This window comes from Homo sapiens, chromosome 18 (genome assembly GCF_000001405.40).
Source record: "Homo sapiens chromosome 18, GRCh38.p14 Primary Assembly".
Taxonomy (NCBI): domain Eukaryota; kingdom Metazoa; phylum Chordata; class Mammalia; order Primates; family Hominidae; genus Homo; species Homo sapiens.
In genome coordinates, this window is record NC_000018.10 from 293630 (window position 1) to 537422 (window position 243793).

At 43.6% G+C, this 243793-nt stretch overlaps 1 protein-coding gene and 2 long non-coding RNA genes across 5 annotated transcripts, besides 7 other annotated features; 1 reads left to right on the forward strand and 2 right to left on the reverse strand.

Annotated features, from left to right (window-relative positions):
- COLEC12 (collectin subfamily member 12) lies at nucleotides 23108–207072 on the reverse strand. 2 transcript variants are annotated; one of them, NM_130386.3, is made up of 10 exons: nucleotides 206879–207072; nucleotides 187078–187128; nucleotides 63771–63893; nucleotides 54436–54534; nucleotides 52666–53712; nucleotides 41113–41601; nucleotides 39378–39514; nucleotides 38039–38148; nucleotides 28033–28178; nucleotides 23108–26435 (listed from the first exon to the last, which is right to left on the reverse strand). In NM_130386.3, exons 1-10 carry the CDS (start codon nucleotides 206883–206885, stop codon nucleotides 26416–26418), a joined length of 2229 nt encoding a protein of 742 aa, NP_569057.2. In that variant the 5' UTR covers nucleotides 206886–207072; the 3' UTR covers nucleotides 23108–26415. The 2 variants fall into 2 exon arrangements, with proteins under 2 accessions (NP_569057.2, XP_011524043.1); XM_011525741.3 differs by lacking the exon at nucleotides 187078–187128.
- LOC107985155 (uncharacterized) lies at nucleotides 75762–106836 on the forward strand. Of its 2 annotated transcripts, XR_001753316.3 has the most exons (4): nucleotides 86273–86344; nucleotides 87401–87487; nucleotides 93243–93368; nucleotides 106455–106836. It is a non-coding gene; the product is annotated as an uncharacterized LOC107985155 (long non-coding RNA). The 2 variants fall into 2 exon arrangements; XR_007066264.1 differs by having other exon boundaries at nucleotides 75762–93368.
- Nucleotides 100383–101582: an enhancer, noted in NCBI's record as "BRD4-independent group 4 enhancer chr18:394012-395211 (GRCh37/hg19 assembly coordinates)". NCBI's record gives its function as "activates an origin of replication core promoter dependent on BRD2, P300/CBP, MED14 and CDK7 cofactors, and independent of BRD4, by STARR-seq in HCT116 cells {active_cell/tissue: HCT116}" and the evidence as "EXISTENCE:reporter gene assay evidence [ECO:0000049][PMID:35650434]".
- Nucleotides 126215–126408: a silencer, noted in NCBI's record as "fragment chr18:419844-420037 (GRCh37/hg19 assembly coordinates)". NCBI's record gives its function as "represses an EF-1alpha promoter that drives an FKBP-Casp9 reporter gene in an ReSE screen in HepG2 liver carcinoma cells {active_cell/tissue: HepG2}" and the evidence as "EXISTENCE:reporter gene assay evidence [ECO:0000049][PMID:32094911]".
- Nucleotides 126955–127506: an enhancer, noted in NCBI's record as "OCT4 hESC enhancer chr18:420584-421135 (GRCh37/hg19 assembly coordinates)". NCBI's record gives its function as "activates a minimal SCP1, AML or CMV promoter by ChIP-STARR-seq in primed H9 embryonic stem cells {active_cell/tissue: H9 hESC(primed)}" and the evidence as "EXISTENCE:reporter gene assay evidence [ECO:0000049][PMID:30033119]".
- Nucleotides 153520–153814: a silencer, noted in NCBI's record as "tiled region #14658; HepG2 Repressive non-DNase unmatched - State 24:Quies". NCBI's record gives its function as "represses a minimal TATA promoter and a strong SV40 promoter by Sharpr-MPRA in HepG2 cells {active_cell/tissue: HepG2}" and the evidence as "EXISTENCE:reporter gene assay evidence [ECO:0000049][PMID:27701403]".
- Nucleotides 212183–212362: a silencer, noted in NCBI's record as "fragment chr18:505812-505991 (GRCh37/hg19 assembly coordinates)". NCBI's record gives its function as "represses an EF-1alpha promoter that drives an FKBP-Casp9 reporter gene in an ReSE screen in HepG2 liver carcinoma cells {active_cell/tissue: HepG2}" and the evidence as "EXISTENCE:reporter gene assay evidence [ECO:0000049][PMID:32094911]".
- Nucleotides 214939–221665, reverse strand: LINC01925 (long intergenic non-protein coding RNA 1925). The gene is made up of 3 exons (NR_136505.1): nucleotides 221466–221665; nucleotides 221067–221126; nucleotides 214939–215178 (listed from the first exon to the last, which is right to left on the reverse strand). It is a non-coding gene; the product is annotated as a long intergenic non-protein coding RNA 1925 (long non-coding RNA).
- Nucleotides 225208–225407: an enhancer, noted in NCBI's record as "active region_13020". NCBI's record gives its function as "activates an Ori minimal core promoter by ATAC-STARR-seq in GM12878 lymphoblastoid cells {active_cell/tissue: GM12878}" and the evidence as "EXISTENCE:reporter gene assay evidence [ECO:0000049][PMID:35858748]".
- Nucleotides 242312–242965: an enhancer, noted in NCBI's record as "OCT4-NANOG-H3K27ac-H3K4me1 hESC enhancer chr18:535941-536594 (GRCh37/hg19 assembly coordinates)". NCBI's record gives its function as "activates a minimal SCP1, AML or CMV promoter by ChIP-STARR-seq in naive H9 embryonic stem cells {active_cell/tissue: H9 hESC(naive)}" and the evidence as "EXISTENCE:reporter gene assay evidence [ECO:0000049][PMID:30033119]".

The following is a 243793-nucleotide window of genomic DNA, read 5'->3' on the forward strand; positions in this document are numbered from 1 at the left end:
CTGAGAAACACTACACTACATTATGCGAAACTTTGGGTTATAGCATTCTAAAAGCTGGTTTCTTGTGAGCATGAATAAAAGTTGTGATTAAAAGTTACACTCTGGGAGGCAGCAAAACATAGTGGATAAGAATAAGAAATCTGGACTCAAAATCCAGCTTTGCTACTTACCAGCACTATGATTTTCAGTGAGTTGCTTAATCTCTCTGTGCATGTTTCCTCACTTGTAAAACAACACAAAATTTTGAGGATTAAGTAAGATAATATGTGAAAATGACTTAGAATGGTGCGTATGATCTGCTCCCAATAACTGCTTTTATAATTATTATTACTATGACTTCAGTAGTCATTCAAGTGTTCCTTTATTTCACTAATGTTTACTTACCACAAACGCTGCAACGTGCAGCAGGAGGTATTCACGCAGACATGAATAAAGCATTCATCTGCTTCTAAGCAGCTGGTTACCTGTTCACCAAAAAATCTATTCCTTCTTTTTCTTGGGCATGTAGCTAGACTACATTTCTAGCACCCTTGCAGGTAGGCATAGCACATAAATGAGTTCTAGCCAATGGTTTGTCAGTAGAAGCTTTTTATATGTCACTTTTGAGCCAGGGTTTTAAAGAGGCACATATGCCCTCTTCATCCTCATTCTCTTTCTAGATTCTTGATGCAGAAGATGACAAAGCCCTGAGAAATGACAGAACCTGGGTTCCTGAATCACTATGTGGAAGAGAGCTGTCAAGCAACTAGGAATATCTACCTCACACTGAATTAGGGCAAGAAGTAAACTTCTATTTGTCTTTGAACCTTATATACTATTATAAGGGTCTGTTTGTTATAGCAACTAGTATCATCCTAATTACTGCCTTCTTCTTCTAATTGATGGAACCATGATGGAAAGGGTACATACATTGCAATCACGGATGCTGTCTATTTGGATTCAAATTTTTAGGAGAGTGGGGAAGAAGCTAGAAAAATGGGATCCTTCTACATCTTGTCTTTTTATTGAAGTCAGACCCCTTTCAGATCCTCCTGATCTCACCATTGTGTCTCACCCTGGCCAGTATTTTCCCCGACCTTTCCTTCATCATTTTCTTTGTTTTTAAGGCTCCCAGACAGCAGCCTCCTCGGTTCAACCATGAATGGCATCCGCTAAAAGTGCTGACCCCTCTTTAATATCTGGGTCATGCTTTGTGTGTCTTTTTGCATTAGTGTGATGAAAAGGACTTCCTTTGGTTCCTTTCCCAAATGATCAATTGGTAATTTGTACAGTAGGTTGAAAGGTTGATCCTGCAAAAGTTCATAAATAACATGACTTATTAATCAAAGAAATTTCATAATACACAAGGCATTTACAGTTTCTTTTAAAATAAGATTTGTGATTATTTTTGGAAAATGTTTTAAAATTCCAGATTAAGTGCACATTTACTTCTTTTTTTTTCTTTTCATACCTTTTATTTTTATTCTAGATTCAGGGAGCACATGTGCAGGTTTGTTACAAGGGTATATTGCATGATGCTGAGGTTTGGGCTTCGTTGATCCCATCACCCAGCTAGTGAACACACCACAGTACCCAATAGAAGAATTTTAAGTCCTTCCCCCTACACCTTTACTAAATGGCAAGAACAGGTAGTGGTTTCCCATACTGTTTTATCACCATCCTCCTGGCTAACTTCTTATGACATGGACAGGCACCCATGTAGCAAATCTGCATCTGCACCTAGACAGGCCTGTGCAGAGTAGACTTATGTGAACATTGGTTTGGAGGGTACTACTGTGATTCAGGACAGCTCAGGGAGGCCCGGCATGGTCAGTTCCAGCATGGCCCTGCTCCAGGCTGTCTGGAGGCCTCCCTAAAGGAAGGTGTGGGTGGTGTCCAGTTCTCTTCTTTCTCCAGGACACAGCCAGTTTGCAACCCTGGCTCAAGAGGTGTAATAACACAACTAAAAGAAAATCATAGGCTCATTTTTACCTGGAGTTGCCAACTGTCCTGGATTGACTGTTCTCATCTCATAAGCAAGCCTGAATTTCAGAAATATAAGAACTTCGGAAACATTGCAAGTTCTCTCTCTCTCTCTCTCTCTCTCTCTCTCCCCCAAGCCCCTAAACCAAAAGAAGGCAATACTTCTTAAGTTGCTATATGCAGATTCAAGTACCTATATTGATAATATTTGCTATCAGGACTTCATTTTACATTTTAAAATAATATGCCACCTCTGAAAAAAATTATTGTTTTGGCAGGTTTTCAGGAAACAAATGCTCACCATGTGAGATTTTAGAAAAAAGGAAGGGAAATTAGTCACTCAATACTTTGAAGCATCCAGCAACTTCTAAATCCCTGGAAAAATCAACACAAGGCAGACCTCTTGCAGATTTCTTAACTTTTCTCTTCTCCTAGGAGATGCCAGTGTCTCAGCTGGCTGGAACACAATTTGTGAGCCAGGATTGGCCCAATCCAAATTGTGGTTTTTCATTCTTCTATAGCAGTGGCTTCCAAATGGGCAATAACAGCCACAGCCTAAAGTGTGCACCTGAAAACTAGGCAGAGTGGGATCTGGCACTATAGGCATTTTTTCTGATCTGCTCCATAGAGGGTGTCATGTTCTGGCCAGTCACTAGAGTAGGAGTGACCACCCACTGGGCAAAGAGCTTATGGGAGAAACTATGGATTCCACAGCCTCGCATTACTCCCAGGGTAAGTTGCCAAGGAAACGCACAAACTTAAGTACCAAAGAGTCTCACATCACATATCTGCCCTGAACTTACCACGGCAGGAGAATTAACCAGCTACCTACCACTTACCAGCAGGGTGAAAGAGAAAGATCACAGGGTCTTGGTGCTTGCTGAAAATGGACTGCTGCTACAATATAGTCCCTCTTGGGGTGGCCCTAAGGAACATGGGCAGAAATGTAAGCTGTACACTTGGTGGTTCACTTTATAAACAGGGAGAAATGGCCTGAGAACAGATTGGCATGGACTCTGGGGCAAGGATGAATGGCTTGGCTGCTTAAGTGGTCAGGGCCCAGAAGGAACCAGATAGGAAGGTCCGTGAAAAGAAAATGTAAGGGAGAAGCATGAGGATGAACCTACAGTTGCAGACACAAAGTATGTGTATCTTTGTAACTTAGATTAAATTAATGCCCACCAGGGAGCTCCCACTATAGAGGAAGCTCTGAACAATAAAGTGGACAGGATGTCTCCTTTTGTGGATGTGGACAGCTAATGCTGAGCCTTCACCATGACACCATTTCTTAAGGAGACCAGACCAGCCACTTGGTAGCAGATTGATTTCAATTTCACTTTGTCTTTATCAGAATCGATTACCTATGCTGCCCATATGTCTCGGTTAGCACCCATCCCAGCACTTACAGAATACCCGATTGTAGCAATGGGCACATGGTCATGAGATCCACTGCTCTTATCAGTTATTGGATCAACTGGAAGTAGCTAGTCTAACAGGAGAGTGGAAAGATTATTTGAAGGCTCAGGTAGGGTGCTAGCTTTGGGGCAATAGCCTGTAGGATTAGGGCACTGTTCTCCAGCAGGTAGTATATGCATGAAAACAGTGGCTATGGTGCTATGTTCCTGATAACTAGAACTCACAGGTACAGGAGCTGGGGAGTAGAAGTAGCTTTGGATTCCTTTACAATCACTGCTTCTCAAGCTTACGGCTTTAGGTTCTGCCATATTCATGGCTCTGGTTCTCACAGGGGAAACCAGGCAGTCGTTGAACTTGAAGCCGTGACTACTGCCAGGTCCTTTGAAGCTATTCAATGTCAGTGAACAAACTGGCAAAGAAAAGAATTACTACATTGACAGGTGAAATTGACCCTAATTACCAAGAGGAGCTAGGGCTGCTCTGACATCATGGAGTGTGACTGGAACCTGGGGGACTCAGTGGGGCATCTCTTGGTTCTTCCATGCTCAGGGGATAACAGGAAATGGGAAAGTGCAATAGCTGTGGCTCGATGAGGCCAGGCCGAGGCAGCCAAGGACTCAGTGCTGAAGTTCTGGGTCTGCCCATCAGTCAGGCAGCCTGGACTCCCCAGAGTGCCGGCCAATGGTGAGTGAAATCAAGAATGGTGGTGAGGGAGGGAAGTGAAGGTTTATCTATCTTGGGATCTGCTTTCCAGGGAACTCAAGAATGGCCCCCTCACCTGGCACAACATCTGGAACATAATGGGGGGGCCCTGTGTTGTTGACTGTGTGAATCTTTGATGAATACCTGAATGAGTAACTGTGCACAGTGCCCTGCAGTGAAAGTGCTCAAGTTAATTCATGTTTGAGAAGTGCTTCGGGATCTCAGGGGAGTCTGCATGCGAATGTGTGGCACTCCCAGCTCCTGCTTCAGCAAGGTGCTCTGCGTGTCCTTCCCACAGAACCAGGGTTCTTGTGGTGAAGGCTCACACACAACTTTGGAAGTGCACCAAACCACCTCTCTCCTTGCTTCCTCAAGACACTGTGTCACAAGCAGGAATTCATTATTCCTGCAAGTCAGAGTGACACAGAGAAATACAAGCCTTTGGGCCTAGCCATTTTCTTTCTCTCAAATAAAAAAGCCAAGTCACACATGGCTACAATTTGAATGCAATGTCACTTTCACACTTTATTGCTGCACACACAAACCAGCTGGATGTTTTTGGAAGTGACTGACTGAATTTAGTTTTTAAATTATCCCATGTACCTTATTTCAATAAATGACCAAAATAGCCAGTGCACGTAATATAATTACAGTGTTGACAGTGGTCTAAGGCTCAGTGAGATGAAACATTGCTTTCCCTCCACCCCTTCATTTCTCTCTTCTGAGATCAGTTGGTTGGAGATGAATTCTCAACTTATGAGCTATTTCTTGAAATGGCCTGGATGGGCCCAGAAGTGTTTTTGCCTAGCTCCTGATCATGAAAGCAGAAACTTTGCAGATAGGGTCATAAAATCTATCAGCCTTTCACTCAATTCCCATAATATTGCTTCCTCTTAGTCTTGACATACTAGTGGTTTGGCTCAATGATTCTCAACTCATAGGTCTCCAGCCCATTCTCAAATCCTAAAATTTTTGGTGGCATACCTGAAGAGAATGAAATACCCAAAACCACAGTAAATGAGTAAGCAGTAATTACCACGCCATCACTATTAGGGTTTAACACTTTCTCATGCTGTCTATAAAAGCATCCACAGTTATTGCCTCATTCACCTGGCATTTTTTCAGGCCGAAGGTGTTTGAGAAGAGCTTTTCACTGCCTTGACCTTTCAATGACATGCTTAAATAAGTATAAAATTCAACTTTGGTACTGGCCCAATAAAAATATACATTTTGTGTGGCACATATACACCATGAAATACTGCTCAGTCATAAAAAAGAATACAATCACGTCTTTTGCAGCAACATGGATGGAGCCGGAGGCCGATATCCTAAGTGAAATCACTCAGAGACATAAAGTCAAATATCACATCTTCTCACTCATAAGTGAGAGCTAAATAATTAGTACGCATGGACATAGAGAGTGGAATAATAGACTCCAAAAGGCGGGAAGGGGTTAGGGGATGAAAACAGTACCCACTGGGGACAATGTACACTATTCAGGTGATGGGTACACAAAAAGCCCAGACCTCACCACTACATGATATATCTATGTAACAAAACTACACTCATACCCCTTAAATCTATAAAAATAAAAATAAAAAATACATTTTGCTCCTACAATTACAGAGAGTTGCATATAGCTCTATATCCCTCTTCACAGCCTTCTCACCTTTGTGTTTCATCTTTTGAATATGTCTGCAACAGTAAGAATTCTAGCTGTACCAAAAATGAAATGTATACCATGATAGAAATTTGGCTGCATGTTAGCAATGGGTTTGTGGGATGCCACAGTGCTACATGAGACCTACCAGTTAAGAACCATGGGTCTGGCTAGTCCTGATGGCTTCTGTGAAGAAAGAAGCACAAGGGTGATGAGTTATGTTTGTTTAGATAAAGTTATCCAAAAATTAGGTAAAAGGATGACCATAGATGTGTGCATATGTCACCCTGCAGTGTTGACCCACCAGCCCATCCAAGGGCCATCTGAACCTCCAGGGGAATGTAACTTTGATGACTATATTGATTGTGGCTCAAACACTATAAAGTTAGATGTTAATGAAGGTAATTGGTAAGCTGCAAATGATTTTTGTCTGGCAGAGGGGCAGTTAACTTCTCTTTGGCTAAAAATATAATTCCAAAGGTTATGACTCCATTGCCCTGTGGGACAATTTTGTATCTAATTTAGTGGTCTTATTCTAAGAATCTTTATTTTTTTAATATATACTTTATTTTTCTATAACAGTTTTAGATGTACAGAAAAATTGAGAAGATTGTACTGAGGGTTTCCTTATACCCTGCACTCAGTTTTCCCTATTATGAACATCTTACATTAGCATGATACATGTTATAATGAGTGAACTGATATTGATACATCATTATTAACCAAAGTTTTCCTTAGTGGTTTTTTGTTTGTTTGTTTTTGCTTTTGTTTTTTTTTTTGGAGACAGAATTTCGCTCTTGCTGCCCAGGCTGGAGTGCAATGGTGCAGTCTCAGCTCACCGCAACCTCTGCCTCCCAGGTTCAAGTGATTCTCCTGCCTCTGCCTCCCGAGTAGCTGGGATTACAGGCATGCACCACCACGCCCAGCTAATTTTGTATTTTTAGTAGAGATGTTGATCTTCATCACCGGGCTAAGGTAGCGTTTGTCAGGTTTCTCCACCGCAAACTCACTCTTCCTCTTCCTTTCCATGCTGTGCTCTTTGGAAAGAAGTTATCTGCAGCCCACACCTAAGGAGTGAGGAGTTGTACTCCCCATCCTTGAGGATGGAGTAGCTACATAAATCATTTGGAATTCTTCTTCATGGGAGAGTTGTCTCTTCTCCTCCACTTAATAAATTATTCAATCATTTATTTTAACACTGTGGACTCATGGATGCTGCATATTGGGTTTATTTGTTGATACTGGGGTATTTTTTCTCTTGGGCTTGCAGTGAACAGAGCACAGAAATATATTTATGTATGTTAACTCATATATATATACACACATATCTATGCATACATAACATCTGTATCTATATGAAGCCAAACATGAGTTCATACTGATATCTCCAAGTCAAATCCACGACTGCATGGATCTTTCTAGCCTCCTTCTAGCTTATCCTTAAGTCTCACTCCAAGAGTGAGACACTGCCCCCTGCATCTGCCATCCATTTATTTAATTGATCAATTCCAGTAAACATGTATAGCAGCAGCAGAATTGTTCATCTGTGCCCCATGAGAAACCACTTCATTAATCAGGGGACAGTGGTGGTGTGCAGGTCCTTTTGCCTTTCGTCTTGCAGACCTCACTCATTTCCAGAGTTACTAGGTCAGCACATTTCCCCCCACCCTCTTCAGTGAGGTTGTTTCGTACATTTGTAATATAGTTAGATTCTCATGTTACAGACTGCATTTCTTCTTGGGATCCTTTGACCTCTTAAATGATTTTTTAAAAATTTTTAAACGTTAAAGTTCACTCTTTGTGCTGTAAAGTTCTATGGGTTTTGACAAATGTAAAACATCGTGCATCTATCATCACAATTCCCATACCGTTTTACTGTCCTAAAAATCTCCTGTGTGCCACATAGTCACCCCTCTCCCCTCCCCTCCCTTTTCCTTCCTGGCAACTACTAATCTTTTTTTGTTTGTTTGTTTTTAGTTTTTGCTAGAGATAGAATCTTTTTATGTCCCTACATTGCTAAGGCTGGTCTCACACTCCTGGCCTATGTCACAAAAGCAATATTTACATCATCCTAGAGGCAGAAGCATTTTATAAAAGTAGCACATCAAGTCATGATTGTCAAAAAGTTAAAAACATAATTTTTAAATAGGCAGTTCTCCCACCTCAGCCTCCCACAGTGCTGGGATTATAGGCATAAGCCACCATACCTGGTCCTGATCATCTTATTGTCTCCATAGTCTTGTCTTTTCCAGAATGTTACATAATTGGAATTATACAGTATGTAGCCTTTTCAGACTGGCTTCTTTCCGTTAGCAATGTGCATTTAAGGTTATGTCCTAGCTTTTTGTGGCTTGATATCTCATTTCTTTTTGTTGCCAAATTACATTCCATTGACAGGTATACCACAGTTAGTTTATCCATTCACCTATTGAAAAACATATTGTTGTTTCCAGTTTTTGGCATTATGAATAAAGCTGCTACAAACATTCATGCCTATAACCGTTTTTTCATTATCTATATCCTGACTCTGTAAGACGTGGATGTCCATGTCCTGTTTACTTTAAACCAGGTTTTCCATCCTGCTAGCTCCATCATTAATAACATGTACCCATTGTATATGTGTAGGAAAATATGTTTTTTAAAATTATTTTTAGAGATGGGGACTCACTGTGTTGCTCACACTGGTCTCGGACTCTTGGCCTCAACCCATCTTCCTGCCTCAACCTCCTCCTGAGAGCCGGGATTACGGGTGCAAGCCACCATGCCTGGCATGAAAATTATGTTTTTAACTTTTTGACAATCATGACTTGATGTGCTACTTTTATAAAATGCCTCTGCTTCTAGGATGATGTAAATATTGCTTTTGTGACACAGGGCACATGCCACGTGACGTGACTTCAGGCTCGCTGCTAACCTCATTTCCATAGGCAGGAAACTTGATGTGGCCTTGGGCTGGGTGTGGACTTCTAACACTGAGCCAAAGGAACATTTCTGACCAGTGGTGCTATTTTTGGTGACGTCTTACAAGAGTGGTTTTGAAGGTACCACTTTGCTTTTAAAGCTAATTAAGATGATTCTGTGTGCCCTGAAACGGTAGGTCACATTATGACTCCCAATTATATTATTATTATATTGTAAGGAGAGTGGGAAAATAGTGGAATGGAGATAGGACTAGGTTTAGGGCTCTGCTACCCAGCAGCAAGTCCATTAACACTCTGAGCCCCAGGGTCCTCATTTTGTAAAGTAGAAGCATAATAGCAACATAATAATAATAGGACTGATAAAATATCTTAATCCATAGAGGTATTTGGCCCTAAATAGATAAAATTATATGTGTGAAATAGTTTCTTTCTTTCTTTTTTTTTTTTTGAGGTGGAGTTTTACTCTTGTCACTCAGGCTGGAGTGCAGTGGTGCGATCTCAGCTCACTGCAACCTCCACCTCCCAGGTTCAAGCAATTCCCCTGCCTCAGCCTCCCGAGTAGCTGGGATTACAGGCACGTGCCGCTACACCCAGCTAATTTTGCATTTTTAGTAGAGACAGGGTTTCACCATGTTGGCCAGGCTGGTCTCGAACTCCTGACCTCAAGTGATCCACCCGCCTTGGCCTCCCAAAGTGCTGGGATTACAAGCATGAGCCACCACACCCAGCTCTGTGAAATAATTTCTAAGCACTATAGAAGAATAAATTATATGTCTACTGTAAGTATTGGCAAACTTTTTCTGCAAAGGGACAGATAGTGAATATTTTCAGCTTTGCAGGCCATTATGGTTTCTGTTGCAACTATTCAGCTCTGCCATTGTAGTTCAAAAGCAGCCATAGACAGTACACAATGAACACAGCTGTGTTCCAATAAAACTTTATTTATAAAAACAGACAGTGGGCTGTATTTGGCCTGTGGACTGTAGGATGATGATCCCCAGTCTAGTATGAGCATGGAAAGAAATAACCTTTCTCTTGAGATTTCTTCCAAATACAGTGCTAGGGAGGACATTTAATAATTTAGCCACTGTATTGATTCGCAGACTACAAAGTCCCTAGGTGGGATTAAGGAGTTGCTCGTCAGCCCAACTCTTTTTTTTTTTTTTTTTTTTTAGACAGAGTCTTGCTGGTGTCACTCAGGCTGGAGTGCAGTGGTGAGAACACTGTTCATTGCAGCCTCGACCTGCTGGGCTCAAGCAATCTTCATGCCTTAGCCTCCCTTGTAGCTGGGCCCATAGTTGTGCACCACCACAACCAGCTAATTTTTTTAAGTTTAATTTTTGGTAGCGGTGGAGTCTCACCTTGTTGCCCAGGCTGGTCTCAAACTCCTCAGCCCAACTCTTTAAAAAACACAGCTTCTTCCTTGCTCTCTTCTCAGGGTCTCATCTTTCCTATGGGTGGAGCTAACCTCCTCTTTAAGGAGCGGCCACTCTTTTGTCTATCCATAAAACTGCTCAGCCATTCATCTGGGCCATATTATTAGGTGTCTGGGCTGACTAAAAGCTGTTATTTCCTAAGCTGCACCAGGGACTTGAAAGATAGAATGACAAGGAAAGGAAGGAAACCAAGACTGCAGCTTGCATTTTAGGAGCCAGATGCTGTGCTAGGTGCTTTTCCTACATTAATGAAATGAAATTTGCAAGAATTCTGTGAGACAGGTATTAGTACATTCATTTTATATTTAGTACATGTATTTAATTTTACAGTTAGCCCATTCAGCTTCTCGTATATGTCAGTTTCTTGAGTACTGACTTCCCAATTTCCACAGGGAGCAGAAAATTTAATTTCATCAATTCAAAGTAACTCAGTCCCTTCTGGATCTAAATATGATTCCTACAGTTTCAAACTCAATTAATGCAAGATCTTCCTTCTCCCCCTCCTTCCCCTCCCCTAGGATGTTCTAGGTTTCTAGGAGGTTGGCATGTGTATCATCCTGCGATGAGAGGCGTTCAGCTGCACGCTGACCTCTGCCTTTGCTGAGTTCTGTTGAGAGCTGTCTTTTCTGGTCCTCATGGTCCTCTTGGGTTTCCTATCATGTTTGTGAAGATCACACACTCTTCTTATCTCTAGCCCTGGCTTCTTTGGTATTGTGGCTTGTGTTCAGTCACTTTCCTGTTCCTTGAGGGGCTCACAGGCACCTTTGGCTTATGGTTCTGTGAGACTGCCCTGAAGTTCATCTGACCAGGGCACTCCCTCAGCCATTGCCGGGTGTCTTAGTCCATTCGGGGTGCTGCTATAACAAACTGCTATAAACTGAGTGGCCTGTAAACAAGACATTTATTTCTCACATTTCTGGAGGCTGGGAAGTGAAGAACCAAGATGCTGGCAGATTTAGTATCTGGTGAGGGCCTGCTTCCTAGTTCATAGATGGCTCCTGCTTGCCGTGTCCTCACAGGGCACAGAGAGAGAAAGAGAGAGAGAGACAGAGAGAGAGAGAGAAAGTTAGCCCCGCTCATGTCTCTTCTTATAAGGGTGCTAATCCCATTCATAAGAGCTCCACTCCATACCTAATCACCTCCCAAAAACCCCATCTCCTAATACCATCACCCTAGGGGCCAGGATTTCCTCATATGAATTTGGGGGGGATATAAGCACTTAGACCAGAGCACTAGGCTACCACTCTGCAGCCATCTGGGATGCGAGCCTTCTCCATAAGACTTGAATTCTCCTGAGCTGCTCTGTGGGGAGCCAGGCAATGCTGTCTCTGGCCCTGGAGACAGTCTAAGGGTATCTGGGGTTTCTCTTTTATTTTCTAAATAAGTGGCATCAGTTTGCAAGCCCTCCCCAGCTGTGTAAGTGGTTTTGAGCAGTCTCTGCTGTCTTACCCCAGGAGGGCTAGCTGCTGTCTTTGTCTTGGATGACAGATTTTTTTTTTTCTTTCTGGAACTGCCTCCTAAATGCCCTGCGATAGCCAAGTTTCCAAGGAAAACGGCCACACAGAGCTCTGTCCACACAAGTGACTCACTGATGTGCCTCATGCCACCTCTAGGCTCTCCTGAGTTTTGCACGGCTTTATAGTCTCATACTAACTACATAAGGAGCTGAGACAGGGCTGGGCAGAGGGCAGAGTGGCTGCCATCAGTCATGCGACTGGAACCAGTGTGTCTGACAAAAGACGACAATGTCACGCATACTCTCAAACAGCAGCTCTGCCAAGAATGGCGCATCCTTGGCTGGGAGAGGCAGCCTGTCACCTTCTCCTGTGGTGACAAACCCTTGGTTGTTTGTTTCATTTCTTCTAGAAACAAATATGACAAGCTTGAGATCAGATTAAATATAGATCAGTTTAGGATTCTGTTTGTTTATTTGTTTTCTTTTTTTCTTTCTTTTTTTTTTTTTTTGAGAAGGAGTCTCGCTCTGTTGCCCAGGCTGGAGTGCAGTGGCGCGATCTCGACTCACTGCAAGCTCCGCCTCCTGGGTTCACGCCATTCTCCTGCCTCAGCCTCTTGAGTTGCTGGGACTACAGGTGCCCGCCACCACGCCTGGCTAATTTTTTTGTATTTTTAGTAGAGACGGGGTTTCACCATGTTAGCCAGGATGGTCTCAATCTCCTGACCTCATGATCCACTCACCTCGGCCTCCCAAAATGCTGGGATTACAGGCGTGAGCCACCGCACCCGGCCAGGATTCTGTTTGTTTTTTAATTCAATCCGATTCCTATTTATTGGGTGCATTTCATGTATAAGGCGCTGGGCCAGGTGATGAAAAAATGTAAAATAGTCCTTTTCTGCAGATGAAGGATGAGAAGGGAAAAAAAGTAAGAAAAGAAAGAGACCTAGCTACAGCCTCAAGAGATGCCTATTGCCTTGTGAGGGGAGGGGTAGACAAATACTCCGGGAACTCAAAAATCCCGGCAGAGGGTCAGTGCCTTCAGAGGAACAAAGGACGCATGAGAGAGTTTAAAAAGTTGTTCTGGTTGGTGTCTTCATGGAGGATGTAGCATTGAGGCAGAATTTGTAAGGAGGGCCAGATTTCATTGGGTGGAGGTGTGGATGAGGGGTATTCCACCTGAGGAAGCCAATCAGGGATATAGAAATTCCGGAATTCTTGGCCCTCTACAGACCCCAGACCACCTGCTATTAGAAGGAGGTCCCAGTTTGTTCCCCTGCTTTTTTTTTTTTTTCTCCAGGACTGTCTGAAACTTCAGTTATTGTATGAAGTTCCCAGCTCCCTTGAGTATGGAAATACACAAAAAGTGCTTTTCTGGGAAAATGGAGAATAGCTGGCCTTGGGAATGTGAAAGGAAATTAAATTTGGGGACCCCAAAATCATTTAGCGAAAGGGAAAAGTCGAGCTGGGAAGTGGGTCACACACACCTGCCTCCTCCTTCTGGTTCCTAAACAAGATGGCTACAAGATGAAAACTACCAGCCTGCCCCATATTTTGCTCATAAGGAAATTCCTGGTGAGCTGTTAAAACTTCACCATGGAAACGCAGATTGATAGCTTATCTTCACAGGTGCAGTCACTCTGACTGCCAGACACAAATGCATATCTGATTGTTCCCTACCCCATTTTGTCTGTGTTGTCTTATGCAAAATGCAGAGTCCCCACACTATTCCTCTGCCCTTTTTATGTGAAAACTGCGTGCTTCTCAATGTCCCTGCCCTTTCCCCTTTAAATTTGGAGCCCTCAAAATCATCTTTGGAAAAAGACATAGACCTGTCTCCCAGGTGTGTCCTTAACTTTTGCAAATGAATCTTCTAAAATGATTGATACTTGTCTTGTCATTTTCCTCCATTGACAGGAAAAAGGATAGGAAGTCTGTCCTAGAAAGACAGAGATAGTAGGAGAAGCGGGGGGACAGAGCTGACTTTGCGTGTAGAGGAAAGGAGTAACAAGTCAATGGAAGTGACAATGGACCTCTTAATGCTTCAGAATACCACAAAGAAGGGGCAACCGAGTGAGAAAAAAAGAGATGTGTGTGTAGGTGTGTGTGGAGAGAGTGGATTTGAAGGATGAAGGCAGAGCTGTGTCTGTGGCCATTTGCTTCTGTTTCTTTGGGCTAGCCCCGGTCCCGTCAATCAGATAATTCATCCAGGAAGAGCCTTTTGGCACATACCTTGGGCTCTGAGGAGCTCTGTCCTGAACATTTGGGCTCTTTCTGTAGTGGAGGTGGCCCTGTCCCCTGAAGGCACAAAATTACAGTCAGTGTTACAGGAGAAAGCACTGCAGGCCAGGATCACAGCGCCGAAGTGACAACGGGGATCACCTCCATGGGCCTGATACTGGACTCCAAATGTGTTACCTGCATTTTCTAATTGAATCCCCACAAAACCTCAGGTGGTCACCAGTGACCGTAGAGAGCCCCTTTTTAGGAGGGCCGTGGGAGCCAGATCTGCAAGGCGTAAAGGAGTGTGAAGGCAGAAGGGGACGGGTGCTTGCAGGTGTGGACCATTCTTTTAAGAAGTGTGCCAGTGACAGGAAGGGGGCAGAAAAGGTGGCAATTTAAAAGAGAAAAAGAAAATTCTTTTTTACAGTTTTCTTTTTACTAAAACAATTCTTTTTTGGAATGAGAGGAACTGAGGGGAAGGGAAGGAACAAGCAGCAGAGAAGAGGCTGAGAATGCAAGAGAGGGCTCCCTGGAATGGCCTGTTCTCTGAGGGAGGAAAGGGGCGGCACCTTCCAGCGGTGCAGGTGCAGTGAGTTAGTTCTGGTTCTGGGAACAGGCATGGAGGGAATGGGGGACACAGCTGGAGGGGAGTTCTGTGGCCCAGGTGAGAGAAGCTTCTTCACCAATGAAGAAGGGATAAATAGGTAAAGGCACAGATATCGATATAGTTTGGCTGTGTCTCCACCCAAATCTCACCTTGAGTTGTAGCCCCCATGATTCCCACATGTTGTGGGAGGAACCTAGTGGGAGGTAATAATTGAATCATGGGGTGAGTCTTTCCCATGCTGTTCTCGTGACAGTGCATACATCTCACGAGATCTGATGGTTTTATAAAGGGCAGTTCCCCTGCACATGCTCTGTTGCCTGCTGCTATGTAAGACATGACTTTGTTTCTCCTTTGCATTCCACCATGATTGTGAGGTCTCCCCAGCCATGTGGAACTGTGAGTCCATTAAACCTCTTTCCTTTATAAATTACCCAGTCTCGGGTATGTCTTTATTAGCCTTGTGAGAACAGACTAATACAGATAGATATTAAAGTGGGCGGGAAGGAGTTTGAAGAGCACATTTCATTGGCCTCAACCTTTTTAATAAAACAGGAGAAATAGACATTTACTGCGAGTGAAGGAGGCATGGAGGGTGTTATGGGCTGGATTGTGTCCCCCAGCATTCCTATGTTGAAGTCCTAACCCCTAATGCCTCAGAATATGACTGTATTTGGAGATAGGGTCTTTAATGAGGTAATTAAATTAAGTGCCTGTTGTGGCAGGTGCCCATCAGTGAGCTGAATTTCAGAGGGAGGAAAACTGTCTCCACAGGCGGAGGAAAACCGCAATGCCAGACACCAGGGCCAGCTGACCAAGGAGCCACTTCTTACGCAGACTCTGGAAAATGCAATGCATGGGACCTTGCTGGCTGGGAAGGAAAATGAAAACAGGAAAAAATAATTTCCAGGGCTCTATACATTAATTTTCAAACATTATGACCACAGAGTTGAAAAGTGAGCAAAGAGGATCTTGAGCAGGTGATTTTTTCATACCCTAAAAAAAGTGTGTGCTGCGGAGTCAGCTCTTCCTAATCCGTCAAAATCTAAACCTCAGGCTTGGGGTTCAGGGGAGAACCTGAGTGGATTTCGGGGGCAGGGCAGTGCTTTCTGCACTGAAAGAAGGACTTGTTCAAATGGACTCTGGGTTGAAAAGTAACAGTTGTGCTCCTAGTTGGTCCCCAGTCTCTCTCTGTCTGTCTCTATCTGTCATCTACCTTTCTTTTTCTAGGCTTTTTTTTTCTTTTTTGAAGAAACACCAAGGTCTCCATGAAGGTGCTGGTCATTAGGACTCTCAGTAACCTTCGCCCAGGGAGGTTGTAGGTACAGGGTTGAAACAGGTGAAGTTCTGGTGTAAAATAATTATTTCTTTGCAAAGCTTCAATTAAGTGGCATCTTATAGGACCTGAAATCCAGAGTACTTTATAAAATGAACCCCAAACCATATATTTGGAGAAACAACAGCTTCTTTTCACATCGTATTCTGCAAATAAAAGCACAAAAAATAATTATTTAGAAATGAGGTATTAGCAAAGACATAGCAAAGACAGAATCAACCTAGATGCCCATCAACAGTGGACTGGATAAAGAAAATGTGGTACATATACACCTGAGAATACTACACAGCCATCAAAAGGCCCAAAATCATGTCCTTTGCAGCAATGCTGCTGGAGGCCATTATCCTAAGCAAATTAATGCAGGAACAGAAAACCAAATACTGCATGTTCTCACTTATAAGAAGGAGCTAAACACTGAGTACACCTGGACGCAAAGATGGGAACCGTAGACACCGGGGCCTACCTGAGGTGGGAGGAGAGGAGTGGGGTGAGGGTTGAAAAACTATCGAGTACTATACTCAATACCTGAGTGACAAAATTATTGCAACACTAAACTCCTGTGACATGTAATTTACCTATGTAACAGACCTGCACATGTACCCCTTGAACCTAAAAGTTGACTTTTAAAAAAGTTATTAGCTAGCACCATCAAAAAAACAAAAAAAAAAACAAAAAACAAAAACCAGATAAAAGACAAGTGCAGTGGCTTGTGCCTGTAGTCCCAGCTACTTGGGAGGTGAGGTGGGAGGATTGCTTGAGCCCTGGAGTTTGAGGCTGGCCTGAGCAACATAGTGAGATTCATCTCTAAACAAATGAACAAGCCAACAGACAAACAAACAAACAAAAAACCAGGTGGTGTTAATGCTACAGCACTTAAAATGTGGTAATTATATATGCTGACTAAGCAAGAGAAAAATGGATATTTCATTCATTTTACTATCTATGAACATCATAGTGAAAGGTTGAAGGTAGGAAATCTTTTTTTTTTTGAGGAGGGCAGAAATTATAGATTTAACAAAACATGTTTGCAGGTCCATTGAGGACTCTTGCTTTCTATGTTTGAGTAGGATTTCCCAAAGCATCAGACTTCTGTGCCATTTCTCTTGTGCCACTTTCCTCTCATATCTCAGTAAGCGGGATCTGGAGCTGCCTAGTGGGGCTGAATCCAGCCAACCTGTCCCACATCCTTCTGACCTTCAGTCCCTTTTACTTGGCCTTTCAGAGTTTGGTCAAGGTGCCAGGAGAGATGCTTCCAGTATGATTTGTGGGGAATCAAAATGACATATTCCTACAGACCATGAGGAGGGGGAAGAAGCTATGGAGAAACTGCTTATGGTGAGGACCAAGTCCCCCCATTCATTCATTCATGCATCCCTGCATCCATCCATCCATTCATCCATGGATCCATCCATCCATCCATCTATGCATTCATTCATCCATGCATCCATCCATCCTTCCCTCCATCCATCCATCCTTCTATCCTTCATTGGCCCCTATTCTATGCCTTATAATAAAGGGAGAACAAAAATTCCTTGATTTGAGAGATATTTAAATTTGTTTTATTCATTTTGGGTAGATTAGATTTATATCCATACAAAGTTGAAGACTAGTGTACTGCATCAACATTTTCAAACTCTTTAGAAACAGTGAACCTGAAGTGAAATCACACATATGACATACATATGTAGTCCTTCTGACTAGTGATCCAGAATTCCACCTGCTCTGCAAATACTCTCCTCCCATTCACTGTGGCACCTTCACAGTCTTCCCAGGGCCCCCTGAGCAATTCAGAGACTGCTGTACTTTTGTATGAAACAAAGCCTTGATGGTGTGGTGCAGGCAGTGGATCTTAGGAGAGGCTTGCTGGGAGATGGAGAATATGGAGGAAGGGGGGGATATGGGCTGTGCCCTGAAAGGGGACTCATGTTTGCACCCATGAAAAGAAGGGGATGCATTATGTGGTAAAGTGCAGGCCAGGAATAGGATGAGCAGAGGCCCTCAAGCCATGAAAGTGGGTGCGGTCAAGAGGTGGGGGTGTTAATCAGGTTTCCACAAGAAAAAGATGGCACACTCAGGCTGGGTAATTGAGGAGAGTTTAATAAAGGGGCAATTGACAAAGATGTGGGCAGGCCTTAGGGAAAACAACAAAGGATAGTGCAGGATCTTTGGCTAATGGCAGCTGAGAGTATCACTAGGGGCAAGAGGAGGTTGCTACTCCTGGAGCTGGACAGAGAGCCGGACGAGGCTGGTGTGGTGGCTCGCACTTGTAATCCAAGCACTTTGGGAGGCCAAGATGGGCAGATTGCTTGAGCCCACGAGTTCGAGATCAGCCTGGGCAAAATGGTAAAACCCTGCCTCTAAAAAAATATAAAAATTAACCAGGCATGGTCGTGAGCGCCTGTAGTCCCAGCTACTTGAGAGGTTGAGGTGGGAGGATACCTTGAGTGCAACAGGTCGAGGTTACAGTGAATCGAGATCATGCCACCACACTCCAGCCTGGGCATGCAGTGGCACTGGCAGGAGAGAGTGCTGGACCAACTGATGGGAGATATGGCCTTTGGCAGAGAGATAAAATCTATTCCTGGTGACCTTCAGAGAGGAAACCAGGGAAATAAACACCTCAACTTCACTTTCTCCTGCCAGTGCCTCTCATTGTCCAAACACAACTGGTTGCCAGAAGCCAAGGGAACCTGTAAATATCTATCTCCCTGAAGCCCAGAGAATGGTGGAAAAGTGTGGAGATGGGATCTGAAGGGACAAATAGAAAAGAGCCACATAGACAGCTGCTAGGTTAGGGCCCAAGGACCCGTATGTTAGCTGTTGCCCCAATGATGCTGTGTAATGAACAACCCAAATCTCCATGGGATATATATATATACAGCATTAAGCATTTATTCTCACAGTCTGGGTTGACTGATCTCAGCTGGGCTTGGTGGGACTGCTTTGCTGCAGGCTCTGAAGGTTGGGCTGGCTCTGCTTCTCATCACAGGTCTGTTTGGCTGGGGCAGCTTTGTTCCAGGTGTGTTCACTCTAGGGCCCTGGCCACAGGAACAGAGGCGAAGGCCAGGGGAACTCTGCACGGTGATGGCAGATATGCAAGAGGGCAAGCCCAGTGACCCTGGTGCTTTCCAAGGCTTTGGCTGTATCACATCCACCAACATTGGCCAAAGCAAGGCGCGTGACTGAGCCCAAGTCAAAGGGCAGGAAAGTACACTCCTCCCATAGAGAGGGGGAGCTGCCAGGTTACATGGCAAAGAGGGTAGATATGGGGAGCTGTGAAGAATGGAGCCAGTAATTAAATCCACTGAAGTCTCCACAGGAGGGCAAGGTGGAAAATCTGTCCCATAGGAGGCGGATTCAGGAGGGCAGCTGTGAATGGTGCAAATGCCATTTATGCTCCTCTCCACCCATATCCATTCTTCCTTCCTTGCATAGGCATGGAATTTTTAGCTTGGCATCTAACTGTAATTCCCAGCTAAAGACTGTATTTCTCAGCCTCCCTTGCAACTAGGTGAGGCTATGTGACTACGTTCTGGTTAAAGAGATGTGAGTGGAAATGACGAATGCAAATTCTGCCCTTAAAGGGAGAAATTTCATTTCATCACCCCTCTCTTAAGCCCACTGCCTGGACTGTGGATGTGGTGCTGAGCCCTTTTGGACAATGCAAACGAGGGCACTGGCTGAGAGACTGCAGGACAACGAGATAGTCACAGTGCGGCTCCCTGGGCTAGTTGCATACGTAAAATTAGGGCCAGGGAGAGATGCATCTATCTTATTCACCTGCTATCACTTTGGGTCTTTATTTCAGCAGCCAAATCTATATTTAATACAAATTGATAGGAACTTCTACACTCATACCCAAAGAAGAGATGACACACAAAGAGGTACGACTTCATTTTTTTCCCAGCATTTACTGGCCTAAAGGTGCAGAGATACCATAATTTTAGTTTTTTTCCCATGTCATCCCTCTCCAATATTTGGAAAGGAAGCATTCTCAGTGAGAAAACTGTCAAAGCAAACTTCCTTAATGCTATCAGGACAAGCAATGCCAGGACTTGTTCTTTTTGTGGGCAAGGGACCTGGCGTAAGAGGAAAGAGGAGGGAAAGAGCTATCTGCCATTTGTTTGAATACGTCTCACTTCTAGAAAGTAGAGAGCAGGACTGAGGCCAGGCACGGTGGCTCATGCCTGTAATCCCAGCACTTTGGGAGGCCGAGGCGGGCGGATCACCTGATATCGGGAGTTTGAGTCCAGCCTGACCAACATGGAGAAACCCCATCTCTACTAAAAATACAAAATTAGCTGGGCGTGGTAGCGCATGCCTGTAATCCCAGCTACTCAGGAGGCTGAAGCAGGAGAATCGCTTGAACCTGGGAGGTGGAGGTTGCGGTGAGCTGAGATCGTGCCATTGCACTCCAGCCTGGGCAACAAGAGTGAAACTCTTGTCTCAAAAAAATAAATAAATACATAAAAAAAGAAAGTAGAGAGCAGGATTGAAACCTGGGCCTGTTTGGCTCCAAAGCCCATGCTCCATTCATTCAACACTAATTAAAGTAGAGGACTCTGTGAGAGGCTCAGTGACTCTAGAATCTAGGGTGTTTTCTCCAAATTAGATCTCTCTGACAACCATAGCATTGGAGGCCAAAATCAGTCTTTGCTCATTGACAAGGAAGGGATTGGTCAGTGCATTTATCTAAAGTGTGCAAATCAGGATTCCTACACCTCCCTGGTTCTTTCACAAAGAGGGTATTCTTGGTGGCTGGTCTGTTTCCTGTGGCCAAGAAGAACAGAATACAATGCACAAAGCCCAGGCAGTCAATAAGATCAGTGTTAAAACACAGAAGACAGCATGACAGAGAGGAAGCCAGGAGACAATGGGTTCAAATCCCACCTCTTGGGAAAACTATTTAACCAGCCTGATTTTCAGTTTCCCTGGATAGGAGCTGGAGATAATATAGGTCAACTTCCTAACCACAGTAGGTGTTATAATAGCTATTCCAGAGCCAGCACTTCGTACTTATTTATGTCATGCCTGATCCAGCTCCTTTGCTCCATGGCATAGGAATTGATTTTAAGAATCTTACAACTCCCTGAAGCTTCCAGGCATGATTTAGTGGGGTAGAGGCAATGAGTGATGATTAAAGAATATAGAAACCTCTGGCACCAAATGTTAGAAGACCAGCCAATGGACAATTCTCCATCCCTGGCCCAGAGGACTAAATGGAGACCCCTTGGTTAAGCTCATTTAATCACCTGTCTGGATGAATTGTCAGAAGGAGCCCCCGCCCTGGCAGCTGACCCCCTCCCCAAGTTGCACGGTGATCCTTGCTTTGCAAACTCAAGGCTAGTAAGTCCTTGGAGGAGGCTGGAGGCTGGGATACAATCCCGGCTATGAAGGCAGGGCTGGCTGGAGATCATTCATTCATATACTCATTCACTGAAAAAATGTGAAAACCACTCAAAACCTCTGAGAAATTAAAGTTGGTTTTCATAGGTCTGCTTCCCTCTGGCCTTCTGCTCACCTGGCATAACCTGTGCATGCTACATACTTATTTGAACAGGGGTATGTAGGAGAGGAAGGATGAAAGAGTGAAACAAAATATTGTCAACATCTGCCTTGTGACTTAGAAAATAAATATGATGCCATGCCCTTAAGGGATTCTTCTGAGAAAAATGAAGTTATTGCACAAAGAAACAGATTCTTAGAAAGACTGAAAAATTTGCTTGTACTTCTAAAACTGTTGAGTATGACTAAGAAATGAGATGCCCCATCACACTGCCATTTAGGACGGGTTCCAAAACGTTTCCCTGACTCAGGGCCATATTTTGGTAAAGAGAATGAAGAGAATGAGTCTGGTTTACCATGTGATTCCTTTACTCAATCTTCCATTCACACACACACACACACACACACACACACACACACACACACACGCACCAACTATTAGCAACATCATGAATTCCTTCACTTCTCCTGTTTGGCTTCTCTATTTATTTATTTATTATTTTATTTATTTTTGAGATGGAGTATTGCTCTGTCACCCAGTCTGGAGTGCAATGGCGCGAGCTCAGCTCACTGTAACCTCCGCCTCCCAGGTTCAAGCAGTTTTTGTGCCTCAGCCTCCCAAGTGGCTGGGATTACAGGTGCCTGCCACCACGCCCAGCTAATTTTTTTTTTTTCCAGTAGAGACAGGGTTTCACCATGATCCACCCGCCTTGGCTTCCCAAAGTACTGGGATTATCAGTGTGAGCCACCACGCCTGGCTTTTAATATTTTTTTCGAAAAGGTCTTGACTCTGTCACCCAGACTGGAGCTCAGTGGCACAATCTCAGCTCACTGCAGCCTTGACCTCCCAGGCTCAAGTGTTCCTCCCACCTCAGCCTCCCCAGTAGCTGGGACTACAGGCAAGCACCACCACACCCAGCTAACTTTTGTATTTTTTGTAGAGATGGGGTTTCACCATGATGGCCAGGCTGGCCTTGAATTCCTGGGCCTGAGCCATCCTCCCACCTTGGCCTCCCAAAGTGCTAGGATTACAGGCATAAGCCACCATGCCTGGCCTCTGTCTTAATTCATTAAGTTTTAGGCTTTTCAGCTAACCTGTAGATTATCTAACACAGTGAAGGGGTTTTCTCTTTTATTACCCAGAGCACTTGGTGCAGGAGCCAGTTCTACCTCCAGGTGTGGTTTGTTGGGAAAGGATTCAGATAAGAAGTGATGCTTGAGCTGAATCTTAAAGGAGGTGTTTTCCAGGTAAAGGAGGCAGGGAAAGAAAACCCAGGGGGAGTATGGAGGTGATAAAGAGGCTAGTGGAAGGTGCAGGTGCATAGTCTGGCTGTGCTAGTGCCAGGGCATGGGTGATGGGTCCCACCTGGAAAGAAGGCTAGACTTGGAGTTGGGAACCAGGTACCAAGTGCCTTACGGCCCCTGCAGGTATGTCCTGAGCCCAACCAGGATTGTTTGGAAGATTTTAAGCCGAGGGTGAGAGGTAGGATGGATTCAGATTTGGGGACCTGAGTGGGGAACCTGATCAGATTTGCTTTTTGGAAAGTGACTGTGACAGATACGTGAGCCATGGGCAAGTCTTCAACCTGAGCCTCAGTTTCCTCATTTCTCAAGCAGGAACAATAGATGTGCGTGAAGACTGGAAGCGATAATGTATGTGAAAAGTGGTATATGTCAACTATTATTACATGACTTTGAGTCACGAATGAGCTAACATGCTTACGTTCTCAAGAAGAGATCAGTTTCGTCATCTGCTTGGTATTGTTTCTTGATTTATACAGCTGTTTCCTCAAGCATTTTTCTTTAAATGGGAGCAGCTATTACTATTTTTTGTCTGTTTCAGCTTCAACTCTGTTACAAATTGGAAGGAACGAGTTGTTGAACATTGATCGTAGAAAAGGAAAAGAAAGTTTTTATTTTTTGCCTTGTTGTGCATTCATTCTTTCAAAAGCTGTTTAGAGGAAAAAACATTTTCTATCTTCTCATAGTAGTAAGTAGCAACTCAGGTGCCTGAAGACCCCATCATATTTTACTAAAACTCTCCACTCCAAAAGAGCATCAGTTGTGTGTAGGTGAATAGAAAGCTGGTGTGTAGGCCGGGCACGGTGGCTCACACCTGTAATCCCAGCACTTTGGGAGGCCAAGGCGGGTGGATCACCTGAGGTCAGGAGTTTGAGACCAGCCTGGCCAAAATGGCGAAACCGTGTCTCTACTAAAAACACAAAAATTAGCCTGGCATGGTGGCACGCACCTGTAGTCCCTAAGCTACTGCAGAGGCTGAGGCGGGAGAGTCGCTTGAACCTGGGAGGCAGAGATTGCAGTGAGCCGAGATCGCGCCACCGCACTCCAGCCTGGGTGACAGAGCGAGACTCTGTCTTAAAAACAAAAACAAACAAAAAAGAAACCTGGTATGTAAGTAGCTAAATATAGAGACGTATAGGAGGCATCTTGTAATGTGTGATTATTCATTTGATTTTATTCAGTGTGCTATTAAGAAGGGCCCTTCCTTCTAAAGAAAATTAGAACATTTTCAAAGCTTGCGTCTGAATCCTGTCTCACTACTCAGTAATGGAGTGACCCAGGAAACCGCATCACCTCCCCAAGCCCCAGTCCCTGTGAAATGGGGAGTGTAGTAAGACCTGCTTCCTAGGGCTGTTGGGAGGATCAGGTGAGACAATCTGATTGAAGGACTTGGACCAGTGCCTGATAAATAATAAGCACTTGGTAAGTTATTATTAGGGCTGGGAGAGCAATAACTTCAGCTGCGAAAGCTAATACTAGTCTATCCTGATGACGGCATCAGATACTTATTTTCAAGTTTCTTCTGAAGACAAATTTTAATTGACACTTGAAAACCAGGAAGAGCATGAAAAAGAGGACTCAGTGTAGCCTCTAAAGGCTGTTGAGCCTGAAGAGGTGTTGGAATGCCGTGCCCGCCTTGTGGTGCAGGCTTCAGCAGTTTAGGCCCAGAGGACTGTGGGTCCCACCTGCCTGACAGCAGGGCACACAGGTGCTGAGCAGTTGGCCATTACTGGGCTGTGAAAACAGCATGAATGGGGAATGGAGACTGTGGGCAAAGCAGTACAGTCCACTTGTTCGCAGGTGGGAAAGTCAAACTCTGTCTTTATTCTTTTTTTTTTTTCTTTTTGAGATGAGTCTCGCTCTGTCGCCCAGGCTGGAGTGCAGTGGCGCGATCTCGGCTCACTGCAAGCTCCGCTTCCTGGGTTCACGCCATTCTCCTGCCTCAGCCTCCCGAGTAGCTGGGACTACAGGCGCCCGCCACCGCGCCCGGCTAATTTTTTTTTTGTATTTTTAGTAGAGACGGGGTTTCACCGTGTTAGCCAGGATGGTCTCGATCTCCTGACCTTGTGATCCGTCCGCCTCGGCCTCCCAAAGTGCTGGGATTACAGGCGTGAGCCACCGCGCCCGGCTGTCTTTATTCTTTTACCATTTTATTTGGGATAAGTAGCAGCACTGCCTGGGAAGACCCTTGGGAGGGAGAAGGAATCTGTTGGATGGAAATCTTACCTTTGAGCATCAGTTATATTTAATGCCTAGTTTCAGCCCTTTTCATATTAGACTTTCCAACAGCAAGTCAAGGAAAGTCAAGGAGCGAAAGGAAGATGGGCTCAGAGGAAAGGTTTTTTTTTTTTTTTTTTTTTTGAGATGGAGTCTTGCTCTGTCACCGAGGCTGGAGTGCAGTGGTGCGATCTTGGCTCACTGCAATCTCTGCCTCCTGGGCTCAAGCGATTCTCCTGCCTCAGCCTCCTGAGTAGCTGGGATTACAGGCATGTGCCACTACACCCGGCTAATTTTCTTATTTTTAGTAGAGATGGGGTTTTGCCACGTTGGCCAGGCTGGTCTCGAACTCCTGACCTCAAGTCATCTGCCTGCCTCGGCCTCCCAAAGTGCTGGGATTACAGGCATGAGCCACTGCGCCCGGCTGGAAAGGTTCTTTTAAGAGTTCCACAAAGTGGCCAAAAGTTTATTCTTGCATTTTATCATGCGTATGCCTTGGAGTTATGTTTTTGGAATATGACTTAAGAAAACAAACTTTCCAGGTAACACGTAGCCGGTTCCCATCTTTCTAGCATCTCTGCCTTTGGCTGATGTGACGCCATACGTTCCTGACAGTTAATGTTGGCTCTGTAGGGATCTGATGCCAAGTACAGTCATAGCTCAGCCATGACACAGGGCCTTCCAGATAGGCCAGATTCAGTGCCCTTCCCAACAGATGCCTCTCCATCCCCCACACCTCCCGACTCCACCAAAATGAAGTGGAAGCACGTCTTGAGTTGCCCATTTCTTCTGTGTCTGGTCAGGCACACGTCAAGAATGTTGGCTGGTGATGGGCTCAAGGCAGGCACAGCCCGCTTCACTGTGCATGTGTGCAGGCTTGATTGACACTGGCAAAATCTGCAAGGATATTTCTAGACATTCCAAGTGATTGGTTCCTCTGAGGAAATGAAACATTAAAAAAAAAAAAAAAAAAAAATATATATATATATATATATATACACATGTATATTTAATTATTTTTTTAAAGCCACAATTGAAAAAATTCTTTGCCACTGGGTAGAATTAAATCTGACAGGAAACCCTAGGAGTTTTTATTAGTACCATTATTGTTTTCTTTGGCTCCATGTATTATGTCGGTAAAATGACAAAAAAAAAAAAAGGAAAAAAATTGTAAAAGACAAATATTTTGTACAAAAATACAAAGTTTTAAAAGCTCTTTAAGTATATTTCATATTATTACTAATAGTTGGCCTATATATCTGTATGTCTGCATATTTTTCCTACACTTGGGATTTTAGAAATGTATGGCACTGTTTACACAGTATATGCTTAAGTTCTTCCCATAACTCAACGACCAATGATAACCTTTTTCTGATTGGAGTGTTCCATACTTTGGAAGACATAATTTGTATAATCGCACGGTTACTGACGGAGGAGAATCTATGTGATTCAGTCCATGTGCACAATGAAAATCAGCATATCACCCTGGGGAACATTTTAGTTCCCAAGTCTTTGGGTAATGACGGATGGTAAAAAACACTAGCTGTCAATTTTTTTTCAGTAATTGGTTTTCAGTGCTTTTTTTTTTTCAATCTGATGAGAAGGTGATGCAATTAGAAAGGAGTGTCCTTTGCCTTTGAGAGCTGAAAATTTGCTCATGTGATCCCATCACAGTCCGTTATAATGCAGATGACAGTACTAAAAGAGAGAAATAAGAATGGGCATTAGTTTTTCTTAAATAATAAAGTTAATGTGCAATTCAAAAAAAGGGAACGTGTATTTTTATAGGACAGTGTCTAAAATACATCATTCAACAATGCTTATATTTTCAAAGAAATGTCTAGAAGATCTTATTTGGATGAAAAGATAAGTTTCATTTTGAAAAGCCAAGTTTCATTTTGAAAAGCCTATTCTGGGAAAGCCTGGTCCCTACTCAAATCCCAAATGGCCAAACAAAGCATACAAAAGACAAATCTGAGTTACTTGTCACCATCAATTATAATCCCTTGTTTAGATATCTGTGTTTTTCCCCCTCAACTGACCCAGCTGTGAGTTCCTATGTGTCTTAAGGTCCCTAGCACTTGGACCAATGCCTGACACATCAAAGGTGCTCAGTAACTGTCTGTTGAATGGCAATACGGATAATTTATGCCCCAGTTACTTCCAAAAATAGTTTGACCAAAATATATTTGAGGTTTTTGTTTTTATATGAACAGCTTTATTGAAATATAATTGACAAATTGTATAATTCACCCATTTAAAGCATATAATTCAGTGGTCTTTGGTATAGTCACAAAGTTATGCAATTTAGAACCAATCTAATCTAATTTTAGAACATTTCCATCACCCCAAAAAGAAACCCCATACCCATTAGCATTCATTCCCCATTTCCTCTGTCCCCTATCACAAACTTTTAATCTCATTCTGGTGAAGAAAACTAAGATGCCACATTCCAAAGAGGGTCGTGTGTTAAATGAAGCTTTAGATACATAGCCTTTGAAGTCAAGAAAATCTCCAAAAGCTGCTTTGGCTTATGAGCTGATAAGCAGCACAGACCATCTCCCTCTATTATGTATCACAGGATCTGGCCTATAGTAGATGCTCAATAGATACACGTGGAATTGAACGCTTGGCCACCTGGATTAGCTGTGTATGGATGTCTACGGAAAAGAACTAACATTGGTGCTATATCTCTTTTCTTTTTTGAGATGGAGTTTCGCTGTTGTTTCCCAGGCTGGAGTGCAATGGTGCGATCTCGGCTCCCCACAACCTCTGCCTCCTGGGTTCAAGCTATTCTCCTGCCTCAGCCTCCTGAGTAGCTGGGATTACAGGCATGCGCCACCATGCCCGGCTAATTTTGTATTTTTAGTAGAGATGGGGTTTCTCCGTGTTGGCCAGACTGGTCTCAAACTCCCAACATCAGGTGATCTGCCCGCCTCCACCTCCCAAAGTGCTGGGATTACAGGCGTGAGCCACCGTGCCTGGCTGGTGCTATATTTTAAAGAACAATTAACTCACAATATAAGATACTTATGTGGGTCAGTTAGTTTAGCATTCGTTGAGTACTTCCTACATGTGAGGCACATTTATTAACTTATTTAAATCTTCACAACCTCGTGAAGAAGATGCTATTACTATTTCCCTGAGGTTAATCACCTGCCCAGTTAATAAATGGCATAACCAGGGCTGAAACCTAATTGCAGTGCCTGCATTCAGGGCCCTTGTACTCACCACCCCTCACCCTTTCATAGGACATAAGCTGGCAGCTCCCTCTTAAATCCCATCTACTGCTCACCTGTCTCCCTGTCTTTTTCGCAAATGAAGTTATTGACGTCTTCACATTGGAAATCGTTCCACTGCCCAGCATAAATCAACCCAGCACAGTCTTCTCCTGGCCCATGGCCATGACCCCAGTTATCCGGCTGTCCAGCTTTCCAATTTCTTTTAGCAAAACAGAAATTGAATGTTATTTGCACAGTAATGCAGAGCTTTTCTTTACTCAAGAGCAGCAGAGAATATAAAAAAACAAAATTGAAGCATGTCATTTATCCTGGAATGAAAATGCAGTTTAAAAATCAGTACATGCTCTTATTCAGAGAAAGGAGCAGCTGTTTTGCAGAGTAATGCATAATGCGGCATCTCCCTGCGCGCTTGTGATCTTTGCTACCATGAACCAAACTCACTAGGCTGGTTCATCAGAATGCAGAGGGAGCGAATCTTGCTTTGGGACAGTTAGATGAATAACTTTCTAATGTGTACTGGAATGCTGACTTCTGGGCATGAGTGTATATATGTGTGTGAATATCTATTCATTATGAGGACATGATACACACACACACACACACACACGCACACATGATCTTGTGAGAACCCAGAGGGACCTTGTACATTTCAATATCTTGCCTCTAACAAGTCCAAGAGCCAGGAAGAGAAAGTGAAAGACTTTTGATATACATTTACAAGAACCTACAATTACAAATAACTGGTTATGATTGTCTGGGTGAGTTGTAGAAGGTTGATTGCTTTAGAAAGAAATAGTAACTTAATCTTACTGAAAATGACTCCTACATTTCACTCCCTTTTTTGGGAGAGAGATTCTTAAAAACAAGTTTTCTTTAGGATGAGTTCACATGGGGCTTCTTAACTTGGATGCTGCTGCTCAGAACAGCACCTTGCCATGGATAACAGTTCTTGATTACGTTTCCACGAATAAATCAGGTGTGCTTCCAGACTCACCCCTTGAAGGTTCAATCTTGTCTAAGAAGCAGATTCATGCACAGAAGCTTGTGGCTGCTGCCTGAGAGGACAAGCCTGCCTCATGTGGAGGGTCTGGAAGAACATCTGCAGCGGAGGGTGCTTCCTATAAACAATGACTCATTACCGCACTGGCCACAGGGTGTCCTCGGGTCACCCGAGGAGACAGCCTGTATGGCCCTGTATCTTTGGACAATAACACCCGCAAAACCAGAGGCAGCGGGAAAGGACAGTTGAAGTTTAGTCAAAGGGTGGGGACAGGGTAGAACTGACTCCCCCACACCAAATGTGTATTTTGGGATTTAAAAAAAATGAGTATGAAGGCCGGGCGTAGTGGCTCATGCCTGTAATCCCAGCGTTTTGGGGGGCTGAGGCAGATGGATCACCTGAGGTCAGGAGTTCGAGACCAGCCTGGCCAACATGGCGAAACCCTGTCTCTACTAAAAATACAAAAATTAGCTGGGCATGGTGGCAGGCACCTGTAGTCCCAGCTACTTGGGAGGCTGAAGCAGGAGAATTGCTTGAATCCAGGAGGTGGAGGTTTGCAGTGAGCCAAGATCATGCCACTGCACTCCAGCCTGGGTGACAGAGCGAGGCTCCATCTCAAAAATACATATATATATATACATTGAGTGGCCTCAATTAAATAAACCTAGTGATGAAAGAGAATTCAGAGGAAACCATCGATTGGTGAGAGTAAAAATGGGATGCTACTTAGAAGGGAGAGTTAGAAAATAGTCTCACTCACTCACTCACACCAGGCATCCATAGCACTCCTGCTATGAGCCAGGTATCATCTGGGTGATGGCAACATAGCAGTGCAGAGAAGAGACAAAGTCCCAACTCTTACAGCTTACATAACAGATGAGTCACAATGAGTTCAAAATCTCAGCCTGTGACAATCTCAGCCTGACGCCAGATAGAGATGAAGTTGGAAAGAAAAGTAGTTTACTTTCACATTTGGTTTTTTGTGTAACTCTTTTCACCTTGTGAGATTCTTCTGGAGATGTCAACAATGCCTGAGCAGTTTAATCTTGTGGACATACATTTCGTTCATTTCTGCCAGTAATATGGGGGGTTTGATTCCATTTTTGTTTATAAAATTTGAGATCTATGATTCCTGAATGTATAATGATAGGATATTTGATATTCTTGACTTCTCAGTTAATTGGGAAATTATATAAATATGACTTCTTTGGGCTTAGAAGTCCTGCTTAATATTTTCCCCTTGCGTTTCCTTTTAAGTCATTTTAAGTTAAATAAATAAAAAGGATGTATCAACCAGGCAGAGAAATAACTGAGTGATAAGAAAGGAGATAATCTTTATCGCCTTTCTCCATTTGTTTTTCCAGGTCACTGGAATTCTTCACATACAGTACTCAAGGCTTTCCTTAGGACTAAAAGCAGAATGCAGTTCTGTGGCCATAAGCGGAGGTGACTGCAGTAGGCCAGAATGGGTGGAAAGTGGGTAGCCTGAAGCCAGACTGAAGGGACAATTTATTCTGTGGGCTGACCACCCAGAGTCTCAAAGCATCTCTTTGGCAAAGCTAAAATCACATGGAGTGATTTGTGGCAAAACCCCTCAGTCTGCATGTTTATAATAATATAGAACGTAACGTGTCAAATAAGCAAAATGTATATATTTTGGAGAAGAATGTCAGCTTAAATAGTGCTTAACCTCATTCACAGGTAGATTCTGGCAAGATGAATGGCTGAAGTCTGGGGCTCAAAGCCCTGAATTCTACATTATCATACACATGTCACAGAAGTGAGCGGTAGCAGCACATACATATACTTGGACATCACACTCTGAAAACACCAGGAATCTTGGAAATGCTTGGACTGATTGCTCCAGTAAGCTGGAAACACACACACACACATCAAATATATATATCTAAATATAAGATACTTAGAATAGGATTTAGAGGCTGGGCATGGTGGCTCACACCTGTAATCCCAGCACTTTGGGAGGCCGAGGTGGGTGGATCACCTGAGGTCAGGAGTTCAAGACCAGTCTGGCCAACATGGCGAAACCCCATCTCTACTAAAAATACAAAAATTAGCCGGGCCTGGTGGCAGGTGCCCGGAGTCCCAGCTACTCAGGAGTCTGAGGCACGAGAATCGCTTGAAGCCAGGAGGTGAAGGTTGTAGTGACCCAAGATCATGCCACTGTACTCCATCCTGGGTGACAAAGCGAGTCTCCATCTCAAAAGAAAAAAATAGGATTTAGAATATAGGACCATAGAATGAAAGAGCCTGGAACAGAACCTTTAACATCTTCTAATTCAGCCTAGCGCAGTGGCTCACACTGTAATCCCAGCACTTCAGGAGGCTAAGGCAGGAGGATCACTCGAGGCCAGGAGTTCAAGACCTGCCTGGGCAACACAGTGAGACCACCATCTCTATAAAAAATTTAAAATAAATTAGCCAGGTATGGTAGCTGATGCCAGAAGTCCCAGCTACTCAGGAGACTAAAGTAGGAGGATCACTTGAGCCTCGGAGGTTGAGGCTGCAGTGAGCTGTGATTGTGCCACTGCACTCCAGCCTGGACAACAGAATGAGACCATCTTAAAAAATAAAAAATAAAACACAAAAAACTGAAAACACAATGTATGATATTATACGGAGCAGTCTGCATAGACAGAAAGGCACCACATTTTATCTTTGTGATGCCAAGATGAAAGCTGTGACTCGTAGTGTGACAGCACACTCCCACCAAATGAGGTCCCGTGGACAGAGGAACAGAAGAGCTTCTAGTGCGTTTGGGGAGATTCTCAGGAAGACTGTCACATCTCTGGTGATCTAAGGTGGGCAACTGCAAGCAGGGTAGGCAAGAGAGGCCTTAACAACCTCCCTTAGCATTCTGCTCTGAGCAGGTGGGCAAGTACCCAGGTCCCGTATGTGTCCGGCTCCCGCAGGTCTAGCAGGCAGCCTCCATTAACAATGACAGTCTCCCAATCACATGCTTACACCTATACTCATTACACCAAGAGTAAAAGGATCAGCCTTTTTTTTTTTTTTTTTTTTTTTTTTTTTGAGACAGAGTCTTGTTCTGTCTCGGAAAAAAGAAAAAAGAAAAAAAGCCAAGGCTGGAATGCAGAGGTGTCATCACAGCTCACTGCAGCCTCAACCTCCCAAGCTCAAGTGATCCTCTCACCTCAGCTTCCTGAATACCTGGGACCACAGATGCACACCAGCACACCCAGCTAATTTTTAAGTTTTTTGTAGAGATGGGGTCTTGCTATGTTGCTCAGGCCGGTCTCGAACTCCTAGGCTCAAGCAATCCTCCCGCCTTCGCCTCCCAAAGGAAAAGATCAACTTTGACATGTTCCTGGTTTTATAGATCCTTTCTACTGTTGGTCTTTCTATTTCACTGCTTTCCTTCCTTTGACTTACTTAGGGATTAATTTGTTCTTCTTTTTCTACCCTGGTAAAGTGGAAGCTTAGATCATTGATTTTCAACCTTTAAACAAGGTTTCTAATATATGTAATTTAAAACTATAAGTGTCCCTTTCTAAATACTATTTTAGCTGCATCCCACAGATCTTGATATGTTTTCATCTTCTTTGAAACATTTTCAGATTTCCTTTGTGATTTTTCTCTTTGACCCATGGGTTATTTAGAAATGTGTGGTTTAAAATAATTGGGATTTTACAGACATTTTTCTATCTATGTCTAATTTAATTATTTTGGTCAGAAAACATACTCTATATAGTTCTAGTTCCTTTTTGTTTTTGTTTTTTTTGAGATGGAGTCTCGCTCTGTCACCCAGGCTGGAGTGCTGTGGTGCGATGTCAGCTCACTGCAACCTCCACCTCCCGGGTCCAAGCAATTCTCCTGCCTCAGCCTCCCGAGTAGCTGGGATTACAGGCATCCGCCACCACACCTGGCTAATGTCTTTTACTTTTAGTAGAGACGGGGTTTCACCATGTCGGCCTGGATGGTCTCGAACTCTTGGCCTCAGGTGATCCACCTGCCTTGGCCCCCCAAAGTGTTGGGATTACAGGCGTGAGCCACCATGCCTGGCCTGATAGTTTTGGCTTTTTTTTAAATTTATTGAGACGTATTTTATGGCCCAGAATATAGTTCATCTTGGTGAATGTACCACATGCACCTGAAAAGAATATGTATTTGCAGATGTTGGGTAAAACATCCCACAAATATCAATTAAGTCAAGTCAGTTGATTGTGTCTACTATATCCCTATCAATTTTTCCATCAGTAATTGAGAGGGGAATGTTGAAATCTCCTTTGAAGGCCTGTTCTTTGCTGTATCCACAGTTAGGGTTGCTATGTTCTATTGACTGTGACATGGCCCTGGAAACCTGCCTTTTTAAAACATGATCCCAATGACGACTGCTCACTCATACTGCTGCCCCCACACTCCAGAAAAGATCCTGCAGGCCAGCACAGAGGCTGGCTCATGGCAGACACTTCAAGATAATCCATCAAATGTTATCATGAGACTGTGGGCCAATGGACTCTAATCTCCAGTCAGGGGCTGGGTGTTGGCCAAGAATGAAGTTTTCACAGGACCTGGTGAAATGAGAAGAATAAGGACAATGTGTGTGTGTGTGAATGTAAGATGGCCAGCCATCTCTTCTTGGAAATAATTATAGGTTTATTATTATTTTTTTTAATGCTGAGATTTGCTGATTGGTACTTTCTAAAAGCCTTGTCCTTAATTGGCAAATAAAATCCTGCTGATCTGTGTTGGCCCTGCCAGTCTTTCTTTTGAAATTGTATTGGTGTGTGGATCCAAAGCATCTGGGGACCCATCCTTGGAACTGTCCGGGCCATTGCAGGTGGCATCTCACGCCACCCTTTCCCCTCAGCTGGTCCTGTCCTGCTGCGGTGCAGAAAGAGCCATAAGATTCAGCAAGTCAGGTTGAGTGTTTCATGGGAAATAAGCCTGAGCTCAATCTGTGTGTCCCCTAAGCCTTTGGCTTCTGTTCCATGTCACTATTGCCTTCTGTCTGTTCCAGCACTCTCTTTCTCAACCAGGTCTCAGCATGAAAAATGAGGTGAGGCCGAGACGCAGAGGAGAGAGCCTTTTATCCCTCGTCTATTTGCTCTTTAACAGTAACCACAAAACCTGCAAACTGTTTTAAAAGGATTTCACGCGTGTTGGGAGAAAAGAATAAGGGGAAAGCAGTGGTACTTAATTCTTCCTAGCCTGGGCAAGGGATGGGACGGTGCCAGGCCCATCGGCTTCTATTTTTTGGAAGAGTTTAAGAAGAACTGGTGCTAACTCTTCTTTGAATGTTTGGTAGAATTTGGCTGTGAAGCCATCTGGTCCTGGGCTTATCTTTCTGGGAGGTTTCTGATTGCTACTTCAATCTCCTTCTTTGTTATTAGGCTGGCCAGGCTATTTCTTCCTTTTTTTTTCCTCGTTTTTTTAAGAGATGGGGTCTTGCTCTATTGCTCAGGCTGGTCTTGAACTCCTGGCCTCAAATGATACTCCCACCTCAGCCTACGCTTTCTATTTCTTCTGGATCCAGTCTTGGTAGGCTGTAGGTTTCTAGGAATTTATCCATTCTTCTAGGTCATCCAATTTGTTGGTGAATAATTGTTCATAATCGTCTCCTGCGATGATCTGTTCCAGAAATCACTGCTGGCGGCAGGGGAAAGGGAGGTGGATGGGCCAATCCTTGGAGGCCACAGATGCAAAGACAAGGAGAGTAAAAGTGAGTCTGACTAGGAGGAGACATATTTGGGGCGGTTTATGCTGGTAGGAGACCCTTGAGAGCCTGAAGCCCAGTCCCCATTCCCAGGCCATGCAGAGAACGTTTTTCTTGTCTTCTTCACACACCTGTTGTGGGACTTGAGTGAGACACTGTGTGGACATCCCAATCAGGATACTGTAAAATATATACATTCTATGTAGTATTTATCTGCAACTGCTAACTAATATGATAATAATTATGATGATAATAGCAATAATATACCAATACCAGCAGGTACTATTTCTTGAGCACTTCCTATGTGCCAAGCCCTCGACTAAATGCTTTGCATACAGCTATCACACTTTATTTTCACAATACTGACATAGGTATTTTGGAAAATTCATCTTATAAATGGGGACATGGAGGTTTTGCAGAGTTGAGCAACTCACACGAGGCCTTGCAGCTTTGAGTGTTGCTGGGTCAAGGCCCAGAACCCCGATCTTGCTGATGCTAGATCCCTCTAGCATCTAGCTGATGCACTCCCTCCCTCGGCTGCACTGGCTTTCTTTCTAGTTTGTGCAATGTTTATTATTACATGTCAAATTAAATTAGCCTTTGGTTATTGAGACCTCATAACACGCCTGTCTAACTTATTCTTGCTTTTAAAATTTGATCCTGGGGATTTTTATGTTCCTATGTATTCCTTTGGGTGGAAAACGAGAAGCACAGCCTGTGTGGTGGCTGGGGTGCAGAAGCTGAGGATTTGGGAGGCTCCAAAATGGCTGTGGTTGGGGACTGGGTGCCCAGTAAGGTGTCTGGTGACGTCATTCTTCTCAGGTCCTGGGTACCAAGCGGGTGCGCTCCATCCAGATCATGTAATTCTTGCTGGACCCCAGGGAAGAGGAGAAAAATTTCACATTGGGAGAGCTGGCATAGACAGTAATGTTCCAGCTCAATCCATTCCATATGGGCCAATCCAGTTTTTTTCTTGGGGAAAGGCTTAAGATTGAATTTCTTAGTGAGTCTAACCCAGACCTTTGTGCATTTACGGCAGTGAAAAATGTGGAGAAGATGATTTTTTGTTTCAGCTTCTCCCAACTCTCTTAAAAAAAAGACCCCGGCGCTCTTGGCTGTCAAAAAAGCAGAATTTTGTCTTTTTTAAAAAACAGTCTCTGTCTCCCATCCCATCCCCAGCTCCAACCTTCTACAGCTACTGTTTTAGATGGTGATTCCTGCAACTGTTTTGAGTCTCCTAAAGTGTGTCCCTGCTGTGTTGGGCACTTTCCTTGGCTCATCAGGCAAAGTCTCAAGTGCCAGATTATGCCAGGGGGTACCCCTTCCTCTCCCCAGGACAGGCGCAGAGGAGCCGACGAGTCTCTGACAGGCCTGCAGCAGATATCCACTTGCCCTTAAGGGCAGTCTGAGGCTCACCTTCAGAGCAGACCTAAAATCTTCTAATGTTCCAAATCAATATTTCGCCACATGTTTATTTTTTATAAAGAGCTGGCCTGGCTAGGTGCGGTGGCTCATACCTCTGATCCCAGTGCTTTGCGAGGCCAAGGTGGGAGGATCACTTGAGGCTAGGAGTTTGAGACCAACCAGAGCAACATAGTGGACCACGTCTATCCAAAAACTTTAAAAATTAGCCGGGTGTGGTGATGTGCACCTGTGATTCCAGGGACTTGGGAGTCTGAGGTGGGAGGATCGCTTGAGCTGGGGAGATAAGAGGCTGCAGTGAGCCATGATCGTGCCACTGCCCTTCAGCCTGGGCAACAGAGTGAGACCTTGTCCCTTAAAAACAAACAAATAAAAACAAAAGAGAGATGGCCTTATTCTGGTTTCCTCCTTTATCCTCTGATCCTACTCACATGGAGAATTTGAAAGTACAAAAGAGCCTGTTTATCCAAATGCACATGCACACGCACATAGGGACATTTAAAAAACTCGATCTGGCTTCTCCATCACCTCTGACCCTCCTCCCTGCTGCTCAGCTGATACAGGGCTAGGCCTCCATGCCCATGAGACTCTCTTAGGCCTGAAACACCCTTGTTTTCTCCTCTCCTGGGACAGCCCCAGAGGCCACACCGTGGACTTTGCCTAGTGCTCTCAGAAGGTGCTTCCAATGCGGTGATGCTCCTGTGCCTGGTGGAGCCCTGCAGGGTCTGGCCTCTCCGTCCCCAGCAAACTAAAGGTTACTCAGAGGGTTTTTTTTTTTTTTAATTTTATTTTTTTTATAAATTCTGCTTCATTTGTTACAGTTCCTTGCAATTTTCACACCCGTCAGAGGCAAAGCCAGAGTATGGAGATGTGATAATCAAACTGATGCAATACAGTCATTGTTAGATCTTTGGGTAGAATTAGGGAAGGAGCTAACACCCCCTAGGGTAGGATGAGGCCCTGGAGACTTCTAGGTTATCCAAGAAGGTACCTCAAAGTGATTCTATTCTTTGTTGCTCCTTTCATAGAACTTAGGTCACATGGAACTTATGGGGAATCTTCAAACCTCTAGGGGATGGTTATCCCGCAAATGCAACTTTGTTTATAGTGTATTTTAACTTACTATGAGTAGGAAAATCACACATTTGTAGTTTTTTTTTTTTTTTTTCTTTTTTGAGATAGAGTCTTGCTCTGTGGCCCAGGCTGGAGTGCAGTGGCGCCATCTCGGCTTGCTACAACCTCCGCCTCCTGGGTTTAAGCAATTCTTCTGCCTCAGCCTCCCGAGTAGCTGGCATCACCCGCATGCGCCACCATATCCGGCTAATTTTTGTTTTTTTTGTTTTTTTAGTAGAGACGAGGTTTCACCATGTTGGCCAGGCTGGTCTCGAACTCCAGACTTCAAGTGATCCGCACACCTCAGCCTCCCAAAGTGCCGGGATTACAGGCGTGAGCCACTGTGCCCAGCCAGGAAAATTACTCATTTGTAGTTTCTAATCACACTCTGCCTAGAAGCCCAACTAGGGGTCAGGGGCACCCACAGTGTGATCCTGAAGGGAGCTCCCCAGTCCTTGGAAACACGCCTGGGGCGAACGCTGAACATGCCTGAGGTTGCCTGGGCTTCATCATCTTTTCCCATAGCATTTAAAGAAAATGACTTGGCCAGAAGTATTATGCTGTGTGGTTTTATGAGTTTCATGATTTTTTTCTTAGAAATGAAAAAAAATTCACTCCATGAAAAGAAGAAAGGAAAGCCTTATTTGACAGCGTATCAACTGTCAACCACGATTTCCCCAGGGGAAATATGCAACTGGTACCAGGAGCCCCGGTTTGGGAGGAGCGTCTAGGACACGAGGTCATTAAGGAAGAAACTGTTGGGAGTCGGGCAAGAAGTGACAACAGAACAGTGAGAGCCTGACCACCAATCTGGAAGCTTCTGAGTACTTACTTGTAGTCTGGAGATGTCCCATCCAGCCACTTCCATTCATTTTCACGCTCTGAGTCTGTGAGGCCGATCCAGTGGCTCTCTCTCCCTACCATCTGTTTTTTTATCCATTGCTGAAAAACAAAGCAGGGGTGGTGCGTGACTATTTTTCAGAACAGATGTCTCAGGCCTTTTTCTTTTATTTAACATTTAGAAAAAAGGACAATTTAAAAGAGGATGGTTGTCAGAATGTGTAGCCTGCTTTTGCTTTCTGCTTTTTTCTTGCTACTTGCTTTGTTTTGTGCTGTTTGGGGGGCTTTGACTTTTTTCCTCTTACAAGTTTACAACGGATGTTAAAGTGAGGCTCTTCCTCTAAATCACTCAGACAACCCAGTGAATGTCCATTGGTCCCACTTCCTCCTACCACCCACCCATTTCTCCCATGTCCTAATCATAGGAATAGTCATGATATTCTTGGGCACTTCCTCTGGGCTGGGCCCCACGTGCAGTGTGTTGCACGCAGTGTGTCTCCAAGCTTTTATAACAACCCACTGAACAAACATGAGAAGTAGCTGAGCTGGGCTTGGGCCCTGGTCTGTGTATTCTAAAGCCCAGGTGCTTGGTCACTGTCTGCCGTGTGCTCATTCCAGTCAGTTACTACAGGAAACATCTGTTTACAGGATTGTGTCTGCTGGAGATAACTTAGGGAGAAGGGAGGAGGCCACTGGAATTGGTGTGGTATCAAAGAAAGCGCTGCATTGTTGCTAGATGGGCTGCAGTTTTGGTCTCAGTCTGCATAAACCTTGCCGGGCCTCAGTTTTCCTAGCCGTCAAATGAGGGTAATAATAATACCTATGTTCTAGGGTTGCTGTGAGGTTCAAGGGAGCAAATGCCTCTCACGGTGCCTGGCATATAGAGGGTCTAATGAGTGGACACTAGCATTAGCATGCGTGGGCTCTGCCTCCTCAGCCTTCTTCGCTCTTCCTGACTCCTCTGGAGCCATGCGTGGTCCCTTGCACCCCACTCCATCCCTACAGTGTTCATGCCTCTCTCTGTCCCCACAGGTGCCTGGTGGCAGCCCTCAAGCTTCTCTGCATTATAATTATTTCAACAGCCACCAGAAGGAGCCACACATCTCCAGGCTTGATAGGCAATATCTTCCAGGAAGAATCATGAAGATACAATTCCAATGCCACGAATGCTTCTAGCCACTGGATGAAACCCAAATCTCTGTAATGTTGCCTCCCATGTTTACGTGACTAGGAATTCGTGATATCTCTGAATCCCCAACAAGCCTGCAATTTCCAGATGTAAACTATCCTTAAATTATAGTTTTCCCCAACCAAGTATGTGGCAGGCATACCTGTTCCTCTCTAGTGTTTATGAAAACAAGATGTGAAGACTTGTCTTCACAGAAAAGCTTTGCATCCTCAAAAATTTCTTTCTCAACTGAAAAATAGTAGCATTTGTCTGTGAAGTTCTTCCAGTGAGGCGGGCAGCCTAGGAATGCAAAAGTGGAAAACATTGATTAAAAGATCACAGAAAGCACTCTGCCTTTCTTCAGCTGTGTTTCAGAGGCCAAAACTGTGGTCCCGCTGGGAGCAGCCTGAGCGTCCCTGCACGAGGCCCACAGCTGACGTTCACGGACGTGCTCGCAGCAAGCATGACCCAAAGTGGACTGCAGAGCACAAGCCAAAACCACATAATCTGGAAAAGATCTTTGACTGGGTCTTTGTTCTTCTGTGTCTGGATCCGTCTTCACAATGACAGAAATAACAGAAGCAACAACAAGAAGCAGGGCAGGCACAGATGTTCAGCGTCAGTCTGGAATCATACGGAACCCAGGAACACTTGGATGTGAGAACCCAGCACCAAAACTGGGCTCACGGATCAACAAAAATAACCCGGGCCTCACCGACCAAAATCAAGTAGAATAGCGGTTGGGTCAAAGGAGAGAAAAATAGGCTTGGTTGCTAACCAAACATTCGAGTTTTGCCAAAGGTTTAATTATCAAAAGACTAGAAGGCACCGTAACATCTAACACCTTTCTCAAAAAGAAATTAAATGTAGTCATCAATAGCAGAGGGTTCCATCCACATGTTGATGGAGCTAACCGAGGGAGCCCATCTATCTCCAGAGTGAGGATGTAAAACGAGGGAAGAGCGCTCAGGGCGGCCAGCAGGCTTCCCTGAAGGAAATGTTTTGCATTGTGTTTGTCTTCTGAGGGCTGGCTCCTATAAATAAACAAGTGCAAGAGCCAGGTGCAGTGGCTCCCACCTGGAATCCCAGCACTTTGCAAGACTGAGGCAGGAGGGTTGCTTGAGGCCAGGAGTTCAAGACCAGCCTGGGCAACATAGCAAGACCCTGTCTCTACAAAAAGGAAAATAAAAAATTAGCCAGGTGTGGTGGCATACCCCTGTGGTCCCAGCTACGCAGGAGTCTGAGTGGGAAGATCACCTAAGCCCAGGAGGTCAAAGCTGCAGTGAGCTATGTTTGCACTACTTCACTTCGTCATTCCAGCCTGGGTGACAGAGTGAGACCCTGTCCCATACATACACACATAATACATAAAACAAATGAGCACTAGAGAACCCAATGGCGTTTAGAGAGAAACACATGCCTGGTATGGAGGCCTGTTCTGGCAGCAGGGCTCCTGTGCCAGCCCCTATGATGCCTTTGCTGTTAAATAATATGCAGCGGGGGACAAGACGTGGTGGCTCACACCTGTAATCCCAGCACTTTGGGAGACTAAGGTAGGTGGATCACTTGAGGCCAGGAGTTTGAGACCAGCCTGGCCAACACGGTGAAACCCCCTCTCTACTAAAAATACAAAAATTAGCTGGCTGTGGGGGCACACGCTTGTAGTCCCAGCTACCTGGGAGGCTAAGGCAGGAGAATCACTTGAACCCGGGATGTGGAGGTTGCAGTGAGCCGAGATCACGCCACTGCACTCCAGCCTGGGCAACAGAGTGAGACCCTGTCTCAAAACAAAAACAAAAACAAAAATAACATGGGTGGGGCCACACACTGGGGGTTGGCTCAGTCTCAAGCACATGCACTGCCCTGTCCCCCTGGCTGGAGGGAGGGCTTGGACTTACCATTGTCCTCCGGTGCTGGGGTTGGCTCATTCTGCAGGGCCAGGGGCACCACCGCTCCTGATGGGCCAGGAGGGCCGGGGGGGCCCTTGGGGCCTGGCATGCCTGGTACCCCAGGCAAGCCTGGCAGTCCCCGAGGTCCAGGCACCCCAGGCTCCCCAACGGTGCCCTGAAGTCCCTGGAAGCCAGGAGGGCCCTGAGGGCCGGGGAGTCCCTCTTTGCCTGGTGGGCCCGGGGGGCCTGGGTCCCCACTGGAGCCCTGAGGGCCGGGCTTCCCAGGGGAACCACGGGAGCCTTTGGGGCCCTGGGAGCCTTTAGATCCTTTGCCGCCACGCTCTCCGGGGGGACCAGCTGGTCCAATTGGGCCTCTCTCACCCGCAGGGCCAGGTGGTCCAGGCTCCCCCTTCTCTCCTTTCTGTCCCTTGTTGCCAGTTGGGCCAGGGGGTCCCTGGGATCCTCTGTCACCTCTTGGACCCCTGGGGCCCGGTGGACCTAAAGCATAAAAGAAAAAGGTGTCAACATGAAATCCACTGTGAATGATAGTTATGAATAATTTTTCTTCTTATAAAATCTCCAAATTAAAAAAACCTAGCATACAAAGTATATACAGCAGGGAAAGACCATCTGTTTATCATACTACTGTAGACTGTTATGGGCTAAATTATGTCCTCCTCCAAATTCTTATGCTGAAGTCCTAACCCCCAGCACCTCAGGATGGGACTTATTAAGAGACACGGCCTTTACAGAGGTCATCGAGTTAAAACGAGGTGACATGAGTGACCCTAATCCAATAGGACTGGTGTACTTAAAGAAGAGGGGATTAGGTCACAGACACATAGAGGAAAGATCGCTTGAGGGCACAGGGAGAAGATGGACTCCTGCAAACCAAGGAGGGAGGCCTCGGAGGAAACAACACTGCTGACACCTTGATCTTGGACTTGCGGCCTCCAGAACCGTAAGGAAAGAAATGTCTGTTGTTTAAGCCTCCCAGTCCGTGTACTGTGTACTGTGTATATGGCAGCCCAAGCAAGCCAATATACTGTGTGTTCTTCAGTAAGCTCACCCTTCTTCTTCAAGCTTTTAGAATGTATTGTAACAGTGCACAACGTTTTAGTGCCCCACTGATGTCCTTCATGGTGACACTGACAGCCAGGGGCTTATTCTTCACAGTGACTCACATGATTAAACTGGGTTCTCTTAGTCACCTGGGCCTGTGTTGTCATCAGCAGGAAAGTTGTGTAGACCAGGATCAGGATTTCCTCTTACTTATTTCCTCTTGTCCTTAATTTGGTAAATATTTATTAAAGGCTTATATGACAAGCACCGTGTTAAGGTATTGTGGGATAAAGAACTGAAGGAGATTGATGTATTAATTCTCTCCCCATAACCAAGCCTATAACTTCCCTGTAAGCTTCCTCTCTGTTGTACCCCAGCTGGCATGCCTGTGCTGTCCACCAAAGCTGTGGGGGTGCTGCTGTCCTTAGGGCTGGGCCTCACTCACCCATGGGCCAGCTCAGAGGGACGGGAGGTCTCTGTGGGAAAGCCTGGTGGGACTTTGCTGCCCATTGTGGACAGGTGTCCAAACTCTCTGGGTGGGTTTGTAAGTCTAATAATACACATAAGGAAGGTAGGCTAGAGAAAAAAGGTATGTGGACCATCTAATTGGGAAGAAAAGCGAATACTGCTCATCCCCATTATCCCACAAAGAGGCCCATGTAACACAGGATTGTTTTTCTTTCTTTAATTTCTCAGGGGTAACAGGAAATTTCACACAAATAATCTCCTACCAGGAACTGTATAGTGAATGACAATTTTCAGGGTACTTTCACATACATTATGCCACCTGACCTTGCCTGTGCGGTAGAATTCTCATTGCATAAATGAGGACATGTAGGGCCAGAGATGCCAAACTATTTGTTCGAGGATACTTAGCTACTAGGAACAGATACCAAGGAGAGTAAGACATGGTCAGTCACAATCTAGTAGTGGAGCTGGGGCATGAACTCAGGTCTTCTGATGTTGAAATGAATGAATCTTAGAGTTTCTGAAATCTCACAATTCTGCATGAATAAGTAAAAGGCCACACTTAATCTCTCTCTCTCTTTTTTTAGAGACAGAGTCTCACTCTTTTTTTTTAGAGACAGTCTCACTCTGTCACCCAGGCTGGAGGAGAGTGGCATGATCATAGCTCACTGCAACTTTGCACTCTTGGGCTGAAGCAATCCTCCAACCTCAGCTTCCTCCCATGTAGCTGGGACTAGAGGCTTGTGCCACATTGCCTGCTTTTTTTTTTTTTAATTTTTAATGTTTTTGTAGAGATAGGGCTCTCACTGTGTTGCCAAGGCTGACCTCGAATTCCTGGCTTCAAGCGATCCTCCCCCATCGGACTCTCCAAGTGCTGGGATTACAGGTGTGAGCCACTGTGCCTGGCCTTACTTTTTCTACAGAAGCAGAAAGCCTCTAAAGTTAGAAGGATAGAAGTGCTGGAGCAATGGAGGATGGATGGCAGATCTACCCTAAGTTCCTTTATCCCTCCTGCTCCTTGGCCTCCCTCTCCCATTGGTCTGAGGACAGGACCTTCCTACCTCTGTAGGGGGATCTCCCTGTCTCCTTCCCAACCCAGGTCTTGATGGATGTCTTCTGTACCCTAATATCCATGGCTCCCAGTCAAGCCAATCCGTCTGTGTTCTCTCTTAGCAGAAGCTTAGGCTCTGGACTTAATTTGCTTACGTAAGGCTACCCATATCTTGCTCACAGATTTATAAGCAGGACCCTCTTCCAGTGGTAAAGAGAGTTTACGCTAATGGCAAGGACTGGCCTAAATGCATTCTTTCTAGTGTTATCTGCTCCATAAATGGGAGACTTTAGAAGACTTAGGGATGAACTCACTTCTACCTAGACCCATGTCACTGACCTCTGCCCACAGCTCCTGTTGACTCCTCCTTGTCTTCAGCAACCCTGGGCTCTGGGTCCTTATTTGCACCCGCTAGTGAAGGGTCCATTTTCTCAGGTTCCGCCAGCACCTCTAACCTGCGTGTCTACAGCTGAACTTCTTGTCTCTTTGCTGTGCGTGTTCTCCTTCCATCATCCCTTCTCCCACCACATTGCCACAACCCTCTTTTCCTCGCCCTGACCCTGGTCATGACCCTAGTGTGGGCTCTCTTCTTCCCACCTCTCTCTGTCTTTTTTGGAAGGTGTTCACAGTAACTTCTTAATTGATCTTCCTACCTGTGATTCCTCTCCATTCATTCCACTCTGACTTTTGTCTTCCTTAAGCCCAGCTCTGATCTCCACTTGCTCAAGAATATGCAGCCCCACCTGATCAGTCTGGCATGAAGGCTCCTCCCAACCTAGTCTCGCCTGTGTTTATTCCATCCTCCTCTGTATTTTCCACACATCTCTTCTCCGACAATTTCCTCTGCCCATGTCCTTCTGCAAAATTCCTGGCATCCTCCCAGGCCACTTCAGATGGAAGTTTTCTCTTCTTCTCTAATCTTTTAGTCCTTGTTTGTTCTACTCAAGACCCTTCTCCATGTCTAGCCCCTTGTAGGGTCTGGCTCACAGTCACTATTAAGCAAGTGTTTATCAAATACATGCGCATCATGGTTAAAAAGTCCAGCACTCTAACGCTCACAATTTGTGCCCCAGGTGAGATCAGTAGGGACAGGTTTTTGGGGAAGGGTGACCTGCCTGGTGCCCCGCATCTTATAATCTCTGTATCAGGTGGGCTGTGACTGCCACTACGAAATAATCATAAGGAGATCCATCTTTCCTTGCTACTGACCCTCATGAATTAATCCAGTGGGTCTCCACATCCACAGTTGGACTTTTTTTTCTGCCTAACCTGGTCTGGCTCACCTAAATAGCCTATGCCATTTAGTAAAGATCGGGAAGGTAGACTTTTTGCTGCCAGATCTATCTCCTTTAAAAAAGTAACTTAGTGCCTCTGTGTAGTTGGGAAATAGCATCCCAGAGATGAATAGTGGTGAAGGTGTCACGTATGTTCCGCCACAATGGACGTAGCATTATGGATAGTTCTAGGGAAAAAATACTGACAATTTAGGCCAAAACAAAACAAAAAATTCTAGTGTATGTGGAGTAACTGCAAAATTAAAATAAACTTTTTTCTCAACTATTTCTGTTTTACTTATGTTCTGTGTTGAACTTTAGGAAATCCAAATAATGAAGATGGCATATTGGGAAATTCAAGTGTTTTAAGAAATAATCTTTAGCCTTATTGTCTTAATTTTTTTTTTTTTTTTTTTTGCTGATAATTTGTGTTTCTCCATCACTCACATCTGGGGTTGGTGCTATCCTTGCAAGTTATGGGAAATGAGTTTACCTGTGACCATGAAAGAGGGACTGATCACAGGCTTGTGTCTGCTCAGACAGACTGCTGGTGGGGGGAGCTGTATTTCTTCCAGAACACCTTCTTCTAGCTTGTGACAGAGTTCCAAAGATACAACTCTCCCTTCCTCTCCTGACATGAATCCAAGGCCTCCCTCACCTGGGGTGACAGCTTTTCATTCATCCTATTTCTTTCTGGGGTAGGGTAGTTTATGGTGTTCAGCTATTTTCCTCTGGACTGGAAGTGGCTATTGAATCTCCCCACCCAGTCAATGTGTAAGTTGTGGCTTACGTGAAGAATGACCTCAAACGTGGATCCCACAGACAGCACAAGATTTCAGCAGGTGCTAATCTCCAGATCTTGTGAAGGAAGGGAGTAAATATCGGGGGGAAATGCACGTTTTTGCCGTTGATAAAGATCTCCAGTTCTACTTGTGATTGACTTCCCAGCAAATTTCCCCATCCGAAGTACTACATCTATCCTAAATAGGTTACCTGTCTTTCTCTTAATCAGATAAGGCTTAATATTCCTGGCTGTGGCTAAACTGGCAAGCCCACTGTGATTGGTGTCTTCCATTACAGCTGCCCCAGCCTTCCAAAAACCACAAAGGAGCTGGCACTCTCTGCCCTCAGATGCTGGGTTAGGTCAAAACATATTCTATGTGTCTTATAGATCAGGAGATTCACATAATCTACTTTGGCTCATTAAGACAGGCTAGAAATTTCCTGGATTTTTTTTCCTTTAAAAAAATCATTGAGAAGAAGAGCTAAAGCCATTTAAAAAGTCAATACTGGCTCCTCATAAAAAAGTAGATTATTAATGCCAGGGTTGGTTTTCCTCTAGGACCCGGGATGCTGGCACTGCTGATTAGCATCTGGATGATCTCAGGCTTTGAGGTTGCACTTGAATCTTTTATTGGGCAGCTGTCAAGGTGAAAATAAAATGAAATAATGAAATAAAATAGAAGCTACCCTTAGTGCCTGAAAGCAAAAAAAAAAAAAAAAACAAAAAGAACAGAGTGTTTATGAGCTTGTGCAGCAACAACTTGAATTCAGAGTTGAGAAAACAGCAACGCCGCATGTGGAAACACATGTGATGTCCTACGTGGAAGGACATTTGAGGTTTGCTTTCAAACTGACTGAAATTTTAACTCAATGTCAAGGCCAAGTACGGGTGGCTCACTGGCTCGGGTTTCTGAAATGCCAGGATACCCACGCGGCTGGTAAAGCTGTCACAAGCTCCAGAGATGCCTGAATATGAACAATACCAGAGCTCCAAGCAGCCCGGGGTTTGTGCTGTCAGTGACACCTCTACCCCACGGTCCCCAGGCCCACGGTTCTGGGAGCCTTGAAAACCTGAATTTTCTAAATAAGCAGTTCAAAGAGGATGGAAGACTTTAAATCACTGTGCTGTTTGTGCTTTGGCAAACCAAACTGTAGGCCTGAGAAGTGCCCAGCCCAGTTTCCTACCCAAGAGAAGTTTCAAATGTGTTTTCCAACAAAACTCCCGGTGCTTAACAAAAGGAAGAGAAACCACTTTAATTCTTACTGCCATCCAAAATCTTAGAGACTCAATGTTAAGACCCACTGGTGGTAAGATTGGAAGATAGACAAGGTAGAGGAAAAACAGTGATACAATCTGATACGTTTTTCTTCTCATTTAAAAATCTACTTTGAATGCACTTAATCAAATATTTATTAAATGCCTACCATAGGAAAAAGTCATTGCGCTTCACTGAGGTGAAAAGGAATGTACAGATTAAAAAGAAATACAGTTGGGCTTTTGGAAAGCCTTGGAAGCACCTTGTCCACAGAGGAGGGTGTATTTAACCACTGTTTCTTGCCAATTGTCCATGGTCTGCTTCTGAGCCTGTTAATGGATGCTCTCCAGGATCTCCAGTCATGCCGTCTTGTTTGGGGAAGTGTAGCATGAGGGAGTGGTTGGCAATGGGAGGAACTGAGGCCCCTGCCTGACCCACATTGCACTGTCCCCTGTCCCGTCAACCTTCATGTGCACCTTTCAAGTTTCAGCTGAAATGTCAATCCCTATTGAAACTTTAACCAATTGCTCTGCTGTCAGTAAACTCTCTGTCATTTCCACCTCCCCAAACATGTCATCTATTCATGGTGGAAGCATGAATTTGCAACTAGACAGACCTGAGTTTGGCACTGTCTGCCATTTACTAGTTGTTTGGCCTTGGGTAAGTTACTCAGGCTCTCTGCGTCTCAGTTCCCTCCCCCGCAAATGGGGAATGTCAATAACTCCTCCCTTAAAGAGTTGTAACAATGAAAGCTGATAATTTATCCAAGTGCTTAGCAGCGTGATTGGCATAGCATAGACACCCCAGAAATGTGGACTGAGAAAATGAGTGAAAGCTAGCTAGATGTCAGCATCCTGGGGTCTGATTCATCTCTAAGGCTGGGCACTAGAAATCCAGCAGTAAGCACTTTTAGACTCAAATCATCCTTAACCCCACCTGTGTGATTTTATTCTTTGTGCATATGAAGCTGTTTTGTTTTCCACTGTAATGTACTGGCTACAGCTGCAGCAGAAGGGAAAGCTTTGAAGGAAGTGACCTTATTTACATTTGGGTGTTATGCTGACCCCACTCTAGACACTGCATTAAGTACTTTCTTTATATTACATCTTTGGATCCTCATAACTCTAAAAGGTACACACAGATGAGGAAACAGAGGCACTGAGAGGATGAGGAACTTGGTACATGAATCCAGCTCTGTCTGATTCCAGAGCTCTTGTTCTCACTCATTAAATCTGATGACTCTCGGAAGAGCAGAGAGGGAAGATGTCTGATTGTACAGGAAGGATGCAACTGATGCTTTCCTTAGCTTGCAGAGGAACAGCCCAGGAGGTGGAGTGATCTTTGTACCTAGAAGCATGTGTGAGAAGTCTTCTGTGTACATAATTAGAATAAAAATCTTTATATGATTTTTATCAAAAAATAAGGTTTTCTTTTTTCTTTTTTTTCTTGAGACGGAGTTTCACTCTTGTTGCCCAGGCTAGAGTGCAATGGTGAGATCTCAGCTCACCACAACCTCCAACTCCCAGGTTCAAGTGATTCCCCTGCCTCAGCCTCCCAAGTAGCTGGGATTACGGGCATGTGCCACCACGCCCGGTTAATTTTATATTTTTAAGTAGAGATGGGGTTTCTCCATGTTGGTCAGGCTGGTTGCAAACTCCCAAAAAATAAGGTTTTCTTAACAAGGCTTCTTGGTTGATGGATGTAGAGATACTGTGAACATCTATCTCTACACTATCATCTGCCTTCGGCACAGTCAGTCAGCTTCAGCTCCCAATTCCTAATGCGGCAAATGTCTATATGGCTGAACTGGACAGTGAGCACTGGGGTTCATCAAGTGCGAGTCAACAGGAATTTTCCGGAAAGCATCAGATTATTTTGAATCTTGCAGATGCCAGCCCCACATAAGCCAACGTTAATCCATCCTGCTTTATCCATCTGCCCTTCATCCTCTGGGATGAGATCTGCATGTACAGAAAGGGAAAGGTGCTAGAGAGAAAAGGTGTGGAAGAAAACACTTGCATTCAGAAATGGAGTTCCTTCTTCCCCTCAGTCTCTCGTTCCCTTAGAATACCTGCTGGGCATTGCTGGTCTGGAGGCAGTGGAATAGAATGAATAGAAAGGGAGCAGCTTGGTTGGCTTGGGAAGCTTCTCAGATCAACTCACAGAAAGTGCAGTGAACAACAAGACCAGTGATAAATGTGATAGTGTCTCTGAAACACCTTGGAGCCTGATTTCAGAATTGAGATTTTCTTTATCACATATGCTTTTCCATGAGTCGGAAACCTCATTCTATTATAATAGACATCATCCTGTTAACGTGTCTACATGGGCCTCTTTTTCTGCAGCTCCCCAGTCTGTATCACCATCCACCTCACTGCTCATGCTAGAGACTTAGGAAACATCCTGTTCCTCTCTTTCACTCACTCCCCACAGCCAATCCATCAGCAGGTCCTGCCTGCCAGTCTCGTCCAGACACTCACACCAACCCCCTACCATGTGTTCAATTTCTGTCTACATCACCCCCAATCCCTACAACACACAAGTGCCTCTTGGCTGCCCCTTTGCTTCTGGGCACATTGGGTAGGGAATTCCAGGGTCCTGGGCACAAACATGGACAAGCAGGGGTTGGTGTGGGCTCTGAATACTCACAGCACCTTGAGGCCGAGGACTCCTCACCTCAGCAAGGCTCAGGTGGGGGAGGCCGGCCGGGACCTCCTAAAGCTGGGGTCCCTGTTGTCAGGGCAAGGAAAGGGATGCCCTTGATTCTATCTCCAACTCTCCTCCTGAATGAGGGTACCCACTTCTCCCTTCTCCACTGCCAGCATTCTAGGCCAAGTCACCAACAGCTGGTCCGTGCTCTCGGTGACCCCTCCCTGCTCTCTATTCTCCTCGCAGCCCCCAGAGTGACCTTGTGAAAATATAAAGCAGATCATCTCAACACCTTGCTTAAAACCTCCCCCTCACGCTTAGAATAAAATCCCAACTCCCTGACCTTCTAGGCTCTCTCTGGGGTGACCGGGTACCGTAGGGAGGGGCACACACTTTCGGTGACTATCCTTGGAGTTAATGGCATCAGGTTTGGCACCAGACGGCCTGGGCTCGGATTCCACTGAGCTACTTTTTACTTGTGTAAACCTCAGCAAGTTACTCAAACCTTCTAAGCCTTAATTTCCTCGTCTATAAACTGGCGATGACATTGTAAGTAGCTGCTTCATAGAGCTGCTGTCAGGATTCATTGGGACGTTGGTGAAAAGTGCTCAGTACATTCACTTTCAATACTAGCTGATAAAAGAATCCTAACAATAGAAACATTAACTTAAACACTCAGGGTCTCACCTTCAAATACTAGCTTTTCATGTCCTTACTTGGCTGATAAGCCACGCTGTCTATAAACTAAATAACTGAAGACAAGGTAACAATTAAATTAATGAAATAATAAAACTATAAAATTAATAACTAGAAAATATCCAGAATACCATGATAAGATTGTCTAAGAATTTTTTTTTAAATCATTTGAAGGGCTACCCCTTTTTCAGAGTAAGACTCACACCTACCATATCCCTGACCTGCAACTGTCCAGCCCCTCCAGAGCTGGGGCATCCTGATTGAGTAGGGGAGCCATTATATTTTCAGCTAATACCCATTTTATGAGGAACATTCTGTAAAACCAAAATTGATCTTCCCTTAGTGAACACCCACTAGTCTTGTTTCACCCAGTGGCATTCCTCAGACAGAGCAACTTTAAATAAGTGCAGATGGCTGTCTTGTTCTCCACTGAACAGGCTCTCCTAGGGGTGAAAGCTCCCAGGTCCTCAACCCTTCCTCACAGTACGTGGTTTCTAGCCCCTATCATTCTGATGTTGCTTTTCTGAGCATGCTGGTCTGGGAATGTCTCTTTTGAAAGGGGCTACTCAAAGTAAACATTATCTTCCAGAGGTGGTCTTGGCATACTGAACAGAGTCAGATGTTACTTCCCTTTTTCTTAACACAGTCCACAGTCAAGGAACACATTCCCTTCCCTGGAAGACATATTTCACTGCTTCCAGTCAACTAAAATCCCCATGCTTCATGCACACTTCCTTCCAGCCATGCCTTCCCATCAACATTTATCTGTTTTGTCTCATCCATTTATGAGCAGGATTTTACATGTATTCCTATCTACTTCATTTGATTGACATCTTGATACTATCCTGGCCTCTCTAGATCATTGTGGATTATGAGTCTATCAGCCACTGGCTGGCATATACAGTTTCAAGTCACACAAGCATTGCTTTAGCAGGTCATCCATGCTAGTCACTGACAAAGCTATTGAACAGAGTCCTGCCATCTGCTATCCGGATCTGCCTTCAGCCTCACAGGGGCTTATTAACTACCACTCTTTACCCTTGATTATTAGACCAGTGTGGGGGACATACCCCAAGGTGGCCCCTAGTGACTCAGGCCCTTGTGTAATCCCTTCCCCTTGAATGTTTGCTTACAGCCCATCTTCTGATGCCCTGAAATTCTCTTTATGTTAAACTCCCTAAGGGTGAGGACCGTTGGTTTCATTTGTATACCCCAGACTGCTGAGCACAGCATCTTCCACCAGTACTTTCAACTTAAAACCTGTGAAAATAGTTTGTGACTGGAAAATACTGTTAATATATGATGCTACAATTCTTCAACTGTGGACTTAGTCTGAGTCAAGGACTTTTAATTTATATGGATGATCTGGATAACAGTAAAATTCAGATTATACGTATGTATTCATTCATTTATTTGTTTATTTAGGAGATGGGATATTGCTATGTTGCCCAGGCTGGTCTCAAACTCCTGGTCTCAAGCGATCCTCCCACCTCAGCCTCCGAAAGTGTTAAGATTACAGGCATGAGCCAGCACACCTACCAAAACTCAGATTTTATAAGCAAGACACATCGTTTCCTTCCTCTGTGACCTTACTGTGACCTCTGTGTTACTGTGATGGCCAACCATTCATCTACTCATGACATGTAACTCCCTTAATGGTAGCTTTGTGACCCAAAAGACTTGATCTTGCTTTCAGAGGAGCTTGATTTATATTGCATTGAAATAGCTCAAGGACCAAGAAAATTCAAATTAACCAACCTTTCACTCAACAAATAATTAATGGAGTCCCTTTAAGTACTGTCCACAGATTCTTAGTTACACTTCTTTTCAAGATGTGGAACTTAATTCCACTTGCATTGAGTGTGGGCTGGACTTAGTGACTTATTTCTAAGAAACAGAATGAAGTGGATGTGATGGTGTGTGGCTTCTGAGGCTAGTATGTCATGGTATCTTCCTTCTTGTTCTCTCTCTTGAATTCCTTGTTCTGGCAGCAGCCAGCTGCCACATTGTGAGGACACTCAAGCAATTTCACACAGCAAGGAACTGAGGCCTCCTGCCAAGAGCTATGTGAACAGGCCACTTAAGTAGCAGACCCTCCAGCCACAGTCAAGCCTTCAGATGACTGCAGCTCTGGCTGAGATCTTGACACAACCTCATGAAAAACAGTGAGTCAGGACCATCTAGCTAAGCTGCTCTTGAATTCCTGGTCCACAAAAACTATGAGATGATGAATATTTATTGTTTTAAATTGCCAAGTTTTAGAGTAACTTGTTATGCAGCAATAAACAACTAATACAAATACAAATTCAGAATTTTGACTTACCTTGTAGTATTGTAAAATTCTTGATGAGCTGACCATGCTTGGAGTCTACTAGCTTCATTTCTTCCATAATCACTGATAAGTTGGCTACTTCAGTGTCTAACCTCGACCTCATCAAATCTTGTTGCATCCTGAGAGAAACAGAATCCAAACGGATGTTGGCCAGGGTATTATTCAAGGAGGTCAGATCATCTGTGTGTTTGGTAAGGGTATCTGTGCAAGTGGTCCTGACTTCATTTAGATTGCTGGTCAGCGTCCGCAGGTGGTGGGCTGTGTAACTGATATTGCTAATGATGTTCACAATATCCGTCTCAAAGAGCTGGAAGCGTTCCTCCAGTTGGTTGAACTTGATGGCTGTTCTATTCTCTGCATCTTTGTGTAAGTCCTGCAGGTCTTTCAGGTTCTGCTCGTTGGCTTGAGAGATAGTGGTGATGTTCTCCATCTGACCTGTGAATGAGTTGAGCTGGCTGTTCATATCCTCCAGGGTGTCGTTGTTGGCTTTGGCCAACGCAGAGTTGTTGGCAGCCAGCGTCTGCAAGCTCTGCACTTTCTCCTTCAGCCAATCCGTGTCCTTCTTGGCTTGAAGAAAAACCTGCTGCAGATTTTGAAAGTCGTTCTTGATTCGCTGGATAGCCTGGCTTGTGTCATCCACAGACCGCTGCAGATTCGTGATGAGGTTCCTCTGCTGCACCTGGGTCAGGTTCAGGTTGTTGAGGTTCATGATGACCACATTATGAGAATACATTTGGTTCTGCAGATTGCCCTGGAGCACGCTGGTATCTTGCTGCAGATTCGTGACATAGCCATTATACGCCTGGAGGGTTTTGTTTACAGTGGTGATGAGGAAAGAGTTATTCTCCAAAGTTTCTTTCAATTGACTCTGCCTGTCCACCAGAGCATCCCCGCTCGCCTGTAACTTCTCCAGCGTATCCTTGTTCTTGCTGGTTTTTTCTGTAATCTCACGAAGTTGCTGACGGAGATCTAGAATGTCTGATCTGAAGGTGGAGAGTTCTGAGTTGGTGCTGATAGCTTTCTTCCCAGTTTGGTCACCTGGAATAAGAAATATCTGTGACTTATATTGGTGGTATGGAGAAGTGTTCAGGCAAGGCCAAAGATCCCGAACACACTTAATCGGTATGCACTGTATTTTAGATGCAAAATTGGCAGTATAAGCGGACAGCTCTGCATTAGTAAAATGTACATATCTATTAAAACTGGGTCCTGGGGAATCGGAAAAGAAGCTCAGAACTAGGAATGACAAACTTGGCTGAACATTTTTCTCAAAGAGGGAGGGGGAATTTACTAGATTTTAGGGCAGTGGGCAGGCTGTCAAGAAGAAACTAACCTTTTAAATTTCCCAAATTTTTTTTTAATGAAAGCAAAAATCAAGGAATAGAATATGCTAGGATCTTTCACTTTATAACTTAATTTCTACAATTCTATGTAGTTTAAAGTATTTCAAAAATGCTCAGTAAATTCCTATTTATGTGACAGTTTTTAATAAAGGGTATTTGTGTTTTTTTTCAGTCAGGATTGATCTTCAGATATTATTTGGCACATAATAGTTTTCTTGGCAGGACTTAATTCCAAAACTGACCCTTAACTTTAAAATTTAAGCATTTGAATTAAATCATGAGGGGAGACTCAACATGCAACACAAAAATTGAATGTCCTTCCGGGTGAATGGGGAGTTTATAGCAACATCATTCTAAGAAGCTGTGGTCATTTATGTAGAGTCAGGGGATTTCATGGTTTAGTCTTGTCACAGATTACCTAATTTTTTCAGGTCACTTTCCACTGCTGTGAGCTTGTCATCATAGGTTTGGCGAGATGTTTCCATGCCACCTGTGACATTGTCCATTTTCTCTACAACTAAGATTTGGAAAATGATGCATTAGTATACATATCTGCTCATATTTTATTTTTCAGTTTCAAAACAAGAGATCATTTCATTATGGAACAAAGGAAACAGATTGAACGAAAACAGTGTAACTGAAATCAAATATAGGAAAGAAAAGCCATCTTTTTGGAAAAATAACTTACTTGTCACAAAACCCAGGGGTACAATTTACTTAGTTGAGAATTGTATGTTCTTAACTATTCTTATGATTCTGTAATGCCTTGGATGTTTCAGAAATCATTTGGAACTAATTTAAAAATTTTCATGCATTTTAGAAGTCCCTAATCTGCTATTTCCTATATTAATTTCCATAGATGAAGGCAAGGCACACTGTGATAATTTACAAAATGTTGTCACTCATCAGCTTCCCTAACATTCTTGGCAGGTGGGACTCATTTACCTAGAAGAGGATTCCATTGGCAAGGAAAACCCAGCTCAATTCTATACACAAAATCGGCATAGAAAGGTTGCAAAGTCAAGAGTGTCTGCCACTTTCTGTTATGAGTTCCACCACAAGGCCCTGAAAATCTGCTTTTTGTTAGTGACAACTGATTCTGTAGTTTGTCAGTTCTCAAGTAGATGCCTGAGTGGTGTTTCCAAACAATGATTTGCCAAGAAGTATTTTTTGGTAGTATTTTCTTGATTGCATATGATAGGGAAAGTAATGCCACTGATAGGGTTTGGCTGTGTCCCCACCCAAATCTCACCTTGAATTATACTCCCCTAATTCCCATGTGTTGTGGGAGGGACTTGGTGGGAGATAATTTGAATAATGGGGGTGGTTTCCCCTATACTGTTCTGGTGGTAGTGAATAAGTCTCACAAGATCTGATGGTCTTATCAGGGGTTTCCACTTTTGCATCTTTCTAATTTTCTCTTGCCGTCCCAAATGTTAACCCCCAAGACAATGGGGAAAATGTCTTCAGGGCATGTCAGAGCCTTCCTGGCAGCCCTTTCCATCACTGGCCTGGAGGCCCAGGAGAAAATGGTTTCGTGGGCCAGGCCCAGGGTCCCCATGCTGTGTGCAGCCTAGGGACTTGGTGCCCTGCTTCCCAGCCACTCCAGCCATGGCTGAAAGGGGCCAATGTGGAGCTGGGGCCGTGGCTTCAGAGGGTGCAAGTCTCAAGCCTTGGCAGCTTTCATGTGTTGTTGAGCCTGTGAGTGCACAGAAATCAATAATTGAGGTTTGGGAACCTCCGCCTGGATTTCAGAGGATGTATGGGAACTCTTGGATACCCAGGGAGAGGTTTGCTGCACGGGTGGGATGTGCATGAAGAACCTCTGCTAGGGCAGTGTGGAAGGGAAATGTGGTGTCGGAGCCCCCACACAGAGTCCCTACTGGGGCACTGCCTAGTGGAGCTGTGAGAAGAGGGCCACCGTCCTCCAGACCCCAGAAGGGTAGATCCACTGACAGTTTGCACCGTTCACCTGGAAAAGCCACAGATGCTCAACACCAGCCATGAAAGCAGCAGGGAGAGAGGCTGTACCCTGCAAAGCCACAGGGGTGGAGCTGCCCAAGACCATGGGAACCCACCTCTTGCGTCAGCATGACCGGGATGTGCGACCTGGAGTCAAAGGAGATAATTGTGGAGCTTTAAAATTTGACTGCCCTGCTGACTTTGAACTTGCATGGGGCCTGTAACCCCTCTGTTTTGGCCAATTTCTCCCATTTGGAAAGGCTATATTTACCCAATACCTGTAACCCTCATTGTATCTAGGAAGTAACTAGCTTGCTTTTGATTTTACAGGCTCATAGGCGGAAGGGACTTGCCTTGTCTCAGATGGGACTTTGGACTGCAGACTTTAGGGTTAATGCTGAAATGAGTTAAAACTTTGTGGGACTGTTGGGAAGGCATGATTTGTTTTGAAACGTGAGGACATGAGATTTGGCAGGGGCCAGGGGTGGAATGATACAGTTTGGCTGTATTCTCGCCCAAATCTCATCTTGAATTATATCTCCCAGAATTTACATGTGTTGTGGGAAGGACCCAGTGGGAGATAATTTGAATCATGGGGGCGGTTTCCCCCATACTGTTCTCATGGTAGTGAATAAGTCTCACGAGATCTGATGGGTTTCCACTTTTTCATCTTTCTCACTTTCTCTTGCTGCTGCCGTGTAAGAAGTGCCTTTTGCCTCCCACCATGATTCTGAGGCCTCCCCAGCCATGTGGAACTGTAATTCCAGTTAAACCTCTTGTTCTTCCCAGTCTCGGGTATGTCTTTATCAGCAGCATGGGAACGGACTAATACAGCCACACTAAATAAAAGCTTCAGTTCTTATTCATTTTCAGAAGGCAGTAATTCTCTACAGTTATGAATTCAAGTACACGTTTCTAAAATGTTAAATAAGAGGATGTTTCTCCAAAAGTGATTTATGTGAGATACAGCTTCTAGCAGCTTGGGATCAAGTCTGACTGTCCTTCTTAGTATCAATAGCTTAAAAAAAAAGACTTCAGACCGGGCATGGTGGCTCACGCCCGTAATTCCAACACTTTGGGAGGCTGGGGTGGGTGGATCATTTGAGCTCAGGAGTTCAAGACCAGCCTGGCCAACATGGTGAAACCCCATCTCTACTAAAAATACAAAAATTAGCCGGTTGTGGTGGTACACGCCTGTAACCTCAGCTACTTAGGAGGCTGAGGCAGGAGAATTGCTTGAACCTGGGAGGTGGAACCAGGAGAATTGCTTGAACCTGGGAAGTGGAGGTTGCAGTGAGCCGAGATCACGCCATTGCACTCCAGCCTGGGCAACAGAGCGAGACTCTGTCTCAAAAAAAAAAAAAAAAAAGACTTCAAAAAATGAGAACATGCTTTATATATCAATTATGAGCCAACGGATCTAATTTATTGTATTCATCACATGTTCTACCCACGCATGACTGTGTGAGATTCTCCTGGCTCCTCTCAGGAAGAAGTAGTAAGTTCCCATGTGTTTGTGTGACCCAAAGTGAACTGGCTCCTTGGATCCTGGAATTGTCCCTGGAGAAGCTCACTGTTTTCCCTCAAGCTTCTACCGTCTGGTCATAATGAAATGTGTGCACTGCGACAAACACTCTCTCACACGAGCCTTTCCATGTGTTCTCTCTACCTAGAATGTTCTTCCCTGTTTTTTTTTTTTACTGAGCTAAGTCCTATTTGCTCTTCAAGACTCTGCTTGTCACTTCCTGTGGGAACCCTTTGCCGAGGTGCACCTTGCAGAATTCCCCTGGCAAGTAGTCCTTTCTCTATTATGGGACTCACTGCACTGTGCTGTCATGACTTATCTACTATTATATCCTTTAGGGCAGGAAAATTTACATTCAATTCCATCTCTTCCTCTTAGCTCAGTGTGTGGCACTTTGTAGGTAGTCAATGAATATATATTTATTATGTCATTTATTTATTTAATTTTTTATTAGACGGAGTTTCACTCTTGTTGCCCAGGTTGGAGTACAATGGAATGATCTTAGCTGACTGCAACCTCCGCCTCCCAGGTTCAAGTGATTCTCCTGCTTCAGCCTCCCGAGTAGCTGGGATTACAGGAGCCTGTTACCACGCCCGGCTAATTTTTGTATTTTTATTATACTTTAAGTTTTAGGGTACATGTGCACAACGTGCAGGTTTGTTACATACGTATACATGTGCCATGTTCGTGTGCTGCACCCATTAACTCGTCAATTTTTGTATTTTTAGTAGAGATGGGGTTTCTCTATGTTGGCCAGGCTGGTCTCGAACTCCTGACCTCAGATGATCTGCCCACCTTGGCCTCCCAAAGTGCTAGGATTACAGGAATGAGGGATTTATTTAAATAAGTAGCAATCTGCCGGCTGAGCTACAGGGCAAGCAAACACGTGTTTCCCAACCAACCCAGGGAAGCCTGAGCATTGGCAGTGAGTATGACATTTCGCTGAGTAATTATTATTTTTAAAATTACTACATAGACAGAGAGATGCAGTTCTAATAATCTGTACCTTAGGGTTGCTTCATAGGTACACATACTCCTAAATCCCTGGAAACTCTCAAGAATAAAATGTTGCATATGTGTTTTTAGCAAAGCTAATTTTTAAGAACTAAAATACAGAATGTTTACAGGTTTAGGTTCAGTTTTGATCCTCAAATCAAAACATATGCCTCGGTCTGTCCTCAAACCACATGCAGGATCTCAAGTCCTGCCCTTCTTTCCTGGAAGCCAAAGAAACCTTCAAATATGCTGACAGTCAGTCATTTTCTACCCTTTCTACTTTTTCTTCCATTTTAGTTTTGAAAAACAGAGAACTGTCATGGACAGATAACTCAGGTTTGTGTAGAATAAATACAAAAGGGATAAATACATTCATTAAAAAAAAGAACAAAAAAAATCTGTCGACGTTTTCTTCTGTGCAGCAAAAGGAAACTATTTTCCCTGCCCACAAGTGCTAATGAACAGTTTACATGCACTGGGGGGTGTGTGTCTTTGTTTAACAATAGGATCTGGTATAAAGCTGGAAATGTTAGGATTGCAATGCTGGAACCTGCTACTGCATAAAAATACCAGACTGGTGGAGATCCAGAACTTACCCTTGCTGTAACAGCACACAGCACTTTCATTGACTTTTATTCTGAATTTATTAGCACCAATTCTCAATCAGGAATACAGTCGCAGAGCCATCCTGTATTACCCTGGAAATTCCCAGTCTATAGACATAGACCTCAGTTTGCAGACCATTCTCACATGAGAAAAATGAGCAGGATACACAGAAGGGTGACCAGCAGTCTGGTTTCTCATAGGCTCTCCTGTATTGGGAATTGTTTCTTAAGGTAGAATTTTTCTACAGAATATTGGTGTTTCAGGTATTATACCTGAAGATCTGTCCCTCTTCAAGTATCCAAAGTATAATTCTCTAGGATACTCTGACAATAAAACCTTTTTTATAAAAGCACTTCGGTATCATCCCTTGGCCTGGGCCACTAACTTCTTCTTCCCTCGTCTTGACTCCACTTCTCCTTGAAGGTCCGCTCCACACCTCACTACCCCATTGTACTCAGCCACACCTACAAGTTGATTCCACTGCACACCAACTCGATCTTTATTTGAATGATAATAATAATAGCCTCTATTTATCGAGTGCCTGCTCTTTGCCGGATGCACTACACCATCACTGCAGTTAATCCTTCCAACTGCTGTTTTGTAGATGAAGAGATTGAGGCTCACAGATGTTCAGTAACTTGCTAAAAAGTCACACAGCTTGTCAGTGACTATGTGGGATACCAGGCTGGAAGGTTTAACTCCAAAATCCATGCTCTTTCTATGACTCCGTATCACCTCTCTTTTGGTATTTCTTTTTCCTAAATCTGGTTTCCTCCAATAAAGAATCCCTTAAGGGGAAGAATTATTTCTGTTTATATTCTCTTTAAAGTTAACATCACCAGACATTTACCAAGTATCTGCCATGTAGGTGGCATAGTGCTAGACATTGAGGATTCAAGAGACACAGGCCATGGTCTCGGCCCTGAGGACAGAGCACAGAGCTCCTAGCTGGTGCTCACACGTTTTTGTACCAGACTGATCATGGCACTGTGGGATAAATACTTCCTCTCTCTGGGACCTGGGGCTTCCCAGTAACATTAGTTACACTCCTCTGGAATTTAATAAAGGCATTTCTACCTTGAACACCATTTTAGGTTTCCTTACAGAAATACAGAAAATCTGATTGTAGGGTGTTATCCTGGATCCTAAAGCGCTCTCCAGTGTGATTTGATGTGTATTTTGAAAGCCTAAATAGTAATCCAGTTGTAAACTGCTACACTGACCCAGCTTAGCAGCAAAGTAGACTACCAGTGACTAGGAATGTTGAATTAAAGGAGATCCTTATTGAGAAAGATTCAGATTTCTGTCTTTTTTCTTTTTCCTAATTACCTTTAGAAGGTTGCCTGTTGGAAAGGATAATGGAGTAGGATTTTCCTGTTCAGGAAATATTCTGGAAGAAACATGACACATTGAACTTAAGAGATGACTCCTGCTATGGAAGCTCTGTTGACTAATGATAAAAAGCCCGGGGCAGAGGATGTACCAAGCTCAACTGTCCAAGAACATGTTTTCTGCAAAGTGGCTGATACGCCTCACAGTCACGACCACTGCACAGACCCTGTCTGGGTGACTGAGCGATTCTCTGGCTTCTTCAGCAAATTCTCTTGATGGAAGCTCATTGTATTCTAACTTGTGGCTATGTAAGTGACATGAAAGAAGAAAAGAACAATTTTGAGCAAAACAGTATGAAGTTGCCTTTGCCAGCTCTGATAAATAAAAGTTTTTACTCCTTTCCTTTCGATTTCTCCTTCAGAGGAATGCCTTATTGTGTTTCTTTCATTGAATATTCTTTTCTTTCTTTCTTTTGTAACGGAGAGAGTTTCTCTAGACTTCAAAGGGGGAATGTGTGAAGGGAGAACTGGGTTTTATCTTTCTGCCTCTTACAACATTGGGTCACTAGAATCTTACCAGCAAGAAAGAGGAGTCACTGTGTGAGTAAAGAGAAAGCACATCTGGAAAATATCAACATTTTAGTTCATTAATGGTGTGTTTGGAAAGCAAAAGTGCATGTTGTATTATCTTTTTTTTGGTCAGTGGAGGCCTGAAGGAGGGGGGCACTGAAGGAAAGAAAAGAGGGGCAAGACATCATCTCGTTTCCCCTTGTACTTGCTCCCCATTATCTCTTCTTCCTTCATCTTGGTGAGACTGCCCCCACAGAGCAGGCCAAGCCAATCTCCAAAACATTAGGTTTCCAGGCAGGGCTTTTAGGGGCAGCTATCCCCTAGATGCAGATTGGCTTAGAGGTCCCTGAGCATCTGCTGTTTGCCTTCCTGGAAGGCAGCCCTAATGCACAATCCATCAATCCATCCATGCATCCATCCATCCATCCATCCATCCATCCATCCATCCATCCATCCTCCCATTAATTCATTCAGTGAACTTTCCTGGGCAATGGTTAAATATCATGAGACTAGGTGCTGGTGGGAGATATAATAAATAAAAGGTAGTCTCTTGTCTTCATGGAAACTCGTAGTTTGGGTGGTGACACAGACAAGTCCACTGACTCTAATGACACAGTGTGACAGGGGCTAAGAGTAAATGCTGGGTGCTATGGGAACAAACAGGAAGGGGCCTAATTCAGCTTTCGGGAGCTGCCATGTGTCTACATGAGACATGAAGGGTGGGAGGGAGGCACTTTAGCTGGAGAGCAGAGAAAAGGTGCTGTGGGCAAATGGACCAGCACACGCACAACACGCCAGAGCCAGGAAGGGCTTTCCATGGATAAAAAGGGAGGAAATATCTGTACCTTAACAAACAAACAGAAAAAAAAGAAAGGAGAAAAAAAGCCTCTTCTTTGACTCTTTTTGTATAATTCTGAATGCATAAATGTCCCAGACTTTATTTCCTAGCACAGGTAAAAATTACAACATGTTATATATTTGCCAAACCACTCTCATCTCTCTTTTAGCAGTAAATGTGATTACACAGTACTGAGGCTTAAAAGTACTTATTAAATGGCTGATTTCAAGCTTCTCCTTTATCTTGGCTCACTAGGAAAAGTCATGGAGAAGTGAGTAATGACCTAAATAATCTAAACAAAAGGAAGAGAGATAGTCCGGATTACCTGGGACATGGAAAACCCTCCTTTCTCTCATCAGCTTCCCACCCCACCTCTGCCCAGCGCTAATCATGATTTAATAGCCTTCCTTAATCACTTACTCTGTTTGCTGCTTCATCTAAAAACTTAAGATGCTCTGGGTTAGATCACAGTCTAACTCATCACAAATGGATAGAACGACCTGGTAGTTTTCCAGATTTCCATTGTCCAAACTAATCAGCCAACACACTCAATGATGCACATTATTTTCCACGTATATGGCCTTAGAGATGGGACTAAAAGTCCCGACTGTACTGAGGATGTTTGACAGGTTTTGCCATTCTAACTGCTAGTGCTGTGTAATGTGGCTAGGAAGAAGCAAGGAACAGAGAGATACAGATATGATTTCCTGGGACCAGCTATAGGAGAGATTCTTCAATTACATCATCTTTGCTCATCCCAAACACCTTGACAAGTAGCATTATTACTGCCATTTTGCAGATAAGAAATCAGAAGCTCTAAGAGGCTATGATTCACACCTGGGTATGGAGCCATGCAGAAGACATAGCATGACCCCTGGCACAGTAGCAAGCACTTACTGAACATTCACAATTGTATTAAAAATGGTAGGATCAAGGCTTGAACTTGGACTGTCTGGCCCTGACACCCATCTCATTCCAATACACACTGTGCTTTCTCAGGAAACTGCTACATGCTGGGAGAGAGGTGGGAGGAATGACCAGTTGGAGGGAATTCACTTGGAGTCTTTCTTTTCCTGGGTCAGTCTGTGGGCCACACAGCAGAGGGAAGACCTGATGATCCACAGACTCCACGTCTGCCTCTGTTCTGAAACCAAATGGCCGTGTTTGCCTCACGTGTCTTTTAAAGAAGGTTTCCCTGGCTGTTTTCTAGAAAAGGGCTTATGTAGTTTTGTGATTCTGAATCACGACACCTTCTACCTATGGTCTCTGAAAGGTGCATGGGGAACTTACTGTGTCTGCAAGTCTGGAGGATTCAGGCAAAAATCCTGCCCTTACCCTAAACCAGATATGTTTAGGCCCAACATCCTATAAAGTAGGGTGAGGTGGTAGTGCTGCCTCTGTGCTTAATTTCTACAGGGCAGTATTTTTATAGAGCTATATAAACAACAGTGACCACAGTGAATGTGCTGCAGAGAAAAAAGGGAATTAGTTGGCCGATCCCTGGGTGAAGTATGTTGTATCTCTGGAGATCTTGTGTTTTGCTTATTCTCTGTCAATATAGTTTTCCTGTGTGCTGACTCCAGGGTTTCCATAAAGCCTCCAAGAGATAGGACGAAAGAAAAAAAAATAGAGGAAGAAGGAGTAGCTAGAAATAGGTAGAAAAAAGCAACAAGGGAAAAAAAACTTTATAACTCTCAGAGAGGACGCTGATTATTGCTGAAATGAGTCAAAAGGAATTACTATGTCCCCCCTTTCAGATCTCATAGCTGTAAGTTTAAGATACAGAGATGAAGTTTATCATGTTGTTATTTTGCATCTGAGTTGTATGAATGAAATACTTCGTATTTGCAAATATGAGTTTTCTCATGCTTAAATTAATGAAGGAACACTTGTTATTTGGAAGAAAAAAAAGAAAGCATGCTTACCTTTATATCCCAAAATGGCTACTGTGATTGTTAGCAAGGCACACAAAATGTATAATAATATGATAGAAAACTTCAGTGCCCAGTTATTTTTACATTTGGTACATTGTGTTCCTTCCTGAATACCTGTAAGAGAAGTCAAATTTTAATAACAGTAAGCAAAGATGTCATTTTAAAATTTATCTTTTTGCATTTAGGTTCAAATATTGGGACTAAGAATAATTTTTACAAATGCCTTACTATACTATGAGAACTATTTTGACAGTAAACACACTGCTTGAGCAACATAAGCACTTCAATATTACCATTCTATTGTTATAGCTGTATTTAATATGACTTAAAAATAGCACATAACTTTGTTTCATAGAATACAGTCATGCATCAGTTAATGGGGATACATTCTGAGAATGGCATCATTAGGCAATTTCATCACTGTGTGAACATCCTGGAGCAGGGATCCCTAATTCCCGGGCCATGGACTGGTACCAGTCTGGTGGCCTGTTAGGAACCGGCTGCACAGCAGGAGTTGAGTGGCAGGTGAGCCAGCATGACCACCTGAGCTCTGTCTCCTGTCAGATCAGTGGCAGCATTAGATTCTCTTAGGAGCGTGAACCCTATTGTGAACTGCACATGCGAGGGATCTAGGTTGCATGCTCCTTATGAGAATCTGACTAATGCCTGATGATCTCAGGTGGAGCAGTTTCATCCTGAAACCATCTCCCGCCCCCTGTCCATCCATGGAAAAATTATCTTCCATGAAACTGGTCCCTGGTTCCAAAAAGGTAGGGGACCACTGTCCTAGAGTGTACTTACACAGTCCTAGATGGTATAGACCAGCGGTCCCCATCTTCTTCCCCAATTTTTCCATGGACCAGAGTAGGGGTAGGGATGGTTTCGGGATGATTCAAATGCATTCCATTTATTGTGTACTTTATCTCTATTATTATTACATTGTAATATATAATGAAATAATTATACAACTCACCATAATGTAGAAACAGTGGGAGCCCTGAGCTTGTTTTCCTGGAAATAGATGGTCCCGTATGGGTGCGATGGGAGACAGTGACAGATCACAGGCATTAGATTCTTATAAGGAGCGCACAACCTAGATCCCTCACATGCACAGTTCACAACAGGATTCGCGCTTCTTTGAGAATCTAATGCTGCCACTGATCTGACAGGAGGCGGAGCTCAGGTGGTCATGCAAGTGATGGGAAATGGATGTAAATACAGATGATGCTTCACTCACTCGCCCACTGCTCACCTCCTGCTATGCAGTCCAGTTCCTAACAGGTAACTGGTCCATGGCCCTGGGGGTTGGGGACCTCTGGTATAGACTACTACACACCTAGGCTACATGGTATGGCCTGTTGCTCCTAGGCTCAAACCTGTACAGCATGTTACTGTACTGACAGGCAACTTTATTTCTGGCAACTTTAACACAATGGTAAGTATTTGTGTATCTAAACATAGAAAAGGTACAATAAAAATACAGTTTTATAATCTTATGGGACTGCCATCATCTATGCAGTCCATTGTTGACTGAAACGTTACGTGGCACATGACTGTAGTTTCAAATCAAATTCCATTATGATAATTACGATGATAATTTCAATAAAAATCTCTGTATGACAAAATATTTAAACATTCAAATTTACTTATTTCAGACACTGTTAGGCCTACAGCAATTCAAATACAACAAAAAAATCCTATTGATTGGTCCCTTGATGTTTGTTTCAGTGGCATGCTGAAGTTGGTTCCTACTGGCTTGTAAGAGCCAACTGTTAAATTTGTAAGAACTTTGAGAGCTGGTTGTGAAACTGTTGGTAGCTTGAAATCAGCCCTGCAGGGAGTATTTACACCATAGAAATTGGCAAACACCGCGAATTAGGATGGCCCCCATTCCCTGGCCGCAAACAACTAGTTTACCGGCATGCCACTGGTTGTAATGTATTATAACCTATGGCAGAAAATACAAGTAATCTTATAATTAACTGCCCAATATATAACAAATTTTGCATATTACATGTATACAAGAAACAGACAGTGACCCTTATATTAGTTATCACAGCGATTTGAATAATGACTGTAGAACAAATAGAAAAACCAGACACTTTTGATGAGAGGAGGTAAATTTTTACTGCTAAAAGGTCGTTTTTGAAAAACATTCTTGTCTGAGTGGTCAACCAGCATCAATGCTGCAAGTGACTCCAGAAACCTTTAAAAAGAGAATTTCCATCTGATAGATTAGAAACACACACAAGACAAAGACTGTGGATGTTTTAATGTGAAAATCACATTGTAAGGAATATCAGGAGATTCCCTGTTTTCCTGACCTGTTTCCCTATGTGTGTCTTACTAATAGCGTCCCCCAGGAGCAACAGCACATAAAGGACTGATCTATAACTGTGCTCAATAACTTTTGATGGGTAAGTCATGAGGATTAAGCCACAGTTGAAGTTTCTCTCCTTTGGTTTGTAATTTTACGCATAGTGCCCTTCTTCAGTGAAAAGAGTTCTTCAGCTGTGTTTAATGCAAAATGATGAGAGAAACAGCATATAACAATGACTTAAATTTAGCTTTCAGGGCTCAACCAATCCCTCTGGTGTTCAGCACATCCCTCTGGCTGTAGACACAAAGGGAGGAGGTGCATCTGTCAATTTCATGACTTAGAGCAGTGCTTCTCAAACTTTGGGGTGCATGAGAGTCACTTGAAGCAGTCATTAAAACACACTGTTTCTAATTCAGGAGGTCTGAGAAGGGACCTGAGAATTTGGATTTCTTTTTTTTTTTTTTTCTTTTTTGAGATGGAGTTTTGCTCTGTTGCCCAGGCTGGAGTGCAGTGGCACGATCTCGGCTCACTGCAACCTCTGCCTCCCGGGTTCAAGTGATTCTCCTGCCTCAGCCTCCCGAGTAGCTGGGATTACAGGTGCCCACGACCACACACGGCTACTTTTTGTATTTTTAGTAGAAACGGGGTTTCACCATGTTGGCCAGGCTGGTCACAAACTCCTGACCTCAAGTGATCCACCCACCTCGCCGCCTCAGCCTCCCAAAGTGCTGGGAGTATAGGTGTGAGCCACCACGCCTGGCCAAGAATTTGGATTTCTAAGAAGTTCCCAGGTGATGCTGATGCTGATGCTGATGCTGATGCTGCGGTCTGTGGACCACACTCAGGAACAATGCTTCTCAAACTTTAAAGTGCTTACACATCACATTGTTGAAATGCAGGTTCCGATTCAGTGGGTCTGAGGGAGGAGCTAAGATTCTACATTTCTGCAAGGCCTAGGTGGCAACTGGTCTGAGGACCACACTTCGAGGAGCAAGGATTTAGTTTAGAAGCTGGTCATGATGGATTGACCTTTGGTTAACCAATCCCTTGAAGGTGAAGCTTGTAAAATTAGACTCACTGATCAAACAGACCTAGAGTAAATAAACTTGTTTATTATAATTTTTCCATTTTTCCCCTCCCCTTCCTTTCTGTCTTACTTCCTTATAGCCACCTGTATGTCTCAGCACCGTCTCTTATGTCTAAAACTGACTTCAGTTCTAGCCCTGCCAAACCAGATCTCCAACTTCCACCCAACTTTTCTTATTGTACTCAACTCAACTACTATTTCTATCCCAATCCCTCAGGTGGTTAAACTCAAAGACACCATCATTTCTTCTCTTGTACTTATTCTCCAATTCAGTCACAGGCCTTGTGGGCTATTTTTCATCATGATCATCATCATCTACAGCTTATTGATGTTCACTTACTGCCTACAGTGTGCCAGGTTCTGAGCTAGATCCCTTACACACAGCATCTCTAATCCATAAAAGGACTGCAAGGGGGCATCTTGGTGAGAGCTGAACTGACACTCTATACAATGTTGCAGTCAGGACTCCAACCTGTGTCAGACTCTAGATGCCACGATCTCTCCACTAGGCCATGGTCCCTCTCTCTAGTCATCGTTTCCTCTCCATTTCCCCTGCCACCACCCTAGTGTGAGATCTTTTCATCTCAGTGGAAGCTTCCTCTTCCATTCCCACTGGAATCTAGCCTCACCCTTTATTAAAATACCACTGTCCTCATGACATTTGCTAAAAAGGAAAAAAACAAAACAACAAGCTTTCAAGAAGGCACTCTTAACTAAAGGATGCGCGCATGAACACACACACCCACACTCTCCCCAGCCCACCACACACACGGACCAGCGCATAAGCTCTCTGTAATCTGATGGTATAAAATGAAAAAAGACTCTTTACATCCAATAAGGGTGAAAATATTTTTGAAATTTAGAGAAAGGAACATATAGGTAGACCCACAGACACGCCACATTCCATGCTGAGAAACCATGAACTTGCTTTGGTGGCAACTGTGAAGCACAGAAGGGCGACAGACACGGGGTGCTGGCCTGACCTCCCGCTGAAGGACTGGGTGGCACTCCCATGGCTGATGGGCGGGTTTATTCCTTTTGGATTTTTGGACCATGCTGGGTGAGCTTCTTATGCCTCTTCAGGATGATTTCTTACATTCCACTAAGAGAGCCTCAGAAGATTTGGTTAGAGCAGAGATTATAGTAGATGACACAATCTGGGAGCTAGAAGGTTGTGCAGAGGTCAAGCGTCATTGTGTCATTGATGGGAAAAGAGAGGCCCAGAGAGGGGAAGCAGGATCAGAAGCCACAGGTCCTGACTCCAGCACACTCATCTTTCCCTCCCATCCTTCCCCGTGAGCTAGCCCTGTGGCCGCCAGGCATCTGGTGCATGTGGTATTCGTGCAGATCCAAGCCCGGACAGCTGTCACTGGTTCACATTCCAAAGAGCTGGGGCACTTCCTCACCGTGTGCATTTCTCACTGCTGACTCTATCAGCATTTAATCAATATCAGATGGCACTGCCTGGCCTCCCTTTCCACTTGACACGCTTTCTCTGTCTTGTTTTCCCCCTCCCCTGACTTCTTTTTAATAAGAATTCTGTTTTATCTTCCTCTCTGCCCTCCGCTGGGAGGACATCTGGCCAAACACACGGATGCCTACTACAAAGGGACCCTGCTGGCTCCTGTAGCTGGGGCACCCCCTCCTCCTTGAACCTAGATGGTTACAAAATAACATTCAAGAGAGATATCCCCCTGTTACCAGCCTTTGTAGTGTTTGTTTTCTTAGCATTACTTTCCAGAGCCTGGGGACTTTGTTCCCATGGCGGGGTGGGGGTGGGCAGGGAAGGAAGGGCTGGGGACTGATATACAGAGTGCTGCAGAGGAGAGATTTCAGTTCAGGAAGTGAAGCAGTGCTGCCCCTCACCATTAAGAGATCCAGCGTGCCAAAGAACCTGGCGCCAATAGCACATTTGAAATTCAGAGGCCTACAGGCAGCAAGGACCTGAAGGGTGCATGCCTTTCCGCTGCTTTTCCCTCTTGAACTATCTCCCGCTGAACTCCACTCTTGGCTCATGTTTTGAATGTATTTTCCAGTGTCCGAGTCTTTGTTATACAAAAAAGTGTGGGGGCCCAGTGAAGCCAAAATCGCTCTGGTTAACTCCTTGAGTATTCCATGGAAGTTCAGAATAGGCTGACAATTTGGTCCCCAGTGCCCAAACTCAAAGTCCCCTGGGCTGCCCTGGTTCCAACAACACATTTCAAGTAAGAAGCTGGCAGGGGGGGAATGGGGGCTGCTGATCAGTGAGCCGTTTGCTGGTTGGGGGAATAATTGAAACGCTCCAGGAATGACAGTGCAAAGGGCCAGAAGAATTCACCAGCAAAGAGAATTCCTTTCTGCTGTGGTTCTCCATAAAGAGCCCTCCCAAGTGCTGTGGTCCAGTCTCAATCCAGTCTGTTTTTCCGATCTTTTTGCAGAAAAAAAAAGAGTCTCCTTCACTCTCATATTTTTTTGCCATGTATATCACTGAAGGTGGGCTTGTGTGTTAAAATGGATACATTGCAGATCCATCCCCTTCCTTGGTAGGTGGAGGCCGGCACTGTGGGTGAGTGTGGGACACTTCTGGGCTATTTTCATGATCACAAGTGTCTATAGCTCAGTGGTGTTGCCATAAAGATCATGTTACCAAAGAGAAGCTTTAAAAAGGGTCAATTGCAAAATCCAGAAAACCACAAGTTTTGATCTGAGATTCGCAGTGAACTTTTCATGTGGTTTTTTTACAGTTATTAATCTACTGCCTGGTGGTATAGATTCCCATAAACCCATAAGAATGATTTGGCTCTAACAGTAAAACGGATGATTCAAATAAATTCCTATAATTAAAATGGCCCCAAAAGCAACAAAACAATAAGAGTTAACAACCCGGTTAGTTGCTTGAATGTTACGCAATATCACTGGAACAAAAGTTAAATACATAAAACACTTTATCCACCGAAATAACTAGCTTTTCCTTATGATGAAGGCTATTTACTAAATGATGAAATATGGAATTAGTAAAAAAAATTTTTTTTATTAGTGAGTAATTTAGTTCCCCAAATACAAATCCCAGCCCTGGACACCTTACTATGCCAAGTTTCCTAACGATGTGGATAGCCATGAAAACGGAAGCAGGACAAGAATTGGAAATGAAATCACTTTCTGTGCAAAATAAGTGAAGCCTCACAGCAGCTCTGTATTCATAAAGATGTGTTCAAACCGGAAAAGTTACTTAGAAGAGAGTTTTATGACAGCATGAACTCTTCGACGTTCATGCTGAACTTACATTCAAATTCTGTGCATTTACCAAGGGTATAGTTTGTTTTCATTGAAATTTTTTCATGTGTATAAAAAGAAAAGGCAGTCAGTTCTGGTTTGGTTTTATTGTTTTTTTTAAGATTATGCATTATTTATTTAAAATTTATAATTTATACCCTGCCTACTAAAAAAGAATTGTCGTAGGCAAAAGCCAGATGTAACGGTCCCACTCAGAGTATGCAGTGTCTGCCAGAATATATAGTGTCTCAAAAGAACGCCATTATTTTCTCTTTGTGGTTTTTATAAGAAATCCTTTATTAGATGAACTGTCCACAAATGCTTTCAATTCCAAGGAGAGGAATCCTTGCTCACTGGGGAGCTCAACCATCACATCTCTTACAGTTGTCTCTCCTAGCTGGCCCCTTCCTCTTGGCTCTATTCCTATACATTTTATTCTATGGGCACAGAGTGAACTGTCAACATTTCAGCAGCCTGACTACTTCATTATCTGGCACTACCATACAATGTCCTTCTGGGATTAAGTGCTGAATCTTTTCATTAAAAGGACTCATGAAAATGCAGCTCTAGCTTGGGTCATCAATCTGCTGTAGAATTGAGCCAGACACTGACTCTGACAGGTAATTGAGGAAGGCCATGAGACATTTCTTGAGTGGGTGAGAGTTTGCTATTGCTGTGAATGTGAAGAGGAATTGCTGAGGATGAAGGCTATTACTGAGGACCTGATATGGGCCAGGAACCCTCTCCTGGTTACTTATAATGTCTTTAACAACCCTGCAGAGTAGGAATTCTGACCCTAATTTTACAGATTTTAGGAAAGTGGGGAGGTCAAAGAGGGTGAGTACCCAAGCCAGTGAGTAGCTGAGCTGGGAGTTGAACCCAAATCTTTTGTGTGTTGCTTCTCCAAGCTTATTCATCTCCAGAAGTGAAAAACAAAACAAAGCAAGATAAAGGATGCCCAACGAGATAATCTAGAAAACGGACCAGTTAGACATACCAGTAGAAGTATTCTGTCAAAATAAAGGGGTGCGGAAACATCCTTTCACATGTTGATAGATAAGCCTTTCTCAGAAATAAGCAATAAAATGTAGTCTCCGGTGGGTTAACTAACTTACAGGCCTGATGCTTCTGCCGGCTATAATTTCTCCTTTATTAGACTGTGGTGACATACTTAAGCAGCAAGTAAATTCTGCCCTAAATAAATGCTCATTCTCTCTAGGAGAGGTCAAGAGTGGCTTGAAGGTTTGGCTGGTAAGGCATGTTAGCCCCTCAGGGGAATATCTCCCAATGCTGAGGGAGTTTTTGGAGTGAGATGGGCCAGGGAAAGAAGGTACCTTTATAATTTCAAAGCAAACTATGGGATATGCAGGAGCCTTGATCAGTTTAAGCTTGAAACCAAATAAATTGGTCACCCCATGGTTTTCTTTTGAAGTTCTAGTATGCTTGAAATGAACCCCAAAAGCCAGTCTTCAATGGCTCCTTCATCTACAGAGCCAAAAAACTGCTTGTGGCTCAAGCTTGCAGGAGCTGGGCAAGGTAAGACAGAGGCAAGGAAGAAGGTGACAGGAGGGTTTATCAGATGGCGATTAAAAAATTTATTTACCTCTAGCCTCTTAGCCTCCCTCTAAAAAAAAATTATCTGGAATACACTGGCAAAAAATATTTTTTTCTTACCAATACCTCCTTGACCCTGTGGTTCAGGAATCCACAGTGATTCTCCAGTTGCTCCCGCACCCTCTGACCATGTTGGCACTCAGAATCTTGAGGCCGGGAGGGGCGCTGGCTGTCATCTTGGCTAATATGCATCTCACCAGTGAAGAAACTGAGGCCCAAGGAACTCCACTCCTCTCTCCTACTCCCCCCACCCCAAGTTTATACACAGCCAGGCTGGCTTTAGGGCTCGGGTTTTCTACCTTCCAGCTGGAGTTCCTTCGACCCCAGAATTCTGCCCACATCACCACATTCCATTCTTGCTACATCCTGTTTATTCATTTCTTCAAGGTGTAAGTAGCAGGCAGTAGTTATACTGGTGAACACAACAGACAAAAATCTATCTCTGCCTTCTGGAACTTATATTCCAGTGGGAGGATGTCTTCATATGACAGAAGGTGATGAATGCTATAGTAAAAACAAGGCAAGCACTGAGCGAAGGGCATGTAGCGGGGGACGTAGATGTCAATTTTAAGTATGGTGTGTCTGGAGCCCTCTCCGCAGAGTAACATTTGAGCAAGAGTTTGAGGGAGCATGGGAAGGACCCCAGGCACCTGCATAGCTATGGTCTCTGACAGGGCTCTGCTCATTTCCCCTCTGGGCTGTGAGATTTGCCCTTCTCTTCCCTGAAACGCTCTTCCCTACTAACTAACTTCCTTTGTGCTTACTCACAGATTTCCTCCTCAATGCACCCTTTCCTAATTTGCCTTGAATCCCTAAGCACCTGTGTAGTTGATACTGCACACATCCACACTCCCCATGATCTTCATAGCTACCTCCTTGTACAGGCATGAGGGTTTTGTTTTTCTGCTGTGTTGCGTTTGCATTTCCCTAAGCAAAGGAGCACCCGCTAGTACTCGGCACATCCTGCGGCTTAACAAAGGCATGACTGGAGTACAGATCCGGGCAGTGGGAAGTGGGCCCTCGCTTCCAGGAGCAATCTCCCTGCCCCCAAATTGGAATCTGCTGTCAGGTGCAAGGGATTTCACAATCTCCTCTCCCACCTTTGTCTCCAGTCTTCTAGGTGATTTGCTGATCTCACTGTCCTGTGGGCCGGGGTATGGATGTCCTGGGAGAGGGGCACAGCTCAGGGGCCTGACAGTTAAAACACTGACACTGATGAGAGCCCTTTCCTCCCACACAGCCAAGGCTGATGCCACAGGGAGCCGCAGCCTCAAACCCGCTGGAGGTAGAGGGTGGAATGAAGGTTATGATGAAAGGAATGCAAAACATGCCTTCAGACCCCTGCCCAGACTGAAGTGAGTCCCAAGACCCTACAGCATTTCTCCATTTTGTGGGTCTCGGCACTTTCAAAACTCCATGTGATAGGGCCAAGATGAGAACTGTAAACCTGCAATCCAACACTTGCCTTGAGTGTGGCTGCTTTACAAAGTGTCATTTGGGGGCAGCTGAAGGACTAATATAATGACGAGGGGGAACAGCGCTGAGCAGGACAAATCTCAGTTAATGACAAGATATTTGCTGTTTGTCAACGACACAGTGTCGGGGCATGTGAAAATTATGCTGCTGAGCAGGTGCTGGCAAAGACATGCCTACATCCACTCTCCCTCACATACCGATTTGATTTTTTTTTTAACCACCAAAACTAGTGTTTTGATGGGGAAAAAAAGTGGACTTCAATGTAAATGAAAACATCAATCAACCTGACAGACATTCCTCGTTCCTCAAAAACATGTGTTTTTTACTTTCTTCAAGTGAAGATGATAGTCGAAGACACTTAAAATTAAGGGAACGAAGCCAAGACAGAGCAGGAGACTTCACCACTGCTGTTTTAAAACAGTCATTCTGTTCCACATTGAATGTGGCCTCAGTCTTGAACCTAATGAGAAATGAGTCAATCGACTTGAAATGATCCAAATGAGGAAAAGTTGGCAAAACAAGGAGGGAACTGGGAGGGACCTATTTTAATAGAGTATTGGCCCACGACGCCTGTGAGGGGAGAGTGGCCCCAGACGGAATGACGACCATCCCTGTCACTAGCCACATACTTGTTATTAAAACTGGACAAAGGCCTGGTGTCGTGGCCCATGCCTGTAATCCCAGCACTTTGGGAGGGTGAGGCAAGAGGATCCCTGAGGCCACGAGTTCAAGACTGGCCAGGGCAACACAGTGAGATGCTGTCTCTACCAAAACAAAACAAAACAAAACAAAACTAGACAAAGGGGGATGGGGAGAGAAATATTTTCATGGGGCAGACAGCTATACTTTTGGAAGTCAAAGCAATGAAACTGGAAATAAAAATGAAAAACCATTAAACAAAAAGTCAGAAGGCATGCAATGAATTATGGCATATAAAATAAATGGGAACATGTAGGCTTATTTAATTTTCCATGCCTTTATATGGAGTTTAGAAATGACAGTTAAATTTAGAAAATTGTTTAAAACTGAAATAACTAGATGGGAACATACGTTTGTACACACACACACAAAGTGACTTTCTTCAGACACTAGAGATGTTTGTAGAAAAGGATTTCTAAAGCAAAATTCAAAATCACCAGGCACAGTGGCTCATGTCTGTAATCCCAACATTTTGGGAGGCCAAGGTGGGTGGATCACTTGAGGTCAGGAGTTTGAGACCAGCCTGGCCAATATGGTAAAACCTTATCTCTACTAAAAACACAAAAAATTAGCTGAGCATAGTGGCACATGCCTGTAGTCCCAGCTACTTGGGTGGCTGAGGCAGAAGAATCGCTCGATCCTGGGAGGCAGAGGTTGCAGTGAGCCGAAATCCCACCAGTACTCTCCAGCCTGGGTGATAGACAGAGACTGTCAAAAACAAAACAAGGCCGGGCGCGGTGGCTCAGGCCTGTAATCCCAGAACTTTGGGAGGCCAAGGTGGGCGGATCATGAGGTCAGGAGATCGAGACCAGCCTGGCTAACATGGTGAAACCCCGTCTCCACTAAAAAATACAAAAAAATTAGCCGGGCGTGGTGGCGGGCGCCTGTAGTCCCAGCTACTTCTGAGGCTGAGGCAGGAGAATGGCGTGAACCCGGGAGGCGGAGCTTGCAGTGAGCCGAGATCACGTCACTGCACTCCAGCCTGGGCAACAGAGCGAGACTCCGTCTCAAAAACAAAACAAAACAAAACACAAAAACAAAACAAAAAAAATTCAAAAATCACAATTTCCCATGGGTTTATCATGGGCGTGACTGGAGCCAGCTTATACTGACTGGTGACCCCCAATTGTTGTTATCTCTTCACAACTCTATGTTCAGTGACTTTATATTGGTAGCATGAAATTGGTCATGCTGGAAGTATTCACACCATTGAAATCAGCAAAAAGCTCCAAATCAGGGCTTTTGCCTTCTGGAGAGCCGGCTGTTAAACATTTGCCAGCATTCCACTCAGCGCCCTTACCATTTGCCAGCCTACCACTCAATGCACATACCACTTAATGCAACTGATCCATTGCATTTAAACAAGTAAAGAGCACATACCACTTAATGCAACTGATCCATTGCATTTAAACAAGTAAAGAACTAATCTGTCCATATAGACTAATTACTTGAGAAGTTCAGGATCACTGGCACCACCAAGCTTGGACATGAAGCATCGTTCCTTTCCTTCCCCGGAGGTGATACAGATCTTTTTTTTTTTATTTTTTTTTATTTTTATTTTTATTTTTATTTTTATTTTTTTTTGGAATAATGTTTTTTTTTTTTATTATACTTTAAGTTTTAGGGTACATGTGCACATTGTGCAGGTTAGTTACATATGTATACATGTGCCATGCTGGTGCGCTGCACCCACTAACGTGTCATCTAGCATTAGGTATATCTCCCAATGCTATGTGCCCTCTTACTAGTGATATTTTACACATTAAATGTTTTGAATTCAAAATTTCCATGGAAACAAGGTAAATTTCAAATTTACAATCTCTGTGGCGTGATTATAATTTTAGGTTCCTAGTGAAACTGAGAATGTTTAAGGTTCAATTCCCACATGTCTGTTAATTTCACCCCACGGATACAGGCTGACTTAACTCTGACCAACCACCCTGAACGTGCACTTCCTTCTCACGTGGAAATGAGGTGGCATAGCAAAGTCAAGATGTGGAGCCCTGGTGAATCAGCCTAGGACAGGCAGCTATGGAGGACACATTTGGATTCAGATGGAGGAATCACCACCGAGGAAAGGATTATGAAGAGCAACCCCGATCTGGAAGATATTCTGTTTACCTCTCAAAATCATGCAGGGATTAAAACCCGACCTACAAGGCAGAAAAAAATACAAGAGTTCAGAGGAAAGCAACACTTCATTACATTCATGAGATGCATAAATGACTGTAAAAGCAGCAGACTCAGAAATCAAAATAGGAAAAAATCAGATTCTACCAGCTGAGCCATTCACAGTGCAGGCAGAAGGCCTTTTGAACTTCAGCTCTTACAGCAGAGAATCAGAAAATGTGACCAGGAGCACACCAGCTCTGGAAACAAGTGAATAATGGAGATCAGAGATGCAGAAAATACATATATAATTTCATATGATATGAAATTTTTATGGTATAATCACTTCATTGTATTTCATGCCCAAAGAAACGAATTTTATTTCCCCGATGGCCAAACAGCTCCTAATTACAGTTGTAAACTGGTTAAACGGGCTTAAAGAAGAAGCGGCTTTGGGTGAGGACTTAACAACACTGTCCAATCCGCACTTTGCTGAAGGTGTTCCCCACTTCCCCGGTGAATATGGAATTTGGAATTAGTACCAGAATCACCCACTAGGGATTCACTCATACATTTTATTTTTAATTTGCAGCATATATTTGTTTACATAAACTCCCAGTACACTGCATGCGGTTTAGAACACACTGTGAGTTCATTGCTTATTATTCTTTAAAACAGCCTGTGGTAAGAGAGACCCTTCCATTAAGAAGAGATACTTGTCTTGAGAGGTCCACCACACAACGGGATCCCAGGGATGGTCTCAGCTTGATGGATCTAGGAGGCATACCCCTTCTAAATGGTGCCTAGCCAGAGCTCTTCCTGCCTGGGGCAGCCAGGCCTCTCAACCCTACTCTGGAAAAGCAACTAGAAGCTCAGGTCCTGCTGATGATGGACTAGGAATGCCATTTTTGCATCTTTGTCATGCACCAAGACAGGGCTCATTCATCACCTTCCCATTATGCACAGACCTGAAGAGGAACTGAAAAAGAAGGATTCAGTGATTCAGAAAATGTTCGTTCCTAAATGAAGAATACAATGAAGTCTGGACTTCACAGCCCTCACTACTATGCAATGTTCCTTCCTGCTGGAAAGCAGTTATGTTATTGCAGCAAAGCTGGTCAAGACAGCCAACCACCTGTAAATACAACCTACTGGTTGCCCTGAAACAATCTGTCACTTTCTACAGTACTTGGGGGAAACAACACCTAATAAACAACACCTAGTAAAGCAAAAGAACATATACTACAGTCAAAGGAAAAATCTCATGTAGAACTGTGGTAATGACAGTGCTTATAAAATTAGAAGCACTCATTTACTAGGGTATACAGAGCCCCAGATGATGGTGTGATTATATGTTTACTAAGCTTTATCCAGAGGACTACTGCATAGAAGTCAATCTTCTTGACTTTGAGCCCGTGGAAGATCCATCTGTTTCTACTCCTGCTCACTTCCCAGACACGCCGCAACTGGGCACAAATCACGGAAGAGAAATGTTTATCCAAGTGGAGCTGGAAAAGCCAGGACTCCAGGAGGGCCCTGGGGTGCAGGGAGGACCCCTTCTTTCAAAGGTTTCTGCTGCACAGGCCTAGGGTAGGATGGAAAGGATCACAGAGTAGGGGATAGAAACAATTTTTTTTTAAAGAAAGAGAAGAAAATCTTCTGATTATCTAGACAGAACAGGAGAAAGGGGAGCTGCGGCAACAGGGAAATGAAAATAAGCAGTAACAGGCCTTGTGACAGTTGATTGTAGGAATGTCCCTGCCAGCGGGTAACTTGTGTCCTGACAAGCTGCGAGAGCCTGAGGCAAAGGATCTGTGCTTTGCTCACTGGGACCTAGAGAGGACACAAACTCTTTCTGTTCCTAATAAAGAACAGGTTCAAGAGAGTGAGGGGAAACAAACTGCGGTATGAAACTAACATCTGCACAGCAGTCATCGGCACAGCAGTAACATTACTTGGATATCCAGGGCAGAATCGATCAAGTACGTGAGTTCTGATGCAGGCACTGTGGTGATTCCTGCAAAGGTTTTATATCTGCACACTTGGTCTGCAGAGTGGAGCTGGACTTCTGCTCTCATTCTTCCCTCAGGTGCCTTTGTGCAGTACCAACACTGTGAACCAGACACTACGACCCCACCCGCCTATCCCACCTCCCCCCATTCAGGGACACTACGTTTAGACAGTGAAAGCCTTCTTTGGTAAATGCATTCCACAGTTCTCCTCCAGTCTCAATTCCCCTCTCGAAACACAAAATAGGTAATAGATTGAAAAGACCAAACTGGTTCCATTAATTTTTATTGTATTGTCTCATTTCTATTAAATCAAGCACCAGAGTCCTGAAGTCACTGAGACAAAGCTGGGAGCAGGCAATCCAAACCCTTGAAGTTGGTGCAGAAGTAGGGGCAAAATAATTTCCCATATCATTTTGGAGGGTATAACTGAAAGAGTGTTTTTTGTTTGTTTGTTTTTTGAGACAGGGTCTTGCTCTGTCACCCAGGCTAGAGTGCAGTGGCGTGATCTTGGCTCACTGCAGCCTCAAACTCCTGGGCTCAAGCAATTCTCCCACCGTAGCCTCCTCAGTAGCTGGGACTACATGTGTGCACCACCAGGCCCAGCTAATTTTTGTATTTTTTGTAGAAATGGGGTTTCACCATATTGCCCCGGCTGGTCTCAAACTCCTGAGCTCAAGCGATCCACCTGCCTCGGCCTCCCAAAGTGCTGGGATTACAACATGAGCCACCATGCCCGCCCAAAAGAGTGTTGTTTAACTGACACAGGATAATATGATTCACACAAAATAGAACATTTAGTAATTCAAGGGTGTACCTAGAACATTCTGCCAAGGGGACATTTAACGCTGTGACACAGGAAGTGTCATGATGACTCAGGAAGAGGGGATCCACATGTAGTCCCATATTCCAGCAGAAGAGTGCTTCTGGACAAATGTGTTAAACCTTCCCCCCATCTTCAAAGGAAACAGAGACTACAGCTCTGTGGCAAAAGGCAATGAATCCCTCTGAGGGATGTGTGTATTCTAGTTAGAGAGTAACACAGACTACAGCTGCCTGTGACCAGGACAAAACTCTGATGGTAGCCATGGTGAACTGGAACACAAGCTCATCTGTGATAAGAGCCTCTTAGTTTTCCTCTTATTCAATTTCCATCTTGATGAAAAATGGGAAATTTGTATGCAATTGAGGAACAAATACACAGATTTCTGTGTCATAATCTTATTGCTGATTTTGTATTTTGTCTACTTATCCAATGTAAGCTCATCCTATTTGATCACGTCTCTGACAGTCATACGGTTATCCTTTTTTCCTCCACAGTGACCGCTGGAAAGGGAACACCTTGCAACTTCTCCCACGAGGCTTTCGATCCTAATGTAAGGAGCAGACCTCTCCCGTCAGAAGTACATGGTGGGGAAAAAGGGCCATGTGGACACATGGAAACGGATTCGGGCAGGACCAGAACTATTTCCTTAGCCACACAGATGAAGGGTTTGTACTAATTCCTCAGTGAGGAGGAACTGGAACCTGATATCAAAATCCACTGTATGTCCTTTATAGTTTATTGTATATAATTATGTACCATAAACTGTGCATGGCTTACATTCCAGGGCATGGGATCAGTCATTCCTAACAAATCTCGTTGTCAATTTCTGTAAGTCCCAGCTAAGAATCCCCGTAAGGGCTTATCTGAACCGGGTAGAATCAAATATTGTGATAGAACCCCAGGGCCTGGGAGAAGCAGCAGCCCCCCACCTCCCCCCAAGAATTCTGTCTGGTATGCTTCGTGGTACATCTGCAGGTGAGCATTGACTCACAGATATACTTGGTGCACACCCTGTGTCCAGTACCGAATGATGCCAATATGAGCCAATGGGACTTGAGGAACATGTAATTCTATTCACTGTACTCTGCTGTGAAGACGCTACAACCTCCCTGTTAAGTCATGCTCTTTGCTCATTTCTGAGCTTGGGCCTCCTCTTGCATGCAGGCCCTGTTCCACAAATGACTCCAGGGGATAAGGGGCTTCCAAACACCTAAGTCCTAGGGTGTTGCTTTAAGCCACTTGGCTCTTGTGCATGTCTGTAAACCATTGCTAGAATTGGAGGTATTTCAAAGGCAGCGAGCGGCATATGAGAATAAATGATCTAATACAGAGAGTGAATTCCTGATGATTTAAAGCCATTGAGAAAAGCGGCAAACAGAGCTTGGGAGACAGTACACCTCGATGTCCTCAAAAACACATCCCTTAATTTCTAAGAGACCATAATTTATCTTTCTATACTGATAACACCATATTTGTCAAATACAGATATTATGGACTTTTAATATTAGGGAATTAAAAGATCCTTTTAAACTCTGTTTTGAAATACATACATTTTTTCACGTTTGCACATACAGTAACACACCAGCCAGTGTTGAAAGTATGACCTGCAATTGCAATCAAGCCATTCAAGCCATTCAAAGAACAAGCCACATGGAAACTATGACCTCGCCCCTGAAAATCACCCACAGGCATATGTTTGGGCATGATTTCAGGAGATCCATGGGCTCTAGAAACCACCTGTAGGCCTGAGGCTCGGAACTTGTGATACCTGGCCTCCCATAGGAAGTATGAGGATATCCTAATTTTTCCCACCAGAATTTGTATAGACTAGCAAGTTTTGGGGCGGCTTGTTATACTAATAGGCTTCATAGTCTCCACTGAGGGGGCAATTCTGTTTATAAACATTTCCCTCACCCTTCTTCCCCATTCATTCTTGTGGTTTCCTGGCCCAAGCAATACTTATCTGTGAGCCACTGGCCCCAATAACTAACTCAAGACAGCAACACGTTATGCATGGTGAGTTCAGACCGCAGCTGTCTATGTAGCCAGTTAAGTAGCATCATCAAGACGATCCAGTGCAGAGCAGTGGCAAAGGACAGAACCACCCAAAAGGAGGGAGGAGGCTGGACACAGATACATGGGAAGTTGGGGAAAGTTCATCTGTTGTTAAAATCAACAAGTACAATGTCGACAGTGGAGGCCCAGATGTCCCATTAAGAAGTGTCCTACTTAGTCTGGAAAAGTTGGCAACTGTTCTCATGGGAACCAGCAGCAGGAGCAGCAGCTGCAGTGCACAAATAGAAGTGTCCTTCCTCACACCTAGTTTCATCTGGGTCAAGTCCCTCCTCTGCTCAAGCTCTTCTGGGAGCTTCTCCTCTCCTGAGAGAAAGAGCTGAGGTTCATGAGGCCCTACACTGTCTGCCTCCAAAGCTGCCTGCCTTGCTGTTTCGACTCCAGCCATGCTGGCCTCCTCACCAGGCCTCGAACACACCAGGCCTGCCACCACAAGGCCTTTGCATGGGCCGTTTCCTCTGCCTAGGACACTCTCCTGTGGGTACCCTCATGGCTTTCTCCCTTTTTTCGGGTTTTTACTTAAAAACATCATCTTCTCAGAGAGGCCTTCCCTGACCATTCTTTTGAAAAATGCAATCCTCCTCCCCCATGCCTCCATCTCCCTTTCTTGTTTATTTTATGTATTTATTTAGCTATGGAGTCTCATTATGTTGCCCAGGCTGGAGTGCAGTGGCTATTCCTAGGTGCACTCATAGCTCACTGCAGCCTCAAACTCCTGGGCTCAAGCGAGCCTCCCACCTCAGCCTCCTGAGTAGGTAGGACCACAGGCGTGCACGACCACACTTAGCTCTGTTTATTTTTCTTCATAGCACTTATCACCATTTCATTTACTTATGTATTTTACTTATCTGTTGGCCTCCCTAACAAGAATGTGAGTTCCATGCAGGCAGAGATCTTTGTTGGTTGAACTGCCCATTGTCTCCCCAGAGGCTAGAAGATGGTTAGAACAGTATCTGCCTCATAAAGTCGTTGAGGAGATTAAATGAATTAATGCCTGTAAAACACCTGAACGGCACAGGGTCTATACTAAGAACTACAGCAATATATGTTATAATTTTGATTTTGTTTTAAATTTTATGATGAAGGCAATTGGGTAGTTATTACCATATCCATCTTACAGATTCCAAGATGGAGGCTCAGAGTAATTTACCTGAAGTTCCACATTAGTGACTGGCAGAGAGAGGATTCAAACCCAGATCGACTCCATTCCGTGCACTAATTTCCCCTTGCTCTGCTTTGGAAGTCCTGGGATAGAAGAGAGGCAGAAATCCATTCTTTCTGGAACAACCTCAAAACCTGAGAAGGCTGGTCCACCCCAGGGGGTGGGAAGTGGGGAATAATGGCTCCAGAATCCAGGGACCGTTTCCTTACAGACCTTTACACTGCATGGATCTAACATGGCGTGTGGCATTCTGTTTACTTCCTAACTTCACCAAAAAATGTAATACAGTCTGCCAATTAAACAATGTTTTCATGACCCCAGAAAATCCATGGATTGGAGACATTTACTTTAAACAGCCATTCCACCATAACAGGAAAAGAGGTAGAGCAGAGGAGTTTATTATAACAGCTGCTTTCATACCTCAAACAAGGTTTGGCTGTTTTTGGCACGTTGCACTGTAGTAGAGTTGGCAAGAAGCGGACAGACTGCATGAGTTTCCTTTCAAAAGATCATTTTGCTTCCTTAAAAAACCCATGACTGGACTATCTAGTGTGAACTGCAGATGTTTGTTCTTCCTTTGCTTCTCTGTCCTTGGGGAGCTCCCACCCTGCTTAGGCCTAAATGGGGACACGAGTTTCTAGAGCAGAAAGAGCTTTGGAATGGCAAAGACCTTGATGAGAATCCTACATTTCTTTTATTAGCTGCTTAACCCAAGACTCTCGTCTTTCTCTGCAGGGTTATTCTAAGGATTAGAGTAAGGCAAATAGAGACCCTAGCACAGTGTCAGGCACGGTAACAGGCACCTATGATTATCATGAAATTAGATGGCTAGAGGCTTGAGTGTGAGTCCTCAGAGCTCTCCTGAGATACTGCATTTTACAAAATGCATGCAGCAGAGAATGTAAAGTACGAGCTCTTGCCTGAAGCGTTTTTTATAAAGGGACTTTTCTGCACCCCTTCCCTTCCAACCTACAAAGTTGGTAAGAAATAGAAGAAGGATAGATGTCAGGGTTCCCCTGCACGTGTCATTGCTCTTGGGGTCCAAAAGGGGAGGAAAGGGAAGAGGGGACGGAGGACCTGGTGGTGCCCTGGAGGGCAGAGCTTCAGTGGGTTTTAAACTGGAAATCCTACAGGAAGTGAAGGCTCTTGGCTCCTGGGACCTGGGCTGCCCTGTGCTGTGACTCCTGTAAAACCCAGTGCTCAGCAAGCGGCTGAAACCATTTCAATGCAAATGGCTTCCAGATGGCAGAAGAGAAACCAGCAGCATGATGCTCCCGGCACGTGTGAGCCCGAGGGGTCTGATGCCCATTGGTCAGGCTGCCGCCTGAAACTCATAAAGAACCCGTAGGAATTAGGACTGGAACCCCCAGCAAGCTTGCATTCCCTGGCTAGATCTAACAGTGTGCGCTGGGATATGCCAGTTACAGGCGTATCCCCTGCAATCTGCGGTGTCTTGGGCAGCACAGAAGCCACCTTTCTCGCCCCTTCCAGCAATGCTTATTCTTCGGCCTCCAAGTATGAGACCCACAGACAACACAGGCCTTGTTGCTCAAAGGAAAGGAGCCTCCCAAAACATTTGGGAGAAGTGCGCTGGGCTGGGTTGTTGGACCCTGCTGCACTGGAGGGAATCCTTGGCCATTGCTGGCAGCTTTGAAGACCTATTTTTTATTTCCAAAGCTTTTAATCCTTTGTCTATTCAGAGCCTGAGCTTGGAGCACTTGCCATCCAAAGAGACAAAAGCTGATGAGCGGCCCAAGAAAGACAGGGCCTGGATCAGAAGGACACCACCAGCTGGGTGCTTAGGAAGCACTCACTCCTGGGCTGGAACCTGGTGAGGAGTGGGGCTGGGGGAAATAGGGTGGCGGGGCGGGTTGGGGCTTTAACTCCTTCCCCACTGAGAAAGCTGTGGTTTCATCTGGACATTGAAACAACCCACATCCCAAATACCAACTCAACCAAAAAGAGAATATAGAATTGTGCACATCTTCAGCCCTAACCCACTATCCACGGGTGATAATCCAAAAATTTAACAAACGCTCTGGCACTGATCAATGAGAAAGGATACCCCCTGCTGCTGCCCAGTTGAGACTCAGTCCTGCCTGTGCCCCAACAGAGACATTTAAAAAAATACCACTGCAGTTACTTGTGGGTGGAATCTCCCGGGCAGCCAACACATTTCCCAGTGTTGGCAGAAGTTTTCAACTGCCTGGCGCTCTTCCTGGAGGGCACCCTGCACAGCGCTGGCCAGGCTGCACAGAGCTGAGGGCACATCAGAAGAAGTTGTGAATTAAACACAAAAACCGTCATAAATAAAAGTAGACAGAAGGATGGCTATTTTAAGTTGCTCCACTGTTTAGGGAAAATAGCTGCAAGGAACAGCGGCCAGGACATGGAGACTATTCTTCCATTCTTTTGTGTTTCGGTGAACTGAAACGTCCGATGCAATTGGCACGGGTTTTTCAGCCAACACAGAGGCCCACAGGGTGTGGCCACTGAGGGAGAAAGAATGAAGCAAACAGCACCCAATTCTCGACCTCCAGGGCCTTATCAGGAGGACTTTGCAATCCATTTCTTGGCAATTGCTAGTAAAAGTTGTAGGTAGATATCTAGCTCCTTACCCATAGCCTATTGTGCTCTCCGTGAGGTCTCCATCAGTGCCAAAGGGTCTACTAGGAGAACCATGTTTTATCTTGTCCTTTCAAGACCCTTCTTCTCTACATGGTGTACTTCTTCCCAATTTATTTCCCCTTTTCCTTTCTATTCCTAGATTGTTCTCCCCTCCATTCTTACATCTCCTTCCTTCTTTTCCCCAAGTACCTGCTTTGCTCTGCCATCCCCCTCATTCTCAGCAGTTCTTTTTCTTCCCAGTTCTTTCTTTCCACCAGTGCCCTCAAGAACTTCACACCCAAACTGCCAGCCATAATCCTGAATGGCCTTGGGTGAGGATTGAGCCACGCCGGTGGAAATGCACAGGGTGGTTTCTGGCAACCATGCCCTCCCCAACGCAGGGTGCACTCTGGTCGACTAAGGCTGGAGGGATGGTGCAATCTTTTTATCTCCTTTTATTAGGAAAAGAAGGTTTTGTTTTTGTTTTTTTTTTTCTTTGAGACAGGGTCTTGCTCTGTCACCTAGGCTGGAGTACGGAGGAGTGATCACAGCTCACTGAAGCCTTGACCTCCTAGGCTCAAGTGGTCCTCCCACCTCAGCCTCCCAAGTAGCTGGGACCACAGGCACATGCCACCATATCCAGCTAATTTATTTTTTTATTTTTTGTACAGATGGGGTCTCACTATATTACCCAGGCTGGTCTCAAACTCCTAGACTCAAGCAATCCTCCCATCTCGGTCTCCCAAAATGCCGGGATTACAAATGTGACCCACTGCACCCAGCCGGGAGAAAAAGTTCTAACAAGCAGAAAGGTCTGTTTACTCCAAAGCAGGTCCATGCAACTAAAAGTTTTGGAAAAGTGAAGAAAATAGAGGAGAATGACAAAGGGAAAAAGGAAGAAGTAAAAGGAACAAAGAGTAGAGAGAAAGACCTAACTTCAGTGTGATCACAATTTATTCCAGTCAAAGCCCAAAATATAAAAACTGTTTCTATTGTTCCACTAAGTAGTGGCCTCTCGGTGCTTCTGACAAGTGATTTAGAGTAAAGTGGTCTGCTCCCACAGGGGCTTGCAAATCTTCATGCATGATGGTTCGGTCGAGAAAGCCGAAGTTGCCCAGTCAGGAAGGTGGTGATGCAAAGGTCAGATGAATAAGGGAGGAGTTCATTCATCAACCCGACATGTGAGCATGGCTGGGACAGTGCGCAGGACGAAAGCCATCTGGTAGCTTTGCTTGCAAGACCAGATTAAGAAAGCACCAGCACAAAAACCACAAAGGAGAAGATGAAGCTGTATTTCCGGAGGAAAGCAAAGATTTCTACCCAAAGCTGAGGTAAGAGCTTTATTTTTTTTTTCCAATGATGAAGAAAGAATCCTACTTCCCTCTGATTTGCATTATTTTTAGCACATATGCCTCAGCATTGGTGCCCAATAGGTCCGGCAGTGTCTTTTCAACAGCCTGAAATTTTTCAGTAGTTTCCCTTTGCCTAGAGTATAAAACAAAATTCATAGCATGGCATATGAGGCCTTCATGATGGAACCACTAGCTTACTCTTTACCGTCATCTTTCCGCATTCCTCAGTGCAGCTTCAGAGTACTGGCAGCTTGCAGAGCACATTATGCTGGCTCTTCCCTCCCTTGTGTAATATGCTTTTCCCTCTGACTGGTACACTTTCCCCTACCTCCTTGCCTGGCTAAATTGTACTCTTCCTCTATAACCCATCTCAAAACTCACACTCCTCTGTGAAGTGTGAGTTCTCAGGGGTTCCCTCTTCTAAACACCTACTGCACTTGAATGCCATCCCATCATGCTAATCATCAGTCATTGTAATAGGGACAAGAATGGTATCTTTTCATCAACGGTGCCTAACACAGGAAGTACCCCAAATTTGTGTCGATGATTAATGCAGCATTCATTTGAATTCCACATGTACACACATTTAATTACACACACTCACATACACACACTCACACACACACGCTTGCAGGATGTCTTCTCCTGCATCTCTAGGGGTGTGGGTTCCAGGTGGGCCCCTGCCATGAAGTTTCTGATCATGCCCCAGTGATAATATGGATGTGACGGAAAGAAGTGAGCTGTACATCAGAAATCAAGTTTGAAATTTGGGAATGTCTTTACGTTCTTAGAGACCTCATCTGCACAGGCCTCAGCTTTCAACTCAGGCAGAGTACGTAAGTTTGCATGAGAACGTAGAGTAGACAAAAGTGAGAGACGGCAGAAAGAAAGAGGTACAGGGTCTTGTGTGGAGCCTCCCACATGGTTCTCTTCCAGTTCCCTAGGCAACCGGCCCCTGATGAGTGGTTCTATCTGGAGAGCCATATATTATTTCCATAGATGTTAATTCCATTTTTTATGAACCCTTTCCCAAAGAGCCACAGAATGTCAAAAGTGCTGAGAGAAGAAGTTGAGCCTTCTATAAATGTCAAAGCAAACAGAACCAGGCTCAGAGAAAGCAAGGTAAGTACTGGAAGGAACTCCTTGCATTGCAAGGCAGGTGAAGAAAAGTGCAGAAATGGCTATTTACATAGGAAGGAGTTTCTGCAAGAGTCAATTGTATTGAGACATACTTCTGCTCTAAAACCCAAGTTTTCAATGTCTGGCATGAAACTGGCAGGAGAGAAGAGGGATATTGAAATCTCAAGGGTTCTGCAGTTCTAAAATTTGATGTGGTTTCTGTTCACGTCAACATAAAGAAATGATAAATACTTGAGGTGATGAATATGCTAATTACCATGATTTGATCATTATACACTGCATACATGTATCAAAATATCACACTGTACCCCATCAATAAGTAAAAGTATTATGTGTCAATTAAAATAATAATAATAAAGGAAATGCCAATGAAAACAAAATGATAATCCCTATTTACCACACATTTTGGTGGGAATATAAGTTGTTATAACCTTTTTGGAGGGCAACCAAAATTTTAAGTGTATATATTCTTTGATATGTCAATTTCAGTTATAGAAATAAATTCTTCTGAAATATTCCAACAGTACAAAGGTATATGAATGAGAATATTCACTAAAACATTACTTGTCATGAAGGAAAAAATGGAAACTTTTAATGTCCATCCAAAGGGAAATTATTGTATAAATCACGGGGCATCATGGTCTGAAATTCTGTGCAGTAGATAAAACAATAAATTCATATGCAGTAGCATGGAGATATATCCCTATGATATACATAGTTTCAAGTAAAATAAAGCAAGTTGCTGAAGGATTTTTTTTTTAAAAAGCTCACCTCTCATCAGGAAAATAATGACTGGATTTACAAATGCCAAGAACTCATTATTGGGGCATGTTAAACAAGTAAGCAGATCTGTGATCTCTTACAGACTTAAAAAAAAGACTTACTGCAACCATGGGGGAGACAGAAGCATTACTAGGACCTGCCCTGCTATAGTCATCTGCAACACACCCATGGCGGAGTTGGAACAGTATTTTTACTAGCACATACCAGGTATACTGTGGGTCAAACAGGCATTGCAGATGGCCAGATGATCTGATTACCAGTGAAAAACATTATTTCTAGGGCAAACTGTGTCTTTAAATTATCAAAATCTGCCTAATAATTCACCCTTCCTGTGTTAAGTTAGGGAGTCCCTGTATAAATCAGATACAGATGGAAAAAAAATCCCTTTTTCTTTCTGCTTTTCATGCCCAGAATCAAGAATATAATTAGCTTCACAGATATGTGGTCTTACTACTTTATATAGTAAATTTACTTGTAGGCAAGAAGAGTGTCTTCTAAGTGTTCTGCATCTCATCACAACAGAGTAGGTTTTCCTAACCTCGCAAATACATGACCTGAAAAAACAGGATTGAAAACGACTTTGAAAGGCTGGAACTCTGGAGCAAACCCAATATAATGAAATTCAACAGGAATGAAGTCCCTGCTTACCTTAGGCTCAAGTTTCTATCTGGACACTCCACTTATTAGCACTAATCCCCCCGAGCCCTGGTTTCTTAATGTGTAGTATGGGCATCATTACAGCCACATTATAGGATTATTGTATAGATTAAATGAAATTATGCATTTACAGTGAATACAGTATAGGTGGCACAAAGTGGGCCAGTGTATAGTAAGTGCCTGCTTCTTTTCTCCTTTTTGCTGATTCAAGCAAATGTTATTTTTAAATTTTGTTTTAAGTGACACATAATAATTGTACATATTCATGAGCACAATGTGATGTTTCTATCCATGTATACATTGTGTAATGATCAAATTATAGTATTGAGCATCACCTCAGACATTTATCATTTCTTTTTTTGTGTGTTGTGATCATTCAGAATCCTTTAAAAATGCAATGATTTTTTGGGGTGTCATCTACAGGCAAAGAGCATGCATTCTGGCCTGCACCTCCATGCTGTCCATTTTACAACGCAATTCCCCCAACGGGACTCTGTCATTTTCCAGGACTGCCTGTACTGTGTGGGCAAGTCTGTCTAATCTGGAGTCCAGGACTGGGAAGTTCATTCTTGTGGCATACCCAACCCATATCCTCTCATTTGGGCCTTTATCAGAATTAAAGGTGAATTTTTTAAATTAAAAAAGCCAGAACATAATTTAATTTAATTTTTTAAATTAAAATTGCCAGAACATAAGACGAGAGTAATGGCTTAGTAGTAGCATGAGTAAGAGTTTGAGTGAGTAGCCTATTCAGTATGAGTCAGTGATTTGGTGCTGTTAATATGCAATGAGATGGAGGTGAGGAGGGAGTGAGGTCTCAGGAGGGAGATGTATGTGCCCAACTCCCCGTATGTCTCATCATAAAGTCCCAGAGGACAAAATACAATAATACCTGCCAGAAACATGATAAAAGATGAGTTTAGCTACCCTAGCTGTGGAACTTAAGTTACGATTATATTGGTTTTGTATAAACGTAAAACAAAAATCAAGATAAAAACTAAAAACCAAGAAACAACCATGAGTTTTAGCTTACGGAGAGATCTATCCATTCAACAATAGGTTGTAACCTCCCATCTCCCCTAACTGCCCCCTACCCACTCCTTCTCCACACTCTACCTGGGTATCCATCAACGCCTCTGATTAGTAAAGAATCCAGAACAGTGGTTGTATTAGTCCATTCTCAGGCTGCTAATACAGACATACCCGAGACTGGATAATTTATAAAGGAAAGAAAGGAAAGAGGTATAATTGACTCACAGTTCCACATGGCTGGGGAGACCTCACAATCATGGCAGAAAGTGAAGGAGGAGCAAAGTCACATCTTACATGGTGGCAGGCAAAGAGAGAATGAGAACCAAGCAAAAAGGGGTTTCCCCTTATAAAACCATCAGATTTCATGAGACTTATTCATTTCCATGAGAACAGTATCGGGGAAACCGCCCCCATGATCCAATTATCTCCCACTGGGTCCCTCCTACAACATGTGGGAATTATGGGAGCTACAATTCAAGATGAGATTTGGGTGGGGACACAGACAAACCACATCAGTGGTTCTGAATCTTGGCTACAATCGACATACCCAAGAAGCTTTTATAAATCTTGATGCTTAGACCACATTCCAGGTCTGTTATATCAGGGTCTCTGCTTGTGGGTCCCAGGCATGCATCCAGCGGATCGCAGTGTGCAGCCAAGGTTGAGAACAACTGCTCCAGAATGCTAGTCCACCTCACCTGGAGGATGGTACCCATTCCGGGCCACTAACTTGAGGAAGGCTGGAGTGTGACCAGGATAGAGAGGAGTCTAATGTTTGACATAAAGACAGCTGGAAAAGGACATGAAGAACAGGAGGCTCAGGGAGGTGTGGTTGTTACCTGCAGATAGATGAAGGACTGCCACGTGTAAGAGGAAGTTATTTTGTTTTCCCTGCATTGCTATTAAAGGTGGGAACTAGAGAAAATTGAATTTCAGCTCAACCTAAAAAGAGAACTCTTTGAGCAGGGAGTAGGAGGCACAGTTAAAAGAATGTGCAACCTACTGCTGAATGCTGTGCACGTAAGCTAGAGTGAAACCCCGTTGGTCAGAGATTCTGTAGAAGGAGGTCGGCACAAGACACAGGGAACTGGACTCCATGACCTTTAAGGTCCTGTGTAACTGTGATTCCAGGTGTCTTTGATTCTAGGGGCTCAATGGTTTGTCATGGACTAATTACCAACTTTGCAGAAGGAATAAAAACATTTTGTTGAACTCAGGAGAACAAATCCATCATAAACCTTACCAAATGGATAAGCACAGATAGGCTGGGACATAGGAATAAGCCTAAGAAGACTGAAATGCCTAGAAGTTCTTTCCATATCACCATACAGTTCATGAGAACAACTTAAAATACAGCAATAAAACGCAATCACAGTAAATGGCCTTGCTGTGGCAGCTCTCTAGAAGGATATCTGCTGATTTAAGAAGGCAGAACTCTGGAGGAGACCCCTGCTGTTTACATGGTTGTCCAAGTTAATTATCCCTGTACTTTCAGATGAAGTGAATGGTAATCTGTTTATCTAGGTCAAATAGTTGGAACTGACTCTGTCCCTTGACAGTCATATGAAAATACGTAGTGTTGTCCTTTTGGGCATTATAAGAAAGATCAGGTTAAAAAAATAGCATCCACTTCTTTACAGGCACAACATAGCCTTTATTTCTAAAGTACTCTAATTAGACCCAACTCTAAACAAGTGGTTTAAAATGGGATTTTTTTTTTTTTTTTTTTTTTTTTTGAGACAGAGTCTCGCTCTGTTGCCCAGGCTGGCGTTCAGTGGTGCGATCTCGGCTCACTGCAACCTCCACCTCCCGGGCTCAAGCGATTCTCCTGCCTCAGCTTCCTGAGTAGCTGGGATTACAGGCACACACCACCACACCAAGCTAATTTTTGTATTTTTAGTAGAAATGGGGTTTCACCATGTTGGTTAGGCTGGTCTCGAACTCCTGACCTCGTGATCCACCCATCTTGGCCTCCCAAAGTGCTGGGATTACAGGCATGAGCCACCGTGCCTGGCCAAAAATGGAAATTTTTTTAAAGACAGAAAGAAAAGAGATTTTAGTGGCTAATTATTTCCGTTTTTTCAATTCATGGTATATTTTTTGTCTTGAGTTTATGGAATGTTTCCCCATAGAGATAATGAAAATCTGGCTTCTGGCCTCTGCAACCATTCTAAGAACAGCAAAGTACATACATGGAAGAAAGGATGGAAATACCACAGAAAATTAGTAAAATGCTGATACTGGTTACCAGAACAAAGAGGGGTGTCAGAATGGAGGAAGAAACTTTATATGTCAGAATGTATCTAGGGGAGATGTGATTTAATCTACAAAATAAAATCTTTGGGAGAGTAAAGTGCTACCTAATGGCATTTACCAGATGTCCTTTAAGGTTGATCTGATTTCAGATTAAGTCAGTCAGAGTGAGCTGGGGATACAGTAGGGGTGGATAAATCCACTGTGGGAAAAGTTAGGATTATCAGGGTACCTTTTGTGGGTGGGGGAGAAGGCTAGGCTTCAGTTTGACCCTTGAGGGATGGTGCCTTCAGGAAATTACAGAATTATTGAGCTTCCTGAGCTACAAACTTCCCTTAGATTATGTCCCTTTGAACTACTTATTCTTTACTACCTAAATCCAATGTATTGAACATTGTTGAGCACCAACTGTACAAGTCATGTTGTAACCATACATGGGCAGGCAGGGGTGACTGGAAGACTAAAACGTGGTCACTGCCATCTTGGAACCCTAGAATGATAATGCTACAAGACCTTGCTACTCAAAGTACTGTCTGTGGACTAGTGGCATCAGCATTATCTGGAATATTCTCAGATGTACAACCTCAAGCCTGTCCCCAGACCTACTGAATCAGAATCTGCATTTTAACAAGATCCCCAGGTGATTCCTATGTCCATTAACATTGGAGAAGCACTGCCATTGGAGACCTCAGAGTCTCTAACCTCTCACCCTTCAGATACAAACCCAAGGCTCAGAGAAGTTAGGTGACTTGCTCAAGGTCACACCACACATTCATAGCAGCCAGGTTTAGAACATTTCTTGATGCTTCATCTGGAAACATATATTACAGGAAAAGAATGGATATGGGAACCAGGCAGACCTGAATTTGGAAGCTGAGAGCCTCAGTTTTCTCACTTACGGAAACTAAGTTGCTTATACTTCCTCAAATATTCCTCAAGTATAAGCAACCTAGTTTCCATAGGTCTCAAAAAATAAAATTTGATTTCAATTTTTTTTTTCTGTTCCCACCAGCACCTTCTGGGCACACATAGCTTCTGAAGAGGCCAGGTGTACAGCTGACTTGGGATTGAGGGGTTCTCCACGTAGTGAGGAGTTTTGTTACAGAAAGAACGCAGACCGCTACCATATCTGCTGAAGGTAGGGTGCCCACATTGCTGCCCCATGATCGCTAAGACTGTTGTCTATGCTTTATATAGATCCCTGGATGTCTCCAGTCCTGTTTTCCAACACATGATCTTTATGGCAACACCACTGAGCTCGCTTTTGGCAGATTAATTGGTAGCGTTGTCAGCACAGCTACCTTTTATTGCCAATAAACTTGGGTCCCTGAGCGCTGTGGCCTTAATTATTTGTTATTTCTTTTTCCAAGAGGGATAAAGAATGTTCTGCTTTTTTTTAAAGTGTCTTTTGCATCAGGACAAGACCCTGAATAATTCACTGAGGAATTTACCATATGGCAGTGAGCAGAAGCGCTTTAGAGAAAGCAAAAAATTAGCAGACGACAGCACCCTCTACTAGCCTTTTCCCTTTTCTTTATACTTTCATTCCTTCTTTCTCATCTCCCCATCAAAAAAATTAAACGAAAATCATACTTAATGGCTAGAACTCCATTTTTTTTTTAATGGCAGAGAATCAGTGGCTTCCAATTTAAGCCTAATGATGAAATTTCCACCAGTAAAATATGGTGGACATGTTTGAAGGCGTCAATGACATAGTGCAATCCTTCTGCGATGATTTCTCACTTAATACTTGAGAACTGCTCAGTCTCTCACGGCAACATGGATTCAGATACAACCATATACGGCTGTGTATTTTCATAACTCTTAAAAATAAATATGTACGCTAGGAAAATTTGGGATCTTTGTTGAGAGAATTTAAAGTTAGGCAAAAAATCATTTTGATGAGTGTAATCACTGTATAACCCAGTGTGTAATTTTAAGACGCTTCACTAGCTTGTGGGGCTTATCAGAATATTTTTCCTTATGTACGACAAAACTGGGACCACATTAAGCAAAATTCCACTGATTACTTTTTATGCAACTGAGAAATTGTCAGTTCAGCCAATTGCTAGCTCTCTCCAATACTTGGGATCTAGGAAAAATTAATGCATGGGGAAGGGAACACAAAGTCCGTTTTGGCCTATAGTTTCAGTATCTTCCCCGCAAAACAGTTTACGGAATTGGCTAGTAGGCAGACAGATGTAAGCTGCACCTTCTTTCATTTCTACCTTCTTGTCAAGGGGCTAATGAACTGTAAAACAGCCCCAACTAGACAGCAGGAGGGGTAAGGAACAAAAAGAACTTGGTAATAAACCATCTACATAATTGGTTCTTGAAAGAAAATCAAGCTTAAATATTAATATTTAAGGCTGTTAGTAGCCCTCAACTTCCACAATTGCAAGACACATCAGCTACTTAGTATACTATTTTATTATAGTCAAATACCACCTCATTTGAAATAGAGGCCTAGATTGATGTTTCAGTCAGAGTTATCCGTATAATCTCTAACTAAATCCGCCTAATTGGATCATCTGCAATGGCTCCTTTGGCCATTAGTCTTAATTAACGTGGCACCATGGTTACTGCACATGCTCACTGGCTTTAAAGTAGCAGCTAACCTGATCATCTATCAGCCTCTTTATGAAACGATTCACTTGTCAAGTTTCTGTATGCGCATGGGTCTCTCCAAATGCCAACCACACATCAGTGATGTTTGTAAACTCCAGGATTTTTTGTTTCATTTTGTTTTTTTGAGACAGGGTCTTGCTCTGTTGCCCAAGCAGGAGTGCATGGCACGAACTCAGCTCACTCCCACCTCAGCCTCCTGGGTAAACTCCAGTTTTAATAATGCTTAAGTCATTTCATGAGCTACCTGTGGCCACCCAGGTCCCAGAGCTGGCATGTCACAGAAATGGACTAAACAGAGATGAGGTTGAAGAAACAACTGAAGGTAATCCTGGCAATGAAGAGGTGGATCTTAGGGTCTTCCTGCCTCCAACTCTGCACTGCTCTTCCTTCTCTGGAACCCTCTCTCCTTGTGTCCAAGTGTGCTCACATGGTGCCCTTCTCCAGTTCTCTCCAAGTACTTCTTCCTCCTATAACAACACTCCCTCTCCTGTGGAGTGTCTACATCAGGTGTGGGAAGGAAAGCAGCCCAGTTACATTATTCACAATTCAGTGAATAATATTAACAATGGAAAAGATGAGCTTGTTGATACAATTGGATTTATAATTGATAGCATTCAGCTAAAGTAATTTTGCAAAGGAAGTTATTTCAGGCAGAATTAGAAAATAATTTTTGAAAAGTAGGGGATATAAAAAAATAAATGTCCATTACACACACACACAGACACACACACACACACACGGCCATGATATAGAATACTGTGCAGCAATTTTTTTTTTTTTTTTGGAGATGGAGTCTTGCTCTGTCGCCCAGGCTGGAGCATAGTGGCACGATCTAGGTTCACTGCAAGCTCTGCGATCTCGGCTCACTGCAAGCTCCGCCTCCCAGGTTCAAGTCATTCTCCTGCCTCAGCCTTCCGAGTAGCTGGGACTACAGGCGCCCGCCACCATGCTCGGCTAATTTTTTGTATTTTTAGTAGAGACGGGGTTTCGCCATGTTAACCAGGATGGTCTTGATCTCCTGACCTCATGGTCCGCCCACCTCGGCCTCCCAAAGTGCTGAGATTACTATGCATGAGCCACCGAGCCCAGCCCACTGTGCAGCAATTTTTTTAAAAAAAGATATAGCACTATATATACTGAAATGAAAACTCTCCAAGATACTGTAACAACAAGCCCCTTTTGGACTTCTTAAATCCAGCCACAAACTCACAAATAAGGTCATCCCCGGACTTTCTCCACTAATTCAGAATAATCCCTCTCTTTCCCCTACTCCCTGAGAGAATCAGGCTTACTCGGTACCACCCACAGACTCAAGCCTGCAGAACTCAGAAGAGTACTTCTGAAAAGTTGCTAGTAGTCTCTGAGCCCAACCAACAAACATTAGCGGCTTTCTCGTGGTCAAACCACACTCACAGATCTGGCCACAAAGGCAAATTCATTTTCCAGTGAGGGATTTACAAACTACATCTGTAGCTTTCTGATGAGTGACTTTTGTTCTAATTTTTGTTCTAATCTAAGGCTAAAGATAAGGTTCTGATGGAATTTTTTCTTTAATATTAAAGCATAAATAAACAAAACACAAAGCATTGAGCAAACACACTGAGACTTATTTCACAGTGCCATCTCAACCGAGGCAGTTCCCAGGACCTAGAAGTGCTTTGCCCAGCAGGGGGCTAGGTCCCCACCAATCACAGCTGCACTTCCCAAGAACAGGCCTCAGGTGTTCCTAAAACCTGGGAAGGGAGGCCATCGTGCTGCCCAAATGTTGATTTGCTATAAAAGCAAAAAGATGGGCCATACCTCTCCTCCTTCGAGCTATTTCTGAAAAAGAGGCAGGATGACAAACTTGAGTTACACTCTTCCAAAGCAGAAACTACTGTCTGGGACTTAGCTTTCTGTTGTTGCTGTATGTTCCATTAAACCAGTTCAATGGGCTAAGGATCATTCAGCAAATAACTATTTCTGTGTTAAAAGATTAAAAAGATAACAGAGGGTCAGGCACAGTGGTTCATGCCTGTAATCCCAGCACTTTGGGAGGCAAGGTGGGCAGATCACCCGAGGTCGGGAGTTCGAGACCAGACTGGCCAACAGGGTAAAATCCATCTCTACTAAAAATACGAAAATTAGCCAGGCATGCCGGTGTGTGCCTGTAGTCCCAGCTACTCGGGAGGATGAGGCAGGAGAATTGCTTGAACCTGGGAGGGGGAGGTTGCAGTGAGCCGAGATTGTGTCACTGCACTCCAGCCTGGGCCACAAAGTGAGACTCCGTCTCCGAAAAAAAAAGAAGAAAAATGATAGCAGAGGCAACGGCTCCTTTGGTTTCTTTGGTGCATGCACTGTCATCCTCAAGAGTTAAGAAGGCCCTGTTTTCCTAATGTCCTTGTCACTGTTTAGCAGCAAGCACACGGGCACAGGGACACTCCTTGCCTGTGGGACAGACATCGTTCCCATAGCAGCAAACCCATGTCTGTCAGGAAGTAACCAGGCAGCAGCTGTGGGCAGCTGTGTGCCCATGGGGAACTGGTCCGCTCTTTTTTTCTATTACTTTTTTTACAAAAACCTGAATTTCCGGTTTTATTACAAAGCCATTTCTAAATGATGGGTTTTCTAAACCAAAGTCTCAGATTTGGCTGTCAGGGGGTCTTATTCCTATCGCCTTAACGTGAGGAGGGCTATTGGTGTGTAGCTTCCTGCATCTTGTAGACCCAGTCTCTGAAAACTCTCAATGCTTTGAGCCAAAAGAGACTCAGGAGATTACACATTCTCTTATTTTAGGAGTGTGTGCAGGTGCCAACTGGAATGCGGTGAGTGGTACTGTGTGTGCGCAAACAGAGAAGAGAACAGGAAAGAACATTTTACCCTCCACAATTTGGGGGTGGATTGCTTTTTGAAACCTTTGGCAAATAATTGCATCAAAGTGTCTCAGTTCTTCAGCGAATACACATGTGTTGTGGTACCAGGTCCACCTATGGTACTGAGGTCCGGAATCTCCTCCCTGACTATAAATTGGGGGTTTTTGTTGTTGTTGTTGTTTTGGTTCTATACTGAGCACCTATGGCTCTCTGGTTATAAGTACTCTTGTTGATTGGGAGGAGAATCCTGTCTTTTGGGACACTAGTTTATAATTTAGTGCACTGTGGCAGCAGAGCTATCAATGTCTGAATTTATCTCCCATCTTGGTATTTTCAGGGGGAACCAGAGAAAACAGTCTATATCCACCAATTCTCCACCACACACCAAGTTATTTTTTAGATGTTTAATGAAAATGTTGGCAGGAGGTGGCAATAGTTATTTTTACTTAAGTATAGCACTCAGAAAGGCAATCTTTAAAACCTAGAGTTCAAGTTTATCCTTATTATTTACAATGAGTAAGGACTTTTGGGAAGATCTGGCTATTGAATATCAACAGGTAAGATTATTTAAAGTTCCTACAATGATTGTGAAAATAATCTCGCATTCTGCTGAGAATATCCTCATCCACAATTCATACGTGGCATCATACTTTGCATGTTTGGTAAATAAAGGGTGGAAAGAACAAATCTTTGGATTGTCTCTACTAGCCAGTGTATACCTGGGGCCATTCATGGGATCCAGGAACCAGACTGTGCCTGTCTCTCCGTGAACAAAGAGCATCCTTGGAGCATTCTTGCCAATCAAATGGATGCTTTTTTCTAAGTTAACTGCAGAAAGCCTTCCCTACCTACAGTGTTTGTAATTTTTCAACTTGTGCTACTGTAGCTTGGTACCTGCTGGGCATGGCTATCATTACCTACAATTCACTACTCTTCTGGATAACTCGCCTGAACCTTGAAAGGTAAAAAATAACTGCACTAAAATCAAAAGACCTGGGTTACAATTCTGGTTTTGTCACCGAACATCCATGCTAACTTGATCAAGCCTTAGTTTTCCCATCTATAATGTGATAATCACACGACTCCTGTACAAGGTTTTTATGCAATTTAAATTACATACTGGATGGGAATATAGTTTATAAATTATACCATGTTATATAAATATGTAGGATTTGGTATTTGGCGAAACTTACACTCTCTTTTAGCCCCCATTTCAGATGCTATTTGGTGAAATGCCACACCCTTGTCCCAGCTTTCTGGACCCAGGTTTGTGCATCACACAATTACTTCAGCTACTAAGGAAAAAGGGCCAAATCTCAAAAGGTGCTTAGCCCACAGTTTTACTCCTAAAATGTGAGGGCCTTTTATGGGCCCACTTCCAGCCTAGAGTTCACAGCAAGACATGTGCTGTCAGGGCAGGAAACTTTACTTAACAACCTAGCCCTAATGCAGGCCGGTTTGAGCTGAGCCATTGGACTGCACTTAGTCCAGAATGACCGGTTACTTCTCTTCCATGACTAAACATCTTTGGAAAAGATTCTTTTCTTTGTTACATAACCCAATGTTCAGACTCCTTTGTTCTTGAGGTCTTCACCAATGAATAGAAGCTCAAGTTCATTGCCTGCTACCTAATGCTTTTTAAGAGCCCTGTTGTAAGAAATAATATTCATGGATGATTGCCTGAAAGATATGAAGAACATCCATTCCTCTAGATACCCTAAGTTGTATTCACACATCAAGCCAAACCATCAAAAAACAGCAGGCTTAGGCTGAATTGTTCTGGTCCCATGTAGAGCTGCTTTTACTGAATTACACTTTGGCAAGATGCCATTGGCTCGCACTGAGGGACATTACAAGAAACAGTCTTATAAAAATTGCTAGTGCGGGGATATTGTTGAAGATATTTCCACTGTATCCCATCTTGAGCCTCTGAAGAGAATCAACAGAGAAGTGTCCCTTGGCTCTTAATTCCAGAAGAAGCCTGTTTCTCTCGAGCATTTGGCTTTTCTCATGTAGGCACAGCAAATTTCATATTTCCCTTTTTTCTTTGGTATCTAGGGAGCTCGGAGGCACAGCAAATTTCATATTTCCCTTTTTTCTTTGGTATCTAGGGAGCTCGGAGTCAAATCTTCTTCCCACCTCTAACAACTGTACATAAACTGTATATAAACAAGCCACTCTCTACCATGAATCTATGATCCCATCACACCGACCTGCAACATTCCTTGAATCTGCCATGCACTTTCATGTTGCCCTGCGTCTGCCTACGCATGTTCCTCTGCCTGGAATACCCTTTGCCTGTCTTTTAGATAAGTGAAATCCTGGCGGAACTCATAGCTCCTATCTGTGCCCGTGTGGCCTTTCATCCACACCACCAGTGTAGCACTTATCATAATATATTCCAGCAGACTATATACACGTCTGTGCCCTTTGCTAGATCATAAATTCCTTTCAGGCAATGCCATGTACGTTTATCTTTGTATCCTCAGTTCCAGATGCCTAATAGATGTTCAACAAATGTCTACAAAATTAGTGAGTAATTGAACACTCCTGTTCCAGCACCAACATGAAGGAAACTTAAGATGTTTGTTACAAGGTTAATATCAAAACACATTACACTGTTTACATAGGCTTTGTGGAGGTGGTTGCTGGAGGTCCCGGGTGCAGGTGGTGGCGTCTGTCTTAGAGAAGACCCCAATCTCCAATCTTGCTTTTGGAGACAGGAATAATGGGATGCTTTTTTTCCTACAATGTTTCCCTTATAGCATTTTATACTCAGTCAACTTCCAGCAGCTTGTCCATTGATGAGGCCAACACCAGAAAAGCAATTGAGTAAAGTCAGAAATAGAGAAAATTGTGCCCAATTCTGTTTTGTCGTTCCATAGGACAGAGGACAGGAGTCCAGAAAGGAGGGTGGGAGGCAACCTGGTACTGGGGTCAGTGTGGGTGTAAACACACATGAATGCTGAGGAAATTTAAGATCAGCAACCAATTATTTGATCCATTTTCTAACCCCAGAGGGGGCTGGAAGTGGGAATGATGCTATCACAGCCTCCCTTGTTCTTCTAGTGCTAGAACAGTGGGTTTCTCGTTTAAGAATCCAAAAATATCCATTGGGTGATGTAATACCACATGAAAATGGCATCATGGTGTTTACAGCAGAATGTTGTATCAAAACATATTCGAAAGACATTGCAGAGCAACATTCAATACAGTGAACTGAAACTTTTGACCTTGAAGGTTTCCCATTTTTGCTTCTTGCTTTGGTGTCTGCTTTTCTTTGAAACTGCATAGTAAAACTAATGGGATTATTATTGTTTCAACGGGAGGACCACTGAGTCCAATATCTTCACTTTATAAAAGAAGAAGCTGAGGCCCTTTCGAAAATACTGACTTGGCCAAGGCTCCATAATGAGTTGTCCGCAGAAGCGCCACTTGACTCCCAAGCCTACTGTTCTTCCCATGACACCATGCCAGCTGCCTCTTGGTAGTGATCAAACAGAAACTAAGTACAAATAATGAGAAGCTTCTGGGAGAATACACCAGTCCACTTGTTTCCATGTTGATGCCAACTCAGTAAAAACAAAACAAAACAAAACAAAAAAAACACCTGGTATTGAAGTCCTAATGGACTCAGTTAAAGGTTTGAGCAAGTGATTAATGAGTACAGTGATAGGAATTAGAGGTTGCAAAGAGATGTTGTATCTTCAAGCTTGGCATCTGGGACTGGTTCTGCCAAACACTCTGGGAAAGCCTAACATCTGTTGATCCAGTTGCTGGAAGGAGACAAGGTGAATGAAAGCCAAGTGTGGAAGAATGCAGCAGAAATTTAGGACTCAGACCTCACGCTCTGCTGATGAATGTGTTATGTATGTTGCTTGGCAACTGGCACATGGCATGCATCAGCAAAGACACTCAGGGCTTTTGCAGTTGAGCTGGGAGGGCACAGGGCCCTCCAAACTGCACATTTAGTTGAGAGTGTTATGAGGAAGGCAAGAGAGTTGGTGCCTTGTAGTTTTAATTCTGGCACAACAGACCCTCTCATCCCATTTTTGGGAGGCCAGGCATACTCAGCACAGGGGACAGGCTCTTGAGAGAGTGTACTAACTCAACCCCTGCGAGCACTGGACCTTTTGGAGTTTCTGATGGCCTTTTCAAACGATAGAAACAGGGATAATAATCCTTCCCAGAAAAATGTGAGGTTAAAAGTTTAATCTGAGTTCACAGCTCATGCATTCCAAGAGGGTACTGTACTTGGGGAAATTACTCACCTAGAGTTTATATAAGTTCCGAGGCGATTAGAGTCAGCCGACAAATTGGAACCAGAGCACGTTTACATTTGAGACTTAAAATGTAGATTCCTCTTACGGAAAGAAAGAAGTGGGGAAAATGTCACCCATCACCCAATGTTTCTTGTTAAAAGACCAGGTCCCATTAGGTGTCAGTCCATTGACTCAAAGAGTGTAGAAGATGCCAATCCCCAATTCCCCCCATCCATCCTCTTGAAAAGCACATGTCACATCTGCTTGCTATCAGCATTTATCTCGCAGCGTGCGTCTGACTCATTTGGAAAATTCAAAGCACATGTTTATTCCTGCTGTGGACCCAGCCATTACTGTGCAATTTACAGGCCCTGTGCGACCCAGAGCACACAATGTGGTGGAGAGCGCTGCCAAGGAGCTGCCCCAGGCTCTTGGTGCTGCTAGGTTTGATTACTTTGCTATCAGCTTTGTAAATGGAGATGGCACCCCTCAGCCTCTAGTGAGCTCTCCTGTCACTTCCTAGCCTGAGTCACAAAGAACCCTTTCCTTCTTTGCCAGTTGGGGAAGGGGAGGATCCCAACACCGGTGTGTTTGGGAGAGTGGCAGCAGGTAATGAGTAAGAAGTACAGGGCTCCTGAGTTTCTGCAAACAAACAGCATTTGTGCAACAACTCAAAAAGTCCTGGTCACAAAACAAAACTGATGTGCTTTTTCTCCAAATCCCTGCAGTCTCAGAGCCTGGTAATTGCAAACATTTTCACATCAGCTCCTCTCCACCATCCAATCTGACTCCAAGTGGCTTCTCTAACAACACCGAATCTACTAGCCAGGACTTACACAACCTACTAACCTACTCAGTGGCTTCTCCAATAACATGTACTGATTTCATCAGGGCCTACAGAAGCCATATTATGGGTTGAAAAGTAAAAATTCATCCAATTTAGGGTTTTCTCCACTGAATCTCTTTTTCTGGTTTTGGCTCTATTCTGCCAAAATTTACCACAAGGCCCTGGCCAAGGCCAGTCAACATAGATGTCTTTGTGTGAGTTAGAAAAACGTGTCCCCTCCAGATGGACCAGCCCTTCTGGAAGCCTTTCTGCAAAGCAAAACCTGCACAACTGACAACTGAATGCAGCCGCCTTGGCAAGAGCTCATAGGCCTTTTCTTTCCAGAAACCTTGAAAAGTGACGAGAACTCTAAGGTTTGTTTGCCTTAACTGGGAAAGGCCACACTTGGATGATTAAATGCAAGAGGCCAAAAGCTTGAGTCAAAACCCACTCTCCACCTTTGCCTGTGTTCTCAATGTTGGACTGCACTGAGGGCAGGTTGGAGAGGCCAGCCTGGGTGATGTACACCACCCAGGTCCCACGAATGCATCTCCTACCACCATCTGTCAAGTGACCTGGAATGCCCAGTCAGCTCTGGAACCAGATCTTGGATGGACCTTGTTGCTTTGTTGAGTTTGTGTCTACTTTCCCTGGATCCTTCCTTAGTTCTGTGTATCTATAGAAAGACAAGGAGATTTCCTGTCCTTCTGATTTGTACAGTATGTCCTCCAAGTTCTTTCCCTCTTATCCGTGGCTTCTATCATCCATTCAGACTTTGTTTGCAGGCAGGTTTGTCCTCTGAGGCCACCACCCCTACTTTTGAACATCAACCTTAGTCAATGACATTCCCTAAGCAGTAGGTTCCAAGCATTTTGAACATACACCCCCACCCCATGCTCTATTTTATTCATTATTTATTTGGGACCTAATAAATTATCTACACAGGCCATTATCATTACTTAATAGTCCAAGGCGCAAAATATACTTTGAGTGTAAGATATATGATAACAATTATAGATGTAGATTTTTCATCCCTGTGTCCTAGTTAGATTTTTATAATTTTGAAGGGTTTTTTGTTTCTTTGTTTTGGCCAGCTGCTTGGCACATCAGATCATCAGTCTTTCTTTCTTGTAATGGTGTCTGGCAAAGAGCTTTTGGGAAGGGGAGCAGAAGTGCTACCTTTGCTGTTTTTGTCAGTTTGGTTTTTTGGGTGGCCTGTGTTATTAGTCTATCTTTAACCCATGGTTTCTTCAGAGGAGGCTTTTTAAGCCATGTGTCCATCTTGTGAAGGTTAAAGCTAGATAATACCTCACTGATAAGTCCATTTAACCCGGTACAAGTATCCAGGTCCACTAGACTCTCTGCCCTTGAATTTGAGAACTTGTAGAAAAGGCCAAAGATTGGCCCATTCAGTTAGGGTTAAAATCGTGTCACCCAGCCAGGAAAAAATGTAAAGGATTTTGGAGCTGCCAGAGAAGGATAGTTTCACAGTTGATTCCATATCTACACCATTTCTAGTTTAGAGAACTTTTTAAAAAGGGAAGGGAAGTTACAGATACAAAATATGTCCAAATGTCTTAAATACTTACACAGGTCCATGGCCCAGGTCTATGACCTAACTTTCTATGTTACCAAAAAAACACAAAAAAACAGCAAAAAGCAGAACATGTCTTCATGCATCTTTGCCTCACAGGCACTTTCAAGAAAGCATCGAAACTATGAGAAACTGGAGAAGAATATGTTGTGTCTCTTCCCATTAGTCCACACTGCTTCTTATTCAGCAGAAATATTATCTGCAGTCTTAATACCTTCAGTAAATGGATTTTGTCACCCCATAGTAGGTTTGAAAAAATTAGAGCCCTTATATACCTTTTTAATATCAAGGGTCACAATTTCTAGTTTCAGAAGAATTTTGTGACTTTATCCAAGAAAAGCAACCACCATCAAGATGAAAGGAACCAGCAGCAAATTCCCCTTTCCAACCACTTCTATGGTAAAAACACAAGATCAGCGCATTTCTCCAATGTTGCCAGGCAAGGATTTTCTGGAGCTGCTTCTCCAATGCTTGAAAACAATCGGCTCTTTTGAATGTGGTCCCCTCTCCAGGTCTGAGCCTCCCTCTGAAGGAAAGAAGCAGCTCTGTACACTCAGCGGTCCCTGATGCAGGCAACTGACTGTCAGTGGGCCAGTCACAGGGAAATCTCACAGATGGGAAAAGCAAATTCACACTGCAGAAGAATTAGAAGAGTCTGCTTATAATGTGGGACTATCTGACTTAGTGATGTCTATAATGAACTTCAAAGAAGTCAACAATTATATAAAGAACAAGAAGCAAACTGACATTGAAGCCAACTGAAGACATGTACTGAGGAACTCCAAAATCTCCGGGCTTTTCTGGGGAGGGGAAATGTGAGCTGACAGCTTTGACCTCACGTTCCACATGCTGCTTCTTTTTGTGCTTCTTGGAGATGTTTATATATTGATTCTAAGTGTCCATGGACTTAAATAATACAAGAAGGAAAGAGGGAATTAAAAGCAGGTCTATATGTAGTATCCAGATCTAAATCCTAACCTAAACACATCCAAATTCCTCTGATCTTGTTACCCATGTAATACAACAGAGTAGGTCCAAATAGTGCAAAGCATTTTGGGACCACCCATGTACACTGGGCTACTCTGTCAGCAGCTCAAGGAACTGTTTAAAAAGCAAAGGAACCAAAAACAACACAAAAAAACCCCAATCTGAAACACTATCCAAAAAACGCACAGCGGTGTCTGAAGTTGAGATTTTTCTGCTACGTGGGTCTCAGGCTAAGCGTAAGATGCTATTGATGGAATGAACTTCAGACTACTGGAATGGGCACCACCAGCACCACAGACCTTGTGTGTGTGGCAAGGGCCAGGAAAGCAGGCCAGACGAGAGGCTTTTTGGAAGGGTTCTCATCACTGTGTAGCGCGCAGCTCTGTGCCCCTGCCCAGCCACTCCCTGATAGCTGGAATCCTTCCTTGTCAAACCAGCTCCAAGAGCAGGCCACACTCTGCTGTTTCCTACCGTGTCATTCACTAATGTATTCATTTAGCAAATATTTATTGACCTCCTCCTAAGTGTCAGGCCCTGGGGATATGCTGGGGAATGGAGCACAGATGGTCTCCACCCTCATCTGAAGCTTTTGTCTAAGTCTCCCTGGCAGGTTATTTGCTTGAGTTTTAATCTGAGTTAAAATGCAGCCGCTTTGGGGAAGAACCCTACTTTGTGCTGTTACCTGTTGTTAGTTCAACGGGGATGCGGAATTTGGGGTGGATGCCGAGCGCTGGGAAGGAATATGCCCTCGTTCCCCCATCTCCATGACTACCACTGAAGGAAGGAGGCTGAGGGCAGATATGTGGTGAGGACTATGCTGGTGCACTTGGCAAATTTATTTTCATCTGCTTCACAGTTTGCTTGGGACTAGCCCAGCTTCTAACAGCCCCCAGTTTTTGGCTTGATCCTCAGACAACGCTTGTTAAAGGGTGGTGGGGGCGGGTGGGGGATAGTGACTGAAGAGGCTGTATTTATTGGGAGTGTATAGAAAATCCCATGACATAGTTTTTGCAAGGACTTCCAGCTTTCTCTTAGTATAAATGGTTAACCCTTTCATCTCCATTTGTATCTCCAGTGCAGGTCTGCTGGTGTCACTAGAGAGGAAGGAGACCGCAAGAAGACAGCGGCCGGGGGGATCTAGGAGATGGAAAGGGTCCTGAAAAATTCTAATCTGGATAATCTCTGGATACTGGACAATGAAGCCCAGGTGTGCTCTAAAAAAATGGAGCAAAATTTGGTCCAACTCATGCCAATTGTGTTCAACAGTTTATAGGATAAGTAGATCCTTTCAGGCTGTCATAGTTCAAGCTCTTGGAATGACCAGTAATATATACTTAAACATATGACAAAACTTAAGGGAAAAGAGGGCCCAAGGCATGCAGGGGAACTGAGCATAAAGGCCATTGTATTTCATGTATGACTTGACTGTGTTTCAGTAAAGCAATTTTAGCTCTAAACGGCATGTTTCCTTTCTTCTTTATTAGGAATTTCTTCAGAATTACCTTCTGAAGGGTAATTTCACCCCTAGTACTTTCTTCCACTGAGTAGCATTTCAGCCGTATTGTGCAAACCCAGAGGTTGCGCAGAGATCTCAGTAACACTTGGTATGTCACTAATGGCCAAAAACTGGCAGCCTGTGGTTTTGGAATCCTGCAACTCATACTTGAATCTGTGATGGATGTTTATGACTGTTGGAATGTGTCTTCAATCATCACAGAAATGCCTGAGCACATGGCTGTCGGTTATGCAATGGAAGGTGTGACTGGCTGTTTTAAAGATGCGCATGTGTGCCACTATTTATTATTGTTCTGGTAACATTTACTATTTTGGAGGGTGTGCTGTTGTTTCAAGAAATAACAATTTGTGTGTGTGTGTGTGTGTTTTAAGAAGTAGCCTAAACCTTCTTTCCCTGAATTTTGGAGCAAAGCAGCATCTGGGAACATATGGTCCAGCTTCCTGAAAAGTAAACTTTCCTCCTTCATTTTGTGAAGATGCATTCTGTATCCCTAGTGAAACTACAACTAGATCAGTGAAGGAACTTTTTTCTTCTTTGTGACTTATCCACATGGAAACACCAATCTCATAACAGCATGAGAAGGCAAGGGTGGAGTGGAAGGTAGACTTTGTCTTCCATGTGAATGTGTTCTGATCAAAACCCAGCTATTCTCACCAATACGCCTCCTATGTTCTTTTTGGTACTATCTGCATTCGGAGGCTTGTACAACCTTCTTAGTATTTAGGAATATAAAATCAGTTATTCATGAGTGAAGTCAAATATTTTTATTTGCATTATAGTTCTTCAGATCTGTTGCCATTCGTCCTGGCTGGTCTTTTAAATAATTCCTCTGTAAAATCTCCAGTAACTGCCACTAAAGAAAATGCAGTTACCATTGGCTTCCTGACAGGGATTCAACCCGTATTCCAAGGGAAACAGACCAGGATTTCAAAAGGCCAATTGCAAGAATGTTACAGCCAAGGCTTCTCAGTTGCCTGTGAAAGTATAATTATTATCATCAGAAAAGATCCTTCTAATTGTCACCAAGGACTTGTCCTTAGTGCTCAGCGACTGCCTCGGACTAGAAGCGTTGAGGTGTAACAGGGAGGGCCAGTGTTCTGGCCTTTGATTCACAATGCATCCTCCTGGTATCCCAACGTTTTTGCTTACAAAGTTGGGTTATCATCCCTTGGAGATACTTTAATACCTTAGAGGGAGTATAATCAAAAATTTGCTTTAGTATAGTTCTTGGGGACATGGTACTGGGTACAATGTATTGAGGCTTCATAGCAGGCTTCAAGCCCTCTCTCTTCAGGGTTCAAGGACAGAAAGGCTGAACACACTGGCCACGCTACATGATGATCTGAAACTTGGCGGACCTGAGAGGGCCTGAAAGGGACATAGGGCTTCTGGAGGAGTTGACATGTGGGTCCAACAAGGGCCTCCACTTTAAGACAGCAGAAAACGTGATATACTTTAAGGCACTAACCTTCAGAACTCCTTCCAGGCTTGTGTGATTCCACAATTCTATTCTACTTAGCATTGTTATCGGTTGAGGGTAGTTGTCTAGGTTCTTGGTGTTTTGAACAAAGAATTGGACAAAACACAGAAGCAAAGCAGCCAAAGCAGAGATTTTTGTGAAATGAAAGTTCACTCCACAAGGTGGGACCTGGCCCAAGCAAGAGACTCAGGAGCACTGGTTACAGAATTTTCTGGGGTTTATATACCCTCTAGAGGTTTCCCGTTGGTTCCTCTATTGGCCTACAACCAGTCTGACTGGCTGAAGAGTAGGCCCATGACCAGTCTGGTTGTGGGAGGGGACCAATCAGAGGTACTTTCATTTTCCAAATGCCACGCAGAAAAAGGAGGGGTTGAAAAGGGAGTTGCCTCAGCAACTCAGGTTTCCTGCCTCCAGACCCTATTCTCCTGCCTCAGCACCACGCCCTAGCAGAAGGTGGCAGAGTAAAACGGCAACACAACAGTATGAAAGAGGGTACTTTTAATAGTTAAGCATGGCCGGATGACACAAAGGCTGACCAGAGTGTGGGGAGGTGGGGACGTCTCTTGGCTCCTCTGCTGCACCTGGGAAATCTAGCAGAGATCTAAAGATCCAGAAATCTTCCCTTGTGAAGTGTTTCACCTTCACCTAACAAAAGGTCTTTGCAGTAGCTGAATTAGAGTTATCGCTACTGCTGCGAAAGTTTGTTCCTTGCTTTCAGACTCGTGTGGGTCTTGGTGGGTCAGCAGGAGTGTGCACACAAGCAGGAAGTACATAAAATTGGGCATGAAGTGATTAGAAGCCATGGCCTGAGTTACCACTTTGGGGAAGGGTCTGAAGCGTCTCTCAGGAAGAGTCAGTGTCCCTGTTCCTGACAATGAGCCATCCACAGCCACTTCTCCTTCAAGGGTTAAGTCACCGTGCCCTTCAAAAGGGGTTTTCAACTTCCTGGCTGTAGTCTTAGCCTCAGAAGAATGCTAATCCTACTGAGAGGACTTTTCAATACTCAGTTCTTAAGGACTAGACTTCAGAACCAAAGACTAAGAGCTATGTATGGCCAGCGTATTAAGGATCCCAAAGTAAGAAGTGCAAACCGGCTCAAGTGGGACAGGATCATGATACAAAGGACTTAGCCTCTGGCTACGGCTGAGTCCTCAGTGAGACAGAACTGGCAACATATTTCAGGACCTACATGATTTTCTCCATGGTTTGTTACATGTACACATGAACACAAATTGTATAGAGTTCTTACCATTGGGTGTGTTTTCAATCACCCAAGTTATCCTTTTGTTGTCTTCAAAGTCTCTGGGTTTGGAAAAAAAGAAAGAAAGAAAACCCTTGCAGGTGTCATTATAAATATATGAACTGGGTAAACAGTAGGTCATTAGGAAAGACAAGATTCTAATGCCTAGAGTGGGAAAATCTAGGGCAGCAGCACCCATTTGCTCCTCTTCACCCCACAGAATACAGACAGCCTGGGTATGCTCACACTAACACTACACATTGTTATTCACGACAGAAGAGCGTGTGAGACAACGTGTGTTTTGCTGGTGGCTTGTTTTCCTTTCAGTGACCCATGGCTCTCTATCTTTTTGAAAGACAGCTTTAACTGAAGACACATCCTTCTTATTTCTTTTGAGAATTTCTAAAAGATAAATGGAATTGGTTATTAAAGCTGTACCTCCATTAGGTAACCTAAGTGCAGAGTTGAGGAAATGGTCCTAATTGGGTAAAAGTAAGAGAAAAGTTATCTTTTCAAATCTAAAATGTCTACAATATCTCCATAGCCAATTTTGCCAGGTCACTGGGCAGCCTCAGATTCACCTGAAGGCAAGTCAACGTGGAAGAGGGATGTCTTGCCATTTGTTCTCATACCTATGGCACAAACAAAGGATTGGAAGAGGCTTTCTTCTGCTGCTCTGGAATTGGAAGAACTCCAATATATAACCCTGGGCATCTTCCTTTTTCCCCAAATGTATTCCTGGTTGGTTGGGTTATTTATTTATCTTCTTTAAGGTAAAATGAAGATAGCAAAAACCATCAGAAAATTAAGCATGAAATGGAAATTCTGATGCCATTATCTTCACACACCATGTCGCCGATGTGCGAGTATAATATAGGAATGAAAGCATTGCTAGATGAACTTCAGTGACTTCTTTTGATCTCTTGAAATCTGTTTATTCTCTTGAACTGAAATAATTCCTGTGGCTTGGTTTGTTTATTAGCAATTGTTTTTCAAAGTTTGGGAAAATGTGGTTTAAAAAAAAAGCAAATGGTAAGAGTATCATTCCTCTGCCTGCTATTTGCAAGACACTAAAATGAACTAAAATTTACTTGAAAACACAGAATTCCAAAATGCTGTTTCCTATGTTTAAAGGTATTATCAGTGTGGCAGCAATTTATGGGGAACTAGCTTATGATGTTGTAAGCCGCGGCTTTTTTTACCAAGTCATGAACTTGTGTTACTGAATAAAGCAAAATATTCAAAAGACAGGATGGAGTCACACATGAATTTAAAGTGGGACGAAGGGTGGTGTTGTGGGAAGTTAGGGACCCCAAACGGAGGGACCAGCTGGAGCCGTGGCAGAGGAACATAAATTGTGAAGATTTCATTTTAATATGGACATTTATCAGTTCCCAAATAATACCTTTATAATTTCTTATGCCTGTCTTTACTTTAATCTCTTAATCCTGTTATCTTCATAAGCTGAGGATGTACGTCACCTCAAGACCACTGTGATAATTGTGTTAACTGTACAAATTGATTGTAAAACACGTATGTTTGAACAATATGAAATCAGTGCACCTTGAAAAAGAACAGAATAACAGCGATTTTTAGGGAACAAGGCAAGACAACCATAAGGTCTGACTGCCTGCGGGGTTGGGCAAAAAGAGCCTTATTTTTCTTCTTGCAGAGAGCCTATAAATGCTAAATTCTTTTCCTAGCAAGGAATATTAATATTAATACCCTGGGAAAGGAATGCATTCCTGGGGGGAGGTCTATAAACAGCTGCTCTGGGAATGTCTGTATGATGCGGTTGAGATAAGGACTGAGATGTGCCCTGGTCTCCTGCAGTACCCTCAGGCTTACTAGGGTTGGGAAACTCCACCCTGGTAAATTTGTGGTCAGACAAGTTCTCTGTCTCAAACCCTGTTTTCTGTTATTTAAGATGTTTATCAAGACAATACGTGCACCGCTGAACATAGACCCTTATTAGTAGTTCTGCTTTTGCCCTTTGCCCTGTGACCTTTGTTGGACCCTTATGAATAGTTCTGCTTTTGCCCTTTGTCCTGTTCCCTCAGAAGCATGTGATCTTTGTTAGATGCTTATTAGTTCTGCTTTTTGCCCTTTGAAGCGTGTGATCTTTGTACCTACTCCCTGTTCTTACAGCCCCTCCCCTTTTGAAACCCTTAATAAAAACTTGCTGGTCTGAGACTCAGGCGGGCATCACAATCCTACCGATATGTGATGTCACCGCCAGTGGCCCAGCTGCAAAATTCCTCTCTTTGTACTGTCTCTCTTTATTTCTCAGCCGGCTGACACTTATAGAAAATAGAACCTACGTTGAAATATTGGGGGCAGGTTCCCCCAGTAGGGTGGGGCTGTATAAGCTGAATGAAAAATCAGCTGCTCCAACACAGGTATTTCAATCACGCTGATCCATTCATGGCCATATGGCTGGTGGTCAACACAAATAAGTTATAGGTATGCAACAGTGGAGAGACTTCTGACTTACCTTCCCATCTCTCTCTCACCCCATCCCAACATTTTCTCTTCTGGTCATACCCATGGGGCTTCTGGCCTTTTCACCTGGCCTGCCGTTCATCTGCTTGCCCACTGTGTCAGAGGCATGTGAATCAGAGCAATTCCCTCTTGAAAAGGGCTGGGTAAAATGAGGCTGAGACCTACTGGGCTGCATTCCTGACGGTTAAGGACTTCTAAGTCACAGGATGAGATAAGAGGTCAGCACAAGATATAGGTCATAAAGACCTTGCTGATAATACAGGTTGCAGTAAAGTAGCCAGCTAAATCCCACCAAAAACAGATGGCAATGAGAGTGACCCCTGGTCGTCCTCACTGCTACACTCCCACCAGTGCCACGACAGTTTACAGATGCCATGGCAACATCAGGAAGTTACTCTATAGGGTCTAAAAAGGGGAGACATGAATAATCCACCCCTTGTTTAGCATATCATCAAAAAATAACCATAAAAATGGGCAACCAGGCCGGGCGCAGTGGCTCACGCCTGTAATCCCAGCACTTTGGGAGGCCGAGGCGGGTGGATCATGAGGTCAGGAGATCGAGACCATCCTGGCTAACAAGGTGAAACCCCGTCTCTACTAAAAATACAAAAAATTAGCCAGGCGCGGTGGCGGGCGCCTGTAGTCCCAGCTACTCGGGAGGCTGAGGCAGGAGAATGGCGTGAACCCGGGAAGCGGAGCTTGCAGTGAGCCGAGATTGCGCCACTGCAGTCCGCAGTCCGGCCTGGACGACAGAGCGAGACTCCGTCTCAAAAAAAAAAAAAAAAAAAAAAAAAGGGCAACCAGCAGCTCCCGGGGCTGCCTTGTGTATAAAGTAGCCATTATTTTATTCCTTTACTTTCCTAATAAACATGCTTTCACTTTACTCTATGGACTCACTCTGAATTCTTTCTTGTGTGAGATCCAAGAACCTTCTCTCAGGGTCTGGATGGGGACCCTTTTCCTGTAACAACTGGACTGGAGTCAGGCACTGGCCTGGTCCTCAGTGCTCTCCAGGACTGGTCTGCTCCCCACTTTGGTGTGTCTTTCTCTTGTGTCGTTGTGTAATTACCTCCTCACTCGGTGCTGGGCTCCAGGTCCTAAGCTCAGCTTTGGCATCTGGCCAGCACCCTGAGAGGACTGACCCCAGACCTCAGGAGCGATGACGGGACAATGTGAGTTTGCAGTAGGCAGCTTCACTCCCTAGGCTGCTCTTCCTGCAACTGGACCACTCAGCAAGCCTGGGGTCTGTTAGCAAGGTCCTGTGTTCCCTGATCTCACAGCTGCTTCTGCTAGATGGGCACAGTCGAAAGGCCTCCGCTGGCTGAGGGAAACACAGGGGTGAGAATTTCAGCTTCCTGAGGCTGAGCCACATCTGCCCTGTGTCAGTGTTGAGGTGGAACCTCAGAGAGATGTCCATCTAAACCCCATTTTAAAGAAATTTTCTTTGATTTTGTCTCTAGGGATATAAAATATGAAAAACCTCAGAGATAGCAAAAGTGCCTAGAGGTCTTAGTTAAAAAGGAAGTGTATTAGTCAGTGATCTCCAGAGGAACAGAACCAATAGGTAGTGTATATACAGAAAGGGATTTATTATAAGGGATTGGCTCATGCAGTTACGAAGCCTGGTAAGTACCAAGATCTGCAGTCGGCAAGCTGGAGGCCCAGGAGAGTTGATGGCGCTAGTTTCAGTCTGAAAGCCAAGGCTCAAAACCCAAGAAGAGCCAATGTTTCCATTTGAGTCTGAAGGCAGGAGAAAATAAAAAAGAAAGAAAAATAATGTCCCAGCTTTGAAGGCAGTCAGGCAGGAAGAGTTCCCTTTTATTCAGAGAAGAATCAGCCTTTTTGTTTTATTCAGGTCATCAGTTGACAGAATGAAACCCACCCGCATTAGGGAAGGTAACCAACTTTACTCACACTACCAATCTGAACGTTAATCTTGTCCAGAAACATCCTCACAGACACACAACAATGTGTGACCGAATGCCTAGGTACCCCACAACCAGTAAAGTCAACACATAAAATGGACCCCACAGGGAGTGATGTCAGAGATGAGGGGTTGCAATGAGACTGCAATGTATCAATCCTGGCTGCACATCAGAATCACTCAGGGACTTTAAAAATAGCTGCCTGGAGCCCGCCCTAGGCCAATGATCAGAATCTCTGGGGAGTGGGGCCTGACATTTATATTTTTAAAAAGCTCCCCAGGTGATCTGGATATATAGTCAGAATTGCAAAACCCTGGGCTAGAAGGAATATAATAAATGGCTGGATGAATGATGAATATGACTCATGCAGAGAAGGAATCCAGTTGGCACTAACCTAGGAAATGAATTTTTAATAACTCTAATTCAGAATGCAAGAGGTTAAGTCAATTTCTTTGGTTTTCAGCATGGTGTGAGGACAGTGTCCTGGGAAGATCATGGGCTTTAGGTTCAATCCCAGCCTTATCACAAGTTATTTAACCCTAAACTCCAGGTTCCTAATTGGGAAACTAGGTACAATGATACCTGAGAAAACGTTATTAAAAGGTCAGCACAGTGCCTGGCCCCTGATACCTGCAAATGTCAGTCTCTTTTTCCTAACTCAGCAGGTATCAGATTCTTAAATTTAAGAATCAGAAACATTCTCATCATAAATGTAATCCCATCTGTGTTTTCAATAAATAATACATCACATACTGCATCTCCTTTAGTGGTCTTTTCAATCATGATAACAAAAACTCCTGTGGTTCATAAACAGAAAAAAAAATGTCAGATTTTGAACTTGGAAAGGAATGAAGGCAAGATTAAGCTTGAATTATTCATAGCGGTCTCAAAGTTGAAATCCTCCAGGGAATTCAAGTATTACCAAATATTGAGAAAAAGGAAAAAAAAAAAAGACAGGAAAATAAAAGCATGGGAGGAAAAAGATTTAAGGTTATTTCTTTAAGTCAAATTTCAGACAGAGGAAGTAGGTCTAAATTCATTAATGTGTATAGATAGAGCTCCTTAGGAAATAATTTTGCCATAATAATGTATTTCACACTAAAATAGGATTGAACTGCCTAATTCAGAAATGATTGTGTACCATACTTATTTAATTTTTAATTTTTATTTTTTATTTTTTTGAGATAGTCTTGCTCTGCTGCCCAGGCTGGAGGGCAGTGGCACGATCTTGACTCACTGCAACCTCCACCTCTGGGGTTCAAGTGATTCTCATGCCTCAGACTCCTGAGTAGCTGGTATTACAGGCACATACCACCACGCCTAGCTAAATTTTGTATTTTTTTTTGGAGAGACAGGATTTCACCATGTTGGTCAAGCTGGTCTCAAACTCCTGACCTCAAGTGATCCGCCTGCCTCAGCCTCCCAAAGTGCTGGGATTACAAGTGTGAGCCACCGCATCTGGCCATGTACCACACTTATTATCAGCTTATTCCTCTTAAACAGAACCAATGAGTTTTCACAACTAAAAGAAAATTATCTGGCTATTCTGCATGCAAATGGTTTAGGCTGTAAAAGAAACGTCTCCTAGGCCGGGCGTGGTGGCTCACGCCTATAATCCAACCACTTCGGGAGGCCGAGGCGGGCAGATCACCTGAGGTCAGGAGTTCGAGACCAAACTGTGGCAAAACCCCGTCTCTACTAATAAAACAAAAATTAGCTGGGTGTGGTGGTGCACGCCTGTAATCCCAGCTACTCGGGAGGCTGAGGCAGGAGAATCCACGAGGTGGAGGTTGCAGTGAGCCAAGATCACACCACTGTACTCCAGCCTGGGCGACAAGAGCAAAGCTCTGTCTCAAAAAAATAAAAGAAATGTCTACTTTCCCAAAAAAGCAAGCATTCCTATAGAAAGTACCAATGAGTTGTTTTATTTATGATTTTGTAGGTATTTATTCATCATTGAAAATCAGTCTCTTATATCATGAACACACTTTATATAGCAATAATACTAGAACATGTTAACATTGTGAAATTGTTCACTTTGATACCATAGATATTAATTACCCACTGTAAGTATAGAGCTCCTTTGTTATTATGCAGTTATACCTACACTTATACACATACCATGCATATATGAGCATGTTTCACCTACCTGAAAACTGACATGGAGTTGCATGGATTTCCTAGGCACAGATAAGCACAAGAAGGAGGAAAGATCATCTCTGTCCTCATTGCGCTAATGGGCTGACTGAGGCATGTGGCGGGGAGAAAAATGTGGGCAAAACTGGCTTCGAGACCTAGATCTTCTAATTACTAGCTGTGTGATCTGGAACAAGTTACTTAATTTCTCTGAACTTCAGTTCTCACCTCTGTAAATCGGGGTTAATAATACCCTCCCTGTAGCATTCTTCTGAGGATTAAGTGAAATTAAGCATAAAGTGCCAAGCACATGGTAGACACTTTTCCTTTCACATAAACCCTAGAAACAAATGTTTCCTGCAGGTGGTTTGGTATCCTTCTGCTTTGTTAAGTGGTGCAGCATGTTCATAAAATATTGAGCTTGAAAAACCAAGTCAACTAAAAATGAAAGTTCCAGGACTTCCACTTGTAGAAGATGAAGTGGACACACTTTTCCCCACTTCTCCTGCCAAGTATAACTAAAATCCTGACATCAGATAGGAAACAAACATAAGAAGACTGTGAAAGGTGGAGTAAAGGAAGCCTGGCTAGAGATCTCAGAACTCACAGAACAACACATGGCTGAGTTGTTCTTCTTTTTTTTTTTTTTAAGACGGAGTCCGCTCTTGTTGCCCAGGCTGAAGTGCAGTGGCATGATCTCAGCTCAATGCAACCTCCACCTCCTGGGTTCAAGTGATTCCCCTGCCTCAGCCACCCGAGTAGCTGGGATTACAGGCATGCTGTATTTTTGTATTTTTAGTAGAGACGGCGTTTCACCATGTTGCCCAGGCTGGTCTCGAACTCCTGACCTCAGGTGATCTGCCCGCCTTGGCCTCCCAAAGTGCTGGGATTACAGGCGTGAGCCATCACACCAGGCAATTATTTCTATCCTAGACTTATAGTGAAGAAGACAACAACCTGGAAATGCCAAAGAGCACAGACAAAAAAAAAATATCCGAAAAAAGCTCATCTCTTCAGGAATGAAGCAGCCTAGCAAAATAGAAAACTTTTCAATAATAAATGCTCAACACCAGCCAAAAACCACAGAATCCCCACCTCCACCCATGCCAGCAAAGCCTGGGTGGGGAACCCAGACTCTCCTCACCTGTTGGGCTGTACCCCACTGGGGTGGGGTAAGAGAATGCTTAGTAGAGTGACTGGATTTTTACTACTGCCTACCCATAATGGAGCCACCCCTACTGCGCTATCAAAAGAACCACACGGAGAGCTGGAATTTCTATCCCTTCCCACCAATAATGCTTAATAATTAGCAATAATAATGATGATACCACTCAGGTATCAATGGAGATCCAGTAGAAACCTGGACTTCTGCATCCACCTAAGCAGTAATGAGGTGATGCCTACCCGTCCCTTGCTGAAGTCCTGCCAGAGAAAGCCAGCTTAAAACAAAAGGTTTTGATGTGATTCAGAGTCTAGTAACATAATACTAAAATATCCTGGTTTCAGCTGAAATCACTTGTCATATCAAGAGACAGGAAGATCTTAAATGCAATGAAAAATGACAATCAATAGATGCCAAGACTGAGATGATAGAGATTTTAGGATTACCTGACAAAGATTAAAAAGCAGCCATGATAAATCACTTCAATGAGCAATTATTAATATGTTTCAAACAAAGAGAAAAAAAAGCCTTGGAAAAGAAACTGACTATCTCAGAGAAGAAATAGATGACCTAAAGAAGAACCAGATGAAAATTTAGAACTAAAAAATAAATAACCAAAGTTATTTATCAATCAAACTCATTGGAACAGAGCAGGCTGAGCACAGTGGCTCACGCCTGTAATTCCAGCACTCTGGGAAACCAAGATGGGTGGATCGCTTGAGCCCAGACATCTGAGACATGCCTGGGAAACATGGTGAAACCTCATCTCTACAAAAAAATACAAAGATTAGCCAGGCGTAGTGGCATGCACCTGTAGTTCCTGGGCAAAAAAGTGAAATCCTGTCTCAAAAACCAGAAACAAACAAAAAACAAAAACAAAGAACAGAGAAAATAGGGAGAGAATCAGTGAACTGGAAAACAAAACAGTAAAAATGACCAATCTGAATAACAGAGCGAATATAGATTGAAAAGCAAATAACAGAGCCTCAGGGATTTGTGGACTATAACAAAAAATCTAACATTTATGTCATAAGTGTCCTAGAAGGAGAGGAGAAAGGAGGAGCAGATAGAAAAGTAATAGAAGAAAAAATGGCTGAACACTTCCCAAATTTGGCAAGAGAAATGAACCTACATATTCAGATGATGAGTGAATTCCAAACAGGATAAAGCCAAAAAAATACACATCAAGACACATCCTAATTAAACTTCCAAAAACAAAGGACAAAGAAAACATTTTAAAAGCAGCAAGATAAAAAAACACCTTACTTATATTGGAAAGACAATTTGAATGATGGTGATTTTATCATCAGAAAATATGGAAGCCAGAAGGAAGAGGTGAGAGAGTTTTCAAGTGCTGAAAGAAAAAAACTGATAACCCAGAGTCCTATATCCAGCAAAAATATCCTTCAGAAATGAAAGGGGAAAGGAAGACATTCTCAGAGGAAGGAAAACTAAGTGATATCTCCAACAGTCCTAATCTGAAAAATTAGCTAAAGAAAGTGCTCTAAACAGAAAAAAAAAAAAGAAAGAAAGAAAACAAAACCTTCAATATTAGGAAGGAAGAACAAAGCAAACAAAAATATAGGTAAATGCAATAGCCTTTTCTCTTCCTCTTGAGTTTTCTAAATTATGCTTGATGATAAGGCAAAAATTATAAAACTGGTCTGGTTCTTAATGTATATAGGTAAATTTAAAGACAAACATATTATAAATGGAAAGGATAAAGGGAGGTAAAGTTTCCGTACTTCACTAGAACTAGCGAAATGACAATAGAGGTAGGCTTTGATAAGTTATGTAGACACATAATCCAGCACCTAAAGCAACCACTAAAAAAGTCATGCAAAGGGACTCACTAGAAACCACTATAGATATATCAAAACAAAATCCTAAAAATTGTTCAGATAACCCACTGGCAGGCAAAAAAATGAAAACAGAGCTATAAAAAACAGGTAACAATGACAAAAAATAAAAGAGCAGACCTAAGCCCTAACATATCAATAATTACATTTAAAGCATTACGATTTAAAGATGGAGAACAGCATAGTTGATTAAAAACATATGACTCAATTATACGCTGTCTCCAAGAAACTCATTTCAAATATAACATACAGGAAGGTTGAAAGTAAGAAGATAGAAGAAGGTATACCACACAAACATTAATCAAAGGAATTAACTGAACGACAAAAATACAAATGATCTCATTTGAATATGGGCAGAAGACATGAAGAGACATTTGACTGAAGAAGACAGATGGATGGCAAATAAACACATAGAAAGATATTCAACATCACTAGCCATTAGGGTAATGTAAATCAAAGGCATAATGACATACCACTAGACATCTATCAGAATGGCTGACATAAAAAACGGTGACCCCACAAATGCTGGAGAGGATGTAAGAAAGCTAGATCACTCATATGCTGCTGGTGAGAATGTAAAATGGTACAGTCACTCTGGAAAATAGTTTGGCAGTTTCTAAAACAATGGAACATACAATGGCTATATGACTCAGCAATTTCACTTCTAGGCACTTATTCTAGAGAAGGATGATTTATGTTTACACAAAAATATGTACATACTGGTCAGGCACAGTGCTACGATCCCAGCACTTTCGGAGGCCAAGGCAGGAGAACTGTTTGAGGCCAGGAGCTCAAGACCAGCCTAGGCAACATAATGAGACCCCATCTCTATAAAAAATTTAAAAAAGCATCTGTACGTGAATGTTTACAGCAGTTTTATTCATAATGCCCCCAACCTGGAAATAATTCAGATGTCCTTAGACAGTGAATAGCTAAATAAACTATGATACAGTACATATAACCTGATGGAATACTACTCACCAATAAAAAGGAATGAAGTACTAATACATGCAACAGTCTTAATGAATCTCTAGACAATTATGCTCAGTGGGGTTGGGGAACACCAATCATGAATGGTTATATACTCTATGATTCCATTGATACAACATTCTTGAAATGACAAAACTATAGAAATGGAGAACATATTAGTGGTTGCCAGTGATGAAGAAGTAGGTGGAGGAAAGGGGAAGAAAATATGTGGAATCTTTGTGATAACAGGCATTTTTTGTATCTTGACTTTGTCAGTGTCAATATTCTGGTTGTGATACTGTACTACAGTTTTGTAAGATGTTACCACTGGGAGGAACTGGGTAAGGGGTACATAGGAACTCCATATTATTTCTTGCAACTGCATGTGAATTTACAATGATTTCCAAAATAAAATTTAATTTTCAAATGGGAAGCTTCAGGGGTGACTTGCAAATTGGTAAAGAGAGTAAGCAAAAGCAAAACAAAATAAATGAACAAAAACCAAACTTGGGTCGGGCGCGGTGGCTCACACCTGTAATCCTAGCACTTTGGGAGGCCGAGGCGGGTGGATCACCTGAGGTACCTGAGGTCAGGAGTTTGAGACCAGCCTGACCAACATGGTGAAACCTCGACTCTACTAAAAATACAAAATTAGCTGAGCATGGTGGCACATGCCTGTAATCCTAGCTACTTGGGAGGCTGAGGCAGGAGAATCACTTGAACCCGGGAGGCGGAGGTTGCAGTGAGCCGAGATCATGCCATTGCACTCCAGCCTGGGCAACAAGAGTGAAACTGTGTCTCAGAAAACAAACAAACAAACAAAAAACAAAAAACAAAACCGAACTCTTATGCAAACACAGATCTTTAAGGATAGAAGAGCCCTTAATTATCAGTGGGTTTGACCTCTGAATCTGAAGTTAGGAAAGGGCGGCCCAGAGATGAAGTGACTTGCCCAAGGATAAAGCTGGGCCTCTAACCCCCAAACAGGCTTGTTCTCAGACACCCAGCCTGCAGACCACAGCAAACAGGTGCTGCTTCTCTAGAACTGCTGATTAAGGTCCAGTAATACATTTGTGAGTGTGGCCAAGAGATTTCAAGCACCTTTTAAAACTGTGCAATCACCTGCAAAGCAAGGAAGGATTGCAGGAGTTATTTCCTAATATTTCACTTGGAATATTCAAATGCTTCTCTGCACCTAATAAAACTACTGTCCCAAAGACAAGAGGATCCTAATTTTCAAAGGTTACATTCAAAATGCATCAGTGCAAACACGGAATGAAGCTATTATTTATGTCACCAGCATTACATACACTGGAGAGCCAAGGCAATGGCAAACATTTGCAGGAAGCTTTGCAGTTTACTAACATTATTTCATTTGATTGCAGCAACAGTTCTGTGTGATGTGGGAATTAATGCCGTTTCCATTTTACAGATAAGGCAACTACCCCCTCACTAAAGTGACCAGACAACTCGAAGTCAGGAACTAGCAAACCGCAGAACGAGGGCTCCTACCTAGATTTTCTATCCTCAGTTACTGCTGCCTTTTCCTTGTATCATTGTGATATCTCTTCTCCTAGGCCTAGGGATGAGGTAGCGCCTAAATCGTTACAAAGCTAACTCCATCCCAGATATAAATTCCAGTCTCTAGATGCAAGTTAGGCCTAACTCCTTACCACCCTCCTCAAGAGCTTCTCTGCACCATCACATCATTTTGTACAAGATGCTGTTATTGTGGCTTACTGAACTATAATTGTTTACCTGTCATAGACTAATATTTGTATCCCCTACAACAGATGGCTATAAAATTGACTTAAATTTGTAAAAGTTGCCCCTCTTGTCATCTACACACATTGGGCTGTATGTACGAAGTCATGACTTCATGACTTCTAAGAAATTTAAAAGGCTTTTCATTTAGACCTTTGGAAGTTCCTCCAAGGCACTGGGGCAAGCAGGTATGTGTCAGCAGAGAAAAGGAAGTGGCTCTTCAGGATCTAAGAGAAGTGGAAAAAATAGCTTCACAACTTTTCTGGCAAAATGTGCAGTAACACTGAGGTTTATTCAGTTGCCTGTCATAGTAACTTATGAACCTAATTACACTGTAATGCACATCTGCCTTTCTTCAACTACTCAATACTTTGGTGTTGAATATGTTTGGCTTAAAATAAGTTTGGACTGAAGAAAAATAATGAGAAATGATAATCAATAGTACTAGTTCCTTGTCAGACTACTGATTTTCACAACCTTTAACTGAGTTATCATCATGCTAGTAGATGTGGGTGAAATATTTGTGGGGAGATGACTCAACTTTTAAACCTCTTTGTCTAGATTCTCCAGTTCCTGCTGTATTAAAGAAACCAAAAAATCTAACAGATAACAATGCAAACCTGACATTTTACAAGTGTTGACACCCCCCCAAAAAAATTCATTTTGGGGATTGTTTCATCAAAAAGAAAAAACAAGCTGAAAACAGTAAAGAGCAGCCAGGGATCTAGTGAAGAACTGATCCCACACTGGCTGCTGGAGGTGACTGAAACACTCAACAGAACTGGGGATTATGAGATGATCTGATATAGAGGGAAGGATGAAAAGCAGGATGAATCAGGTCAGAGGCTGACGAGAGATATAATGGGAGTCAATGCAAGGCTCTCTGTGACTTATGGGTCTCTTTAACTGCTCCCTCAACATTTTGGTTAAATGGCTTGTTATTATATCCTAGAGGAATTCCATGACTCATTGAAAATGGCTTCTGTGCCTCCTCTCTGGTAGGGAATCTCTTTCATTATGAGCAAGAGGTAACTCCAAGTTTCCATTCACATTATAAAGCTTTGGGACTCCTCCACCGCCATGCTGGGCGGTGCCATGGGCCCCTGCCACGGCACAAACACTGTTCAGATCCTTCCCTTTGGGGGTCATGGGGAAGGCACCAGCTCTAGGGAAGATTAAGGTCCTTCAGGTCTCTGTACTTAAAGTTTTAAAATATAATATAATAATTAAATTTAGAAGACCTATCTTGCCTTACACTCTGGAGAGCATGAGATGAAGCTTGGCAAGCTAACAGGTGGGGGCGGTGGGGGGTGGGGGCGGAGGGTTGGTAGAAAAGGAAGAAGGAAGGGAAGGGCATTCCAGGCAGAGGGTCTAGCATGGGCAAGGGCATGGATGTGTGGGAAAGTATACCAGGTTTAAAGAACTGCAGTAATTAGCAATCATTCATTAACTTTACATATATACACACACATGCACCCAGACACACACACACACACACACACACTCATTCATCACTTAATGATAGGGAGATGTTCTGAGAAATGCATGGTTAAGTGATTTCATCATCATGCAAACATCACAGAGTGTACTTACACAAACCTAGATGTATAGCCTACTACACAGCTAGGCTATTGCTACGAGGCTACAAACCTATACAGCATGCTACTGTACTGAATACTGTAAGCAACTGTAACACAATGTTAAGTATTTGTGTATCTGAGCATATCTAAACATAGAAAAGGTACAATAAAAATATGATATAAAAGATAAACAATGATACACCTGTATAAGGCAACGCCATCATAATCTTACAGGACCACATATGCAGTCTGTCATTGACCAAAACATCATTATGCAGTGCATGACTATGTGTGTTTTTTCTTAGCACTTGAGCTAGGCATTGTTCTAAAGGTTATAGTGGTGACCAACACAGACAAGTTCCCTTCCCCTAAGGACCACCGCCAAGCCACAGTTCCCAAGGCCATCATCAACATGCCTGTCTAGTGACTGGGGCAGAGACTTATCTTGCCCTACCTTCTGGGCAGGAAGGGGCAGGAAGAGATCATCATGGGAAGTGGACACAGTAGAGGTGCTGAAATAGTGGAGCCAGCGTTAGAAACACGATACACAGAACAGAAATTTCATTTCTGAGGCCTGTTGCTGTCAGCAAGTTCCAAGAAACACTGGTCATTGCTGTAGCAACTGATTTCACATGCATCAGGAGAAATCGTAACAGTATTAGTTCTCCCTGGAGACGGACAAAATTGGAACTGTCCACAATTAGAGAGTGTTCCCCATTTCTTCTAATGTTGCTGCTGGTGGCTTGAAACTTTTGCCTTCCTCTAACCACTTTGGGCGATTCAGTCCTCGGAGGCCTCCCATTTTTGTCCCTGAGGAGGATGGCCCTGCCCCGCACAGCTAAGCCATGTGTGGGCTGCTCTAAGGCCCAAGAAGCCAGGGTGAGGGAGGGGTGAAGAACACAGTGAGAAATGGCAGGATTCAGAGTTTAAAGTTCTGGGCTTGGGCACCAGTTCTACAGTTAGCCGTGTGACCCTTAAGTGATTTGCTTAACCTCTCTGTACCTCTGCTTCTCTATTTGAAAATAGTGTTATTAATATCTCTCTCATTGGATCAGCATGTGGAGCAAAGTAGATAATGGGTATGGAGATACTTTGTAAGTTTAAGAGCCACATAAACACCAAGTATTTGCCTAAAATAAAGGATCTTTTCTTCATTCTAAGAGATAAAATATCCCAAATGGTGATATTTCTTTAAAAAGTCCTTACCATGGTCTTCAGTTTACTTCTACCTATATTAAGGAATTCAAGGAAACTATCAGTGAAAGTACAAACTAACTCAATCCTGGGTCTGTCTCTGTCAGAGGCATGTGAACCAGAACAACTCCATCTTAAATAGGAGCTGGGTAAAATGAGGCTGAAACCTACTGGGCTGCATTCCCAGATGGTTAAGGCATTCTAAATCACAGGATAAGATAGGAGGTCAGCACAAAATACAGGTCATGAAGACCTTGCTGATAAAACAGGTTGCAGTGAAGGAGCCGGCCAAAATCCACCAAAACCAAGATGGCGATGAGAGTGACCTCTGGTCGTCCTGACTGCTACACTCCCACCAGCGCCATGACAGTTTACAGATGCCATGGCAACATCAGGAAGTTACCAGATATGGTCTAAAAAGGGGAGACATGAATAATCCACCCCTTGTTGAGCATATCATCAAGAAATAACCATAAAAATGGGCAACCAGCAGCCCTCAGGGCTACTCTATGCAGTAGCCATTCTTTCATTCCTTTACTTTCTTAATAAATTTGCTTTCACTTTACACTGAGGACTCGCCCTGATTTCTTTCTTGTGCGAGATCCAAGAACCCTGTCTTGGGGTCTGGATCAGGACCCCTTTCCTTTAACACCTCTGCCCCCATTGGTAGTCAGTCATGTGATCTGGGACAAGTCAGTTAACCATTTAGATCCTCAGGTTCCTCATCCACAAAATGAAAAGAGCTGATGTAGGGATTGGCTAATATATCTTAAAATTATCTGGAAAATATCCAATCAATGTAAGGCATCATACTTCTATTCTATTCTATTCTATTCTATTCTATTCTATTCTATTCTATTCTATTCTATTCTATTCTAATTTTTGAGATGGAGTCTTGCTCTGTTGCTCTGTTGCACTGTTGTGCATTGGCACAATTTTGGCTCACTGCAACCTATGCCTCCTGGGTTCAAGCAATTCTCCTGCCTCAGCCTCCTGAGTAGCTGGGACTACAGGCGCATGCCACCACACTAGGCTAATTTTTGTAATTGTAGTAGAGAGGGGGTTTCACCATATTGGTCAGGCTGGTCTCAAACTCCTGACCTCAGGTGATCTGCCCACCTTGGCCTCCCAAAGTGCTGGATTACAGGTGAGAGCCACTGTGCCCAGCCCTGTATATATTTTAAATGATACAGAGTCATTATCTGAGTTTGAAGTCAAAATGTTTCTATCAAAACGTTTCTAACAAAACATTTGCTGTCAACAGTCTTTATACAGGAAGAACTCTGAAATGAACTGCAGTTGAATATCTACCTTCTTAAGCAGATGCAGAGTGAGATAAAAATAATTTTTGTAGATGTGCTGAATGTCTGGGATTGTTGATATGTCATCTGTGGTAGATAAACAATGACCACACATTCTTTGCTATTCCCCTCATTAAGAGGTGATATCTATGTCCTCTCCCCTTGAACCTGCAGAGTGGGTTGGTGGGGGTGATCTCTGTGAAAACTTAACCAACAGAATACAGCAGAAAGAATGCCGTGCCAATTTCCAAGCTAAGCCTTAAGAGACCAGCAGCTTCCACTTTCTGACTCTTGGAAGATTTGTTCTTGGAGCCCTTGCAAGATGTCTGACTGCCCTGAGGCTGCCATGCTGGAGGGAGCCCAAGCTGGTTACTTGGAGAGGGCCTAGGAGGAGACAGTGCCAGGCCGCCCCCAGCAATTCCAACTCTCATCCCTGCCTGGCATGCCGGCTGAGACCCTGGATTGTGGCGCAGAGGAGAGTTGTGTCTGCTGTACAGTCTGAATTCCTGACCCACAGGACCAGAGCAATAATAATAATAATCAATTGCTTTAAGACACTCAGTTTTAAAATGCCTTGTTTCATGCAATAGATAACTGGAAAATCATCCAAACATGAGATGATAAAATGTTTGATGGCAATGTAACACGTGTATCACTAAAATGAAATTTCAGCCCCAACATTGCTCCAGTCTCAGAACAGGAAAAATTTTCCTCTGGCTATAGCTGCAGTGAGAAATCATGGCAAACTGGGGTGATGCCTCGGTATTTCCAAGGACACCAAAAAGGAAAAAAGCCTCACTGGGTTTTATAAATCAACAAAATATATGTAGATTAAATGCCTTCTGTATAAATACAGCAGAAACATAAAGAGTCTAAAATTCTAAAAAGCGATAAAAAATTTTCTAGGTAAAGCAAAGGGGGTTCTGGATTATCTTTCCCTCAAGGTAGAGGTTAAACGCCTGACTGGACAGTAACTTAAGGACTGTGTAAATGAGAACAGATTTGGCAAATGATTTTGCAACTCCAAGAGAGGTGACTGAGAAAGATTCGAATGTTAAACTCATTTGTTTGTGTATATTTCTTATTTTTTGTATATTATGATGATGTTTTAACATCCTTAAAAAAACCCTTTCAGGCTGGGGAGAGACTACACCTCCCTCCAGGGCTAGGTAATTCTCAAAGATAGCCAAGGGCCCAGAAAGGAGCATGCCTTTGTTATGCAAACTAACCAACCTAGAGCCACACCTCCTCTACCTGGCCCATAGAACCCAGGAAGCAATGCTCCTCTCTCCTAATCATCCCAGGGCCAGGTACCAAGCAACTAGGGACCACATCTATAGTTTAGACCTATCGGAAATTATTCAAACTAGCCGTTCCTAACCTGTTTACCCTGCCCTGCCTGGCCTTTCCCATGGAAAGCCTAATAAAGGCAGTGAACAAAGCCACACAGCTTTAACTTGTACAGGGCTACACATCTGAAAACAAAACCTGTCTCTACTGCTAAGTTGTGAAAACTCTATATTAAGGTTATATGCATATACTTTGATAGAAAAACAAGATGAATGCAATCTCCTTGCCTGGTGATATAAACCAAATATGTTTTACTAATAGCCCATGTTAATAGAGAGCAGATGGCAAAAAATGTATAAAGGTATGACTCATTCCTATCTTGAAATACTTCACTATTCCCTACGATCAGTAGAAGTCAGATCTCCCATTGTCTGTTTCCCGACACGGTGCTTTTATTTTTCTTTGAGAAAAGCCACAGTACAAACAAGTGAGTTGGGTTTTTCATCCCTTTACAGATCTTCCACATTCCCTGTTGCTTGTTTTCTGCTTGTAGGCTGATGAGGCAGGAGGCAGACATGAACGACTCAGAGGAATGTAAGAGAAATATGAATGTGTAATTAAAAGAATTACATGTCTGCCTTTTTGTGCCTTTAATTTAGAAAGTCAGTGGCTTAAATCACCTACTTCACAGCATGAGTAATGCACAGAAAGTCGGTGCTGAAGCCACATTTGAAAGGACTCTGCCACCCAGACTGAAGCTGAGTGGCACTTCCTTCACTCAGTTGAAATACTTCAGTGATTCCAGTGATTGACCACTGATGGTAGTCTTATCTAGACATTCCTGCCAGTGTTTTCAAATAGACTCCAAACTGCCATTCAAGCATTTTAAAATATCTCCAACTTAGTTCCTCGATGAGAAGCCAAGAGTGAGTTTTATGCATTTGGGTCACACCAGCTGGATTGGAGCTAAAAGTTCTCACCCATCATATTAATCTTTGGATACCAATCTACAGGACAGGCCTATCCAGTCAACCCAGGCAAATTACTGCTGGGTGAGTCACTGGATTGCTGTCCCCTTCCCAGGACAGTCTCAGTAGGCCTTCAGATGGTCCAGCAAGCCACATGGCTGAGAGTACAAAGGCCTTTCACACTGTCATGTCTGTCCAGCCCTGTAAGGTAAGAGTCACCAGGGTTAGGTAGTGGTCTCCTTGCCAGGTGATTTGTCCCTTTTCAGTCAAGACATAAACCCTTAAGAACACCTATGATTAGGACTACGTAATTTGCCAGACAGGTATCTAACTTGGGGCACCTTTAAGGGTAGAAAATACGCAGTTTAGCAATGGTAACCCCAAAGTATTCCTTTATTTCCGACGGCCTCTTTTAGCAATACATCCAGACCATGCTCTCTTTCCTAAGCCCTCAGTTCAATTTCTTTATCATCATTCCTCTCCTAAACCTCTCAAAATCAAATGTTTGAGTATAATTTTTGTGCCACTCAATTGACTGATTCCCCTATTTGTTAAACATTGAATAAAATGTTTATTAAGTGCCAGGCCATATGCTAAGAACTCAAGATATACAAATGCATACTCATTAAAAGAAAAATTCAAACAAGGAGCAATATATAAGGTAAAAATGTGAGTTTCCTTTACCTTTTCCAATTTTACCCCCCAGAGGTAACTACTGTTAATAGTTTATATTTTTATAGATTATTTTATAAATATATTTTATAGATTATTATAGATTATTTACAAAATACATACACATAGATGCATACGTGCACACACACAGAACCTATGCATTACATTCTAAGCATGTACATATGGAAGTATGGGGCGAGTCCGGTTATTTGCTCATACACATTATGAAACCCATGAGATAAAACGTGTAAGTTATTAAAAATTATACTAATGCTCTCTTTAAATTCCTACTTTGATTTTTTGTTTATATAAACTTCTTAGTTTTTAGAAATAAGACACAACTGGACCCACAGCCAGCCAGCCCAAGAAGCTTTCTCTGTAAATACGTTTCCCACTCATTTGTTCAAAACAATATTTACTGGAGCTGGGTACAGTGGCTTACGCCTGTAATCCTAATACGTTGGGAGGCCAAGGTTGGAGGATCGTTTGAGGTCAAGAGTTCAAGATTGGCCTGGACAACATAGTGAGACCCCATCTCTAAAAAAACAAAAAAATTAGCTGGGTGTGATGTTGATGCCTGTAATCCTAGCTCCTTGGGAAGATGAGGTGGGAGGACTGCTTGAGCCCAGGAAGTCAAGGCTGCAGTGAGCCATGATCATGCCACTGCACTCCAGCCTGGACAAGAGAGTGAGATCCTATCTCAAAACAAAACAAAATAAAACCATTATTTATTGGCCTAGAACATGTGCAGGACATCGTGTTAACTAGGAATACAAAAATGAAGATGTGACATTTCCCTCAAGTCTAGAATACACAGGATTAAAATTAAAATATGTATTATTTTCTTCCAAATAAAATTCTTCTTCTTCTTTTTTTTAACAAAATAGCCTCAAAAATCCTTTTGGTTATAAATCATTTTTTTCTTCTTCACAGTGCATAAACTATCAGGTGCCATGATGATAGTTGTTCAAATACTAGCCTTCCCAGTATCAGTGAATGCCTTCCTAGAAAAATCTTAAGAAATTACTCTTTCTAGCAGAAATTTCAGGTAACTTGAGAAACCAGTAAATGAGATTTTAAGGGAAACAGACTGAACTTTCAGTAGCTTTCCTATCATACTGACCACACACGCCCAGGGCTGGTCTGATAGTAAGAACGACTTCTGGTTTTGTTTTTTGTTTGTTTTTTTTTGTTTTGTTTTTTTTTCCCAGTCTTTTACAATTAAGGTTAACTCAGTCAGAATGTGCTGATATGGTTCCTGGTTCAGAGGAGGTGTAAGAAGTGCTTGGAGACCAGTCTCTCCTTCCCAAAAGAGAATTATGCAGGTTGAGAGAGCTGAAGGGCTCATCTGATGTCAAGCTTTAATGCCATCTCTCTCATCTCTCTCATCCTAGAAGACAGTCTCTTGCTCCTTCCAAATGGGAGGGAAAAGGGAGGTGCTACAGATGAGCATTCATAGCTGCCACTAAACCGAGTTTCCAGAACAGCATCTTTTAGAGAGAGAAAACAATTATAGAACCAACATCCCTGATCATTTTTCTATGTGGAATGAAAGCCCTGTTATAAATTACACCAAAGACTTAAATCATGGCATGACCTAGGAGTGACCCTTCCGCCTTACATCAGTGCAGCCAGCCTGGTGACTCCCCCAACCTCCATCACCATGGATCCTGCATTACAGAAGGAATGAAGATCGTAGTGGGACTTACGTAAGCTGCGAGCCCGTCGCCATCCAGCCCTCTGCTCACATTAACACTAAGCAGTATATAATTTAGAAAGGGGGAAATGCTATCATAGCTTTTGCCCCCACATTGCTATGAAATTCCAGACTTTTATGTGCAGGAAGCTCCATGTTGATCTTGGCGTCCCCATGGGTTAAAAATCTTGTTTAAATGGTGCAGCCTTAGAATAGCCTTTGAGGTTTTTCCTATGTTGTTTTATAAGAGGCTTCTGCCTGATTATTTACAGATGCTGTCTCTGAGAAAGCTGAAAATAGTCTCACTATGAACACTGAAATTCAGTGTCCTTTACTATTTTCTGGTGAATAGCTCACCAGAGCTCAAGCCCAAAGGTTGGCTTACCAAACTGGCTTTTCAAGAGGACTTCTGATGTTGTCATCTCAGGCACTGAGGTTTCTGCTGACCTGGCCTCAGCTGGTCAATAAGTCACTCGTCAATGTACTGGCTCAACAAGTATGTTGGACCTACTCTGTGTCAGGCCTGCATCAGGATGTGGGGACACAGAGGCAGAAACCAAGGCTCTGCCTTGGAGAGCTCAGTCTAAGGAGAAGCAGTAAGTCTGCCGACAACCAGGAGGTAGAGGAGTGAATGCCATGTCACAGCTGAGCAGGGTGTGCTGGGTCACCTCATGGGTGTGGGGGAGAGGAGGCGAGCCGGGCGGCCTTCCCTTACTCACAATAAGCAAGGCAGGACAATAGAGGTGTGGTTTCCTGTACTTGGTTTTTTTCCTTCTTCAAATCCAAATCAGGCTATTGCCTCTAGGGAGGCATGATCTGTAACCTCTCAGACTGGGAGAGATCTGTTCTTATTCTTCAAAATCTCCAGAGAAGAACTTAGTGCAACCTTCTTAATTGTGTCTATGGTATTCACCAACGTATGCAGAAAGCTCTTCAGTCTCCATAACTCAAACCCGTGAGTTGCAGTTGAAGTTACTTTCTCTTGCACCAGCCTTGTTGGAGAGCCGGCCTACTGGAAGCATCTTCCTACACACGGGGTCATGCCCCCGACCCTTGCTCTTTTCCAGGCTGGGCAGCTGCCCCTCCCACCCAGGGCTCATTCTTCATCTCCTTTCCATGATTTCAGTGTCACATCCTAGACTCACTCCAAACCCTCCTATCCCTTCTCAATTACCAAATGCAGACTAGACCAGGAGGGGAGTGTGCTGGGCCAGAGCTTTTCCTTCCCAATTCCTGCAAATTCCTGAGAGTCCCCCCAGGCTGATGAAATGAGTCTCTTTGTACATGATCACCAGGAGAGACTCTGGGATGACAGCGCTGGGGGAAGAGGTGGGGGAGAATAAAATACAGTCCTTACAGGTTTAATTAAAGACACACAGCCCCCACGGTCATCAACATCACCATTGCTGGCACCACTAACCTCTCTGGAGCCATGAGGGCATGTGGGTGAGTGAATATTGGAGAAGTGCTTTTGGACTAACAGTAGTACCATAAATAACTGTTACTGAGTTAAAGACATCTCTATGTGATTTACAGCTTGCAGTAATAATGACCTGGTGAGTTTAAGAACTCACCACCCCATCTCTTGTTCCACAGCCTCCTCTTCTTAAAGAAAAATGAACCCCAAGCTAAGCCGAGAGCCATAACATAATCACATCTCATCTTGGTATAGCATTTTTCATTTTCCCAAATATTTTCCCACATCACCTCATCTAATCCTCACAGCAACCCTGTGCAGTGAATCTTAAATATATTGACTTACAGCTAAGAAAACAGAGGCACAGGATGTTAAGTGACTTGTCCAAGATCACATGGAAAGTATCAGAGGTCGGATTCAGACAGGTCAGCCTCACTCCTCTCTTTTAGACTACCACTACTATTTGTAAAATGCATCATGGCTTCTATGGCACTTTTCACATATTTTATTGGTTCTCAAAACATTCCTAGGATGTAATTAAGAAACGAGCAATAATACACACTGTGTAGGATGTAATTGAGAAAATTGTTGAAATGAACCAGAATGATTAATGGGTGTTGTCAATGGAAAACTAGGCATTGCCTAGGAGACCCTTCCAGGTTATGTGATTCTATGAGGTCTCTGCATGTTTTGGGGTCTGCGAGCAATTTTACTACTGTGTAAGTTGTAGGTAATGAAGAGCAATGTAAGTGATTTTTACTCATAGACATGAGTAAATTTTGTGCAGTGGAAGCGCAGTTGCTTTCCCTCCCTTTCTATGGAAGAAGCCAGTTTTGCATCTACTAGGTAAATTCACTTCAGCATTCCTGACCGCTTCTATATGGACCTGCTCTTTGAATTCTCCTGTGAATTGGCTGTAACATCTTATTGATTCCCTCATTAATTAATCAGTTAAATAAATCTTTGACACATGTTCATTTGATATAGGTATGAGTCATGATTTTATCTTTAAAAATAATAACTCTTTAATAACACCTAACATTTATTAAGCACTCAGTCTAAGCCCTTACTAAGGGCTTTACGTGCATTTATTTCTTTCAACAATCATAAGGCAAGCACTCTTGTAGCCATTTTAGAGATGAAAAGACAGAGGTTCCGAAGGATTCGATAACTTGCTCAAGATCCCACAGTCAGGAAGGGAAGGGATCATTTTCTCTCCCTTCTCTCTGAGGCCATCACTATTTATTTTCCCTAAGGGTCTGCAATATATGGAACTAAATAACTTCCTAGGGCTGCAAGACCCCTGAAGAAGGTAGACACTTGTGTCCCTCTGGGATGGCTGTGCGTGGCAGGCTGCAGTTGTAATCAGTCTCATTTCCAATGCTGACTAACATTCCACTGATAGGCAATTTGGGTGTACTCAATATTTTCTGCCTCCCACACACAGATGACTTGAGGGAAGAGGGTGTCATGGAAACAGCACTGGCCTCTGAGTTAGAAGACTTGCATACTGGGGCTGGCTCAGCTACTGACAAGCAGCATGATGTGAGGCGAGCCACTTAACCTTTCTGGTTCTCATCTGTGTAGTAAAGATGAGTCAGCAGACAACACGGTTAGCAAAAGCATCGCCAAATTCAGCTACGCCAGCAATGCCAACAAAGGTGACTCCCAGCAAGCGAGGTGAGCGTCCTATGTGGGCCGTAGGGAGAGAAATCCTCATTTCAAGACGGGTAAAGAAGCATTTAGAATCTGAGGTCATCAAGTCCACGTTGATAGGTGTGCTCTACATCTCATGCTTGATGGGCAGAGCTGACCTGGGTGATTTCTCAGGCCTAGCTCTTTAGAGCTTCTTCACTGGAGTCCCTAGACGGTGGTTCAGAGATGCAGCCCTCTTGAAAGAAAAGTAAAACTCTGTTACTGGGACTAAAAAATCTGAGGCTTTAATCCTCTGAGGAAAAAGACCTTGTCTTCTTCATTGTTGTATTCTCTCTAGTGACTTGCACAATTCATAACCGGTCCTCAAATGTGCATTGAATTGAATCGAATGCGCACCTATTGACTACATTTATTTGGGGCCTACCAAACACCCAGCACTATCCCAGGATGAAGGAGACCCTAGGCCCACCTCAGGGTGCTCTCCAGATTCCATATTCTCTTTTCTGGCTGTGTCTGGTGGGCGTTCTCTTTCTCTTTCAATGTTTAAGAAGAACATTGCCTTTGGTGTTTATCATCGTTTAAAAACATGCAATTCTACACACTCTGTTATTTGCTCCCAGGGAAGTCCTACCTAAAGAGCTTTTCCTGGCCGGGCGTGGTGGCTCATGCCTGTAATCCCAGCACTTCGGGAGGATGAGGCAGGCAGATCACCTGAGGTCAGGAGTTTGAGACCAGCCTGGCCAACATGGTGAAACCCCATCTCTACTAAAAATATAAAATTAGCCGGGCATGGTGGTATGTGCCTGTAATCCCAGCTACTCGGGAGGCTGAGGCAGGAGAATCACTTGAACCCAAGAGGTGGAGGTTGCGTGAGCTGAGATCCTGTCACTGCACTTCAGCCTGGGCAAAAAGAGTGAAACTCCGTCTCAAAAAAAAAAAAAAGAGCTTTTTCTACCCAATATTGATTCAGTGTTTACCACAGGCCTTGCCTTGTTCTATGCACTGGGAATATGGCAGTGATTAAAACAGAAAAAGTCCTTGTTCCCATAGAGTTCATTTACATTTGGTGTGAGATGAGAACAGAAAAATCAGATCCTTTTGTTAAAAGTAGTGCTAAGTGATTATTTCAAGTAACTCACTGGGTGACTAAACAAATGGACCACAACACACCCCATGGATGGCTCAACCATCTGCTATTATGCCTTAAAAAAGTCATTAATTAGAAATTATATTCAGCTGCTATGTTTAGGTACAGGTCTTTGGGAGTTCATCATAAAAGAATTACTTTAAATAAGGTATTACTTCTGAAAAGAAGCTGCATTGCATGTAATTAGGTGACTGAAAGTTGTCTTTTTTTGAAAATTAAGTTTAAAACTATAATATAACTTGGGAGAATAATAATAATTAAGACACCAAACTATTACATATAAATAAGATGTCTTTTCAATAAAATTTCATTAATTTAATGTTTTTCTCCCTTTGGATTCAATTACATCAGGTCAAAATAGACTTGCTCAAGAGCAAATTTTCTAAGGAACAAATCTAGCATTTACTAAGGAACACAAACACCGTAAAGGGGCTTTTATAAAAGGTATTTTTTAACCAGATGGAAGGCTTTACTTTAAAAATGTAAAAGGTCATACAAGCCCACCATTTTGGGGGTAATCATAATTTTTTAACAGGCCTAAGTGCACATTCTTAACACACAAGTGAGACTTTTAATTCTTTAAAAAGCAGTAGGGAGTGATTTTTTCCTAAACATTAAGAAGGAAAATTCCCCAGAGATTATGAAGTCACAAAACCTGAAACTAAAAATTTGCTCACATTGAGATGTAAGTTAATCATCTACTCTGTGTGTGTTTTTATGTTTTTTTTGTTTTGATTTGTTTTTTTAACAAGAACACGTTGTCTCTCCCATGGTAATGATGCAAATTTCAAAGTATTTAAACTGTTATCAGAACAATGTGTACAATGCCAGACAATCTCTACAGTTGGCTGATTTGATTGTAAATAACACAAACTATTTTTTTTCATGTAATTCTTTTTTTCTTTCTTTTTTTTTTTAAGACAGTGTCTCACTTTGTTGCCCAGGCTGGAGTGCAATGGTGCAATCTCGGCTCATTGCAACCTCTGCTTCTCGGGTTCAAGTGATTCTCCTGCCTCAGCCTCCTGAGTAACTGGGATTACAGGTGCCTGCCACCATGCCCGGCTAATTTTTGTATTTTTAGTAGAGACAGGGATTTGCCATGTTGGCCAGGCTGGTCTCAAACTGCTGACCTCAAGCGAACCGCCCCCGTCAACCTCCCAAAGTTCTGGGATTACAGGTGTGAGCCACTGTGCCTGGCCTCATGTAATTCTTTACCAACACAAGCTAGCAAAGAACAGGCCCCAAAGAGAAAGACAACATAGAGCTGCATGATGACAGATGTGGATATGAATGGCTGATTCCAGGCCCACGTGAGCATAAATGCAGCCCTATGATCGTAAAGATTCCTCATCCATCTATCTACCCAAACTAGCGCCCCCTTTGCTTTCTAATCTTTATTGCCCTTATTTTAATTACTGCCTGGTATCACAGGTCTATTGTTAATTTCCGTCTCTCCAAATAGAATGTAAGCTGCCTTAGGATAGCGACTCTGTTTTGCTCAGTTCTGCATCGCCAGCTCCCAGGACAGGGCCTGGCCTATGGAATTTGCTCAATAAATATTTGTTGAAAGAATAAATAAATCCGGCTGGGCGTGGTGGCTCACGTCTGTAATCCCAGCACTTTGAGAGGCAGATAGCTTGAGGCCAGGAGTTCAAGACCAGCCTGGCCATCATGGTGAAACCCTGTCCCTACTGAATACAAAAATTAGCCAGGCGTGGTGGCGCACCTGTAGTCCCAGCTACTCGGGAGGCTGAGGCACAAGAATCACTTGAACCTGGGAGGCAGAGGTTGCAGTGAGCTGAGATCATGCCACTGTACTCCAGCCTGGGTGTCAGAGAGAGATTCTGTTTCAAAAAAAAAAAAATTAGAAGAAAGAACAAATAAATCCTTTGGAGAACTGCATACTCCATATCTAGATAACTTTGCATATTAATTACCTCTATTTTGGAAAATTATATTTTTCCAGAGTTCTTTCCTAATTATTAGTAGTACATTTTGAAAAATAGTCTTTCCCTTTCACTTATACAGTAAATTTAAACTTCCAGTGAATAAAAATCTCTAAGAATTTATTGGTATAGGCAAAACTGCTAAGAATTTGAGTATAAATGGGCTAAGCTAAATTTATAAATCCAGCCTACTATCTAAAAAGTAGTCACTTTTTTAAACCGAAAAGTCAATTTTAATTTATTTTCAACCTACTTTTCTTTCACCACAATCATCATACAGACATCCAGCTGAAATACTGTATATCCCAATGAAGAGGGAAACCATTTAATGTAAAGCCATGGTCATATGAAAGAACATTTTTTAGGACACAAAATAAATATAGTAATAAAACTAATTTCCTAAACAAATATATTTTGTTAACCCAAGGGGCCACAATTTTGGAAATATAGAATGACTCCATGATTATACTTATCAATTTTACTTGTAAAATCAATGTCCACTTTGCATTTAAGTGAGTGGCAACATATAGGAACTATGGCTGTGGCCTCTTGCACTGGCCCACACATTTTATTTTATTTTATTTATTTTTTTCTTACTCTGTTGCCCAGGCTGGAGTGCAGTGGTATGATCAAGGCTCACCACAGCCTTGACCTCCTGGGCTCAAGCAATCCTCCCACCTCAGCCTCTCAAGTAGCTGGGACTGACTATAGGTAAGTGCCACCACACTCAGCTAATTTTTTTTTTTTTTCCTTTGGTAGAGACGAGGTCTTGTTATATTGCCCGGGCTGGTCTTGAACTCCTGGGCTCAAGCAATCCTTGCACCCTGGCCTCCTAAAGTGCTGGGATTACAAGTGTGAGCTGCCACGCCCAACCTATACACATTTTATAATGATTGGTTACTGATGTGGGGTTTGGATCAGAGTCTTCATAGTTTGCATCTCTGCCTTATATTGAAAGACTCCTCAGGACAAGGATCATGTCTCATTCAGGTTTATTTCTTGAAGCACGTTGGCAGATGCCTGAGACCCAACTGGTTATCAATAAAACCAGACCTGAATGAATGAATAACCTATAGACTGCGGAGGTGGAAGAAGACAGCCAAGTAAAGGATGACTGAGGTGTTTAGTCTGGGCAAATAGGGATGGCATTAATGTGGTGAATGCATGAGGAGGAGCACACTGGAAGCAAGGTAATGAGTGTGACATGTTGAGTTTGAAGTCCTGTTACACAGCTGGGTGGAGAGGTCCAGCAATAAGCAGTTAAGAAAACTGGGCCAGTGCCTAGGAGGAGTGCCAGGGCTCCTTCCCCCACATTTACTGGTCCTCGGTTCCCTTCAACACATAGTATGTTGGGAAAGCAGTAGCGGCAGTAGAAGTGGTAGTAGCAGCAGCAGTAGTAATAATAAGTGTAGCCACTTATTGAACTCTTGCCATGTGCCAGGCACTGTGCTAAGGAGATTTTATATATGTATATCTCCCCTAACTCTTACAAAAACCCAAAGAGGTAAATCCCATATTATCTAGAGAGGTTAAATAACTTGCCTGTGGTCTGTCACAAAGCCCCCCACACTCTAAATCATTTTACTAAAATCCAACCCAAGAAGGCTTGAATAGAACATGGAAAGATCACTGCTGTCATTAACTTTAAATACGCCATCACATCTTCTCCATCTTTTTGTCTACACTCTTAGGTCTGGAACTGGATCCATAGTGAACCTGGACTTGATTATGTCCATTCACCACCTTCATTAATTAATTCATTCATTAACTAACAAACATTTATTGGATTCCAAATATTAAGTTCTGGTATCTACATTAAGGATCTAGCTCTGAGACCTACATTAAAATATTTAAGTACTAAAACAATATTATCATCAGCAAATAGCAGGAATTTATAAAATACAGCGAAAGAGGAAACAGAGCATGGTGGACACTCCCGCTAGAAAAGGAACCGATGTCTAGGAATCCATCCTCAGCTCAGCCACTAACCTGGCTACAAAACTTCATTTAGTCTGACTGGGTCTCAATTTCTTTATACAAAAACTAAGGGGGTAAGACTGCAATCAGTTCTGCTGTATCCAAATTCATTCCAACCTAATTGATACATTAGGGAAAAATTTGGGTGTATCATGAATTTTGCATTTTTGCTTATACGTGATTTCTTTTGTGAAAAACACTAAGTGAATGCAGAAAACTTCTTCCAGCTGGACTAATCCACAAAATACACATGCACACACCTCAATAATCTACCAGCTCCCTCAGTTCACCATGTGCTGCGAGCCACACCCATCCACATCTGATATACTGTCTATCTGATTTTGGACAACCTTCCTTGCACCCCTTCACAAAATCTCACAAGCTGCAACCCTTCCGGCGCTCACCTCCCCAAGCAAACCTTTCAAGGTAAAGTGCCATATTTATTTTGTATTTATGTATTTCTTAGCCAGTTAACATGCATTAAACTGTGCTGACAGTTTTATTAGGTTCTTGTCTCTTTTTTCACATGTGTCACTGAGGAAGTTTTGGAGTATTGTGCCCGTTACTCCACCTTTCCTGTAAGTCTGTGGCTTTCATGGCATAATTTTGCACAGTGTGATGATTGTTAGGAAGGAAATACATTGGATTACAGCAGAACTGACTATCTTGAGATCATTTTCAAATTTAACATTCAGTTCTGCCTAATTTCTCTAAGTTCATGGACTGTTTCCCCATGGTAGTCCTTCAAACAAGTTAACATGCTGAACCACACCAATCGGAGGCTGAAAATAAGAAGCAGCACTTATTTCAGTCTGAGCTTACATTTTTTTCCTATGAGGGAAAAAAGGATCAAGTCATATCATTAAAATGGTTGAGCACTTGCTATCAATTTTGCTCCACCCTAGGGGAAAGTACCTCCATCCTTGCGCTTGGAAAGTTGTTACTTTAGAAAGGCTGCCCTTTAGTTTTCTACCCCCAAACCAAGGATGCCTGGGGCTTCATCTGAGGCAGGACTGGTAAGTCCCGAGAAACCTCAGATAGTCTGAAGGCTATTTGAGTACTACTGCCAGTTTTTTCTCTGAGACTCCTGTGGCAACTAGACCATTGGTTTCTTAGGAGATGTTGCATTCCCCAGGAGGCCCTGACATCAAGCTGTTACTCAGCCCAAAAGCCAATCAGCTCCAGGAGTTGTTTCTCACAGAAGACAAAAAAGGCTTCCTAAGCCAGACCTGATCATCGCATCCTGAATCCAGAGTCTGCCCTGCTTATTAAAAGGCTAAAAAGAGGCCCAGCACAGTGGCTCACACCTGTAATCCCAGCACTTTGGAAAGCCAAGCTGGGTGGACTCAGGAGTTCGAGACCAGCCTGGGGAACATGGCGAAACCCTGTCTCTACAAAAAGTACAGAAATTAGCCTCACAAGGTGGTGTGTGCCTGTAATCCCAGCTACTTGGGAGGCTAAGGCAAGAGGATCGCTTGAGCCCAGTAGGTTGAGACTGCAGTGAGCCAAGAATGCACCACTGCACCCCAGCCTGGGCGACAAAGTGAGACCCTGCCTCAAAAAAAAAAAAAAAAGGCTAAGAAGAGATTTGCTTGTAGCAGCTTATAATCTTCCAAACATAATTAAGAGAGAGAAAAGAGAAGAGAAGAGCCAAATACCCTGCAAAGTCTACTATAAAAATCATACTCATACCCTAGGTGAGTCATTACGCTTATATGAGGTCATTGCTATTATTACTAAAAATGTAACACTACTGAAATATTATCCACAAACCATTAAGTCATTCTCATTGTCTGAGAAAAAGGAAGGAGAATTATTAGGATATACGCTTTATACTTACAATAAAATACAGTAAGTGCATATGCCAACAATTAAAAAGTGGTTCAAAGCATCATTTGAAAATGCAAGAAACAAAAGAAGATACACAATGTTTAAAATTGCAGGTATTTTTCAAAAATACAAAGTAATAATGACTGATAACAATCCAGAAAGATAAATGCAGCACACAGTATTTTCATGACAACTCTATCACTGGGGCTAATGTTTTGCTTCCATATGAACTAGATCTGGCTCGGAGTCCATGTTTCCATTACTATATTGCATAAGCAGTCACATCTGGCCCATTCTTCCTCTGCAAAACCTCTCTTGGCCACTCTTCCTTCTGACAGTTCTTTGTCACTGTCCTCATCAGCTCAGGTTGCCAGTAACTCCTGCCTGGAGTGATGCAATGCACTGTCAAACTCAAATTCCTGCCTGAGATATCTCCTCTCTCCAATCACTTCCCTGGTCATAGTGCCATCAAAATCATCTTCCCAAAAGCACATATTTGAAGCTCACTCTCCCCAGCTGAACATACAGTGGCTCTTTTTTTCCTTACAGACTCCTTCAAATAGCTTTTAATGAAAACATTATTCCCAATGCACCCCTCTGATTTTAGCCTAAACCACTTTTTCCTGCTCCATTTCTCATCCTGGCTAGCCACATATCCTTCCATTGAACCAAACCACTTGCCATTCCCAGAAGTGCCCCACCTCGAGGCCATGCTCACAACATTTGCTCAGCTTGGAATATGCATCCTTTCAGCCTTGCCTGTTATCACAACAACTTTCCTGACTTTGACCAGCAGCTTTCTGGTGTTTATTTAGCAACTATTCTGATATTTTAATTCTTTTCATTTATACTTTCCTAGCTGGACTCTGAGTTTATTAAAGATTCTGGCACCGAGCACACTCTCTTGCACATTATTAATATTCACAAAAATGTAACTGACTTGACCTTCCAATTTGAAGAAGGATAAGAAGTTGTATTAGTCCATTCTCACACTGCTATGAAGAAATATCCAAGACTGGGTAATTTATAAAGGAAAGAGGTTTAATTGACTCACAGTTCCACATTGCTGGGGAGGCCTCAGGAAACTTACAATCATGGCAGAAGGCAAAGAAGAGGCAGGCACCTTCTTCAAAGGTGGCAGGATGGAGTGAGTCCAAGCAGGGGAAATGCCAGATGCTTATAAAACCACCAGATCTCGTGAGATGCACTCATTATCACAAGAACAGCATGGGGAAACCGCCCCCATGATTCAATTACCTCCAGCTGGTCCCACCCTTGACATGTGGGGATTATGGGGATTATAATTCAAGATGAGATTTGGGTGGGGACACAGAGCCAAACCATATCAGAAGTTAAATCCAAATCTCTCTCTCTCTCTCTATCTGGCTAATACACATTTGAAGTCTCTTTTTATACGCTGGCTTTTTCTGACTATCCAGAGGTGGACAAAGCATTCAGAACTCTACCTACTTTTAGAAAATCTTGGATATCCCAAATCTTAATATTAACATTATATTGAGTAGCCTTTTACACATAAGTTGAAGAAGTTCATTTGTTTTCAAAATGCAAAAAGTGTAGAAAGATAATAACTATTATATTGATGGGTCAGCCTGAAGAATTTCCTGGAACTTTACACTCTTATTTCTGATGACAACAGAAATTTGGATGGTAAAAGACTCAGACGGCATTTCTGGCAGTCAGGTATCCTTAATAACTGTTCACCTTTCCCCTTTCATCTTCCATGTGTATGAAAGTTGTCTCTGGAGAGAATTTAAGTCAGAATCTGTGACTAATGGGCATAGTATGTCAGCCACATTATTGCTACAAAACAAGTAACTTCCAGTTAGCCATCAACTCTTTGCTTCTTGCTTCTTGGTCAAGTGAAAGAGCTCTAGTTAGTGATTAAAATTCTGCTCACATAGGCCCCACTCTGCCAGGGAACTAGCTAGAGAAAGAGGTCTTTTTATTTTGCAGGCAATAAAGGGCAAAGCGGGGCCAGGCGCAGTGGCTCACGCCTGTAATCCCAACACTTTGGAAGGCCAAGGTGGGTGGATCACTTGAGCTCACACGTTTGAGGCCAGCCTGACCAACATGGTGAAACCCCGTCTCTAATAAAAATATGAAAATTAGCCAGGTGTGGTGGCGGGTACATGTAATTAATCCCAGATGGTCCGGAGGCTGAGGCAGGAGATTTCCTGGAATCTGGGAGGTGGAGGTTGCAGTGAGCAGAGATCATGCCATTGCACTCCAGCCCAGGTGACAACAGCGAGACTCCATCTCAAAAAAAAAAGGGGGGGGGGGGGGAAACAGGGGTGGCTTTCTGGAATTTAGATTTGGAGTTTTATGTTATAAAGGTAGATTTGGTGTAGATATTACACAGATCTCCTCTGTGTTTAATTAGGATTTGCAGGCCTTACTTCCAATCTATCTGGGAGTCACCTGAACCAAAAGTCACAAGCAGAAGGAGACATCACAAGGGGGTGCATGGCTTTCCCCGACAGTGATGGAAGGGTTGGGTATTGCTCTCTGATGATCTTCTGTGTGTTCTCCTTTCCTCTACCACCAGCTGCCAAGTTTCGAGGCCAAGGTCCAGGTTTTACATTTTCTTTGTATACCTCCCATGGCTGGTAGAGTTACCAATATTGAAATACTTAACACCTGCTCAAAAAATATCTGTTAATTAATTGATTTTGCCATAAAACGATGAGTAGCACAATACTTGTGCTTTTCAGAAATGTCTAGTTCATAACACACAATTACATGAGCTAGGAGCTTCCAAGGTGAGAAGCAATTCTCTGAGCAGAATAAAATTGGAGACTGGTATGAAGGAGGCAGTGGAGAGATGGAAGCAGAAGTCATTGAGGAAAAATTACAGGGGACAGTAGGCTGTCTTGGCCCAACCAAGGCCTCTCTTACCAGGACCCTACATTTTCAGAAAATAGCTCCACTGAACACTGATGATAGGACTGTGAAGGCCTAGAATTAAACTCCAATCCTGTTTTAATTTTATGGGCTATACAACATAAAGACCGAGAAAGAACATCTGGGACGCTGGGCCACCAGGCACATGTTCACAGCTGGAACAGATCACAGATGACCCAAGTTAAATTAGCTTCAGGGTGACCACCTGCACAGCATTTTCATTTCTCTAAAATTCTTTCACCTGCCCACTGTGACCTGTCCCATGACTCTCCACTTAAAATGGATTTTTTTTTTCAAGTCTGTTTCCATAGTCTCCTTTCTATCATAGCTCTAATGTCGGTGTTGGCTGAGCTGGTGGGGTATGTGCAGACACACAGAATGACGAACTTGCAGTCATCTGCTCAGCTGATGGCTGGTTGAGTTATGTCTCTTTACGATATTCCTAAGTACGATTAGAAAGGACAGGAAATGACTCCAGGGCTAAAAAGTTTTATTCTGATTTGGATAAGTGGCTTGAGTCAACCCGGATGGTGATACTTCACATGACAATATTTGAGTTAAATGAAAAGTCTTTGGAGAAGGAATACTAATGACAATAGGTTGCGTTAAGTGAGCCTCTCCCAGGTGCCACTTTTCTTCGAAGCTTTGTCGCATCTATCAGTTCATTTAACAAACTGAGCTACAAATTGTGTAAAAAAATTCCTAATATTTCTCTGACAAACTAATAAACTAGACTCGGGAAAACAGGATTTAAAGCTTTGATCTGTCATCTCATAGCACACATAGTTCCAAAGAAATAGACTTTTTAGAAATTTATAGGCTACATACATAGGTTACGTGTTTATAGTCAATTATAATTCAGCTCTGAACTCCTGAATATATTTTGAGTTTAACCTATAAAAAATTATAAAAGGAGTAAGATGACTATGTGCTAGGTTGTAATGTAAAAGCCATATTCTTGAATAAAATGTAAAAAAGGAATTAATTTGGTCATACAGAGATACTATTGGATATAAAAAAGTAGATATGAGTGATTTCAGATGTTGTAAAGTCAAAGTGCCAGCATAAACCTCATGCTATTACAACCCAGCCTGAGAGAAGAAAAATTCACTTTTTCTCTTATCTTCGAAGTTGACAGCTTAGCCTCAAATATAAAGTAGAACCATATCATGGAGCTAAAATTCATTCCAAATTTTAATATACTCTATATTTCTGCCAACTCTTAATATTTATCAATTTTAAACATACTAAAACCTGAAGTATTTGTCATTTTAATTTCAATAATTTAAAGATTTATAAGTCAAGTTTAGCTGCACTTAATAAAAAAAGACAACATATTAGAGATACAATGGAAGATCAAAAATCCTCATTCCAGCTGGGTGCTGTGGTTCACACCTGCAATCCCAGTACTTTGGGAGGCCAAGGCAGGAGATCACTTGAGGCCAGGAGTTCAAGACCAGACTGGACAACACAGTGGGACCCATTGCTACAAATAATTAAAAAGTTAGCCAGGCATGGTGGCACATGCCTGTAGTCCCAGCTACTTGGGAAGCTGAGAAGGGAGGGTCACTTGAGGTCAAGGCTACAGTGAGCAGTGATCACACCACTGCATTGCAGCCTGGGCGACAGAATAAGACCTTGTCTCAAAAAAAAAAAAAAAAATACTCATTTTGGAAAGTCCCAATTACCCTACATTTACAAATGCTCAAAAGCCACAGAAGAAAGAAGACCAGAGCTAAAGTTAGGAGACGAGGCCATGATGGTGAGGAGTTAAAGGGGCAACTAAAAGGAAGGAATAATAAATAAAGGAAGCAGAAATAATGATTTTGGAGAGGAAGTGGCTGCCCTTAACATGCCTCATCTACCTGGGAAACTTTCAAGATCTCACTCAAACTTCTCTCTCTGCCTTCCTCTAAAAGTAGAAGAAGATGAGGCAAGATCTTCCCAGGTAGATGAGGCAAGTTTCCTTGCTCTGAGAAATCAACTTCATCCCATTGTTCCTTGTTCAAACTTTCACAATGGTATATTCCTCACTGTTTTATAGTGAGTGACTTGTTTCCAGGTCTGCCTTTTCTCAAAACTGTGAACTCCTTAAAATAGTCTTTGCTTTATTCAGAGTCACTGTCCACATGCCTGTACCAACCAAAATGATATACGATCTTTGGTGCTCAGTACTGGTCAGATGAATGAATGAATAAACCAATGAACAAATGAATGGAAAGAGGTATCTAGGCCAGCAAGAGAGAGAAACCTGGAACACACACAGAGAGAATTATACCCTAACTAATATACACAACAAACCAAATTTTCTAAACCTTATGGTCTCCAGAAGCAGAGATTCTTTTTTTTTTTTGCACTTTTCCAATGTATTTTTAAAATAAGATTTTAAAAAATTTATTTTAAAATTTTAAAAATAAGGTTATTGAAATATAATTTACATATCATAAAATTCATCTATTTGGAACCAAAACCACAATGAAATGTTACCTCACACATGTTAGAATGGCTGTTATAAAAATGACAGGAGATAACAAATGTCGTCAAGGGTGTAGAGAAAAGAAAAAACCTTACACATTGTTGGAGGAAATGCAATTTGGTGCAGTCATTATGGAAAATAATATGAAGCATCTGCAAAAAAAGTAAAAACAGAACTACCATATGATCCAGCAATTTCACTTCTGGGTATATATCCAAAGGAAACAAAATCAGTATCTTAAAGAGGTATCTGCACTCCCATGTTCATTGCAGCATTATTTACAATAGCTAAGATACAGAAACAATCTAAATGTCCATTGACACATTCGTGGGTAAATGAAATGTTGTGTGTATGAATGCACACACACACACACACTGGAATATTATTCAGCCATAAGAAAGAAGGAAATTCTGCTATTTGTGACAACATGGATGAAACTGGAGGATATTATGCTAAGTGAAGTAAGCCAGACAGAGAAGACGAATATTGTATGGTATCACCATATGTGGAATCTTTAAAAAAAAAACACCTTACAGAAACAGAAAGTAGAACAGTAGTTGCGACATGGGATGGGGAATGGGGAGGTGCTGGTTAAAGGGGTACAAACTTTCAGTGATAAGATGAATAAGTTCGGAGGATCTAATAATGTATAGCATGGTAACTGTAGTTAATAATACTATAGTATATACTTGAAATTTGCTAAAGAAGTAGGTCTGAAATGTTCTCAACACACACACACACACATACACACACACACACACACACACATACACAGGTAACTATGTGAAGGGATAAATGTGTTAATATTTATGGTAACCATTTCACATTGTATACATAAATCAGCACATTGTATACTTTAAATATGTACAATTTTATTTGTGAATTATACCTCAACAAAGCCGAAAAAATTCATGAGTTTGGAGAATAGCACATATAGCAACAATACAGTCATCCCTCAGTATCTGTGCAGGACGGATTCCAGGATGCCCTGGGATGCCAAAGTCCACAGATGCTCAAGTCCCTTATCAGTCTTCTGTATCCATGGGTTCCTCGTCCACTGATTCAGAGGGCCAACTGCAATTAGGAAATAGTACTAATACCTTACATTTGTATAGAGTTATACTTGAAGCATTTTCACATATGTTAATGCATTGGATTCTTCCAACATTTGAGTTAGATAAACAGATTTTGTCAGCCCCATCATACCTATAGGATACCTGAGTTTTGGAAAGTTTCAAATACTCACAATAACAGATGATTTGGGGAAATGTCATGTTAGACGGAGATATAAATAGGCTCCCTACAGCGGGGCTTAGTTTTAAAGGGCTATGCAGGCCGGGCGTGGTGGCTCACGCCTGTAATCCCAGCACTTTGGGAGGCCGAGGCGGGTGGATCACAAGGCCAGGAGATGGAGACCATCCTGGCTAACACAGTGAAACCCTGTCTCTACTAAAAATACAAAAAATTGGCCAGGCGTGGTGGCGGGCGCCTGTAGTCCCAGCTGCTGGGGAGGCTGAGGCAGGAGAATGGCGTGAACCCGGGAGGCGGAGCTTGCAGTGAGCCGAGATTGTGCCACTGCACTCCAGCCTGGGCGACAGAGCGAGACTCTGTCTCAAAAAATAAATAAATAAATAATAATAAAAAAATAAAGTGCTATACGGACTGTACGTCTTCATAGAAAACTATGCTCTGCAGCTTATGTGAGCTCAAGGGACACTTTTATAAGGACCATCTTTGGAAACTATCTTCAAGGAACACACTTTGAGAAACACTGGGCTTAATCATTTAGTGCTCTTTCAAACTGTTCATCACACTATGTGATGCTGAGTACATAATGGTGCGCAACGCAGACACAGCCTTGTACTGTGCAGCGTACAGACTCTAGATTGGGGCATTCACGGCGATGGATCTGACGAGGACGCTGTCCATATGCTTGTACAACAATGGTGTCTATTCTACCTCATGCTCATATTTTCCTTTTACTAGTGAATATGCCCCAATAAAAATTTACATTAGGACAAATACTAACAATGTTTTTCTTTATATAGTTGTAGCTGTACACAATTCAACAGGAAACTGACCAGGCACAGTGTGGACTCACGCCTGTAATCCCAGCTCTCTGGGAGGCCAAGACGGGCAGATCGCTTGAGCTCAGGAGTTTGAGACCAGCCTGGGCAACATGGCAAAACCCTGCCTCTACAAAAAAAATACAAAAAATTAGCCAGGTGTGGTGGCACTTGCCTGCAATCCCAGCTACTTGGGAGGCTGAGGTGGGAGAATCACCTCAGCCTGGGAGCTTGAGGCTGCAGTGAGCCGTGATCATGCTACTACACTCTAGCCTGGGTGACAGAGTGAGACTCTCTCTCTCTACACACACACACACACACACACACACACACACACACACACACACACACACAGCTTCTGATGACTGTCAGTGGGGACTGAGAAGGTTATGGGTGGGATTCCTGAGCCTGTATCCGATGTTGTATTCCTTAATGCTGGGGATGTTTGAGGAGTAAGAGTCAGAAAATGACACAGAGAGAAAAGACGAAGTTACAGAGGTGTGAAATAAAGGCTACTGTGGCTCTCCGATTTTCCATCTCCACAATATTTCCTTCAGAGATGACTTATAAATTCAAGTTTGATTGTCATGTCTATTTAGAGGGCATCTGAATCTTTCTCCTCAGCCCTGATTTCTCTCCCAAGCCTGCCTCTGGGACTTGACTGGCATGACCTTGGGTAAACAGCGAAGCCTGGCCCAGTGGAGCTGTTGGGAGGCCCAAGGGAGAAAACCCATGCTGATGCGTAGCACCAAGCTCAGACTTAGCCCCCTCAGTAAGGAAGGTTCAGCTGTTGAGTTCTGTGTATTTCTGCCCATTGCTCTCTACACATACTGCTGCTTCTATGTGAGTTCAAGTTTCCCTTGCCTATGAAACTCTCAGCATTCCAGCCCAGGGTGACCCCTTCTTTCTCCAAACTCCTAGAACCTTTCTACCAGCTCTTCTGCACAATCCTACAGGCATCTGTCTAAAAGCTGCAAGTCAGCCGGGCGCAGTGGCTCACGCCTGTAATCCCAGTACTTTGGGAGGCCAAGGCAGGCGGATCACGAGGTAAGGAGATCGAGACCATCCTGGCTAACACGGTGAAACCCTGTCTCTATTAAAAACACAAAAAATTGGTCGGGCGTGGCGGCACGCGCCTGTAGTCCCAGCTACTCAGGAGGCTGAGGCAGGAGAATGGCGTGAACCCGGGAGGTGGAGCTTGCAGTGAGCCGAGATCCCGCCACTGCACTCCAGCCTGGGCGACAGAGCGAGACTCTGTCTCAAAAAAATAAATAAAATAAAATAAAAGCTGCAGGTCACTGCAGTGTTCATCTGGTCCAGCCACCTGCTAGCAGGAGTCATCTCTTTTCACTAATGTGTCAAGACTGTCTTATATAGAATCCTGACTGTTCATTAATTTTCTATACATATATTAGTTAATACGGAATTATATGGTACATGAAAAATACATATTCTGTATGTATATATTCTCTTTCCAATTGCTTTGTAAGCTCTTAAAAACACATACCTTTCTGATTTTCCCACAGTATCTAAAACATAGTATGTACTTGAGGGATATTTAGCTGACTTTTGGTATTTTCAGATTGGAGTTATTGTTCAAAATCTCCAAATCTGGAAAAATTGATACATCCATTTCCTCATGGCTGAAAGAAACCAAAGGTCAAATCTGAAGGAAGCTCAATTATCTTGTATCTCACTTTCATGTCTTTTGGTTAGTAAAGTGAAACGACTTTAACTTTTTGTTTAAGTATCTTCTTTGGCCTTCTATTTAAATGGTGGTTAAAAATAGTTGGTTCTGGAAGTGTGGTTGTCTGTTCAGGTTTTCATGGGAACATGTGTTTGTTTGTGAACTTTAAGGTACTCTTGGCTTTAGATATGTGCCTGCATCCCCTCCGTCTCATGGTGTAGGGTAAGGGGAGCAAGAATCGGAGGAAATCTACCATGTGGCTGGAGCCTAAGGAGAAGGGTTCTGTTAGCATGGGAAGGAGAAAGCAAAGAATAAAGGAACGTGCTGATATAGTTAGCATATTTGTCCCCACCCAAATCTCATGTTGAAATGTAGTCCCCAGTGGTGGAGGTGGGGCCTGGTAGGAGGTGTTTGGATCATGGGGGTGGATCTCTGAATGACTTGGTGTTATTGTTCTTCTTGGTCTTCTTGATAGTGAGTTCTCATGAGATCTGGTCATTTAAAAGTGTGTGGAGTCTCCTCCCCACTCTCTATCTTGCTCCTGCTTTCACCATATGACGTGCCTACTCTCCCTTCACCTTCTGCCATGATCGTAAAAGCTCCCTGAGGCCTCTCCAGGAGCCGAGTGTTGTCGGTGCCATGCTTCCTGTACAGCCGGTACAACCATGAGCCAATTAAACCTCTTTTATTTATAAATTACCCAGCCTCAGGTATTTCTTTACAGCAATGCAAGAATGGACTAACACAAGAGATCTCCAAACTTTTCCATGAAACAACCTCATCAGAAACAAGTATGAGCAAGTATCCTTCGGAATGCACATATTTATTTATAAATTATAAACATACACTATGATGATTGATACATTCAATAGTATTATAAATTAACTGTCTCTTTTTCAGATAAAAAATAGACAAATGTTTATTTTTGTTTATTCTATGTTTATACCATACTTTGGAGATCACTGGGATAGAGTCTAGAATCCATATCTGGGGGCTGATCCAGTGAAAATGCTGTGGCAGGTAAAACCAATGACATAACTGAAGTTAAACCTAAAAATTCTATACCATCAGTACTGTGAATAACCATGGAAATAGAAAATACAAGCCCATATTCACATTTCAATGTAAAATATAAGAAGCAGTTTTCATGACATTAATATAATTTTGAAATGGTATCCTCAGAAGTGGCTTCCAATCCTGACACTCTCAGCTTTGTTTATGGAGAAAGAGTTTAATTTTTTGGAGGTGGGGGTGAGGTAGGGAGGGGAGAGAAAAGGTTAAAATAGGTTAAAATATAGGCGCGAAAACAAGAAAACTAACCCCAATGTGAAAACAACTTTTATTTTAAAAAAGATGTATCTGCAAACAAATGGGATTGACGTGATATTTCCATATTATCTTAAGGCAAGAAATGTTAAGTTGTCAGAAACAATATCCTCCAATCATCCCATGGGGTCTCAAACCTATAGTAATTGCAGTTTCGAAGGGTATGCATGACTGACGTGTGCAGTGCTTTTCCAGATCTAGGAAACTACTACATGCTTGGTTTTTTACGTTTCATGTTTTAAGCTATGTCTATTTATTAAGAAATTTTTCCTTACGTATTATTTTTAAACGAAGGTCAAATATGACTTGTTGCCCTCTTCTTAGGATATTCACAGTTCATTTCTTCCTGTTGAAAATGGTTTTCCCACATGAAGTTTGGCACTCTGGGGTGAACATATAATAAAGTAATCAGATCTGACCAGGGCAGTAATTTTCATACGGAGAACTGACTGAAATGTGGGCCAGAGAGTGCAATAACATGCACTTGTTCTTTCAATGTGGCATAAAGTATGCACCAGCAGATTCCATTTAGTGTGGATTTCAGAGCATCCTGGAAAAATCATTATCCATCTCTCCTAGGTTACAGCTACCATTTCGCAACTTTGCTCCTGGTAACTTGCAGATGTTGCCTATATTTGCAACACAAGGCCTCATTTGTTTGAGCCCCAATTATGCCAAATTATGAAATTCTGATGGGGCAGATCTGACGGTTATCTGTTATGTTTTTAAACACAACAGTTTATCAAGGTATAATCCCCACACCGTACAATATGCCCATTTAAAGTATACAATTCAATGGTTTTTAGTATATTCAAAGACTTGTATACCCAACACTATAACCAATTTTCCAATTTTAGAATATTTTCATCACACCAAAAATAAATCCCATACCTCTGCCAGCCCCCAGAAAACCACTAATCCACTTTTTTTTTTTTTTGAGACAAGGTTTTACTCCTGTCACTCAGGCTGGATTGCAGTGGTGCAATCTTGGCTCACTGCAACCTTCGCCACCTGGGCTCAAGTGATTCCTTTGCCTCAGCTTCCTGAGTAGCTGGGATTACGGGTGTGCACAACCACACCCGGCTAATTTTTTATTTTTTGTAGAGAGGGGGTTTCACCATGTTGCCCAGGCTGGTCTCGAACTCCTGAGCTCAAGTGATCTGCCTGCCTCAGCCTCCCAAAGTGTAGGGATTACAGGCATGAGTCACTGCGCCCAGCCTAATCTACTTTTTGTCCCTACAGATTTGCCTGTTCTGAACACTTCATATAAATGGAATCATAATATGTGGCCTTTTGTGCCTGGCTTCTTTCACTCAGCATAAGAGTTTTAAGGTTCACCCATGTTGCAGCATGTACAAATACTGCCTTTTTTATGACTAATACTCCACTGTATGTATATTCTACATTTTATTTATCATTTACCAGTTGGTAGACATTTGGGTTGCTTTCACTTTTTCACTCTTATGAATAATGCTGTTATGAACATTGATGTACAAGTTTTTATGTGGATATGTTTTAATTTCTCCTTGGTGTATATATATATGTGTGTGTGTGTGCACGTGTGCATATGTACATACGTACATACACACACACAAACACACACCCCTAAGAGTGAAACTGCTGGGTCATATGAAAATTTTATACTCAATTTTGAGGAACTGCCAGATTGTTATGATATTTAACTTTTTACTATAAAAATCATCTTTGGGCCAGGCGCAGTGTCTCATACCTGTAATCCCAGCACTTTGGGAGGCCAAAGCAGGAGGATTACTTGAGCCCAGAAGTTCAAGACCAGCCTGGGCAACATAGCAAGACCCTATCTCTGTAAAAAAAAAAAAAAAATTTTTTTTTTTTTTTGTTTAAGTAGCCAGGCATGGGAGCACACACCTGGGAGGCTGAGGTGGGAGAATTGCTCGAGCCCAGGAGGTTGAGGACCTTCCAAAGTTTTAGCACTATTTGTATAAAATAGTTTACTAATTTCAAATTATTGTCTTATTAAAACAAGTCCAGTTGATCTTACTGTACAATTAGCATTTTCTCAGCCTTTCATATTTATAACTGAGCACCCCTAAAAACAAAAAGGCATGTATTTCATTCCCATTTTCCATCTGCCTTCTCCCTAAATCATCCTGAATCATTCTATCCATTTATCTTCAGAATTTAAAGGTCCTGAGGCACATAAATACATCAACAGGCTTTTGAAAAAATTCTATGTTCAACTCTTAACAGTTTACCTAGAGTGGTCAGTACCACCTGAACAGTTATCCTTGATCATTTATAGTGTTTATCTTTCCACGTCCAAGAGGATGGCTGTTTAAGGGCTCCTCTGGCTCCTGTGCTTGGAGGGAGGGACTTCACCATGGGAATTACATGGCCTTTAGGTCAGATAGTCACACGTGGAATCTCTCCCTATGAAAGCCTCTTCACACTATGCAGATGACACATACATTCAGGCTTTACTTGGCTTACAGCCCTTTGTTAACCAACAAAAATAGTATCTTCCAGTAAACTCCCTTTTCTACACACAATTCAGGTCATCTATGATTATGCCATCTAAGAGATACTGTGTCAGTGGCACCTTCCCGCATGGGAAGAGATCTTGCTTCTTGAGCAGGATATGACTTCCTCAGAGGCAATTGGACATCCCTTCCACTTCCCCTGTGGCAGCATGAACTTCCTCTGTTTCTCAAGGAGGTAGAGGGAGAGGGGAGCAGCCTGCCACTTCTGGAAATTCACCCACAGCTCTTGCCTGGCGTGCTGAGCAGAGGCCACCCAGTCGGGCTTTGCAAATAGAATTTGACTCCCATGCCAGACCAAGTGAAACAGATCCACCATACAGGCACTCCAGGAAAAACAGCAATCCATAACCTGTGTGTGCTGAGAATCTAGTACATTGCTCTTTATGAGCCACTGTAAAAAGCGGGATAGGATAATCCCAGTTTCTCCTTCTGTAAAATTCACCTCTCCACATATACTTGACAACATTACAGGGAGACACAGTTTCCAGAGCTTAGATACTTTGCTAATATGTAGTAAACATAAAGGTAAAACCATTAAATTGCAAGTCCTGTCCTCTCTGATTTTACTAAGCATAAAGCTATTGATCACTTTTTGTCCCCTACAGCAAGAATATATCAAGAATATAATCATATCAGGAGAAAAACTACAATCTTCATCTTTGGTAGCGGTCAATCACTTTCAGAATTCTTTTCAAAAACAGCCAGCAGTCAAATTAAATTGTAATTTGGGTTAGGGGTGGGATGGAGGAGAGAATCTGACTTTTGGGCACAGTGTGTGTGAAAATACGTATCCAAAAAGTTCAATGGGAAAATGTTGTCTCCCTGTGACTGAAAAAAAATAATTGTGCTGCTTTCAAATACCCAAGTGGTACCACAAAGTTTGTCTTTCTCTAAAGCCTGTCTGTATCAGTGCCTTTGTGTCTCTCTTGAAAATATCACTTTTTGTAGTAATCTTCTTTTTTAACCACTTTGTCATCATCGTGGGATAAACAGAGTAGACTTTCCAAAATGAATCAGGGTGGTTGGGGTTGAATAGATAAAACATGACTCTGGCAAACGAGCGTTCGCTAAAGTCTGATCCTGTAATCTTTGTGCTGGCAGAACACCACTGTAGTAAACTTGGTTTGGCAAACCCTGTATAAAAACAGGACCCTTGACTTAAGATACAGTGTAAACATGTTGACTTCCTAAAACCCTCAATGGGTATGTGGTGAAGGAAAGCTTAGACCCAGACTCTGTTATATAAAAACAAATTAACTTGAAATGTAATTTTTCTCTACTAAGGCTTTTCATAATATATGAGCAGCCCAACCCCCAAGCCCCTGCCAAACCCATCACAATTATTGTCCAAATTCCCGTGGAGTCCAAAGGGGAGGTGGTATTCAAAAGAAGTAACTGCTGGTGGACTTTGAATAAAATGAGAAGTCTGTGAGGCCAATTAGGTTGTCAGTGGACAAAAATAAGCATAAATTAGAGCAATTAAGTAAATGAAAATGATCAAAAGGAATTTGTGGCAAGAATTTTTTTGAACAGATCCTTTTCTATTATATAGGTACAAAGACCATTTTAAAGAGTTCAAAAGATTTTTAAATTTACTATACTGTACCCAAACCTCATGAAAATAAAGCATACGGAGGAATAAATTCTAGTTTCTTTTAAAAAGTTACTTCAGTTGAAGGAATATTGTACATTTGGTATACTCACAAATATTAAAAAGAATTGTTGGCTAGATACACAAAACAAGGTCATTTTTCTATTCCCAAAGAAATGACACCCAGCGGGGAAAGGGGAATAAATACTGTTTGCCAGAATTCATCTTTCATTGAAATCATACTGAAACCTATAAATTATAATAAAATATTATAATTAGAATGTTATAGTAAAATATAACAATAAAAGTGGACTTTAAGGTAGAATACATACCTTTTTAAAACAATGATTATATTTTGGGATAGAATATTATAGAAGACTTTTACTCTCTAAGTTACACATTTCTACAGATTGTTATAGTAAGTGTGTATGATTTCAGTAACCAGGAAAAAAAGAAGTATTAGGTAAAAAAATAACTCTAGTGTGAGAGGTTATCTTTGAGGCTAAGTTGAGAGGAAATCTGCTCCACTTACTGTTGTTTACACTCTAAACTAGTCGCTCTAAAATATAGTTTACACTCTAGTTGGCATCAAAAGTGCCAAAACTTGTTTTGAAGGAGACCTGCAACATAATGGAAACAAACTCTGCAAAGCTGTCAGTTGCTTCATAGGTCACTGTAATGAAGCTTCTGCAGCAAACTCTCTCTCAGGGACTCCCACACTGAACTGCTTTTACAGAAAGAGACTCACTAGGCAGCCACGGAGGTACGCCCTCAGTAAGCTATTCAGCAATAAGGGATGCCTAGCCAGCTGACAGCCTCCAGCACTGCCCCTCTCAATCTGCCACCGTGATTCCTGCCGAGGCCACACAGTCCGGGCGGAGTCTGCTTACAGCCAATGACTGATCATGGCAGGGACACGAGAGCCAGGTCACTTCTGCCCTCATGGGGCCCTTCTGACAGGCAATCTCTGCTCCCGGGCACCCATGTACCTGGCTGAGACTTTCTCAGAGCTGCACTGCAGTCTGAGATTCTTCATATCCAACTCTCCTTTTTACCTCCTCTCTTTTAAAAGGTGTTGGACCTGTGTCATCATAATTTTGTTACTGACAGTAATAACATTATTTAAAAAACAGCTTCCATTGGGATATTTCTTATCATTTTTAAACCTTTTCAGTTATATAATTTCATTTTGTCAGTAAATCATTTATTAGTAGAATATTTAGTGAAGAAATTAGGCATAGATTGCCTTCACTTGCATTAGTGGACATTTAAGTTACATGAAGGGAAAACACTGATACACAACAAAGTTACTGATGAAAACACAAGGACTTTCTTTTTTAAAACTCTCTCGGCTTCCATAACACCACACTCTTTTGGTTCTCCTTCCAGCTCTCGGAAAATGTCTTTTCCGCCTATTTCACTGGGTCATTGGTAAGGTTTGGGATCTGTGTCTCCGCCAAATCTCATGTCGATTTGTAATCCCCAATGTTGAGGGGGGGCCTGCTGGGAGGAGTGACTGGATCATAAGGGCAGAGCTCTCATGGATGGTTTAGCACTAACCCTCTTTGGCACTGTATTGTGAGTGAGTTCTTCTGAGATCTGGTGGTTTACAAGTGTGTGGCATCTCCCCCACCTTCCTCCTGCTCTGGCCATTAAGATGTGCCTGCTTCCCCTTCACCTTCTACCATGATTTTAAGTTTCCTGAGACTTCCCTAGAAGAAGCTGCTATGCTTCCTGTACAGCCTGCAGAACTGTGAGCCAATTAAACCTCTTTTCTTTATAAATTACCTAGTCTCAGGTATTTCTTTATAGTAGTGCAAGAACTAATACAGAAAATTGGTACTGAGGTGTAGGGCATTGCTACAAAGATATCTGAAAATATCAAAGTAGCTTTGGAACTGGGTAATGGGCAGAGGTTGGAGGAGTGTGGAGGGCTCAGAAGAAGACAGCAAGATGAAGGACAATTTGGAACTTCCTATAGACTTGTTAAATCGTTGTGACCAAAATGCTGATAGTGATGTGGACAGTGAAGGCCAGGCTGAGGAGGTCTCAGATGCAAATAAGGAATTTATTGGGAACTGGAGTAAAGGCCACTTTTTCCATGCTTTAGCAAAGAGTCTGGCCACACTGTGCCCCTGCTTTAGGGATCTGTAGAACTTTGCACTTAAGAGTGATGATTTAGGGTATCTGGTGGAAGAAACTACTAAGCAGCAAAACATTCAAGATGTGGCTTGGTTGCTTCTAACAGCCTATGTTCATATGCGTGAGCATATGAATGAACATACACACCTCCATACACCTCTTTCAAGTAGGCATGCCCCAGGGCTCTGTCCTTGACTCCTGCTCCTGCCTCCTGCCTGCTCCCTGTCAGTGATCACATCCATTCTCATGGTTTTCACTCTCACATATGTTATGACCATTTCCCCTCCTATGAACTTCAGATTCACATCTTACTGACTGCTGGACGTTTCCACCTAAATGACCTGAAATTAGAGCTTATATTTAAAAGGGAAGCGGAGCCCAAAAGTTTGGAAAATTTGGGGTATCTGGTGGAAGAAACTTCAAAGCAGCAAAGCATTTATGATGTGGCCTGGCTGCTTCTAACAACCTATATTCATATGCATGAGCAAAGAAATGATCTGAGGCCAGGCGCGGTGGCTCATACCTGTAATCCCAGCACTTTGGGAGGCCGAGGTGGGTGGATCACAAGGTCAGGAGTTCAAGACCAGCCTGGATGATATGATAAAACCCCGTCTCTACTAAAAAATACAAAAATTAGCCAGGAGTGGTGGCAGGTGGCTGTAGTCCCAGCTACTCAGGAGGTTGAGGCAGGAGAATTGCTGGAACCTGGGAGGCGGAGGTTGCAGTGAGTCGAGATCACGCCACTGCACTCCAGCCTGGACAACAAAGCGAGACTCCATCTCAAAAAAAAAAAGAAATGACCTGAAATTGAAACTTATATTTAAAAGGGAAGCAGAGTGTAAAAGTTTGGAAAATTTGCAGCCTGGCCATGTGGTAGAAAAGAAAAGACCATTTCCAGGGGGAGGAAATCAAGGTGCCTACAGAAATTCACGTAAGTAAAGAGGAGCCAAGTATTATTAATAATATCCAAAATAATGGGGAGAAGGCCTGGAAGGCATTTCAGAGAACTTTGTGGCACTTCATCACATACAGCCTTAAACTCTTCTCTATTTTTTAAAGATGAAGCCTTTTCTCATACCTAGATGGTAACTTGCTCGAGAAAAAGAATAGCGTCACATATCTTTAAATGCCCAACTATGCGTGATCTAGTGTTAAGCAGAATAGATATTGTTGAGTGAATAAATTTCATTGGCATCAATGATCACTCACATACACCGTGTTGGAAAAAAACTTGAATTGTGCACCTTGTGCTCAATATATGATTTAGATTAAGAGCTTGGGTTCTGAAAGCAAATGTGGTTTCAAACTTCTACCATCTATGGGCCTATAACTTTGGGCAATTTATACAATCTCCTTAAGCCTCAGTTTCCTCACTGATAAAATGGGATACTTTCTTATAGCGCTATAGTAAGAATTAATTGAGATGAAACGGGGAGTACAGCACAGTGCCTGGCATATGGTAAGCTCTCACTAAATGGTGGCTATATAATGATCGCTGTTGATTCTTTTAAGGGCTTTGGTTGCTGCTTCTAGGAACCCCCTCTTCAGCAGAAGCATCTTCCTCCGCCTCACAACCACCACTATCAAAGAGCATTTGGTTAAGAACCTTGGAAGAAATCCTCTCATTAGCTGTGTGCTTCCAAGTGTTGGCTCTGGCAGGATTCTGTGGGAGGACGAAAGATCAGCTGCTATTACCCCAACAAAACCATAACTCTTTCCAATCAAAGCCAGGACCCAAAGATGGGCTCTCCAGGACTGACTTTCAGATTTATTTTTTAAGTTACTGTGTTCTGCCAATTTGTGTTGTATTTCTTTTCCACAGAACTTCACATCTGTTCTTCCTGCCACACAAGTGCCTATGAGCTTTGGCCACAGGTGCTTCCAAGTGGAGCACAGGGCAGCTAAGGAGGTGGGAAAGAATGCTGTGATTCTGTCCCACTGAAATAGCACCACTCAGGGGTCCTCCCCCATGGGAATTGGAAGTTAATATTTTACAAGTTGAAAGAATGTAACCAAAAGACATCATCCTAAAAACCAGCAGGAAACCAGAGTCATCTTTTATTACACACTGCCAAGTCCATCTTCTGATACACAGGAGAACTTCTGAACAACAAAGAGAGGTCTCTGGGGTTTGGTGGTTTATTTTGCTTCTTTCTCCACCCCAGTCCAACTTCCCCTCTTAAGATGTGTCAGTGAACTTAGCAAGCAAGAATTCTAAATTAGCATCGTATGATCAGTGTCACTGGCTTGTTCTGGAGATCACCAAAGATAGGAACGTGCTAGGAGACACAAGGACAAGAGGCACTCCTGGCCAGGTTGGGGATTTCTAGAATTTAAGAATTAATCAAGAAAGAAATGAGAGGGAGAAGGAAGAGAGAAGAGAAACTGGAAAATGAGAAGGATGAGGAAGGAGGAGGAAGAGGAAAATTATCAGCCAGTTTCCCCTGACCAGCATCCCCACCCTCAGCTACCCACATGCAGAGATACAGAGAGAGACACAGAGACAGAGACAGAACACAGAGCTGTGTGGTTGGGAGTGAGGGAACCAGACACATAGGATTTGGATTTGTCAGCGCTAAATGCTAAGTTCTCCCTCCTCTTCTCAACTTAAATAATGCCCCAGGGCTCAGTCCTCAGCCCTTATCTTCCCTGTCTATACTCTCTTCTTCTGTGGTCTCATCCAGTCCCTGGGCTCTATGCTAAAGACTCCTAATTTTTATGTGCAGCCACAACTTCTCGACTCAGATCCAGACTCATGCAATTACGCTCCACTGAATGTATAATAAGCATCGCAAACTTGACATAATAAAGACAAAATTCAAAATCTGCTCCTCCCTTCAATAAATGTACCCCTGTTCAGCAAGATGCTTAGCTCAAGCACCTAAAAGTCACCCTTAATCTCACTCTTTCCCTGATAGCCACATCAGCAAGCCTGGTCAGCTCTGCCTCTAACATACATCCCAAATCTTATCACTTCTCAGCATCTCCAGGACCAGTGTTCTAATCAAAGACACCATCACCTCTGATTTAGTCTAGAGGCACAACCTCCTACAGATCTCCCTGCTTCCGCACTTCAGCAGTCAGAGTGGGTTATGTTATGAAACATATCCGTTCTCTAGTTGAGCCCTCTGAAGGCTTTCCATAGACTCCAAAGCCCTCCCCATGGGCCCCCTGGTCTCAACATATTCTAGCCCTATTTCTTGACGTCATCTCCTCCATCTCCCCGCCACTCTATTGTAGCTACAGCTGGCTTAGTTCTATTCCTAGAACATTCCATGCTGTTTCCACCTGAGGGACTTTTTACTTCCCACACACCATGAGGCTACGATGCGCTTCCCAAATCACAGCCTCCCTCACTCTGTTCTTGTTCCCACTCCCACATGACCTCCTCCCAGAGGCCTTTCCTAACCACCCTATCTAACACAGCCACTCATCAGCCGGGCATGGTGGCTCACACCTGTAATCCCAGCTCTTTGGGAGGCCAAGGCAGGTGAATCACCTGAGGTCAGGAGTTCAAGACCAGCCTGGCCAACATGGTGAAACTCCATCTCTACTAAAAATACAAAAATTAGCTGGATGTGGTGGCAGGCGCCTGTAATTCCCACTACTTGGGAGGCTGAGGCAGGAGAATCACTTGAACCCAGGTGGTGGAGGTTGCAGTGAGCCGAGATCACGTCATTGCACTCCAGCCTGGGAGATAAAAGTGAGACTCTGTCTCCAAAAAAATAAATAAAACAGAATAGCCACTCCTCTCTATTGCTCCCTTGTCCTTGTCCTCTCCCTAGCATTTATCACTATTTGAATGACGGTTTTCGATTAGTTTGTTACCTGTCTTCTCATCTGCCATGAGGGCAGGTCTTTTCTGTCTCATTCTACAACTATTTCCAGAGCCTAAAACAGAGTCTGGCATATGACAGATACTCAATAAATAGCTGAACAAATAAATGTTGAGCCATTTGGACTGGCTAGAAAGGGCTTCCTATACTCAGAATTTTGAGTTTTATTTTCAATGAAAGACACATGTTGACAAAATCATACTTGACGATCACAGATGCTTCTGATTTTACTCCTGCCAGAAACATTCCCATCCCCTCACCAGTAGAGCCACCTTTATTAGCACAAACCCACAGCATCCTTCAAGAAGGCCAGAGAGAAACAAGGCTAAAGATCACTGCTTCCCGCTCCATGGCCGCATTGTGGCTAAGCGGAAAGTTACACTGGGAGATAAATAGAAATGAAAGGCATTGTGATGCTATAATGTGGTAAAAACAGCACAGCATACTTTATTTATTTTTGTTTTGTTTTATTTTACGCTTTTTTTTTTTTTTTTTGAGACAGAGTTTCACTCTGTCACCCAGGCTGGAGTGCAGTGGCACAATCTCAGCTCACTGTAAGCTCCGCCTCCCGGGTTCATGCCATTCTCCTGCCTCAACCTCCTGAGTAGCTGGGACTACAGGTGCCCGCCACCATGCCTGGCTAATTTTTTGTATTTTTTAGTAGAGACGGGGTTTCACCATGTTAGCCAGTGTTTTACTTTAAGTTCTGGGATACATGTGCAGAATGTACAGGTTTGTTACATAGGTATACATGTGCCATGGTGGTTTGCTGCACCCATCAACCCATCATCTAGGTTTTAGGCCCTGCATGCATTAGGTATTTGTCCTAATGCTCCCCCTCCCTTTGCCCCCCCCTCCCCTGACAGGCCTGGGTGTGTGACATTCCCCTCCCTGTGTCCATGTGTTCTCATTGTTCAACTCCCACTTATGAGTGAGAACATGCAGTGTTTGGTTTTCTGTTCCTGTGTTAGTTTGCTGAGAATGATGGCTTCCAGCTTCGTCCATGTCCCTGCAAAGACATGATCTCATTCTTTTTTACGGCTGCATAGTATTCTGTGGTGTATATGTGTCACGTTTTCTTTGCCCATTTGCACATTTTCTTTGCCCATTCATGGGCATTTGGGTTGTAAATAGTTCTTTGCTATTGTAAATAGTGCTCAGCACAGCACACTTTAACTGACACAATAGTTAAGTGTATCAAGCACAACCCAGGCAGGGTATGAAATCAGACCACGTCAGCCCTCAGGTGGTAGGACAAAGCACGTGGTGGGAGGCTGGCTGGTTTAAGAGGGTCTTGCAGTACCTTCTATGGAGCATTTTACTACTTTTCTGAATTGATCTTAGGCAAAGAATGGAGAAAAACATTTGACTTCCACCTTTATCCTGTCTCACAGAGGTAGGCATGACAGCATTAAAACCCAACAGGCACACTGTAGCTACTATGCCCAGTCTGAGTTCTCAATGAAGACCAAAAATAGTTCTTGGTGCTATGCTGTCTCTAGTTCCACAACCTTCATACAAAACACAAACCCCTCGCTGGTTTAAGAGTGCCAGAAAGCACTGGGGAGTTAGGGCCAATCATGTGCCGTGAGCAACTTGTACTCATAAACCAGGCCCACACAGATGAGACGCTTTACACAAGGAGGGAAAGGCCGCCCAGAAACATCCTCTGGAGAAATACTCAGTTGGCCGGGCTCTGCCTCCAGTGCCGGAACAGCAGGATGACTTCTGCGTTACCGACGATCTGTTCACCACACTTCACTAGAGCCTTCCCACACCTCCGCTTAGGAAGGTCACAAACCCATTTGGGTTAAATGCTCTTGCAGCTTACTGGAAACCCACTGGCAGCTGATGTTGTGTTTTGAGAATAAACGATGTAACCTGTAAGATTTCCAGAAGGCGTATTTTCTTCTCCAACAAAGAGCAGCCCGCTGACTGAGCTGTGGACCGCAAGCAGTGGCAGCCCCTTGGCTGCTCGCTATTTTGAGTCTGGAGAGATTGTTCACGAGGAGCACAGGCTGTTTGGCAACATCAGAGCTCTACCCAGAAAGCAAAAACAAAATCCGGGTGGTAAGGAAGAGCCAGGCAGGAATGCCTATATACCTGAGGACCCTGAGCCCCGTACTCTGTCTCCTTGGTGAAGTGCCAGCCCTCCCACTTCTCGGCTCGCAGGTCTTAAAGACAGTATTTTACTGCTTTTCCGCAGCATTTTCACGGCATTTTGTTAGGATGGTGGTTTGTTCACATTCCCGAGGGTTTTCTCTTGGCAAGGATCAGTGCAGCCAGGTAACTGCTCTTCCTCTTAATTAATCTTAATTAGATTACATGTAACAGCATGGCTGCACAGTGAGGCCTGCCGATCTGCTGACAAGGAGCAGCTTACCCTGTGAACGAACAGGCCTGACTGGGATTATGGACGCGAGCCGTGTAAATGGGAACGGAGCCCCCTAAGCCAACAGTCCTCGGCCTGCTGACACAGCTGCACAGAGTACCCAGGCACTGCAGCGCCGAAGGAGATTCAGTTACAGTGAAGAAATCATAACAAAGACAGGAAACAGATCAGCACACTCTGGATTTAACACCCTCCCTGGGGAGCTCTGCTGATTTCTAGGCTGCAGATGTTTTTAACCCTGCCTTGAAGAATGTCCATGTCACATGCTGGAGCTGATGAAGGCAAGTACAGTATTGAAGCAAAGCACACATATCCCAAAAGTGGACCCAAATCATGTTGATTAGAGCTTCCCCCATCTCTGCGAAAAGAGGACACAACTGTTAAAATCTGTAAACGATCTTTTGGTGGAGTTTGATGAGCAGTTGCGAAATGGATGCCCACAAAGCCTGGTGTTTATTTACTTAAAATGAGGTGTAAATGAAGCTCACTAGACTCTTCCATGAAGGGCTTCCTAGTCCCAAGAGTTGCAAAATGTCTCAGCTGTTTCCGACTTTTTGCTCTTTGCAGCACTCTATACCAAGCGGAGTAGAATGAAAACAAGCCTCCTTCATTGCGCATTTTTCAAAGTGACTGCCAACAAAAGCTGGATCCTTGACTGTTTAGTGCTTACGATTGAGGAGACGGCGTATCTTACTGGCAGGATATAGGTAGTTTTCCAACAGTTACAGTAAGTTTGCAGAATTGGAAATTTATATAAGTTCTTCTGAGTTACATAAACATGTCTATGACTGCACAAAGATGTGGTTCGCCAGAAGCACTGCATTTTCTTTGTGGCAAAGGGACTGGCCATACCCTGCCAGAAAAGTTCAGGCAAGAGGAGGACTCTAATGTTAGATAAACCTCAAGTCCAAAAGTTGGAAAAAGAGAAAAACGTTCAGCTCACTTGTGATCTGATTTTGTCCCATTTGCAGTTCTTTTACTGTTTTCCATGAGTATTTTTAAGAATGCTCACAGAGGACCTCATCAGGGACCGGAAACTCTAGCACTCATTTCCTAACATACCCTTGGAGCATCTCACTAAGGACATATTTTTGCTTCTCATGTTAAGAAAGCAAAAGGATCATTTTAACTGCTACTGAATTTAATCCTGTGTTTGAACAGACACAGATCTCTGGTAATTCAGAGCAACTGTCTTTTCCCCAGCTGAGCTTGCTGACTTACCCAGACAACTGAGAACACACGTGGGTGGGCTGAGGAGGGGAGAGGAGAAGTGCACCTGAACGATCCAGGTTGGCCCTCTCCTCTAGCCACAGGCATTGGCAAACTGCTGTTCCTGGTTGTCCAGACCCGTTTTCTGAAGGCAGCCTTCGCTTCTGTGAATCGGTGGCAGCTCAAGACCTAGGAGCTGAGGACCCCCTGATGGGGTAGCTTCTCCCACTACTGGACAGACCACCTGTTCAAAAGCCCCTTGTTATTTTGGACCTCTTCATCTAAACTGTCGTCTTCCAGACCTTAGGATCACAGATTCTGTCTCTATATGATCACTCCTCAAGACTTCTCTCTCCCACGTGAAGCCATTTTCCCCAGTTTCATTTCTGGTCCACCACTGCACCTCGTGAACTTCTCATTTTGCACAGGAGGTACTCAGATAACTTCTTTTTGAGACAGGGTCTTGCTCTGTCACCCAGGCTGAGTGCAGTGGCACGATCATGGTTCATTGCAGCCTTGACCTCCCAGGCTCAAGTGATCTTCCCACCTCAGCCTTTCAAGTAGCTGGGACCACGGACATGCTCCACCATTCCAGGCTAATTTTTTTATTTTCTGTAGAGATGGGGACTGGGGGCTGGGAGAGGTCTCCCTGTGTTGTCCAGGCTGGTCTCGAACTCCTGGACTCAAGCTATCCTCCCTCCTTGGCCTCTTTAGCAGCCGGGATTACATGCATGAGCCACCAGACCTGGCACTCAGATAACTTTTACTTGCTATCTGAAAAACTAGGTAGCTACAGCTGGATCACCCAGACTCTAATGAGGGGTCTGGATTGATTCAGGACAGGATGGCTCTTAGGTACAGGCAGAGAAAATCTCCTTAAGATTTGAAAGATGCCAACAAAACTTACTGTCCAGTCAATGTCAATCTGCCATAAGTCTGGAAGGTCATTTGCTGTGTCTTCTTTGGAGTTAAGCACTGCCCATCAGAAAAGTCTACTTTTGAATGAATGACCACTTGGAAGAGTTAGCATGCACAATGTCTGGCACACAGGTAAGGAATGGATTTATAAGTGACACTGTAAATCAGACAGCTTTCCTCATTGGGACGTATGTAAAACCCGAGTGGAGATATGAGGGGCATTTATGACCATTTTTGTCTACCCTAAAACTCTACTAAAGCCAGGTCCACATCAAGGGGCCCCAGCGCAGCTTTCTTTGCACATCTGGTGCAGCAGGTGCCCTATGCACACCGCAATGCCTGTGTCTAACCCTTCTGCACCTTCCAGAAGCTTCAATGGTGGAAGCAGAGCCAGGGCCAAGACAGAATTTCCTGCCTCTCCCATGCCTCTCAGCTATGAGAGTACAGGAGAGAAATGGATGCTTAGTACCATCTCAAAGGAGATGATTGCTCATACGGTTAACCCTGAAACCAATCTAGGAATCCAACAAAATACATGTGTTCAACACACATATTAGCTAATCAGATTGTTGTCTCTTAATTATCTTGTTTTCCAGTAAACCATCATGACCTCTCAGGACTTCCCAGGGGTACTGCCCTGAGGTTCCTCCTTTAAAATGGCCAAGTGATGAGTGATGACTGATTAGCTTGCCGAATTCTTCACTTAAGAACTCATCAGAGGAAAAAAAAGGAAAAAAGAAAAAAAAAAGAAAATAGACTCGGATATTTTGATCGGGCTGTGAGCTCAAGTAAGCAGCACAGTAAAACAGTAAGAACGTTTTTGACAAGAGACTTCATTCAAACATACGTGGAGTCCCCCTGCTGTCGGCCAAGAATAAAATATGGGCCAGCTCGTACCTAAATTTTATTCTTCTTCCGTGGTCATTCGGAATGGGCCACAAGAAAGACCAGAATTCTTCATTTACTACACGCCTAAGGTTTTATGGACTTTGTGTCACCTTTTGAATCCCCCATCCCCAGCCCAAGTTTCATTTTACGCATCAGTGAAAGCCTCAGCCAAGGGAAGAGGTTTTCTTCCCCGTGGAGTAGAATGCAGGAATTTATCTGTCTTAAGGTCTTTAGTCAAGCTAAATTATGTTACCTGAGTATGCTGCCAAAATACAGGTCTGTTCTCTGTTTTGAATCATGATATCACTAGTAGTAACCTCATGTCCAGACATTTGAGATTAAAAACACCAGTACATTGCGTGTGTTTTACAAAAGACAGTTGCTAAGTATGTTATGCCTTCAATATAGCTTTCCTGACAACCTCAACATTGACCTGCAACAAAAAGGCACGTGAGAAGCCCAGGGCCAACTCTCTAGAATTAAGTAATATTCACACATTAGCTGAAGGATGACCCAGTCACCAACCTCCCCCAACAGTCTGCTATGTGCATCCTCTCTTCTTTCCTTTTTGGGTCTGCAGTGTCTACCGGTCACTCTCCTGGGTTATACAACATAGATGGGCATTATCTCAGGCCAGCCCTTATTAGGTGCACATATCACTCGGAGGGTCAGAGAAGCGCCGTATCCAATTATCACAGGACTTTGCTTTAATGTCTTCATGGTCACGTTTCTATTTGTGTGATGAGCTAACTTTGAATGAAGGTTGGTTGGTTGGTCAGTCAAGGCTCACTGCTTAAAGCTGACTGGCATGTCTTTGACTCACCTTCTCACTCAAGGAACAAATGGATTCCTGGTCTTTCTGCAGTGATGAAAATAATTGCTAATAATCGGCTGAGTTTACCCAAAGGATGTTTAGACTGATTAATTTTATTTTTCCAGTACTTCAAAAAACATGCCTTGAAAATCATCTATAACAGCATTGTCCAATAGAAATATAATGCAAGCCACATGTGTAATTTAAATTTTTTCTAGTAGCAATATTAAAAGGTAAAAGGAAACAGGTGAAATGATTTTTAATAATATATTTTATTTAACCCAATAGACACCAAACACTATTATCTCAACATATAATCAACACAAAATTATTATGAGAGGTTTTCTTTTTTAAAATTTAAAAATTTTAATTTTTATCTTTTAGAGACTGGGTCTTGCTCTGTCGCTCAGGCTGGAAGGCAGTGGCCTGATCATAGCTCACTGCAGCCTCAAACTCCTGGGCTCAAGCAGTCCTCCTGCCTCAGCCTCCTGAGTAGACAGGACCACAGGCATACACCACCATGTCCAGCTAATTTTTTAATTTTTTAATTGAGATGGGATTTCACTATGTTGCCCACACTGGTCTTGAATTCCTGAACTTGAGCAATTCTCCTGCCTTGGCCTACTAAAGTACTAGGATTACAGATGTGAGACACTGTACCCGGCTAAGAGATTTTTTTTTTCTTTCATCTTGTCTTCCAACTTCAGGGTGGAGTTGAGACTTGCTGCATATCTCAATTTCAAGTAGCCACATTTTCGAGTACTCAGTAGCCACATGCAGCCTGTGACTACCATACTAGCAAGCTCAGGTACAGCACTGCCCTGTACTCATATAACAGGAACTTAGGGAAGGTGGAAGAATAAGAATGTTATCCAGGCTACATGGTAGCAAACCAAAGTGTATTGAGATGTACAGATAATGAGATGGAAATGAATGACGTCATATCTAAAACCACTCTTAGGTCATTCCAATTCTATCTCTTTTTAGTTAATACACATCATCCCAGTACTACAGCAAAATAATTCAAGCTGGTCTTTTTCCCTTTTTTGGTGAAGGGAATGAGGATACTTAATAATGAAGTGGTGGAACCACTTTGGGATACACTCAGGCAGTTCCTCCAAAGATTAAACACAGAGTTATCATGTGCCTCAGCAATTCCGCTCCTAGGTATATACCCAAGAGAATTAAAAACACAAGCCCACACAAAAGTTCACAGCAGCATTATTTATAATAGCCACAAAGTAGAAACTACCCAAATGCCTACCAATTGATGAAAATGGATAAGTAAAATGTGGTCCGTCCATGTCACGGAATATTATTCCGGATTTTTAAAAAATGAGGTACTGCTACATGCCACAACATGGATGAAACTTGAAGACATAAGCCAGACACAAAAGACAATATATTATGTGATTCCAGTGATATGAAACGTTCAGCACAGGCAAATCCATAGAACCAGAAAGTAGCTTAGTGGTGGCTGAGGATGGAAGGGTGAAAGGGAGTTGGAGGGAAATGAAAAGTGACTGCTAATGGATACAAGGGTTCTTTCTGGATGGATGAAAATGTTCTAAATTGATGGTGGTAGTTGCACACCTCTGGATTTGCAAAAAACTACTGAACTGGTACACCTTAAATGGGTGAATTTTATGATACATAAATTATATCTCTATAAAGCTGTTATTAAAAATAACGGAGGAGGACTCCCACCTGGCCTGTGAGGTCACCCCACACCACATGCATTTGATCAGGCTTGCCATTTTATCATGAGGTTGAGCATGTGACCACATGGATATGGATTTATAAGCATTCTACCAAGACAGACAATTGTTGAAATGTTGAAGCCTATACGTTTCTTTTACTTGAAAAAGGCAAAGTAGGGTAGCCCCAGTTTAATTTCTCCCCAGCTGGAGTTTATTAAGAAACATAAAGTGTAATAGCTCAGATTCAAGCCTTCCTCAGCAACAATGGAAGAACAAGGTTTTCTGATAGCTGTTCTCTCAGGAGAAGCGGGGGAGTCAGGGAGAGGGTGGCAGGTTCTGAAGAAGCCCAGGCTGAAACCGAGAGGGTTCACTTGATCCTGCCATTCCCACTGGCCTCCTCCTTAGGCTTCGTACCCAGAAAAAGCTTCCAACCTCTGCAGGCTTTCAGCATCAGCCCCTCTAGAAAGTGATTTACTTACCCTTGGCAAAGTAGTCATTGATTTTCATTTCATTTCATACTACCTTCATAATGTTTTGTTTTAGCCTTGGTTTATTGTTTCATTTTCCCCCCAGTCATAAATGTCTCCATTATTATACTGGCACACGGGTGAAGCCATAGTTGCTTAGTAATAAGTGCTTAGCATCTGTACCCAACTATAAATTGTTGCATTTGGCCAGAACCAACTAATTCAGAAGATCTATATCAATTAAAATCAAGAAAGTAATAAACCACACACACACAGAGAGAAAAATAATTAGTTGCTTAATCATCTCAATGCAATGAAAGGTGGCAGCATGTGTCGTAAACATGAGTGTGGGGATTCCTGTGGGGGCTGGGAGTTCGCTGAGACTGCACAGCGGGGGCTCGGCTCTGTTCTCTCCCCACCTGACCCTTCGGATCTCAGTGGACAGATGCTATCAGTTACACAGTCAGAGCCAGCGACATCTCGGAGTCACAGATAAAAGTGTCTTGTCTTTCGTATCTTTCTTCTCTCTCACTTCATTCCCGTTGTCACACGTCCATCACCAGCTTATTCACCGGTGACAGCCACAGCCCTCTTCCCCTAGCCCCCAATTTCCACTTTCTCTTCTTTCACATAAAACCATGTAGTAAATTAGACTGCTCCGTGAAAAGGCTGTCAGAGACCAGGCATTTTAATCAACTCAAGTTGAAATTCTTTTGCCTTGTTTTCTAGCTCACTAGCCTGGCCCATTCCCTGCACCTGCACCCTATGCCCTACAGCTCCACCCCCAGCCCGAGCTCCAGGAAGGAAGGTTTTTGACTGGTTCCCTTTCTTGGTTCTTTCTCTCCATCCCCACCCACACCCTGAGCTAATCCCTGCCTGTCCGCGTGTGCTCACTAGAGGCCCGCACTGCTGCTGCGCTTCTCCTTTTCCTTTCCCAATTTCCTCTTGTCTGGACTCATCTTTACCACAAACCTCCACGGATACACTAACTTGTATTATCTGCTATTGTTCCATGCGAGTCACTTTTGTCCTCTTAACTTGGCTGTAGCAACCTTGAGAGCAGAAGTCATGAGTCACTATTCTGCAGCCTCCTCAGCATCCCTAATAAACACAGCATCTCGCGACAGTCTATCACTTAACAATGGATCCCAGAGCTGGGTGTATGTATATGTGCTTCCCTCCTTTGAATGGGCCGCAGTCCATTTCCCCATGGGACAGGCACTAATGCTCCTCGTTGCTACTGGTGTACCTTCATTCTGTTTCCTCAGCCTTAAGGCACTTTCTCCCACTGACTGTCTGGGGACTTCCTCATTTTAATGCCTCTCCCTTAAACAGTCATCCCTCTTTACTGCTTTCTCTGAATCACTGGTTCCCCCCACTTTCTGCAGAATTAATAACTTCAGAATCTGGCTCCTCTATCCTCTATTTCCTTTCAAGCATTTCTCAAACTACAGTAGAGATACGTTGATCTTTTTTCTCCCCGGCTAGACTGGGAGCACCATCAATACTGGTGCTATGTCTTAGCAATTCAATCCCAGGGTCCAGCATCAGGGCCAGAATACAACAGGTACACAACATATACTGTTCAATCTCATCCAACGAACTCTCATTGTAAGGCCCAAGACTCAGGCAAATGAAAAGAACTCATTCCTTATTCCTATTGAGAGTTAGCAGGTTCACAGAACTTGGTTGGGGAAGCCCAGTGGGGTGTGCTCAGCACCAAGGCTGGGGGTGACACACTCTTGGGCTCTCCAAAGCTCAGGTTCTAGACGCTCCCATCACACTGGGGACCTCTACTTACAGGAAGTTTCTCCTGGGATCACATTCTCCCTCAAGCTTTTTTAAAGTTGACCCCTTCTTACCTGCTTTCTGGGAAGAAAGGGGAGATGGGAACAGACTTAAACAAAATTGTTAATTATGTTTTGTTTTGTTTTTGAGAAAGGGTGTCACTCTCACCCAGACTGGAGTGCAGTGGTGGATCTCAGCTCACTGCAACCTCTGCCTCCCAGGTTCAAGCAATTCTCGTGCCCCAGCCTCCCGAGTAGCTGGGATTACAGGCATGCACCACCACACCTGGATAATTTTTGTATTTTTAGTAGAGACAGGGTTTCACAATGTTGGCCAGGCTGGTCTCAGACTCCTGACCTCAAGTGATCCGCCCACCCTGACTCCCAAAGTGTTGGGATTACAGGCATGAGCCACTGCACCCAGCCAAAATTATTATGAAAAGTTTGTGTTTCACATTCTCCTTTCTGAGTTTCTGCCCCATCACTTGAAATTTTTATTTCCCAGTCTCAGGTGCTAAGATCCAAAGTTCCTTGAACCTTTCATCTCTCTGAAATACAAATCTCTTAAAAATAATTCACTGATTTCAGTTTGATTTTACAGGAAGAAAGTAACCTGATTAAATAATCCACCTTAAAGTACAGGTGACTATTAGTAACCATCATCATTTCTAAAATTTCCTAGTGTATTTATACTTCAAAAGAGGCCTATTATCTTAATTAATTTTAAGCAAAAAATAAAATAAATTCAAGCAAGGGTACTATTTTGAAGCAAAAGGACCTTCCCAGTCTTTCTAAAGGAGTAAATAGTTACCTATGGCCGGGCACAGTGGCTCACACCTGTAATCCCAGCACTTTGGGAGGCTGAAGCAGGTGGATCACTTGAGGTCAGGAATTCGAGACCAGCCTGGGCAACATGGCAAAACCCAGTCTCTACCAAAAAATATAAACATTAGCCGGGCGTGGGGGCACAAACCTGTAGTCCCAGCCACTTGGGCGGCAGGAGAATTGCTTGAACCCAGGAGGTGGAGGTTGCAGCAAGCACAGATTGCACCATTGTACTCCGGCCTTGGGGACAGAGTGAGACCATGTCTCAAAAAAAATAAAAAATAAAAAACTTAGCTGGGCACAGTGGCAGTTGCCTGTAGTCCCAGCTACTAGGGAGGCTGAGGCAGGAGAATCACTTGAACCCGGGAGGTGGAGGTTGCAGTGAGCTGAGATCGCACCACTGCACTCCAGCCTGGGCGACAGATTGAGACCTTGTCTCAAAAAACAAAAAACAAATAAAAAATTTTTAAAAAATGGTTACATAGACCAACCCCAGTTAGAGACTTCCAGGACCTTCAGAGCAGTTACGTGCTTCCTTCAATCTTTTCCTCCTGACACTAGAAGTTCCGTGGCCCTCCGCCTTCTCCCAACAGCTCCAGTTTGTCTCCTTCCTTTCGCAGACTATCCGTGCTCTGTTTCCTGCTTTGCCTGAATTTCAGCCCGTGTGCTGTGACTTACTGCTTGATTTGGGGTCTAGGCTCTGTCTCCCCAGAATCTAACTATAGAAAATGTTTTTAGCCCACACACAGGCACTTTCAGGGACAGGCTTATTAGATGAGGAGCTTTGGTAGGATTTAAGAAAGCACCTTGAGTGCAAAGCACATTCTAAGCACTCAAACCTGTTACTCTTCCTTTCTCAAATATATGTTGAGCTGAGGAATTGTTCCAGGTACAGTGGTGAACAAAACAGACACCATCTCTGTCCTCATTCAACTTACAATATAACAGGAAAAAAATACAGTTTTTTACAAAGTAAGGAATTATAAGTATGCAAGGAGCTGCTCACTCTTTTATTCCTAAGTCCCTGGCCCTTGAGAACTGAACAAGATGGCCTTATCCCCAACCCCAAAGCCTGCAGAACTTCCTACCGTGTCCAGCCCTGTTTTCCTCCCCTCCCCTATCTCTTCTCTCCTTTAGTACTTCAGGAACTCCAAAATCTTCAGCTCTCCTCAGCTGTGGGTGTACCTATATCCACCCAAGTAGTCAGTAAGGAAAAGAAAAAGACTTTCAATTTATCAGAATACACCCTTTCTAGGTGTTTGCAATTATAAATAGAAAATAAAAAACTCTAATACACTTTCTATTCCTTCTTTCCTTCCTTCCTGCCCTCTTTCCTTCCTTTCTTCCTTCCTTCATTCTAATGCTGACTTCAATTTTCAAAGTGAGGTTAACTATTTCCAAAAAGGCAGAGAATGAGAGAACTGACCTCATGATTTCCCAGCTGGGAAAACGACTCACTTACAAGCTTGTTAAATATATGTGCTCCCACTTTACAGAACCACTCTCTTGGAGGAAGGAAAAAAGCCCCAAGACACAGAGGACCACTGGATACCCTTTTGTGTATATGGATTCTAATACTTGAAAACTAACCAGAAAAGATGAGGGAGTCACAGCTCCCAATGGGCCATCTTCTTAAGAAGGGGCACAGCTAAAGTGATTTTCCTCTGTTGGTAACTGGTGGGTTTATGTTTTTTGTCCAATATGTTTTTCATTAGCATGAGAAATACCAAGAAAAATTTCATATGATAAATGTAAACAGATTAATGAATTGAGAGAAACTGCCAACTGTCTTCAGATTGTTAATGGAAACATTATGCTTTCTATTAAATTTACAGACACCTGCATTTGAATAATTAGCTGCTTTTATGAAGCTTGGAAGGAAAAGAATCTTCCATGTTTGAGTCTAGAGATCTGGAACAGAGTTCGTTCAAAACATGCCTAGAAAATGCTTCAATACTCATAGAGTTATACGAAAACAACTTACAGCCAAATGGAAAACCAACAGTCTTGAGATTACTAAGATTTGTGAACAAAATTAATACAAGTTTTCCATCTGACAATTTTTGCCAACTAAATTTTACATCAGATACCTGGGAAGATAGATCCATAATAAAGATACAAAATATTTATTTTGAATTGTTGGAATAAGGAAGAGTAAAAAATAATATATTTTAAAAATCAGGCCGGGCGCAGTGCCTCACACCTGTAATTCCAGCAATTTGGGAGGCCGAGACAGGTGGATCACGAGGTCAGGAGTTCGAGACCAGCCTGGCCAATATGGTGAAACCCCATCTCCACTAAAAATACAAAAATTATCTGGTTGTGGTGTCATGTGCCTGTAGTCCCAGCTGCTCGGGAGGCTGAGGCAGGAGAATCGCTTAAACCCGGTAGGCGGAGGTTGCAGTGAGCCGAGATCGCACCATTGCACTCCAGCCTGGGCGACAGAGTGAGACTCCGTCTCAAAAAAAAAAAAAAAAATCAAATGCAGTAGCAGAATAGATTCTTGAACCTTGAATCACATTACATAGATGCAAACCCATAACACTGTATAGCCTAAAGAAACCTTTGAAATCATCTACCCTAACCCTTTTATTTTGCAGAAGGGCTTATTTGAGACCCAGAGAGTTTATATCATTTTGCAAAATTCACATAGCTAGTTAATGCATAGCAAAAGAAAGGCTATAATTCTGATCTCCATGCTTCCAATTCAGAAGTCTTTAAATAGCCAAACACACACACACACACAGAGTGTATATTCACATATACATATGAGAGACACAAATGAAATGCTGAACTCATTTTTTTTGGTAAACTTTAATTCCCCATCTTTGTCTTTCTCTCTTAGTAAATAATGAGCATTTATGGAGTACCTTTTAAGTGCCAGGCATTGTGCTAAGCACTCCACTTGCATTAGTTCATCCTCACAATGTCCCTGAAACATAGGTAGTCTTGTTATCCCTCGTTCCATAACAAGAAAATTTAAAGACTGGCGGTGCAAATTTACTTAAGGTTATTTGGGCCCTCTGAGATCTTATTCACGGACTTCACTGTTTATCGGAGGTACATTTTAATCTATCAAGAGTGGAAAAAATAGCAAAGGTTTCTGAACCACATTATTACACTCTTTATGAATTGTGCTTTAAGTGAACATAGCTGCTATTAATCAGCAGAGTGGCTTCACATGGCAGCAGTTTAGTAACAGCTGTGGCCGATGGCGTGCGCAGCACATGGAAGGATGCTGCCTTCCAAACTTCTTTTACGAGTTTATATCAAAACAGATTCTCATACCTCATCCCCAACCTTTTCTGCAGGACAAAGGAAAGGGACTTCATACAAGTTCTCTTCACTTGCACAGACGGAAAGAGGTGGGGGCAGAGGGGCGTTCCCGACCTTATTTGGAAACCATTGAAGCTTTGCCAGTACTGAACCTAGAACACCACCAGACAGAAGGAAGAGAGGGCTCACAGTACATCTGGCACGTAGTGCCCTCTATTGTGCCTGTGGAAATTCTGCGGGTGAGAGAGGAGGCAGTTTGTAGGTTGGCTGATATTTTTCTTTTATGCAAATACACCGCTGTTTGAAAAATCTATTTTTTATTACATGTGAAATTCCCAGAGGCAAAAGGCCACGTCTCTCCTCTTTATTGTCCATGGTGTCCAACACATTATGGATAGGTAGTAAACGTCACATCACTTTGATATGCAGGACTAAGAATGACCCTTTCCCAAGAGTCCTGCTTGCTTCTATTTCTCAACAAGCCTCATGAGGTGCATACATCTCCCAAGAAAAGGGAACTGCTGAAGGCCTGCATCTCTTCCCCAAATTTCCATGAATGTTGCACTCACTTCTTCCCTGGGCTAATGGACTCCCCCGCCCCCAACTGTTTTACTGGTTTTTTACTCACACCTGCAGAATTTATATGTGGATCCCTGACACCCTACTTCCTATCATTTTCAGCACAAAGTGGGAGCTTCTGATTCTACATATACTCTATGACTCTGTTTGGGAAGCCTTTGATGAGGCCTCACTGCCAGCATGGACATCTTTAGGAGAAAATTTTTACTTCCATAAAGATTTTTTTTTTATAACTTTTGTTTTCCAAGAAATTGAAACAAGATGAATTAATAAGTATTGATGTTGGCAAATAAAATGATCAAGTGGGAATTTTGTTTTATCCATCTTTGTACCACAGTTCATGGCATATGGAAGGCATTTGGTGAATGTGTATCAGAATTATAAGTATTCATATTTCCCCTCAATTATTTCCAAAAGCAATTCAATCATAAGACTTCTATGTAAACCATGAGGTGGGACAATCATTATATCTTAATATTTTTTATCAGGCAGGGTGCAATGGCTTATACCAGTAATCCCAACACTTTGGAAGGCCAAGGTAGGTGGATCACTTGAGGCCAGGAAATTTTTTTTTTTTTTTTTTTTTTTTTTTTTGAGACGGAGTCTCGCTCGGTCTCCCAGGCTGGAGTGCAGTGGTGCAATCTTGGTTCACTGCAACCTCCGTCTCCCAGGTTCAAGCAATTCTCCTGCCTCAGCCTCCCAAGCAGCTGGGATGACAGGGGCCCACCACCATGCCCGGCTAATTTTTTTTTTGTTTTTAATAGAGATGGGGTTTCACCATGTTGGCCAGGGTGGTCTCAAACTCCTGACCTCAAGTGATGCACTCCCTTTGGCCTCCCAAAGTGCTGGCATTACAGGTGTGAGCCACCACCCCAGAGGCCAGGAATTTAAGACCAGCCTGGGCAATGTAGCAAGACCCTGTCTCTAAAAAAAAAAAAATTTTTTTTTAATTAACCAGGCATGGTGATATACGCCTGTATTCCTAGCTACTCAGGAGGCTGAGGTGGGAGAATCACCTGAGTCCAGGAGTTCAAGGCTGCAGTGAGCTATGATCATGCCACTGAACTCTAGCTTGAGTGACAGAGTAAGACCTTGTCTCTAAAACAACGAACTAAACATCCAGATGCTTTTAACAAGGGGAACAATATAGTTATTTCTTACATATTTAAACTGCTGTGGAAATACTGATCTTAGGTTGAAGGTTTGAGATCTTACATGTCAGCAATAATTTTACTTTTATATTTTCCCGTTTCACAGAATGAGAACGACATGTTAGAAAGGTTATTTCAAATATTAGAGATTACAGGGCATCTTCAGGCCTTGGGAATAAGAATGCAGTCTGGATTTCTGCCAGAACCTTTGCAGACTTCTGAGTTTGATTCTCTTGTTTTCCTGACAAGTCTAAATTCCTGCACCTTCTGCAACATGTGAAAGAAATTGATCTGTGCATGGAAATATTCACACTTATAAAAAAATACAACTACCAGAGTGTATAAAAAGAGGAGCATGTGTCAATCACGGCCAAATGTCAGTATTCAAAAACCTATAAAAGAATAAAAATAAAATATCAGAAGAAGCAGAAAGCGTTTATAGTGATGACTCAGACCAGGAGACCAATTTCACAATGTTTCATTGTGGCAAGAGCTGTATTCACTAAGATTTGGAACTTTCTCATTTTTTTTCTTTTTTTTTTTAGTTCCTCTTCCAAATTTTTTTTCTTCAAAATCTGCTTAAGACTATAGAGAATACTGAGCCAGAAAACAAAATGACTTTTGTTCATTCATTCACTTCTCTATTATGCTGATGTCTTGTTTTTGATGTCTTCTCTTTTTATAAACTGTCAAAAACTAGAACAGCACCTTGTAGCTTCATTTATAGCAAAGTTACAATTAGGAAGTAAACTTGTAATTATTTTATGAATAAATCGAATTTTTAAAGTTTATATAAAATAATTTTAAAAGTGAAACAAATTATAAATAATAGTATATCAGATTATATAAATAATAATATAAATTGTTGCTTTTTAATAATTTTGTATAACTTAGTATTACATTTGAAATATAATGATATTACATTATATATTATAGATATTATTGTTACAAGTAATAATAGTGGCTAAAGTGCTTAATTCCTCACCAACCATTCCTCCCCAAGTAATTAGTCCAAGCCAACCAGAGACAGCCCATTCCCTTTGTACATAACTAATTTCGAAAAGGACTTGTGACTCAACGTTGGTCAATGAGATGACAGGGAAAGTAGACAGAAGGCCCCTGGGAAAGCTGCTTTGCCTCTAAAAAAAAGGCACTGAAACAAAGCCTGGACACACTGTAGCCACCTTGTGCCCATTTGTGCTACTTTTCATAATACATACATTACATCCATCTTGTATGGATTATGTACGTATTCTAGGTGCAAGGCACTACTCTGAGTATTAACTCATTTAGTTCTCACAAGAACCCTACAGGCAGACAATACAGTTATCCCTGTATTCTAGAGGAGGACGCTCAGGCACAGAGAGGCTAAGTCGCCCAAGGCTACTCACTCGTAACTGGCAAAGCTGGAAACTGAACCCAGGCAGTCTGGCTCCAGCATACATTCTCTTAGCCACGATGACAGGTCAGCTCTCCATGGAAGCTGCTCCAACCCCTCAGTATGCTACCTTCCTTAAAAGTATTATTCTTTACTGATGGCCACCAACCCTTTCCACTTTTTAAAATGTCCTTCAAGAAAATAGACTCCTGGTCAGGCGTGGTGCCTCACATCTGCAATCTCAGCACTTTAGGAGGCTGGGGCCACGATGGTCATTTGAGGCCAGGAGTTTGAAACCAGCTTAGGAAACATAATGAGACCCCCATCTCTACAGAAAAAAATTTTTTTAAAAATTGGCCTAGAGTGGTAGCATGTGCTTGTGGTCCCAGCTACTTGGGAGGCTGAGGTGAGAGAATCGCCTAAGCCCAGAAGTCAAGGCTGCAGTGATGGCACCACTGCACTCCAGCCTGGGTGACAGAGTGAGGCCCTGTGACAAAAAAAAAAAAAAAAAAAAAAAAAGAAGAAGAAGAAGGAAAACAACAGAAGAAAAGAAAATAGACTCCTTTGGAATTCCCTGAACAAATTACTAGGCTGCTGCAGGGCACAGAATATAGGAGGGAGGGCAGTAAGATTTTGAGGGAGGGAGGGAATAAGGTGAGAAGGATCAGAGAGAATGAGGACTGCTGGGCTTCACAAGGGGAGACCTGGAGCACCTGGGAGAGAGGAAAGAGCAGAGTGGGAGGGGTGGGAGCAGTCAGCAGTTTAATAATAGCCACAATTTAGTGCAGACCTACTGTATACCTGGCCCCCATATATATTATGGTTTTATAATATCAATATATAGAATATCAATAATAAAATATCAATCCTCCAAAGAATACACACTATATACTTGTCATACCCATTTCACAGATACACAAAATGAGGCTTAGCTAGTAAAAGACAAAACCAGTATGTGAATCAGGACTGTCTCACTCGAAAGACTTGCTTCCTGGGCACCACCTCCCCCGCAAGCCCACAGTGTAGACTGAACACAAAGGGCCCCAGGGAGAACGTGAGAGAGAAAAAGAATCACTCCAGTTCACAACTTTGCAGAGGATCGTAGTTTTTTCTCAAAATCCATGGCCCAAGGACAGCTTTCCTCTTCCCAAGGGGCCTCCAAATGAACAGCTCAAATCTCTTTTTTTTATTTTTTTGAAACGGAGTTTCGCTCTGTTGCCCAGGCTGGAGTTCAGTGGCGTGATCTCGGCTCACTGCAACCTCCGCCTCCCAGGTTCAAGTGATTCTCCTGCCTCAGCCTCCCCGAGAAGCTGGGATTACAGGCGCGTGCCACAGCGCTCAGCTAATTTTGTATTTTTAGTAGAGACAGGGTTTCTCCACATTGGTCAGGCTAATCTCGAACCCCTGACCTCAGGTGATCCACCCGCCTCGGCCTCCCAAAGTGCTGGGATTACAGGCGTAAGCCACAGCGCCCGGCCTCAACTCATATCTTTTAAGAAACGTTTCAGAGTCTGTCTGTCTTAAGTTGCTTGCAGTTGCTACCAAAAGGGAAACTCTTTCCCACTCTACCCCTCAACAACAAACACTGGAAACAACCTAAATGTCTTCATGCTGTCTTAACCAAAACAGAGCTGAGTAGATTTTTTTTTTCTTTAACTTTTCCAAAAATAAAAACAAACCACATTCAGTTTCAACCCAATTGTTGGAAAAACAAATTATCCCACCCTTCTCCTTCCCACAGCCCTACCAGGATTCATAAGTGAATGAAAACCAGAGAGAGTGGGGAGGAGGAGTTATACTTTAAATGGTGGAAAATTCAGGGCTCCAGTGTTCAATATGACACATATTATGAAATTGTGAAATATAAGACCATATCAACAGCTGCTGATTTAGTGCAGGATCATTTATGATGACTTGCTTTTCCATTAAAAATTTTGGGATGCTGGAGTATGGCCGTGTCTGTGAGCTTCCCAGTCACAAGTAGAGCAGAAAGAACACTGAGGCCTGAAATCAGGCTTAACTCCAACATTGGCCATGCTACCAACCTTGGGAGCTTTGGCTCTCACCTGTAAACCACATATAATTCCCACCTCAAAGGGTTTCTGGGGGAATTCAATGAACTAATGGGTGGGAAATCACCTGGCACATAATAGATATCCACGAAGGAGCGTTTAATGGTTTCTTTCACACGACTTTCTCTTCACATGGTTTAAAACAGATCATAATCACATGGAATGTGGTGTTGAATCTTTTTTTTACTGATGGGCAGGAAAGACAAGGCAAGGAGGGTCTGACCTAACCAGTGAGAAGTCCTCTTGGCAGGAAGAAGGGAAACCTAGGTGCATGGTGTTGCCAAAGGAGCCTGTGGTTATCATGTATGGTGATAAAGATTATGAAATCTCCTCAGTTTATATAAAAAGCAGTGACAGCCAAGGAACTCCCTTTCTCGGCGTTTAGGAGCTCCACCTGCCTGCCTGGAAGCAGAGGATACAGGGGCCAGATAAAGAGCTACTCTGTGACTCCCCTTCCAGCTCTGTCAGCCTGAGAATCTCTTTTGCACTGAGTTCCTCACATGCCATTTTGACACCGAATTCTTATTAAATCAGAGGCCAGGGGTGGTGGCTACGCCTGTAATCCCTGCAGTTTTGGAGGCCAAGGCAGGCGGATCACCCAAGGTCAGGAGTTCAAGACCAGCCTGGCCAACAGGATAAAACCCCGTCTCTACTAAAAATACAAAAAAGTTAGCTGGGCTCGGTGGCGGCGCCTGTAGTCCCAGCTACTCAGGAGGCTGAGGCAGGAGAATCACTTGAACCCGGGAGGCGGAGGTTGCAGTGAGCCGAGATCGCGCCACTGCACTCCAGCCTGGGCGACAAGAGCTAAACTCCGTCTCAAAAATAAATAAATAAATAAATTCAGAAATACCAACTCAATTAGGATTTGTAAAACCACATAAATGAAACTCTCCCCTTAACTTGATGCAAATGGTTTTGGACATTTCAAAGAAACCCCACCAGGAGCACCGAGTTCCACTGTTCCCTTGCCCTTCACCTTCCTCCCAGTGTCAGTCCTGTGCCTCACTTAGAAATGTTTGGAAAAGGTGCCTCTGGAAGGACAGCCTCTCACTGTGCTTACTCAGTCGTTCCCCACAGGAAATGATGGAAATTCCTGGCATTCCCATCAGGGAATGGGTCAGCTTTCTGCAGGGCTGCGGTGAGAGGGATGCCTGGAGCCCTCCTTGTTGTCGGAGATAGATGGCTTCAAATCAACACCTTGTCCAAATTAGAAGATGAAGCCAGGCTTCCAGGAAGAGTCCCAGCAGAGGGGAGACAGGCAGCCTGCCCCGTAAAAGCCCAGCAACAAGAAGTAGAGGCATCCAAGTGTTTATCTTGAGCAGCTTCCCAAAGAGAGTTTGGCATCCTCTTGGTAAACTCTTCCAATCTCTTGGCATTAAAAGCAGACACTCGCCATGTGCCTCAGAAAGAACCTTCCTTTCTGGCTATACGGTTAAGCATATCCGTGCTGTGATTTTTCAGAAGCCTCAGTAGTCCTCTATGCTTTTAGACATTAGTTTCTCTAAACCTCTTGGCAAGAAACAGCTCAATAATTTAACTGGAGCCATGAATTTAAAGTTCCATGTGTTTATCTCTTTGGAGGCTGGGTTTGGAAGGAGGGAACGGTGATGGCAAGGCATGAGGCAGGGGCACTGAGAGGCAGGGCTGGGTTCCCTTCAACACAGATTTCTCAGGCTGCTTCGACATGCTCGGCACCGTGTGGGCCAAACTGTTAAAAATATACTTGCTAATCTGCAACTATTTTTTGAGGAAAGAAAGGGGAAAGTTAAAGCCTGGCTTGTTTGAAGCTATAGCTATAGAGAGACCTGTGAAGTTGTGGATAAACAAAACTATTCAAGGACATGCTTCAAAGAACACACTTACTGATCTCAGAGGAAAAGACATCTGATACCCCGTTTTGGACTGTAACCCCTAAATAATTTTTCAGCAATCCCCTTAGAACTCTCCCACTTAGTTTTTACCAAAAAAAGAAACTTGAATCTACTCCATAGAGAATGCTTCCTTTTACTTTCTTGTTACTGTTTCACAGTTTGCCATTATTCAGATCTTTTACTCTCATAGCTATTAATAATTCCTATGCCTGAGCCCCAAAGAAGCAATTCTGTCAAAGCTTTGTTTGTCAAATACAAACAACAAATGTTCCCAGCTGCCCACAGTTGCTCACTGGAAACCCTTAACTCCACCCGTGATTTTCACAGGCTGAACCATGTATCTCTTGCTTCTCCATCATCCTAACTTTGGACGTCTATTATCATACCGGATCAGATTCCAAAAATAACAGAAGAGAACCCATTGCGACCAATCAATGAAACAAAGTCAGTCTAGCGCCCCCGCCCCAGTGCAGAAAGGGAGAATGCAGGCTCCAGAGGGAGGGCCCAGGCCATGCAGGTGGTGCTGCCTCTCTTTCCCTTTCTGCTAAGCATAATAATAAAGGATTCTAGAGCCACGTGTGATGCTTTTAATGAAACAGGTAACTGGGAAATAAATAGACAAATATCACTTTCGTGGTAGTACATATCATATCTATGGAAAATAAAAATATACTGGTGCCTCATGTCCCAGAAAATGAACTCTGCCAAATTGTAACTATAGTTACGTCCCAATTAGCTCTGCATACTGAGGCCAAGAAACGCTGACCCTCAAAGCCTGATTAAAGCTTGAAAATGCTCACTTAATTAACCCTTCAAAGTCTCCCCTCATTGACGCTTTTGTCAGAGGAGCAAAGAAGTGACAAAACCATCAGACCAAACTCCATCTCCTCTTTAGACACCTGCCCAGAACTTTGGGAACGGGGCTGAACAAGCTTGGTATATGGAAAGACTGAAGAAAAACAGAAGACCTGGTTGAGACTAAAATGCAATAATGAATCCCTGAGTAAACAAGGGGTGACTGCACCAAATACAATACCATGCTAGATCACTGCAGAAGATCGTGCATTTTGCTCTTTACTGTAATAGTATGCTAAATTTGAAAAAGCACAATATTATTATGTAAACAGCCTTGACTTTATGTAGCAAACACCTCTGAATAATAACTCTCTATATGAATAACTTCAGAAACAGGCCCACCCAGTAGTGATTTGCTAAAACAATGGCTCCTTTGCCCTGTGAATAACTGACCTCGGGCTCTTCTGTAGTCTAAATTCGGGTTGTGTTTATCATACTTGCATAAGCAATATATACCTAAAATTAAACAATAAGTAAACCCTCTATGTCACCCAGTCTATTTTTGCAACTATAAAAGGCTACAATGTTACCGTCTTTAGAAGAAAATCACACCTTTACATTTCTTCAGGAGTAAGTTTTCAGGTCTGTCACACTTTGATATTCTGCAGTGGCTGTACCAAAACATTGAGAGAGTGCTAACAGCCCCAAATCTCGGGAGAGTGATAATACAGTCCTGTGTTTTTATAGTGTTGTAACTTCAAAGCACTTGTCCATCCATCTGACATCTCTCTTAACCTCACCAAAGCCCTGTGAGGTAGACTCACCTACGTTGGCAGGTGTCCCCCTGCTGGTTGGGCAGAGGCAGCATCTGACACCCACTGAGTTTAAGTAGCTGGTTTCAAGACACAGGAGTGATTAGGGGCAGGACCTAGAGGGTTGACATGTCTCTGGACACCTTCCACTTACCACCTTACTATCAACCTGCTGCATGGAAGGGACTTGGTCTTCCTTCAATGGTTAAAGTTTAACCATGCCTGAAGAAATGGGTTCTTGGGTCCTGCTGGATTCAACTGGCCACTTCTTAGGAACTGAAAACTCATTTACCTTCTAAAGAATCAGAGTCCTAGCCCTATAACCATGATGAGGCCTCCCCAGTGGAACCAGATTGGGTGTCCAGTCCACTTTAGGGTTCCAGAGCTGCAGGGTCCCCCTCCACAACACAGAAGTTGAAAGGTCAGCTCCACTTCACTTCACTGCTGAGCCCTTCCCCAAAACGACATTATCCTGAGAGTTAGAAGATCCAGAATCTTCTAACCCCAGCTCCAACTAACTTGCTTCAGCAAGGACTTAATCTATCTGGGCCTCAGCTCCCTTATAGGTGAAAACAAAGGGAGAGTTAAATCATCTAAGTTGGGTGCAGTGGCTCACGCCTGTAATCTCAGCATTTTGGGAGGCTGAGGCTAGAGGATTGCTTAAGCCCAGGAGTTCAAGACCAGCTGGGGCAAGATAGTAAGACATTGTCTCTACAAAAAATTTAAAAATTAGCTGGACATAGTGGCACATACCCGTAGGCCCAGCTACTTGAGAGGCTGAGGCAGGAGGATTGCTTGAGCCCAGGAATTCAAGGTTACAGTGAGCTACGATTGCACCACTGCACTCTAGCCTGAATGACAGAGCAAGACTCTGTCTCAAAACTAAAATAATAAAATAAAACACAAAAAACACCTCAAAGACTCTTCCATCTGCAAAGATCTACTCTGGTCCTATGCTGGATATCCATCGCCTTGCCTAGAGGCTGAATCCAAGAATTCTCAGCATCAGGAATGTCTCTTTCATAGACTATTCCAAGGTTTCCCATTTTAATTTCGTCCTTCTCTTCTATTTGTACCGCTTGGCATCACTCTCTTCCAGCCTCTGTTTGTGCTCTCTAATATTTGTAAGTGGTTACCATGTCTCCTGTGAGTCATCCGTTGCAACTCCCACGCATAAATGTACTTTTTTGTGTGTTTTTCACCAAATCCCCAACCCATCCAACTGGTAATATGGCTGAGAAATTTATAAAAAATTTTCTCTCAAGGTCACCCTTTCTAAAGAGACTTTCTCTCTTGGTTCTTCATATTTCTACTGATTGCCAAAACATGTAGGCATCTCCACATTTATTTTGCCTTATTTTGACAAGTTTGGTTTTCCTCTTGATTCCTATCTTTCTGTGTTTTTTTGTTTGTTTTCCTTTATAATTCTTGGTTTCATCTTCACTCCTACTGCTGCCTTCAGTGCGTCCCCCCCGGGAAAGAACACAGGACCATGGTCTCATCGCAGAAACATGGAATCGTGTAGATGGGGAACAGGAGCACGGAGGAGGGGCGACGGGGCTGCACGCGGGCCGCTCTGCCAGGGAACCAACGCAGGAGAGATGAGCTTGGTGCCACTGCATTCCTATTTTAAAGTCATATGTTTTCCCAGAAAGTAATGCAGACGTGTGTGTCCAGAAGGAAAAATGCTAAAGCAACGCGGGAGGCAGAGCAGCTGGGGGTTGTTAATTCTAATCAAAGTCCAGCCAGGACTTTTTTTAAGCAACAGGAAGTAGATTCATTCATTTTCATACTCTCTCTCTCTCTCTCTCTCTCTCACACACACACAGAAACGCACACACACACTCACTCACACACACTCTTTTCTCCTCTATCCTTCTCCATTTCCTCTGGCCAAGCACAGAAACAAGCTGTTGGGAAAATCCTCCAATCCCTGGAGCTGCCTTTGAAACTCTGCAATGACCACTGGCATTTCAAGGTCAAAGAGAAGCAAGGTCAAAGCAAAGAAGAGCACCAGGTGCAGCAGCCTGGGAGGCAGAGGGTGTGTATGAGTTTCCTGCGGCTGCTGTAAAAGGTTACCACGAACGTGCTGGCTTAAACAATACAGATTTCTCCTCTTACAGTTCTGGGGGCCAGCGGCCTAAAATCACCTTCAGCCAGCTGAAATATAAATATGGGGAGTATACAGCTCTCCCTCCTGAGGCTCTGAAGGAAGAATCCATTAATGCCCTTGCATTTTTAGCTTCTAATGGCCACCTATATTCCTTGACCAGAGAACATAACAAAAATCTCTGCTTCCATCCTCACATCACCTTCTCTCTGCAGTCACATCTCCCTCTGCCTCTCTCTTACAAGGACGCTTGTGATGGCTTTCAGGGCCCACCCAGGTAACCCAGGATCATCTCCCCATCTCAAGCTCTTCAACTTAATCACACCTACAAAGTCCTTTGTGCCACATAAGGTAACATTCAGGTTTCAGGATTCAGGGTGCTGTCACCTTTGGGGGCCATTCCCCAGCCTGCCACAGAGCCCCTGTGTCCAGGCAGATTCTTGGAAGAAGTCTCCCTCTCACTCATCCATGAACACTGGGTTAGGAGTGTAAGGCCTGAGCAAAGACGTTTTCTGAATAACAAAACTGAAAAATTTCAGGTATTTTGCTGTTGTCTTGTCACAGATTTGCCTTTCCCGCTACACTTTGTCTAGTAGGCTGTCTCTTTTCCATTCAGCAGACCCATGAACATCCCATCACTTCCCCATGCCTGGGTGCAGCTCCTGTCCCATGGCCCCTCAGAATTGTGAGAAACCCTCCCCCTGGGACACAGACACTCACTTTCCAACCAAAATTGGACCTCAGAGCCACAAACACCCATGTGCATGAAGGGCCTGCCAGTGGCCTGCCAATGGTCTCTGAGGGTTCGTGGCTGCATCCCAGGTTGACCACTGAGAAGGAACACAGCTTTGTTAGGACTCACCAAACCGCTTGTAACCGAAGGATTGCACCTCCTCCTCCTCTGCGAAGTCGTCTGTGAGAGAAGAAGAGACACGATGTTAATCCTGGCAAGGGGCACAGAAGCAGAGGGTGGGGCAGGATGCGACCTGCTTCATCGCCCCTGCTTGTCACAGCAGCTTTCCTTCTGCTCGTGGATCGCACCAGGCTTTCTGGAAGAGGCGGCAGGGGTCTCCACCCTGGCTGCTCCTGCTGCTTGGGATGCACTTCCTCTGTTCCTAATGTGACTCCTTCGAATTCAGGTCTTAGCTAAAGTGCGACCCTTCGAGATGCCTTTCTGGACCACCCGGCCACTCCCTGCCACGCTACACTAATTCAATGTTTCTCTCTGATATCTTCCTCACATGTGTGCGTGAATTTACTGTTGTCATCATGCTTCCTGTGAACAGAAACTTTTTCTGCTCACAGAAATAATCGACCGCCAAAGGGGTTAAGTTATCTTTAGGCAACTCACCCTAAAGCCCCTGTTTTTAAATGTCTGGGCTCTGGGGTCATCTCCTTCACTAACTGTTGCCTCTCAGGAGCCGACATAACTCCTGCAGTGACAACCAAACCCTTCCCACCCTCCTTCCGATGGGTAACTGGGACCAACCGATGGTTTCGCAGTAAATGTGTTTCAAAAGGCAGCCTTACTGTGGAAATTCCTAAATGCATACCCACCATGGAAAGAAGAGAGATGTCGGCCGGGCGCAGTGGCTCATGGCTGTAATCCCAGGACTTTGGGAGGCCAAGGTGGGCAGATCACCTGAGGTCAGGAGTTCGAGCCCAGCCTGGCCAACATGGTGAAACCCCATCTCTACTAAAAATACAAAATTAGCCAGATGTGGTGGCACGTGCCTGTAATCCCAGCTACTTGAAAGGCTGAGGTAGGAGAATCGCTTGAACCTGGGAGGCTGAGGTTGCAGTGAGCTAAGATCGTGCCATTGAACTCCAGCCTGGGCAACAAGAATGAAACTACACCTCCAAAAAAAAAAGAGAGGGAGAGATGTTTTATCACCCAACCTTTCTACCAAAAGACCTAAAATCTCATTCCTAAAGTAGACATGAGATTCCTTATTACATCTCTAAAGAACTGCTCATTTACAGTTCTGCCAGGTAAAGGTCCAGGAAGGGCAAGCACTGTGCAGACACAATTTCATATTAATTGCACAACTAAAGGACACTTTTTTTTTTCTTTCCAAATTTTATTTTAGGTTCCGGGGGTACATGTGCATGTCTGCTACATGGGTAAATTGTGGGTTGTGGGGGTTTGGTGGACAGATTCTTTCATCACCCACGTAGTGAGCATAGCACCCGACACGTAGTTTTTCAATTCCCATCCTCCTCTCACCCTTCATCCACAAGTAGGCCCCAGTGGCTACTGTCCAGGAGGAACACTTTTTTTTTTTTTTTGAGATGGAATATCGCTCTGTTGCTCAGGCTGAAGTGCAGTGGCGCGATCTCGGCTCACTGCAACCTCCACCTCCTGGGTTCAAGTGATTCTCCTGCCTCAGCCTTCTGAGGCTGGGATTACAGGCACCCGCCACTACCCTCCGCTAATTTTTGTAATTTCAGTAGAGATGAGGTTTCACCATATTGGTCAGGCTGGTCTCAAACTCCTGACCTTAGGTGATCCACCCACCTCAGCCTCCCAAAGTGCTGGGATTACAGGCATGAGCCACCGTGCCCGGCCAACACTTTTTGATGACAAGTAAGAGGTGCCAAAGCCAGGCCTTTCTAGGGGACCCTGTCTGACTGGGTCCATTACTGCCCCAGCACACAACTTTCTCTCACAGGCAACTCAGCTCAAAGGCATGTTGTTAGCACTCACCATGACAGAGACTGCCAGGCTGTGGCTTCAGAGGTGAGTAAGTCATGGTCCTTTATCTTGACTTTCTTTTGTTTTTTGAGATAGAATTTTGTTCTTGTCGCCCAGGCTGGAGTGCAGTGGTGTGATCTTGGCTCACTGCAACCTCCGCCTCCTGGGTTCAAGCGATTCTCCTGCCTCAGCCTCCCAAGTAACTGGGATTGCAGGCGCCCACTACCACGCCCAGCTAATTCTTTGTATTTTTAGTAGAGATGGGGTTTCACCATGTTGGGCAGGCTGGTCTCGAACTCCTGACCTCAGGTGATCCGCCCGCCTCGGCCTCCCAAAGTGCTGGGACTACAGATGTGAGCTACCGTGCCCACCCAATCTTGGCTTTCAAGAAAGAGAGGCATATAGGGGAAATGAAGCCTCTGTGATAGTCTTTTTCAATCCCCAAAAGAGACATGATCTAGCTATATCTGAACCTTGAAATGTTATGGAGAACCCAAGATGTATGCTATCTATAAACACAATGTGGTGAAGCTCAGAATACTTGTTTGTTACAATGTATTTATAAAATCACATGTGATGCTGTAGCGTGGTGGCTCATGCCTGTAATCCCAGCACTTTAGGAGGTTGAGGCGGGTGGATCACCTGAGGTCAGGAGTTTGAGGCCAGCCTGGCCAACATGGCGAAACCCCATCTCTACTAAAAATATAAAAATTAGCCGGGCGTGGTGGCAGGTGCCTGTAATCCCCGCTACTTGGGAGGCTGAGGCAGAATCACTTGAATCCAGGAGGTGGAGTTTGCAGTGAGCCAAGATCACGCCAACTACACTCCAGCCTGAGCGACAGAGTGTGGGACTCCGTCTCAAAAAAAAAAAAAAAAAATCACATGTGAGACAGTGGTTATTTCTAACAGAAAACAGAGAGGTGTGATATCTTTGTATTTCACCATTGTCTCCTTATTCTGCAGAAAGGGAAGAGATCTTGGTTTGGAATCTAGAAGGCCAGGTATTTATACTCAAAGTGGTTTTCTTATGGCAGGGATTTAAGCTTTAATTCTTTCTGAATGGAAGAACTTGCCTACAACCAAGAGAACAGCATCTTTTTCTCTGATTCAGTGATTGGCTACCTCCACAAACACACATCAAGTCCATGCTCTGTTCCTGCTTTACTTACTAATCTGTCCTATTAATGCTTGATGTGGTAATCTGTCGTGTTAATGGCTGCAGCCTCGTCTATTCTCCATTTAAGAGAAACGCTGACCTGCTGCGTCTGCTTAGATATCCATTCGTTTGTTTTTTCATTCATTCAATAAACACATGCTTACAGCCTAGCGGAGTTGATGAGACATGAATATCAGCATCAGTGGTACCCAGACATCCGTGCCCTTGGCCAGCTCTATCCTTTCCACCACTGTGCCACCTCTGCAGCAGAATCCACTCACACTTAGGCACTGTGGGCCACAGAAACATCATTGAAGATGTCACAGTGGAAACAAGAAGGGAGGTTCATGCTGCACCCTTGATAGCAAACAGCTTCAAATTTCCCATTAGACATGTCTATTCTCCCCCAAAAGCTTCATTTCAGCAGGGCTACCATTAGCTTGTTTGTTTGTTTGTTTTCGTTTCCCTCTCTAATCTTTTTCCCATGCAGCATTTAGTCTGACTGACTTCTCTCTCCTTCCTGAAATTTCCCTGGGAACTTCAAATTTCACATATTTTTGTTATTAAAGCAATTTAGCTGTGTCCTGCTTCTACCTCCAAATTAACATGTCCAAACCCATGAGGAGTTCAAGAAAACAAAGGCCTCACAGGCCACCCATCATAAAGCACAGGGTGGGTTCCCTGCTTCTCATCTTAACCCTCATCCGAAAAGGATTAGGGATTCTTGTAACAGCCACTAAAAGAATAAAATAGTCTCTATCTCATCCAACTCTAAAATTAGAGAGAAAATCACAAGAGACATGAGGGGTACAAGTTTAAGTTACCACACATTACTTCTGACTGCAATTATACAGAAGTGCCTTAAATCAGTCTCTCTCAATGTTTTTGTTTTTTGGGGGCGAGGATAGAGATTGGAAAACACTGCATATTACATCCCTTTCTTGGAAATTCATAATGGTTTTGGAACCACCAGAGACTGTGAGATATGCAAAGAGAAGAAAAAAAATGGTTAACTTTGTTTTAGTCAATGTTTTCAAAAGTTGACTTTAGAATCCTCTTTTGCTACCCTTAAGAGTTGGGTGGATTCAGGGCAGAAAAAGCTTGGTGCACAGTTTACTCGCTTAGGTGTTCCCCCAGGCCCACTCCCAGATGTTCCCAGCTGCTCAGTTAGCAAACAGCTGATTCAGGCTGATAGAACAGTTGGGTGTTTAGGGACTTGAGGAAGAGGAAGAGGGTAAAGCTGGTGGGGCTTGTGGTTGTGGAGATGATTTACATCATGCAACCATAGCCACGGGAAAGAGAATGAGTAGTCAGTGTCCCCATTGACTAAAACATGCTAGAGGGCAGAAGGCTATGCTAGGGCCCACAAGGGCTGACAGGCAGGTTTTCATGAAGACAAATAGCCTGATACAATGTGCAATGCTACATTCTGTCCTCAAAACCTTTTCCTCACACCATATAGACCCAAGCTCAATGTGTTGTATCCCAGATTGTCTTTACAGTATCGGGGCCTGCAAAAGTGATGTACTCAGATAAGGAGATTCTTCTGAGGTCAGTCTCTTTAGCAACTTAATACTTCCCAATGTCTATCTCTGACAGTCATAGCCACACAACTGCCACACTCCTACATGAATAAGGACTTGGTTAAGATTTAAGACCTCTAAGTCCTGCAGTGGTCATAACTTGATCCCTGTTTCTGACAGCCATCTGTCTGCGGGGAAGAAGCAACCTTAACATATTAAATGACAGAAAGTGTTTAAGATTTATTCTGTCTTAAGCTCATATTTTCTTGGCTCCCACAGCTGAACTTTTGCATTTTCATTTTAATCCTACAGGCTATGTTATATTTTGCTTACCTATTTTGAAATGTGATTTTTATTTATCTTTTTCTACTTTCCTCAGTAACTGGCACAGAGCCACATTGGGGCCAGAGATTTTATGACAGAGAATGTTGAACAGAATTTGGCTGCTGATTTATTCTTTGCACCTTGCTATTTCAGAGAACCATGAGTTCAAGTGAAGTTTGGTTCTGTTGGCTTAGAGCTGAGAGTCATCCACATTAACATGTTCCAGTCAATCTGTGGACCAAGTTGGGCACTAGCACTACAGTCAGAATTTACCTCTCATTCTTGTATGCTCCCTTGTATCAGTGTGACAGCACTTAACTCTATCTGCCTTATATCCAGTTCTGGTTCGGACTCCTCCATATGGAAAGCCATTTAAAGACAGGAAACTCATCACATTGTACCCTCAACAACTAACACATTTATGATGCATGATAGGCACTGAACAGTAGTTGTTGAAAATTAAGGAAATTAGAGTTATACATGTCACTCTCTTTCCCACTAGTTCATGAATTCCTAAAGGAAAAAGATAAAGTCTTTCCCTTTTTGCATACTCACCATGTTTGCAGAAGAGAGGAGACTAATATACTTAGTACCTGCTGTATGCCAGCTATTTCACATTTTACTATGTTTCTTTCTTTCTTTCTCTTTTTCTTTTCTTTTTGAGACAGAATCTTGCTCTGTCATCCAGGCTGGAGTGCAGTGGAACCATCTCAGCTCACTGCAACCTCTGCCTCCCAGGTTCAAGCAATCCTCCCACCTCAGCCTCAGAGTAGCTGGGATTACAGGCCTGCGCCATTATGCCTGCCTAATTTCTGTATGTTTAGTAGAGATGGAGTTTTGCCATGTTGGTCAGGCTGGCCTCAAACTCCTGGTCTCGAGTGATCTGCCTGCCTCAGCCTCCCAAAGTGCTGGGATTACAGGTGTGAGCCACCACACCTGGCTGCATTTTATTATGTTTCTGTTTTACAGATGAGAAAACCAAGGGTCAGAGAAATTACATTAATTTGACCCAAGGTCTCACAGCTTATGAGTGGCCAGATCAAGAGGAAGACACAGGTCTGTGGGACTCAGGGGTTCCACACCATGATGGTGACTGACCCGTACACTCATGAAACTGAAGCCTGTGCTAGCAGCCGGGAAAGCTAAGAGGCAATGATTGATATTGCAGAATCCTGAACAGGTTTAGGAATTTGGGAATAAAGGTGAGGCTAAAATAGGAGGACTGTTGGAACATAAGTTTAAGAAGCAGTTGGCTATAACCAAAAAGATAGACAACAAGTGTTGGCAAAGATAGGGAGAAATCAGAACCCTCATATGCTGTTGGTGGGAATGTAAAATGGTGCAGCCACCATGGAAAACAGTCTGGCTGTTTCTCAAAAAGTTAAACATAAAGTTACCATACAATCCAGCAATTCTGCTCCTAGGTTTATACCTACGAGAAATAAAAACATATGTCCATACAAAAATCTGCACCTGAATGTTTGTAGCAGCATTATTCATAACAGCAAAAAAAGGGGGGGAGACAAGCCAAAGGTTCACTGACTGATAAATGGATAAACTGTGGTATGTCTATACAGTGGAATATTATTCAGCAATAAAAAATGAAGCACTGATGCATACTACAATACAGATAAATCTCAAAAACATTATGCTAAGTAAAAGAGGCCAGTCACAAAAAAAACACACACACATTGTGTGATTCAATTTATATGAAATGTTTACATTAGCAAAGTCTAGATTCAGAAAGCAATTAATGTTTGCCTAGGGCTGGTGGTTTTGAGGGGAACTGAGGAGTGACTGTTAGTGGGTAGAGGTTTCTTTTTAGGGTGGTGAAACTTCTGAAATTGATTATAATGATGAATAAAAAATATGTGAATATAACAAAAAAACATTGAATTGTACACGTTAAGTGGATGATTTGTATAGTATGTGAAAAAAAGAGAAGGAGTTGGAGCTGCCCACCCAAAGAGCTGTGTGACTGCCCCTCCCTAACCACAGCAGAAGATTCAAGGTTTACTACTTGGAAACATTAAAACAAAAGTTCTCTTGTCTAGTGGACACCGGGAACAGGAAATGAGAGGAACTGTAATGAAATCAGGGGAAAGGCAAAAGTTTACCAACTGAATGCTCAGACCCTGAGTCCTCTTCTCCCACTTAGCCAGAAAGTCCCCTCCATGGTAAAGATTAGAAGGTTCTTCTCTGGGGAATTTGACCAACTAATAAAAAAATAAACTAATGGTTCTAATTCCAGGAGGTTCCCAGTGGAACAGCCCAACCAGGTAAACTTAGAGTGATGGTCACAATTCACAAAATCCACCAGCACAAAAGTTTCCAATTGACCTGTGTAATGTTCTGCTCTTAAATAAGACAGTTGAGGGTCATCAGACAACTGATACAACCTCTAACATGAAAAGACAAAGATGAAAATAAAGAAACCAGATAAAGCAATTGAGAGGAAATCTACATTATGCAGGAAAATTAATACCTCAGAAAAAAACAAATACCATTAATACACTTACAGAGATAAGAGAAAATAATATATCTGGAAAACAGGATGCTATAAAAAAGCAACCACCAGAGAAAAAGGGCTGGGCACGGTGGCTGACACCTGTAATCCCAGCACTTTGGGAGGCTGAGGCAGGTGGATCACTTGAGGTCATGAGTTTGAGACCAGCCTGGCCAACATGGTGAAACCTCGTCTCTACTAAAAATACAAAAATTAGCCGGGCATAGTGATACATACCTGTAATCCCAATTACTAGGGAGGCTGAGGCAGGAGAATCACTTGAACCCGGGAGGCGGAAGTTGCAGTGATCTGAGATAGCACCACTGCTCTCCAGACTGGGTGACAGAGCGTGACTCCATCTCAAAAAAGAGAAAAAGAAAGAACTTTTGGAAATTAAAAAATATGATCACAGAAATAAATCTCAATGGAAGGGCTGGAAGATGGAGTCAAAATATTACAGAAAGTAGAATAAAGGCATATAAATAGAAAAAAGTAAAAATAAGGAAAAATTAGAAAATCAATTTAGAGGCTAGGTGCAGTGGCTCACTGGGATCACTTTGCAGCCCATAATCCCAGCACTTTGGGAGGTCAAGGCAGGCGGATCACCTGAGGTCAGGAGTTCAAGACCAGCCTGGCCAACATGGTGAAACCCCGTCTCTACTAAAAATACAAAAATTCGCTGGGCGTGCTGGTGTGCACCTGTAATACCAGCTACTCGGGAGGCTGAGGCAGGAGAATTGCTTGAACCTGGGAGGCAGAGGTTGCAATGAGCTGAGATTGTGTCACTGCACTCCAGCCTAGGCGACAGAGCAAGACTCTGTTTCAAAAAAAAGAAAAAAAAAAGAAAAGAAAATCAATTTAGAGGGTCCAATGTTCATATAACAGGTGTTTCCCGGAAAAAGAACAGAGGGAGGGAAGCACTGGAGGAGTAAGTGAACCACATTTCCCAGCATTGAAGGACATGAGTTTCCAGGATGAATGGGCCCATCACTACCTAGAACAAAGAAAGGAAAGACAGCCACTCCAAGGCTCATCATCATAAAATTTCAGAACACTGAAGACAAAAATAAAAGCCTAAAAGCTTCCAGACAGAGGAAAAAAACAGATCATTTATAAGAATTTTACAAAGAAAAAAAGATCAGCTTCACATTTAGCAGCAAAGTTGGAAGCTAAAGTAAATACAGCAGTGCTTTCGAAATTCTAAGGATAAATTATTTCCAATATAGAATGCTCTCAGTTCAATGAGGGGGTAACATAAAGACCTTTGCAGACCAGCAGAATCCCCAAAAATGTACATCCCACACACACTTGTCTCAGGAAGTTACTGGAGAATGCACTGCACTAAAATAAGCAACAAACCCAGTGTGTGTGCATGTGTCTGAGTGTGTGCATGTCTGGGTGTGTCTGTGTGTATATATCCTAACCTAACTCTAACTCTCAGCTGGTCAGAATGCTCCAGAAAAGATTTCTTCGAGAAGATAGAAATGAAAGAATTCCTAATATGTTTGAACACACAGAGGAGAGATTTGGGAAAGTAGAAGGGACTTGGGAGATGAATAATGATGTATATATGAGGAGCTAAAATAGCAAGAGGATTATTAACTTCGTGGGGGGGAAACAAAAAGCTATGCAAGAAACATGACTCAGCTGTGAGTCGCACTGACATTGTCACAATAATATCAACACTGAATGTGGATCTGAGATTACGCTGTAACTGTATTAGAAAGGTGGACAGGAACAGGAGATACCTGCAAGGGTTGTTAGGGGAAGGTAAAAGGTGAAAGAGAACAAAACCCTCTTCTGCTATAAAAGGAAGTCTGTATATAATACTTAAGATGAAAAAAAAGTGAAGCAAGAGCACTGTAAGCATGTCACGGAGAGATACGGGGGCCATGGCAGATCATCGTCATAAAGGACCACCAGCAATTCCTTCCAGCCCTCCATGCGCAAGTCCACTTCCTTCCCCTGGAATCTGGGCAGGCCCCATGACCTGCTCTGTCCCATGGAATGTGGCGGAAGTGGGAGTGGGTGGCTCCAGGGCCCTGGCCTTAGAGGCCTTTCAGCTTCTGACTACACTCTTGGTAGCCAGTGGCTCTGTGAAAAGTTCACCTCCCCTGCTGAACTAGAGGCCACCTGGAGAGAGAGAATCACTGGAGGATGAGAGCAGGGAAAACGTGAGACCAGCCAGGGAGCCCTCAGCCATTCCGGCCACCCCCAGTAATTCTCCAGGCTCCTGAGGGCAGCCACGTGTCCAGTCCAGGCTGAATTGCAGAATTGTGAGCAAAAAACCAGCTGCTGTTCTAAGCTACAGGGTTTCGGGATGGTTTTTTAGGCATTAGCAGGTAACTGAAAGAGGTGTAAATGCCACAAGAAAATGGTAAAAAAAGTTATCAAGAGGTTACCTCTGGGGAATGGAAAATGAAATGAAGGTGGCCTGGGTAGGAAACTGCTGTTTTTCAGAATTTCAGGAATTTCAGGAAACCTACGACATTATCTGACTCTTTAAACTATGTACATCTCTAACTTTGATAAGAAATAATGTAAAACAAGCAAAATAAGATTATATGAATGGAAAAGTCAGACAGACAAAAATAAAAGCATTCAGGTCCAACAGATAACCAGCACTGATAACCAGATAACCAGAAAATGCCCCCAAAGAGCCAGAGTGTGGAGTTCAACCTGAAACCACAGAAGACGCAGTTTGAAGCTGGAGCCTTCAATACTTGACACAAAGCAGGTTTCCAACAAATGCCAAACCAAACATCATAGCAAATGCAGACATTTTTAGGAGCCAGCCTGAAGGACCGTGGACAGGGACTAGGCTGAAGTTAGACTTCTCTTCCATGCTGGCCCACTGGCGCTGTCTACATATGAGTACCCATTGGTTGCTCTATCGTGTTTAGACCAGGGTCCATTCCCAGCTCTTGTACATTTGTCATTACTCTTAGAACAAAATGGTATGGTATCACTGGTTGTTAAAATATTTAAGTGCTTCCAAACCAGCTGGTTGAAGAACAATGGCCTCTGCTCTGAGCATTTCTGCAAGCTGTCCCTGTTTCTACTGTCACCACCACCCACTGTAGCAGGTCCTTGCCCCTGTATCCCTGGGGCCATCAGGACCCCTGAGTCTACAGTCACTCTCCACTGACCAGTGCTCCAAGGAGTTGCTTTCATATGGGAATGGTGGCTTCCACAGTGTGTCACCTGGGTTGCTAAATATTTGGAATGTCCCCTTGATGTTGCTGTGATATCTGGAAGACTTCTTTCCTAACACCAGAGGCTGATAGAATTAATGGTAATGTGTGGGCTTTGAAATTCAAAGACCTGGGTTTGAAGACTGGCTCCACCTTGTAATAGCAATAAGCTCATGTCTGCCTCTCAGTCTCCTATAAGCTGGAACCAATGATTCCTATCTCACACATTTTGGGGAGGGAAATGTGAACTGACACATGGAAAACATCCAACACATACCATCTGCTTAATAAATATGAATTTTCTTTGAAGTAAGAGGACAGAGGCAGTGGTAAAAGCTACTATGCCTTAAGGTCCAAAATAAATATCCTAGAACTTTAATCATCTGGCTTCAAAAGACACAAAACTCCATTCTGAGGTGACTATTTGGGGGAAGGACCAACAGGAAAGCTTGATGAGCAAAAGAGTAATGCGTGCTGCAGGTTCTATTTGGGCTTCAGCAAATTGGCACTGAAGTACCTGGTTGATATTGATGAAAATTTATCTTAACGTATTTTGGGCTGTAAAAACTGAAGAAAGGTGTCCTTTTATCTTGATATGTCCCTAAGCACAGTATCGGTAATATTTGCCCTGGTTTTATAGCTTTACAAATGTAAACCTGGCTCCCCGCATGGTTTCCTTTTTCCAGTCTTGGCATTTCTGGAACACAGTTATTATGTATTCTCCTGGTGAATGAACTCAATGCAGCGTAACAAAGTATCTGAGGTTCAGGATATTTTGTAGGGGGGTAATTAGATCGGCCTTCCATTCAACTGTTTCACTCCAAATGGATGAAGGAATCTGTAGCAGTTTAAATACTTGTAGATTATTTTAAAGTATCACAGGAGATTCATTTTGATTACTCAGCTGCTTACTGAATTTGTTTTGCAACAATGGGATCACTTTTGATTCAATTGCACAGTTTTTTCAAGTCAAAAGTCAAAATTATAGACATAAAATGACTCCAATTTCTGGCACAACTTGCAATTCTGATGCTTGTAAAAATGGCAGATACTTGCTTTTAGAATAAAGAGGCATGGGTACCCTATTCCTTCCTTTACAGTCTAACAAAACTGAGAAAGGGTGTTTTTGTTACTTTTACCCCTAAGTTGGCAGTGGGGGCTAAATCAGATTTCCCCACAGCCACCAACTGCAAGAACTTAGAAGTAATCAGTAAGTACGACATCCAAAACCTTGACATCTGCATTCATCATTCATAGGTGATTATGGTGGAGGTGATGCACTTCCCTTTCTTCTATGAGGAAAATTCTCATCCAGTCATTTTAATCATGTTAATAAGAGAGTCAGAATGAGGCCTTGAATCTCTGCCTTAAATTGAATAAGGGCCTTGGCAGGGCCTCAAATACATGGGTGATTTGGCAAGAAAAACTAATGCTGTCCATTTCTCTGGAGACAAAAAAAAAAAGAGGTCTTTGGTTTAAAAATAACACCGATACGTCTTTTTGTTTTGAAATCCATTAACGTTGTTTAGATTATCTAAACAATTATGCCAAAGCAATATACTATAATTATTTACAAATGTTGGACCAACGTTTTGAGTTTAAGAGACACAATTCAAGAAGACTCTGAATTTGGTTTCCTCTCACCTCCCACACTGAAATGTCACACTTAAGAGATTTCAGGTCAGGCACGGTGGCTCATGCCTGTAATCCCAGCACTTTGGAGGCTGAGGCGGGCAGATCACTTGAGGCTAGGAGTTTGAGACGAGCCTGAGCAACATAGCAAAACCCTGTCTCTACAAAACATACAAAAATTAGTTGGCCATGGTGGCACGCACCTGTACTCAGTCCCAGCTACTTGGGAGGCTGAGGCAGGAGAATCGCTCGAACCCAAGAGACAGAGGTTACAGTGAGCCAAGACTGTGCCACTGCTCAAGGGATCCTCCCACCTCAGTCTCCCAAGTAGCTGGGACTATAGCCACTCACCACCGCACCCATTAAATTTTCTGTGGAGACAGGATCTTGCTGTGTTGATCTGGCTGATCTCAAACTCCTGGCCTCAAGCAACCCTCCCATCTTGGCCTCCCAAAGCACTGAAATTATAAGCACGAGTCATCAGGCTCAGCCCTCCTCTCTTTTAAGACATTTTTCTTTAATGTTGCTTGCCCTATTAATGTAATATGAAATATAATTCAAGATATGAAATATAATGTAATCTGAAATATGAACTATAATTCAAATCTCTCCTGCAAATGAAAATGTCCCTGTCTTCAGCCAGATTATCTGAACCTCAAACAGGGCATGTTCTACTCTCTACTTTGGATTCCAGTTGTTTACGCATAAGTCTTGTCTTGTCTACCAGACTGCAAGCTCCATGAGCACAGAAGCTATATTTTATTCATTTTATTTGGCATTTCTAGAGGGCCTTGCACACAGAAAGTTAATACCAAATATTTGTTTAAAGAATAAATGAAGGCTAGTTAGAACTTGGTGGCCCAATTATAAATAATAAAACAGAAATATGACAGCTTAATGGAAAACTAATACTACTGATGAAATAGACATGACATCATATGGTTTAAAAACATACTTATACATACATCTGTCCGAATACTTATTTAGAGACAAACTTGTTTAATGTTGTGATTCCTTGATGTCATATCCTTACTGGATAAAACCGGACACTGGATTTGAAACACAGATCTTTAAAAATATCATGTCATCAGTAGGCACGTGAGCAATAGTACTAAAAAAAAAACAGTGCTCCTAGGTAATCTAAATATACTTACACATATTTATCAATTTTCTACCACTACTATAACAAATAGAAAAACTGTTTCATTACTACAATTACAAACTTCACTTTGGGAATTATCCCTGCATTTTTTATGATGATAGCAGTGACGGCAGCTGGAATGCAACCAATACTAATACTTCCCCACGTGGAGCACAACTCACTCCTTCTATCCCTGAGGTCTGTTTTAACACATTTGCAATTTGAAAATTACTTTCATTTCAGAACTGAACATTTGCCTTCATGGTCTAAACTACATCACTGATTAAATGAACATAGATGGCTCATAATTGGCAATTAACTTATTGCTGGGAGGAAGCAGCAGGTTATAATACAATATTACAATTACTAAAACAACTTGAGTTCCTATTACATACTAGCCACCATTCTAAACAACTATTTAATCCTTAAACAACATCAAGTAGATGCCATTGTTGTCCCTCATCACATTGATAAAGAAACTGGGGCCCCAGGGGGTTAAGTGACTTGCCTGAGGTCCCCAGGCTCTCTTGGTTTCAGAGCCCACACTCCTCGCCCAGCACACAGAAATGATTGGATTCAACACCTGGGATCACTAAACATAATTGTATTTTATGAGATGGTTATATTTTAAAGCATATATTATCTACTTTAAAGTAGGACTGTTTTGCCTTTGAATAATAAATTGTTTTATAAACATCAGCTAGTTTCCTAACATTTCTCTGTCATAAGAAAATGACTGGGGCAAAAGAAATGTGGCTTCTTCCACAGAGCCAGAGACAAGTGAGTTTTTCACACCAAATGTAAAACATCCAACGTCACAGGCTAGTGAATAATACCTCACGTGATACTGAGGTATGATATCCCATCATTCAGGAAGCATAAAGGAGTCATGTTTAATATATCCAAGTCCAATAAGTGTATTTCATTTTAAAACCCCCATGCTGAAAAATGCATTTCTTTTCTATTTTTAAGAGTATTGATGGAATATTCATGACAAATTCAGAAGTTAAGAGAGCTCCTAGGATCTCTTTGGAATCTTAATTTGGGATTACTAATTTATGTTTATATTGGCTTTCACTGCTGTATAATTACAAAACACCCTTAAGCAATCAGCAGGACCTTTTTGAGGTATGATGCTGGTTTTGGTTCTTCAAATGTCATGCACTGAAAAAGAAATCAAATCACTGCTTGACTAAGAAGTTACTTCCCTTAAGGTTTGGATGGTTGGTGTGGTTAGAAACTCTGTTGTCAGCAGTAAAGAATGAACCTTCTATGAAAAATGTCTATACTTCCCTGTTCCTGGTTTAAAATACTTAGTAGTATCATTATTTTTACTGATCACTCACCGGTGGTTACAGTCTGTTCATGAAAATGGCACTTCTGACAATATTTCATTTTCTCAATGCAAACCTGTTAGCAAGACGAGTGTAGGGGCCGTTTTCAGAGTTGGTGGCTACAGTGGGCCATCCACATTCATTCAATCAGCGGTAAGCAAAACCTCCCAGAAGATAAGCTACACAGGGAAGCAATCCTGAAATCTGCTTTATCTTTGCAACAGCTCCAGTTTAGAGCGTCTCCTCCACTGGCTGACTGAAGAACACATCAATCCTTCAGACCTTTGATGCTAGGTCATTACAGTTCTAAGTCCGGATGATAGCGCCTTGTCTACGTTGCTCACTCAGTATCTAGTGGAGCGTGACAGCACACAGTAGGACTTCACAAAGATGTAGGACTTGAATGCATTATTAGGGCATAGCTAGGAGGGAGCCTGGGCTAGAGATTACACATGTGATTCTGGAATCAGACAGTCTGAGCCTGAATACTGATCCCCCCCGCCACCAACTAGCTGGGTACCCTTAGACAAGTAACACAACCTCTCTGAACCTAAGTTTTCCTATCATAAAATGGAGGAAATGATAATGCCTGGCATGGCAGGTGCTCAATAAATGTTAGCTATTATTAAAGGGAAGTCTGTGTTAGGCTGGCCTCCCTGAGAGATTACCCACATGCTGGTTTTACCCAGGGTGAAACATATTTTCTATCACAAAATTTAAATGTCCATTTTCCCATTTGAAAGCTAATACTTCAAGGTCCATTTAACTTTATTTGGCAGCGGTTGCAAGAGTTGTTTTGAAATAATATTATAATGAGAATAGGCATTTAGTAGGAAAATGAGATACTCTGTTATGACATAGCCTGAAAGCCATCATCGGCTAGCTTTTTCTATTCACCCCATTATCAGTGGATGAGCCACATGGCAAAGGGTTGGAGCCATTGGAACAACCGTGGGAAATTGCATAGGAGACCACAGAGAAGATGTATACTTAGCAATAATTAAACCTCAGATTAAGAATGTCAAGCATTCCCAAACTAATGAAAAGTCAAAAGTATAATTAGATTGTAAATTTGCCTCCCAGAGAAGGGCAGCCCCTATTACCAATCAGTGAAGGGAAAAAGGCCTCATTTTGTTTCCATTTTCCTTTAGAAAATATGACTCTTTCAATGTTAAATGCAATTGCCTTTATAGGCTTGTTTGCTTATCCCAGTTAAGAACAAGAAATCTCAGAGAGACACTGAAAAAGCAAAAAGACTGTGAGTCCCAAAAAACTTTGGGAGAAGTATACTGCTTACTAGTGCATTTTAAATATATTATTGCCAAACTGTATTTCAGAAATATTTATGCACAAAAGTACAAAAATAAGCAGCTGAACACTGTGTTTTCATGGCACCAGCCTCCTCTCTGTGTTAAATTATAACACTGGTTTGGACCTCTGTGGTCCCGGGTGGTGGCAGCTGTTTTTGGTTGTCTCTTAGGCAACAAGTGCTGCTGCACTGAAACTAACCAATATCCCCAACTTTAAGAACCAAGAATGTGATTTAGTTAACGACACACGTAACTCTAGAGGAGTCAGATTCCTTCGTCAAGAATGTGAATATGTATCCAAAAAGCCATGAGATTGATGGTGTAGTACAGCTAATTGAAAATGAAATTGGAAATAAATTAAAACAAACTTCATGTTTTAATCAGTTTGGAAGACTTCAAGTACTGCAGCAACGGGGAAAGTCATTTTCTTCTGGGTAATATATAATGATGTCATTATTTTGGTACTTGTGACTCCAGGGATGGAGGAAATGGATGTTTGCTGAATGCAACAGATAGGTGGCGCTGTGACTGACTGGCAGATGCAGGATTACACTCCAAGAGCCTGGTCACTACAAAGGCCATATCCAGGTTTAAATATCAGAATTAGAAAGTCACGTTGGTACCCTAAAAAGGCATCTGACTTGCACAGGAATATTTGCTTTTGCAAATGAACTTCTTTAACTTCTATGGTGTCCACTGATTTTCAATTTGGCTAAAGAATGGGGTGTGTGTGTGTGTGTGTGTGTGTGTGTGTGTGTGTGTTTGAGAGAGTCTTGCTTCTGTCACCTGCGCTGAAGTGCAGTGGCACGATCTCGGCTCATTGCAACCTCCACCTCCCGGGTTCAAGCTATTCTCCTGCCTCAGCTTCCCAAGTAGCTGGGACTACAGGCATGCGCCACCAGGCCCAGATAATTTTTGTATTTTTTAGTAGAGACAGGGTTTCATTACATGTTGGCCAGGCTGGTTTCACTATATGGTGATCCGCCTGCCTCAGCCTCCCAAAGTGCTGGGATTACAGGCATGAGCCACTGCACCTGGCCAAGAATGTTTTAGATTAACACGTTTATTCTAAGAATTTACAAGGCTTGTCGTTGCTTTCTATCATGTTGGCTTTCTGAAGCACGGGGAGTTAACAACTATTTGATGTAATCAGGAACCCGGGGAAAATCTTTAGTTGGTTCCCTATGGCAAATGGTCAAAACAATTCCACTTGGTAAAAGCAGCTTTCCGTTTTTGTCTAGGCTTCCAAAGCCTCACATGCAACTGGTTGGCTCCACCTCTTCCTGGATACAGCACCAATTGTGGGTTACTTGGCTAGTTAGTTGTCTCAGATTCACTTTTTTTTCCAGTCATCTTCACCAGAGGTTATCTATTTGGTGTCTTAGGGCCTTCCAAGCCACACGGGGTAACTGACAAGGCTTGTCTTTAGATGCCTACTCTATCCTCCTAGTTGCCAGTTCCTATTTCTTCTAGACTCAGTTTTCATACCTATACTGTTAGGATTGAAATGTCTACTCTCAGGGCTGTTGAGAGGATTAATTGCAATGTGTTTGTAGTGTATATAGTACAGTGGCTGGCACTTAGTAGGTACTAAAAAATTATTACTGCCCCTCCCGTCCCCACCCCACCACTCAGACAAATGTAATAAATACAGATTACGTGGTAATAATTGGTAGGCAAAACTCTCATGGAATATTTTTTTTCTTTTTTTTTTTTTTAGACGGAGTCTCGCTCTTGTCACCCAGGCTGGAGTGCAATGGCTCGATCTCGGCTCACTGCAACCTCCATCTCCTGGGTTCAAGTGATTCTCCTGCCTCAGCCTCTCAAGTAGCTGGGATTACAGGTGCCTGCCACCACGCCCAGCTAATTTTTTGTATTTTTAGTAAAGACAGGATTTCACAATGTTGGCCAGGCTGGTCTCGAACTCCTGACTTCGAGTGATCTTGCCCACCTCGGCCTCCCAAAGTGCTGGGATTACAGGTGTGAGCCACCGCGCCCCGCTGGAATATTTTCGTTTTTAAAAGAGGGCTTCAAAATGATTAGTCTACCCGGGGATTCACCAGTCCGTCCCTCCATCAACCTCCCCGACTGGGGCGGAAAGTGTATGGGGCTTCTGGGCAGCGCTAGACCACAGCGGGTAGGCCACCATCTGGTCCAGAATGCAGCATAAATCTCTCCAAAAATGTGTTTAGGACTTCTGGGTATGTTTTCCAGTGCAAATGTAAAGTGGAAAAGTGTCTCAAGTGCAATAGCGGTCCTTTACCCAGTAAAAAGCATAACAAAAGTTTCAGGGTTTAAGAACCCACGTGGGAGCTGATGGAGTGGGTAGGTGGTTAATCTTCCCAAGTTTTAAAAACCACTGGTCTTAATGACCAGCAGAGAAGATTCACTTCTGGCTAAAATGATAACTGAGCCCCAGATAACTTTTAGCCATGTGAAATTCTTTCCTTTCTAGGGAGTCTCCTCAATCAGAGCCAGCTAAGGAATGTGTGTATTTCCTAGAATGTAAATGAGGGAAGAGAAACTGAGATGGAGACAGAAGGAAAGCAAGCCACTGCATTTTGAAATTCTCTAGGTAGGCAGTTGTATCGTGTCTTTTGTTTCTTTTTCCCTGGGGCAGACCACTTTTCACCTGGCCATCAGTCACCTCCCTTCCCGAGGTCTCCCGACGTGGACACCTAACGCCCTTGGAAAGGGAGTGAATTGGTAGGATATCATCGCTCCGGTTAGTTCCGCGGGAGCTGCCCTTCAGAAAAAAAACTTTCCAGAGCCAAAAGTTACTTTCCAAGCGCCTTGGGGCTTCCCGGGCGCCTCCCTCGGACGGCAACCCTAGAAGTCAAAGCGATTGCATCGCCAGGTCTGTGGCGGCTGGAAGCGGGGTGACCGCGGTCAGATGGCATTTCGCACCCACGCAGGGCTGTGTTATCCTAGCACAGAACCAGCAACTCTCACACGAAGCCTTGTGTAAACACCACGCGGGCCCATTCCTGAACGACTCTTTGATGCCTCCGCTGCGGTTACTTATCTCATACATAAATCAGGATTCCGCTGACAAATCTCCGTGTTTCCACTAAACAGAAGGCTGCCCTGCAGTCCTTCTCGTGCTTCTTTCTAAAGTACGATAACATCTGACACTTCCATAAACCGGCCTGCAGAGGACACCGCGCAGGGGGCGACTAACCAGCTGAGGTGTGTCACCCCAAAACACCAGTGGGCACACCCCAAGGCGGGCACGTGGAAGGGACGCGGAACCGAGGGCAACTATTTTCCAGTCGGTGAATCTGATGGAGAAAGATGCCAAATGCACTTCCCGAGCCAGCTGAACTCCTCGGGCACCTAATCATTGCCAGATGTGGCGAGGGCGCACGGAGAACATCCCCAGTCCCGGAGAAAACACCCGGCCGCCAGCGCGGGGACCGCTCGGGCCGGGAAACGGCTAGAGGCGGGAGGAGAGAGGACTGGGCGAGCGTGGGGAGCGCTGCGGCGTGGAAAAGCGACCGGGAGGGATGGCGATGCCTCCACTCTCCTCGGCAGGTTTTTTCAATTAAAAAGTTGGAAACGGGAATCCGTAAACAACGACTTAGGGCTTCAAACTACTTGCAAAGACGCGATGGGGAGGGGAATACTTGCGCGCTTCAAAACCCCAACCTCGAGGTCTCCAGCCGCGCCTGACCCGGGAGCCGGGTGCGCCCCCAGTGTCCGCGCACGAACCCGGCGCCCTGGCAGCCCCGACTCCCCGGGCCCGCAGCCCAAGGGAAGGTTCGCGCGGGAGGCACCTCCGTGGCCTCCCGCGCGCCCCGAAGCCCGTTCCCCCCGCCCAGAGCCCCGCGGAGCTGCCGCCGCCCTACCTTTCATGGTGACCGTGGGGACGCACCGCCGGCCGGGGAGCTCCGCGCGAGCGCCGCGCAGCCGAGGAAGTCGTCCCGAGCGGCTGCTCACCGCACGCCCATGGTAGCCGCGCCGCGCGCCGGCCGTCTGCGCCCCCGTCCTCCCTCGCCGCCGCCGGCCCGCGCTCCCCGCGCTCCCGGCTCCGCGCTCTGCTGCCTCGGGGCTGCCGCGCGCGCCGCTCTCGCTCTCCCAGCGCCCCTCCCCCTGGCCCGACCCGGCCGAGCGAGCGGCCGCGCCCACGCCCCTCTCGCGCCCTCCCGCGCCCGCCCCGCCCTCGGCCCGCGCCTGCCCTCGCCGGGCACTTTCTCGCCCGCCCTCTCCTGCGCGCCCTGGCCCCACTCGCGCGGGCTCTCTCTTTTTCCCGTTGCACCAGCGTCGGGATGAAGTCGGGAGCAAAGCCCTTCCCGGGGCGGTCCAGCGTTCACCTTCGGCGAGCACCTAAGGTGCCGCTGCTGCTGGGGTCGCTTCTACACCCCAAACTACCTAGCAAGTGTTGGGCGAGAGGATGGGGAGCTGCTGTGCCCCGGGGGTGGCGGGGGGTAAGGTGGGCCCTTCCCCAAACGGCTCTGGGGCATGGAGAGGTACAGAACGTCCTCCGGGTTCAGAGTTTCCAAGTGCGTGCGCTGGTTGACGCCTGAAGGAGACCAAGCAGCAGGGAACACTCTCTCTGTCACCCAGGGAGAGCCCGAGTGGCCAGAATCCGAAGTCACCATTAGACACTCTCTCTGCGCTCTTGGACACCTCCAGAGAAAAAGCCAGCACATCCTGCCTTGGCTGGAAAAGCCAGCCTTCCACCCAGCGCCCCTAAAATGATCGGGTTGACTCCAGTTTTGTTACGAAAGGAGGCCGGGCTGCTGAGAGGCTCCCTGAGTTCCCTTCGTGGTCGCCCGTCACATTGCCCTGCTGTATACTTAATAAAGCCCGTGTTTATCTTTCTCTTTAGAACCCCCTCTAAGCAGACCCATCGCTTTATTGCTTTAAAACATACACTAAGTGGTGAGTGGAGCTGGGGCGAGGGAGGTGCGGAGAAACTTTCTGCCACATGTTGACATTACAGATGGCTACTCAGACGCACTAGTCCACCAAAAGCAATCGAACACTGGCCGGGCAGTGCTTGCAGCTTTTCAGTTTGCCCTCCTGAGGACTTGGTAACACGGTGTAACCAATCCATTGGTTCCCTCTAAGTAGGGGATTCTTTGCTCTAGTAAAAGGTAGTGCCCCAAAATGAATACATATTGAAACATTTCATAGATTCTCCGTTCCAGGAGATTTCTTTTTTCTTTCTTTTTTTTTTTTTTTAATTTTTTAACATAAGGGGGCACCTTGAACATGACGAACAAATGAAAAGACCGAAATGCTTTTTCCCCCGCACTGTCTGCAGTTGATGAAACTACAGGGTCCTGGTCCTGGAGCATGTTTCAGATCTCACTGGGGCACCAGCCTTGTCTTTCAGGGCAAATGGGGATCCCTGAAGGGAGCTTAGGATATGAATTTTCAGCCCGGAGTTTACTAACCAATGGCGTGACCTCGGCTCACTGCAACCTCCACCTCCCGGGTTCAAGCGATTCTCCTGCCTCGGCCTCCCGAGTAGCTGGGATTACATGCGTGTGCCACCAGGCCCAGCTAATTTTTTTGTGTTTTTAGTAGAGACGGGGTTTCACTATGTTGGCCAGGCTGGTCTCGAACTCCTGACCTCGTGATCCGCCCACCTCTGCCTCCCAAAGTGTTGGGGTTACAGGCGTGAGCCACCGCGCCCGGCTTTCTTTTTTTTCTTTCTTTCTTTTTTTTTTTTTTTTTTTTTGAGACGGAATCTCACTCTGTCGCCCAGGCACAATCTTGGCTCACTACAACCTCTGCCTCCTGAATTCAAGCAATTCTCCCACCTCAGCCTCCCAAGTAGCTGGGACTACAGGGGTGGGCCACCAAGCCCAGCTAATTTTTGTATTTTTAGTAGAGACGGGGTTTCACCATGGTGGCCAGGCTGCTCGCAAACCGTACCTCAAGCGATCCGCAGGCATCAGCCTCACAAAGAGCTGGGATTACAGGCGTGAGCCACCACGCCCTGCCGAAAAAAAAAAATCGTTTTTAAAACCCAAATTATGAATATGACACCAAAAGTACAGGCAGCAAAAGAAAAAATATAGATAAATTGTACTTCATCAGACTTTTGTGCCTCAAAGGCCAGTATAAACAGAGTGGAAAGCCAACCCACAGAATAGGAGAAAATATGTGCAAAAGCCCTATATCTGATACAGGATTAATATCCAGGATATATAAAGGATTCCTGCACCTCAGCAACAACAACAAAACAGGCAACCCAATTTGAAAATGAACCAAGGACTGACATGGACATTTCTCCACAGAAGACATATAATGGCCAATAAGTACATGAAGGATATTCAATCACTAATTGTCAGGGAAATTTGAATCAACCGCAATGAGCTACTACTTCATACCCAGTAAGATGGCTATTTAAAAAAAAAAACAAAACAAAATAAGTGTTGGCGAGGATGCGGAGAAATTAGAACTTTTGTGCATTGCTGGTGGGAATGTAAAATGGTACAGCCACTATGGAAAACAGTATGGTGATTTCTCCAAAAATTAAACACACAATTACCATATAGTCCAGGAATTCTATTTCTGGGACCCAAAAGAGGTGAAAGCAGGGTAACAAATAGATGTACATCCAGGCTCATAGCAACATTACTCACAATAGCCAAAAGGTGGAACAACCTAGTGTTCACTGTTGAATGAATGGATAAACAAAATATGGTATAGCCATACAGTGGAATATGATTCAGTCTTTAAAAGGGAGGAAATTCTAACACATGCTACAACACGGATAAAACTTGAGGCATTATGCTTTGTGAAATAAGCCAGTCACAAAAGGACCAATATGATTCTACTTATAAAAGAGAGTAAAATGCCGCCAGACGTGGTGGCTCACGCCTGTAATCCCAGCAGTTTGGGAGGCCAAGGCAGGTCAATCACGAGGTCGGGAGTTTGAGACCAGCCTCGCCAACATACTGAAACCCCTGTCTCTACTAAATATACGAAAATTAGCCAGGCATGGTGGCTGGCACCTGTAGTCCCACCTACTTGGGAGGCTGAGGTGGAAGAATCGCTTGAACCCGGAGGCAGAGGTTGCAGTGAGCCGAGATCGCGCCACTGCACTCCAGCCTGGGCGACAGAGTGAGACTCCATCTCAAAAAAAAAAAAAAAAAAAGAGAGAGAGAGAGAGAGTAAAATGCATAGGGATAGAAAGTAGAATGGTGGTTGCCGGGGGGGGGATGGGGAGTTGTTTCACAGGCACAAAGATTCCATTTGGCAGGATGAAAAGAATTCTGGAGATGGATGGTGGTGATGGTTGCACAACAATGTGAATATACTTAAAGCCACTGAACTATACACTGAAAAATAGCTAAGATGATAAATATATATATTTGACTACAATAAAAAAATTCAAACAGAAGAATGATAAGGTAAAAAACAAACAAGAAACCCCTAAGGCTATGATGTCAGCTGTGATAATGAGCCAGATTCATAGATCTACTGATGAGAAAACAGGCTTAGCAACTTTTCTAAGGATAATTTTAAGGAACAGTCCTGGGACCAGGTGCGGTGGCTCATCCCGGGGCTTTGGGAAGCCAGGGAAGGAAGGTCACTTGAGGCCATGAATTCAAGACCAGCCTGGGCAACATAGTGAGACAAAAAATTTAAAAATCAGCTGGGTGTGGTGGCATGCATCTGTAGTCCCAGCTACTCATCAGGCTGAGGCAGGAGGATTGCTTAGGCCCAAGAGTTTGAGGCTGCAGTGAGCTAGGATCATGCCACTGTACTCCAGCCTGGGCAACAGAGTGAAACCCATCTCTAAAAAAAGAAGGAATCCTGGATGAGTGCCTTCCTCCCCCCACCCTGTCACCTTCAGCACAGAGTGAGTTGGGCCCCACAGGTCCTCAGTGTGGAGCCTCCTCTGAGCCCCACTCTGGAGGATATGAAGACGGAAGGTCATGGTCACATGCAGATCATCAGCTGATCAGGATTTCTCTGGTCAAGAGCTCTGGGAGGAATTGAGAATTGAGCTGGGGATCAGGGAGAAAAGAAGGGAAAAGGAAAGAAGAGAAGAATGTGATTGGAAAGGACTGAGCCATGGAGCTGAAGATGCTTTGAACTCAAAGATGGCCTGCAGGTCCTCCAGGTCACAGGCAAGCTTCCCCACCCCCAGAAGCAGCAGCCAGGCCTTGCATTCAGACTAAAGTTTCAGAATCTGGAGGAAGCATCATCTCATCTTCCCCTCACCCCAGCCCCATGCTAGTATCACCTTTATACTGATGAAAAAGCCCAATCACCCTTGACTCCTCCCTCTCCCTCAACTCTACATCCTCACCAAGCCCTGCTTCTACCTTAGAAATACATCTCAAACTTCTCTGTCTCTCCATCTCCACTGCATCCCCCATGTAGAGGCCATCATAGCCCATCTGAGCTGCTGCACTAACCTTCCAAAGGGCCTCCCCACGCCCACCTTGGCACCTTCTCCACTCCAGGCTCCAACACACAGCAGCCAGAGCAGCCACGAAGGACAGATGAGAGATGGGAAACAAACAAGCTGAACGCTGTAGTTTCTCCAGCTTTCTGCCTTGAGAGAGTTTCCAGCCTGTGATAAAAGGAACTTGGGCAGAGCCTGATGGGCACCTTGGGTAGAAGAGAAGCTGAGAGTCCAGGGAGATCAAGGCAAGGCAGAATACTGGAGGAGAGAGAGCCACAGTCCATTTGTGCTGCCTGCTGGGATCACTGCACTTGATCTCTGACACTCCCTAAGCTTCCTCTCCAGCTGGCCGCCAGAATATTCCAGCAACGTTCATGGTTACCACTACCTCCTTCCCATTCCTGTCTCTTCCCTCCTTATGCAGCATCTTTTGCTCCCTGTCAGCCAGGCTATTTAGTGTCTCCCCACACGTCATGGGCTTATTCCCATCTATGAGGCTTTGTGCCTCGTGTTCTGCCTCTGAAAACATCCTATTTCCTGCACTGTGTCACTACATGTATCCATGTTATCATGTCAGGTTCCAGTCAGCCTAGCTGTGCTTACTTTAACACTGTGGGAGGTTTCACAATGACTCAATAATGGCTAATTAAATGCTTTCAAAGGTTTATTGCAAGGCTTTCATACACCAATAACTATGCAAATACATGTAACACACATAGGTCATAATAAGAAAGAGGAGGAAGAAACCACGTGAATCCTCTACTGGGAGGACCCAGCAGAGCTTCCACTGCCAGACTAAAGGAGGCTTCAGAGTTCTCACAGACAGAGCTTCTTCAAGCTTCTTTGCCATGGTTAGTTTCTTTGCAGTTTTATGGCCCTCCCCAGGAGAGTTCATGGTCATTAGCTCAGCCACCTTTTGGCTTCCCTTTCTTGCTGGGTCTTGGTGGGGTAGTGCCTGGCCACAGCAGGTATTATCTTATCATCACGATCCACCATACGTATGCGTATCACTTTGAGGGGTTGGCAATTTTACTGTGGGTTGAGTTACTTGTCATAAGTGACTCCATTTTGAGACATTTAGGATCACAATACATTATTATATATCACAGGTCCACTTTAAAAATACAACTCTCCATTTAGAGACAGATCCCTTCATTCAACAAGCATGACTTATATAATAAGTATATGTGGGCACTGTGCCACATGCTGCAGAGAATGCAAAGTCGGATCAGACACAGTCTAGATTACCTATCCAGAAGACCAGTAGCTTAGACAGGGCATTCTAGAAAGGACCTACAGTACAAGATAGAAACTGGGGAAGGGGTGTTCAGTGTTCTGAGAAAGACACAGATTAAGTGCTAGAGAAGGAAAGAAAATGGGTGATGACTAAGTCAACATGGAAAGTTCCACTGGGACTGGCCCTGAAGGATGGTTAGAATTCCAATGATCAAAGGAAATGCTTTCTCTCCCTCCAGACCAGTGGGTTTAGAAATGGAGCCTGGGAACCACCTGTATCAGAATGACCCGGGGTTATTTTATAAAGTGCAGATCTGTTTTATATCACTCTTCAGATGATTTTCATGCTCACTAAATTTGGAGAATCATCACAATAGACTAAGAGCTTCTTAAGAGAAGGTCCATGTCTTCTTTATCTTAGTAACAATAGCTTCTAACAATTAACATTCAAAGATCGAATACAGGGAAATGAATTAACAATGGAGGGAAGTGCCTTAAAAATGCAGAGCAAGAGTAGCAAAATGTGGCAAAGCTTAGTGGCTGACATCTGTAATCCCAGGACTTCGGGCCAAGACAGGCAGATCCCTTGAGCTCAAGAGTTTGAGACTAGCCTGAGCAACATGGTGAAACCCCATCTCTACAAAAAATGCAAAAAATTAGCCAGGCGTAGTGGCGTGCACCTGCCTGTAGTCCCAGCTACATGGGAGGCTGAAGAGGGAGGATCAGCTGAGCCCACATGGTCCAAGGCTTCAGTGAGCTGTGATTGCGCCACTGCACTCCAGCCTGGGCAACAGTAGCAAAATGTATGGGACATCCCTTTGGAAATTTTTTTGTGACTGACTGAAAGGTTCTGTCACAATTTTTAACCACCAATGGATGATACACCATTCTCTGAAAGTCAAGCCTTTGAGTATGGCAAGAGAGCAATCTTGTTTTTTGAAAAGGATATTGGCTTCTACAGCTTGGTAATCAGTCACTTGATATTCTCTTCCATACTTGAAAAAGAATAAACCTTGTGTGGCAGAGTAGCCATGGTGCTGTTAGTCGCATCCACTAAAATGTTATATGTATATGTATATGTATATGTATATGTATATATGTGTGTGTGTGTATATATATGTATATGTATATGTGTGTATATGTGTGTGTGTGTGTGTGTATATATATATATATATATATGTATATATCCGGTAAAGAGATTAATGATGTTGAGATGGGTACCAGGTGCAATGTCTACAACCTCTGAGATGTGATTATGCTTGAGAACTGTCTGAAAAATTTTTTGAAATAAAGAAATGGCTTCTAAGTTTTTAAAAGCTTATGGTTCTTTGGCTACTTCATGTATCTATTTCTTTAGTTTTTAAACTAAAGGTTTTTGAAAGAGGGCTGTGATTGAGAGCTACTTTCTCTGTTTGTCCTAGGAGCCAGTATTTTATTCCATTTGCTGTGTCCCAGTTCAGAGGAACAGTCTGAAGTAATTCCTCCAGACTATTCTAAGGCCACTGATGATTCTTAGGACTGGTACTGGAGCCTCTTTTGAAGTTCAGTGGAAAGCCATGAGCCGAGGAAAATGGAATATGGCCCTTGAGTCTCAGTTTGGAGACTTGGACAAGTCCTAATATCTCTGGCCACAATTTCCTCATCATGATGTACAAATACTGGAGTCACGACCAGCAGGTCTGTTCCAACTCCGAAATGTTAGTAATTGTTTTCCTATTAGGCTTCAGCTGTATCACATATGGACATTTCAGGCTATTGACCAATACAAAAAAGGCTCAATAATATGCAGCTATTTTTATCACAATTAATTAATTAATTTCTATTTTTTAAGGTAGAACAGAAAGCCAATTGAACAAAGGTGAGATAATTTTGTCCAATTATTTATTTATCTGAGAAGGAGTTTCGCTCTTGTTACCCAGGCTGGAGGGCAATGGAGCGATCTCGGCTCTCCGAAACCTCCACCTCCCCGGTTCAAGCAATTCTCCTGCCTCAGCCTCCCGAGTAGCTGGGATTACAAGTGTGTCACCAGGCCCGACTAATTTTGTATTTTTAGTAGAGGTGGGGTTTCTCCATGGTGGTCAGGCTGGTCTCGAACTCCTGACCTCAGGTGATCCGCCTGCCTCAGCCTCCCAAAGTGCTGGGATTACAGGCGTGAGCCACTGCGCCCGGCCTCGTCCAATTATTTTATATGAAATAACAATTTGGTGGGGTAGGGAGAGCCTAGCAAAATTAAAGTCCAAATGATGGAATATCTTTAAAGAAACAGTTTTACCAAACCTTTTACAAACAAGGTTTTTAGAGCTTGTTTTTGCTGTTACTATATCTTTTGCCGTGACATAGATGAGAAGGGATTTACTCTGGCTTTGTCTTTCATCGGGTTTTGTCATTCATTTGTTCTGGTGGAGATGAAGCAAGTTGATGTGTATAAAGGCCACAGTCTGGTGATCAGTAGCATCCAACAGTGGGCCCTGTTCCGCTCTTAGCCTCCTGTCCCACGGAGCACAGGCCTCTCATGGCTCTAGGCTTAACTATTATCACCTGTAAAATGAAAGATTTGGGGCTAATTTCCAAGGTCTTTCACAGCTCAAAACCTCTAACATGAAAAACATATAAACGCCATTTGAGTACAGAATAAACACATAGAAAATGTGAAATTTGGAAATTTAGAAATATTTAAGAGAGAGAGAGAGATACTTGGCTGATCACTTTTTAAAATATTGGACTAGCTAATACATCTTTGTTCATATATTCGTGCCAACATTCCCGGTTCCTAGGAAACATTTGGTAAATATTTGTTAAATGAATGAATATTCATATGCAACTGAAACAGACCCAAAAGACAGAGGGGCTATTTTTTATGTCCTTGAATTCTCACCTACCTTTAACAAGAGATTTTTTATTATTATTATTATTATTATTATTTTGGAGATGGAGTTTTGCTCTTGTCACCCAGGCTGGAGTACAATGGCGCGATCTCGGCTCACTGCAACCTCCACCTCCCGGTTCAAGCGATTCTCCTGCCTCAGACTCCCGAGTAGCTGGGATTGCAGGTGTGCACCATCATGCCTGGCTAATTTTTGTATTATTAGTAGAGACAAGGTTTCACCATGTTGGCCAGGCTGGTCTCGATCTCCTGACCTCATGATCCGCCCACCTCAGCCTCCCAAAGTGCTGGGATTACAGGTGTGAGCCACCGTGCCCGGCCAAGAGCCTCTTTTTAATAGTAATAACAGTAGACATTTATTGAGTACTTTCTATGTTTTAGACCCTTCATATGGATTATCTTATTTATCAGATTCAGAAAATATTTGGGACCTCAGGGAAATTACTTCTTTAAGTATCAATTTCCTCATCTGAGAAATAAGCACAATAATATCTATTTTGCAATAACTGGGGTGGGGGATTAGAGATAATGTTTTAAAATGCCTCATACATTGCCTGTAACTTATGAATAGAATAATAATATAAGTAATATGAATAGAATAATAGAAGCTCAATAAATTGCACCTATTTTATCATAACTTATTTTTTCTATTTTTACTTTTTTAAAATTTACATTTTATTTTTGACACAGGGTCTTGCTCTGTCACCCAGGCTGGAGTGCAGTGGTTCTATCACAGCTTGCTGCAGCCTCAATCTCCTGGGTTCAAGGGATCCTCCTGCCTAAGCCTCTAAAGTAGTTAGGACTACAGGGATGTACCAACATGGCTGGCTAATTTAAAATTTCTTTTTTAGTAGAGAAGGAGTCTCACTATGTTGCCCTGGTCTTGAACTCTTGGTCTCAAATCGTCCTCCCTCAGTCTCCCAAAGTGCTGGGCTTACAGACATAAGCCACCTTGACTGGCCCTTTTTGTATTTTGTTTTTTAAAGTAAAACGGGAGAACAACTGAACAAAAGCAAAATAATTTTGTCCAATTTTTTAATATGAAATAACAATTAGGTAGGGAAGAGCCTAGTAAAATTAAACTCTAAATGATGTGATATCTTTAAAGAAACAGTTTTATTTTTAAGAACAAACAAGTACAAGAATAGTAGATCTCCTAAAGAGAACTGATTTATGGGATAGATTAAAATATTTATAATTCACTTGTAAATTGTTACTAAGTATGGTATGCTCAAGATATTTTAACATAATTTGTACTCTAAAGTAATTTAAACATTAACTTTATGAATATTGTTTATTCTATAATTTGATTAATAATAGTGAAAAGGTAAACTTTTGCTAAACTTTTGTCAAAATTGTCACAAATTCCAAATAAGTGTATCAAGATTGGTGAGGTTTCACAGTATGGTTTCATTCCTATGTGGTAGTATCTGTTGATATTATAGTCTTTGAAGACTGGCAGAATTTTACTTTACTCTTTATTTCTTGTAAATAACTAGCAGTTTTCATTAGAGTTTTTGACTCCTATAAATAACTTACACTACATTTTTTATTCAAGGTCAAGATTCAATACTTCTTTCCATTTTAGTTATCTATATCTTTCATTGAGACAATACAATATACTTTGAGTTTAAATTTTTCTTGAATGTGCTTTCTTAGCACATAAGAATATCAATATTCTAAAAGATTAAAAATAAAGAGCACTAGAAGTACAGATGATTTATTAAATATGATCTTTTATTTCGCAGACTTTTTACTAAATTTCAAAGGTGTTCATTGTTGATTGTTCCTATGCTGTAGTGAATTTTCACATCACCTATTAAGTTTATTTGCATTATAAACTTTTTTTTTTTTTGCTCTGTTGCCCGGGCTGGAGTGCAGTGGCGTGATCTCGGCTCACTGCAATCTCCGCCTCCCATGTTCAAGTGATTCTTCTGCCTCAGCCTCCTGAGTAGCTGGGATTACAGGCACGCACCACCAAGCCCGGCAAATTTTTGTGTTTTTAGTAGAGACAGGGTTTCACCATGTTGATCAGGCTGGTCTCGAACTCCTGACCGCGAGATCTGCCCGCCTTGGCCTCCCAAAGTGCTGGGATTACAGGCATGAGCCATCGCGCCTGGCCTGCTTTATAAACTTTAAAAGTTGTTGTTTTGCAATCACATATAATAAAAATACAGTTGGCCTCCATATCCATGGGTTCCACATTCATGGATTCAACCAATCACAGATCAAAAAAATTTTTTAAAAAAAGAAGGTTTTGAATGTACTAAATTTGTACAGACTTTTTTGTTATTGTTCTCGAAACAAGCCAGTATAACAACTATTTACATAGCATTTACATTGTATAAGGAATTATAAGTAATCTAGAGATGATTTAAAGTATATAGTGTGCACCTGTAGTCCAATTACTCATGAGGCTGAGGCAGGAGGATTGCCTGAGCCCAGAAGGCGTAGGTTGCAGTGAGCCAACATTGCACCACTGCACTCCAGCCTGGGTGACAGAGCAAGACCCTGTCTCACATAAAAATAAATAAATATAAATGAAGCATACAGGAGGATACTTCACTAAACAATTTTATATAACAGACTTGAGCATCATGGATTTTGATGATAAGGATCCATGATAAGGTGGTGTCCTGGAACCAATCCACTCTGGATAGTGAAGGATGATGATTATATTTAGTATTCCATATAATGGAAGCTGCAGCCCAGATGGGTCCCACACCTTTTCTAAAGCCATAATAGCCAAGAATAAGGCTCCATTAAGATTGCTATTGTGTCCAGAACAAGTCCATTTCAAATTGAACATGATTTTCTAACAATTGCATTTTTTTTTTTTTTCCCAAGGCAGAAGAATTTTTCTTAGTACAGAACAAAATGAAAAGTCTCCCATGTCTACCTCTATCCACACAGACCCGGCAACCATTCGATTTCTCAATTTTTTCCCCACCCTTCCCGCCTTTCTATTCCACAAAACCGCCATTGTCATCATGGCCCATCCCCAATGAGCCGCTGGGCACACCTCCCAGATGGGGCCGTGGCCGGGCAGAGGGGCTCCTCACTTCCCAGTAGGGGCGGCCGGGCAGAGGCGCCCCTCACCTCCCGGACGGGGCGGCTGGCCGGGCGGAGACGCTCCTCACTTCCCAGACGGGGCGGTTGCCAGGCAGAGGGTTTCCTCACTTCTCAGACGGGTCGGCCGGGCAGAGGCGCCCCTCACCTCCCGGACGGGGCGGCTGGCCGGGCGGAGACGCTCCTCACTTCCCAGACGGGGCGGTTGCCAGGCAGAGGGTTTCCTCACTTCTCAGACGGGTCGGCCGGGCAGAGGCGCTCCTCACTTCCTAGATGGGGTGGCGGCGGGGAAGAGACGCTCCTCACTTTCCAGACTGGGCAGCCAGGCAGAGGGGCTCCTCACATCCCAGACGATGGGCGGCCAGGCAGAGACGCTCCTCACTTCCCAGACGGGGTGGCGGCCGGGCAGAGGCTGCAATCTCGGCACTTTGGGCGGCCAAGGCAGGCGGCTGGGAGATGGAGGCTGTAGCGAGCCGAGATCATGCCACTGCACTCCAGCCTGGGCACCATTGAGCACTGAGTGAACCAGACTCCGTCTGCAATCCCGGCACCTCGGGAGGCCAAGGCTGGCGGATCACTCGCGGTTAGGAGCTGGAGACCAGCCCGGCCAACACAGCGAAACCCCGTCTCCACCAAAAAAATACGAAAACCTGTCAGGCGTGGCGACGCGCGCCTGCAATCGCAGGCACTCGGCAGGCTGAGGCAGGAGAATCAGGCAGGGAGGTTGCAGTGAGCAGAGATGGCAGCAGCACAGTCCAGCTTCCGCTCGGCTTGAGAGGGAGACCGTGGAAGGAGACCGTGGGGGGAGGGGGAGGGAGAGGGAGAGGGAGAGGGAGAGGGAGAGGGAGAGGGAGAGGGAGAGGGAGAGGGAGGGGGAGAGGGAGAGGGAACAATTGCATTTTTATACACTATTCAGCAGAATGAAAATCTTGAGACTGAAAAGAAGGAATGTAAATTTTATAATTAAACTTACGATTTATAAATTGCAGGAATAGAAAAATACGGATAGCCGAAAGATCATTCTTACGTTCTACTTAATATCTCCTATGGAGAAAGTGTGGCTAATGAATTTTTTTTTGTTTTTTTTCTGTTGTTGCTCTTGTTTTGTTTTTTGAGACAGAGTCTCGCTCTGTTGCCCAGGCTGGAGTGCACTGGTGTGATTTCAGCTCACTGCAACTTTTGCCTCCCGGGTTCAAGCGACTCTCTTGCCTCAGCCTCTCGTGTAGCTGGGATTACAGGCTCCCACCACCACACCCGTCTAATTTTTGTATTTTCAGTAGAGACAGGGTTTCACCATGCTGGCCAGGCTGGTCTCGAACTCCTGGGCTCAAGCGATCTGCCCGCCTCTGCCTCCCAAAGTGCTGGGATTATAGGCATGAGCCATCGTGCCCGACCCTGCTAATGCAATCTTTATAAAACTTTAGATTCCTAGATTTTAAGGAGCTGTAAGGAACGTACCCAGAAGTCAGAACCCAGGTTTTAGTCCCAGCACAGATCATAGCTAGCTCTGCAGCCTCCAGAGTCAGCTGGCGTCTAACAGTCCTTCAATAATCCTGGTCTAGGAGTGGTTGCTGGGGAAATGGTCAGCCCAGACTGTGTTCCAGAATTATGGAGGGCCCTGCTCGACCCCCACCCTCAGACTCTCCGCAAATGATCTCAATTCTTCCTCTGCGAAAGCACAAGTTATCTGCCGGGCGCGGTGGCTCACGCCTGTAACCACAGCACTTTGGGAGGCCGAGGTGGGCGGATCACCCGAGGTCAGGAGTTTGAGACCAGCCCGGCCAACATGGCGAAACCCCGTCTCTACTAAAAATACAAAAATCAGCCAGGCGTGGTGACGCGCGCCTGTAACCCCAGCTACTCGGGAGGCTGAGGCGGGAGAATCGCTTGAACTCAGGAGGCGGCGGTTGCAGTGAGTCGAGATCGCGCCACTGCACACTCCAGCCTGGGGGACAGCGAGACTTCGTCTCACAAAAAAAAAAAAAAAAAGGAAGAAGAAGAAAACAGAAGCTGTCTAGCAGGAATCCCTGCAAGTTCCTGCGCTCTGCCTCTACTCCACCCTCTCTGCAAAGATCTCTCTCAGCTCCTGGCCTCACCGGTTCCCCTTATTTTCATAGGAAGAGGCATTTGTCTGCCATTCCGGGCTCCCCGCCAGCTCTCTCCCTGCTCACACGCCATCCCCATCTATCAGTGTCCCCCTCTCTCTCCCTGGAGGTTCTTCTCTTACTTCCCACCCTCTTTCCTGTTCGTCAGCGCCTAGATCCTGCAGTAGTCTGCCCTGCAGTCTGCGCTTTCAGACCTCCGGACCCTCCTCGGACCTCGGCCAGACCTCCAGACCCCTCCTCGGACCTCGGCCAGACCTCCGGACCCCTCCTCGGACCTCGGCCAGACCTCCGGACCCCTCCTCGGACCTCGGCCAGACCTCCGGACCCCTCCTCGGACCTCGGCCAGACCTCCGGACCCCTCCTCGGACCTCGGCCAGACCTCCGGGCCCTCCTCGGACCTCGGCCAGACCTCCGGGCCCTCCTCGGACCTCGGCCAGACCTCCGGACCCCTCCTCGGACCTCGGCCAGACCTCCGGACCCCTCCTCGGACCTCGGCCAGACCTCCGGACCCCTCCTCGGACCTCGGCCAGACCTCCGGGCCCTCCTCGGACCTCGGCCAGACCTCCGGACCCCTCCTCGGACCTCGGCCAGACCTCCGGACCCCTCCTCGGACCTCGGCCAGACCTCCGGACCCCTCCTCGGACCTCGGCCAGACCTCCGGGCCCTCCTCGGACCTCGGCCAGACCTCCGGACCCCTCCTCGGACCTCGGCCAGACCTCCGGACCCCTCCTCGGACCTCGGCCAGACCTCCGGACCCCTCCTCGGACCTCGGCCAGACCTCCGGACCCCTCCTCGGACCTCGGCCAGACCTCCGGGCCCCTCCTCGGACCTCGGCCAGACCTCCGGGCCCCTCCTCGGACCTCGGCCAGACCTCCGGGCCCCTCCTCGGACCTCGGCCAGACCTCCGGGCCCCTCCTCGGACCTCGGCCAGACCTCCGGGCCCTCCTCGGACCTCGGCCACGCGCCCGCTGCCACACGGGGGCGCTGACCCTGCTCCGCCGAAGGTCATTCGCGGCCGCCGAGCCGCCCGGCCCCGCAGGCACGTTGCGCTCTCCTCCCTTGCCGCGTTTAATGTCTCCCAGTTGACCACTCCGCTTCTGCTCTCCCCTCCCTCTGTTAGGGGTCGTCGCGCTTCTCCGATTTCTCCACGAACTTTGTGATTATTCATTTTGGGTTTTCATTCCTGGCTTTTCTTTATCTGCCTCGCTTCAAAATCATGACACTCCTACGTACCCTGCCATCACTTCTGCCTCCCAGACCTGAATGAATAACTGCCCGTTTCCGGTCACCTTTGTTTCCTGTCTGGGCTTTTCCGAGCTCCAGACACAAATATCCAGTTGCTAACTAGATATTTCAAAACCATGCCCCTTCATCCAGTTCTTCAAATTTACTGGCATGAAGTTCACAGTACCCACTTACGATTTTTTTTAAAACCTCATCTGTGTATTTATATTTCTTATTTCTGATATTATTTGACTTCGTCTGCTAGAGGTTTGCCATTTCAAAGACACACCTTCAGCCCTGCTCATCTCTATAGTATTTTTATTTTGTTTTGTTTTTCTATTTTATTTCTGCTCTTATCTTTATTATTTTCTTCCTTATTTATTTGGTTTTACTGTGTTGCTCTAGGGTTTTGCTTTGTTTTAGATGAATGCTGACTCATACGGATGAGTAAATTTGCTTACTTTTTTGTTGATGGAGCAAAGGATTGTGGTAGATATTTGTTTTTGTTCTGGAGTATATGAGATGGAGCAGGAATCCCGTTTTTAGGGGATTGCGGACCTCCAAGCCGGGAAATAAAGGAAAATCTTGAGTTCCTTGAAGGGAAATTCCAGGCACCCAACTAGCCTTGAGAAGTAAACAACTTGATAAGCAAGAAGAATAGTAGCCTGAAACAATAGCCAAGGAAGTTAGAGTCAGGATATGGTTGGTTCCCCTATAGAAACTAAAGATAACATTTTATCTTAACATATGTCCCTGAGCTGTTTACAGAAACCCAGACCCCCACCAAATGGATCTGCTGGCACAGAGACCTCAGATAAGGGGAAACTGAGGACTGAACTCCAATCACCATTCTTTGTTCTAAATTTTTCCTGAGAGGCTTAGAGGGAGTCACACCCATTAGCCAGAGCTAACATTCTTTTCCGCCAACCCTAAATTTTTGCATAAAACGTCTCCTCTCTTTGCATCTATGACCTGTAAGTCCCTACTTCAAGATATCCTGCCCTTTCAAGCCAAAACCAAAGTGTAGCCTCCGTGTACTGATGTACGATTTTGTCTGTAACTGCTGTTTTCCTGAAATTTACCCCTGCCTTTAAAAACCCTGACCTCCAAGCCATCAGGAATGTCAGGATTTGAGGATTAGCTGTTTGGTCCTCCTTGCTTAGAGCCCCTGCAAATAAATGCCTTTCCTTCTACCGCTGCACAGCCTCAGTGTGAATATCTGGTTTTACTGCGCCAGGCAAGCAGACCCCTGTTCGCTTCTATTACATGTCCACCATCTGAATCCCCCTACTATGTTTTGGTAATTTCCCATCACAGGAGTATTGATGAGAGGCAGATGTATCCTCCCACTAGAGAAGCAAAACAGCTAGATATTTGCTGTCTCCACTTATCAAAGTATAGAATTTTAAGTTGCCAGTTATTACCTCGCAACACATTTAGCTTCTGACATGTATTGTTGCTGAAGAAAAGTCCGATATGAATCAGACCTTCCAGTGGGACAAGATGTGGAGATGGAAGACAATATTGATGATCCTGACCCTGTGTAGGTCTAGGCTACACTTTTGACAGCTGGTGTCAAAAGTATTGCGTGACTGTGTGTATGTCTTTGTTTTTAACAAAAAAGCTTAAAAAGTAAACAAAATAAAAATTTAAAAATATAAAAAGGCCTATAGAATAGAGATATAAAAAGAAAATATTTGTGTACAGCTGTACAAGATTTATGTTTTAAGCCAAGTGATTTACAAGAGTCAAAAAGTTAAAAACAATTAAAAAGTTTTATAAAAAGTTATAGTAAACTAAGGTTAACTTATTATTATGAAGAAAGACAAAAATTTTAAATAAATTTAGTGTAGCCTAAGCATACAATATTTATAAAGTCTACAGGAATATGTAGTAATGTCCTAGGCTTTCACATTCACTCACCACTCACTCACTGACTCACCCAGAGCCACTTCCAGTCCTGCAAGCTTTATTCATGTTAAGTAACCTATTCAGGTGTACCATTTAAAAAAAAATCTTTTATATTGTATGAAAGTATAAAAATATATACTTCTATATATTTTTAACTTTTTCTGTCTTTAGATATATTTAGATACAAATACCACTGTGTTAAAATTGCCTACAGTATTCGGTACAGTAACATGCTGTTCAGGTTTGTAACCTGGGAACCATAAGCTATACCATATAGCCTGTGTGTGTAGTAGGCTATACCATCTAGAATTGTGTAAGTACACTCTATGATGACCTCACAATGACAAAATCTCCTAAGGATGTGTCTCTTTTTTTTTTTTTGAGAAGGAGTCTCGCTTTGTCGCCCAGGCTGGAGTGCAGTGGCGCAATCTCGGCTCACTGCAAGCTCCGCCTCCCGGGTTCACGCCATTCTCCTGCCTCAGCCTCCCGAGTAGCTGGGACTACAGGCGCCCGCCACCATGCCCGGCTAATTTTTTTGTATTTTTTAGTGGAGACAGGGTTTCACCGTGTTAGCCAGGATGGTCTCGATCTCCTGACCTCATGATCCACCCACCTCGGCCTCCCAAAGTGCTGGGATTACAGGCGTGAGCCACAGAACCTGGCCCAAGGATGCGTTTCTTAAAGCATACCCCCTTCACTAAGCTCCAAGTGACTGTATATTTTCACACCTTTATTTTGGCCTCATGCTGGGTGGAGTCATTTCCTGCTTCTCGGCTTTGGGCTTGTCCATATTACTTGCTTTGACCATCATGATATTGTGAAATACACATTTGGTCTTCATCCTGTTTCCTAGCATACAGCTGCTAAAATCCCTGGAATCTCTGGAGTGATAAGAGTATCTTTTGTATGCAAATGAGATGACTGGTGGCTGGGGGCCCCTGGGTAGCTTCAGGATAGGGGCTGGTCACCAGAAAGACCAAGACAGGATTACAGGGTTGGGACATTGAGCCCTACTTCCAATCTCTGGGCAGGCGAGAGGGGCTGAAGGTTAAGTTGATCACCAGTGGCCAATGATTTAAGCAATTGTGCCTAGGTGATGACGCCTCCATAAAAACCCAAAAAGCGGGTGGGTTGGGGATGCGTGATGGGGGAGGTTCCAGATAGCTGAACATTTGGAGGTTCCTGCAGGGCAGTGCCCTGGAGAGGGCATGGAAGCTCCGGGCTCCTACTCACGTGCCTTGCCCTGTGAATCTCTTGCATCTGGTTGTTCATCTGTAGCCTTGTCCTATTCTTTACAATAAACTGGTAAGTGTGAGTAAAGTGTTTCCCCGAGTTCTGTAAGCAGCTCTAGCAAATTAATAAAACCTGAGGAAGAGGGCACGGGAACCCTGATTTATAGCTGATAGGTCAGAAGCACTGGCTACGTCTGGGGCTTGCGATTGGCTTCTGAAGTTGGGGGCAGTCCTGCGGGACTGAGTCCCCAACCCGTGGGATCTATTGCTATCTTGGTAGAAAATGTCAGAATTGAATTAAATTAGAGGAAACCTAGCTAGTGTCCGCTGGAGAATCTGCTGAAGAATTGGTTGCTTGGTGTGTGAGGAAAATCCCCCACATATCTGGTGTCAAAAGTGTTGAGTCACTGTGTGAGAGTAGAGAGGAGGAAACAGCTTGGTTTTCTTCTGTCTCACAGGCCTATTTGGAGCGACGTGAAATATGCCTTGCTGTTGGGCTCTCCCTCCTGTTCTCTGATGATCTGTCACGAGGGGGATATGAACAACTGCTGTCCCCAGAGCCTGGGCCCCCGAATGAGAAATGTGAAGCAGACCACGTGGCCTGGTAGCATTTGGTCCCAGAGGGATGAGACAGACACCCATGGGCCAGAATTGAAGCCAACCTGGGGCCTAGGGCCTACAGCCCAGAGGCTGTGCTAAAGCCTGGAGTCCAGCCAAACCCAGCGAAGTGACAGCCTGCCAGCAGCCCCATGTTCCTGAGAGTAAACAGTTATAACAGTTGAAGCTTCTGAATTTTGTTACACAGCGTTGTTGTGGCCATAGCCAACTAATGCCTTATACTTTATTTAGTTTTCTTCATGTTTGGAGATATTTGGTTTGCAGGTTTATTTTGAATGTGAGAGTTTTTGTTTGTTTCCTCTTCTCTGTGCTTATCACTGCCTGTTAGTACATTTCAGAAACCTTCCTGCAGGCCTCCTGGGCCTTGTGTCCAGAGCTAAGTCTTACGTGGATTCTTCATGTCCTATCGCCGGTTATAGAGGGAATAGTCCTCCAGCCAGAGTGTGTGTTGGCCCAAGTACTGGGTGTGAGCTGTGTTTGCATCTTTCTCTCTCTCTAGGTATGAAGCTCACATAGGTGGAGGCCCAGGTGGCAGGTGGTTGAAGCTTGAAGCTTTTCTCAGTTTCCATTGATGCAGGAGTAAGGGTCAGCTTGGCTCGCTTAGTTTCTGCCTTGCCTAGGGTTCTTTTAGTCCTCATCACCCCACAGGACACCAACTCCATGTCCACCTAGTTCCACACCTGGACGCAGCAGGTCACAGCTTCAGTCTTGCTTGTCTTTCTCTTCTGTATGTAGTCCAATGCTCTGTTCACCTTGCTTTTTTTCTTTTGAGACAGAGTCTCACTCTGTCGCCCAGGCTGGAGTGCAGGGGCACAATCTCGGCTCACTGCAAGCTCCGCCTCCCGGGTTCACGCCATTCTCCTGCCTCAGCCTCCTGAGTAGCTGGGACTACAGGCGCCCGCCACCACACCCGGCTAATTGTTTGTATTTTTAGTAGAGACGGGGTTTCACCGTGTTAGCCAGGATGGTCTCGATCTCCTGATCTCGTGATCCACCCACCTTGGCCTCCCAAAGTGCTGGGATTACAGGCGTGAGTCACTTTCCTTCTGAGATGTAAATGTCTTTTCAGTTTTTCTGAGTATATTTTCGCCGTCAGGTTGTGTGTTTCAGGTGGAAAGGGGGAGTGTATTGCATGAACTCATGAACTCACAATGCTATTCCAACCAGAATTCCCCTGGAATTTCTACTTGCAGGTTCACCAAACACTTGAATTTCATATACTCAAAACAAAACTGAAATTCTAATCATGTCTTTCCATAAAACCACTACTTTCTGGATTCTGTATTCTGGTTAATATTCCCATCCTCTTTTCATTTGCTGAAGTCAGAATCCTCATTTATTCTTTTCTCTCACCTTCCATATGTATCTGCATCCCATTTGACCACCAACTCCCCTCCACGCACGTGTTCATCCCATCTGTGAAGTAAGTTCATGCACATCTTATTCTATGAGTCCACAGCCTGAAAGTTCTCAGCTACAGAAAAAGTCCAAAGCCCTTTGTGTGGCATAGAGGGAAGGACAGGCACGGTTGTGGCCTGATTCTCTCTCAGCCTCAACTCTGGCTATCTTGCCCTTGGCTTTAACAAAACAAATCTATTGACAATTTCCGAGCTCTATCAGCCTGTTTCTGGCTCTAGTCCCCATTCCTCCCCTGCCCATGGCTCATCTGGCAAATGTTCAAGACTCAGAAACCACCTATTCAGAAAATAATTTCCATGAACTGCCTCCAATTGACTGATCCCTCATCCTTCATTTGCTTTTTTGTTTTATTTACTTATTATTTATTTATTTTTTGAGACAGGGTCTTGCTCTGTTGCCCAGGCTGGAGTGCAGTTGTGCCATCACAGATCACTGCAGCCTCAACCTCCCAGGCTCAGGTAATCCTCGTACCTGAGGCTCCCTGGCAGCTTGGACTACAGGCGCTCACCACCATGCCTGGCTTTTTTTTTTTTTTTTTTTTTGCATTTTTTGTAGAGACAGGGTTTCACCATGCTGCCTAGGCTGGTCTTGAATTCCTGGGCTCAAGCTATCTGCCCGCTTCAGCCTCCCAAAGTGGTGGGATTACAGGAATGAGCCACTGTGCCTGGCCTGAAGAATCTGATTTTACACCTCGATGATAGAATATATCACACTACACGGCATGTGTCTGCATACCTTTCTTTTCCCAACTAGGTTGTAACCTATCTTTTTATATCCTTTTCTTTTTCTTTTTGTTTGTTTGTTTGTTTATTTTTTTTTTTTTTTTGAGACAGAGTCTCACTTTGTCGCCCTGGCTGGAGAGCAGTGGCGCAATCTCAGCTCACTGCAAGGCTCTGCCTCCTGGGTTCAAGCGATTCTCCTGCCTCAGCCTCCCGAGTAGCTGGGACTACAGGCGCCCACCACCACACCCAGCTAATTGTTTGTATTCTTAGTGGAGATGGGGTTTCACTGTGTTAGCCAGGATGGTCTCAATCTCCTGACCTCGTGATCCACCCGCCTCGGCCTCTCAAAGTGCTGGGATTACAGGCGTGAGCCACCATGCCCGGCCTTATTTTTCAATATCTAACACCAAATCTCACATACAGCATGACCCAGTGAACGCTTGTTGTATTGTTAGGTTGAATGAAACACAGGTAAATCTTTCCCACTAGGTCTTCTGTTGTTTTTGTTTGTTTGTTTGTTTGTTTGTTTGTTTTTGTTTTTGTTTTTGGAGACAGAGTCTCGCTCTGTTGCTCAGGCTGGAGTGTAGTGACGCAGTCTTGGCTCACTGCAACCTCCACCTTCCAGGTTCAAGCCATTCTCCTGCCTCAGCATCCCAAGTAGCTGAGACTACCAGTGCATGCCACCATGCCTGGGTAATTTTTGTAGTTTTAGTGGAGACGGGGTTTCACCATGTTGGCCAGGTTGGTCTCGAACTCCTGACCTCAAGTGATCTGCCCACCTCAGCCTCCCAAAATGCTAGGATTACAGGGGTGAGCCACCGTGCCTGGCCTCCACTAGGTCTTCTGTCTTCTCTTGGGTAAATTAAGGAGTTAGACTGGATGACCTGTAAGAGTTCTTCCAGGCTCCTCCTGCCATTGTTATGCTTTGAATGTATAGTTTAACTGTAACTCATGTAAAAATTATTATTTATAGATAACATCAGTAAATCTTTGATGTTTCAGGCCTCAAAATATGATGGCAGTAAAATTGATGGTTGCTTTAATAAATGTTTCCAGTTTATCCTGGTTTGGGGGCTTTTTCTTTGTTGTTGTTGTTGTTTTTTTCGGCTAAAGATAAAACACAGATGAAGACCATCAGGTAAAAGGTATGTTACTGCAAGTTTATATTGTACGTAATTACTTTAGACATTTTAATGTAGTATTTATATTTTTGTTTAAAGTACTTGATTATGGTTTTATTCCAATGGGAGTCTTTCATTTGCAGTTGTTTGGACTTTGTGGTATTCTTGTTTTAAGGATTTAAAAATCCATTCAATGGAGATCTTAGCTAATGTAGTACAACTGAAATAGTTTGGAAATCGGAAAATTCCTTTCAATCTCTTTGCCTGGTTTGGCTACCCCACAGTTTTCAGGTTCCAGTTGGAGATTTCAAGCACCTGTAAATGACATGAAATCTAAGCAAACTGAAAGTGTGGTTCAGGTCACTCACCGCCCAAGAAAATCTGCCGTTCATTCATTTCACTCATTTGACATATATTCATGCAACCCCTACCAGGTACCAAGCACTGGGAACACAATTGTGACAAGACAGTGGTGGTTCCCACCCTCAAGGATCTTAGTGTTTACCGGGGAGAAAAAACAATTAAACAATCAAGAAAAGGCCGGGGGCAGTGACTCACGCCTGTAATCCTAGCACTTTGGGAGTCCGAGGCGGGTGGATCACTTGAGGTCAGGAGTTCGAGACTAGCCTGGGCAACATGGTGAAACCCCGTCTCTACTAAAATACAAAAAATTAGCCAGGCATGGTGGTGGGCACCTGTAATCCCAGCTATTCCGGAGGCTGGGGCAGAAGAATGGCTTGAACCCCGGAGGTGGACGTTGCAGTGGGATGAGATTGTGCCACTGTAACCCAGCCTGGGCCACAGAGTGAGACTCTGTCTGGAAAAAAAAAATCCAGAAAAATACCATGTGTAAATGCTAGTAAGTTAAGAAGCTTCTGAGTGCAAGAAACAGAACACCCAATTCCAACTGGGTTAACAACAAAGGAAATTTACATATACCTGTGAAGTTCACACGTAGGATGGCTTCAGGAAGATTTGTTCCAGGCAGCTCAAAGCATGTGACAAGATCAAGCACTTTTTTCTCTTTATTTCTCAGCTCTGGTTCCATGACAAGCTCTTTTGTCATCACATTTGTCTATAATCCCAAGATGGCTGCAGCAACTCCTAAAGCTATGTGATTCACATATAGCAAGGAATAAGGAATCTGCCTCCCATTCCCGGCATCCTGACTAAAGTCTCAAGATGAATTCTGATTGGGTCAGCCTAGGGCATATCCCTACCCCAACCAATCACTGTGCACAATGGGAGGAAATATGTCGATGGGCTTAGCCTATATCATGTGTTTCACCCTTAGGGCCAGGGGTGGAGATTGTGTAACCAGATTGAAATAGAAAGGTGTTAGGAAAGGGGCGGGAGATGGGGGATGGGCTAGAACCCCACTAACGTTTACTACAAGTGCTGTGATAGAAGAAAAAGAAAAAGAAAGAAGAAAAAGAGTGCTTTGAGAGCAAGTAGTACTTTGGAAAATAGGATAGTGTAGCACTTAGGAGTAAGAGCTCTGAAGTCATACCACCTGTGTGTGAATGCCAGTTCTGCCAACTTACCTTCTGGCCCTGTACTCTGCCTCTTCAACTATGAAATAGAGATAATGATAGCAAGTTACTCCTCAGGTTAGTTTCAGGATTAAATGAGATAATGCATGTAAAGAGACTAAGACAATGCATAGGACTCTTAGCAGTTTTTATGTATTAGAAAAGGCTTCCAGGAGGAAGTGGCATTGACATGAAATCCCGAAGAATGAGGAAAAGTCATCTAAGGAAAAAAGAGGATTGGATTTTATGAGAAGCGAGGCTGGCCTCTCAATGTTTGGCCGTAAATGGAACTTGTACCACCTCAGAAGGAAGTATTTTTCGTCTCACTTTCTAAATGAAATGTGTAATGATTTTACCAGACATATAATTTCTATAATGACCAGTGAGAACTAGCTTCTAAGAAGGGCAGCAATGTGAAACTGGAGCTCAAGGAAAGAAAAAGTGGAAATAAAAATCAGTTTGTGCAGATTATTTTTGGAATTTGGCTTTCTTTTTTACAGGTCTGTGTATGTGAGCAAGCTCTTTGGATTTTGAGGGCATCTATCCAGCTATGTTTGGTAGATTTATAGCAAGAGACTTTTTTTTTTTAAAGGGGAAGAGGGAGCTTCCCAGTTAATTATTCATAGGTCATTGAAGCTAGTGAGAGGTTGGCCCCAAAGACACATAAGACCCAGTGAGGGCTGGGTGCAGTGGCTCACATATGTAATCACAGCACTTTGGAAGGCTGAGGCAGGAGAATTGCTTGAGCCCAAGAGTTTGAGACCACCCTGGGCAACATAGCAAGCCCTTATCTCTACAAAAAACAAGCAAACAAACAAACAAAAAACTAGTCAGGTATGGTGGCATATGCCTGTAATCCCAGCTCCTTGGGAGGCTGAGGTGGGAGGATCACTTGAGCCCAGGAGTTCAAGGCTGCAGTGAGCTGTGATCACACTACTGCACTCAGCTGTGATTGCACCACTGCACTCCTGCCTGGGTGACAGAGCAAGACCCTGTTTCTTAAAACAAAACAAAACGAACAAAACAAAACAAAAAACAACTGGTGTCCCCGCGTGTAGAGTCTATGATTTATGAGTCGTGAGTCAGAGTAGTGTGAACAACTACAAAGTGAGTCCATGGAAAGGAAATGAGCCATCTTCCAGGGAAAGCAAACCCCAACCCACTTATAATGGAGGTCAGGGAGGACAAACTGGCCTTAACCAAACCCCTTTCCTTCTCATGCTCAGATCCAATCTATACTGTGTCTATGGTTACCACCAGCAAGCTATAGAGGGCAGCCAGCACTCATTCAGTAAGCCTTTATACAGCCCCTTCTGTGGCTGAGGCCCTTCTCTGGGTACTTTGGAAAATAAAAAAATGTATCAAACACACACCCTTCCAGGTTCTCACCCTCTGGGAGTAGTAAGGATCGCTAGCTAACATTGACTGATCATGTCCCATGAGCAAACACTCCACTGACTGCCCTGTGAACATGGTTGTTACTATGATCGTCCCCATTTTACAGATAAGGAAACTCAAGCTCTGAGAAGTTAAGTAACTTGCTCCAAGCACCACAAGTGATCAGGGACAGAACCAGGATTCAAACTCATGGCTATCTGACCTCAGACAGTTTGCTTTTAACCCTGCCTGTGCTTTCTGAGTTGCAGAGACTCATTGTGGGGTTTGTGGGAAGTAGGTACAGCATGTCTATGGACAGCTGTGCTCTAGTTTCTTTGCTGGGCAGGGAAAATTATGAGAAAGTGTGAACTGCAATTGGCTGGTGTGGATTGCCAAAATGAATTGTTTTGACCATTTTCTGTCTGTTAGTCACAAAGATAGTTGAGATCTCATTTGATTCTTCATGGTGAATATTCATTTTCTTTCAAAAGAGTAATATTGAATATTGTAGTGCTCATTAGACATACTTTATTGATCCTCATATATATGCACAGAGTTTTTTCTTTTCTTTTTTTTTTTGAGACAGAGTCTCGCTCTGTCACCCAGGCTGGAGTGCAGTGGTGCGATCTCAGCTGACTGCAAACTCCGCCTCCCGGGTTCACGCCATTCTCCTGCCGCAGCCTCCCGAGTAGCTGGGACTACAGGCGCCCACCACCATGCCTGGCTAATTTTTTTGTATTTTTAGTAGAGACGGAGTTTCACCTTGTTAGCCAGGATGGTCTCGATCTCCTGACCTCGTGATCCGCCCGCCTCGGCCTCCCAAAGTGCTGGGACTACAGGCGTGAGCCACCGTGCCCGGCCTGCACAGAGTTTTTTCTAATCATAAAATTTAAATTCTGGTTGCTTTTATCTTGAGCCTTAAATACAATTTTAGTTCTATGATAGCTACTGCATTAGTCTGTTCTCGCATCACTATAAAGGACTACCTGAGACTGGGTAATTTATCAAGAAAAGAGGTTTAATTGATGCACAGTTCTGGAAGCTGTATAGGAAGCAGGGCTGGGGACGACTCAGGAAACTTACAATCATGACAAAAGGCAACGGGGAAGCGGGCGCGTCTTACGTGGCCAGAGAAGGACGGAGAGAGAGCAAGAAGGGAGGTGCTATACACTTTCAAACAACCACATCTCGGGAGAATTCACTCACTATCATGAGAACAAGGGGAAAATCCACCCCCATGAGCCAATCACCTCCCTCCAGGCCCCCTCCTCCAGCACTGGGGATTACAGTTCGACATGAGATTTGGGTGGGGACACAAATCTAAACCATATCAGCTACAAAACTATAAGCTTAATAGAGGAGTGAGGCACAGTGACTTACACTGTAGGCTACTTAGGCTGCAGTGAGTTATGATCATAGCACTGCACTCCAGCCTGGGCCACAGAGTAAGACTCTGTCTCTTAAAAAAAAAAAAAAAAGGAGAGTCACGTAAGTTTCACCAATTAAATGTGCATTATTCCCCACTGTAACTCATATTTTACAAGTAAGAATTTTCAAAGATCCTCTGTGTGTATACCTGTGTATGTGTTTGTGTGTGTGTGTGTGAGAGAGAGAGAGAGAGAGAAGAAAATGGTTGTCTCATTGAAATATTAGTAAGTTTGAAAATTTTTCTGATTTTTTTTTTTAGGGCATAAAAACAGTCATTTCTCCTCCTTCCTTTCCTGATTCATGTTTTTATATATAGTAAACTTACCGTTGCTAAAAAAACATTTGAAACCTTTATACTGCCACTTTAACAGTATTTCAACAGAGCCATAATCTTCCTGATAAAGTAAAATTACACTGGTTCTTAAGAAAACATACCAAGCAAGGACTATCTCAAGAATGTGTAAGTGTTCTTAATCTTATTTCCTGACCTCTTTAAAGAACAGATATTCATTTAGTTGAAATTCCCTTTGGCAACTGTTAATGCAGTTTCTGGATCTTCCAAGAGAGTAACCTGAGTTTTTTGTTGTTGTTCATAGCATATAGAGGTGGTTCTCAATTTTTTGTGTTTGCTGAACACTGCTGAATATAGATTTGGGGGTGGCACATTTGAAGTGATTAAAGTACAAGTACCTCACTATTCTGCTGCCTGGCTGTCAACAAAGTTGTTATTTGAATAAGTCTATCGACATGTTATTCCATCACACTGTGGATGCTCAGCTGGAGACCCTAGCTGTGGATCCTCTGGTGTAGGGGTGCAGAGAATAGGCTTTGCAGTCATGCACGTGAATTTGAATTCCTGCTATGCCATTTGTTTAGCTGAGTGACATTGAACAATTTGCTTAAACTCTCTGAATTTCACATTCATCAAAGAATCAGGGCAATAATACCTCCCTTATAGAACTGTTGTGATGATTAAATGAAATGATTTATGGAAGGTACTTAAAACACAGTGATCTCTCAATAAATGCCTGCTATTGTCAAGTATCAGTCTTTCAGATGTTTTTTAAAGGGCCTCATCTTTGTGATCAGTTCAACTGCCTGTGTCTACACTACTGACTTATTCAATGATCTCTCCACTAAAGCCTTCTATTGTTGTCTAACAGTGCACTCTAATAATCTGCAGTCCCAAATTAGTTATGGTTATTGATAGTGTTGGCCTCTTGAGGGGTATGAGTCCCATGAATATCTAGACCGATGAGGTTGTTCTTTACTACCCTCCCTTACCTCTTAGACAGGGGTTACTGATACAGGAGCTAGAAAGAAATTATTTAGGCAGATAGTAAGGGCAACAGAGCCCTCTGCGGAATTTCCCTTTTTTAAAAAAAGCAGCTGCTGGATCATTTATTTTCTAACAAAGAGTAGCCTGAAAAATCGAACTGCAGACATAGATAAGCAAGCTGGAAGCTTGCATGGGTAAATGCCAGCAGCTGTGCCAATAAAAAAGGGCTACCTGAGGGCCAGGTATATTCAACATGGAGGCTCCATCCTCCCTTTTCTTTGTCACCACGTGTATAGTAAAGAACCAGGTAACATAGCATCTACCAAGTAGAGAACTCATCTGCATAATAAGAGATTAGGGGTCCTGGTGCAGTGGCTCATGCTTGTAATCCCAGCACTTTGGGAGGCTGAGGCTGGTGGATCACCTGAGGTCGGGAGTTCAAGACCAGGCTGACCAACATGGAGAAACCCCGTCTCTGCTAAAAATACAAAATTAGCCGGGGTGGTGGTGCATGCCTGTAATCCCAGCTACTTGGGAGGCTGAGGCAGGAGAATTGCTTGAACCCTGAAGGCGGAGGTTGCAGTGAGCAGAGATCACGCCATTGCACTCCAGCCTGGGCAAAAAGAGCGAAACTCAGTCTCAAATAAATAAATAAATAAATAAATAAATAAATAATAAGAGATTAGGGTGGGACGCCCAGCTTCTTCACGTGCTGTGCAAATGGCACACCTGGTCCAACCAATCTTTTGTGCCCTATGTAAATCAGACACCGCCTCCTCAAGCTCATTTATAAAACCTGCATTTCACTGCAGAAGTGGCAATCCATTTTCTCCAGGGCCCCTCTCTGTTCAGAGAGCTCTTTCTTTTGCCTGTTAAACTTCTGCTCTGAACCTCATTCTTTGTGTGCCGGCGTCCTAGTTTTCCGTGGCCATGAGACCACGAATCTCAGGTATTTACCCCAGACCACAGTGCTGCTTCATTACCACGTTCCTGATTCCTAAAGGCCCAGGGCAGATTGAACCCTAAGTTCAGTTTCTACTCTAGGTGAAATTTTAGGAAACTTCCTGTTGGGACAGGAGTTTGCTTCAAAATCAAGGGCTCTGGCCAGGTGGGATGGCTCATGCCTGTAATCCCAGCACTTTGGGAGGCCAAGGTGGGTGGATCACGAGCTCAGGAGATCGAGACCATCCTGGCTAACACAGTGAAGCCCCATCTCTACTAAAAATACAAAAAATTAGCCGGGCGAGGTGGCGCGCGCCTGTAGTCCCAGCTACTCGGGAGGCTGAGGCAGGAGAATGGCTTGAACCCAGGAAGCCGGGGTTGCGGTGAGCCGAGATTGCACCATTACACTCCATCCTGGGTGAACAAGCGTGAAACTCCGTCTCAAAAAATAAAAATAAAGAAAAATTGTGCAATGAAGAAATTTGGTTACCCTATAAATTAATAACTAGAATTATAGTAATAGTGAATGTCTATTAAGCATGTATAATGTGCCGGGCACTATGCAAAACACTCTACATGTATTTAATGTCATTTAACCTCGGGTCCAATAAGGTAGATATTATTATTCCCCTCATTTTGGAGATGTAGACACTAAGGCTTGAGGGATTTGATGGGATGACAGAGGATCAGAACTTAAATCCCATTGGAGTTCACACTTTTTACCACTCAAATTTTTTTTTTTTGAGACGGAGTCTCACTCTGTCACCCAGACTGGAGGGCAGTGGGGCAATCTCTGCTCACTGCAACCTCCACCTCCTAGGTTCAAGCGATTCTTCTGCCTCAGTCTACTTAGTATCTGGGACTACAGAAGTGCACCACCATGCCTGGCTAATTTTTGTATTTTTAGTAGAGATGGGGTTTTGCCATGTTGGCCAGGCTGGGCTCGAACTTCTGACCTCAGATGATCCGCCTGCCTTAGCCTCCCACAGTGCTGGGATTACAGGCATGAGCCACTACACCCGGCCTTACCACTCAATTTTGCAGCTTCTTCAATAGATGTCCTTTTGTAGGGTAATAATCTGTTCTTAGAGGTTGCATTCTCTTGAAATGGGTATCTTTTGGATTATCTCTTTTTGCGCTTATTTCTTCAGACTTCAGTACAAAGGCTTGTTTAGATGCAGTCAGATTGACTTGGTGATGTCTTTCCATAGCACTACCTGTGACGTGTTATGTTTTCAGGCTCAAAATTCTTTTTAACCCAACAGGCTTTGCCATGTGGTAGGAAAAAAGAATGAGCTACTACCATAGCTAAAACACAGAAGCAACCCAGGTGTTCATCTGATGAATGGATAAGCAAAACATGATCTATACATACCAGGGAATATTATTCAGCCTTAAAAAGGAAGAAAATTCTGAGATATTTTACAACATGGGTGAACTCTGAGAACATTATTCTAAGCAATAAAGCCAGTCACAGAAAGACAAATACTATATGGTTCCATTTACAGAAGGTACCTAGAGTCATCAAACTCATAGAGACAGGAAGTGGAATGGTTGCCAGGGACTAGGGCGAGGAGGAGAGAGTGTGGAGTTAGTGTTTAATGGGCACAGAGTTGCAATTTTACAAGATGAAGAGCTGTGGCGATGGATTGCGGTGATGGCTGCACGTCATGAGTGTATTTAATACCACTGAACAGTACACTTAAAAAAGGTTAAAGCTGAATGTAGTGCTGCTCGCCAGTAGCTCTAGCTACTTGGGAGGCTGAGGCAGGAGAATTGCTTGAGCCCAGAGGTTTGAGGCTGCAGTGAGCTATGATTGTGCCACTGCACTTTAGTCTGGGTGACAGAGCAAGACCCTGTCTCAAAACAAAAACAAACAAACAAAAAATCACACCACTGCACTCCAGCCTGGTGACAGAGTGAGATTCTGCCTCAAAAAACAAAACAAAACAAAAAAAAGGTAAGATAATAAATTTTATGTGTCTCTCACGGTAAAAAAAAATTTAAGACAAAAAGAATATACTGGGAGTCATGCTGCTTGCTGGCTTGGCCTTGAGCAAACCGAAGGCTGTAGGCAAGTCCCCCAACCTCTCTGGACTTCCAAATCCTCCCTTGAAAAGCAAGGTCCTCCCCAGCACTTAATCCTGGGAGCTATTCCTCCAGGATCTCCAGCTTTCTCCCTTTTAAAAATGGAAAGGACCTCCCTAGAGTGATATGTTTTGTAAATTTAATTTTGGGACTTTATTTCTTTTCTCAGAACATGTGTCTTAGAAGATGAAACAGAGAACTAAGTTAACTGTCCAAAATGATTCAGACCAAAAAGAAGTGCTGATAAGGCCAGGTGCAGTGGCTCACACCTGTAATCCTAGCACTTTGGAAGACCGAGGCAGGGGAATCGCTTGAGCCCAGGATTTCGAGACCAGCATGGGCAACATGGCAAACCCTGTCTCTACAAAAAAATACAAAAACTAGCCGGGCATGGTGGTGCATACCTGTGGTCCCAGCTTCTTAGGAGGCTGAGGTGGGAGGATCGCTTGAGCCCAGGAGGTTGAGGTTGCCATGAGCAATGACTGCACCACTGCACTCTAGCTTGGGTGACAGAGCGAGACTCTGTCTCAATTAAAATAATAATAACAAAAAAATGCTAAGAAGTCAAATTTTTAGCCTTGCCTGACATATCTGACCTCCCTTGACCAAATAATGCAATCTCTGTTGTCCTACTGTCTTGCCTGGAGGACTGAGCTAGATGCAATCAGGTCTTCTGGTGTCCAGATGGTCATTGTAACACAATGTCTCTGGCAACCACAAGGAGAAAAATACAACCTTTGAAGCTGAGTCCCAGAAGACAGAATCTTAATTGAGAACAGTAGAAAGAAATCCATTTCAATAGAAAATTATCCATAGTTTAATGTGGATTTGTCTGTAATTACTCCCAAGGAATTCTTCACTTATCAAAGTCATTGTGCCTAAATTAGATAAGTCATTTTTCTCAGAGAAACAAGTTGAGAAAGCAGAAGACCACACCCAAATCAGGAATACTTGGCACAGCAGAAGCAGCGTGGGGTGGGGCTGGGGATGGAGGCAGGTGAGTCTGATGATTCACTCACGACCAGAGCAGGGCTTGTCAAAGCATCGACATCCGCCCTGTCCCTGGGCTCCTGTTTCCTCAGAGCACATAATCAGGGGCCTTCAGTTCCAGGTGGTCTGTTTTCCCAATCTACAATGCCTGTTGTAACATCTTATCCCTCTTCCTCTTTCCAATTTCCTCTCCCCTTCCTCTTGACCATTTCCCCTTCTCCTCTCTCCTCCTCCCCAGTAACCCCTCTGCATAAGCACGCTCACATATAGTTCCATAAAGCCAAATCCAAGACTCAATCTTTTATTATATGAGAAAACTAAAAACAAGAGTGAAACATCAGAGATTATTTTCCAACATAATAGAATTTTCATATCAGAAGTATATCTAGCAAATCCCTACGCAAATCTCTGCGTTTGACCATTGAGTCAACAGGCCTGAGGAGCTTTTGTGATTGTCTCCAGTTGATATACAACTAAAGTAGGAATTAAAACCAGGGCTCCCAATACCCAGACATTCTCCACCACCATCTGATGACAGTAACACCTTAGACATGTATAAAGTCTGCACTGTAGAAGCACACTTTCCCATATGGGACTCAGCCTAGGCATTAGGCCAGCTGGCTATGTATGACTCCTATTATTACTTATACAAACAATAAGGCTAAGAAAGTGAGTGTCTTCCATTGGGCCACCTGTCTATTAAGTGGCAGAGGCAGGGCTTGAACTCTGGAGTCTTGGGCCAACTGCTGTCTTCCATTGCATGCTCACACTTGTATTTTAGGGTCAAAGGTGCACACACAAATTTATGCATGGCAACAGAAATGATCTGGTTCAAGTAATAAACTCCTAAGTGTGAAGTTAATGCCATAAAATGATTCTGGGAGAGTCTATTTGCTCAGATGGTGCTTCCTGGCTCAGCCTGGAAGCATCATGGCCAGTCTGGATACATTCACCCAAAGTCTCCTCTTAAATTTAGTACTCTGTCTTTAGGGCCTAAGTATTTCATCTGTTTTATCATCAATCTCATCCTGAAACTCAGGATAGAGCGAGCAGTTGCAGTCTAGGGCAGGAACACCAACAAAGACATGAAATATCTGTCAGAGTCCATGATTCCTTGAGATCCACAATTGTGATAGCATTCAAATGATACTCAAAGCTGTTAGGAGACCTAGGTTGTAACATGCGTTTTTTCCACTTAGTGCTATACATATCATAAATGTTTCCACACCCACAAATCTATTTCCATAATGGGATTTGTAGTAGGTGCATAGGATTCCACCGTAGGTGTGCCCTGTATTGTCTGTAGCCAATCCTGAGTTGTTGAATTAAGGTTGTCTCAGATTTTTTATGTTACTAACAGAAAACCTCAGTAACATCTAAGTCATTAGTTATGACTCCTTTCCTATTTGAAGACAATATGAAAAAGTTGGAGTATAGAAGATCAGATTGATGTAGGCTGACATATAGACCTGTATGGTTTCCTCCAAAACACCTTTTCCCCGGAAAGCTGTTTGTTCAATATTTTGATTGGTGCTGTCTAAAGGGAGCTCTTATTTATGAGAAAAAGAGAAGCTGATTAGTACCCCACTCATGAGCATGCATTTATTTAATTAGTCAGTTATGGAATGTTTATTGAACACTGAGTTATGTCCACTGTGCTAGTCATGTGCTAGGCAAAGATGGCCTAAGACAGATTCAAGCTGGGCGTGGTGGCACATGCCGTAGTCCCAGCTACTTAGGAGGCTGAGGTGGGAGGATTGTTTGAGTTTGGGAGGTTGAGGCTGCACTGAGCTATAATCGTGCCACTGCACTGCAGCCTGGGTAACAAAGCCAGACCTTCTCTCAGAAAAAAAAAAAAGACACTTATATCTCGGTTAAAGCTCGCAATCTGGTGGATGAGGTGCTAGTGTACGTTTCAGTCTTCCCTCCTGGAGAATGAGCTGCCCAAAGGCAAGGATGAAGCTGGTCCCCTCTCTGCTCACCTGGCACCTACTTCAGCAATCTGTTCCTTGGAGTCCAAGATAAACATTTACTGAAGGGATGAGCACATTTAACTTAAAGTGAATGATTGAAGCCACTTATTTTCCAAAATTGAGAAAAGAACACAGGGTTATGTGAGAGGGAAGTAACTCAACTTCTTTCCTGCTTTAGAAGAGCCTGAGGTTGAGACTTACTGGGAATTATACAAGAGCATTTCGTCTCTTGTGTTGGCTTGCTTATTTTTACCTTTTATTTGTTTTGGGTCCCATCCAGTCATGAGATTAGTTACCGGCAACTCAGTTCCTTGTTACTAAAGACTTAAAGATAACTAATAAAAATCTTAACAATATTAACATTAAATGATTGTTAATGTATACACCAGGCATGTTATCTATTACTAGTTCCATTAGCTTTAGTATTCCTAATAACTTTCTTTTATCCATAAAGATTGTCCAAAAGCGAATAATTAGAAGAAAAATTTTATAATTGGCCAACTGAAATTTAAATGACTCCCTGTTTTTTTTTTTTTTCTTTTCCTTTTGAGACGAAGTTTCACTCTTGTTGCCCAGGCTGGAGTGCAATGGCGCAATCTTGGCTCACTGCAACCTTTGCCTCCCAGGTTCAAGTGATTCTCCTGCCTCAGCCTCCTGAGTAGCTGGGATTACAGGTACCCACCACCATGTCCGGCTAATTTTTGAATTTTTAGTAGAGACAGGGTTTTGCCATGTTGGCCAGGCTGGTCTCGAACTCCTGACCTCAGGTGATCCACCCACCTCAGCCTCCCAAAGTGCTGGGATTACAGACATGAGCCACCATGCCTGGCCTGTTTTTTGTTATTTTAAAAGATAGAGTCTCACTCTGTCGCCAAGGCTGGAGTGCAGTGGTGCCTTCATGGCTCATTGCAGCCTCGACCTCCCAAGCTCAAGCAATCCTCCCGCCTCAGCCTCCTGCGTAGCTAGGACTACATGCATGTGCCACCACTCCCGGCTAATTTTTATTTTCATTTTTAGTTTTTGTAGAGATAGGGTCTCACTATGTTGCCCAGGTTGAGAATCCCTGACGTTTTATTCATGTTTTAGAAAAAAGTTTTAAACATCTTCCTTAGGAACAACCTTATAAACGTTTTAATTTTCATTTATAGTGAAAGAAACTTGTCTCTCAAGCTTTCTAAAAGTAATTTTGAGAAGTTACTATAAATAACCTAGTTACAGGGCTGGGTGCAGTGGCTCACACCTGTAATCCCAGCACTTTGGGAGGCCGAGGCATGGGGTGGATCAAAAGGTCAAGAGTTTGAGACCAGCCTGGACAACATGGTGAAACCCCGTCTCTACTAAGAATACAAAAATTAGCCAAGCATGGTGGCATGTGCCTGTAATCCCAGCTACTCGGGAGGCTGAGGCAGGAGAATTGCTTGAACCTGGGGGGTGGAGGTTGCAGTGAGCAGAGGTCATACCACTGCACTCCAGCCTGGGTGACAGAGCAAGACTCTGTCTCAAAAAAACAAACAAACAGAGGAGGAGCCAAGATGGCCGAATAGGAACAGCTCCGGTCTACAGCTCCCAGCGTGAGCGACGCAGAAGACGGTGATTTCTGCATTTCCATCTGAGGTACGCGGTTCATCTCACTAGGGAGTGCCAGACAGTGGGCGCAGGTCAGTGGGTGCGCGCACCGTGCACGAGCCGAAGCAGGGCGAGGCATTGCCTCACTCGGGAAGCGCAAGGGGTCAGGGAGTTCCCTTTCCGAGTCAAAGAAAGGGGTGACGGACGCACCTGGAAAATCGGGTCACTCCCACCCGAATATTGCGCTTTTCAGACCGGCTTAAAAAACGGCGCACCACGAGACTATATCCCACACCTGGCTCGGAGGGTCCCACGCCCACGGAGTCTCGCTGATTGCTAGCACAGCAGTCTGAGATCAAACTGCAAGGCGGCAACGAGGCTGGGGGAGGGGCGCCCGCCATTGCCCAGGCTTGATTAGGTAAACAAAGCAGCTGGGAAGCTCCAACTGGGTGCAGCCCACCACAGCTCAAGGAGGCCTGCCTGCCTCTGTAGGCTCCACCTCTGGGGGCAGGGCACAGACAAACAAAAAGACAGCAGTAACCTCTGCAGACTTAAGTGTCCCTGTCTGACAGCTTTGAAGAGAGCAGTGGTTCTCCCAGCACGCAGCTGGAGATCTGAGAATGGGCAGACTGCCTCCTCAAGTGGGTGCCTGACCCCTGACCCCTGAGCAGCCTAACTGGGAGGCACCCCCCAGCAGGGGCACACTGACACCTCACACGGCAGGGTATTCCAACAGATCTGCAGCTGAGGGTCCTGTCTGTTAGAAGGAAAACTAACAACCAGAAAGGACATCCACACTGAAAAACCATCTGTACATCACCATCATCAAAGACCAAAAGTAGATAAAACCACAAAGATGGGGAAAAAACAGAACAGAAAAACTGGAAACTCTAAAACACAGAGCGCCTCTCCTCCTCCAAAGGAACGCAGTTCCTCACCAGCAACGGAACAAAGCTGGATGGAGAATGATTTTGACGAGCTGAGAGAAGAAGGCTTCAGACGATCAAATTACTCTGAGCTACGGGAGGACATTCAAACCAAAGGCAAAGAAGTTGAAAACTTTGAAAAAAATTTAGAAGAATGTATAACTAGAATAACCAATACAGAGAAGTGCTTAAAGGAGCTGATGGAGCTGAAAACCAAGGCTCGAGAACTACGTGAAGAATGCAGAAGCCTCAGGAGCCGATGCGATCAACTGGAAGAAAGGGTATCAGCGATGGAAGATGAAATGAATGAAATGAAGCGAGAAGGGAAGTTTAGAGAAAAAAGAATAAAAAGAAATGAGCAAAGCCTCCAAGAAATATGGGACTATGTGAAAAGACCAAATCTACGTCTGATTGGTGCACCTGAAAGTGATGTGGAGAATGGAACCAAGTTGGAAAACACTCTGCAGAATATTATCCAGGAGAACTTCCCCAATCTAGCAAGGCAGGCCAACGTTCAGATTCAGGAAATACAGAGAACGCCACAAAGATACTCCTCGAGAAGAGCAACTCCAAGACACATAATTGTCAGATTTAAAGTTGAAATGAAGGAAAAAATGTTAAGGGCAGCCAGAGAGAAAGGTCGGGTTACCCTCAAAGGAAAGCCCATCAGACTAACAGCGGATCTCTCGGCAGAAACCCTACAAGCCAGAAGAGAGTGGGGGCCAATATTCAACATTCATAAAGAAA

Coding starts and splice junctions, on each gene's coding strand:
- COLEC12 (NM_130386.3), bottom strand. Junction 39,515..41,112: donor CCCAGCACCGGAGGACAATG/GTAAGTCCAAGC, acceptor TTGCATTCCTAG/GCTGCCCGCCTCACTGGAAG. Junction 28,179..38,038: donor GGGACATCTCCAGACTACAA/GTAAGTACTCAG, acceptor TTTTGCTAAAAG/AAATTGGAAAGCTGGACAGC.